The following is a 287,405-nucleotide window of genomic DNA, read 5'->3' as shown; positions in this document are numbered from 1 at the left end:
GAAACTCAGCGAACACTGTGCATTTCCCGCACCATATTCAGTCGCATGGTGTCCATCTGATATGGGTGTCAATGTTAAATTAACAACACCCCGAAACAGAATGCAAAATGCAGTGCGCTTACCACAATCACACCCACGCAATGCGAATCAGGTGCGGGGAAAAAAGGGTCCTCCACCTTTTTGGTGCGGATGCGTTGCGATTTGAGCCATCCAAAATGTATGCACAGACATTGCATGTGATTTGCACATGAATGTGGTGCGGTTCCTGTACAAATCACATGCGATGTGCCGCACTGCATTATTGTGAACCAGGGCTGAGGGGTTGATTTACCAAACCTAGAGAGTGCAAATCAGAAAAAAACAATCAGCTTCCAGGTTTTATTGCCAAAGTGTAATTGAACAAGCTGGAGTTAGAAGCTGATTGGCTACCAGCTGCACCACATTTTGATCTCTTGGGCCTCATGTACACTGCTGTTCCTAAACGTGAGTTTAGGATGTTTTGGCGTTTTTTTGCCAAAGTCCCTAAATTCAACTCAGTAAAAGCCTATGTGTCCATGTACACATAGGCATTTACCAGAGTTTAGGAGCAGCAGAGTTTTGCTGCAGTTAAACGTTCCTCTCCTGAACGCAGAAGAATCGCATTCTGGAGAGGAACGTTTTAGCCCAAAAATGCTGAACGTGGTTAAAACGCATGTAATCGCTAGCCGCGGTTAGCGCTTGGGCATTTATTCATGTCAATGGAAAATATTTTGGTCAATCAAATGAATAAACGTCCAAACGCTAAACGCCTTTACACACGGTTTTTTGTTGCATTTAGCGTTTTTCTGCTGCCAGGAGAGCTAAACGGCTAGGTCATGTTCATGTGCACATGAGGCCTTAGCAGTCTTAGTAATTCAAACCTGAGAGTTCAGCTCTGTGCACCCGCTCTTGCCCACATGTCAAATCCTGACACGGGACTGCATCCATGCAGCCGCTGCGTCTGCATCCACTTTTTAACCACTTGCCCTCCAGACGATTTAGATCCCTTCCTGACCAGGCTATTTTTTGCCTTATGTCGCTGCGTTACTGACAATTGCGCAATCATGCAATGCTGCACCCAATTGAAATTTACATCCTTTTTCCCCCACAAATAGAGCTTTCTTTCGGTGGTATTTGATCGCCTGTGCAGTTTTTATTTTTTGTGATATAAACAAAAAAAGACCAATAATTTTGAGAAAAAGACAATATTTTTGACTTTTTGCTATTAAACAATAAAAATCCCAATACGTGTAAATTAATTGATTTATGTGAAAGCTATAGCGTTTACAAATTGCGGTATATTTACTGACTTTTTTTTATTTTACTAGTAATGGCGGCGATCAGTGACTGCGGTGGGCATTCTGACACTGGGGGGAAACTGACTTGGTGTCACTGACATCCCCAGTGACACCAATACTGTGATCAGTGCTAATAAAAAGCACCGACACTGTACTAATGACACTGGGCAGGAAGGGGTTAACATCTGGAGTGATCAAAGGGTTAACTCTGTGCTGTGTGTATCTTACTATGGGGCTGTGTCTGTGCTTTCCACTGTAAGCACACTGCTGTGCTGAGCCATACAAAGCAGTGTGCTGGACCTGACATGGGAGAGAACTGTGTGTGTGTGTGTGGTTTTGCGCACTCCTGCCGCTCTGTAGCAGTATTTCTGCTTTAGGGCAGCAGTAAAGCGGTTAATGGGCTGTCTGCACGGAGCTCTAAAGTGGATGCACATGCAGCAAAAAGGAGCTCAGCTCGGTGGATGGTGCTCAGCACCCATCTGAATAAGCCCTAATTCAATATGATCGCTATATATGTATGGCTAGCAAACAAACATTTTGATCTTCCAATTGTTTTTTGGTAAATCTATTGAAAATAGGTATAACAGGGGTCTCCAATCTTCTAAACAAAGGGCCAGTTTGCTGTCCTTCAGACTTTAGTGGGGCCGGACTGTAACCACTGGGAGTAGTAAATATCCAGCATCCACTGGAGTAGAAAAGGTTTCAGTCTTGGTGGTCACTGGTCAGGGGAAATAAATAAACTACATAGCACCTGTAGTCAGTAGGAGAAGTAGTGCCCCATCATTGGGTTGGTGTTAGTGGGAGGAATGGTGTCCCACTGTTGGTGTTAGTATGAGGAATGGTGTTCCACTGTTGGTGTCAGTATGAGGAATGGTGTTCCACTGTTGGTGTCAGTGGAAGAAATAGTGTCCTATAAATGGTGTCAGTGGGAGGCAAAATGCCCCATCATTGGTGTCAGTGGGAGGAATATTACCCCATCATTGGTGTAAGTGGGAGGAATATTACCCCATTACTGGTGTCATTTGGAGGAATTGTGCCCCATCACTGGTGTCAGTGGGAGGAATAGTGTCTCACTGTTGGTGTCAGTAGAAGGAGTGGTGTCCAATCCCTGGTGTCAGTGGGAGGAATAATGCCCCAATCATTGGTGTCAGTGGGAGGATTGGTGCCCCATCTTTGGTGTCAGTGGGAGGAATAGTGTCTCACTGTTAGTGTCAGTGAAAGGAATGCTGTCCCATCATTGGTGTTAGTGGTAACAGTGGGAGGAATAGTGCCCCAAGGGCCAGAAAAAGGCAGACAAAGGGCCGCATTTGACCCATGGATTGCAGTTTGGAGAGCACTGATATACTGTATAAGGTCAGGTATGTCTACCATTATGTAGCACTGATTAGAAGAAGCAGAGGCTGATTACAAAGTCAAGTTTATCTATGTTATGACTGCCGTCCTAGATTTATGTTGGGTATACTCTAGTGGAATTTTGTTGGTATTTTTTCATTTTAATGATTTTCCAGTCATTAGCGAGGTTAAATCCACATTTGATTTCAACTGCAGTTATGAGAGCACTTGAAGAAGCAGGATGGAACATTTTCTTGAACAGTTGAATTTCTAACAGTGTGTGTGGTTTTCATGTGGTGAAGTCCATTCATTCTAAAATCGAATGTTAAAAGCAAACATATTTTGTTAGTACTTTGAAACGACATTTCGTTTCACGTCAATTCATCAAAAGTACTGAGAAATATCGTACAAATATTTGTACTGACGTTCAATAAAAATCTACTAGAGTACAGCCAGCTGTACGGTGATCCCATTGTCAATCTACTTTGACCAGATGACCTCAAACTGCAGTTGTAAATTGCGTTCACTGTATTGACCTGTGTGCAGGGAATAATAGAAAGCATTAGTAAATCACACAGCATGAGATACAGGGTGTGTGTGGGTAGAACTATAATGCTTTATAGACACAGCAGTAATGAAGGGTCATCAGGCTGGATTCTGATGTGTATAGCCGTTTATATTGGTCCTCTTTCAGAAAGTGCATTACAGCATAAAAATGAAATGGTGATTTCCAGAGAACACTGGAGGGAATCAGCAAATACAAGGGGCAAAGGTTACTGCTAATTTCCTCCAGTGTTGCATAGAACTGTTATGTTGTATTGCTTCTTGTTCAGATGTATTTATTTCCTATGATCCTCTGCTCCATCTAGTGGCCATAATGCAGTATGTATATACTCTATGTTTGTTATGAATGAACCTACCTTTACTACTGCCCATAATATTTGAAAAACATTCAACCAGAAAAGAAAATAGCCTGAAAACATTGAAATTTTCCTCAGTCTTACAACAGCTGGATAGTTTGCACACAATGAATGTGCATGAAATATTACTAGACAAATAGCGATGTGAACTTTTTTTTTAAGAAATACACCTCTGTGGCTTTGCTGAACATTCAGTAATTTACATATTTAAAACAGCAAGCTAATACACTTTAAACACATTCTCACTAATGTTTTGCAGCTGCAGGCACTGTGGAGTTAACAGAGACCACCGCCGCTGGACTCTAGAGCAGTGGAGACGTGTTCTCTGGAGTGACAAATCAGTGTTCTCTGGTGTGACGAATCACTCTTCTCTGGCAATCCGATGGACATGTCTGGGTTTGGCAGTTGCCAGGAGAATGGTACTTGCCTGACTGCATTATGCCAAGTGTAACGTTTGGTGGAGGGGGGATTATGGTGTGGGGTTGTTCTTCAGAGGTTGGGCTTGGCCCCTTAGTTCCAGTGAAGGGAAATCTTAAGGCGTCAGCATACCAAGACATTTTAGACAATTTCATACCCCCAACTTTGTGGGAACAGTTTGGGGAAGGCCCCTTCCTGTTCCAACATGACTGCACACCAGTGCACAAAGCAAGATCCATAGAGACATGGATGAGCGAGTTTGTGGTGGAGGAACTTGACTGGCCTGCACAGAGTCCTGACCTCAACCTAATAGAACACCTTTGGGATGAATTTGAGAGAGACTTCGAGCCAGGACTTCTCATCCGACATCAATGCCTGATCTCACAAATGCGCTTCTGGAAGAATGGTCAAACATTCCCATAGACACACTCCTAAACCTTGTGGACAGCCTTCCCAGAAGAGTTGAAGCTGTTATAACTGCAAAGGGTGGGCCAACTCAATATTGAACCCTATGAACTAAGACTGGGATGCCATTAAAGTTCATGTGTGTGTAAAGTCAGGCGTCCCAATACTTTTGGCAATATAGTGTATGTCATACGGACCATGGACCTGTCCGGGGGGGGGGGGGGGGTGGCAACATCATCACCCCTTTAATCACTGCCATAGCTGGAGGGCACTGTGTCAGCCCTGACCACAATGGGGGGAACATCCCAGGCTGGGATCATCCGAGCTTCTCATCACTTCCCCCACATGACACCATCCACTGATCGCTGCTGTGTACTAATGACAGCCTGGGTCTGCTTGTCACACAGGGCTGGTGCCAGCACAAGACAGCTTAAGCAGCTGCCTTAGGGTGCCAGAATGAAAGGGGGGGGTGGAAAAGTCCAAATCCCCAGCCACATGCTAAGGATTTGGATTTTTAAACGGTGCTGCAGCAGTACCTATATGCTATCACATAGGGGGCTATTGGTCCCCTACGTGACAGCAATAAAAGTTATGTAAAAAAAAAAGAATAAAAATAGTAAAAATATTATTTCAAAGTTTTAAACATTTAAAGAGACAAATAAAAAAAAACATTTTAGAGCCCAGCTACATATCTGCACATGCAAAGATGCATGCCCTTTGGCTTACACATGGTATGTATCACTGCACACGCCGGAGTGAGAACAATAATTCTAGCATCAGAACCCCTGCATAAGACCAAACCGATGGCCTGAAGGGGCTTTTAAAGAGTTGCCTATGAAAAAATATTGAGTACTGAAGTTTTTCGACGTTTCATGTACGTACACATGCAATGCCCCTACAGGTCATCAGTTTACTGTTATGCAGGAGTACTGGTGCTAGAATTATTGAGTTAAGTTTGATTTTTTTTTTTTTCTTGGTGGGGGGGGGGGGGGGGGAGTAAGTAACTGGTTTAACTGGTTTTGCCTACTGACACTGGACCTGATTGGCTGTGTGTTTCTCATATCACTACTCCATTCTAGCACTGCAACCACAGGAAAGGCTCTTGGGCACTCAGCACCTCCAGGAGTTTAGAATGCCAGTTTCGCTCACTACACTGATTCCTGTTTACAACCCTCCTGTCCCTATAAGTCCCTGGTCACACCGGGTGCGAATTGGCATGCGATTTGCAAGCCATACTATTTGAAAATCGCATGGCAAGTTGCACTCTATTGTCCGCAATTACAGAGGTCGTATTGGTGCGGTTCTGACTTGGTCGGAGCTGCACCGATTTCTAAAGTAGTACATGCACTACATTTGGTGTGATTTGCATAGACATCCGTATCAGATGTCTTGAAAATCGCACCTCAAATCGGTATACCACCCGACTTTGAAATCTTGTGACTTCACTGTAAGTTGCATGATTTCAAAGTCGGGATTGGTGTGACCGGGGTGTAAGACCTAGCAGTGACTGGGGAGTGGAGTAGGAATACAGGACACAACTGGAAGTGTCAACTGTCAACAAGAGTTTCCAAGACTGCAGTACTGGAACAGAGGAGTAATAGGAGAAACGGGCCACCAGAAAGAGTACAGCCCGGTATACACGATCAGAATATCTTGCAAAAAATAATGCTTTTAAAGAGATCGTGCAATAACCTGATCGTTAGTACAGAGCAATCGTCCGAAAAAAATAGAAAGGACAAGTACGAAAATTTTTATCATACGATACTGGGTCGTACAATTTTTGTCTAACCAGTACAGTAGTTGCTTGAAAATACAATGCAAATACATTACATTCTTCAAAATTTTTATTCCGCTGTTAAAGAATTTTCATAACTTTAGTAACCTCTTCACTTTTGATATGATACTAGCATGCAGAAAAAAAACAGGCGGTCATTCGTCTGATATCTTACCTTGCAGGGAAGTAAAGCATTTAAAGCCGCATAACCTGGCAGGGACTTGTCAGGCCTCTTTCACACAGATTCCTCTGTTCCATCTCAGCAGAGAACCTATAGACTGACCCCCCCATTGCTGACTCTGATAAGAACTGAAATGGATACTATATACAGTACTGGGCAAAAGTTATAGGCTGTTGAGAAAACAATTCTGTAAATTAAGAATACTTTCAGAAATAGAAGTGTTAATATTAAGTATTAATTAAAATGGAAAGTCAATGAACAGAATAAAAATCTGATTCAAATCTATATTTGATGTAACCACTCTTTGCATGCAAAACCACATCACTTCTGTAATTCTTCTAGGTACACTTGCACACAGTTTTTAAAGGAACTTGTTAGGTAGGTTGTTCAAAACATCTTGGAGAACTAAGCACAGATCTTCTGTGGATGTAGGCTGCCTCAAATCTTTCTGTCTTTTCATGTAATCCAGACAAGATCGATTATGTGGCGATCAGGGCTCTGTGGGGGACAAACCATCTGTTCCAGGACTCCTTGTTCTTCTTTACACTGAAAATAGTTCTTAATGACATGGGCTGTATGTTTTGGATTGTTATCCTGCTGCAAAATAAATGTGGGGCCAATCACAAGCCTCCCTGATGGTATAGTATGATGGATAATTATCTGCCTGTATTTCTCAGCATTGAGGGCACCAATGATCCTGACCAAATTTCCAACTCCATTTGCAGAAATGCAGGTCCAAACTTGCAAGGGACCTCCACCGTGCTTCTCTATTGCCTGCAGACACTCAATATTGTACTGCTCTCCAGCCCTTCGTGAACAAACTACCTTTTGCTACAGCCAAATACATCAAATTTTGACTCAGTCTGGAGCACCTGCTGCCATTTTTCTGCACCCCAGTCCCAATGTTTTTGTTATAGTTGAGTTGCTTAGCCTTGTTTCAATGCCCTATGCATGAAAACATAGGATCTGGGATGCAGAAAAATGGCAGCAGGTGCTCTGGGCTGAGTCAAAATTTTAATTATTTGGCTGTAGCAAAAGGCAGTTTGTTCACGAAGAGCTGAAGTGCAGTACAATAATGAGCGTCCACAGGCAACAGTGAAGTAATGTTTGAAACAACATTTACATTTCCAAGTTCCTTCAAAAACTGTGTGCAAGTCTACCTAGAAGAATTGAAGAATTGATGCTGTTTTGAAGGCTAATGGTGGTCAGACCAAATATTGATTTGATTTGGATTTTTCTTCTGTTAATTTACTTTCCATTTTGTTGAATAATAAAAATAAACTATTAACACTTCTATTTCTGAAAACATTCTTCATTTACAACATTTTTTCATGACTGCCTATAACTTTTGCACAGTATTGTATGTAACATCCATATTTGTTTTGCTTTTACACCTTTTTGTGATGGTGCTAAAACAGACCCACTTGATCCCTATGAGCAGCCAGATGTTACCAGATGTGCGTCTGTTTATATCCATTTACATCCATTCCTTCTCTGCAGGTCTGCAAAATTGGACTCAGGCACAAACTTATTGAGTTTGGTCGAATTAATCTAAACAAACCTGGATGTAAATGGACACACAGCCGCTTACAATTGGTTGCCCATGGGGATACATTGAAGGCCATTTTTAATCTATCTATGCCCAGGTCACAAAACAGCTGATGGAATGCCTGAGTGAAAGAGCCTTAATCCTTACATTTTTACTTTCAATATTTGTATTGTAATTTATAAAGATAGAAATAACGACAGTACTATATTGCACAGGTATCAAAAGTACAAAAGTGAATAAAAAGAAAAAATATCAAATTAGCCATTACAATCTGATATAAGTGGTCAGGGGGCATAGCTCATCAATAACAATAGAACCCCAAGTAGAACCACCCCCTATGTATTTTTCAGACAGTACAATTACCTTTCCACATGGGACACCTAATTACTGAGCCCTGGTGCCATGAGGCCAAAAGGCCAACCATAAGGGCCAAGAAGGCCCAAGCAAAAGTAAAGAGAAAAGAAAAAGGAAAAGGTGGCTGGATTAACAACAGTTGAGGCACTTGCCCTCCAAACCCAAGAATAGCCATTAGGTTTCAAAAGATACATGCATATATATCGAGCCCAAGGCTGTCAAGTCCTTTCGAACTTCTTAACAGTAGCCTCTAAAACACTGACAATGTTTCATGCAGCATAAACCACTGATTTTTTTTCTTTGCTTGTGCAAGAAACACATAAGGTTGCTTCTATTATTTTTCTATGGTCATTTTGGCCCTTAATAAAATTGAAAAAAAAAATCAGCCTTTGAGAATTTTTAGGTATTATATCTACCAGAGCATTTATTCCTCAACTTTTACAGCAGAAAGTGCTTTCAGTTTTATTCCACCAGCTCAGTTTACCCTGATTCCTTTCCCAGCAACCCTAGCTACTTTTAAGTGTGTCCCCTTCCCCCCCAACACTTATGCCTACTAAACTGTGTAAGAAAAGTGTATATACTTGCCTATTTTCAGGCCACTCCAGTCACACAATTCAGACCCCGTGTGTCAGTCAATTCTGCTGCAGTGGAATGGAGGGAGCTCTGACAATCGATAGGCCACTGAAGGCTATGTGTGACACCAAGCTCATTGGTATTTCCAGCCATTGTTGGAGTGCTCTGTCCTCTCCCCTGCTGCCACACAGGGGAGATTGTGTGGCCAGACCAAAGTGGCCTAAAAATAGATAAATATATACATCTTTCCTACACAGGTCAGTAAGCATAAGTAGGTGTGTGTGTGTGTGTATAAAGGGGGGGGAGGAGTGGGGGGCAGTTTTAAGAGTAGGTAAAGCTATCCCATAATTAAACATTAAGCCTAGTAATCAATAAGCATGTGCACAGAAGGAGGAGAACAAAGTTCTGAAAGATGACGGAAAACTTCAGTGCTTCTTTTGTGAAATTTGTGGATGAATTGCTCAGGAGTTGGAAGATCTCTGTACTGGGAGGTGGGGGAAAACTCTGCACTGAGACTATTGATTAAAAGGTTCCGTACTGGGGGTGTGTGGGGAGAGCTGTGTACTGGTGGGGAGGGGTGGGTGGAAAAGCTTTGTACTGGAGGGGAGGTTAATGGAAGAGCATTGTACTGTGGAGTTGCCTATAGGACTCTGTACTGAGACGGGGGTCTAGATGGAAAGGCAATATTTGGTTCTACACTTGCCTGTGAGTTACCCATTTTTTTTTCTCTTCCACTGACACCACCAACACAGGGACATATTTTTCCTTCTAGTGACACAAAAAAATGCAGGGATATTTTTTCCTTCCAGTGACACTAACAGTGTAGGGATATTTTATCTTCCAGTGACACCAACAATGCATTTTTCTCTCACTGACACTGAAGCAATGCCATTTTTCCTTTTAGCAACACCACCAATGCTGGGGTATTTTTTTTTCTTACAGTGACACCATAGACACAGGGACATTTTTCTTTTTTAGTGACACCACAGACGTGGACATTTATCTCTCCAATAACACCACCAATGCTAGAATATTTTTTCTCTTTGGTGTCACCACCGCCTATTTTTCCTTTGCCACTGTTAGCCCCATATTTGTGCATCAATTTTAAAATGTTCAATTTGCTGCAGTGTACCACATACATTGGTACTATTTCAGAGCATGCCACAAACATCACATACATTTCAGTGCATGTCACTATTGTTCCTGTCCCCTTCTCCATCCAGGAAGGGAGAGGTCTAGTTTCCCATCTTCGCCCTGGTCACTGGATGACCTTATCCCTGGCTTCGGCAAGCTCCCTCTGTTCTGGCAGCCAGTCCAGTGCTGCCCTTTTTCAAAGGTGCTCTCAGTTGCAGTCATATGGTCCTGTCCTCCATATCCAATACAGGGTTAACAGCCCTGCACTGTATTTGATGTTGTTGATGGACCAAGTAGAGCTTTCGGAAGAAGAGAACAGTGCTGAACCTGATGCACCAAGGGATAGGGTAAGTAATAGACCTTCTCCCTGCACCCCTAGACTAAATGAGCATTTAACCCTTGCAGTACAAGGGGGGCCTGCTGTAAGAGGGGATTTTGTCTAATTTCCTCATCTACTCATGTAGACTTCACCTCTGCAACATCTCCAAGATACGGCCGTTCTTAACCTCCGAAACCACTAAGCAACTCATTTACTCCCTTATATCACGCCTCGACTACTGTAACTCCCTCCTCATTGGCCTACCTCACCACAGGCTATCCCCACTTCAGTCTATCATGAATGCTGCTGCCAGACTCATCCACCTTACTAACCATTCTGTATCCGCCACCCCTCTCTGCCAATCCCTCCACTGGCTTCCAATTGCCCAACGGATAAAATTCAAAACGCTAACACTGACATATAAAGCCGTTCATAACACTGCCGCAAATTACATCACCAATCTTGTTTCCAAATATCACCCAAACCGTACACTCCGCTCCTCGCAAGACCTCCTACTCTCTAACTCCCTTGTCTCCTCCTCCCATGCTTGTCTCCAGGACTTCTCCAGGGCCTCCCCCATCCTCTGGAATACCCTACCCCAATCCATCAGACTATCGCCTGCTCTGCTCACTTTTAGGAACACGCTGAAAACCTATCTCTTCAGGGAAGCCTATCCTGCCCTCAGCTAATACTGGAATCTTCTACTCTTCCAACCACTCCATCCCCCACAGTTATTACCTCTTGTACCACTATCCCCTTCCTCCTAGATTGTAAGCTCCGAGGAACAGGGCCCTCGAATCCCTCTTGTATTGAATTGTATTGTTACTGTACTGCCTCGTGTATTGTCTCCCACCATAATATAAAGCGCTGAGCAAACTGTCGGCACTATATAAATCCTGTATAATAATAATAATTTCAAGAATTCAGCTTTAATGTAGAAATATACCTAAACATACTAAAATGCCTAACTTATGTTTCACCACAGAGCACAAATGATGGTGCAGTCTCTTAATGAGATTAGACAAATGTTTATATTAGTGACAAATTTCATTTCGAGAAGGGCTTCAATGAGAATTCTTAGGACAGCTGTCACAATTTTTATAGAAAGCAATAAGAGTGCCCCTGTGTGGTGATTTATAATACGAACATGGCATAGAACTGAGCTGTTTCTATTCTCTCCACAAGGGGGACAACTGTTCAAAAAGAAAATGTCAATAGTGGTAAAAGAAACAACACTTTTCTCTTTACAGGCACTAAAGAACAAGAGCAATGACATTAACAAAAATAATAAACCTTTCGTGCAAAAACCTCAGGTGCATAAAAAGTAAACATGCAGTAATTTTCCTTTTCTCCTCCACTGCATGTTACTACATGCAGGTCTGAATTACATAAAAAAAGATCAAATCTGGCAACCTTTGCTTCTCCACTTCTCTAGAAGATATAACAAGTATATGAGCTGAAGCACTAAAAATATAAAAACATACTGGAGATGGTAGGATGCTGGTATTCACATAACTTTGTCCAACTCTTTAGGACTCACGTACACGGGACGTTTGGAAAACACTTCTGAACGATGGAAACTGACTGCTGGAAAACGTAGGTTAAAAAATGTCTGTTTAGCCGCATTTGCATACCGCGTTTATGTGCGTTTGCATTTAGAAGCATTTTTTAAAGATAACATCAGGAAAAATGCCCAGAATGCATTGAAAATCAGTAAAAAATTAACTATTTAAGACATTTTGAGAGAAACCGAGAGAGCAGAAGCAGAGAGAGCAGTATGTGTTGAGATGACCTGTCTTTTCTGGTTGTATTCACTATGGATCCCATCATGAGCATAATGCAGCAGGTTCTACCATTTTTTCCTTCACGCAAAACCTGGAACTGACTGCGCTGGTGTACTAAGTGCATTTGAATACATGGAAAACACTTTGCATGCATTTCTGATGCTGAAAAAAAGGTTCTGGACATCATTTGAATATGGAATAGCTGAAAAACGCTTCTAAACGCAAACGCTTATAAATGTGGTTAGTCGCGTTTACATGCGTTTACAAGTGCTTGACTTTTAAAACAGTGATAAAATCTACTCCTGAACGCAAGTTTGGTGCGTTAAAAAAAACGACTGTAAACTCAACTGCCTGTAAGTGACTGTAAATGACATAGTGTACATGGACACATAGGAAAACATTAGGGAGAGTTCAGGGGCTGCTGACAAAAATACAGAAAAGCTCCTGAACGTGAGCTGCAGTGTACATGAGCCCTTAGACAGAAGCCATGCCTAAAATGCCAAGAACTAACCCATCTGGTTGTTTGGTTTACAGGGAAGCTAACGTGCATATTGGATGTCTCACCAGGTACACAATAATTGACTACAATATATATGAAAAGATTCTCAATCCAGGATGTTTATGTGTATATATTTTCAGATTAATCTGCCTGCTCAACTGTAGCCAAAACTGCATTTTTTATTAGTCGGAAAGGGTTAGAACCTCTCTCTGGTTTTTATTGGGTAGTGTATTCCCACTGGGGAGATTTTGCTTTACTTGCTGTCTTAGTGACACACACAGGTGGTAACCAAGACAATAAAATGAGAGAAAAGAGAAAAACAATTGACAGAAGGCTTGTCCCTTTTCTACTTTGCTAAAAGGGTTTTTTTTTAATTGCTGTGTATGTTGGGGAGATGACCCCCCACTTTCCACAACAGTGGCAGGGGATAAGAAGTAAAGGAAAATCTCTCCTACTGAGAGACAGAACCTCAGACAGCACTGAAAACCTGACAGCACTTCTAAGTGTGTCATTAATTCTTACTGTTTGTGTAATTCAACTCCAGAAAACTTGAAAACTCTCTTTTGCAGTAGGCCTGCATCCCCAGCAAGGATTAACTGATCTTTTACTAGGGAACATAAAAAAGAAGGTCTACTTACCTGATCCTCCACTCTTCTGAGCTGCTACGCCAGTCCTTACTGCATTGTCTTCACCGTGCTCCAGCTGTCTAAAGGTTCTCAGACTTTAAAGTGGTAGTAAACACTTTTTGTTTTTTTTATTTTACCTACAAGTAAGCTTATAATAAAGCTTTCCTGTAGGTAAAATGAATATCTCCTAAACATGCACCTTTTAGGAGATAGTATCTCTTTTTTTAAGCCAGCGCATGTGCTCTGAAGGAACAGCATATCCGTGCCGTTCCTTCAAAACTGTGTGCCGTGGCCCGGGATTCCCACGTGCATGCGTGGGAGTGACGTCATCATGGTCCGGCCTGTCAGATGGCCAGAGCTCACAAACCTGGAAGGAAGATGGGTGAAGATGGAAGCCTCTATAGAGGTGACAGTGCGCTTCTGGAGGGCTTAATTTTACGATAAGTTTTACATAATGTGCTAGTATGTGATGCATACTAACACATTATGACATTACCTTGCAGGGGACTTTTTTGTTTCCTTTTACTGCAGTGTACTACCGCTTTAAGTCCATAGTCTTGCACTGGATATGAAGACCCAGAGGGACAGTCTGTCGCATGGGGGGGGTGCTGTAGGTGGGGGGAGTGGAGGATTGGGTACACTAGTATAAACAAGCAATTAATGCTTGCAGTGCAGATGCAGTCTCAATGCAAGGGAGAATTTCCCAAAGTTGAGCTTTAAATATAAACTTCAGTCATTATGTAAAACTTGGGTCCCTAATTGAAACCCCCTCCCCCCATAACTCATTTACTCTAGGGCAGGGTCTCCAAATTTTCCAAACAAAGGGACAGTTTACTGCCCCAAGGTTTTAGTTGGGCAGGCGAGTAGTTGGTGGGAGAAGAAAATGCCCAAACTTCATTGAGAGTAAACAATGTCCCATCATTGGTTTTAGTGGGAGGAATAATGCCCCATCATTGATTTTAGTGGGAAGAATAATGCCCCATCATTGATTTACGTGGGAGGAATAATGCCCCCTCATTGATTTTAGTGGGAGGAATAATGCCCCATCATTGATTTTAGTGGGAGGAATAATGCCCCATCATTGATTTATGTGGGAAGAATAATGCCCCATCATTGATTTTAGTGGGAGGAATAGTGCCCCATCATTGATTTTAGTGGGAGGAATAGTGCCCCGTTTTTGGTGTCAGTGGGTGCCGCATCATTTGTCTCAGTGAAAGGAATAGTCCCCAAGCGCTGGATAAAGACAGGCAAAGGCCACTGCTCTAGGGAGTAAAGATGAGCTTCCTATGACATTAATATTTTTTTGATATGACATTTATGCCCATGTGCGAATTTTAGTTATTTATGTTAATGATGCCACTAGCATCCTCACCCCTTTGTGAATGCTGTGACCTGGCCACAGATAATTGACCTGGCACTGACAACTTCCTTCTGGGTTCGGTTGAACATGGACTCATCCCTACTAGGGAGTAAGGAATAAAGTACAATATTTACCTTATTCTGTATTTGCAGAAACTTCCTCCCTGCTGTACAACCAATTTTTCTGATGTCATCACTTACAACATGTACAATGAATTGTATGTTGGGATGCCAAGGGCTTGCCCATGAAGGAGAGCAGAGGAGTATGCCATGTACCAGGAGAGACTGAATGAGCAGTTCACCCTTGCTAAGGGAGGAGGGGAGTGGAGTTCAGGTTTAGCTTGCTGTAGTACCATAGAGCTAATTTAAAAACCCCATATAGGTTTTTTTCAGTATGGCTTTCCTCCCATATTCCAAAAATCTATTGGTACATTAAGACTGGGGTTAGACATCTGCAGTACGGTAACGCATATCCATTCCGCTAAGGAAACAAAATAATTTGAGTGGGCTGCCTTATGCACTGAAAAAAAAAATCACACAGCTTTTCCACACAACACAGTCATACATGGCAGAAGAGGAGACTTGATCTTTCTCTGCTGCATTTTCACTTTCACTTGCAAGTCTCCTCCCCACCTCAAGCCTGTGATTGGACAGTGAAAGGAGAAGCAGCACACTGATTAGCTCATCTTTCTGTCACTGTGCTTTCTCTGTGTATCAGCATGCTTATTGCACCAAAACACACCTGCCCCTCCCTCAAAGCTCTGCTGTAGAGGGACTGCAAGAATCCCAGGCAAGATAACATTGAGGAAAATACAAATAAATGCTTACTCAAAGCCTAAAAATGTAACAGATAGGAGTTACGTCAGTATATAATACAGCAACAAAGCCTAAGGTATGGGCTCAATGGACCTATTGCATTATTGAATACTAAACATATCCCAAAATTTTTTGCAAACTGTGAATTGGTAGATCCCTTTCACACGATAGTTCCAAACAGGTTCACCTGTCAGTTTTTCAGGCGGACCTGATTGGGCAGTCCATTCATCTCTATGAACCGGCGGGTGTAAATGGACTTGTGTCCAGTTACACCCACCTACCTCAGATCCAGTCTGTTCTGCTAAAAACAAATGGAAAGGGTTTCATTCTCTGTCATGCCGGCGGATCAGATAGAAGGGAAGTCAGGTGTAAATGAACAGCTGGTCTGTTTACACACAGCCACCCATAGAGCAGAGCGGGCTTTATCCATGTCCACTCTTCATAACTAAGTCAAATCTTGGGTGAGAACCTTCTTCCCTCAGCCAGGGCATTGAAAATGGGTCATGGATGGGTGTTTCAGCATGACATGACGCAAAACACATGGCCAAGGCAACAAAGGAGTGGCTCAAGAAGAAGCAGTCCTGGAGTGGCCTAGCCAGTCTCCAAACTTAAATCTGATTGAAAATCTGTGGAGGGAGCTGAAAGTTCGAGTTGCCAAACATCAGCCACCAAAGCTTAATGACTTGGAGAGGATCTGCCAAGAGGAGTGGGCCAAAATCCCTCCTGAGATGTGTACAAACCTGGTGGCCAACTACAGGAAATGTCTGACCTCTGTGATTGCCAACAAGGGATTTGCCACCAAGTACTAAGTCATGTTTTGTGAAGGGGATCAAATACTTATTTCCCTCATGAACATGCAAATCAGTGCATCATTTGTTAGACATGTATTTAATTTGAGTTTTTTGTTGCTATTCTCTCAGTTTTACAATACATCTACTATTCGATTTTTAGACTGATCATTTCTTTGTGAGTGGGCAAACATTCAAAATCAGCAGGTGATCAGATACTTATTTCCTTCACTGTATGGGCTGGTCTTCCACACAACCAGAGCTCCATCTCTGGGATTAGTCAGATTTCCATGAATATGCAGATTGAAGTCTTCACCTTTCCACCCTTTGGCTTCTGGGAGCTCCAGAACCAGGTGGAGGTGATGGAGTTCCTACCTGCTGAGCCATTCAGCCTGACCTTACACTGAACCCATAGTAATTCAGGCTCATTCACTACTATGAGCCAAACATAAGTTTACCGCACACTAGCCCTACCTAGTGGGCGCTACAAAAGGTTAAAATGTCCTTTGCTTTACACCCAAGGTTGCAGTGATCAGTCAATATTTACTTATTCTGTGAGTTCAGATTTAAAGGTTTGTTTATATCATAATGTTCATCATGACCTGAAATATGTAATGAGTCATCACAGCGGTGTCACACTCTAGAAGCTTTTTGTACAGGATGTCAGGGATGGGTCCTGGACGGGAGATACATGTCCCGTTATTTCGGTTATGGTCCCTTTTAAGGGTGACAACTTGAATGCAGTTCGGAGTATTCAGGGGTTTTCACCCATGCATGTTGAAGGGCTCCAGTTGGAAAGACGTAACCTGTCTTGACGTTTGCCCAGGATAGGTAAGTCCTTTACGCGAACCGGAATTCAGAGGCTCAAAGAGATTTTGGATGGGAAAGAGTCTCCAATCCTGAGTACAGGGGCTTTTGTCCCAAAAGTGTTAACCCGCCTGCAGGGGAGATCTGAAACAGAGCAGTTTAGGCATCTTGACGTGGTGAAGACGACTTGCTGAAGTTCAAACCAAGCATCAGAATGGGGAAAAAAGGGGATTTAAGTGACCATGAACATGGCATGATTGTTGGAGCTAGATGGGCTGTCCTGAGTATTTCAAAAACTGCTGATTTACCGGGATTTTCACGCACAACCATCTCTAGGGTTTACAGAGAATGGTCTGAAAAATAGAAATATCCAATGAGCGGCAGCTGCATAGACAAAAATGCCTTGTTGATGTCAGAGACCAGAGGAGAATGGTCATTTGATTTCAGCTGCAACATTGAAATGGTAGGGTCAGAATTTGACATGGACAACATGAAAGCATGGATCCATCCTGCCTTGTATCAATAGTTCAGGCTGGCGGTGGTGGTGTAATGGTGTGGGGGATATTTTATTGGCAATAGCAAGGTGTACCTAACAAAGTGGCCAGTGAGTGTATCATAAAATCTAAAAAAAATGTTTAGCTAGTTGCAACATACCAAACTAATTCTTCCGGCATTGAAAGGGTTAACAACTAAAATTAAAAGTCTTAACCTGTCCATATGTTCCTGGATAATCAATAAATATCCATCAGAAACCCTTTTTGCATGGCAAGCGCTTAGCAGGTGTATATACTGTGCCTAAACAGCTTCACCTACTATGGGATAAGAAAACAAAAGACCTACTGTGGATCTCAGTGCCTCTGAATCCACTGCCAACAGAATGTCCATTGTTTCACAGGCAGACTGGGATTTTGGATACTGAGCTGCTTGTTCAGTTCTGAACAATTCAGGCTGCTTAAAGAATTGACGTCAACACAGTGTGTTTAATTTCATGGCTTCAAACTGAGTTATGAACAATTATGTCTGAACATCTCTGGTCAGTTAACAGTACATTTACTGTGTGTGAGCTACTTGTTGTAGTAAGAATTAAATAATACTAAGTATTAAAACATGTTAGAAAACAAGCATTTTTTTGTCCCATCTTTATATTTAAACTGGTATCCTATAAGCATCTTTATTTGAGCAGCACACATTTCCAGCTGCACTCATCTCTGGACAATAAAGGGCTTTAGTCCAACTATTCCATCCCACAGATAACCTTTTATCTTGATATTAGAGAGAAGCATCAGATCTAAACTGAGAGGGAGTGAGATAAGGACTGTGCAGCTGGAACATCTGAAAGAGAAAGAGAGAGACTATGTGAGTAACAAGTGTGACTGCACGGCTTCAGTGCAAAGTCCCTTTTATGCCATTTGATTCTTCAGTTGACATTCTGTTCTGCACCGCCACTGATGAAACCTATACCTGTATGGCTAGTTATATGTTGTTGTGTTGGATGCAGACATATTCCATGAAGACTATTCTGGTTGAGTATATTTTTATTATTATAAGTTCCATTTTGCATACAAAAGTACAAAAAACACAGAACAGAACACATAAAGAGTAATAATAACAATATGGCCATAACAGCACTGAAGTAACAGAATGTTGGTTACAGATGTAAATAGACATACTGTATATAATGATGAGTCAGACTATTTAAATTTAAAAAAAAAAAAAATAAATAATGATGAGTCAGACATTTATCATATAAAGCGAAAAAGAATGTCAAGTATACAACGTCTACAGAGACTCCGTCCTAAAAACTGTTGAACAAGCCAGGGAGAAAAGGAGAAGAGAGGAGTAGTGAAGAATGAAAGGAAGATAGAAAGAGTGAATCTAAGCAGAAGAAAACAAAAGGATATACAAAAGAGCATGAGGGTAAAGGGGTACAGGTGTACAAGGGTACAAGGGCATGCGTCCTACCAATCCAATTCCCTCTATATAGTATCAAAGGGGAAGACCTCAACTAAGGGAGTGATTAAAGTCTATTCCGTAATTTTTCAGAGGTAGAACTTAAACCAAGAATCTATCTCTGCTGCCTGCATTTCTTCTATCAACATTGTTTCATTTAAAATATCTACCCAGAGGGATAGGGAAGGGCTAACTGTGCTTTACCAAAATCTTGAGATGAGTTGACGGGCTGAAGAACGGAACAACCGTAAAAGATTTTTTTGTGTGATTTGGTGGAACCCGGTAGACTGGATAATAACACAATTTTGGGGGATGGAGTGAAGAAGTCATGATAGATTTCTGAGTATATTTGAAAAATTTTAGTCCAGAGCGCACTGATGAGATCACAATCCCACCATACATGTAAATGCATTTCTCGCTCTGCGACAGCACCAGCAGACATCCGAAGTGGAAGGGAAGATGCGACATATGGAGACCGGGTCCCGGTACCATCTAGAAAGTAGCTTATAATTTTTTTCCTGTATATAATTAGAGACAGAGGATTTGTGAGTGAAAATTAATGCCTTCTGCCATTCTCCAGGAGAGACCTCCACTCCCAGCTCCTCCGACCAGACTCTAGAGTATGTAGGTAGGGAGTTATGTGTATGTGCGGTCATTAGTTTGTATACCTTAGAAAGAAGGTGGTGGGGCATGTATGGTTCCTGAAAAGTGTAGGGATTTACAGTATGCCAACAGATGAATCTTTGTCAACCAGTTTAAAGAAAATGTTATGTGAGCTGTGGTACTCACTAAAGAGCCCGTAGAAGGATGTACAAAAGAATGTGTCATCGGCCAAGAGGATCTGTCATAGCAGCCATAGACCAGGGTTTGTCTACTATTAGGAAGTGTGGGATTGTCAAAAATGTAAGTGAGTGGGCTTGGGTCAGAAGACAACGAATAACGTCCATGTTGGATATACCAGGTAAGGCTGATGTCAAAGGGGAAAGCGTAGAGAGAGCACGGTAAGAGCTAGAACAGCCCGAGAGCAACACTTGTAGGTCCACAGGAGAGAGGTCTTGTTTGACAATGACAGAAACCTTGGTAAATGGGCGGGGAAACCATTCTGGTAAACAAGCCAGTATTGCGGAAGCATGATAAATTTCGAAGTCTGGAAGACCGGCACAACCCTCAGATGTAGGATAGCATACAAGTTTATGTTTCATTCTGGAATGACTTTGGTGCTAAATAAATTGTATTGTGAGGGAGTGGAGGGTGCAAAAGAAAGCAGAGAGTAATAGAATTGGTATGGTTTGAAATAGATAGTGCAGCTTAGGCAAAATGTCCATCTTCAAAATATTCATGTGTCCAAACCACGGCACAGGGAGATCTCGCCATGTCTCCAGTGACCTAGTAAGGAGTGGATTAAAATTAAGAGCATAAATGTCTTGTAAATGGGCAGGGATCGCCGTACCCAAGTATGTGATTGTCTTGGATTGCCATTTAAAGTAGAAATTCTGTCTGTCAGAAGAGTGGAAGATAATAAAGAAAGATTCAAGGCATCAGTTTTGATAAGGTTTAGTTTAAAGTTGCTAAAACCGCCAAACCGCTGAATTTCTGTCAGTATGCAAGGGATACGAATATGTGGTTGAGTGACATATAATAGGAGGTCGTCTGCATATAATGAAAGTTTATAATGTGAGGAAAGAGTATGGATTCCATTGATAGAACTATTATTACATATAGCCTGAGCTAGGTGTTCAATAACTATCACAAATAGCAGTGGGGAGAGGGGACATCCCAGTCGTGTGCCATTGGAAACAGCGAACTGCTCAGCTTGTGTTCCATTAGCCCTCACAGTTGTGGTGGGCATGGAATAGAGGGACATAATACGAGTTAATATTCGTGGGTCTACACCAGTTTACACCAAACCTTGTCTGAGGAAGGACCAGTTGACCCTATCAAAGGCCTTTTCTGTGTCACAAGAGAGAAGGAAGGCTGGCATATGTGTTTTCCTAACCATGGAGATAGGGTGGATTGTTTTGATGGTGTTGTCCCTAGCTTCCTGCCCTGGGACAAAACCAACCTGGTCCTTATGAATTATGTCAGGGAAAAGAGGTGAAAGGCGGTTTGCTATGACTTTGGCAAAAAGTTTTAAGTCTATATTGAGCAGAGATATCTGTCTATAGTTACTGCAAATTGATGAATATTTCAGCACAGCAACCTGAGCCTGGAGAAGTTGTGATGAGAATGGGTGAGAGCCATCTATAGCTCAAATGCGGTAACTAGAAGCGGAGATAAAAGTGGAGCAAAGTCCTTATAAAAACAAGGAGTGAATCCATCCAGGTCTGGACTCTTTCTGATCTTAAGGCCCTGTATGACACTCCACTCAAGATCTCAAGGGCCTGGAAAGAGGCATCCAGGTCCTGGGCATCAGCTGGGGAGATAGTGGGTAATGCAGTCTCCTGGATATAAGAAAGAAGGTCTGAATGGCCATGCATTGAATGTACAGACTGTTGGGAAGGGGGGGGGGGTAAATTATAGAATATAAAACTTGCGAAATTCAGAGGCAATCTCAGAGTTTTTACAAAGTTTTTTGTTGGAGGGAGACAGAAGATGTGAAATTATGTGCCTAGGATGTCTAGGGTGAAGAACACAGGACAAGTGCCTACCACATTTATTTGCCTGGGTGTATTAAAAGTGTCGCATTTTATCTTGGGCCACCAAAGATTGAGATATGAAAAGGCTCCAGAGATCCCTACGAGCATTGGGTAAGTCTAAAAATATATCAGGATTTAAAGTGCTTTTTTCGGTAGATTCTAGATTGGAAATTAACATTAGCAAACTGCAGATGTCAGAGGATCTTTTTTGTTTAAGTCTAGAACCATGTTGAATAAAGATGCCTCTTAAGACACACTTAAGTGATTCCCATTTGGTCATGGGATGTGTTTGGTCTGAAATATGAACCAGACAAAGTCAGTAATCGCTTGAGAAATAGCTTGACTACAGACTAGATCTTTCAAAAAGTTATCATTTCATCTCCAAGAAAATTTTTGAGTGGCGTTGGGCAAACGGCCTAGGGTAAGGTGTACAGGAGCATGATTTGACCAAATCCAGAGGCCTATAGAGGAAGAGATATTAAAATCCAGAAGCGACTGAGAGACGAAAAGGTAATCTAGCCTACTGTATGAGGGAACTGCAGCTGAATAATATGAGTAGTCTTTCTCAGGTGTAGTGTGCGCCAGACATCCACCAAAGAAAGTTTGGAGAGCAGGGTGTAGATTTTGGTCAGGACAGAGGGAGATAAGGAAGACTTACCCGCAGAAGAATCTAACCTTGGGACCATAGGAACATTGAGATCTCCCCCCAAGATCAGGTTACTAGTAACAAAGGACTCCAATTGTGTTGCCACAGAGGAGAGGAAGTGTAACTGCTTCTGGTTAGGAGAGTAGAGGTTAGCAATTGTGAAAATAGATTGCATATATTGTAGTTTTAAATATATTAATATAAGGACCCTTGGGGTCCAGGAATGACTCCAACACTTCAGGGGTAAAAGAATAATGAAATGCAATGGATATACCTTTAGATTTTGCCATGGGATTGGAGCTATGAAACCAGGTGGTATAATATTTATTCTGTATAGGAGGTACTTTGTCGGGCTGAAAGTAAGTCTCCTGTAAAAATAAAATTTGGGAGTGTTGTTTATGAAAATGATAAAGAATCTGTCTCCTTTTTCAGGTGTATTAAAACCTCTACAATTAAGAGAGGAGACCCTCAGAGGCAATGAAGATGTCATAATAACAGTTTAAGGATATGAAAATAAAAAGGGAAGGGGGGCTCATGCCAGTACCCGAAAAGAAAAGAAAAGCAAAGAATGTGCAGAAAGTGTGGAAGGGGGTTGAGCAAAATAGAGAGGAAAGCAACAAGGAAGAAGAAAAAGGTAAAGATCGTCAGCTTTGAAGGAATTCGTGGCCCATGTGTGCCTCTCTAAAAAGACCAACAATTAAATTATTGCAATGATATGGAGGTGGACCCTTGAGTAAGAATGCATATAGCAACATGTATGCCAACAGGAATGTTAGTATCGATATCAGAGGATATTTCCTCCAAGAGGCCATAGAAACAACAATAATGTATAAGACCAAAAAGGCCAAGAAAAACATAGAGCTAAAGTAAAAACAGTCAGCAGAGCCAAAGCGGGCACTGTAAACCCTACGGTGGGAGTTGTGAACAATGCACAGAGTGGCTCGCCCAGAGCGGGTGTGATAACGTCATAATTTAACAGTTGTGTCCTAAAGTGGTCATCCCAAAATGATTGAGGGCATAGAGACAAGGCCCATATCCCCGGAGACATCTCACCAAGGATGACACCACCAACATGTAGCAGCCTAAGCTCTAACCAGCATCATACATCTATGGAAAATAGTATTATCAACCGACATTTGAACAAGTAATCAAACAGATAATAAAAAAAAGTACTCATATAGTAATATAAAGAAAAATCAGAGAATCGAGGGAAGGCTACAGCCTGCTAAGGTTTAGACACCAGAGGGGAAGAAACATGACCTATGGTCTAGGAATTCCACCAATCATCAACCAGAAGGGGACTTAGATATATTTGAACGAGGGCGTTTCTTCTTGGAGTGGGTCTGCCACCAGGTGATAAGGGCAGACCCGGGGTAGCAGCTTTAAGAGGCCAATCAAGAAGAGCCACTTGCATAATGTCAGCTTTAATTTTGAAAAAGTGAACCCAGCAGATGACATCTCTGGGGTACTCTGGGTTGGGGTTACGGGGGGCCCAGGGCCCTATGAACACAATCTAACTCAAGGGGAGCATCCTTGGGTTTTTGTAGCAGCTGATTGAAGATTGCTATGGAGGCAGGTGCTAAATCTTTGGGCTCTACAGTCTATGGGAGACCTCTAATGCGGATATTATTCCTGCTGCTCCTATTTTCTTGGTCGTCTACGTGGTAGAACAACTATTGTAATTGGGTGGTATGTTCTTGGAGTATAGGATCATGATTGTTCATTTTAGACACCGTGCTTTCGACTGTGTGTTCCAAATCTTCCATATGCCCTCCCATATCTCTGCGCAATTCAGCAATTTCCTGTTTATAGGAATGCTCAAGGCAATTGACATAGGCCTCAAAATCAGTGCGAGTAGGGAGGGCCCTTTTGTAGGCTTCCATATCCCATCCCTCTCTGGAGGTTTATGAAACAGGAGAGGGGCTTCTGGATCTGACCGATCCGTGGTCAGAGTCCTGTGGGCATCTGGTGCGGTGTCTGTTTCTCACCTGTGAGAGGACATTCTGGCCATCAGAGTGGACCGGCGCCATCTTAGATCCCGGGTAAAGAAGCCGCTTATTTCCCCTCCTTTTTGAGAGCTGCCAAACCGACGACCCTCAATGCAGCTTCTCCTTCCCGTTTAAGTCAGTGGGTTGCGATTAGGTGTGCTGGGAGCCTCTAAAACCCCAGTCTGAGCAGGAGCCGAGGAGTTCAGTGTCCTACCACGCCATGCGCTTGGCCATGTCCCCCCATGAAGACTATTCTAATGAATTATGTAATAGGCAAATATTGCTGCATAAGCTCAGGGACCAAAACAACTCCCCTTTTTCACCTAAATTGTACCCCAAATGAATGGGTTAATTTACAAGATGAGGTTTTACATATTCTTTAAGCTGGCCATTGATGCGTAGAATTTCTAATGAAAATGTTTAGGAAAAGAATGTTCTAAGAAAGTTACTTTATTTTTCTAATTATTACTGGGTCAAATTGGCATTTTGTTTTTGACCCCAGTGACAAAAAAATTTGAAGGAGCAGGATGGAAATTTTTTCTCAGACCAACAAATTTCCTAAAAGTGTATGTGGGTTTTATTCAGTAAAGTCCATTAATTCTAAAATCAAATGTTAAAAGCAAACACACTCTTTATAGTGACATTGGAAGGTTGAGAAGATTTTCATGCGAATTTTCCTAACATGTTTCCTAAAATTTTTCATTCAAAATTCAACCCAAACCCATCTATGGCCAGCTTTAGGCACAATATGGACAAGGATGTAAATTGGTATACTATTAAGGCTGTACCATCCCTATAAAACCGAGAACATCCTCTGCCTCGACTGCCAAACATTGCTCTATTGCTGTGACTAATCAAAAGTGGTTGGATATATTGCCACCAGTACTCCAAAATCCTCAAATACAAACAACATGGTTCTCAGCAGGATATTGCATTCCTCCTTGCCTCCTACGCACCCCTGTTGTTTTTCTGCACACCACTGCAGGGAAGAGCTAAATATGGAATAGCCTTTTTAAAATGTACAGTACCTCTTATAACCAAATTGAATCTTACTCCTTGCTGTGTGATTGGGTGATTTCAAAATAAACAATTTATCCTGCAGCAAATGATTGTTGTTCACCCTCCAGGAAGTCATGATTTCATTCAGCCTGGGTCAATGAGTTGAACAAAGTGAATGGATTTATTCATTCTGGACAAATCATTGGCCAGGGCTGAATGAAATCATTAGTTTGCAAACCTTTCTTCATGTTCAGACCAAAATATATATTGAATTATTGTAGTATAGGTTGGAGAAGTGTAAATTTGATTGTAATATTGGGGTCAATTCACTAAGAGTTAACTAACGACTGAAAAAAATGCGGTAAAATAGCGCATGCGGTAAATTTTTTGCAAATGTGCAATTCTTTAAGAATTTTGTGATAAATAACTCTTGTGGTAAAATATCTGTATTGTGGTAATTACCGTATATTCAAGCAGTAATTTATTGCTGGTTGTTAATATCCATACCAGACCCCTAGGGGTTGGAGGAAACCGCCTTGCTTCATCTGAAAAAATACTGCATGTGATTCCACTAGCAAAACCCTGGTGATAAATATTGCATCTTTTTTTACTTTCTGTTGTGTTTGTGAATTGGACCTAACAGCTTACCGCATGGGTTTTTTTTGTAGTATTTACCAACACATTTTTAATTTTGCCTTAAATACCGCAGAATCATCATTTTTTTGTGAATTGGACATGTTGTTACCGCATGCGATAATTTGTGCAAATGAGTCACGTGACAGTGTTATCGCATGCAGTAACTTTTAGTGAATTGCCCTCAATATGTTTTAATTGTATGACCATAATGCATTGTTGTATAAGTTGAATATAAGTTGTTTTATATATTCATTATTGATTTTCTTGTTCACTGTACATGTGGGTGGTCTCTCTGGGTGTGCAAAGGACTCCTTATATGCATGTCCATTTCTAGCACAGGGGACCTAAAGGATATTTCTGTTTGTCTAGTTGAGTGCTAGTGCCTACTCCGTCTCTGCCAATGATGAGGTGGAGATGATGGAATTTTATGTGACGACATCAGGGCCATCTTTAATATTGATTGGACTGTGGCAAATATTTTCTTGGGCTCTCCCCATGAAATTTCGCTCCCCACCTGCTCTGAGACATACAATAAACAGCAGCTAAACTCAACATCAGTTTACTGTAGCAGATCAGGCAGCAATTTCAATTGATTGTCGGAGGTTACAGTATATCATTACCACTCACTGACAGGTTGCTAGAGGTTACTGCACACATTACAGCTCACTGATTAGTTGCTAGAGGTTACAGCACATCATTACTACTCAGTGATTGGTTGCTAGAGGTTTCTGCACATCCTTACTACTCACTGATTGGTTGCTGCACATCATTACTGGTCACTGGTTGGTTGCTAGGGGTTACTGCACATTATTACCACTCACTGATTAGTTGTTAGAGGTTACAGCACTTAATTACGTCTCACTGATTGGTTGCTGAAGGTTACAAAACATCATCTCACTGCCTGCACACCATGAACTGAGAAGGTGAGGGGACCCACCAATAGACAGAAAACTCCTAGGACTCCTGGGATCAATGGCAGTGCTTGGTGGGAGGGTGTGATCAGTGGCAGTGGTGGGGGAGGGTTGATGGGATCAGTGACAGTGCTGTGGGGAGGGTTGATGGAATCAGTGGCAGTGGTGGGGAGGATGGGATAAGTGGCAGTGCTGGGGGGATGGGATGAGTGACAGTGCTGATGGAGGGATGGGATCAGTGGCAATGCTTGGGAGGATGGGATCAGTGGCAGTGCTGGATGGGGATGGGAAGTGACATTTCTACACTGACCACCAGTGTTAGGGGGGATTAAAACTGATGGCCAATGTAAGGGGGATTTACACTAACCACCAGTGAAAGGGCAGTTCTGCACTTACCACCAATGTAAAGGGAAATTTACACTGGCCACCAATGTAATGGGGCATTTGCAATGACCACCAATGTAATGAAAAATTAACACTGACAACCAATGCAATGGGGAATTTCTACACCAACAACCAATACATTTCTACACTGGCCACCAATGTAAGGGAGAATTTACATTGACCACCAGGAGAGGTGTTGGTGGCTGGAACCATAACAAACATATGAATACCACATTGCCACCACTATTTACATATGAATGCCACATTGCTGTTGCTATTTACATATGATTATCACTGGTATTTACATGTGAATGCTGACACCATCTGTACACCTGAGTCATCTCTACTTGACAATAGAACAGAGCTGGGCAGCATAAGTGACAGTACTTAACACTGAGATATTGGACACAGCCTGGAAGAAAGACTCCCAGGAACAAGGGAATGTAAACCAGTACAGCTGGCAAGTATGGAACAGCTGCTTTGGGCCTCACAACAATGGCTAGGCCCAGAGCAGCTGCCCCTTTTGCCCCTCCTTAAAGATGGCCCTGGATAGTGTGTGTGAGTGTGTGTGAGCGTGCGCGCGTGCGTGCGTGTGTGTGTAATGATTTTAACAATTTCCAAGTCCTCTTCCAGATGTAGTATGTGACCTGAGCCAAAAAAGATGCTCCCTGGACAGGTCTTTCACTTGCAAATTCCACAGCTGGCTCATTTACTGTATATGCAAAACCCCCCACAACGCAGAACTGTTGGGAGGTATGTTATTGTGTGTTGGGGTGCACTGCAATGAATGTGCATTTGAGTTGCATTGCCTTAATGCATTGGTGTCAGGGCAGGAGCCGAGGAACGGACAGGCAGGCCTAACAATGTAACGCACTGGCTGACGACAACCACCACCCACAGACCGAAGTCCCTCAGGGTGCGGAGTCTAAGTCCCAGGCTGCCCTTCACCAGGGCCCCTGATGGTGGGGATGGACTTGACGCAGCCAGGAACCAGGTCGCGGCCCCCGAGACACCTCAGCTGCGGTAATGGCCACCGCCAATGGCATGTAGCTGGTGGAAGAGACAAAAGAGTAGTCAGACAGGCCGGGGTCAACAACAACAGGACAAAACAGTACAGGACAGTAGACGAGAATCACAGGTCACGAGCCGGGTTCAGCAACAGAGGGTCAGATCAAAGGAGAATACAAAGAATAGTCAAGTCACAAGCCGAATCAGAATACCAGGAGAGTCACGAGAGTCAGAACAGAGTAATAGTAACACAAAGACCCAAGACACAAGTGCAAAGAGCATGTGCGGGCCACAGGCTTATATGTCATCAGCCACGCCCCTCTGGGTGGTGAACCTCAGAGACCTGAAGGCATAAAAAGGATTCCCACCATGCACAGCAGAATCCAAGATGGACGCCAGCACATGGAGTAACATAACCTCAGGGAAAAGATAGGACCTTGACAGTACCTCCTCCTCAAGGGCCCCTCCCCCTCCGCGGCTCAACAAAAGGTTTCTGAGGAAAGCGGGTATGAAAAGCGCGGAGGAGGGCAGGAGCATGGACATCCGCGGAAGGAACCCAGGAACGCTCCTCAGGACCATAACTACGCCAATGAACCAGGAACTGTAATCGACCGCGCACCAATTGAGAGTCCAGGATCCGGCTCACCTCATACTCCTCATGACCGTCAACCCGGACAGGACGGGGCCGAGGCAGAGAGGTAGTGAAGCGATTGCAGATCAGAGGTTTCAACAGGGAAACATGAAAGATATTGGAGATCCGCATCCCAGACGGAAGGGCAAGGGTATAGGCCACCGGATTCACTTTGCGGAGAATGCAAAAAGGACCAAGAAAACGGGGAGCTAGTTTGGGTGTGGGCACCCGAAGATTGAGGTTGCGAGTAGACAACCACACCCGATCGCCGACCTGGTATGAAGGAGCGGGCAACCGTCTGCGATCAGCCTGGAACTTCTGGCGCTGAGCTGAGTCCCTCAAGGCCCTCTGGATCTGCCCCCATGAAGAACGCAGGGCAGCAAGATGGTTCTCCACAGCTGGAATGTCCTGTGGTGAGAACCTCTCAGGTAATACCGCGGGTTGGAACCCATAGTTGGCCATGAAGGGCGACATCCCGGAGGAGGAGTTGACCGCTGAGTTCCTGGCAAACTCTGCCCAAGGCAGGAGATCGGCCCAATCGTCCTGATGGTCTGAAATATAACACCGAAGGAATTGTTCTAAGGCCTGATTGGAACGCTCCGCAGCCCCATTGGACTGCGGGTGGTAGGCTGAGGAAAAGGAGAGACTAATAGCCAACTGGGAGCAGAAGGCGCGCCAGAATCTGGACACGAACTGACTCCCGCGGTCCGAGACAATCACCTTAGGCAACCCATGCAAGCGAAAAATCTCCCTGGAAAAGACCGTGGCCAGTTCTTGCGCTGTTGATAATTTCCTGAGTGGAATGCAATGGCACATCTTGGAAAACCGATCGACGATCATGAGGATGACCGTATGACCCCGAGACACCGGGAGGTCTACAATAAAGTCCATACCGAGGTGTGACCAAGGACGCTCCCCATTGAGAATGGGTTGCAGAAGACCCAAAGGGAGATGCCGTGGAGACTTATTCTGGGCACAGATCGAACATGCCGCTACATAAGAGGCAATGTCGGCACGGAGGGTTGGCCACCAGAATAAGCGAGAGACGACCCAACACAGCTGGTTCTTCCCCGGATGCCCGGCAGTTTTGGCGTTATGGTAGATACGCAGCAGGCGGGTGCGCAATCCCTCGGGTACAAAACATCTACCCTCCGGCTTCCCGGGGGGAGCATCAGATTGAGCCGCCAAAATCTGCTCCCCAAGAGGAGAGGTCAGACTGGTGCGCCAGGATCTGATCTGGAGGAATAACTGAGATTGGCTCAGAGTCCTCCCTGGACAACTCAGAGTATTGCCGTGATAACGCATCAGCCCTGACATTCTTGGAACCAGGCAAATATGAAACCACATAGTTGCAGCGTGACAAGAACAGAGCCCATCTGGCCTGGCGGGGTGTCAATCTTTTGGCCTCCGAAAGATAAGTCAGGTTCTTATGATCGGTAAGAATGAGGACCGGAACCGAGGAGCCCTCGAGCAGGTGCCTCCATTCCTTGAGAGCCAGAATGATTGCCAACAACTCCCTGTCTCCAATCTGGTAGTTGCACTCTGCAGAGGAAAGCTTCCTGGAGTAGAACCCACAGGAAAGTAGGGGTCCATCGGGCGACCGACGTTGAGACAGGAGAGCGCCTACTCCCGTCTCGGATGCATCAACCTCAAGGACGAAGGGCAATCCAGGATTGGGATGAGACAGTATCGGAGCCGACGCGAAGGTGGATTTCAGAGCCTCGAACGCTACGATGGCCTCGGGTGGCCACTCGTGAGGATTACTGCCCTTCTTGGTTAGGTCTGAGAGAGGCTTTGCCAGCGTGGAGAAGTTCCGGATGAACTTCCGATAGTAGTTGGCAAAACCCAAAAAGCGCTGAATGGGCCGAAGACCATTGGGACGAGGCCACTGCAGAACCGCCGAAACCTTCTGAGGGTCCATGGAGAATCCCTCCGCAGAAATGATGTAGCCTAAAAAGGCAACATGGGATCGATGGAATTCGCACTTCTCAAGTTTACAAAAAAGTTCGTTCTCACGTAATCGTTGCAGCACCTGCTTGACATCCTGGATATGGGACTCCATGGAGGCAGAGTAAACCAGGATGTCATCCAAGTAAACTACCACGCACTGCTGCAAGAAGTCACGAAGGACATCATTTATGAATTCCTGAAAAACTGCGGGCGCGTTACACAACCCGAAGGGCATCACCAGGTATTCATAGTGACCGGTTTTGGTGTTAAACGCGATCTTCCACTCATCCCCCTGTTTGATCCGTACGAGGTTGTACGCCACCCTAAGGTCAAGTTTGGTAAAGACTGTTGCCCCCTTAAGGCGGTCGAACAACTCAGTAATCAAGGGAATCGGGTAGGCATTCTTAGTGGTGATTCGATTAAGACCCCTATAATCAATGCAAGGCCTCAATTCACCACCCTTCTTCTTTACAAAGAAAAAGCCCGCTCCTTCTGGGGAAGTAAACTTACGAATGTGCCCCCGGGAAAGCGTATCCGCAACGTACTCCTCCATGGCCTTATTTTCCGCAACCGAGAGAGGATACACCCTGCCAAGCGGAGGAGTGGCACCGGGTTGCAAGGATATGGCGCAGTCGTAAGGACGAGGAGCAGGTAAGGAACCAGCGCGTACTTTATCAAACACGTCCTGGTACTCCCCATAATCAGAGGGCAACGCAGAGTCTGAGGAGGCACACAACACCTTAACCGGCCCACGGATGCACCCGGCCCCACACTGTGGAGACCACGAGAGAATCTCGGCTGTTTGCCAATTGAAGGTTGGATTGTGCATCTGGAGCCAGGGATACCCCAAAACCACCGAACAGTGCGGAGAAGAAATCACCTGGAAACAGGCCAACTCCCTGTGAACAGCCCCAATAGCTACTTCCACTGGCACAGTCTCGTGGGTAACCTGCGGTGGTTGCAGGGGCCTGCCATCTATCGCCTCGAGAACCAATGGGGCAACTCGAGCCTGCAGGGGAATGGAGTGCTGGGCAGCAAACGAGCTGTCCATAAACAACCCGCCGGCCCCAGAATCTACCAACGCCTGGGCCGTCACCGAGCCCTCCGCCCAAGAGAGGACAACGGTGATCAGTGCCTTATCTCTGCGGAACGCCGGGGACGAGGAGACTCCACCCAAGATCTGTCCCCGACAGGATCTCAGGTGCGAGCGTTTTCCGGACGGACCGGACAGGACTGCCGAAAGTGCCCACCAAGACCACAGTACAGGCAGCGACTCTCCCGACGCCGAGCGGCCCGCTCTCCCTCGGAAAGGCGAGCAAACCCCAGCTGCATGGGCTCACCACCAGACAATCTATCCCCAGTAGGCGTGGGAGGAGAGGGAGGAACGGGTGGGACAGAAAACGCAGGTGCCAGTCGATTGGAAGGCCTCCGCAGGCGTTCCTTGAGTGAAGGCCTCTCCCTGAGTGAAGGCCTCTCCCTGAGCCTGGTGTCAATCAGGATCAGGAAAGAGATGAGCTCCTCCAACACCACAGGCAGTTCCTTAGCTGCAATCTCGTCCTTCAGTGTGTCAGAAAGACCATGGGAAAACGCAGCCACCAGAGCCTCATTGTTCCAACCGACCTCTGCCGCCAGGGTATGAAACTCTATGGCGTACTCGGCCACGGTCCGTGAACCCTGATGCATGGTCATGAGCAGCTTAGCCACCGAGGCGGAATGAGCCAGTACGTCAAATACCCTACGGAAGGCATCGACAAAACCGGAAAAATCTTGAATCTCCGGGTCGTTCCTCTCCCATAAGGGATTTGCCCAGGCCAAGGCCTTGTCTGAGAGAGTGAAATTAGGAACCCAACCTTTGACCTCTCAGACGGGAAGGCGTGGGGTATTAATTCAAAATAAATACCCACCTGGTTGAGGAACCCACGACACTGACTCGGCTCACCCCCAAAGTGCTGTGGAAGAGGGGGCAGAGCCAGTCATACCTCTGGGTGCCGCTAATGCAGCCGCCGAGGTGGTGGACGCAATAGGCGGAGAAGCAGCGGGAGAGACCACCGGAGTGACTACCGGCCTAATAGCACCAGGAGCAAGGTGTGCAGTGCGTGCAAGCAGAGTTTGCAACGCCTGAGCGAACTGATCCAACAGGTGATCCTGTTGATCGAGTCTGGCGACTAGCGTTGGGAGCGAAGGCGTGCCTGCACCGTCAGGGTTCATGGCACTTGTGTAATGTCAGGGCAGGAGCCGAGGAACGGACAGGCAGGCCTAACAATGTAACGCACTGGCTGACGACAACCACCACCCACAGACCGAAGTCCCTCAGGGCGCGGAGTCCAAGTCCCAGGCTGCCCTTCACCAGGGCCCCTGATGGTGGGGATGGACTTGACGCAGCCAGGAACCAGGTCGCGGCCCCCGAGACACCTCAGCTGCGGTAATGGCCGCCGCCAATGGCATGTAGCTGGTGGAAGAGACAAAAGAGTAGTCAGACAGGCCGGGGTCAACAACAACAGGACAAAACAGTACAGGACAGTAGACGAGAATCACAGGTCACGAGCCGGGTTCAGCAACAGAGGGTCAGATCAAAGGAGAATACAAAGAATAGTCAAGTCACAAGCCGAATCAGAATACCAGGAGAGTCACGAGAGTCAGAACAGAGTAATAGTGACACAAAGACCCAAGACACAAGTGCAAAGAGCATGTGCGGGCCACAGGCTTATATGTCATCAGCCACGCCCCTCTGGGGGGTGGACCTCAGAGACCTGAAGGCATAAAAAGGATTCCCACCATGCACAGCAGAATCCAAGATGGATGCCAGCACATGGAGTAACATAACCTCAGGGAAAAGGTAGGATCTTGACAATTGGGGCGTCATTCAGAATAAAGTAATATTCTGGCCAATCAAATGAAAATAAATGTCCAAGCGCTTGACCTACTTTAACATGCTTGCTTTAATCCTGCAAGGAGTAAGGCATTTAGAAGAGCTGGGCAAACAGTAGAGTAGCTACTGTTACAGTGATTTTAAAACTGAATAAATCAAAAACCAATAACGTATATAACAAATTATAAATAGAGAGACAACCCTTATTCTCTCCAGCCCAAGCTACATTTTAAATCTATGTGATTTAAAACGGGAAAAAAGACTGACCTTGAGCTTCTCTATAGATTTATCTCTCTTTCTGGACTTTGGTGAACATTGACATTTAGCTGAATGATAAAATCATAATCTTTTGAGCTTTTTTACTTTGAAGACCATTGTGTAACACTGTTTATCTCATGTCTCACAGCTCTCATGGACTTCTGATAATATGCAAATGAGTGCCTGATAGTTATTTTAAATATATATTTTTTGGCAGCTTCCATGTGTGAAAGCATTGATGAAGTGCACTGTGCGGTTAACCTAGAGTGGAACTAAAAGCAAAACTTTTTTTTTTTCAGATAAGGTAAGGGCTTGTTCCTGTACACATGTCCGTTGACATCCGCTGCTCCATGGAGAGCAATGATGAGTCCGATTGGGTCTGCCAGAAAAACGGACAGGCGGACCTGATCGGTCCGCCAATGAGAGAGGGGCCTTAACTGTATAATATTGAAAGCACAGATGACATGGAATACTCACTTTATTTTCATATAATAATTTGTAAGAGTGTTAAACTAAATGTGGGTGAACTGATGGACTTGTTGGGATGGCCAGTGGGTGGATTTGGTGGGACGGCCATTGGCCGAGATCTGGGGAATGTTTGTGGTCAGGCCCGGAGGGGCCCAGTCCTAAAGCTGTGTAAACATTTCTGATGGCTGCCCTGGAGGAGTGGCAATACTGTATAAATCTCATATCTGGGTAGACAGAAATACAAATCTTTTGGCATGTAAAACAGCTCCCTTGTATGTAATTCATCTTTGTTTTTAGCTGTTTGCCTGGAGTTCAGATTTAAGAAGTGACATCTTGTTAGATGATGTGGGTTATATCAATATACAGGCCATTGTCACTGCCTAGAGTGCTTTATTTATGTAGCACTACCCTCGTGAGGGCTGCTGTGTTTCCAGGTATCCCTTAGCCCTGCAGCCAGGCAACACGCATTTTCCACACTTTTATCCACAGTCAATGAACAGTCCATGAGCTTGGTTTTTGTTATTTTATTAGGAGAATATAACTTGGATAGGGTAGTGGGGATTATGGGATGCCCAACTTGACTGAAACAGTACACGGGGAGCCCTTGCTTCCTATTTACAGAAACAGATCCTGGACTTTTCTTTTCCTTGAAAGCCATCAGTCTTTGTGGTTCAGTGGCAACTGCCCCTTACAGGTGAGGAACTCGCAGCTCCCCTGAAATTAATTTAGCTGCTTGTAAACTTCATGCAGAGATGTCTCCATCTCCCCTGTAGAACTTCTCCCAGCACTACAGCCTTCAGACACTACCAGTCCTCCTGGCTGCTCTGAATATCTCCCAAGACAAGGATAAAGAATTAAGCACAGCGCTGTCATTTGAAAGTTTGCTACATGTAGCAGTCTTTCCCCTTTTGAATCCCTGGGTGTGCTGGTGTACTCACAAAGGATCCTCCTGAGCCAGCCCGAGGCCAGTTCCCCCCCCAGACCTAGGGACCCCTCCCAGGCCACTGACAGTCTACTTAGCACTCCACCTTCTACTCGATTCCTCCAGCCTGGCTATCCCATATTTATGGGCTTTTTCACCACTCTACCAGGGCCTCCAAACCTGGGAATGGTTAGGCTCCAACAAACATGCAGATTAAGTCACTACCTCTTCTGCCTACTGGCTTCTGGAAGGTTTCAATGGACCTCCAGAACCAGGTGGAAGCAATAGTGTCCCAATCTGTTAAGTTATCCAGCTTGACCTGCAGTAACCCAACCTAATTACAGACTCACACGGTTACCATGAGTCTGTCAGGGACATGTTGGCCATGGCATAGCTGAGGCTCGTAGCCGCACGTGAACGCACAGGCGCGTGCCTGCAGGTGCTCGTGCTGTTGTGCATGGCCATGGGCATATGCGCACACATATGCGCATGTGTGGACGTACACTCACGGGAATGTGCATTGGCTAATTCTGGCACCCACTGGCCTATAAAGGTGCAACAGTTGCACTGCTAAATTGCTGTCTGATCTGCAGCTCCCCTTCCTGTATTCCTGTGCCTGTTCCTGTGATTACCTGTGATTGACCCCAGCTTGTTTCTTGGACTCTGCCTTCTGACTCTGCCTGATCTGCTCCCACCATCACTGACCCTGGCTTGTGACCCGACCATTCTTCTGCCTGCCGTTCATGTCTGATCTGCTTATCTGTTACCGACCCAGCTTGTCTGACCCTGCATACAGTCTGCTACCAGCCTGCTCCACTGCCTGCCTGCTCTGCTACCAGTCTACTCTACTGCCAGCCAGTCCAGCCATCCCATCGGCCAGCGAAGTGCCAGCAATTCCCACACGGACTACAGGACTGACCAGGCACTCATACCCCGCCGTGCTCTTGTGGTTGCTGTCCCACTTTCAGTGGCCCTTGAGCCGGAGCCGTACGAGAGGTCTTCCTCTGCCGTCAGGCTCACGAGTAAGGTACGTGACAGAGTCATACACAATAGATTTGCCTACACTATTCTAGTAGCACACTAGTGGGTGCTACATTTAAAAGATCTGAATGTATTTTATAATACATTCTCTATTTTACCATAGTCTTCCTACATTCCTATTTAAATACTAGACAGAGCTATTCCTGCCATGAGATCTGATGAGAATTTTATCTCAGGGGAATCCTGATATGGATGAAATAGAATGATTGTGTACTTATCATGGAAAATGCTGAAATAATATAATTTATTTAACACTATTTTCACCTTCTGATCTATACAATTTAAAGCTCAACTGAACTTTCAGATTAAATCAGCTAAATACAGTCCAGGTGCAAAACAAAAGTCTTTCATTTCATTATCTTTACAAAGCAGTCATATCCTTTAATCTATGACACTGCACTGCAATCAGCATAATCCCTGATCTATACTGATTGGAGTTTCTATCTATGACTCCATGGCAATGTGTTAAAGCTCTGTAGGGAGACCACTTGTAGACAGGTGTAGTTTTTCCTGCGTCTGGTAGGTGGTGCTGTGGCACTGTAAAGTTGGAACAAAGGCCTAGAGAAAACTGATTCCCTGAACACTTTATAGGTGTCTTGGGGGAGCAGCTGTCTGATTGGATGCTGCCATCCCTGGTGACCTTCAGTAGCCATCTTGCATGGGGCAGCCCTTTTAACTGCTTCTCGCCTGGCCTATTGTAATATGACTGTCGAGCAGAAGTTTTTTTGTTCTGGGTAGACATCTTATCACATGCTCCCAAGAATGAGTCTTGTGCGTGCTCCATGGGCTGCACTGCAGTGTGAATATGTCACCCACTGACAGATCAGTGCACTGGGCTGCTGCCGATATCATGTGCTCGCTGTGACCAATCACAGTAGGTCACATGGCAATTGTACACAATGGATGGCTTCCATTCATAGCCATTGATTGTGTACTATTGTGTTGTTCTCTGTAATTGATCACAGTAGTCACATGGTACAAAAGGGCCAATGACAGCCCAACTGTAACATGTGATTAGCTGTGGCCAATCACAGTTAACCACAACAATACATACCTAATGAGTTATGAGTTATTGCTTGTTATAAGCAATAAAAAAATAATGATCACCTCCCCACATTGAACTTCCCTGGTTAATATAATAAAATGTCTCCAAACACACCATGCTCATACACAGGAAATAATGGAGCTTGGAGGTTCCCAACTATGACCTCTTGCTGCACAGAAAGCCCCTATATAGGTTACTCTGGAAGTGCTCTCTTGTGTTCCGGTCTCTCCCCGCTCACTTTTGTGGTTTCCTCCAAAATCTAGGCCCACAATCATCAGCCCTCTAATGTTGCACTTGTTTCGAGTATAGGACTTCACCAAATATTACAGTGGTTTAATCTCTCCCCACCTGCCACTTCTCCCTCTTTTAGGAAATCCTTCTTTTCCCCAGGCCTTCAATCCTCTAGCGCCTTCTATTGGTGGGTCTCATAAATTTAATTGTGTCCACTTGTTCCTCACTGGTTGATCTATTTACACCTGGCTGGAAATTAGGGATAAATACCAAGCTCTCCACACTGAACTTATCTGATTCCTACAACTCAAACACTGGTTGACCTCGGTGCTTGCTGATAAAAACCCGTCAATTCAATTGTCATTGTTTGAACATATCTGTCACTGGACGCACTTCTCTCCCAAACTTATATCCACTCTCTACTCTTCAAAACCCCAACAATCACATTTACATTTCCAGGTGGGAAAGGAACCTCAAAAGCACCAAGAACAGGGGTTGTTGGTCACAAATTTGGACTGCATTGACTTCTTGCTCCATCAATATTCTCACTATCTCACTATTCTCACTATCAGCCTTTAAAATGGTCATGAGGTGGTATCTGGTTCCACCCCGTCTGGCACATCTTCTCCAAACTGCCCCAGGCACTTGTTTCTGGGGATGCTTTACTCTGGGAGACGCCCTTCATATATGATGGACAGGTCACATGCTCTCCAGGTTCTGGACAAAAGTCCTTAAACTTTTACAATCGTTATTATCCTACCCCTTCCCAAGAGACCCATGGCATGTACTCCTACACCTGAAACTCCCGGGCCTCACCAAATATCAATTTAAACTGGCTACCTATGGCAAAACAAGCCATAGTGAATGCTTGGAAACAACAGTTCATACCTTTCACAGAAGTTAATCACCGCTTAGATTTCTTTATCTTCAATGAAAAGCTATCCAGCATTCTTTTGGATACGCATGGAAAATTTCTTAAAATATGGACCCCATGGATTCAACATGCCCACCTTTCTATATCAACAGTCAGCTACACATTGCTATAAACACTGAGACCCTGAAGCTCTTGACGTCCTCCCTTGTTTTTCTCTCCCCCCTTTTTGTTTTTTTTTGGCTCTTCCACAGGGATGATTTGTGGTTTGTTCATATGTACCTTATTGCTTGATTTTTTATTCAGTGAACTTTATACACTGATATCTCACTCACCACTGCCTGATCCTATGATATAGACATATGGACTTTCTCCAGCTACCTGTAATGTTTCATTGTTATAACATGTTCAATGTATCTTTGGACATACTGACTATTTTGTTGCTTGTTACATTTCTTCTATTTAATGCATGACTGCTTTTGACTTGTCAGTCATCGATTTCATGCCTCTACCTGTACACATGATAGCTGTCGCCATAGTATCTCTTACAAACAATTTTTCAATAAAAATCTATTGAAAGGAAAAAATAAAACATGTTATAAAAAAAAATATAATTTTTTTTTACATACTGTCATCAGTCAGTGTCTTGGATCACCACTGCACCAGTTATATTATGATGCTGCACTGCACTGGAACATGCCATGCCTCTTACTAAACACCTTGGACTGTCTACTTTCCAAAAAGAGGTCATTTGGGGGATATTTGCACTGTCCTGGCATTTTTGTGCCTCAAGACATCAGGATTGATGTTTGTTAACATTCTTACAGACTTAGAATATTTTGTAACAGAAACACTTTTTTCATGCATAATTTTTAGTTTTTTTGTTTATTTAGCAAGAAATAAAGAACCCAGTGGTGATCATATAAAAAGAAAGCTGTATTTGTGTGAACAAAATAATAAACATTTCATTCGGGTGCAGTGTTGCATGACCGAGTAATTGTCATTCAAAGTGTGACAGCACGGAAAGCTGAAAATTGACCTTAGCAGGATGGGGGTAAAAGTGTCAGAGCCCCTGCTTGTTAGGGTGAGTCTTGGCACCGGGAGAGGTTCCTATTCAAGGAGGACCAGTGCAGGGACACTGGTGGTTCTTAAACTACATTTCGTTTCCCAAAGCAGCCATAAAAGACTCCCTGTACAGTACAGAAGAGAAACTATTTGGGTATCAAGTCAGCGACCTCTCTTGCAAAAGCAGTCCTTGGTAAAGTAAGCCTTGTCTGGAACAGTGCCTGACTGCTAAGATTATTGAGACACTGCTGTATTACTGTGCTATTGCTGAGTAATCTGCTTACAATTCAGTGCCTTACTGAGAAACCGACCACTGCAAACTGTGCCATTAGTGACTGTTCTTTTGTACTATGAACATTTGTTGAGTGTCAATGGGACTTTAGAGTCTGCAAGTGTTATCCGCAATTAACCTTAACCATGTCACTAAATACAAGAATTTATATAACATTCTGCTCTGTGTGTGTGCACGCTCCCTTTCCATCGGGTACCTCGACCCCTGGCCCTGCTTACACACTGCTTTCACACAAATAGCAAGGGCCTTTATAACATGCTGGCAAGGAACAACCTTTCTTTATTTGGGGGGGTTGCTGCTTTCTAAAGAAAAAACTAAGAATTTGCAAACCCGGAATGTATTTAGGTCTGGAATAAAAGTTCAGGTGAGCTTTTATTGATTCAAATAAGGCTATAAATTACAGATGTAGCGCTACCCCAATAGGAGCTGCTGAGTAGATGGGTCCTCTGTTCTTTGGCTTACCGTTCCCAAGGGCCTTAGCCCCTCTGACACACCAGGTTGAACGCAAAAGCAGATAAACACAGTGAAGCGCTGCAAATAATTCCTATTACTCACCAACAGGGCTATACCAAAAGCAGAAACCAAACCAGTTAGCAAAGGTTATCTTAATGTATTCTTTTTCAATGGAGTTGATTATCAAGCAAATACAAGTAAATTGACAATTATTATAATACTGTTCAGCATCAAGGACAGCTAACAGTGAGGGCTAGATGTAAAGGGGCACAGACCTCTCAGACCACCATAAACAGTAGCAATGCCATCCAAAAATGAGATAGTGTGCAACAGTGAGGTTTTATCTGAAAATACCAGGGCTATACTGCTAGTGTGCACTAGTGATAGCGGTGCTAGGCCTAAACCAACTGGAAAGCACAGTTAAACTAGAATCAACATCAACAAAGATTGAGGAATATAGGAGGGGGTGGGACCTGTAAGACTAATGGTAGGGGCAGTCCTTTAAGTTAGTCTTCTCCAGGCTTACGTTGGGGCCCTTTAACTGAGTGTTGGTGCACTTATGATATTCCTTCAACCCTGTGAGCAGTGAGATGACAGCGGGTGCAGCTCAGTTCAGTGCACGGTGAAAAAGAAGCAGGCCAAGGGAAGGAATAATGATTCAGTATGATGCTATGGTTGTCTCAGAAGCTTATCTACTACTAACAGTACATTCTGGGCCAGCAGCCCTCTCACCAACTCTCTGATGTGGCAATAAAATCTTGCAATGGAAGGGTCCCCTTCAGTCTGGTTCTGGTGTAGCTGTACCTTGGACAACAGGCACATAGTGTCTGGTGAATGCTCTTGTTTCTCTGTGGCAGCCCCAAATTGCGGACTGGATGTACAGTCTTCTATCTACCCCCAGTAATCCTTGAGTGGCCTTGATCCCCCTCTGCTTGCTCCAACAGGTATGGACTCCCACGGTGCCAAGAAAGCGGGCTTTTTAAAGCGATACAATAAAAACTCCCCCAAGCTCTTGCTCACACAGGGTCCTGTGGGATCTGTATTCAGAGAGCTGATTTGGCCCATACAGGGTTGCACCCTCTAACTACAACTCCCAAAGCTCCAGGCATGCTGTTCTGAGGTCTATGAGTTCACCAGACCTGAATCTTCCCCTGCTGGCTGGAGGACAGTTGTGTAGTTCAACACTAAAGGGGAAGTAAACAGAGTGCAGCATCTCCTTCTCCTTCTTCTTATTATCGTAGTCCAGCATCCAGCTACACATATAATACAAATACAGAAATGTTTTCAATGCCAAGTATGTAAAGTTGTATGATGAAAACACACAGCAACAACCAAAAAATAGAATAGCAAAGAGAGCTGTGTTTACATGTGCACAGGGGCGGAATGACCATTTGGAAACTCGGGCACTGCACTGCCGAGGGCCCTGAGTCAGTAGGGGGCCCCATGAGATGGCCCTGGTACCTTTTTCATAGGCTTTTTTGAGTTTGGCCAAGGACACAGGGGCCCCATGATCCCCTATTGCCCGGGGGCCCCATGAGTTGTCAGTCCGCCCCTGCATGTGCATATGATCTACAAGGGAAAAAGAAAGTAAACCTTTGGAATAAAACTGGACATACACAGATATTGTATTTCTCTTGTTCAGTCCACACTAAACTGTGTGGATAGATGAATCTCTCCTGCTAACTGTTATATTTCGTATAGCCAGCAGCTGCTGCTCTCAGAATATCCAAATAGTGACTGCAGCTGACTGACTGCAATCGCTGTTCAACTGATTTTTTATGCCTTTTATATTGCCTAGACAGCAGGCAGGGCTAGCAGGGCCCCCCATGTTCCCAATTTCAGCAATTGAAAAATTTCACATATGTGGTATCCCCTTACTTGGGAGAAGTAGCAGAATGTGTTTTGGGGTGTAACTGCAAGTATGCCTATGCTGTCTGTGAGAAATAAGTTGTTAAAATGACAATTTTGTGGAAAAAAAAACTAATTTTATTAGATTTTTTTCTTTTGCAAATAATTTTGGGAAACAATTACAACTTAAAAAATTAATCATACCTCTTACTAAATCCTTTGGGATGTCTACTTTGCAAAAAGGTGTAATTTGAGGGCATATTTGTACTATCGTGGCATAGGACCTTATGATTAGGACCTCAGGAAATTAGTGCATCAGAATTAATACATTTCCATAGATACCATAGCTTGTAGACTCTATATCTTTCCCAAAAACTAAATAATATACACTGATTTTTATTAAAAAATTTTGTTTATATAGCAAAAAGTAAAATGCCTAGTGGTGATTAAATACCACCAAAAGAAAGCTATCATTTTCTAAAAAAAAGATAAAAAATTCACTTAGGTACAGTGTTGCATGCCTGAGTAATTGTCGTTTATAATGTGAGAGCACTGAAAGCTGAAAATTGGCCTGGGCAGGAAGGGGGTGAAAGTGTCCGGTGTTGAGGTGGTTAATTAGGGCCCATTCACACCAAAAACTGCATGTAAATGCACATTTATTCCTTGTACCTATGCATGTATTTAATGCGCGTTTTACCTGCAGTTGACACATGTTTTATATGCAATTGATGCATGCTTTTATATCTGCATATGATCTGTGAGTTCACTTCCTTCTTCTTTCTTTCCTTGAGCTTCTATGTGCACTGTAATGCGTTGCAGTGCATTTGCGCACATTTGCGGTGCAGAAAAATGCATCATGCTGTACTTTTCTGCACTGCACTGCAATGGTGTGAACTATACCCATGGGATAGCCCGGATTTTGGACTGTCTATGCAACTGGATTGTAGTCCAAAATTCAGCCAACAGCATCCCACTGAATGTGGAAGAGCCCTTATATGTAAATCTTAGATTCCTACCTCATCTTCTGAGCCTCTCTTTTGGTTCTTTAAGGTATATGGTAATTTACCAAGTACATTAGTATATTTTTAAAAAACTACCATTTGGAAAACATTTTCTGCACAATTAGGTGTTACTAGTAATAGATAAACACTTATTATGGGTGCTTTCAATAAAATGACTCAAACCTTTTTGATAGCACACTGGTTTTATAGCAATTGTTATCCATCACTAAGCTTCAGGTAATCTCTTTATGGCTCATTAAAGAAGCTGGGTGACATCTAGATAGGTGAAGCACCATGTGTCATAAATAACTGACGTTTTTTTCTATTCGAAAATGTTGTGTTAACTTTTTATATTTTTTTGCATTTTATTGTTGCGCATTATGAACAAAGGTTCGGGCTGAACAAAACATTTTGCCTGAGCCCATCCTAAAGGTTAAGTTCACATGTTAAACCTGTAGTTAGGGTGTAACATGTTTCTAATCACTTGCTTCCCACCCCCAGAGTTCCTCTCTTCTGCAGCCACTGGTACATTTAGGGCCAGTTAACACAGGAAGGTGCATGTTCCATATTTGACAGTCCATTCATTCAATGGGCTGCCAGATGCACAGAAACGCACAAAAACTACGGTAGGTGCAGTTTGGTGGCCACAAATAAGTTGCATTTGAAATAATATCTACCTGTGCTCAAATCCCAACAGCTTCTACATCTATATAATCCATCAAGTGCTAAACGGGTGTGACCACATGTTAACACTTAAAATTCTGGGTGAACCCTCTGCAAACTGCCACTGCTATATACCCAGACTGAGGGGGGCCTAACTTCCGGCTCAGTTCGCTGCGGTGAACTGAGCCGGAAGTGGGAGCAAGGAACTTATCAAAACCAGGTACCCGCTCCCCCCAAATGTGGCAGTGGAGGGGGGGAGGAGGCAGACAAGAGGAGCTTGCCCTTTTGGGTGGAGCTCCGCATTAAGCTATATACAGGGGCGGACTTACCATTCGAGCACTCAGGCACTGCCCAAGGGCCCGGGGTCAGTAGGGGGCCCCATGAAATGCCCCTGGTACCTTTTTTATAGGCTTTTTTGAGTGTGGGCAAGGACACAGGGGCCCCATGATCCCCTATTGCCCGGGGGCCCCATGAGTTGTCAGTCCGCCCCTGGCTATATACCTGTAGAAACTACTGGGATTTGAGCAAAGGTATACTGTATCTTATTTGTACTGCATCGCAGATCAGTGGCCAGACCTAAAACTTTAGCAAAGCATCAGCAGGTAGAACAAAGGGGCTGCACAGCATGGCAAAGTTTTGTCTTTTGTAATAATCCAGCAGTAGTGAAGTCCACTCTTTGCCCATACTACCAGTCACCCTGAGGTTTTCTCCCTGAAGAGCCCTCTGCCATTGCTAGCTAAACTCCAGCACCCAGAACAGATTGTGGTGGATGGCCTCCTGTAGCAGGATGATAATGTGATGGGCTGCATAATGGATATGCCCCTTCCAAGTAAATCCAGTGGAAAATGAACTCCAAAGTCTGCCCCTCTGATCACAGAAAAGGAAGAGTACTGTGTCAGCTGTATAATAACATTTAAAATATTTAAATACTTTAATGTGCGTAGTCTGGGGCCCACTTTATAATCTAAATAAAATCTGTGACATTTCAATATACTGTCATACAGGCAACATTTTAAAGTGACTCTGTCACTTCAATAAATGTGACAGTAAAAAAGCTACCTCTTCTGCTACCAGCACTGGTGAATGGTGCTGTGCTCATCTTTAGTCCTCATGCACACTGGACGTTTTTATAGCTGCTGTTTTTGGCTTTTATTTCTACCGCCAGTAAACTCCCAGCATGTTATCCTATGTGTCCATGCACACATAGACTGTAATCAATGTTTTTTGGCAGGGGCGTGGAAAACCCCCCCAAAACTAGTGGGTTTCTAGAGGGTTTTTTTACCTGTAATACGCTCTAACGCTGGAAAATGCAGTAAAATTGGGCAAAACGTGGTAAAATGCGACAAACCAGCATTTTGCCCATTTTTTTGAGCAAAAATGTGTTTTTTTCATTAAAAAAATGCTAAAAAACACTAAAAATCTCTAATGCGGAAAAATGCGAAAAACTCCACTAAACGCTAACAACTAACGGTACCAACGTTATTAAAATGCCCAGGGTGCATGGAGCATTAATCTTCACCTGAAATTACTTCTGAAATAGACACTTCCTGTCGATCTCCTGTGTTCCTTGCTGTACTCCGAGGTACCTTCTGTCAACTACTATGTCTTTACTCTGTATTGTAGTGGTGTGGACGTTTGCGGAAAGAACACAGTCAACATACAGGGTACATTTTGACCACATTTAAAGCTGAACTCCAGGTATGAATTTTATTGCATAGTTACACTGGTCCAGTTTGAATATGTAAGTATACATATGCTGAAAATTATTGTAGTAGTAACCACTACTACAGTGATCTTCACCAGCCTGTCTTTCCACCTTGTCCAATCAGAGAACGCCTTGCAATCATTGAGAAAAATGCAAGGTTTTTGGTGAACTGTGCCCATGCGGAGTGGGTGACCCCCAGTCATTACTATTCAACAGGGCAGCCACAGGTACCAAGTAGACATCAGCGATCACTGAAGTAGAGCAATTTACTACAGTCATTTCCAGCTTCCATAGGAATTCTACAAGTATGTCATATACTAAAGCCTACAACCTGTTGTTGCAGGAAAGAAAATCACATCATCTATGGCCTGCCCAACATTGGAGGCAGAAAAACAAGATTCAAATTGTGTTGCTGGTTTAAACCCTGGGGGTTTGGTTGTAGTCACAAGTGGGCTCAAAAGCAGGCTGCAGGCTAAAGCTGGCCATACGCATGCAGATTTCGCAAGAGAATATTCGAATGAAAAGTTGAATGAAAATTCTTTGAACATCCGGTGAATCGACGAATGTTGCTTGAAAATTGTCTTTTGCTTTTAACATGTGAATTTAAAATGAATGTCATTTCTGAAACATAACCACATATACTGGGCGAAAATTAGTTTGATTAAGAAAAGTTTTCCTTCCTGCCCCTTCAAATTTTACCGTCACTACAGCTGAAAACAAACATCGATTTGACCCTATTAACGATTAGAAAATCAAACGAAAATTGTTGAATTAAAATCTATACATGTATGGCCAGCTTTAGTATTTGTGGGGATTGAGTAAAACAGATACTACCAAATATGTCTTGAATCAAGATCACAGGAAATTGTATAGTCCTTCACTGCTGGCACAGCTCTTCCATGTCCATTTATGTGAGATCATCTCAGTTGTGTATACAAGTACATTATGGGCAATTATTTAGGTACCTCAGTATTGCTTGCTCATCAGGAACAAACCATCACATGATTTAATGAACATATACTATTCTATTAGCACTAAAGAATCTTTGCAAATGAACAACTACGACTGTCTATCAATAATTGATCAGCAACAGATCCCAGAAGGCCAGCAAAGATCAATTCACTTCCCTTAAGATCTATGTTTTTTTTTTAAGTCCAGTCTGTTGTTTTGCATTATATATAATAGTATACTGGAAACATTTACATATAATCACTCTTCCCTTAATGTTCTTTTTATTTGTTATAGTATTAATATGTTTCTGGTACTGGTGTTAAAAAAATTATACCTTTTAATAAAATTGATCACAGCTATATTCCTTTTTATGTTTTGATCACCATGAAAGACAACTGTTGGCAGGCTCTAAGAGACTTTCATTTTCAGGGACCCCATCTGTTCATTTTATAAATCATAGGCTCATGATTGATGGGTTTAGCAGGGTGAAGATAATGGAAGTAAAGTGCTGGTTGTAATGCTGTTGGTTGAGGTTCACACTTTCATTTCATCGCTTGGTTAGCTACAGCGCTAGAATTTTGTAAGGCTCATGCAGGATAGGCTTAATGTCTTGATAGCGTCAGCAAACATGACATTCATATTGAATACATTTTGTAATCCCATACCATACCAATATTAGAAATTGATAATGAGGGATAAAGGAAATGAGATACAGTGGCGAACAGTTTATGTGGCTAAATTGCACTGGATATTAGACGTAGAACATAGTAAAATATAGTCTAAGGTCTCATCCATACAATGAGAATATCAGACAAATAATCATTCTTTTTGTTTTTTCGAATGCAAGTCTCATATTAAAAATTAAATAGGTTATTAAAGTTACAAAAATTCTTGTAAGACAGAATACAATTTCAGAAGTGATGTAATGTATTGTATTGTATTGTAAAGTATTCTTTTACGACCAAGCATGTGCGGTCTTGGTCTCTTGATTTTTTTTCATGTACATACTATACTAAATACACAAAAATCGTTTATTTTGCTATCTTACAAGACAGGTTTTCATACTTGTCCCTTGAGATTTTTGCGCATGATCCTCTCTTGAAAACTGTATACTGACAAATAGATTATCGGACAATCGCTCCGAGTGCATTTTTTCTAAGCCAATTTTCTCATTGTGCATACTAGGCAAAAGCCTACCCACAGTCAGGGGCATATCTGCCGCGAGGCAAACAAGGCGTTTGCCTAGGGTAACAGTTTACAGGGGGACGGCACGCCCCCCAGGCAGAAGGGACACTGTGTGTGCCAGCAGCAGGGCCACCATGGGTGGGGGTACCGCCAAGCCAACACACAAGGGGGGTCACCTGGGCCAAGGGACCTGCTGCAGAGGAGAGCGGAGTGGTGGGTGGATCCCCGGTGTGCACTCAGAGTGCGTGAGGGCTGGGGCCCGCTATCAGTGTGCGCTGGGATGTGCAGGATGGCCAGAAGGTGCCAGCAGAGGAGGAAGAAGAGGACGAGGTCAGGGTGGAGGAGCCCCCCGCACGTTTGCAGCCACAACTGGAGATCATGGGGGAGATGGTACACAAGCGCCCCTCCTTGAGTGATCCTGACACCATATAGAGGAGCCGCTGCTGGACAGGTAAGAGCTTGGAGGACTGATGCTTCTCCACTCCTGTCTCACTGTCCCCCCGACACACTGCCCCCCCATCTGTACCACTTCCCTCCCCTGTCCCTTTGCCCCCCATCCATCACACTGCCCCCTGTCACGCTGCCCCCACCTGTCACCCTGCCCCACACCTGTTCCACTTCCCTCCTCCTGTCCCCCACATGTCCCACTACCCCCCATCTGCCCCACTGGCCCTCACTTGTCCCGCTGCCCCGATCCTGTCCCATTCCCCCGTCACGCTGCCCCCCACCTGTCCCTCTGAGCTACTCCTGTCCCACTGCCCCTCACCTGTCCCTCTGAGCTCATCCTGTCCCACTGCCCCTCACCTGTCCCATGCTCCCATCACGCTGCCCCCCACCTGTCCCTCTGCATTCCTCCTGTCCCACTGCCCCCTCACCTGTCCCTCTGCACTCCTCCTGTCCCGCTGCCCCCCACCTGTCCCTCTGACCCCGACCTGTCCCTCTACTTCCCCACCCATCACGCTGCCCCCATCATGCTGCCTTCCTCTTGTCCTGCTACCCCCCCACTTGTCCCGATGGCCTACTCCTGTCCTGATATCCCCCGTCATGCTGCCCCCCTCCTGTCCTGCGACCCCCCCCCCCCCCAATGTCACACTGTCCTCCATCATGCTTCTGTCCTGAAGAGGTGGATCTTAAACAGCAAGGGGAGGGACACACTTAGATGGGGAGTGCCCAATTTTAGTCTTGCCTAGGGCAGCACAAAACCAAAATACATTACTGCCCACAGTACATACTGCACACATATGCTGCCACCTTTTGTACCCACAAAATACACCTTAACTACAGTACCACAAGTGAGAATTCATTGACATTCATAAACCTAAAGGATTATTTGTACAAAATAAACCAGAATATGAACAGAGTACTAACACATTGTCTAAGCCTACTGTACCTTATTAAAATAGAAAGATAGTCAGAAACTACTTAGCAACCAGCAAATGTTGAAACAATAAATACTTTGTAATATACAGTATTACATATTCCCTTTATTATGTATAATACAATGTACAAAGTGCAGCAATCAGTAGCGTGTGTCATAGTGCCCCTTATATTGCTGGTCAACAGGAGGATAATGGCTGTCTGTGTTTTATGGGAGGAAAAAATGTCCAGCATTGATGGCTAGGAGGAATAAAATTGTCTGCCATCATTGATCAGAGGGAGGAAAAATATCCAGTAATGGTGGGTGGTTAGAGGGAGGAAACAAAAACCAGTGTCAGTGGTCAGTGAGAGGAAGAAAATGCCTCTCTGTAGAGAGAGAAGGGGGGAATGGTAGTCTGTGGGGGGAGAAAGGGGGGCACTGGTGCTCACTGGGGGGAGAAAGGGGCACTGGTGCTCAATGGGGGAAGAAAGGGGCACTGATGCTCAATGGAGGGAGAGGGGGCACTAGTGCTCTGTGGACAAATGGGGCACTGGCACTCTGTGGAGGTGGAGGGGAGCATTGGTGCTCTGTGGAGGGAGGGGGCACTGGCACTCTGTGGAGGTAGACGGGGCACTAGTGATCTGCGGAGGTAGAGGGGACACTGACGCTCTGTGGAGGGGGCACTGTTCACTGTGGAGGTTAGGGTGGGGGACTTTGGTTTCATTGGGAAAGGGGGGGAGGTCAGTGGTGCTCTCTAGATTACTTACCTGTCATCTACAGAGCACTGCATCTGAGAAGACTGATCTGAGGATTGAAGAGGGCTGCAGACTTTTTTAAGGTAGGATCAGACAGGAAAATTCTTGTCTGTAACAGAACTGAGTTTTTACAAATTTACATACTAGTAGAGCAGGGGATTTATGGCAAGAGCCTGCTTAGGATAGAAGGGTATAGGTGTAGCAATCACCTCTTTCATTGATCAGCAGTAATAGCACTTCTTACTGTAGCTCTACCTCCGCAGGGGCATTTGATTTTAACTGCTTTTTCCCCAAAGAGTACATCTACACAAACAACAGTTTATTCACTCCAGCTCCAATAGACAGTCTAGGGTTGCCTTTTTGAGATTTATTGCTGAAGGAACTTTAACAGGAGAAGGATTAGAGGATTAGAGGATGGGATACTGCAAAACGGTTAGAGGACATTCTTCTCCTTAAGCAACTGTGAGTGTAAATCTGAGGCCTCACAGGCAGGGACCATGAGGCAAGTCTCTCTGGCATCTGGTTACCCTGCAGCATTGCAGAGATATTGGTACCCAGTGCAATCTCAGGAACAGTGCACAGTACAGAAGGGCCTCTTCTCTAAGCACAAAACTTACAAAACTCCCTCCAGGTCCCAAAATCACTCAGCTCCAAAACATGGGCCATCATATACATCTGGTATGGTTGGGAGCCCCTAGCAAATAATCAAGAGAATTAAAAAAATAAACAAAACTATGGGCTCAGGACCAAACTATCACAGAACTGGGCCTCGATAAAAACATATTTCAAACATCTAGACCAATGCATCATAAAAGGCAACTTTACTATACATATAACACATACAGCAGACAATTTATAATCGATCAAGGGCCCCATACCACCCTGTCAATATTTCACTATTATTTAACATTTTCATCCATGAGCTTTTAAATTATGTACAGATTGATTCCAGATACTGTAATATTGGCTATGAGCAGAAGGTAAATATGCAAAAAGTCCCTTGATATGATCATTCAAGAAAATCAGAAATAATAATACATGTTCCTCTTGTATCAGTAGCTGGATGGAAACATTCCCTCAAAGAGAGTATCGTTTCTGATACACATCCAAGTGTGTATTCCAACTTCTGGGCTACAAAATATGAGACAAGAACATATGTGGCTGAGTAAATAGTCCTGTGCAAGTATAGCAGACAAAGATATTTTGGAAAGTCCAGGTCACTGCTGAGGACAGGTAATGGCCAGTATCTGAGACTCTATGAGAGCTATCTCAGTGCAAGCTACCTCTGGCACTTATATCCCAAAAGCACACAGTCACTAGAAATAAATTCAGGATCATTACTCACAAGTCCCCAGGACAGCTGCCATCTTCCAGTTTTCTCTGGACACAATCCAGTGAGTGAGATAGTCCTCCAGATCAGATCCCTTTGGTGAAGTCCTTCAGTCAGCTTCAGATCACTTCCAGGTCCCAGCTTTGCTATTACTGAGACTTCACAAAACGGCAATACGGTCTACAGGCTGCCTCAGGTGCAATAGCTTGAAGTTCTCCTTCCTGGGGAAAAGACCCTCTATCCAGGGCTTCAGACTATATCAGCTTCCCACCCACCATCTGGGCACACCTCACCAGGGATTAGTGGGGGCCAGATTAATATTCAGGCTGGTTATCTGAATTCTCCCTCCCTTAGCTTTAGAAACTTCTTTTAGAGGCAGGAGTAAGCCAAGTCCCAGCCCGGGAAACCCCGGATAAACCAGACCAAACAATCACTGCTCCCTTGATTGCAAAAGGAACCAAAAACTAAATTTACCCAGCATCCTACGCTATGAGGGTGTTACATCAATCTCGGATATATGGCAAATCCGAAGAAAGATTTGAGGTGAAAATTAGAATGTCGTCTGCAAATAGTGAAAGTCGTAGTTCTTGTTGGCCTATCGAGATTCCATGGAGATCGGAATGGAATAGTAAATATCAGGCTAGGGGTTCCAGAGCGAGATTAGAAAGAAGTGGGGGAAAGGGGACATCCCTGTTGGGTTCCCTTATGGAGTTTTATGGGATTAGAAATGTGACCTGCCACAAATATCTGGGCTGTCGGTGCTGAGTACATCGCCTGAATCACGTGGAACAAAGGGCCTGCAAATCCAAATCTCTGTAGGGTAAGAAACAACCAAGTAAAATTAACATTGTCAAAAGCCTTTTCGGCGTCTAGAGATATGATCACAGTGTCCTGGAGGGGATTGTGTTTAGCATGATTGAGGACTGTTAAAACCTTGCGTATGTTTGATGCGGCTGAACGACCTTGGACGAACCCTGCTTGGGAGGGGTGGATTAGTGAAGGTAGGATTAAAGCTAATCTATTTGCGATAATTTTAGAAAGCAGTTTGACATCTAGGTTCAAAAGAGAAATTTGGCGGTAAGAGCCTGGATTAGTAGGATCTTTGTCTTTTTTAGCTATAAGTTTGATGTATGCCTGAAAGCCAGATGGCAGGTATTCGCCTCCTTCTTGGATCGTTTGGAACACAGATTGCAGGGTAGGTGTGAGAGTGTTGGTCATAAGTTTGTAGAACTCTGCGGTGTATCCGTCAGTTCCAGAGGCTTTTCCATTTGCTAGAGATTGGATAGCCCGGCTGATATCTAATTGGGTTATCGGTGCATTCAGGGAATGAAGTGTGGTAGGGTCAATTTGTGGAAGATTGATTTTCTCTAAAAAGGCAGTGGCCTTTTCAGTATCGATGGGATCTGTATCGTAGAGATTTGCAAAAAACTTCTCCAGTATGGAAATTATTTCCTCTGAAGAAGTTTTTTGAATACCCTGGGAATCCTTTAACGCGGTAAAGTGGGTAGGAACAAAAGGTTTCTGACATAGACGTGCTAGGAGTTTGCCTGATTTGTTTCCGAATTTGTGGTATTGGAGATCTAGATAGGATTTGTGTATTGACTCCTGGGTCCCTGCCCAGGTGTCAAATTGGTGTTTGGCGTCTGTCCACACCTTTCTGTTTTGATGTGAGTTGAGATCTGCCAAATTCCTTTGAGCTTGTCTTAAATGTTGGCTGGCTGTAGTGTATTTATGGAGAAGATTTTTCTTGTATGCTGAAGTGAATGCAATAATTCTGCCACGTAGCACTGCCTTGCCCATGTCCCAGAACAGGTTCGGGTTAGATATGTGGACCACATTTGTGTCACAGAACTCTCTCCAGGTGTCGCGTAGCACCTGGAGTAAATCCAGATTGTTGGCAAGGTATGCGGGAAATCGCCATGATCAGGCCTGAGAGCTAGGTGTTAGGCGTTGAATGGTTAAAGAGATGGGAGCATGGTCTGAGACAGCTATGTCATGAATGGTTGTGTCTGAAATATGTTGCAGCAAGGTGGGATTAATAAAACAATAGTCAATCCTTGATAAAGATTTGTGGACTGGGGGAAAAAAAGTGAAGTCTTTGCCATCAGGATGCATCAAGTGCCAGACATCAATGAGTTGGAGTGCTTCAGCAAAGTTGCTGAGCACTGTGTGCACTTGAGTGGGGGTGAAGGGGAGTTGTCTGGTGTGGTCTGTTGGTCTTGATTTGTCTTCTTGCAAGTGCATACACGAGTTGAAGTTGCCCCCTATTAAGAATGGGAGATGCATATATTTTGATATTTTGTGCGAAATATCCTGGTAGATTTGTTTGGGGGGAGAGTTAGGTGCGTAAATATTTGTAAGAATCAAAGAGGAGGTACCCAACTTGAGATGAACTGAGACAAAGCGTCCATCCTCATCTGTTTCCGTGGAGAGGATGTCAGGGGAGAGTCGTTTGTGTATGAGTATTAAAACTCCTGCTTTGTGGTGGGGAGTAGGGGAGCCCAATACCCGGCCCTCCCATAGTTTTTGCATACGTATAAAGGCGTTTTGGGACAGATGTGTTTCCTGGAGTAATGCTATATCTGTTTTTAGATGCTGAAGATGGCGTAAAACCGCCATGCGTTTGTGGGGTGATCTCAGGCCTTTAACGTTCCAGGAGATAATACGTGTCATGGCGTTGGGAGTAATTGGGTGATGTGAGTGGAGGTTACATCAGTTGGGACTGTTGAAAAGTCTGATCTCTCTTCCATAGTGGTCTGTGGGAGTGATTGGACCATGCGAGATAGGGGTTCTCCGGGATGAAAGAAGGAAAAAAGGAAAGGAAGTGGGTAAGAGAAAGACAGGAGAATAAACCAAGGCAAAGCCCAACGTGGGCCATTTAAACAAACATATAAATCTGTAAACCATAATAGCAATTTGAACTTTGCTTTTTTCCGCATGTCACCACTATCTTTCACCAGCGTAACCAGATCTGAGCTGAGGTGAACCTGCAGCAGGGGAGAAAGCATCTTGAGGTATGGAATAGTGAAGAGAGGTCCCCTAATTGAGAGTTAGCCTTTTGGCATGGGGGAGAAAATATCATTTCCCTGTGATCGGCAATCTTATGGTGGTCAAAGCCTCCCTGAAGGGTAGCCACGACAGAGAGACGCACACTGGTCACATGTAATTCTTTGCTATAAGCAAATTGTGTAAAAAAAAAAATAAAAATACTGATCACTTCCCCAAAGTAGTACAATGTTACTATGGTAACATTGTACTACTTTGGACATAGTGAAATATGAAAAAAAAAATCTTAAAAAAAGAAAAAAAAATTAATAAAGAATTAAAAATAATAAAAAAATAAAATAAAAATTAAAAAAATATATATTTTTATTTTCATACTGTTACCAGTCAGTGTCCCTGATCACTGCCATGCCAGTTACATGATGATGCTGTACTGTACGGTGACAGTATGTAAAAAAAATTAGTGAAAATAATTTTTTGCATTTTTTCATTTTCCAAAACATTATGACAAAAAAAATACAACTTCAAAAAACTCGCCATGCCTCTTATGAAGTACGTCGGACCGTCTACTCTGCAAAAAGGGGTAATTTGGGGGATATCTGTACTGTTCTGACATTCTTGGACCTCAAGAAATTAGATTGGCCGTCAGTACTTCAGGATTGATCAATATTCAGATCTATACCATAGTTTGTGAACTCTATAACTTTCCTACAAGCTAAAAAATACATCCTAATTTGGGTTATTTTCACCAAAGACATGTAGCAGAATACATCTTGGCCTAAATTTATGAAGAACAATTATTTATTTGCAAACTTTTATAACAGAAACAAGGAAAAACTTGTTTTTTTTTCAAACTTTTCGGTCTTTTTTTGATAATTTAGCAAAAAATAAAAACCCCAGTGGTGTTTAAATACCACCAAAAGAAAGCTCTAGTTGTGTGAAGAAAATGATAAAATTGTAGTTAGGGTACAATGTTGTATTACCGCGCAATTGTCATTCAAAGTGTGAGAGCGCTGAAACCTGAAAAATGGCCTGGGCAGGAAGGGGGAAAATTGTACGTTATTCAAATGGTTAAGAAACAGGGACAGGCAAAACATCAGGGGGAGTAGAGAACAACTGTAGTCAAAATATAAGCTGAAATCGGCAGCCAGAGAAACAAGAAGGAAGGAGACCTGAAACTAACATGGACTGGAGACGTGGGCTAGAAAATGACCCTAGTATAGTGAGGATGAGTGTTAGGCTGGATGGGAACTGTAGCTGCTTCATCAATAAGCAGGTGGGATCCAGCATTACCTATACCTCCCAGTTCTGTGCAGAAACAAGGTAGGAGAGGCCATATGGTGGTAGAAGCACAAGTAGTTGATCAGCTTTGCTGCTGATCTGTGGCATCAAGGTTAGATAAGGAGGCCAATGTGGATCAGCCAGTTTTCCCGCCGAAGCAAGTTAGGCAGCCCATGGATAATTTAATTTTCTTTCCTTCAACCATAGAAGCACTATTGTGTTCTGCCTGTAGGGTGAGGGTGGGGATTTACGGGTGGGGGTTTATGGAGAGCCTTTCTGACTGGCAAAACGCAATGATTACTGCCAGTGGCTTTACTTGTAGAAAATCCGACAGTCTGGTTGTACCCAAGTTGATTGATGGATCGACTTTTGTATAATCAGTCTGCCCATACATGGATCGGATCTCAGCTGGTGCCCTGCAGAACGGCCCAAATTTCAATCTCTTCTTTGCCAAAAAGAAAAGCTCAGCTTACCTGGAAATGCAGGGTCACAGCACCACTTGGCGATAACAAAAAAATGATGGAGAACACTGTGGTCATTACCCAGGGCAAGGGTAGATAATTTCAGAACATAGAAACAGAATAAGAAGAGAGGATGTGTGGTCAAACAAGCTGGAGGTCTGCTAGCCACATAATCAAAGTTTAGTTTGGGGGTTCAAAAGCTTACCTACAATTAAGCAATGAATTTGAGGAGTAGAAAAAGAACACACCTACTTCTCGCAGTCTAAGGAGCATGGAGCATGCTGAGTCTCCAGCAGCTGAAACCAAAACAGGGGAAAGGGCATACTGATTGTGCTAGGAAAAATATACACATGATGGTGTATAATCAGGGTTTATGTTCACACCTGTTAAGTATAGAGAGAGGAAGTGTGCATAGCCTTCTATGGATTTTTTTATGGATTAGACCACTTTGAGTTGGACACTTGAAGATACTGAGGGATTCATGCAACAAATGCAACTTTTCTGTGTGTGCATTTGCTGTGCTAGTGGTTGGTCTCCCATCATTCTTAGTAAGCCCTCTGATCTAGGGCCAATCAGTGTAAACCTAGGACAAAATGTCAATGGATATAATTGCAGAGTACTTTTTTTTTTCCTGTATTTAACATAACGTTAGCACATTACGCTGGTTGTTTTTGTTCTGATAAAAAAGAAAGTAATATTCAATTTCACCTTGTGAGCACTGGTCCCCTCACTGCCCGCACAGTTCTCCTGCCCCTGGAGCCATTGAAAGAGGATTCAGTCACTGCCAGTGTCACCTCCACCAATAACAAATGTCCACATGTGGTCTGTGATGTGGACACCCAAAAAAGGAACCCAGGAAATAAACAGAAGAGAGAAGGATTATTATGTGAGTGTGGCTTTGAGTAAGTAAAATGGGCATTTGGATAGATTTTTTTTTCATACCAGCAGTTAGTGAGAGAGGGGTGGCAGTGGGAGTGCTAATATCCTGGAGTTGGGCTCTAACCATTACTTACCTTTGGCACTGCTGCCAAACATTTTGTGTTTTTGCCACTGTATTTGACAGTTCTTAGAGAGAACAGAATACATGGATTTTTTTAGTTACATTTGAAAATGTATTCTTCAAAAGAATGAAGGGAACACATCCCATCTGTTGAGTAGCCACTCCTCTTCCTTTTGTGTGCAATCTAGTGATCCTCCTGGTGATGCTGGAATACCAAGTCAATGCTCTTTTCTGCATCTCACATGCACTGAAGTCTGAAAGTGATTGGTGATGTTGCAAAGGCATATGAAGTTGTATAGTACTGAATTCAGGAAGTGCACTGCAACCGCCCTCCTACTGACATACCCCCTACTGAGTCAGATCTATAACTCTACAATTAGTAGAACATATGATGTTTGGAGAACTCTGAATTTGGCCCAACAGGGGGCATGTTGGTCATTTTAAAGTGGTTCTAAAGACTGAAGGTTTTTTTACCTTCATGTATTCTATGCATGAGGGAAAAAACCTTCAGTGTTCAGATTCACTGGCAGCCCCCTAATACTCAACTGAGCCCCATTTCGATCCAATGATGTGCACAAGAGCAGTGCCTCTCTCTCTCCATTGGTTCCTGTTGATGTCAATCACAGCCAGTGAAGAGGGAGCTGTGGCAGGACTGAGCCATGTTCTGTGTGTCCGATAGACATACAGAGGTGGCTCAGGAGTGAGCAGCTTGCTCTGGGAGCACTTGGCAAAGGGGAGGGGCCAGAAGAGCTGGCAGGCCACCTGAGAAGAGGAGGATAGCGTTGCTCTGTGCAAAACCACTGTACAGAGCAGATAAGTATGATGTGTTTATTATTTTAAAGAAAAAAAAACACGTTTAGAACCACTCTAACCACTTTAAGTTCGGACACTTTCACCTTCTTCCAGTCAAGGCCAATGTTCAGCTTTCAGCACTATCACACTTCGAGTGACAATTACTCTCATGCAACACTGTACCCATATGGAATTTTTATCCTTTTTTTGAGAGAGATAGAGCTTTCTTTTGATGGTATTTGATTACCACTGGGTTTTTAATTTTTTGCTATATAAATTAAGAATTTTTAAACAAATCATCTTTTGTTTAGTTCTTGTTATAAAATTTTGCAAATACATTTCTTCATAAATTTAGGCCATAATGTAGTCTGCTACATTTTTGGGGCAAAAATAAACCAAAACAGTGTATATAATTTAGTCTGTGTGAAAGCTGTAGAGTTTACAAACTGTGAGATATATATTTAACGCCTCAATGCATTTTGTGGAATACCCACTTCTTCAGGATGAACAGAGGAGCACTTTAAAAACTAAAACCAAACGCAAAACACTATTATTATACAAAAAATGCTAAATCCAACACAACATAACAATCTCATCAATCATTCTAGGAGTCCACACAACATAGGAGAAGGTGATGAGTCCTGAGTCCCATAATGCTTCCTGCTGGGCAGGTGTGAAGGTGCATATGACAGCAACTGAAAAAAGGAAGATTATATATGCAAATAATCTAGAACACCTGTACCTTATTCACCAATTATTGTAGACCATGCAAATGATGGGAAATACCCACCTGATTGAAAAGAGACACCACTGCACTAGGATGTCCTAATAAAAGGCTGAGGCAGGGAAATATGTCAAGGGTTTTTCGATATTTCCATGAAATGTGCTGCATTACAACCCAGGGTCATAGGTCCTATGGTAATGAATAACCAATTAGGATCCAAATATACACTCACCAGTGTTCCAGGTTGGGCCTGATCCGGCCTGTTCCCTTGGGCTCCATCCTTGAGTGGGGGGGTCACCTCCTGGACTTGAGGATTATGACTTTCTGCCGTTGTGGCCTACCACAGGTCCGGGTGTTGTTGTTCGGGTTCCCATTGGTGGAATGGGCAGATGGTTCCCTCGGGCTCCGGGGTGGGAGGTTGGCCCGGATAGGCCCGGGTTGGGTGTCGGCCCTACTGGGAGGTTGGTGGGGGACCACTTAAGCTGTGTTGTGGGTTGCCTGTAGTTGTCCTCCTGGAGGTTGGCCCCCAAGTTTAGCTGGGTCTCCAATGGGGAGGTCTCCGCGGATGTTCTCACTTTTGGAACTCATATTTTTATTACTTTGGTATCCCATTATGTTGTGTTTATTGCCTTTTTGCCCCCTGAGGGCTTATGTTTTTGATGTTTTCATTTGCAGCCATGTGTCAGGTGGTAAAGCCACCCCCAACTGGTATTCTTCAAGTATAGGTTGCATTTCACCATTGGCGTGATACAATTGTACAGTTCTACATACTCCTTGTGTTGTTTTCTTGTTTTCTTTTCTTCTCTGCTTTTTCTGTTTGTGTTTTATGCAGGGTTTCGGGACGCGATGGTCCGACCGCCATTGGGAGTGGAAATTGTTGGCTGACTTATGCTTTTTCTGCTGAGCACACTGTGCTGATACCGCCATGGTCTCACCCCTTTTGAAAGTACATTCACAGAATATTCAAGGCTTCAATTCGCCTCAGAAGTGGGCTAAAGTTTTTCATCACCTCAAATCACAACAAATTGACGTGATATGTTTACAGGAAACCAGGTTTTCTCAGTCCTCCGCCCCACAGTATCTTTCGCCTCATTATCCCACTTTTTACACAGCCTCAGCTCCTGAGAAATGCCAGAGTGTACTGATAACTTTCAAATGCAATCTCCCCTTTGTCTGTGCTCAGAATATAGCGGACCCCATGGGCAGGTATTTGCTCCTGCAGGGCACCCTATGGGACCAGGAGGTTACTTTTGTCTCTTACTATGCGCCCAATCTCTTTCAGCATACATTTTTTTTTCATCTTTGCACCATCGTTTCCCGACACTCCAAGGGTCTTCTTCTTTTGGGAGATTCAAATGTTACCTTGGATTCCACATTGGATAGGCGCTATGCCTGGGGGTCAGCCCCTTCTCACGACTTAGTGCTAGAGGAACGTATGTGCTCTATCTTGCAGACGGAGGGGCTGTCGGACATCTGGAGGGAACTTCACCCAACTGAGCATGATATTACATTCTATTCCAATCCTCATGACAGTTTTTGTAGAATTGACCATATATTCCTGCATGTCCAGCAGCATCCCTAGGTCAGGCAGATATCTATTCCCTCCTTGCCCTGGTCGGACCATAATCCCCTGGTACTACTCCTTGTCCTCTTTGGGACAGTACAGCCCCCCTCTCACTGACGCATTAATGATTCTCTATTGACCACTCAGGTTACCTGCCAACAAATAGAATCTTTCTTACGCACATACTTTACGGAAAATGCGGGATCTGTCTCTTCGGCAGTACCCCTGTGAGAGGCAGATAAGGCACAGTGAGGGGTCATGTTATACAGCTGGCGGTGGCTCAGAAGTGGGAGCGCCGACTTTTGGAGCTTCATTCTCTACTGGCCTCTGCGGATGCTTGTTGGAAGTCATTTCCATCCGCATAAACGCGCACGGGACGCTCTGGCTGCAGAGTTGGACCTACTTGCTACTTCGGAGGCGGAACGGGCCCTGCATTGGACCAAACACAAATTTTATTCCTGTGCTAATAAGCCGGGTCCGATGCTGGCCAGGAAACTCAATTCTGTGGGGAAACCCCATAAACTGATCCCACTGGTGGCTGTACTTCTAATCCCCAGCAGATTGTTTCCCATTTTGCAGACTTCCTTTCACGCCTTTACGCTAAACCAGATCTCTTCCCTGTGGCTCAGGCAGAGGCATTCTTCCAAGCTCTCCAATTTCCTGGATTATCTGAGGCAGCGCAGATGGCCCTCAACGCCGGTGTCCCTGTATTGGAAGTACTCCAAGTTATCAAATCTCTACGGTCCACTGCATCCCCAGGTCCCGACGGCTTCTCCAGTATCTAATATAAGAAATTTGCAACCCTTCTTGGCTGGTTATTGCAATGAGTTACGACAGGGCTCTTTGCCCTCTCCAGACATGCTTAGAGCTCATATCTCCAGGATTCCTAAAACGACCGATGACGTGCAGGAACTGCAAGCCTTCCAGCCCATTTCTCTTCTTAATGAAGACCTGAAGATATTGGGCAAGATCCTTAGTCTTTGTATCAATAAATTTTTGCGTAGTCTGGTCCACAGGGACCAAGTAGGTTTCGTCCCTGGGAGGCAGGCAGGTGATAATGTTCGTAAGGTGGTCCATCTTGTACACTTTCTACAACAGCGGAAAATCCCGAGATTCTTACTGTCCTTAGACATATATAAAGCCTTTGATTCTCTATCCTGGAATATTTGCGGTTTGTGCTGTCTCCTTGGGGTTTTGGGGATTCTATTCTTTCTTAGATTCAAGCCTTGTATTCTTCGGCTTCCGTTAAATACGCTGGGTATTTCTCAGATCCCTTTCCTATTTGGTGAGGGACAAGACAGGGCTGCCCCCTGTCCCCGGCGCTCTTTGTCCTGGCGCTTGAGCCACTGGCTTTAGCGCTCCAGGCCGTTTGTAATATATCTGGTGTTCCATACATAGGACAGGAGTTGACATTTTTGCGGACGATGCCCTCTTGACTCTCATTAATCCCCTGACAACGCTTCTAAATTTGCAACAAGTTCTTGTGCGCTTCTCCTTGATTTCGGATCTCTGTATTAATTTGGATAACACTGTCGCTCTCGATATTACTTTGGCCTCAAATTTGGTTTCGCACCTACAGTCCCACTTCCCGTACAAATGGGCTTCCTCTTCTCTTGAATACCTTTCGCTTGACAACTACTTATGGCTCATTGTTTGCTGCAAATTATTATCCATTGCTTCGCTCTGTGTCCTCTCTTATGCACTGCTGACAATTTCTGCACCTGTCTTGGATAGGACAGTTAATTTAGTGAAAATGACCATCTTACCGAAATTGTTATACTTTTTTTTGCACCCTCCCAGTGCGGGTTCCTCCTCATTTCCTTCAGTCCTTCAGGTGAAGATTACACATTTTATCTGCGCCAATAAGTGCCCCAGAGTCTCCAGAAATACACTTTTTGTTCATAGACTCCAGGGTGGTCTTGGGGTGACTAATGTAACTTATTATCAGGCGAGCCAGATTGCCCTGTTGTCTATGTTGCACGCTTCCTTGGATATTCCTTTCTGGGTCCTGCTGGAACTACCTAACTGTGCCCCTATTGCAACATCCATGCTTCTATGGCTTCTCCCTTCCCTACGCCCTATGGCACTGAGTCCGATTTTGCTCCATGGCTTACAATTGTGGGTACGTAACTGTCAGGGATCCGGGTGTGACCAGAAATGTATGGACTGACGCAGGGAAGTAGCAGTCTTCAGGAACACAGGCGTAGTCAGGGCTGGAGAGGTGGAATGGTCAGGCGGGCCGTAAGGCACTGTCAGGCACCGCCCGGCGGGATCTCTAGTGACCCACAGAACAGGATTCCCCAGGGCGCGGAGTCTAAGCCCCAGTCTGCCTTTTCACCAGAACCCCTGATGGTGGGGATGGACTTGGCGCAGGACTGAGACCAGGTCGCGGCCCCTGAGTGCACCCAACTGTGGTAGAGGGGTCCGCTGAGGGTATGTACCGGGGGAAAGCCTGATGTGAAGGAGCTGGCAGGTTTGGACAGTAGTGACTGGATCCGTGCGGGATGGATGGATCATCTGGGTAGCGTCAGGCGTAGTCAGGCAGGCCAGGTCAGCAATGTGAGGGCCGTGAGGTACCGGAGGAGCAGGCAGAGAATAGTCAGGGTCACAAGCCGGGTTCAGTAACTCACGGGCAGCGCGGTACAGAGGATCAGGCAGAAGGATGGTCAGGCAAGCCAGGGGTTCAACAGGAGACGGTCAGCAGAGGTCAGGATCAAAGCAGGGTCAGCAACTAGGCCGATAGGCAGGAACACAGGATACCAGGTACAGGGGCTCATGGGAAACATACACCAAGGCCCTGATCACAGGCCTGGTCATTCCTTAAATACACCTCCTGCAATCAGCCCCAGGTGTTGGCTGACTGCAGGAGTGAGCTTCTGGCTGCTGAGAGCACCCGCTGGTCAGCCCTGGTACTGCAGCCCACACGGCAGGTGAGTCCCACCACCAGTGCTGAGTCCATTCCTGACAGTTACTCCAGTGGCTTGATGTCACCTTTCCTACCTTTGCTCCCAATTATTAACAGTCCTCTCTTCCCACCGGGTTTAGATCAACCAAGGGCGTTTTCGTGGTGGGTGGGCAATGGTTTTTTGCAGGTGCAACACTTTTTTACTTCTCGGTCCTTCCACACTTGGAAATTCTCTTCTGGAGTCATGGGATGTTCCTACGGCGGCATTTTTTTGTTACCTTTAATTGCATTGGCTGACCTCACTGCGGGGCACTTCCGCTTTCCCGTACCAGAAATCTGCCTTTGAACTGCTTTGCCAACAGCGTCCGGGCGCCCCGGGCCTTATTTCCCTTCTTCATGCAGCTTTGAACAGACGCTCAACGCATACTTCTCTCTCATATGTTTGCTCAGTGGGAGCGTGACCTGGGGGAAGTCCTGGATCTGGAGGACTGGAATAGGACCTGGTCGCTTACAGCTAAATGTTCAGTTAAAACGACCATGCTGGAGGCAGCATACAAAGTATTGTTTCGTTGGTATTGGGTTCTGGCTCGTTTGGCCCAGGCGAACCCTGCCTGCAGTAATCGATGCTTTCGGGGTTGTGGCCATCGTGGTGATGTATTGAATATCTGGTGGTCATGCCCGAGACTGTTTCGTTTTTGGTCTCATGTGTTTGGCCTTCTTTTCACCTTGTTCCATCTCTCCATACGCCGGGATGCTCGGTGCGCTTTGCTTCATTGTCCCATACCGAGCTTCTTGGCTCACCAGCAGAAGTTGGCTTCCTATTTGTTTTTGTCGGCCACTAGAACAATTGCTCAGGCATGGAAGAGACCGTTTGTCCCTCTTCAGGTGGTGCGGGACCGTATGACCACTATGATGCTCAATGAACAGATGTTGAGTATCTGTAATGACTCCCAATGGAAATTCTTGAAAATATGGGAGTCATGGTTGCAATATGCCCTTCCCATGCTCCCCCCAGCTAGTCTGGGGTTGTAATGTTGCTTGGTATTGGCGTTCTTGGACCCCTGCTCTTGGTCTTGTCATCTTTTACCTTTTGTACTCCTCCTTCCTTTTATTTTTTGTTTGTTTTTGGTGTGGCAGTGGATAGCTGCCTTTGGTTTGAGTTACTGTCGGTGTTATACCAATGTTTTTGTCATTTACAGTGAGGAACAGAAGTATTTGAACACCCTGCAATTTTGAAAGTTCTCCCACTTAGAAATCATGGAGGGGTCTGAAATGCACATTGTAGGTGCATTCCCACTCTGAGAGACAGAATTAAAAAAAAATTGAACATAAGTATTTGAACACCTAAGAAATGGCAAGAATTTTGGCTCTCAAAGACCTGTTACTGTGCCTTTAAAAAGTCCACCTCGACTCCACTCATGAATCTAACTTAGTAGCACCTGTCTGAGCTCTTTAAAGACACCTGTCCACCCCACAGTTAATCAGATGCCAAGTACTACCTTGGGCAAGACCAAAGAGCTGTCAAAAGACACCAGAGACAAAATTGTGGACCTCCACAAGGCTGGAAAGGGCTATGGGGCAATTGCCAAGCAGCTTGGTGAAAATAGATCAACTGTTGGAGCAATTGTTAGAAAATGGAAGAGGCTAAAGACGTCTGTCAGTCTCCCTCGGACTTTGGCTTCATGCAAGATCTCACCTCGTGGGGTATCACTGATGATAAGAAAGGTGAGGAATCAGCCCAGAACTACAAGGGAGGAGTTGGTCAATGACATGAAGAGAGCTGGGACCACAGTTTCAAAGGTCACTGTCGGTAGATCACTACACCGTCATGGTTTCAAATCATGCATTGCACAGAAGGTTTCCCTGTTCAAGTCATCACATGTCCAGGCCCGTCTGAAGTTTGCTAATGACCATCTGGATGATCCAGAGGAGGCATGGGAGAAAGTCATGTGGTCAGATGAGACCAAAGTAGAACTTTTTGGTCTAAACTTTACTCGTCGTGTTTGGAGGAAAAGGAAGGATGAGTTGCATCCCAAGAACACCATCCCTACTGTGAAGCATGGGGTGGTAACATCATGCTTTGGGGGTGCTTTTCTGCGAAGGGGACAGGACGACTGCACTGTATTAAGGAGAGGATGAATGGGGCCATTTATTATGAGATTTTGAGCAACAACCTGCTTCCCTCAATCAGAGCATTGAAGATGGGTCGTGGCTGAGTCTTCCAACATGACAACAACCTGAAGCACACAGCTAGGATAACCAAGGAGTGGCTCCGTAAGAAGCATATCAAGGTTCTGGAGTGGCCTAGCCAGTCTCCAGACCTAAATCCAATAGAACATCTTTGGAGGGAGCTGAAACTCTGTGTTGCTCAGCGACAGCTCCGAAACCTGACAGATCTAGAGGAGATCTGTGTGGAGGAGTGGGCCAAAATCCCTGTTGCTGTGTGTGCAAACCTGGTCAAGAATTACAGGAAATGGTTGACCTCTGTAATATTAACACTGGTTTTCTCAGGTGTTCAAATACTTATGTTCAGCAGTGCAAGACAAATAAATTCTTTAAAAATTATACAATGTGATTTCCTGATTTTTTTTCAAATTCTGTCTCTCAGAGTGGGAATGCACCTACAATGTAAATTTCAGACCCCTCCATGATTTCTAAGTGGGAGAACTTGCAAAATTGCAAGGTGTTCAAATACTTCTGTTCCTCACTGTATGTGCTATTGATAGCCCCTGCGTGGGTGCACCTTTTGCTCTGTTGGTGTTAGATCACAGTTTTCTTAATTGTTTATGTGCAATTGATGGTTCCTGCGTGGGCGTGTTTTGTTGCTCCTGTCTTCTTAAACTGTTTATAAAGTAATAAAAACATTGAAATACAAATATACACTCACCGGCCACTTTATTAGGTACATCTGTTCAATTGCTTGGTAACACAAATTGCTTATCAGCCAATCACATGGCAGCAACTTAATGCATTTAGGAATCTAAACGTGGTGAAGATGAGTTGCTGAAGTTCAAACTGAGCATCAGAAAGGGGGAAGAAAGGGGATTTGTGACTTTGAATGTGGCATGGTTGTTGGTACCAGGCGGACTGGTCTGAGTATTTCAAAAACTGCTGATCTACTGCAATTTTCAAGCACAACCATCTCTAGGGTTTACAGAGAATGGTCAGAAAAAGAGAAAATATCCAGTGAGCGGCAGTTGTGTGGAGGAAAATGCCTTGTTGATGTCAGAGGTCAGAGGAGAATGGGCAGACTGGTTTGAAATGATAGAAAGGCAACAGTAAATAACCACTTGTTACAACCAAGGTATGCAGAATACCATCTCTGAACTCACAACATGTCGAACCGTGAAGCAGATGGGCTTTAGCAGCAGAAGACCACAACAGGTGACACTCCTGTCAGCAAAGAACAGGAAACAGAAGCTAGAGTCTCAATGTTAGCTGCGAAATTCAGATGGTAGGGTCAGAATTTGACGTAAACAACATGAAAGCATGGATTTATCCTGCCTTGTATCAAGGGTTCAGGCTGCTGGTGGTGGTGTAATGATGTGGGGGATATTTGGGCCCCTTAGTACCAATTGAGCATCATTTAAATGCCAAGGCTAACCTGAGTATTGTTGCTGATAATGCACCGTGTCACAAAGCTCAAATCATCTGAAACTGGTTTCTTGAACATAAAAATTAGTTCACTGTACTCCAATGGCCTCCACATTCACCAGATCTCAATCCAATAGAGCACCTTTGGGAAGTGGTGGAACGGGAGATTTGCATCATGGATGTGCAGATGACAAATCTGCAGCAATTGCCTGATGCTATCATGTCAACATGAACCATAATCTCTGAGGAATGTTTGCAACACCTTGTTGAATCTATGCCACGAAGAATTAAGGCAGGTTCTGATGGCAAAAGGGGGTCCAACCCGGTACTAACATGGTAGATAGAGAGAGAAAAGCTAAAGTCCAACATAGAGAGACAACACCACTTACCATAAATACTAAATTGAATGCCACCCAAACCCTAGCTCTCTGTGTAGAAGCAGTGGTCTCATTGCAGCGGTTTGACATACCCCCTACTGAGTCAGATCTATAGCTCTACAACTGACAAAGCTTATGATGTTTGTAGAACACTGACTTTGACCCAGTAGGGGGCATTTTAGACCTTTGAAAAGAGATCACTGCCTCCCCATAGAATGCAAGGTCTCACTCTGCAGCTGCTGGCAGAAAAAAAGGCTTTTCTACGTAAGCTGTGACTGATTTAGAAAGAAAACAAATTTTAAAACATTGGACACTCTTTGTTTTTATACACCTAGAATGTATTTAGCTAATCTAAAGTGAAGGCTCCTCTGGACTAAAGCTAAGTCAGTAAACAGCAGGCAAACTGTACTTATTGTTGGAATGTAAATTCTGTGTATACTAAAGATGTTTCCTGATGTGGGTAGATATTAGGTATACTGCAAGGTACTGAATAAGAAATGAAGAAAAAAAAGAGAAAGACATAGGGAAAAGAAAAGAGAAGAAAAGATGGGTTGTTTGTGTTTACTGTGCAGGTACAATGATCTATGAAATAATAATAGATACACCACCATGTACCATATAGCATTAGGTGAGTCTAGTGGAGCACTGGGAAAATAAGCAGTCTAAAAAAAAACCCGCTGTTCTAAGCACAGACTGAATAGGAAGGTAACAAACAGTGACCTTACATCAATGAAAGCATCACCTCTACCCACAAACAACCTTGGAAAAATACTGGACAGTTTATTTTCTTTGATAAAAACATGGTTGAAGGGAAAAGAGATTTCAGGCTAGAAATACAGTAGCCAATAATGCCCTGACCAACCTTTCTTCATGCATCCAGTTTAAAGTTCTTAAACTAAGAAACAGTGCACATCTGATAATCATTTGGCAATTCCTTTCTAATATGCTATTTGATAAATTGTATTAAAAGTCATATTATAGTGAATGTATACATTTTCATGAATGAGTCTGCGACAAGGTATTTAGAATTCCCATCTCTGTAATGAAGAATTAGATAGTGTGTGCAAAGAGAAGCTCCTATATTCTACCTGCAGGTAAGAAGCCCTGTTGTGATGGTTGTACAAATGAAATAAAGCACCTTAAATTATGTAAACAAGGTAAGTTCTCATCATATTTACATGCTGGCATTAGTTTAGTTCTGTGCATTCTATGCATGAAGATAAAAAAAACTTTCTCATGTAGACAGCAACCAGACACTGAGATCTGTACACTCAATCCATATAGAGGTGTAAAATATAATGTTCTCAGACAATAAGCAAAAATTAAATACAGTGACAGTGTATATTACACTATAATGACTGGTGTAGATGAGGTCCACATAAACCAAAAAAAAAAACCCTAGCACGGGGTGTATAGCATACTGGACCAATAATAAACAGTAAATAAAATATATGTAGTGAAATTCAATAAACATAAATATATTTAACACAAATAAAGTGCAACATAACAGTCCATAAAGTGAAAAGCAGAAATGAACTGTGACTCTTCTCCTTTACTTTGCTCGTGTGATATCCACCATCACCAGGCATGCACGCTCACCTCACCAATTGACCCACATCACGTAGGTCAAAACAGCAAAAACTCCTTGATGTCTCCTGGTCACTGGGGGCTCCACATAACCGAAATCAGCAGGTGTCATATATAAGTAAACAAAAAAGAGTGCAGTAAAGTTAATTTTAATGAAACATAGGAAGCAAAAAGAAATACACTCAGAAGGGCAAAGGGCTGCAAACGCCTTCAAACAGCATGGCAATTTTGTAAGCAAAGATGGTGGCGATCATAGCTGTAACCGGAAATTATGTCACCACCCTTCCTTCCGATGCGTTGCGTCACACATCACGTGACTTCATCAGGGTGAAGTCACATAATGTGTGATGCAACACGTTAGACGGAAGCTTGGAGATTTAATTTCCGGTTACGACTACTATATATATATATATATATATATATATATATATATATATACATATATATATATATGTTTAATGAATTTGACTACATATATTTTATCCACTGTTTATTATTGGTCCAGTGTGCTATACACCCCATGCTAGGGTTTTTCTTTCGGTTTATGTGGACCTCATCTACACTTCATTATAGTGTAATATACTATATTTTTTTCTCTTTTCATGTATTTCTCATAGTGGTGAAACAATGTATGGGTGATTGCTGCTTTCTTGATTTTTTGTTTTATTTGTAGTTTAATTTGTATAGCAGCGCATTAGAGATCTGTACACTGACACCAAGGGCTGGTTCACACCAATGCGTTTTTTAGTGCTTTTTTACAGAGACGCACTACAGTCCATTTAACGTGGTTTCCTATGGGACATGTTCACATCTATGCTTTTCTGAGCTGCTGCATTTTTGGAAAGGGTCATGGACTTTTTTAAACACAAAAAGAAGAATTTTTGTTTCAATAGAATTCATTGGAGAAGCTGCTGAAAAGCATGTAGTACGTTTTTGATGCAGTTTCGATGCATTTTGCATTTTTATTCTGCCCAGCAACAGAAAAAATTTCCTTTTAACAAAAAAAAGCTGGAAAAACACAAATTGTAAAACGTGGAAAAAATGCATGGAAAAAGCACTGCATAATGGACAAAAAAGCACAATGCATTGGTGTAAACCAGGCCAGAGAGCAGACTGACCCTGGGCTGTGCAGGGAGGATAAGACGCCACGGACCTGCATCCTGTGAGGAGAGGGAGAGTATTGTTTGGAGTGGAAGGAAAATTTAGAGCAGAAGTGGAAGCCATCAGCAGAAATTACCAGTAACATCACAGAGTTATTAACAGTCCACTGAGTGGGACACAAGCTTTCTATGACCCTGCATAACATTTAAGGTCATGGTGTCCAGGTGAGAATACATCTGGGGGTGGCTGCATGGAAAAAATGGATGGTTTTGGGAGCACTTATTGGTGAGAAGCAATACGTAAGGCTCTGGAGATACTTTTTAAGGACATTATTATTTGTACATATCTGTAGATATAGGATTGTAAGACTGGTGAATGATTTTGGAAGCGCAGAACTATATTGCCAAAAGTATTGGGACACCTGCTTTTACACGCATATGAACTTTAATGGCATCCCATCAGGATCAGGTGTATATACTGTATACACACGCGCGCCAATTGAATAGAGCTGTATCTGACTGCCATCTTGCTGAAGGCCGGTGGCCATTTTCTGGTGGTCAGATCCAATATACACTCTATTGCCAAACGTAGTAGGACACCTACCTTTACATGCACATGAACGTTAATGGCATCCCAGTCTTAGTCCTTAGGGTTCAGTACTGAGTTGGCCCACCCTTTGCAGTCATAACAGCTTCAACTCTTCTGGGAAGGCTGTCCACAAGGTTTAGGAGTGTGTCTATGGGAAAGTTTGACCATTCTTCCAGAAGCGCATTTGTGAGGTCAGGCACTGATGTCAGGCAAGAAGGCCTGGCTAGCAGTCTCCGCTGTAATTCATCCCAAAGGTGTTCTACTGGGTTGAGGGCAGGACTGTATGCCGGCCAGTCAAATTCCTCCACCCCAAACTCACTCATCCACATCTTTATGGACCTTGCTTTGTGCACTGGTGCGCAGTCATATTGGAACAAGAATCGGCCATCCCCAAACTGTTCCCACAAAGTTGGGAGCATTAAATTGTCCAAAATGTCTTTGTATACTGACGCCTTAAGAGTTCCCTTCACTGGAACTAAGGGGCCAAGTCCAAAACTGGAAAGACAACCTCACATATAATCCCCCCTCCACCAAACATTACAGTTGGCACAATGCCGTCAGGCAAGTACAGTTCTGGCAACTGCCAAACCCAGACAGGTCCATCGGATTGCATGACAGAAAAGAGTTATTCATCACTCCAGATAACATGTCTCTAGAGTCCAGTGGCAACATTCTTTACACCACTAAGAAGAGTAAATTAAAAAAATACCTGAGGAAGTCACGAGTAATACGTGACGTAACGCGTAGGTACGCAAATACGCAGCTTCCAGTGCGCGGTGACGCACTTCTGGCGTCGGTCGCCATCTTGGTCTACCCAGGAAGTTACACACACATGCAGTACACCCATACATCGATGAGGAGAGGGAACTGCTAAAGATGTGAGTGGCATTCTTTTACATTTAATAAAGGAGTATTGGTACAAAGAATTACTGCACTATAGAGGATCTTTTTTGGCTCTCTGTGTTGGTGAGCTATTGTCCTACAGAAACTGCCTGTCTAGGGCAATGGAAGCCCTATAGGAGATCCACGGCATGAGGATTGTTACCAGCCCATAGGATTAAGGATCCAGGGTGATCCTGAAAGCTGTTTGGCCCCTGGGGGTGATCGAGAGGAGGTGAGGAGGCACTTTAGCCGCAATAGACGAAGTGTGTTGACACGGTCACGGAATTGCATAGCACCATTGCACATTGCATGAACGCATTTATCACTTATCGTTTGCCTTATGGACTTTGAGATTATTTTGAGTGATTTTTGAAGTGTGGATATTTATTATTATTTTTTGCACTTAGCACTTTCTTGTCTATCCCCTTTCCTAAATGGTTTACATCATTTTTATGTGTGTTCACTGTGTTTGAGTCACTCTACCATTGGTGGCACTATATATATTCATATTTATTTATTTTGGCACTATATTGTATTATTAATATTAATTTTGCACTTTTAAGTGTATTTATTTACACCCAGTGGTTTAGCATTTATTTTTGAGTCAGCACTGCACTAATATTTGTAAATTATTCTTTACACCACTGCATCCAATGCTTTGCATTGCAGTTGGTGATGTAAGGCTTGGAAACCCATTCCATGAAGCTCTCTACACACGGTTGTTGTGCTAATCTGAAGGCCACACAAAGTTTGAAGGTCTTTAGTTATTGACTCTGCAGCAAGTTGGCAACTTCTGAGCACTGTGAGCTTCAGCATGCACTGACCTTGCTCTGTTTTTACGTGAGGTACCACTTTGTGGCTGAGTTGCTATTGTTCCCAGTTGCTTCCACTTTATTATAATACCACTAACAGTTGACCGTGGAACATTTAGTAGCAAGGAAATTTCACGGATGAACGTATTGCACAGGTGGCAACCTATCACGGTACCACGCTTGAATTCACTGATCTCCTGAGTGCGACCCATTCTTTCACAAATGTTTGTAGAAGCAGTCTGCATGCCTAGGTGCTTGATTTTATACACCTGTGGCCATGGAGGTGATTGGAACACCAGAATCCAATGATTTGGAGGGGTGTCCCAATACTTTTGGCAATATAGTGTATATTTGGTATATAAGGTCAACTACACACATATAAGAGCGTGGAAGGTGCAAGCTGCTTTCATTAAAATTTTTTTAGTTTTATAATAGATTATTATTGTGTTGTAGGAGCTCACAAGGAAATAATTTGGTGTTGGCTTACAAACAGTCCTGTTCTGTGACAGGCATGGGTCCTATATACTGTATATTTAAATAGTGTTACTGTATATTACTTTACCATATTTTTATGATCACCCAAACTTTATATATACGTAGCTGTTTATTTAGTGCATAATTTAAAAGCATTAAACATTTTGAGAAAACAAATAGTAATTTCTTCTTAAAGGTTCCTATACTTGAATTACAGGAGTCTACATGTCAAAAGTGCAAAAAAGCTGACATGCCATCAGTATTAGACTGGCAAAATGCTGCCCTCTAGTGCTCGAAGTTAAGTAAGCACTTTATTTAGTTCTTGTATTGTACAGTATATAATATTGATGGTATATTTTTTATAACTGCACATTTGTTCAACTTTATTAGTTACAAAAACAAATTAAATCTTTGAATATTCTGAATCTTGGTAAAAGTTATGATTTCCATAAATTTTTGCTCTCTTATTTCTTCATAGATGTACTCTGAGTGCTGAGTGACCCATTCTTGTGCTTTTTATATTTACAGTATAAGTGTGTATATAAACATTTGCAGTCATGCATATATAATATTATTTCTTGTTCACCAACAAGTTTCTCAGAGACTTCAGGGGATGTTTTTTTTAATAACAGAAAAGATAATTGTGTACCAATGAGTTAAACATGTATTTAAAATGTGTTTAGAAAACGTCATCTCTATGTCATAGCAGGTACCCCCATATGCATAATTTCATTTATACCATTAGGTCCCCCTAGATTTTTGAGGGCGCTCTAGTATGCAAATATCAAAAGGGGATGGGACCAGGCTTGTGACGAAGGAAAGTGGGTTGATGACTGCATACTATGGCACCCCTGGTATTTATTGCTCTGCGGTAAATGATAGGATACCAAATTGACTGATCTCATGTTCACTTTAAAAATGGATTAGCAAAAACTGTTTTATAAGATATGTTCTGTTAAAATAAAAACCCAGCATATACATTTTTATGTAATTATTGGCCACCCTGCCTAGCCCATGGATCAAAGTATACTGTGTGTATTGCTGAACAAGGAGGATGTCTAATTTTTTGGTCTTTATTTACACTATGTTGTTGTGTCTCTAAAAAAATACTTCAAGTAAACATTTTTGATTCATGATATGCTATGGAGTAGCTACAAGGTGGAAGAAAGCACTAATGCAGAAAGCAAAATTATGTATATGGTGTTGCCAATGCACTTCTGCTTGAAAAAAAAAACAAAATTAAAAACAACACTGTTTGACATATTATTTGATCTGTCTGCAGGGGTTGGTAGTTTCTCTCCTGTGTGATTGAGTCTACATTATTTTCTTGTGACATTACTTATCTTGTGTCCTGCATTAACCAGGGTGTTGGTGGAAGAAGCCACAAGACACAGAGGGGAACTAGAAATCTGAAACACTCAGGCCTGTTTTTTAGCGGGAATGCAGTTCCGGTACCTCCAACACTAAATGTATGTAATGGCATTAATAGTGGCTGCTGGGTGCTCAATTGCCGCTGGGGGGATCTATTGATGTGGAGGGTTCTTGTCAGGGCTCCAGGTATGACCAGAGGTGTGTGGACTGACACAGGGAAACGCAGGCTTCAGGTATAGTGTAAATAAGACAATTTATTAAGACTAAACAACACAAACGCAGTGCAAGGTAAACATAACACAGTGCAAACAACCCAAACTCCAACAGATAACCATATATACAAATCAACGTAGTCGGGCAGGCCGGGTCGGTAGCAAACGGGCAAACAGGGTACCAGGAGAGAGCGGAAGAGTGGTCAGGAATAGCTGAGGTCAGGACAGGCGGAGTTCACTCAGAGTCAGGATCAAAGCAGAATCAGGAATCAAGCAGGAAGCAGACAGGATGCAGGTACAGGGGCTCATGGGAAACATACACCAAGGCACTGACTGCAGGTCTGGCCATTCCTTAAATACACCTTCTGCAATCAGTCCCAGGTGTTGGCTGATTGCAGGAGTGAGCTTCTGGCTGCTGAGAGCACCCGCTGGTCAGCCCTGGTACTGCAGCCCACACGGCAGGTGAGTCCCACCACCAGTGCTGAGTCCATTCCTGACAGTACCCCCCCCCCTCAAGGAGCGGCCTCAGGACGCTCCAAACAGTCCTTAGTGGGCAAAATGTTCCACCGCCCGGGACAGGTAACTGGCTGGATATCTTACTGCTGGAGTCAACCGGCTGGCTGGGTTTCCTGCTGGCAGACTTCTCTTTATGTAGGGGAACCCAGGAAGGCCGGTTGCTGGACACAGGATCTCCAGGAGCAGGCTGCGAATCAGTTATTGGCCAGTTTAGCTGGACATCAGGGGCTGGCACATCAGGCTGCGCAGTGGACAGAGGCACATCGGGCTGGGCAGCAGGCAAGGCAGCAGGCATCGGGCCATCAGGCGGAGCAGCAGGCAAGGCAGCAGGCACCGGCCCATCAGGTGGAGCAGTGGGCACCGGGCCATCAGGCGGAGCAGCAGGCAAGGCAGCGGGCACCGGGCCATCAGGCAGAGCAGCAGGCACCGGGCCATCAGGCGGAGCAGCGGGCACTGGGCCATCAGGCGGAGCAGCAGGCAAGGCAGCGGGCACTGGGACATCAGGCGGAGCAGCGGACCCCGGGCCATCAGGCGGAGCAGCGGGCACCGAGTCATCTGGCAGGACAGCGGGCACCGAGTCATCTGGCAGAACCGCGGGCACTGGGTCACCAAGCACGACAGCGGGCACCAAGTCATCTGGCACGACAGCGGGCACGAGTCATCTGGCATGACAGCGGGCACCGAGTCATCTGGCAGAACCGCGGGCACTGGGTCATCTAGCACGACAGCGGGCACTGAGCCATCTAGCAGAACCGTGGGCACTGGGTCACCAAGCTCGACAGCGGGCTCCGAGTCATCTAGCAGAACTGCGGGCACTGGGTCACCAAGTTCGACAGCGGGCACCGAGTCATGTGGCACGACAGTGGGCACCGAGTCATCTGGCAGAACCGCAGGCACTGGGTCACCAAGCTCGACAGCGGGCACCGAGTCATCTGGCAGGACAGCGGGCACCGAGTCACCTGGCACGACAGCGGGCACCGAGTCACCAAGCTCGACAGTGGGCACCGAGTCACCAAGCTCGACAGTGGGCACCGAGTCACCAAGCTCGACAGCGGGCACTGAGTTATCTGGCATGACAGCGGGCACCGAGTCACCAAGCTCGACAGTGGGCACCGAGTCACCAAGCTCGACAGTGGGCACCGAGTCACCAAGCTCGACAGCGGGCGCCGAGTCACCAAGCTCGACAGCGGGCGCCTTGTCACCAAGCCGGACCACGGGCACCGAGGCACCAGGCCGGACCACGGGCACCGAGGCACCAGGCCGGACCACGGGCACCGAGGCACCAGGCCGGACCACGGGCACCGAGGCACCAGGCCGGACCATGGGCACCGAGGCATCATGCCGGACCGGTCATCAGGCTGGATCGGGTCATCAGGCTGGATCACGAACACCGGGTCATCAGGCTGGATCGGATCATCAGGCCGGATCGGGCCATCAGGCTGGATCACGAACACCGGGTCATCATGCTGGATTGGGTCATCAGGCTGGATCGGGTCATCAGGCTGGATCAGGTCATCAGGCCGGATCAGGTCATCAGGCCAGATCAGGTCATCAGGCATCAGGGCATCAGGCTGAACAATGGAAGGAGGGTCCTCAGACAGCAGGCTGACCGGTTTGGATACTGGTAGGATGGTACTGGTTGGAAAGAATTTTCGCTTCTTCTTGGGTTTAGTTACTGGAGCACTGTAAGTAAATGCAGGTCTGTAAACGGATGGAGCAGCTGAAGACAGGGAAGAGCCGGAGGATGGAACAAAGGAGGGAGCAGTTGCTACAGAGGGCTTCTTTACCGGGCAAAAGGCAGGATAGGTGCAGCGAGTGGGAGCAGGGGACTGACATGTGGTAGCTAGCAGGGTATACTGGGTTGTCATTGGGGGTGCTGTCGGGAGTGCAGGAAAAGAGCTTTGAGCAGAGGAATGATGAGAAGCAGGACTGGTTTGTTGCAAGCTGACTGAGGCTGGGTGTAACAAGTCTGACCAGGACTGTAGTATGGGTTGAACACAACTCCGCTTACACAAAGCCTGTCTGACCAAAGACTGCACTGCGTCTATACATTCCACTAGCACATGTGATGGACAAGCTGCATAATGCTTATGGAAGCAATCTGGATCATCCTCCAACAACCATACCAGCGATTCCACTTGATCTGCACTGAATGGGGGAAAAAAGTAATCCCTGCTTTCAAGGGTACTAGCTGAAGCCAACTCCACACAAGCCTGAATTAATGGTTTCATCTCAGAGAACTCTGTGCCCTGATCTACCAGGGAATGCACGACCCCTATGCATTCTAGCAGCTGATCCCTGGTATACTCCTGCAGAGTCTCATAGGCATATTGTTTGTCATCAAAGACTAGCAGACACAAGTATATAACCTCCTCAGGATGCATCCTTCACAACAAGCCAAGATGGCTTCCCTGTGCAGCCACTTCTAGTCAGAAATGGCCTTGGTGTAAGGTCAGGGCTCCAGGTATGACCAGAGGTGTGTGGACTGACACAGGGAAAAGCAGGCTTCAGGTATAGTGTAAATAAGACAATTTATTAAGACTAAACAACACAAACGCAGTGCAAGGTAAACATAACACAGTGCAAACAACCCAAACTCCAACAGATAACCATATATACAAATCAACGTAGTCGGGCAGGCCGGGTCGGTAGCAAACGGGCAAACAGGGTACCAGGAGAGAGCGGAAGAGTGGTCAGGAATAGCTGAGGTCAGGACAGGCGGAGTTCACTCAGAGTCAGGATCAAAGCAGAATCAGGAATCAGGCAGGAAGCAGACAGGATGCAGGTACAGGGGCTCATGGGAAACATACACCAAGGCACTGACTGCAGGTCTGGACATTCCTTAAATTCACCTTCTGCAATCAGTCCCAGGTGTTGGCTGATTGCAGGAGTGAGCTTCTGGCAGCTGAGAGCACCCGCTGGTCAGCCCTGGTACTGCAGCCCACACGGCAGGTGAGTCCCACCACCAGTGCTGAGTCCATTCCTGACAGTTCTATTGTTGCTGGTAGGTTAATTGCTGTTGGAGGGGATCTACTGTTGAGGGAGGGGTCTATTTTTGCTGGATGCCAGAGGGTCTACTGATGCTGGCCGCTGGGAGATCTTTTGTCACTGGCGGTGGTCTGTCTATTGTTGCTGGGGGGATATTTTGTTTCTGGGGTGGGTCTATTTTTACTGGGGGGGGGGGTCTATTGTTGCTAGGGGAGATTCTATTGTTGATGGCTACAGGAGATCTTTTTTGCTGCCTTTCTTGTTATTAACAAATTCCATAAAAATTGTTTAGCACTGCTTGTTCTGTATTCCCTAAAAGGGGAAGTAGTGAGAGATGAGTAGGGAGAAGGAGACAATGGATGTTGCTCGGAGATGGGTAGGGGGAAGAGTACTTGCACCTATAGTCAGAGAAAAAAAGCCCTGGACACACTTATAGTCAGCACCCGTTAAACTGGTAATTTTCAATCATCTTCTTCTACAGGCAAATAAAAAAAATGCAACTGAGTGACTTCAATGCTATGTGGGGCTCTAAGCAGAGTCAGAATCCCCCCCCTCCAACAAAAGAAAGATTGAGAATTAGTATACCAGCAAGTGCTTGTAAGCAGCTTTTCCATTTATCAGATCCTCCTTTGTATGAGTAGGAGCACCTGAGTGTCTGTGCACCTAGTAAAGCCTTGGGGAAGGAAGGACAATAAATACTTTGGTTTGGTTGAAATTAAGTACAGCAAAGCTTAGGGATTATGTCAAGAATATGTAAGTTAAAACATTACATGTAGGGGAGAAAAAAGTGTAATAGGAGACAAAAATGCTTTGGCATGGGTGGGAGGAAAAATTCCCCATTGTTGGTGGTGGGGGCTGGGTGGGGACAAATGCCCCAATAGTCAATGGGAGGACCTGTAAATACAAGAACAAAACTCCATGAATACAGGACATGTCCCTTTATAGAAGTGAATGGGTGGACAGCGTGGCATGGTAGACATCTTGGCATGGTAAGCATCAGCATTCTATTGAAATACCAAGATGGTCCTGCAGGATCCAGGAAAGGGGGTATGGGGGGGGGGGGCTGTCTTCAAGAGTGTCCTTGTGTAAGAAAAGAAAAGACCATCCTAAAGGGTGGGACAGATTGTTATGGGGGTACTTATATATGTGTGTGGGGGGGGGGGAAGGCACTGTCAGATCACTTGCCATACAGACATGCACAGGACATCCCAGTGGAGCACATACACAACCAAAACAAAATAATATCTGTAAGCACTTTTTTACAAGTGTTTTTGAGCTTGTCCAGTGATGTCATAGATCCTCTTTATACTTTTCTTCATCTGGTGGTAGGTTAATCCTAAAAGCTGTAGAGAGTGGTGCCAAGATTTTAGCATTGCCCTGTAGGTCAAGGGCAGGGGTCTAAGCAATGATGCCCTGGGCTCACACCAGGAGGGTTGAATAATGTTGGTTGTCATTCTGCCTGGAAGAGGAGCATGCTGAATTGGTGAATCTGGGAGGGAGACAGTGACATTGACTAGTAAGTATCACAACATACATTTTTATTTTTAAGTGGTGCTGGAGATAGGATTTTTTTTTTTGCAAAAAGCTGGAGTTGAGCGTCAAACAAAAGCTGCTGCTGCTATTTATTAACACATCCAAAAAGAAGTCAAGATAAAAATGCTATAGAGTAAAATGTGTTTATTTGTAAGGCCCTTGAGGCAAAATACTTATGACTTTGCAATTTTACAAGCTATCCTGGAAACACTGGGTATTTAAGGAACTGGATGTTAATTGTCTTGTTATTTTTTTTTATTTAGTGCTGTGTAGTATATTGGTAGTACTAGAAACAGATATTGTGGCCATGGAAAGTTTTTTGTGGCAAGGTTAACCAAAGCAGCCTGTTGCATGAAAACATGGTGGCTATGTGTTAGTGTAAATCAGTGGTTTTATGAGAGGATGTTGTTGCTTGTATAAAGAAGTGTTGGCTGAAAAATCATTATATTTCCAAAATTAGTTCATTTTAATTAGTTGCGATGGAAAGTTTGGTATGCCCCAGGGTGATCACATCATCTGCTGCACTAAATAGACTTTTGAATGGGACAATAGTGTTTTGGCAAGATAGGACCTGTAAGACAAAATGGTTCAGGCTGCAGATGCAAATGCTATGGCTATCTATAAAGAGAATTTCAGTTACTGTTCTTTTCAAGAAGTTGATTTTTGAATAGGCAGGTTCCTCACTGTAGACTTAACATTGAAAAAAACAAAAAGAAACCACTGCTCCTAGGCTTCAATTGAAAGTTTCCATGTACTGCTCTAACAGTAAAATTCATATCAAGTCTAAAGCAAAAACATTATAACACCCATGCACATCTGAAGACCATTTATTGTATAATAATATAAAATGTAAAGGCATATCAACCCCCATTAAAATCCCATGCAAAGTATTTCCCTGATACAAGGAGAGCTCTCCTTTATACATATTTTACAGTACTGTTATACTCTCTTGGCCTCAGAGACTCCGCTCTCTCCTGGCTCTCTTCCTATCTATCACAGCACTCCTTCAGTGTTACCTATACCGCTGCCACCTCCCCCTCACTCCCCCTCTCTGTTGGGGTCCCTCAAGGTTCTGTCCTCGGGCCCCTTCTCTTCTCCATCTACATCTATGCCGATGACATGCAAATCTTTCTCTCTACCCCTTGCCTCACCCCTTCAGTCTCCGTCCGAATCACTAGGCTACTGAACGACATATCAGATTGGATATCACTCCACTTCCTCAAATTAAACCTTTCCAAAACCGAGCTCCTAGTTTTCCCCCCAGCCTGCGCCCCCCCCCCCCGACTTCTCCATCACGACCAACAACCACCATCAGTTCCACCTCGCAAGCCAGAGTACTAGGTGTCATTCTAGACTCCAATCTGTCTTTCCAGCCCCAGGTCCAATCGCTGACAAATTCATGTAGACTCCACCTCCGCAACATCTCCAAAATACGTCCGTTCCTAACCCCAGAAACTACTAAGCAACTCATTCACTCCCTTATTATATCACGACTTGACTACTGTAACTCCCTCCTCACCGGCTTACCTCATCACAGGCTATCCCCGCTTCAGTCTATCCTGAATTCTGTGGCCAGACTCATCCACCTTACTAACCGCTCCGTACCCTCCTCACCTTTAGGTGCACCCAGAAAACCCATCTCTTCAGGGAAGCCTACCCCTCCCTCACCTAATTGACAATCTCCTCCACTCTTCTTACCACTCCATCCCCCACAGCTATTTCCTCCTGTACCATTATCCCCTCCCTCCTATATTGTAAGATCCAAGGAGCAGGGACCTCAAACCCCTCGTGTATTGCACTGTATTGTTACTGTACCGTCTCGTGTACTGTCTCCCATTGTAATGTACAGCGCTGAGCAAACTGTTGGCGCTATATAAATACTGTATAATAATAATAATAATAAAGTACTGTCAGTACATCTTCTCAGTGTTAGGAGTGTGAGTCAGTTTCACACTCCAACCTCTGTCCCCACCACTCAGCCATTTGACATAATTTATATTCTCATTGCATTCCGCTTTGCCAGCAGCAGGTGCATACTGGGCATCCTCATTGCTAGGCAGTAAGCTACTCAGCCTGCATAGCATTCTTTCTTACTTTGATTGCCTAGTGCCTAGTGGCTACACACCCCTGCCTTGGGATGCACTGACCTGATTGACTGCACTTCTGGGCTTGTGATGCTTAAACAAAGCATCACAAGCCCAGAGCTCTGGATTTGTGATAGCGTTCCTACTTCCTTGCTCCCTTTCTGAATCCCTGACAGTCCCTGACCTATTTGCTTGCCTTGGGTTCCTCATGGCTGACCCCTGCTTGGATTACTGATCACTCTTTTGTATTACTGCCTAGCTTGACCTTAGACTGTTTACTGATCTACCTTTTTTCTACCTCCGACCCTAATCTTTGCAACTGTATTCTGGATTATGTTTGCCCACTGACAGCCCTGACCTCAGAAGTGTTTACAGAATCAACCTTGCCTACAGTGTGCACTGATCTTGGACTGTTAAACAATTGCTCACCAGCGAGGTACCAGAGACATTGCCTGACCTGTCTTAAGAGAACAGGTACCCTTTCTTGTCTTATCTTCAACCAGTTCTGATGTAATTTGGTTGGAAAATAGCATTGTGTTCTAGGACCTGGGGACAACCACACACTAGTATGCCTGCTTTCCTTAAGGGAACAGGGGCTACTACAGGCAGAAGAAACACTCACTAGGTATAGTTCTTCACCTAGGCAGCTGTGTGTTACATTATCACAAGACCTCTTTACCACTAGAGTAAAGAGGGATTCTTTGCAGGCTGTGTAAATTGATCCTCCAAGTCTAGGAGTTATCCCTATGTGTGCAAGCTGTGGCCTCTCCACCTGTTCTGCCAGATCCTGAATCTATGGTTTACCCGCCTGACCACTTTTATGGGGACTGCCACTTGTTTTTCAATTTTTTGTATAGTTGTAAGCTACATTTTCAGCTTAGGTCACTCTGTACCAGAGTGGAGGTCCAATGGGTATGAATAATCATTTCCCTGTTGCAGGTGGACCTCCAGTCCTGAACTCTTAGTTTACCTTCAGATAGCCCTGTCCTGACTTTTTGTGGATTTGTTTTTCAAAGCTCTAGCTCTCCATTATGATGACCCTGACCTTACTCACACTGATGAATACTCCAACAGAGCCCTACGGCAAGGAAGGTATACAGTGGAATTGTGTTGCCCAGAGTTCCATTTCTGGGCATCTGACTCTGGGTGGGATGACCTAGCCTGAGGAGCAAGTTCAGGTTAGGGTTGACTGATGCTATTAAAAGCTCCCCGGTGCACTGCTTTGAATCCAAGGTTTTGGAAGATGCTAAGCAGCTAGCTATCAGGGTAGACATCTGTCTGTGGAAAACACATTCTAAGAAGCAACGTTCCAATATACCAGTGTCCTCACCGCATTCCTTACTCTGGTAGCACCAGGACCCACTCCTCAGAGTCCAGAAGAGCCAATGCAGACACTCCCTAGAAGAGACAGCTAGAAGGAGGATACAGGGACTCTGTCTATAATATGTTGGCCAAGGCCACTTCACTGCTAGGTGCCCCAACAAATTGGAAAAAACAAAGTCTAGACAACTGAATACCAATCCAAATTGTTTGTTGTAGTCCAGCTCACCTTGAACTCTCTGACCCACTATCTTTATTGGCCTTTGTAAACTTGGGTTCAGCTAGTAACTTTATTGATAAGGGTCTTCTGATGATGCTCCAGATTCCTTTTTTACATAATTACATAATTAGTAAAAAAACCTGCTGTGTGATGTTCTGTCAGTTCCCCCACTGCTCCAGGTGCTAGTTTTGTAAGGAGCACATTCCACACTCCTATCCTCCTGGTAAACAAGTTCAAGCCATACAGGCCACTCTCACGACTTGATGAAGGAGCATGCATGCTCCAAATGCTTGCCACGCTCACTGCTTCTGCCTCTGGTGCCGACTTCACTTCCGCCTCCTCAGAGGATTTGGACCTACCAAGCACTGCCGAGGGCTCTGCTTCGCATCCACCACTGCAGGCTTTGTGGGACCAGACTGGCTCACCATAGCAGTATTACTTAGATGAGTGCTTTTTCTTCTTAATGTTGTGAGTTGCCACTTTGTTGTTCAATAAATCCAGTACTTTTATGCTACATTTAGAAGGCACTGCTTCTCTCTTCACAAAGTGCAAGCTACTTTGTGCTTAGCTTTAATATATTGCATATATCTGGTTATTGCACTGTTTCTGTGCCACTGGGTGGGGTTAGAACTTTAGAGACAATTTCATGGACTTTAAACTCTATACTTCAACTATACCTTTAAACTCTATACCTCCAGGGTTGTATGATGTTCAGACACCATTGATGCAATGGAGAATTACAAACATTTTATTAAGAAACAGTGGGGGATCCTCAAGAAAAATCCAATACTGAAGGATCTCTTTCCTGAGAATCCAGATGTAATATACAGAAGAGTGCTGAACTCGAGAGACAAATTACCACCCAATGTGATAGATCCCCCCCAAAAAGTCCACTTATTCTCTCATTTGAAAGGTTTCTACCCATGTAACAACTGCATTTTGTGTAACGTGAAAGAAGTGAGGTTAAAAAAGGCTACCAAATTCTATTCCGCCAGTACAGGAAAGAAATATCTTACGGGGATTCAAAATATAGCTTGTCTACACATTTAAGAAAATGTCATGACATTGATAGACATGATAGAGGTTCCAACAAATTACGGCAGATGTCTAAATTGGAAACATGTTGGATATACAAATTGAAAACTGCTGCACCGTTGGGCCTCAATGTGGATATAGCTATTAATTGTTTCATTGATACCAGTTTATTAATTTTGGATCTACCCATGTTAATTTTTATTGGTTTTTTTTATGTTTATTTTATTGACATTTTGGTGTTATTTCATGGCTGTACTTATGTTTTGTTTTATACCAGTAATCTAAATGGAGCTGTTCTCAGTTTTTTTATATACTTTTTTCAGGAGGCATGCTGCAGCTTTATAGATTTGTTTATTGACTTTAATAGTATATATAGTTATTTTGATTATGAGTGTATTCTATGATGCAGACTAGTAAAAGAGATGTTTGGCTTCCCCCCTAATTATACTTACCTAGGTGGGTGCAGCATCGGTCCAATGTAGTTCTTGACCAGGTTTGCACACACTGCAACAGGGATTTTGGCCCACTCCTCCACACAGATCTCCTTTAGATCTGTCAGGTTTCGGGGCTGTCGCTGAGCAACACGGAGTTTCAGCTCCCTCCAAAGATGTTCTATTGGATTTAGGTCTGGAGACTGGCTAGGCCACTCCAGAACCTTGATATGCTTCTTATGGAGCCACTCCTTGGTTATCCTGGCTGTGTGCTTTGGGTCATTGTCATGTTGGAAGACCCAGCCACGACTCATCTTCAATGCTCTGACTGAGGGAAGGAGGTTGTTGCTCAAAATCTCACAATAAATGGCCCCATTCATCCTCTCAATACTAATACAGTACTAATACAGTGCAGTCGTCATGTCCCCTTCGCAGAAAAGCACCCCCAAACCATGATGTTACCACCCCCATGCTTCACAGTAGGGATGGTGTTCTTGAGATGCAACTCATCCTTCTTTTTCCTCCAAACACGATGAGTGAAGTTTAGACCAAAAAGTTCTACTTTGATCTCATCTGACGACATGACTTTCTCCCATGGCTCCTCTGGATCATCCATATGGTCATTGGCAAACTTCAGACGGGCCTGGACATGTGATGACTTGAGCAGGGGAACCTTCCGTGCAATGCATGATTTGAAACCATGACGGCATAGTGTTCTACCGACAGTGACCTTTGAAACTGTGGTCCCAGCTCTCTTCACATCATTGACCAGCTCTCCCCTTGTAGTTCTGGGCTGATTCCTCACCTTTCTTATCATCAGTGATACCCCACGAGGTGAGATCTTGCATGGAGCCCCAGTCCAAGGGAGACTGACAGTCTTCTTTAGCCTCTTCCATTTTCTAACAATTGCTCCAACAGTCGATCTATTTTCCCCAAGCTGCCTAGAAATTGCCCCGTAGCCCTTTCCAGCCTTGTGGAGGTCCACAATTTTGTCTCTGGTGTCTTTTGACAGCTCTGTGGTCTTGCCCATGGTAGTACTTGGCGTCTGACTGACTGTGAAGTGGACAGGTGTCTTTAAAGAGCTCAGACAGGTGCTACTAAGTTAGATTAATGAGTGGAGTAGAGGTGGACTTTTTAAAGGCACAGTAACAGGTCTTTGAGAGCCAGAATGCTTGCTGTTTCTTAGGTGTTCAAATACTTATGTTCAGCAGTGCAAGACAAATAAATTCTTTAAAAATCATACAATGTGATTTCCTGAATTTTTTTTTAACTTCTGTCTCTCAGAGTGGGAATGTACCTACAATGTGAATTTCAGACCCCTCCATGATTTCTAAGTGGGAGAACTTGCAAGAAACGCAGGGTGTTCAAATACTTCTGTTCCTCACTGTACATATAAATTGAAGTCATAATCATTACGAACGTTGGTGTTTCAGGTTAACAGGTCTTGCTGACTGCCCGCCACAAAGGAGTATACCTTCTTCCCCCTTATACAGTCGTCACGCTCGTGTAATCCGCACAGGCAGCAGGGAAGAGACTCACACCTGACATATTACAACAACCCTAAAGCTCATGTCACAAGGTCACACTTGACACTGATAACAACTCACCACCAGCAGAATCGCCCTTGTGACATTGCAAGACTGCATTGTCACTAATCAGTGACATGTCTGTGCCATGCAGATGGATTCTCTTTTAGCCCATCACACATTCTAACCGTTATAAAATCTCAAACATACTTGTTCTGGAAAAATACACTTATACAGTTGTGTTCAAAATAATAGCAGTGTGTTGAAAAAAGTGAATACAGCTCAAAATCCTTCTAATAGCCATTCTATTTCAAATCAAAACATGAAGAAAAATATATCAAATTTGTGTTGTTCCTCCAAAAAAATTGAAGAATAGTGAATATTAGACTGTTCAAAAAAATAGCAGTGTTTGTATTCTTCTTTGCGAACTCAAACATTCACTAAATAAACTGAAAAGTGTTTGAAGATTTTGCTTTCCTTTGAATCACTTAATATTTCGTTGTATAAGCACTGTTTCTGAGAACTGCTGTACATCTGTGTTGCATGGAGTCAACCAACGTCTGGCACCTGTGAACAGGTATTCCAGCCCAGGATGACTGGACTACATTCCACAGTTCTTCTCTATTTCTTGGGTTTGCCTCAGAAACTGCATTTTTGATGTCACCCCACAAATTTTCTGTTGGATTAAGATCCGGGGATTAGGCTGGCCACACAATAACGTCAATCTTGTTGGTCTGGAACCAAGATGTTGCACTTTTATTGGTGTGTTTGGGGTCGTTGTCTTTTTGGAACACCCATTTCAAGGGCATTTCCTCTTCAGCATAAGGTAGCATGACCTCTTCAAGTATTCTGATGTATTCAAACTGATCCATGATCCCTGGTATGCGATAAATAGGCCCAACACCGTAGTATGAGAAACATCCCCATATCATGATGCTTGCGCAATCATGCTTTACTGTCTTCACAGTGTACTGTGGCTTGAATTCAGTGTTTGGGGGTCGTCTGATAAACTGTCTCCAGCCACTAGACCCAAAAAGAACAATCTTACTTTCATCAGTCCACAAAATGTTGCGCCATTTCTCTTTAGGCCAGTCAATGTGCTCTTTGGCAAATTGTAACCTCTCCGGCACGTCTTGTTTTCAACAGTGGGACTTTGCGGGGGGCTTCTTACAGATAGCTTGGCTTCACATAGATGTCTTCTAATTGTAACAGTACTCACAGGTAACTTTAGACCTTCTTTGATCTTCCTGGAGCTGATTGTTGGCTGAGTCCTTGCCATTTTGGCTATTCTTCTATCCATTCGAATGGTAGTTTTTCGCTTTCTTCCACGTCTTTCAGGTTTTGGTTGCCATTTTAAAGCATTTGCGATCATTTTAGCTGAGCAGCCTATCATTTTCTGCACTTCTTTATATGTTTTCCCCTCTCCAATCAACTTTTTAATCAAGGTACGCTGTTCTTCTGAACAATGTCTGGAACGACCCATTTTCCTCAGAATTTCAGATAGAAATGCACTGTAACCAGCATGTACAACATTTGCTGCCTTCCTTCCTTAAATAAGGGCGATAATTGCCACCTGTTTTTCAAATAATGAATGACGTCACTAATAGAACTCCACACTGCTATTATTTTGAACATGCCCCTTTCAATTAGTGATTCAATTACACAGAATCAGCAGCATGCATGTCATGACTGTTGAGTCTATTGGATTTCTATAACTCTATTACACCTGCTAGTAAATTATTTGCCATGTAGAAATATAATTTCTACCAAAAACAGTGATTGATCAGGTTAGTGATGTCTGACTGCTATTATTTTAACACAACTGTATAACTATTTTTTTGTGGTCTGCCTATATGAAATCTAGGAGTCTTTTAGTTGAATCCAATGGTCAAAAATGAAACTGCTCAGAGACAATAGATTCTTTCTCCAGTTTTGACATTTTTAACCAAAAGATGACAAGCCTGCCCACCACGACAAGGTAGACTCTTTTAGGGCAGGACCTACACTGAACTACACTACGCTAACCTACTCAATGCTAGTCATTGTATTTTTAGTGTTAGATGCCTGTTTGTAAAAAGCCTCATCCTAGAACCTGCCTTCTTCCTTTCCAGACTTGTTTACTAAGATCCACATAAGAACAACCCTTTTCATTCACAAAACAGAGAACAGATTTAAAATGGTTGTTGCTCTTATCTTATGGCGGGTGATGCAGTGGTCAGCAATGATCACATGTAATGTCCCAACACATTTCCCCTTCTTTAATCAATGCAGAGCTCTCTTCCACATAGATGTCTTCAGTCTGAGAGTTCTAAAGCCTTTTAATTGCGGTGAAGTTTGTTTTACAAAGAACTGCCTTTGTCGCCCTCCTCATCCTTCCAATCCTCAGGTTTACTGACATAGAAAAATGCTCAAAATAGTGTGTTACAATAATTCATTGCATGTTAAATAAAAACTTAGGGCTTTTTTAGAATGGAGCCCATGGCAGCAACAGGGGGAATGACAACCCTCAGGGTACTGTGGTCACCCCTTGAAGGAGTTCACCCCACCCACATTCCACCTATCAAGCCATGCACAACACCCCAGTTATCCCACCAGACCGCACCCAACTGAGAGAAGGTGCAATCAATCCTGAACTTCGTGAACCCTTCAGGAAGGGCAAGGCTTCCTGAGAGCTATGCGCCACCAACATTCCTGTCCTGCCAGTTTCAGAGCTCCTTCATAACATAGCCTCATTCCTTTCATCTAGGCGCAGAGTGTTTACTTTTTGCCTAAAAAAACCTGTGCTTATATACTATTAAAAGCATTATTTCTATGTTGGTAACATTGAGGACTGATCAGAAGAGAAGAATGACCAAAACAGTCCTATGACAGCAGACCTAACAGCATGGGGACCCAAAGAGAAAGGCGCCACCCTACCTGGAGAGCTGATCAACAACTGTGGGTCAGCAGAGAAATCTCCAGAGTCGTGTCGTGGCCAGCAAGTTTCCTTCTTTAAACATTAGATCACAGAAATGTTGCCAGCATGAAACAGAAGGAATAAACGTGTAACATTAAAAATTACTGTCTATTTATTTTTCTATAAATATAGACATATAACTATTTTTTCTGGTCTGCCTATATGAAATCTAGGAGTCTTTTAGTTGAATCCAATGGTTAAAAATGAAACTGCCCAGAGACAATAGATTTTTTCTCCAGTTTTGACATTTTTAACCAAAAGATGACAAGCCTGCCCACCACGACAAGGTAGACTCATTTAGGGCAGGACCTACACTGAACTACACTACGCTAACCTACTCGATGCTAGTCATCGTATTTTAGTGTTAGATGCCTGTTTGTAAAAAGCCTCATCCTAGAACCTGCCTTCTTCCTTTCCAGACATGTTTACTGAGATCTACATAAGAATAATCCTTTTCTTTTACAAAACAGAGAACAGATTTAAAATGGTTGTTGCTCTTATCTTGTGGCGGGTGTTGCAGTGTTCAGCAATGATCACCTGTAATCAGGGGCTAACTGACTATACAAACACTCGGGCACTGCCCAGTGGCCAGTAGGGGGCCCCATAAGGGGCTCTTTTACTGCCCCTCTAATTGTTGCAGAGCACCAGTCATAGAGCGATCTCTGTACATGGTGCGCTCCCCAGCAGCTTCCTGTCAGTCCCCATAGATCAGTGACGTGAAGGTCACCTCACACACACACAGATCACCTAACCTGAGTACAGAACGGAGACAGTCGAGAGCAGGCATGGAAAGCCCTGCCCCCTCCTCTGCAGCCCGCCCACAAGGATCACTCACAGCTCAGGCTCTGCAGCCAGAGCTGCTGCATACAGAAGGTTTTTTACTTTCATACATAGAATGCGTAAAGGTAACAAACCTTGAGCCTTTACAACCACTTTAACCCCTCAATCATTGGGAATCTTTACTGTACTACGTAGCCAGCAGGTGCTACCTACAGGCCCCTGAAAACCACACCCTACTGACCCCTGGCCCTCGGGCAGTGCCCGAGTTTCCAAATGGTCAGTCCACCCCTGGTGGGGACACATGGGGCCCCATGATCTCCTATTGCCCAGGGGCCCCATGAGTTGTCAGTCTGCCCCTTAGTGTGACCTTGTGACATGAGCTTTAGGGTTGTTGTAATATATCAGGTGTGAGTCTCTTCACTGCTGCCTGTGCAGATTACACAAGTGTGATGACTGTATAAGGGGAAAGAAGGTATACTCCTTTATGGCGGGCAGTCAGCAGGACCTGTTAACCTGAAACACAAACGTTTGTGATGATTAAGAGTTCAATTTATATGTATATGTGTATTTTTCCAGAACAAGTATGTTTGAGATTTTATAAAGGGTAGAATGTGCGATGGGCTAAAAGAGTATCTATCTGCATGGCACAGACATGTCGCTGATCAGTGACAATGCAGTCTTGCAATGTCACAAGGGCAACTCTGCTGGTGGTGAGTTGTCGTCATCATCATGAAGTGTGACCTTGTGACATGAGCTTTAGAGTTGTTGTAATATGTCAGGTGTGAGTCTCTTCCCTGCCGCCTGTGCGGTTTAAACAAGCGTGATGACTGTATAAGGGGGAAGAAGGTATACTCCTTTATGGCGGGCAGTCAGCAGGACTTGTTCACCTGAAACACCAATGTTTGTGATGATTATGAGTTCAATTTATGTGTATAGGTGTATTTTCCAGAACAAGTATGTTTGAGATTTTATAAAGGGTAAAATGTGTCACAGGCTAAAAGAGAATCCATCTGCATGGCACAGACATGTCGCTGATTTGCAGTTTGGGCCTCAGCTGGTGTTGGGCCTGGAGAAGATTGCTAAAGTTATCTGCTGGCAGAAAGCTCCAGGGACATTGTTAGTAAAAGCTTGGTTTGAGACTTTCCCTTGTGCCTGCTGCTATAGGTTTTGTGCTAAGAAGTATGTTCTCCTATTTATTTATGATATTTTTAATATCCTGAAGACCCTAAAATCTCTTCATATTCAAAAGTGTGCAAATAAAATCCACAAAAAGACATCCCCTAGATTGCGTCTGTGTTGTCAGTAAGCATGGAACTGTGTGTGTCGCAGGCAGCCTCTGTACTAGTAAAGGAGACCTGGGCATATTCTCACTGGTCCTTCTATTGGTGAGCAGTACATATTGGTTGGGGCTGGGGGCAACAGGTATAATCCCACCACCAACACCTCCAAAACAGTAACTGTCAAATATAGTATATGGGAAACAACATATTGAGCATATGTGGGTACACAGTAACATCTGGGATATTGGTGTGCACAGACTTGTTCAGTGTCGGGAGCATATCTTTGGTGCTGGTTTCAGTAAATAGTTCAATATCAGTGTATGCTGATGATACAAAGCTACGTAGGGCAATACCTTCACAACAGGATATAGAATATTTACAAGAAGAATAATATAAGAATAGTTAAATATAATAAAATAATAGTTATAATATAAGAATAGTTAAAATAGAAGTGTAGTGCTCCCCCGTAGAAGCCACAGAATGATTATACCCTCTGAGTATGACCCAGGACCCTAACACAAAATATTACTGCATCGACCACTCTGATACACCCCTGGCAAGGAATTAAGGACACCAATTTTAGTGACGCTAAGATTCTATTCACAGCTTACACAATGATAACAGTCCAGCAAGAAATAGCAAAACTATAAATTCCTAATTCGATACAGAGACCTACTACGCTAATGGTAACAGAGGAGACAATGAACAGCTAGACCTGAATATTGATTCCAATCATTAAATCAGTTTAAACTGCAGGGACATTGAGAACCATGTGGAGAAAGCTGGATTGTAGAAACAAGACCCCTTTTTGACTACACAGTCGCCAAGTCCCCCTAATGCAGTGTTTCTCAACTCCAGTCTTCATGGACCCCCAACAGGTCATGTTTTCAGGATTTCCCTCAGATGAAACAGCTGTGGTAATTACTAAGGCAGTGAAACTGATCAAATCACCTGTGGAAAATAATGGAAATCCTGAAAACATGACCTGTTGGGGGTCCATGAGGACTGGAGTTGAGAAACACTGCCCTAATGTGATCCCCGATAAAGCCAAGTCTGCCTGCAGGTCTTTGCAATGCAATTGATAACAGTAACAGTCCATGTAAAGACATCAGAATTTAATAATGCCCTCAAATAGAACAAAAGAGGAGAAACACTATTGTGACAAAGGACAATTATAATTTGCCGGCTTTGTTGGGGCCCTTACGGTGCTGAATGTCTGGTGACGTTCACTGGCTCTCTCCAAGCCTAATCAGCAGACCCATAGACAACTAGTGGGTGATTATGCAGATTATTGGAAGCAGTTCCAGTATTATAGAAAGTTTAGTGTAAAAGAAAAAAAAGTGTGGGAGGTGGAAGGGAGATTATCCGTGTAATGATATAGGAGTTCAGTTGCTGAACTAGCAAAATCAACGCAGTTGTCTGCAAGTGGTCTGATTGATTGATTGGGTTCTTGAAGGGATAGTAAAAGCAAATTGTTGTAAGCTAAAATGTCAGTATCTGTTAAACAATGGAAAGGATGGGTTAGCAAGCCTCTCACCAGCTCTTACACCTCAGCAGTAGGTCATGTTGGTGGAGGGGCCCCTCATGTGCTGATGCACTGACCTTGGCTGAACTTGTCTGGGGTCTTCTGCACACTCAGGATGATTTCAGGACCTGATCGGTGTCCCTATGTCTGCTCTGGGACAGACTATGTGATCCTAGAATACTGCAGGTAGACTAGTGGCTCTGCTGTGTACTTCTCGAACACTGTAGATGAACCAGTAGCTCATCTGTGTGCTTTGTATATGTCTGCAAACAAATGAGCAATGCCTCACTGTATCACTGGGTAGGTGCAGGATTGGCTGTAAGAGAAAAGGTGCTGCAGACTCCACACTCCCCTCAGTCCCTGCCCCTGATCTGGCATCAAGTGCCTCTGGTTTTCCTGGGTGGCTTTGTAAACGTCTCCCCTTTTCCTCCTCTATGGTTGCAAAGTCCCCTGGGAACTGTAGTCACTTTCTGTCAGGGATCCTGTCGCCGTGCAGCGGTGCGACGGCGACGGATCCCCTTGAGTGGCAGCGGTGCGTGTGGCCGCACATGCTCAGTAGCGCAGAAAACTTGCGCATGTGCAGTAAGCGCACACGTCACATCTGGCAGGCTATTTAAACCTGCTTAGTAGTAAAATCACTGCCTTCTGGTCTACTACGTTCCTGCATACATTCTTGATCCTGATACCTGTATTCTGCATTACCCGACTAAGAGAGAACTCCGCCTGCACTGACCTCGGCTATCCCTGACCATTCTCTTGCCTGCTCCTTTGTACTTATCTGCCCGCTTGATACTGACCCGGCTTGCCTGACTCTGCTATATTATCCTGCCTGCACCTACAACTGACCTGCATCTTGTCAGCTACCATATCCACCTACCGCTGCACCCACGGCTCTGCATCTGGCCTGCATCCGGATCACCGCCATACCTGTCAGCCACCGCATCCACATACCGGTGCTCGGTCCCAAGACCCACATCCTGACTGCCGCCTCACCCGCTCGCTGCTGCACTTACTTTCCTGCACCCACACCTGGCTCGTGTCCGGATCTCCTGGGCCCCCAGCTACCTGCCGACTGCTTCAAGATCTACACGGCACTCCTGCCCCTCCTGGCTCTGCGCCCCTGTTCCCACTTCCAGGGGCTCCAAGCGGGAGTTTTAAGAGGGCGCCCTCTCTCCACTTCAGGCTCCCCAACCAGGTATGTGACACTTTCCCAGCAGTGAGCAGTTCCTCCAGGATCTGATAGAACTACATATCCCATCACTTCTCTCTTCAACACTCTCCTCCCCTTGGCATCTATTCTAAGCCAATCAGTAGGGGACAATGGAAGTCAGTGAAAGCTTAATGTGTGGACATGCCTGGATTTACTGTCCCACAGTAGTTGATGCAAGCAGTTAGTCTTTACTCAATGAACTTTATGCCAGCACCTGGCTACAGAAGGGTGGGAAGCTATATGGCAGATGAGGCTCAATATAGGAAAAAATAATGTAATGCACTTGGGAGCTATAAATACTCACACAGGTTACATGCTGGGGGGGGACCTCTGGTGGAGTTGAGGATGAAGCTGAAGCTACAAACATTAAACATTAAATTATAAACCAAAAGCAGACAAACAGTCCTGTTCTGTGACAGGCAATGATAGTATATATATTTAAATAATCGTACTGTTAAATATTTTAGCTTATTTTTATGATCACCCAAGCTTAATGTATATAGCTGCTTATGTAATGCATAATTTAAAAGAAGTGAACATTTTAAGAAAACAAAAAAAAAAAATTTCTTTCTAGGTTCCAATACTTGATTTATTATTTTAAACACCCAGTCCACATGCCAACAGTACAATAAAGCTGATAAAATGCTGCCCTCTGGTGGCTGATGTTAAGTAAGCATTCATATTTTGCTCTTGTACTGTATATAATATTGATGGTATGTAGATAAAATCTTTGAAGATTCCGATTTTGCATTTAAACTTTTGCAGTAATTTCCTGTTCACCAATACGTTTCTTAGAGACTTCAGGTTTCTTTATTTTTTTGTAACAGAAAAGACAGCCGTATATAAATGAGTTAAAATGTATTTAAAATCTGTTCAGACATAGCAAAATGGCAATTATGTGTTATAGCAGACACCTCCATATGTATCACTTTATTTATATAATTAGGTGCCCTCAGATCCCTGAATTCTTAGTATGCAAATATTAGGAAGGGGTGGGGCCAGGCTCCTGTCTAGAAAAGTGGGTTGATATTTAAATACTACTGCACTCCTGGGATTTATTGCTTGGTACCTAATAGGATACCAAATTGACTGATCTAAGGTTTACTTTAACCACTTGCTGACTGCACTGTAGCTGAATGACAGCTACAGAGCGGTTGTCCAGTTCTAGGAGGGTGTCATATGATGTTCTCCCGGAACTGTGCCCACTGCGGCGTGCGCCTGGCACTCTCTGTGATCGCATGTCATGGTAAAGGGCCAATCACAGCGGCCCTTTACATGTGATCAGCTGTGTCCAATCACAGCTGATCACGATGTAAACAGACTTGCCGGTTATCGGCAGTACTTTCCTCATGCTGTGACAGCCGATAACCAGCAAATGTAAAAGGCTAGAGGACAGGAGTAGCTACAGGAGCTAGAGGACTCCTAGGAAGGGCTGGCAGAAGACCAGAGGAAATATACAAAACATAAAAATGTAGCACTTAATCCCTGAGGAGCTGCCTGGTATAGAGGGTTCTCTATTCTTTGGCACAACTCTGTTAACTGCTTTGCCCCCCTGACACACCTGGTTAAGTAATAGGAGACACAAGTATCAGAATCTACTGACAACTATGTTAGAGTATCGGGAAATAAGCACCAGACTACTTAATTGTAAGTGTAGCAAGTATATTGTCACAGGACTAAAGTAAATAGCACAATAGACAAAAGCACAAATATTAATGAGTAGATAAAATAAACTGTTTGCTCGCAATAAGCTAACTGGCTTAATTACTAGTTTATAGCATAGTAATTAAGTCTAAATCACTGTATTACTAAAGTAAGATTATCCTTGTGTAGAGCATCTCCGTAGGAGCCGCTAGTTTGTTAAGTCCTCTGAAGCTGGTTTCTTTCTTGATTATTTGATTGCCGCCTCTACCACTCTGACACACCAACTTCAATAAGGTAAACAATGCCACAGTAAATTGACACTATGGGGTTGATTTACTAAAACTGAAGGGCAGAGTTCAAATTCTGGTACAGCTCTGCATAGAAACCAATTAGCTTCCAGGTTTTATTAACAACGCTTAATTGAACAAGCTGCTGTTAGAAGCTGATTGGCTACCATGCACAGCTGCACCAGATTTTGCACTCTCCAGTTTTAGTAAATCAACCCCTATGTATATCAGAAAATGGATTGATCACATAGAAGCAAGGTATAACAAACTGTGACCAAAATGTAATAACACACCATTCCTATACAGAGTAATTCTATACCAAAATTGCATTACAGAAAGCAATACTAGAGGTAACTGGTCCCAGGTTTCAACACATACCTTGACCAACTTGAACTATAACAGGATCACCAAGAGTGCAAAATGGCAGCTTGATGAAGGACAGTATAAACCCCCAAAGACTATTCTGACGCCAGAACCCAGAGTCTGCCTGCAGGATTTTACTATCAAACAGGTGAAGCAGTTTTCAAGAACTATGGGTGGCGAGATATATACAGATTGCTGTGAAACAGAATGGGACAGTCTTTGGAAAGTTATTTCTACCTACTTTGTTGGGGCCCTTATGGTGGTGCATAGCTGGTGATGTTCGGTGGCTTTCGCCTGCTTTCAGTTCAAAAGAACAGACTATTGGAAAGGTGTTTAGTGGAGTTTGTTTGCAGTAAAATGTAATTGTAGCAGGAAATGGAACAGGTTAAAAAAAAGTAGAGGTCATTCTATGCCAATGGGGCAGTCCTGACTGGATGGTTCATTAGTGTTCTATGGTAGATTAAACAGGCAGGGCACTGCCCAGGGAGCAGGAGGATGAGACTGTGTTGGGCTAAAGTTTCACTTCCTGCCATACAACAGGAGCAGTGGGTTGACAACCCTCTCACTAATCCTGTGCTTCAGCCGTTAGTATCGATGGTGGAGGGGTTGATTGCTTGATCTCTAACAAACCCACTATGGAATGCTGAAAATGCAGAAGGTGGCTGGCGAATCTGCACTGGTACACTGTGGCTGCCACTGCACTGGTGGGCAAGTGCCTGGATGGCTCAGCACTCTAGCCTGGGTGTCTATTCTCTTCCCCAGCTCTGGCACCAAGACCCCTGAGTCTCCCTGAGCAGCTCAATAAGAGTGTCTTTATTCCTCCCTAAGGCCGCATGGCCCCCGGGGAACTACAGTTTCCTCTCAGCTGCAGAGCAGTGCCACCTGTACATAGTGAAACTACTGTACACTTCCCACAATACTTTTTTAACAGTGTCTCCTTCACAGTTTGATGCTGTCTAATGGAGCATATGCAGTGTTAATAGGAACATAGTGAACCTAGTGAATGGATATGCTGGGACTTGTCCCACAAAAGTAATCTGCGATGCTCGTCTTTCTTTTTCTATTAAAGGGGCCCATGTGCTAGCACCGAGCTACACTAGTCATAAACAGCATCAGTATTGAACAACATCAATATGAAACAATGAAATGAAAAATCCTGCAGGAGCTCCTATGAAGTCAATGGATGTCTCAGTGTATTTCCCCCTATGTATAAACACTCACTAGCCACTTTATTAGGTACACCTGTTCAATTGCTTGGTAACACAAATGCTAATCAGCCAATCACATGGCAGCAACTCAATGCATTTAGGCATCTAGACGTGGTGAAGACAACTTGCTGAAGTTCAAACCGAGCATTAAAATGGGGTAGAAAAGGGATTTAAAGGATTTTGAATGTGGCATGGTTGTTGGTGCCAGACGGGCTGGTCTAAGTATTTCAAAAACTGCTGATCTACTAGTATTTTTACACACAACCATCTCTAAGGCTTACAGAGAATGGTCCAAAAAAGAGAAAATGTCCAGTGAGTGGCGGTTGTGTGGACGAAAAAGCCTTGTTGATGTCAGAGGTCAGAGAAAAATGGGCAGACGGGTTTGAGATGATAGAAAGGCAACAATAATTCAAATAACCACTCGTTACAACTAAGGTATGCAGAATACCATCTCTGCACACACAAGTCAAACATGGAAGCAGATAGGTTACAGCAGCAGAAGACCACACTGGGTGCCACTTCTTTAAGCTAAGAACAGGAAACAGAGGCTACAATTCACACAGGCTCGCTTGGTTCGATTTCGCTATAGATGGTTGTGAAAATCCCAGTAGATCAGCAGTTTTTGAAATACTCAGGCCAGCCCGCCTGGCTCCAACAACCATGCCATGTTTAAAGTCACTTAAATCCCCTTTCTTCCCCATTCAAATGCTCGGTTTGAACTTCAGCAAGTCCTCTTTACCATGTCTAGATTCGTAAATGCATTGAGATGCTGCCATGTGATTGGCCGATTAGCAATTTGTGTTACCAAGCAATTGAACAGGTGTACCTAATAAAGTGGCCAGTGAGTGTATATGGTATATATGGTGTATATGGTAAATATCTGGCCCCTGACCTGGAATTTTCAGCCAGCTAAATGGTGGGGCCCAGTCTTTAAGGCGGTGCCATTTTTACAATCCTTTTAAAACTCTGCATGCAGTGATTTTGGAGATATTAGCTAGATAGGCAGTCTCACCCTTTATTGATCTGCTTAGCAGTGGTAAAATCACCAGAGCAGCAGCTGATCACCAGTCTTGGTAACCCAGTAAACCTTGGTCTGGACACTCATCTTTCTACAGCCCCTCTAGCTTTGTCTTCAGGAATTTGGTCTTCAGCACTGCAGCTCTCTATAACTCAGTCCCCAGCACTCTGGTCCTCAGGCTGTTACTGGTGTATGGAAACACTGGCACATGGATATGTATCATTCGGGTCCCTGCATAGCAAGAGCACTCTCCATCCCAAAGCCTGGGGAAATCTCTCTCTCCTCCTGCTCCAGGGTTTTATGTACATTGTGGTCTGCAGCCTCACTCATCACCACAGCACAGTGCTCCCTGAAAGCTGAATTTCCCATGACCCTGTGTGTTTGCATCATCAAAACTTCTTAACCCTTGCGCAGTGGTCGATTAAACCATGTGAAGACCCCTAGGCCGTTGAAACCTTGGAGCCCCTCTTGTAGGTTTCTGGAGGTCTTTGCGCATGTGCTCTCATGGGATAACATCAAACTAAGTAGTGTGCAAGTTGGCTGCTAGATGGAGATAACCATCACTACTGTACATTACACGTACGTAGGTTGCAACAAAACCTTTTTTTACAAACTGACAGCTGAGAGAAGATGAGCTTATAAGAGTCAAACTACAATGTGAACTTGATGTCTATGGATTATGTACTTAAGTTATTATTGGGCACATTACATTAATACAACATTTTCTTTATAGAGTGTTTAAAGTACAATATTTTGTTTTTTTGGGTTGTTTCATTTTTTCTATCTTTTGTAAACAATTTAAGAAAGATTCATTGTAATTTTCTTTCAAGATTAAATCAATATTATTTTGATCTGTTGTCCCTTGGACCCTTAAACGGCATGGGTCCCATAGGCCAGTGCTTACTCTGTCTATTTAGTAATCTGGAAATGCCCTTGCAGATATTACTGATGCTGCAGATACCTCCGGGAGGGGGTGGGGAAGCAGGTGAAAATCACATACAGCCCATTCATAGCCAGCAGCACAGCACATTGGTAGGAAATCTCAGCTTCCAGTCCTCCAGCCAGCCAAGTACCCGGCTACACAAGAGTACACTTGGCTGTCACCCCAATCACTGGGCCCCAAGCATCTGTGAGCATCACTTTTAGACTTTTGGAATGCCTTTATAAAACAATACTGCAATAGGGAGAAGAAGTGATATCCATAATACCCTTTTATTCACAAACATCTCTTACAGCTTGTACTGGGAAGAGTTTTGTTAACCACTTCAATACCAGGCACTTTTACCCCCTTCCTGCCCAGGCCAATTTTCAGCTTTCAGTGTTGTCGCACTTTGTATGACAATTGCGTGGTCATGCAACACTGTAACCATTAACATTTTTTATCATTTTTTTCACACAAATAGAGCTTTCTTTTGGTGGCATTTAATCACCACTGAGGTTTTTATTTTTTGCTAAATAAACATAAAAACCCCAAAACTTTTGAAAAAAAAGCCATTTTTCTCTGTTTCTGTTATAAGATTTTGCCAATAAATAACATTTCTTCATAAATTTAGGTCAAAATGTATTCTGCTACATTTCTTTAGTGAAAATGCCCCAAATTAGTGTATATTATTTAGTCTGTAGGAAAGTTATAGAATTCACAAACCATGGTATATATATTTCTGACAATCAATCAATCCTGATGTACTGACGGCCCATCTCATTTCTTGAGGCCCGAAAATGCCAGAATAGTGCAAATACCCCAAATTACCTATTTTTTGGAAAATAGAAACTCCAAGGTATTTAGTAAGAGGCATGGTGAGTTTTTTGGAGGTTGTAATTTTTTGTTACAATTTTTTGGAAAATGTAGAAAAAAAACTAAATCAAAAATTTATTTTTTTACATATTGTCACCAGTCCAGTACAGCGTTATTATATAACTGGTGTGGCAGTGATCAGGGACACTGACTGGTGACAGTATGTACAAAAAATAATAATAATAATAATAATATTTTTTTTTAATTTTTCTATTTATTTTAATTTTTAAATTACATTATTTTTTTCTTTTCTTTTTACTATTTTTTTTCAACACACTGTGACCAAAGCAATACAATGTTACCATAGTAACATTGAACTACTCTGGGCAAGTGATCAGGATTTTTTTTTTCTTTTCTGCACATTATGATTGCTAATACCAATGTATTTCATTGATATTTGCAATCATTATTACTGAATTAAACTGATTCATTCAGTCTTTTGTTATGATTAGCTGTGATTGGGCAAAGCTCATCACATGATACAGATGGGCTGTGATTGGCCCTATCTGTGCCAAGTGACTGCTTTGACCAATCACAGCTAACAACACAATTGTATACAATGGGTGGCATGACAGGAAGCCATCCATTATATATATTTGACATGTGATCTGCTATGATTGGTCACAGCGGTCATGTGACACTGGCAACGGGCTGGTGTAGTGATATGTCATCACCTGTGTCCCGTGGATGCGTGAGCGGCTTCTTCTGACAGAACGTCATATGACGCCAAGTCACAAGGAGGAGTGTCCCACCCGGCCGTCAATCTGCTATAGGCTGGGCGGGAAGGTGTTAATTTAAAACATAAACATTTTTACAAGCAACAAAGAATAACACAAAATCTTAAAGCCCAATTCTGGGCTTGGAATCACCTCCATTTTCTTCTCCTTCCATCACCCCTCATTGGAGTACCTACATAACCATAAAATAAATCTGTATGCTGTGATATGGGGTGATTAAATTTTTTTAGTGAAGACCATGCCAGTCTGAACTGTGTTTTAATGGCACAGCAGCTACTTTTACTGAAACAAAGGCAAAGCAAAGTTCATAAGCAGATTTCCAATGCAGGGGTCTTCAACAAAAACAATGAAAAATGCTAGCCCATCTGGGTACACTTCAGCAGTTCCACTGCTGTTAGCATTCCTGAGCACAGGCTCCTCACAGCAACTTGCTGTCTGGGCCCACTCCTGGCCTCCTGCCTAGCCATTCCTCCCACTTTAATTGGCTAGGGGACACACACCCGTCTCTGGTTACCCTGCCTTTATTATCTGCACTTTTCTGGCTCTGGGCTTGTGATAGCTTTCCTGCTTCCCGGCTACCTCCTTGAATCTCTGCCAGTCCCTGGTAGATTTGTTTGTTGATCCTAACTGCTGCACTAATGCTGAAGCAAGTTGCATAGTTTGCAGAAGGGAAGATGTTTTGTTGCTGAGTACAAAGTTCAGACATTCCAACACTGAATCTCCAGGGGCAGAAATACATTTTGATCATCTTTTCAATGTCAGAAACTGAATTATAGGTGTTCAGGGAATGGCATGAGGAGAATTTAGAGAAGGGCTTTATCAGACACTCAACGTCTCCTGTAGGATTAGCTCTGTTCTTTGTTGAGAAAAGGACTCTGTGCATCGATTGCAGTGACTTGAACATAATCACTGTTAAAAGCTGTTATCCACTTCCCTTCATTGCTGAAATGTTGGAAAGACTTCTTTCTGCCAAAGTCTTTACAAAACTAGACTCACAAGTGGGGAAGCATATACAGGCAGTCCTCGAGTTACGAATGACTCGTACTTATGTACAGGGACAAACAGGAAGTGAGAGAACAACTGTCTCTAGGAAGAAAAATTCACTTCTGTAAGAGTTATCATGGGAAAAAGGTGTCTCCACTAAAGATTTATCACCAATCCTTGTTTCTACAACAACTCAAAATTTTCAAAATCCAATTGTCACAGGGACAGAAAGTGAGATGAAATCTGATGAACAGGGGCACAGACAGCAAAACAAACATTACAGAGGTGTAAAAACATAAAAAAATTATCTGTTCCGATTTACTGTACATACAAATTTGACTTAAGTACAAACCTACAGACCCTATCTTGTTCATAACCCGGGGACCACCTGTAACCTTGTCCTCATTCGTCAAGGAGACAAATGGAAAACTACCTTTAGAACCAGATATGGGCATTTAAAGTCATTGGTTATGCCTTTTGGACTTTTCAATGCTCCTGCAACTTTCAACACTTCATCAATTATGTTTTTCAAGATTTGTTGGACCAGTTTGTGATTGCGTATCTGGATGATATTCTCATCTTTTCTGATAATCTGGAGGATAATTGCAAGTTTGATTGTACAATATTTAAAAAAGAACCAACTTTATATAAAACTGAACAAACTCAGATCCAGTTCTTGGGATATATTATTTCTCTAGAAACAGTGAGTATGGATCCCAAGAACATCAAAGTAGTGGTGGATTGGCCTGCCCTTTGAAATGTTAAAGAAATTCAAAGATTTATTAGATTTGTCAATTTATACAGACAATTCACAGGAATCTTCTCTAAGGGAACAGCACCAATTGCGCAGCTGCCAGCACCAATATAGATGCATCCCGATCCTGAACTTACCTTTATGGCAGACATTCTCTAAGTGTGCCCACTAAGGTCTGATGCACAGTGGATGTTAACATTTGCCCAAATGGCTACATCCAGGAATGTGGATGAATTGTAAATGTCCTTGTGATAGTTAATTGTTTTTGCTGATATGTGCCCTTTTTCCTGATTTGCAATATATATATGTAACGTTATTGCTCTTAGAAGTAAAAGTAAGTTTTCATCTCCAGTGAACATCAGAGAAGAAATGGTCCATTGGGAACCAAATGTGACACATAAGTATAAAAAGCTTTTTAACTTTAAATGCACCTGAAGATGTCATTTTTCACATTAAAGTCTATCTGATCATATCATCCACAGGACTCTGTCCCCTTGCTATAATAAAAATGAGTTATCTGCTTCTCATAATAAAGGGAAACCTTAGTACAATATGCAGTTGTTTGTTCAGTATCTATAGCAATAATAAATATCAATGAGTTGCAAATGTTCACATTCATGTTTAGGGCATGTGATTAAAAAATATGATAAGAATAACATTTATTACACAGTTGTTCATTTTTGTTATCAAGGCCTAGATATGGTTACATTTGCTGCATTAAGTCATATAACTATATGGGTGTAATGGAAGTAAATGGGAAGATGAAGTATAAGAACTGTAAGCTCCAAAATATGTGTTTTCTGAAAATATTATTTTCAGATTGGTGGACACTACTAACATTGAAAGCATATTATGGTTTAAAATGATGCAAGAATTGGAGTTTGCCTGAAGAAATTTCCAGCTGTCTGTCTTGTCTTGCCATTGCTGCCTTGTTTGGTTTAAGTCAAATTAACTAACGTTGACTCGCAAATTATAATATACTACTATGTGGCTTCCAACCACTTACTTTAGTCTGAAGCTGCAAAATATAATCACTGTAGTGGAATGAAAACATTTAGACTTACACCTAGAATAGGGAGCTTAGAATAAACAGTTTATCACAGTTATTGGAGTCACCTTTGATATATTAGTACAATGCAGTCATATCACACCTTAAGCAACTCTTCTCCAGAGTGAATATCTGTAATCTATGTAATCGATTCTCATAGCTGAGGTCCTCCACCCCCCTTATTAAATTTTTTGCCCTTCTGTAAACTCCTTCTACATCAACAACTTCTTTCTTGAGGACTGGAGACCAAAACTGAGCTGCGTATTCAAAATGAGGCCAAACCAGTGTAAGATGTAGAATTATTAATTTAACTTTGAAATGTATGCCCTTTTCAATGCATGACAATGTTATGCTAGCTTTGTTAGCTATGGTTTGGCATTGCATGCTATTGCATTATGTGATCTACAAGCACCCCAGATCCTTTTCAATCACACACTAGGGGAGCCGTGCCAATATGTATTTAGCTTGTGTATTTTTGGAACTCAAGTGCATAACTTTTCATTTCTGTCGGAACTGTTCTGGGCTCACAGAAAAAAACAGGAAGGCCTGAACTTATCATCTCTACATGGGCATGCTGGAAGCCATTTTGTTCTGTATATTCTATTTTCATGATGTCTGAACACAAATCTTAAGAGCAAACATTGCAAAGTCGTTAAAGCTTATGTTCCCAGGGTATATATTTGAGGGGAGGTACGGTGGTACCAGACAGCTACAAGATAAAGACTAGACATGATACCAAGTTCAAAGATAAATGGAGTACATGTCCAGCTTGAACAAAGGACAAAAGAACTGTTCACAATGATTTTTTTCTCCATGAACATCTGGGAAAAAGTTCATATTAAACTTTACATTGCATATGGTGTTATTATTACTTGACAGGAATATTTTAACCAAAAATGTCAATTGTAATATTAGTATTGCATGAAGTGAATACTTGCTTACTTAAGTAATACAGGTTTTATATTGCTATATTCAATTTCAATGTACATATATATTTTTCTATCTATAATTGGTTGTAACAATTAATACATATTGGTATATTGTGGATATTATGTATTTAACATTCTAAATAATTAGTTTGAGTTCATTATATTACAACTTTGGTATGTTACAGAAGACGTGAAATAATAAGAAACCTCAATACTATATCTCAACAAATGTCTAAGCTATATAGTTAGATTTTTTTCTCTAGAATCACTTAAGGTAATATATTATTTGCAGTGACATGGGTACTAGTCTGTCTGAAACCAGCCCCATCAGAAGGGCAGTTATCTTTACAGTAATAATCATGATGTTCTTACTATCCAAGGTTAAAGGTCAACCTTTGACATGTTACAGAAGACATTTCAGAGAAACCCCAAATCATTCCTAATCCTATACTACCCCCTTCAGGTAATCAAAATCAATTAGTAGAGAAAATAACACCTAGTCTGATATAATTTCTAGGTGAGATAAGCTTTGCCCACCTACATTTTTTGGGGGGATAAAAGTAGGAGACGGACAGAGACGGGAGGACACATCACCAAAAAAGACAGGACATCACAAGACAAGACAGAAGACAGGGGACAACAGATGGACACAGACACACCCTGAAGTGAGCTGACTGAGAGCTGACATCACTGATACCATAGAGTCCATATTGATAACTATAACTTTCATTTTCTTCAGCTAACTTGTACTAGCCTTATACAGTCATGGCCGAAATTGTTGGCACCCTTGATATTTTTCCTGAAAATCAAGTATTTCACACAAAAAAGGTATTGCATTAACACATGTTTTGCTATACACATGTTTATTCCCTTTGTATGTATTGGAACAAATATAAAACAGAGGCAGAAAAGCAAATATGACATAATGTCACACAAAACCCCAAAAATGGGCTGGACAAAAGTATTGGCACCCTTAACTTAATATTTGGTTGCACACCCTTTGGAAAACATAACTGAAATCAGTCGCTTCCTATAACCATCAATAAGCTTCTGACACCTCTCACCCGGAATTTTGGACCACTCTTCCTTTGCAAACAGCTCCAGGTCTCTCTTATTGGAAGGACACCTTTTCCCAACAGCAATTTTAAGATCTCTCCACAGGTGTTCAATGGGATTTAGATCTGGGCTCATTGCTGGCCACTTCAGAACTCTCCAGCGCTTCTTTGCCATCCATTTCTGAGTGCTTTTTGACGTATGTTTGGGGTCATTGTCCTGCTGGAAGACCCAGGATCTTGGACGCAAACCCAGCTTTCTGACACTGGGCCCTACAGTGCGACCCAAAATCCTTTGGTAATCCTCAGATTTCATGATGCCTTGCACACAGTCAAGGCACCCAGTGCCAGAGGCAGCAAAACAACCCCAAAACATCATTGAACCTCCACCATATTTTACCGTAGGTACTGTGTTTTGTTCTTTGTAGGCCTCATTCCGTTTTCGGTAAACAGTAGAATGATGTGCTTTACCGAAAAGCTCTATCTTGGTCTCATCTGTCCACAAGACGTTTTCCCAGAAGGCTTTTGGCTTACTCAAGTACATTTTGGCAAACTGTAGTCTTGCTTTTTTATGTCTCTGTGTCAGCAGTGGGGTCCTCCTGGGTCTCCTGCCATAGCGTTTCATTTCATTTAAATGTCGACGGATAGTTCGCGCTGACACTGATGCTCCCTGAGCCTGCAGGACAGCTTGAATGTCTTTGGAACATGTTTGGGGCTGCTTATCCACCATCCGGACTATTCTGCGTTGCAATCTTTCATCAATTTTCCTCATCCGTCCACGACCAGGGAGATTAGCTACAGTGCCATGGGTTGCAAACTTCTTGATAATGTTGCGCACTGTGGACAAAGGCAAATCTAGTTCTCTGGAGATGGACTTGTAACCTTGAGATTGTTGATATTTTGCCACAATTTTGGTTCTCAGGTCCTCAGACAGTTCTCGTCTCCTCTTTCTGTTGTCCATGCTTAGTGTGGCACAGACAGACACACAATGCAAAGGTTAAGTGAACGTCTCTCCTTTTTATCTGCTTTCAGGTGTGATTTCTATATTGCCCACACCTGTTACTTGCCCCAGGTGAGTTTACAGGAGCATCACATGCTTGTAACATTCTTATTTATCCGCAGTTGTGAAAGGGTGCCAATACTTTTGTCCAGCCCATTTTTGGAGGTTTGTGTGACATTATGTCGAATTTGCTTTCTTTCCTCCCTTTTTTTGTTTTGTCCCAATACACACAAAGGGAATAAACATGTGTATAGCAAAACATGTGTTAATGCAATACGTTTCGTGAGAAATACATGATTTTCAGGAAAAATATCAAGGGTGCCAACAATTTCGGCCATGACTGTATCTCCAGCTAAACTGTTTAGTCTGATAATGGTTATGGTTAGCGCAGGAGTTGATGTGAAGTAATTTTAACTACAGTGTAAATTATCTTCATTTCAGTTCTCTGGAGGAAATTCTATTTTAGATATCCTTGAAGCTAATTTTATCTTCTAGTCAATAGTTTAGCCGGATATATACTGTATATGACAAAATAGACAACCTAGTGTAACAATTGATTTTGACCTCAGATAGATTCTAAGCTGATTGGATTGGCCTGTGTATGGTATTCTTAATCAATTCATACTAAGGTACTACTTGAGCTTTGAATATCTGGTTGTAGAGAGATCACGTGGTCGATTTGCATAGCCATTGGCACATGTTACTGAGCTACTGAGAGTTTCTTACGTTGCATTTCTAGACAGTTGGTTCTAATTCATAAATATTTGAAAGTAATTGTTGGTTTGAATTTCTAACAATTATTTTGGATTAGATCATTGTACTGTTATTCTAAATTGTTTATTATTTATCATCACCTATTGTATTTCATGATCATTTTGCACTGAATTTTATTAATAATAATATATTTTTGCACATTATTTTTTTTATTTCGTCTTCTAGCACAAATAAAGAACTCGGTTATCAGTTATTTATGAAGATTAGTAGGGAATCTCCCTAATTCTTGTTTTCATAAATTATATACTGATTATTTTCTCAGAGCTAAAGTTCTGACATTTCCCAATGGTATTATTATTATTATTATTATTATTATTCGGGATTTATACAGCACCAACAGTTTGACCAACAGGCCATTCAGAGAATAAGTCATTTATCATTACTCTCTGGACTCCTTCGTAATCAGTGTCCTATCTATGAACATACTATTTCATCAACTCCAACAGACCTTTTATTATAGATTAAGTAAGTACGAGGTAAAGTATCAAATGCCTTAGCAAAATCTAGATAAACTCTGTACATTGGACTTTCACCATCCATTTTCTCACATACTTCCTCATAGAACTGTAACAGGTTAGTGTCAGAAGATTGGTCTTTCATAAATCAATGCTGGTTTGTCACACACAAATTTCTATATAGAGTCCCTTGCCAGTCCCTCAAATACCTTTCATGCTACTGATGTCAGACTAACTGGTCTGTAGTTTTCTGATTTGAATCTCACCCCTTTTTGTACATTGGTACCACCTTTGCTCTATGCCAATCAGCTCTACTATTACAGTTAGGAAGGTGTCTTTAAAAATTAGAAATAATGGCTTTACTATAATTGAACTAGGTTCCCTAAAGACTTGCAGGTATTAGCCATCAGGACCTGGTGATTTGTTTACATTAGGTTTCTCCACTATTTTGTATGTGGTTTTCAGTCAATGACCAAGATTCCTTTGGTGACACAGCATTAATATCACTGTTAATATTTAAAAACCTGTCTTTTTATCTGTAAAAACGGAAGAGAAAATATTAATTTATCTGGCTATTTTCTGTCATTTGTGACCAGTTTCCCATGTTGATCTGGTAATTTGTTTTGCTAGAAAATTACTCAGAACCCCCAAATATTATATTTATACAGTATTTTTAAGCAGAGGCCCTAGAAAATAAAATAGTGGGTGTTGCAATTTTTTTTTATGTCACACAGTATTTGTGCAGCAATTTTCAAACACAGTAATTAATTTTGAAATAGTGGAAAAAGAAGCGACAACAGTACAAAAAATATATACTAAAGCTGCAATCCTAACCAAAAAAAGTAAGTAAAATAAATAATAAAGGAGTGCGCTAAATAATATCACACATCAAAACAAATGCATAAATAAACACAAAATGTCCATAATAATGGTGATGAAATCCAAGCCACCATCCAAAGTGATAATCAAGTCTGTAATCTGGTATAAATCAGAAAAAACACCGTGCACAAATCCACAACCAGATGAAATAAATAAACTCACCAGAACTAAATGCTGATAAAATTATAAATCAGCATAATAGCGGTTGCCCTGGGAGCGATGATCTTCAGGGATATCCGGAATATTAGGAGCAACAAACTGCAATCAGCACATATGGAGCAGCCGTATATCAAGTGGTCATCATACCTCCATACATATCGATAATGCTCGGGGAATCAAAAGAAATATCATGGTACAGTACGTTTAAAACCATAAATACTTTATTACCACATCAAGTATGCACTCACAAAAATGGTGCCTATGCCGACACCGGCAGTAAACAGCCTCTGAGATATCCACTATGAAATGCAAGGACGAGCCTCACACACTGCGGTTTCACAGCCGACAGTCCCGAGGAATGTCCTGACGTCACATCCACTAGGCTACGCCCTATGCGTTTCATCACTAGACACACTCCGCCCCTTGAAGACGTCTAGTGACGAAACGTGTAGGGCGTGGCCTAGTGGATGTGACGTCAGGACGTTCCTCGGGACTGTCGGCTGTGAGATCGCGGTGTGCGAGGCTCGTCCCTGCATTTCATAGTGGATATCTCAGAGGCTGTTTACTGCTGGTGTCGGCATAGACACCATTTTTGTGAGTGCATACTTGATGTGGTAATAAAGTATCTATGGTTTTAAATGTACTGCACCATGATATTTCTTTTGATTCCCCGAGCATTATCAATATGTATGGAGGTATGATTACCACTTGATATACGGCTGCTCCATATGTGCTAATTGCAGTTTGTTGCTCCCATATTCCGGATATCCCTGAAGATCATCGCTCCCAGAGCAACCGCTATTATGCTGATTTATAATTTTATCAGCATTTAGCTCTGGTGAGTTTATTTATTTAATCTGGTGGTGGATTTGTGCACGGTGTTTTTTCTGATTTCTCCAAGATTACAGACTTGATTATCACTTTGGATGGTGACTTGGATTTCATCACCATTATTATGGACATTTTGTGTTTATTTATGCATTTGTTTTGATGTGTGATATTATATAGCGCACTCCTTTATTATTTATTTTACAGTAATTAATTTAATGCAAAAAACACAATATGTAACATGATTTTTTGTAAAATATAAAATATGATGTTATGCTGAGTAAATAGATACCTAACCTGTCATGCTTTAAAATTGCACACACTCGTGGAAAGGTGCCAAACTACGGTACTTAAAAATCTCCATAGGCGATGCTTTAAAAAATTTTACAGGTTACCTGTTTACACTGTGTTCCAAATTATTATGCAAATTCTATTTAAGTGTCACAAAGATGAAATATTTTGTTTTTCAGTTTAACTCATGGATGGCATTGTGTCTCAGGGCTCTTTTGATCACTGAAAACAATCTCGAACACCTGTGATAATTAGATTGGCCCATGAGCCCAATTTAAGGAAAAACTACTAAAGGACGGTGTTCCACCTTATTAAGCAGAGCACCATTTTCAAGCAATATGGGGAAGAAAAAGGATCTCTCTGCTGCCAAAAAAAGTGAAATAATTCAATGCCTTGGACGAGGTATGAAAACATTAGATATTTCACGAAAACTTAAGCGTGATCATCGCACTATTAAGAGATTTGTGGCTGATTCAGAGCACAGATAGGTTCGTGCAGATAAAGGCACATTGAGGAAGATTTCTGCCAGACCCATGCATCGGATCAAGAGAGCAGCTGCTAAAATACCATTACATAGCAGCAAACAGATATTTGAAGCTGCTGGTGCCTCTGGAGTCCCACGGACATCAAGGTGTAGAGTCCTCCAGAGTCTTGCAACTGTACATAAATCTTCTATTCGGCCACCACTAACCAATGCTCACAAGCAGAAACGGCTGCATTGGGCAGAAAAATACATGAAGACTAATTTTCAAACGGTCCTGTTCACTTATGAGTGCCGTGCAACCCTGGATGGTCCGGATGGATAGAGTAGTGGATGGTTGGTGGACGGCCACCCTGTTCCAACAAGGCTGCGACATCAGCAAGGCAGTGGTGGAGTCATGTTTTGGGCCGGAATCATGGGAACAGAGCGGGTCGGCCCCTTTAGAGTCCCCGAAGGTGTAAAAATGACCTCTGCAAAGTATGTGGAGTTTATGACTGACCACTTTCTTCCCTGGTACAGAAGGAAGAACTATGCTTTCCGTAATAAAATCATCTTCATGCATGACAATGCACCATCTCATGCTGCAAAGAATACCTCTGCATCAATGGCTGTTATGAGGATAAAAGGAGAGAAAGTCATGGTGTGGCCTCCATCCTCCCCTGACCTCAATCCTATTTAGAACCTTTGGAGCATCCTCAAGCAAAAGATCTATGAGGGTGGGAGGCAGTTTACATCCAAACAGCAGCTCTGGGAGGCTATTCTGACATCTTGCAAACAAATTCAAGCAGAAACTGTCCAAAAACTCACAAGTTCAATGGATGCAAGACTTGTGAAGCTGCTATCAAATAAGGGGTCCTATGTTAAAATGTAACGTGACCTGTTAAAATGTTTAAAAAGTTAAAATGTTGTAAAACGTTTGATTGAAATAGCTTTTGATTTCAGTAAATATGCTGCAAACACAACAAATGACAATTTTCAGTTCTTTACAACCTATAAAGTGTTTTGAAACTTACTGTGCTTAATAATTTGGAACAGCGCATTGTAAGTATTTTATGTTTAAAAAAAATACTGTTATCAATAGGAGGTTTGTTGAATAAAATTTGAATTGTACTAATAGTTGATAACATGAGAATTATGCTGACTGTTATTTACATCAATTATTTAGGTAAATGAGAAAAATATAATTTGCATAATAATTTGGAACACGGTGTATAGTTACAAAGGATGTATAGACCTAGAAATTTTGCTCCCACTATAACGTTTGTGGCAATACCTCACATGTGTGGTGCAAACACGTATGCATTCACCACTGAGTGTGAGCATGGGGGGGGAAGAGGGTGCTTACAATTTTTTTATTTTATTTACTCTATTATTTTTCTTATTTTTACACTGTTCCTTTAATTTTTATATTGTTTCTGTAAGACCTCTCTCTTCTATGCTGGAAAGCATGAGATAAAAAAAAATTGATCTCAGGCTTTCCAGACAAAAACTCTTTACATCTGTCAGAACCAGAAGTGATGTCATGACGTCGCTTTTGGCCCCCCAGGACCATAGAGTTGGCCAGGGTCACAGAGCCGATAACAGCTGCTTAGCTGCTCGGATTACTTTTGCATGAAAGAGAATTGCTGGGGCTAAAAAATTATACTTGAATCATGGTTGTAGCCTCAACCCTGATCCTGGTATAACCACTTCACTAAGACATATATAATATTGCCGGTAAGCAAGCAGCTAATAACCCTTTGCCTGTTGAAAAATTTGAAAATAATTTTCATGATTTGTTGCACTTACTGTAACAATGTGTTTTTTGTATATTATTTTAGCTAACCTGATTGCTCCCTTGCATATATACGTATATGTTGCTTCCTTGTAAATCTGGAATGCCGAGGGTGTCTCCTCTAGTTTGTGGTATTTAAAGTCCTGTTTTTTTTAAAATGTATTTTTTTTTAACTCTAGAGTTTAGCCTCACAGTAATTTTGTTCTGTCTTGCGTGTGTATGGATCTTCTCTTGCTCTGTTAGCGGCTTCTAATCCAGGTATTAGGAAAATATTCCTTATATTTAATAGTTTACTATAGTTGCCCATAGCTTCTGGATGTGTGTGTGTGTATATATATATATACTGTATATAGACAGGGCTTTTTTCCAGCTGTAACACGGGGGGAATGCACTTCCGGTACCCCCGGCACTGAATTTATGTAATAGCAAAGGGGGCTTGGGTGTGCTGGAGGGTCTATTGGTATTGGCTGCTGCAGGATCTATTGTTGCAGGGGGTCTGTTGTTGCTGTGGGGGATTTGGTGTTGCTGGGGGGTCTACTGTTGATGGCTGTTGGATGAACTACTGTTGTTGGTGGGGATCTATTGGTGCTGGAGTAGATCTATTGTTGTATTTTTTGTGGGGGGTAAATTGTTCCTATGGGGATCTATTGTTGCTGGGGAAGTCTATATTCTTAATTTTTTCTGGTCTCTGATTGTGTGAGGATCTGGGACTTGACATCTGGAATCTGCTGACCACCAATCCAGTAGGACCAAATGAGTCTTCTGCCTGGAGTGGAGAACTGAGCTACATATCTTAATCTCTTGCCAAACACAGTAGATGCCATATAGACCACTCTTATCTATTCGCTCATTTACATTCACCAACAATAATCTTTAACCTCCCTAGCGGTTTTCCCGAGTCTGGCCCGGGGTTAAATGTAGCTGTCAAAAGTGGTAACTCCGAGCCAGACTCGGGGTTGCCGCAAAATACTAACCTGGTCCTGCGATCCGTGTCCTGCAGCCGCCTCGAGCCATCCCCTCCGACCGTCCCCTGTCTCCTTCCCGGCTATCTCACGCTGATCTGTGTGATCAGTGTGAGACAGCCATGCTGTGCCATCGAGGGGCGGGGCTTGCAGGAGGCGGGTGTTTTAAAAATAGACCTGTGTAAAAATAAAATGTTACTCTAGTGCATACATTGTAACATTACCTCAGATATATCCATAGTGCAGTTTTTCAGTTTCTATGACTAAAAATGGTTTTGCACTCATGGCTTCCAAAAAGCATCTCGCTAGCACCAAAGCTGTTTATGATGAGCTAGCAAACAGCGACAGTGAGGAGCTACTTGAATTGAGCGATAGTGACTCATGTGGAGATTTGTCTTCAGACACCTACAGTGAAGACAGCACCGAATCTGAGATTGACATGAATGATCTGCGAATGTGGTGCTGTCAGGAATGGACTGGCCAGCAATGGTGGGACTCACCTGCCTTTTGATCTGCAGTACCAGGGCTGGCCAGCGGGTGCTCCCAGCAATCAGAGACTCAACCTTTCAGCCAGCTAACACCTGGAACTGATGATACTGGTGTATTTAAGGGATGGCCAGACTTGCAGACTCTGCCTTGGTGTTGTGTTTGTCCTGGGCCCTGTATCTGTCCTGCATCCTGTTTCTGTCCCTTTGCTACCTGTTCTGATCCCTGGCTTGTGACCCTGACCATCCCTCTGCCTGACCCTCTGTACTACGCTGCTTGCTACCTGTTCTGATCCCTGGCTTGTGACCCTGACCATCCCTCTGCCTGACCCTCTGTACTACGCTGCTTGCTACCTGCTGAACCTGGCCTGTGACCCCGACCATTCTCCGCTTGCTCCCCCTGTACCTACCTGCCCAATTGATATTGACTCGGCCTGCCTGACGACGCTTGCTTGTATGTACTGTTATCTGTGGGTGGTTGGTTGGGTTTGTTTGCACTGTATTATGTTTAGTATTGCACTGCGTTTATGTTTGTATTGTTAGTGTTAATAAATTACATTGTTAATCACATATCTAAAGTCTGCGTTTCCCTGCTTCAGTCACACACCTCTGGTCATACCTGGGAGCCCTGACAGGTGCACTATTGATTGTGGTATGTCAGCGCTGCCAAGATTTCCGTTTACCAGCTCACCTGGCATGAAAGTCCACGTTGAAGGTGACAACCCCTTGGCGTACTTAGAATTGTTTCTGACCGATGAGGTTATTGAAATAATCATGATGGAGACAAACAGTGCAACAATTACCTGCCCCATACAGCAGGTTTTCACAAAGCAGAAAGTGGGAACCTGTGACCAAAGAGGACATTTGGCTGTTTCTCGGCCTTATTATTCTTCAAGGAGTGGTGGGGAAACCACTGTAGAAGTGGTATTGGACCACCAACAATATGCTTGCCACGCCGTTCTTTGGCACAGTCATGTCGGTGTACTGCTTTTCACTTATCATGAAATTTTTGCACTACGCAAACAATGATGATTTTGATGAATTGACTCATCCAGCTCCCAAGCTAAAAAAAATTTGGGAAGTCTCCCAAATAATTGTCAGGAATTTCAAGCAGAGCTTTGTGCCAGAGAGAGACATTAGTATAGACTAAAGTCTAATGGCCTACAAAGGAAGGCTCAGCTGGGTACAGTATATCGCATCCAAGAGAGCACGATTTGGTGTCAAATCCTACCTGCTGTGCGAATCCTTTACCGGCTACATATGGAACACAATTATTTACACTGGCAAAGAAACAAAATTTGATCCCAAGTACAGCAAATATGGAATGCAACATCATTCGTCCTGTCACTAATTGAGCCTCTGCTAAACCAATGCTATTGTGTAACAACGGACAATTTCTACACCTCTCCAGAACTTTACGAGGTTCTTCTTCAGCACAAAACGGATGCCTATGGAACCGTTAGGGCTAACCAGCGCAACCTGCCATCAATGTTTGGAAAAATCAAACTGAAGCCTGGAGAAATAGTTGCCTGGCAGAAAGACACACTGATGGCACTGAGATGGCGGGACAAGAAGGATGTGTGCCTAATGAGTACCATTCTATCAAGGTCCTACCTTTCCTCAGAGTTGGTGCTGCTCCATGTGCTGGCATCCATCTTAGGTTTCTGCAAAGCATGGTGGGAGCCTTTTATGCTTTCAGGCCTCTGCGGTCCCTCCCTCAGAGGGGTGTGGTTGATCACATTTAAGCCTGTTGTCTGCACTTGCTCTTTGCATACGTGTCCTGTATGATTGTGTTGCAGCAAGCTCTTGTTCTACTCTCGTTGCTCTCCTGGAAACCGACTCAGCTTTGACTAAGACTATTCTCTGCCTTATCCCTTTATCTGACCTCCCGTTCCTGAACCCGGCTCGTGACCTGTGTTTTCTTGCCTACCGTCTTGTACTGTCTGTCCTGCTGTTATCGACCCGGCCTGTCCGACTACGCTATCGTTTCCCATCTGGTTCCCACCAGCTATATGCCATTGGCTGCGGCCATTACCGCAGCTGGGGTTACTCAGGGGCCGCGACCTGGTCCCTGGCTGCGTCAAGTCCATCCCCACCATCAGGGGCCCTGGTGAAAGGCAGCCTGGGGCTTAGACTCCGCGCCCTGAGGGACTCCGGTCTGTGGGTGGTGGTTGTCGTCAGTCGGTGCGTGACCCTACCATTAGGCCTGCCCGTCCATTCCACCGCTCCTGCCCTGACACATTCACAATGCCTCCACAGTGATGGTACAAACAAAAGGTGGGAAAAACATTCAGAAGCCTCAGGAAGTTATTGACTACAATAGCACCATTAGAGGTGTCAACAGAGCTGACCAAGCTTTAACTTTCTATCCAGCAATGAGAAAACAGCAGAGGAAATATTACAAAAAGATTTTCCAGCATCTTCTGGAATAGTGCTTGTGGAATGCCTACATTCTTATTCTGTAAAAACAGTGACAAGCCTGTGCTTCATGCGGACTTTATCTGGAAAGTTGCGGAATCCATCTTCCTCAAACACCAAACGCCATCAATGTCTGTGGGTAGATCCAGATGATGTGCTGTGGGAGTTGTCAACCCAGAACGCCTGACTGGACGCCACTTTATGGACCACATCTCACCAACACAAAAAAAGGCAGCACCTACACGGATGTGCGTGGTATGTTGCTCTCGGCGAGATGAGAGTGGAAAAAAAATCTGCAAAGAAACAAGGTTCCACTATCCTGATTGCGATGTTGGACTTTGTGCAGTCCCATGTTTCAAAATATACCACACCCGTGATGTTTTCTAGAACAAAATGCAGTGTTTATATAATATTGTTTGGACAGAGTTCCATGTGTTTGATTACATTGTTTAGTTTATTATTATATTATTATTTTTATAATTATTTATTATATGATAATTTATGATTTAATGTATTAAACTTTATTGCACCCAGGATGTCTACTAGACTCTTGTTTAAACAGATTTCAGTGAGTTATTCCTAAGAATTACAGGCCTACAATAAAAAAACAACATATTTCCATTGAAAACAATGTACTGCTTTGAGCACAGAAATACTGACATAATCATACCGCTAGGGAGGTTAAGGGGTGACGCATCACCTAAAGAAGGGCCCCACTAAAAGCTGGCCAGTGGTAAGCAGTAGGTACCAGGTAACTTTCTGTCATCTTAAAGGGGTACCCCATACACTAAACACGCATACGTTCACCAACTGCTGGGGTTGTATGCACAGCATGCACGCGTAGGGCCCTTCTATCCACTGAAGTTAGTTGATATAGTTCTAGAGACTCTAGTTGCACCTGTTTTAGTACTTTTTTACTTTGCTATATTCTTTTGAGTGCCAGTTAGTGGGTCAATGACTGTTTATTATGTGAAGAATCACGTGAGCAGTGACGCAACACATCGGATGGATCAGGGTGACATCACTTCTGGTTGCAACCAAGACCAGAAGCCCTGGTGAGAGGGCATTTGCCTGGGCATCAATTGTTTACAATGCACATACACTCAGTTAAGAATGTTTATGTGGATTGAAAAAGATCTGGACCAACAACTGGTTAAATTGCACAAATAACTGGTTGATTTTGTTGACATTTACCATATTATTTATTTGCATTGAATTTACAGCACTGGAATTGTGGTATTAACCCCCAGTAGGGTTGGCAACACTAGTAGTAATTGCACAATATATGTTTTATGGAGCACTTTGTTTGCACTTGCACTTTATATGTATGAAATAACTTTATAAGATTTTATTTATTGTTTAGGCACTGGTATTACATTTAATATTAGAGTAGATGAGATTCATTGTTATTTTCTTGTTTTTTACTTTATTCTGTGTGACATAATTTTAAGTAAGCGCCACAGTTTTATTTAAATTTTTAAATATATATACGCTATATTGCCAAAAGTATTGAGACTCCTGCACTTGCACGCATATGAACTGTAATGGCCTCCCAGTCTTAGTCTATAGGGTTCAATATTGAGTTGGCCCACCCTTTGCAGCTATAACAGCTTCAACTCTTCTGGTAAGGCTGTCCACAAGGTTTAGGAGTGTGTCTATGGCAGGGGTGGGCAAACTTTTTGACTTGAGGGCCGCAATGGGTTCATATATTGGACCCGGGGGCCGGACCAAGAGTAGATGAATGATGTGTATGTGTCATCCATAGTAAGTATAGTAATATTCCCCCATAGTAAGCATAGTAATTAATCCCCCATATAGTAATTCATCCCCCATAGTAATTCATCCCCCATAGTAATTCATCCCCCATATAGTAATTCATCCCCCATAGTAATTCATCCCCCATAGTAATTCATCCCCCATAGTAATTCATCCCCCATATAGTAATTCATCCCCCATAGTAATTCATCCCCCATAGTAATTAATCCCCCATATAGTAATTCATCCCCCATAGTAATTCATCCCCCATAGTAATTAATCCCCCATATAGTAATTCATCCCCCATAGTAATTCACCCCCCATAGTAATTAATCCCCCATATAGTAATTTATCCCCCATAGTAATTGATCCCCCATATTAATTCATCCCCCATAGTAATTAATCCCCCATATAGTAATTCATCCCCCATAGTAATTCATCCCCCATAGTAATTCATCCCCCATATAGTAATTCATCCCCCATAGTAATTCATCCCCCATATAGTAATTCATCCCCCATAGTAATTCATTCACTTACCTTTGCTCCGCGCGTTCCTCTCGCCGTGTTCCCGCGCCGTTCCGGTCTTCAGGGCGGACTGTGAGAGGAGCCTAGCTCCCCTCACGTTCGTCACGCTGCCCCGCCTACACACATCCTGACAGCATCACGCTCCACGGGCCGGATTAAAAGGTCCGCCGGGCCGTATACAGCCCGCGGGCCGTAGTTTGCCCATTGCTGGTCTATGGGAATGTTTGACCATTCTTCCAGAAACGCATTTGTGAGGTCAGGCACTGATGTTGGAGGAGAAGGCCTAGCTCACAGTCTCCACTCTAATTTATCCCAAAGGTGTTCTATTGGGTTGAGGTCAGTACTCTGTGCAGGTCAGTCAAGTTCCTGCACTCCAAAGTCACTTATCCATGTCTGTTTGGACTTTGCTTTGTGCACTGGTGTCCAATCATGTTGGAACAGGTAGGGGCCGTAAGAGTTCCCTTCACTGGAAATAAGGGGCCAAGCCCAACCCCTGAGAAACAACCCTATGCCATAGTCCCTCCTTCACCGAACTTTACACTTGGCAGAATGCAGTCAGGCAATTTCCGTGCTCTAGAGTCCAGTGGTGGCGTGCTTTACACCACTGCATCCGACGCTTTGGATTGAACTTGGTGATGTAAGGCTTGGATGCAGCTGCTCTGCCATGGAAACCCATTCCATGAATCTTTCTATGCATTTGTTTTGCTAATCTGAAGGCCACATGGAGTTTTGAGGTCTTTAGCTATTGACTTTGCAGACAGTTGGTGACTTCTGCATGAGCTGACCCCAATTTGTCATTTTACGTGGCCTACCACTTTGTGGCTGAGTTGCTGTTGTTCCCAGTTGCTTCCACATTGTTATAATACCACTAGCAGTTGACCGTGAAATATTTAGTAGCAAGCAAATTTCACAGATGGACTTATTACACAGGTGGGTACCACGCTTGAATTCACTGAACTCCTGAGAGTGACTCATTCTTTCACAAATGTTTGTAGAAGCAGTCTGCATGCATAGGTGCTTGATTTTATACACCTGTGGCCATGGAGGTGATTGGAACACCTGAATTTAATGATTTGGAGGGTTATCCCAATACTTTTGGAATATAGTGTATATGTGGTGACACATGGTTTAAATGTGAGCAGCTGCTCGATCCTTATGTAGCACCCTGTAGTGGAGCTATAGAGTCAGGCAAATTCAATGGCTCACTTAGTAGTTGGAGTGAGCATGTCTGAGAGGAGTCAAGTCCAGGTTAGGCTGAATGACTCAGCAGGTTGGGCTTCTATCCTCTCCCCCTTGTTCTGGAGGTCAATGGGTGGAGGGATGGAGACCTTGATCTGCATATTCATGGGAGTCTGATCAATCCCAGGCTGGAGGTTCTGGTAGTTTGGAAGACTGCCCCTATATATAAGGTGCCATCTCAGCAGGGGTCGGGAGTCGGGTTGAAGATGGATTACTGAAGGTGTTGCTGTGAAGCCTGGGAGGGGACTCTGAAGAAGGGGGGGTTTCTTCCTGCTGGATGAAGGCTGGCGGAAAGGAAGTTGACAGAGGGAGCTCTACTGCCTTACAGTCCACTGGTGAAGGACAGCCTGCAAGCTGGGACAGAAACTGGCTCAGTGAGAGGCCTGAACGCAGTTTACCCAGAGCTACAGGATACAAGGACAGTGTGAGTACCTCCACACCCCTGGGGCCTACAGGAGAGAGGGCAATACTTAACCAGTTCTCCCTAGGACAGTGCTGCATGCCTGTTTTGGAATCTCTTGCTCCAGGGTACGCTTCAAAAGACAGCCAGGTGGATGGGCATTTCCTAGCTGGAGTCTGAAGAGAGTTCACTTACAGGTGACTGAGTGCTCCTCACAGAGACTGTGCTGGCTCTCATTAAGAGAGTAGAAAGTTCAGAATCTAAATTTTTGTACAGAATTAGGAAGTTTGTCCTCAGAGTTATTACTGCAAGTTAAATTGGGCATCCCATATACCCCTAAACCTATCCAAATTTTTTATCCCCTAAGTAAAACAACAAAAACATGCTAATGGACTGGTTACTGACTGAACGGAAGTCTGAAAATGCATGTTGTCTTGCTGTTCATGACATAGGGTGACCCAACACTCAACGGCTCCTTTGGGGCTGACCGCTACACTTACCTTTAATTTTACAAATTGAAGTGGTGGTGCATAAGATACTCCTTTTATAAATTATCAGTTGTAAAGCTCTTGGGTAGTTATTTGTTCATTGATGCATACCTTGTTTAATTGAAATTGTCTTAATACTTTTAATTAATTTACCTCCAAGTTTTTGTGGCCTATTTCCTGTGCGTTATTATAAAGTATTAGCTCACTAACTCTTAAGTCACATGTGGTAACAATTTTCAGGCTTAGATCAAGTGTGTTGGGGATCATGCAGTTGAGAGGACAGAGAACCCATCATCACCAGAGGCTCTGACAGGTAAAAGAGCTACATTTGGGAACTTGCCTGGGATCCCTCTGTTTCTGCATGCAATAAGCCAAGACAACAAGCCAGAGACAGCCAGCATGGACCTGCCATGGCAACTCACTGGTGCAGGGAGGCAATGGCCACTGGTAGTTAGGTATGGTGATCAAAATCCTCAGGTTCTAAGAGGTGCTTTACACTCCGGTCTGGTGTTGATCCAGTTAAAGACTTCAAAAAATGGCAAGTCACTAAAATATTGTGAGCTCATTAGAACAGTCAGAGAGGAAGAAGAATATCAGCAAATTGTTGTATGTATTTAGATTCTATACAGCTCATGAAAATAATTTTTTACTATTATGTGAATTTGTATGTTTACATTGTGTTTATGTACATTTATTCTCCTGAAGAAGCAGGTACAGATTCCTACAAAACATGTTGAGGAATTACAGCTATTCTGGAAATAGATATCATCTATGACGGAAGGAGTTATCGCTCCAGTACTTGAATGCATTGCTGATACTTTGTATACCTCTTAATGTTTTTTTTTGCCGCTAAAAGAAATTTACTGTATGTGGTTTTATTGTAGTTTGACTATGTCTAGTTTTAAATAAATACATTGAACATTTTGAAAAAAACATTTTTTGCTCAGTTTTTGTTCATAAAATTGCAAATAATCTTTCTTCAAAAATGTAGGCCAAAATGTATTCTGCTACATTTATTGTGTAAAAATAGCCCAAAACAGTGTCTGTGTGAAATTTATAAAGTCTACAAGCTATGGGATAGATCTGAAAATTGATCAGTTGAGACCCTAAAATCAATGTAACATCTCATTGACTGCAAATCTTAGCACTCAGTCTATTGGTTTTTTAGATTTAACCATTTTCAAACAGGGAGTTAAACTTTGTACAAGAACTTGTACAAGAATTTTAAAAAAGTGGATAGGAATGGTTACATTCCTACACACAGTTGTCATCATCAGGGATGTTTGAAGGCTATCCCTAAAAGTCAATTTGTAAGACAGAAGCAGAACTGTGACAATGAGGTTGATTTTGAGGATCAATCAAATGTTCTAATGCAGAGATTTGAGGAAAAGGGGTATAAGACGCATAGCTTTAATAAGATCAGGGAACAGGTGAGGAATATGAACAGAGAGGAATTATTGGTGAAGAGGGATAAGAAAGTGGATAAATTCGATTTAGTCTTCATCACAGGTTTTTCTAGGCAATATAAAGTCATAGAGGGAATTATTAGGAAGCACTGGCTTGATTTTATCACACGATGATATACTAGGTAAAATGCTACCCAAGGGACCTTGATTCATTTATAAAAGACCACCCACCCTAAGAACCAAACTTGTAAAAAATGTTCCGAACCCACCTTTAAAAAGGGTGACCTTTCTTGATCAGGTGGGGTTTTTTAAATGCGGTAGATGTTTGGCCTGTAGGAATATGAAAGAGGACCCTAATACAAAACAATTTACACAATTTCAGTTGCAGAGTAGTGGGGAAGTGGTTAATATTCGTAAATTTTTATCTTATGGAAGTACCCATGTAACTTACCTTTTAGAGTGCCCATGTCACTTACAGCATGTGGGAAGAACCACTAGAAAATTGTCTACTAGATTGGGAGAACACATTAGAAATATAAAAAAGGGGTTCAAACATCACAGTTTATCCCATCATTTTAGGAAGTTCCACAATAAGGATCCGTCTGTCTTGAGATTTTGTGGGATTGACAGGGTGGAACCCCATTGGCGTGAGGGTAATTTGACCAGATAAATCTCAAAAAATGAAATGAAATAGACATTGACCCCTAAAGGGGTCAGTGTTGAAATTGATTTAAATTGTTTTTTATCTGATTGGTAGTTTTTATTGTCCCCCATTTATAGGGATGGATGGATGGGTCCATTATCCTTTTAGGGGAATTATTAACAATGTGGGGTATATTTAATTTTGTTTATTGAGTTGTTTTTATATTTAAATGTAATATGTTTTTATTGTTATATTTACACATATTATGTTTTACATTTATATGCATTATGTTTTTATACTGATAAATATTATTATTTAATTTTTATTAATTATTATTAAGGATACATTCATCATCTCTGGTGACACTCGTGGTGTGTGAACAATATGTTTTCATAGGTTCTATGTCATAAAGATTTGTGTTGGTTTTACTTTGTGTATTATGCATTGTTAATTTTAACTTAATTTAATTGTATTGTTTATTATTGTTTATTATTTATTATTGTTTATTATTATTATTATTATTATTATTATTGTTTTTGATTATTATTATGACTATTTGGCATTGTGAGAAGGTTGGATATTTCCCTATTTATCCCCGATTTACCATAAGTAATCCTGAACGGTTAAATCTTAGGTGGAAGGTACGCCAGTGTAGTATATAAGTGATGAGGAACCAGAGGTCTAGGTCTTTGAGAACGCCCTGGAGGAGGGGCGAAATGCATCAGCAAGACATACTTCCGGTTTCCTATGTTGAGCGTGTGACATTATATCAGGTGCTACCAGTTTGGTTTACTTTCTGGAATCCATTTTACACTAGGAAGTCTGTTTTAGAGGATTTTGTCAATTGATGACTTATTTTAAGTTATAATTTGAGTAGATTGAGCACTATTTTATTCAATTAAAAGTCTTTGCAATATTGCACTATTGGTTCTTCTTTGTCTTCCTATGTAACACATCATTATGAGGGGATATCCCTTTTGAAGTTGGATGTAAGGAAGCTCTTGTATATGGAGGAGGCTATGGAATGGAAATTTTCCCTGGGATTTGGAGGATAATATTGCATCCATAAAGTGCAATTTATTCTTATCTCTGGTGAGTGAAGATTACATCAGTATTCACAGGAAGGTGTGGATCCGTGGAGTCTTTTCTCTGTATTACACTTATCCTAAAGTTTTTTCTGGAGCACTATTTGCATGTTTAAAGGAAACTTTGTTTTTGGTTTCATCACTTTTTGTATTTGGACACAAATTTTATATTTTTTTCATTTTGGTGGTTTTGGACATTTATTTTATAACCACAGAATTTATTATGATTTGTGTATAATTATTTTTGATTCATTTAATGTTTTGCACTGTTTTATTGTTTCACTGACGTACAGCTAAGTTAGCTCGTATCGACACTGCTTCTCGTTTGCCGTATATAGGTGCATGGGAAGCAGTTAAGAAATGCTCCCATTCTGGACTATGCCGATCCAACCAAGCCTTATGAACTGCATGTCAATGCTAGCTGAGATGGGCTAAATGGGATGCTATACCCAGAGCATGATAGACACCTATGACCTGTTGCCTATGTGAGCCAAAGCCTCAACTCTGTTGAAAAGAACTATCCCATCCAAAAGCTTGAGTTCGATGCCTTGCAGTGGGCTGTAGTGGACAAGTTGAAAGCCTACCTGTATGGTGCAGACTTTGTGGTAAAAATTGATGACAACCAGATCATATATATCCTCACCAAAGCCAAGCTGGATACTACAGGGCATAGATGGTTGGCAGCACTATCTGGCTTCACTTCAGCTTGAGGTATCGCCCAGGGGTCAGAAACAGAGTTGTTGACACCCTGTCAAGAATTCCTAATGACCCTGAATCTTCCTCAGAAGAGTGAACCCGACTGACATCAGAAGGGGTACAAGCTTTGTGCTAAGAAGCTAAGCATTAAGAAAAGGAAGCGACAGGAGCAAAAGCTTTTGGAGTCTGCTGCTGGTGTTGCCAAGCGCTACTGGAACCTCACTCAAATAAGGATTGAGGCCTAATCAAACTCTCAAAACAAGAGACCAGCTGGAAGACCCACTTTGCAGTCTGACTCTGAAAGCCCCGGGAAATGGATGCTCAGATTCACTACTGAGGAAAAGAAGCACACCTGATCCATAAATGGGATCAGTTACAGCTCCTTGCGGGAGTGGTCTCCTGAAGGGGCCCCTTAGATGATCACAAAGACAAATGACAACTGCCAGAGAAGCACAGAGAAACAGAGTTGATCATTCTCAATGATGATCACATTCATTTAGGGCCAGAAAGATCTTTCAAGCTAGTCAGTGACCATTTCTACAGACCTTGTATGTGGGCTGAAGTTGAGAACTATTGCCACACCTGCCCATGCTGCATTCAAAAAAAGAAATTTCCTTGAAAAGCTCCTCCAATGAGCTACCTACAACGCCAAGGGCCAATGGAGTTGGTGTGCATTGATTTATTGCACCTAGAACCCAACTCACATGGACAGGGAAATGTCTTGGTGGCAGACCATTTCACCCATTGTGCCCAGGCATTCCCAACAAAAAGAACAATGAGCGTCCACCGTAGCCAAGGTCTTAGTGGAGAAGTTCCTTGTGCACTATGGACTGCCCCAGAGAATCCATTCTGATTAAGGAAGAAGCTTTCAAAGCAGACTTGTTCATCAGCTGCTTGACATGCTAGGCATTCTGAAATGAAGAACAACCCCATACCACCCTCAAAGGGATGCACAACCAGAAAGGTTTAATTGAATTCTCCTTGAGATGTTGGGGACTCTTGCTGCTGAAAAAAAACAACATTGTACTACAGCAGGCACTTCTCTGCTGTAGTACATGCCTACAATAGCACAGAAAATTATGCATCTAGCTTTCTCCCTTACAGACTCATGTTCAGGAGGGAAGCTTGCCTGCCAGTGGATCTGACCTTTTGCACCTCTTTAGATGGCACGACCACAGCCAAAACTCAGAGACTACATAGAAATACTCCGCAAAAATATAAAGACTGTCTATGAGAAAGCTGAAGAAGCTTCTAATGCCAGAGGTCAGCCGAACAAGAAGACTTATGACCTGAAAGTATGGATTCATTATTTCCAGCTGGGAGATAAAGTACTGCTCAGAATATGGGGCCCTAAGATATCCAACTGGTAGAGCTCCCAGCAATACATTCTCTCTACAGCTGATGGGCCTCCCTGTTCCCATATCTGTCCAGATGGGAGGACAGGGTCTCTGAAGACTTGGCATTGAAACCCTCTACTGCCTCTGAGGGAATCTACCAGGATACCTGTGTGAACTGAGATGCCCTCACCCTGTACACCATCTTCCGGGCAAATTTCAGTCACTAGGTCAACAATTCTGCTCTCAGGTGAAGATGAAGGAAAAAGCAGTGAGGTGGAAGATGTTTACATGGACTGACTGTTGTCAACTACATGCACATATTCCAATTCACCCCCTCCTCCTGCAGAGTCTGACACAAGCACTCTCAGACCTGAAGCCCCAGAGTTTGTACTCAGAATCATCAACCAGAGGAGGAGGCATGATAGGCTTCCCTGAATAAATTAGTTTTCAGGGATCACCTAAAGGCATCCAGAGTAAGGGATAGCCAGAAAAGGTAGAGCATTCCAGATTGCCTTGTGTGTGTGGTTGCAAATATTTGGTCCCATTGAGTATTTTTCAGTAAGCATCTCAGCTTATTGAAGTTAACTATTTGAAAATTAGAGTTCTTGTCATATCAACATGCTTCAACATGCAACCTGTAACTTATGTCAAAAGCAATTACACCATCATCATCATTACTCAAGCTGTCTCTAATTTGCATATCTTTAATAAGCTGTTGTTTGAAATTATAAAATCCAAGGCAGGATTTTCCCATGTTGGGGCTCCCACCATCTGTTCCTTGAGATTGTCCCACTATATATTTAATGGCAGTGCAAAGAGTACAGTAGCAATATTATATATATATATTTAGCCTTTTAGTCTGTAGTAAGTTCCTGTCTAATAGACCAGCTCGGGAGCTAGAGTGGCTTCCTATGGTGATCACTCAGTGGAGGAGAGGAGCCAGGAGTGGCAGCGGGGGAAACCAGAAGAGAAAGATCAGTGCTGCTCTGTGTAAAACCATTGCACAGTGCATGTAAGCACTGTGTAAATAACTGTCTGTTTTTTTAATGAGAAGAAGGTTTACAATTGCTTTAACCATTCAGCTAGTGTATAGTCATGTGAATGTATTCTTCTCTAAACATTTTCAGAATTGGAGAAATGAGGTCAAGAAAATTAGGGAAATGTCTGAGACGCTTATGAGTTAGGAAGTGTATATGCAGAACAGGTATTTTATAAGGAGGAGTCCCCATGCTGTATGATATATTTGGCAGCAAATTATTTACACTAATCATGCAAACTAAAATGAAACAAAATAGAAGAAAGGGACTCACATCAATATAAAAAAAAGTTTTCTATTTTTCTAGTCCAAAACATACATTTCTCCTGAAGTAGGAGACATTAATGGCATATCCGAATGGTCTCAATATTTTAATTTAGCTGGATTAGATCTGCTCAAATTTCTAATTACACGAAAGAGAAAGAAATTAAATTTTCTGGATGTAGAGATTAATAAAATAAGAGAAAAACTGGTTCCATTTAGAGAAAAGGATGAATATAAATCAGAATCCAATAAACTTAAACTCTTTCTTGAACATATAGAAAAAGAGCAGAAACTTAAAAAACGAAAGAAATACATACGTGACCACAGGGATTATGCTGATAATAAAATCTTTAAATGGCAAACGAATATAGAGGAATTGGGAGGGGGTTCCTCTGTACCTATGGACACCACTTCATATACGCCCAAACCCAAAAAGAGACAATACAGATGGCAGGGCCCTAAACAACGTCAACAAGTAAATCATAATCAATATCAGCCACCTGCAACGGTACAATTTAATCAAAAAGCTAATGTACCTGTCTCCAATCGATTTGAACCACTGAGGTTCATATCAGATGACAATATTGGGTCAAGAGGCTATGAGTGGTATCCTAATCAAGGATATAGGAACAATCAATTCAAAAAACCTCCTTATAACAACAAGAATAAATCACCAAAGAATAACCAAGGGGGACCTTATGGACAGGATGATAGGAGAACACAAGGACCCAGAACACCAAGAAATAACAACAGGTGGCAGCAATATGCCTCACCACATAGAAATAACACATATCATCCCCCAATGACAAACAATATATCACATCAAAATGAGAACCGGAACAAGGCTCCGGTTCATTTTTTAGGCGAGGGGAGCTCACGCAAAAGAAGTGTTTGAGCAGAGGAAAAAGGGGAGGAAAGAGGGTTAACAAACCCAAAAAAGAGGAAATTCTGAAAGGCAAAGGCACCTTTAACCTGAGTGGAAAAGTCTTGACCCCACAGGAATTGGACCTCTTAGATAAGGGATTAAAATACGCACCTGACAACAGGTTAGATAAATTTCGCACATATATAGATCTACACAAATTTGTTAGATCAGTATCATTAAAGAAACATTTTTTCTTAAATCCCATAACCAGGAATACTTCAAATGTGACGACCTATTCCAATTTGCGTAATGCATCTTTGTTTAATCCTCCTCCTCAGTCACAAAACTATATAAATGCCTTTAAAGAAACAACATTGAAGGACCTGACAGCAATTAAAGTGAAAAACTATAAAAATCATCAGGAGTCTATTAAAGCTATAGACTCTCTTTTAGACCAGAAAGATTTAGTCATAAGACCTGCCGATAAGGGTGGTGGGGTGGTGATCTTGAGCACAGATAACTACATTAAAGAAGTCTATAATATTCTTGAAGATAAGGACACATATTGTCCCCTGTTAAAAAATCCTTTGGCGACATATAAAAAAGCCCTAAAAAACATTATTGCCAGGGGTTACCAGGATAATGTAATAAATAAGAAAGAAAGAGACTTTCTGTGTCCTTCAGCTCCAAGATTACCCATAATGTATATTCTCCCAAAGGTACATAAGAACCCAGAAAATCCCCCTGGTAGACCAATTATTAGCGGGATTGGTTCTTTGTGCTCAAGAGTCGGTGAATATATTGACTATTTTTTGCAGCCACTGGTACGTGAAACACCCTCGTATTTGAGGGATACCAAACAGGTCCTACAGGACATAGGAGACCTTTCTATAGATAATGACACATTTTTAGTTACTGCTGACGTCACGTCTCTCTATACCAGCATTGACCACTCAGAGGGTATGCAGGCTGTGAAATTTTATCTTGATGAATCTGTTTTAACAGCTTTACACCAAAATTTTATTTTAACGCTTCTGGACTTCGCCATGACCAGAAACTATTTCTGGTTCGACGGCATTTTTTACCTACAGACAAGGGGTGTTGCTATGGGAGCCAAGTTCTCTCCGAGTCTGGCCAACCTGTTCATGGCCAGATGGGAGGAGGATGTCATATACGCCAGAGATTGGCCGGAATTGTGTTTTTATAAATGATATATTGATGACATCCTCCTTGTGTGGAAAGGAGATGAACAAACCTTAATTAATTTCTTTGGGACGTTTAATAATAATACCCTGAACATCAAATTAACATTTGATTATAGCAAGACCAAAGTTAATTTCTTAGGTTTAACATTGATGAATTTGGATGGTATGATTGTAACTTCATCTTTCTTTAAATCAACGGATCGAAATGAATATATATCTGTTAACAGTTGCCACCATCCTTTATGGCTCTCGAATATATCAAAAGGACAATTTCTTAGAATAGGGCGAAATTGCACCTCTTTAGACACTTATCTATCCCAAGCCAATATCCTAAAAAGCAGATTCATGGAGAAAGGATATGAGGAAACACATCTTACTCAAATTATTCAAAATGTGGCCCATAAGAATAGAGAAGTGTTATTGGCTAATAATGTATCACACAAGCCACCAAAAGTTTGCCCTTTTATAACTACATTTTCCAGACAGTATAAAACAATATCTAAAATAATAAATCAGAACTGGAAAATTTTAAAGGCAGATCCAGTTTTAACAAAAATTCTGCCAGAAAAACCGGAAGTAATCTATAGAAAGGCACAGACCTTGAGAAATCTCATAGCCCCAAATGTTATTAATCCTCCACAATCGGTTTCCTTATTTGGGGATATGAGAGGTTTTTTTCCATGCAATAGGTGCGTTATATGCACCTATAATGGTAAAAGGAAATGTAAAATTGAGGATTTTACCTCTACCATCACAGGAAAAACCTTTAAGATTAAAAACTTTATCTCTTGTAACAGTAGACACGTTGTTTATCTCTTGCAGTGTCCTTGAAAAAAACAGTACATTGGACGTACGACCAGAAGACTCAGAGATAGACTCAAGGAACATGTTAATAACGTGAAAAAGGGTTACAAGGATCACTCGTTGTCTATGCACTATAGAACACATCACAATAGAGACCCATCTTCTCTGATGTTTATAGGAATAGATGCGGTAAAACCCCACTGGAGGGACACTAACAAGAAAAGAGCAGTGTCACAAATGGAAACTAAGTGGATTTTTCAGATGGACTCTATGGGGCTTAACATAGAGTTAGATTTGAACTGCTTTATAGATAACAGTTGATGAATTTTGATACATATAGATTCATTATAATTTTATGTTTCCATGCATACATACAAAACCTGTAAATGTGCCTTTCCTTATGTCTGAAAATATATTTGGGCAGACACTTGGTTTCTGATTATGGCGAAGTCTATTTTTAGATATATTTTATATATTGTTATGTATATTTCACATATTTTTATATATGTTTTTTATGTATGTCTATATATATTTCATGGACATTTTATATATTTTTTAGACATGGACTATTATATTTCATATATTATATTCATATTTATCATGTATTCTTATATGCATATTTTGATGCGTTTTTATACAATACTATGAGTTGCTGGATATCCATATTAGATATATATTTTAAAATATCATTACTCATTATAATTTTATACATTGTATACACCAAATGGGGTGTGGATTATCTATAGCTGTATATTTATATATGTATGTATCGAGTATGACACGTGCAGTAGGGCCGCACAGTTACATATATATTTATTGGACAGCTAATATCAATGGATTATACCAATTTATTGTTTAGGAATTGGATGGTGTCACACAATATGAGATTTGTGTGACATATATTTATTTTTAACGTTTCTTTGAATATCCATTGTATTGCATTTTAGAATGATGATCTTTTTTATGGTAATATATGAGAAAAGATCTTTTGATGGGATGTGATTTTCAACATATTATGCATATAGGATCACCTGAGGTATATGTTGCCATATATTTGGATATAATCTCAAATATTATGGTTTTTATCCGTGGACCTGGGTAATAAAGTCCGTTTCTCTTTAAAGGATAACTGAATCTCTTTAGCATAATTTTGGTGCATAAAAGAGTACACTTTATAATATTGTTTTATTAACACACCCCTTTTTGATAAACTCTATACACTTACTTTTTGATTTTCGGGATTGTATTTAGTGTGTACTATTTCTATGGCAACATTCCTTTCTCTGGTGATCCTGTATAGATGTTCCTCACGATCTGACGTATGCTCGCGCATGCGCGGTTAATTGGACTACGCCAAAATGGCGTTGTTTTCGAGGACATCTATCTTCGGGAAAATGGCGCGTGGTAACGATGCACGCGCCATTTCCCTTATTTAAAGGACAGTGCGGCGTCAGCAGCTGATAGCCAAAACCCTATGACTAAGAGCATTTGCTCGAAACGCGTCAGTGTCAGGCTGCAGCTGTTTGACGCTATACCGCCGGCACCACGAGGGGTCCCGGCGGCAACTTTAGATCGGGTCAGTACTTCATTCATTCCTTGCTTTGTACCAATAATTATCTGTTTATGAGTGGGAATAAACATCCTAAGACATATTGCACTACTGGCCTCCTCTGCTTTTTCTGAGCTCCTGTGGGAGTCAGTTACATCCACAGAGTGGTCATCACTTAATGAGAAGGCTGAGTGCAAAGCGTGGGATAGCGAAGGAGACCTGACCAGATCTGACTAGACCTTTGATGAGATATTTGAAGCCCCTATATTATACAAATGCGCATAAGGGTTGCGTATCTGGTGAGTGCGCAGTCTGTATCCTAATTGTTTCACCGTGTGCACAGTCTGTGTCGTTTGGAAATCAGTAGATCGGTTGAGATCTTGCTCACACCTTCACGTTGGACTTATTCTTGGATATAGCATTTTTCTTCACGTTGTACCAGCCACAAATCTAGTGGCATATATATGAGTGCAAAGTGTCACTTTATATCTTTGTATGATTTTATGTACGTGTATATATGCATTTATTCATTAGTGTTTTAGCGCTGCACCTTTTTGTATATTATTGTCTATTAGAAGGTCTTATATGGTGCCTTTGGTGTACAGCTACTGCTATCTAGAAGGTGCTTACTTATTTATACATTTTTATACATTTTATAGCCTTGCATCTGTTTCAGATTTTGTCAGTGCATATGCAGTTATACTGGTCAAAGTTTTTGCATAATCCAAGTATACTGTATCCAGAGCAGCTGTTTTTGCTTATCTCCTCATAGAATAAAAACAAATTTGTTTGACAACTTCATTCGACTTACATGAATCCATGCTGACTATTGCTTGAAATCTTGTTTTCTAGTAAAAACGCTTATATGTGATCTTTTATTAACCATTTGCTGCCCGCCCTATGGCTGAATGGCGGCCGGCAAATGTCATCAGCGTTCCGGGTGGACGCCATATGCCGTCCACCCACACATGCGCAGATTGCGCTCCTGCAGAGCTGCGCAGCGGCCCGATCTGTCACCGGCCGTGTACCTCGGACACGGCCGATGACAGATCTGAGTATTGGCCCCCGTTGCCGGTACCATGTGACCTGCTGTGACCAATCACAGCAGGTCACATGACAGTTGTATACAATGGATGGCTTCATTCATGCCATCCATTGTATACTAGTGTCTAGCTGTGAATGGTCACAGCTAATCACATGCACATGTCATGTGATTAGCTGTGGCTAAATCACAGCTAAGCACAAAAAAAACCCCAAAAACCCTGAATGAATCGATGTCATTCAGGTAAAAATCTTTAAAAAAAGAAAAAAACTTTTATAAAAAAAATATATATATTTTTTTTTTTTCATACTGTCACCAGTCAGTGTCCCTGATCACCGCCATGCCAGTTATATGATGATGCTGTACTGCACTGGTGACAATATGTAAAAAAAAAATAGTGAAACTAATTATTTTAATTTTTTAATTTTTCGAAAAATTATGACAAAAAAAATACAACTTCAAAAAACTCGCCATGCCCCTTATGAAGTACGTTGGACTGTCTACTTTGCAAAAAGGGGTCATTTGGGGGATATCTGTACTGTTCTGACATTCTTGGACCTCAAGAAATTAGATTGGCTGTCAGTACTTCAGGATTGATCAATATTCAGATCTATCCCATAGTTTGCGAACTCTATAACTTTCCTACAAACTAAAAAATACATTCTAATATGGGTTATTTTCACCAAAGACATGTAGCAGAATACATCTTGGCCTAAACTTATGAAGAACAATTATTTATTTGCAAACTTTTATAACAGAAACAAAGAAAAAGTGTGTTTTTTTCACAATTTTTGGTCTTTTTTGTTAATTTAGCAAAAAATTAAAACCCCAGCGGTGATTAAATACCACCAAAAGAAAGCTCTAGTTGTGTGAAGAAAATGATAAAATTTTAGTTTGGGTACAATGTGGTATGACCACGCAATTGTCATTCAAATTGTGAGAGCGCTGAAACCTGAAAACTGGCCTGGGCAGGAAGGTGTAAAATTGCCCGGTATTGAATTGGTTAAACTCTCAAGTATCTTCCCAATTATTTAGGTTAAACTAACCAGACTGCAGTTGCTTGGTGAAGACTTTGATTTCTTTTTAAATATAGGTCCTACACCAATCTAGTGGTAATATGCCAGTTTTTAAACCTGCTCTACAAATTAGAAACAATGGCTAGGAAATAACAAAATTCAACTCTTTGAGGATACGTGGGTGTAGACCATCTGCTCCAGGTGCCTTTATTTTGTATAAATACTTCTGGACCATATCTATTTTGAGCTATTGTGGTTCAGAATGCTCTGTGTCAATATTATCCCCATCATGGACCTAAACTCCCACATTTTCCTTTGTATACACAGAGCTGAAGGTTTTTATTACATTTTCCTTGTCTTTGTCCCCATTCACCAACTCAAAACTATCTTGTATATGCTCAGACCTGACCTTTTTTACTATTACTATGTTTGAAGATTTGTTAAGGGTTTGTCCTACTCTCTTTGACAACCTGAAGTTTGTCTTGAATTTTTGTGGTCTTTTTACAATTGTCTGTTATATTCTTTGGAACTTTTACATAGTGATAGTGTTCCTTTATTTTTATATTTTTAAAATGCTATTTTCTTAATATTTATAGCTTGTTTGGACTTGAGTCACATAGGTTTTGTTTTTAGCCATTTTAGCATATTGCCCATAGGAACATATTGTGCTGTGTGTTTACATAAAGTTGATTTGAAGCATTCCCATTTCTTTTGTGTTCTTTAACTACTTCAGTACCTGACACTTTCCCTTTCCTGCCCAGGCCACTTTTCAGCTTTCAGCGCTGTCACATCTTGAATTCCAATTACTCGGTCGTGCAACACTGTACCCAAATGAGATTTATAGCATTTTTTTGAGACAGAGAGAGCTTTATTTTGATTATATTTAACCACTTACCAACTGCGCTATAGCCAAATGACGGCTACAGTGCGGTTGTCCATTTCTGGGAGGGAGTCATATGACAGCCCCAGCGGTGCACACCCGATGATCTCCATGTTCGCTGTGTCCTACAGACACAGCTGATCACGTGATGTGGTAAAAGGCCAATCACAGTGGCCTTTTACCATGTGATCAGCTGTTTCCAATGACACAGCAGATCACCCGGTAAATGCAGTTGCTGTCACAGCGTGAGGAAAGTACTGCCGATAACCGGCAATTGTCAGAGAGCAGATCGGCACTGATCATCAGAGCACTGCTGATCAGTGCCCAGCAGTGCCACCCACAAGTGCCAAGCAGTGTCATCCGCCTGTGCCCATCAGTGCCACCCACCTGTGCCTATCAGTGCCACACATCTATGCCCAGCAGTGCCTTTATATATTTTTAATATGTAAAGTAAAATACATTTACTGTGATGGTCTAACTTTTTATAATGTTTTATGTTCATCATTATAATGTATATTGCCGTGAGCCAAATTTTTCTAAATAGTGACTGAGAATGTTGTATTAGTGATATACTGAATACCTATTATTGACAATAATAGCTTGCAGAGATCGAGCGGTATTGTGTTGTAATAATGCTGTTAGATTGGTTATAATCATGCTGCATTGCGGCGAGTGTAGAGTATATAGAGAGAGAGCATGGTGTCTGACATCCATTCCGCTCCATGAGGACGTCTAGTGACGAAACGCGTATGGCGGGGCTTGTTGGATGTGACGTCAAGATGTTTTCCCGAGGGTGTCGGCGGTACACAAGCCGCAGCAAGCTGGGTTCGTCAGTGTTTACCTGCAGGGCTGGGACACCTTGTTTGTGAGTGGATTACTTTGTTTTAATAAATACATGTTTTTAACGTACTGCACCATGAATTTCTTCTCTTAATTCCCTGAGTACTGCTATTACTATATGAAGAGGCGGTGACCAAACAAAGAGAGATTCCATTTTTGCTGAGTGCCCTCCTGCAGAGTATTGCTCCCAGACCATTTGAATATTGTTGATGAATTTTCTACAGAGCATCGCTCCCAGAGCAGATAGTGCTTATGCTGGTTTATAATTTGATCAGCATATAGCTCTGGTGAGTTTATTCATTTTATTTGGTGGTGGATTCAGTCACGGTGAAATTGTTGAACACGGAATTTTCATTTATTTATTTATGATTATCACAATTTCCTTTGGGCTTTATTGTTGCAAATAATTGGACACAGTTTTTCATTTTATATTTTTTATTTTTATGATTTTTGATGTGACGGACTTTTTGATTTATTTTACAGTTAGATATTATGAGTTTTTTTATACCTATGTTTATTTGATTTATACACCTTTTTTCTTGTTAGGTTTGCAGCTTCACATATAAGTTTGTTTATTTTGTGAGATATATTTTGGCGCTATTTTTATATAATTCCCTAAGTACATAATGAATGGCTATGAATGAAAGTCATCCATTTTATACAAATATCATGAGATTGTTGTGACTGGTCACAGCAGTACTAGGACTGGCCTGCTACAATGATCTGTTATCTGCAGTGTCCTCTTTACACAGCGGGTGACAGATCACACTACAGCATGGCTGCTAGGTTGCACATGAGGCACGGTAACTGTGAGGACATCATATGATGTCCTCCTGGAACCAAAAAGTTCCTGTTCGGCCATCATTTGTCAATATGCCAGAAGGGAAGTAGTTAATGTATTCCATCTCAGTCTAAATCTTGGAGAACAGCCCTCAGCCTTGGAAAATTTGATCTACTAAAATTAAGTGTTTTGTATTCTTCCAGTATGTGCTTGTTGTTTCCAGCTAAAATTAAATGAAATCTTGTTATGGTTACTGCTACTCAGATGTTCTTTTATATGAACATTAGTAATAAACTCTGTACCGCTGTGACCAGGCCCTGGTGTGCAGGGTGAAACATGTCAGAGGGTGTGGCTGGAGCGGCACTGGCGAGGCATGTTCATTCACTGGGTTGGTGAGCAGTATTCCTTCTTTTGATGCGTCTACACCCCTGAATGGTGCAAAGGGCCTGCTTCCTTCACTGCAAGCTGTGGGGAGATCTTTATCTTACCATAGAATGGTGCTGCAAGTTACACCTGGATCACAATAAACTCTGCAATGTTTGAGATTACCAGGTCTGGCTGAACAAGGCTATTAAAGTTATAGCTGTAACTGACACCTCATAAGATTATAAGCAATGCCTCCAATACGCTCATATAGTCATTAAGATTATTCATATCAGGTAGAGCAAAAAAAATATTGATTTAGTTCATCTGGTGGCAAAGTGCATGCCAAGTGTGGGCAGGAAATCACTGAAAGTTCCACTTTGTACTTTATTCAAATTCTTCTTCCTCGTTGGTGATAGTGATAGATAGAGGAAAAAATCCTTTACACATATACAATATTGTTGATAAAATAGGTAATTATTACAAACAAAAAACTATTTTACAAGCTCTTTCATTAACATGTAAATAATTAAGTTTCAGGTGTGTGGCTCAAATCAATTAATTAAGGTCATCTTTACTTGTTCTTACGAAAAAAAAAAAAAATTAAAAATCTACCATGCTCCCTAAGGGTATCTATATTTTTTCATTGCTTTATTGAAATAATCTGGTACTTACATATTCAATGTGTTTCTGATGTTGTAGGGCATAGTGTTGTGTGTGTGTGTATGTATATATATATATATATATATATATATATATATATATATATATATATAAATGGGTCATGGGTTCGATTCCCGACCATGGCGTCTCCTGCATGGGGTTTGCATGTTCTCCCTGTGCTTGTGTGGGTTTCCTCTTGGTACTCCGGTTTCCTCCCACACTCCAAAGACATGCTGGTAGGTTAATTGACTCATGTCTAAATTGTCCTAGCTTCATCTCTGGCCATACAGGATCTCCTGCATTGTAGGGGCTGGGGAAAGACCTTGCAACCTACCCTGTAAAAATAATTGCTAAGAGAATTCATGGGAAAAGGCCACTTACGAGTGACGGTCCATGCAATCGCCAAGGGTCGGATATGACTGAATAGATATATATATATATATAATTTTTTTAAAATTGTTTTTCATTTCTTTTTTTGTGGGGGGGGTTCTTCTTACAGAATATATTATTTTTACACAATTGCCTGGCTGATCTTTAAACACACTGAGACTCCTTTCACACATTACTGAAGAAATGAAAAATTAAATGAAATCATTTTGTTACAGTTTCTAAAACAATTGTGTGTTCATGAAGTTTTACATATGACCTACTGTATATTGGCTAGGAATATATAACTGGGATCCTTTCATATTTATTAGATGCATAATTGGTGAGGTACATATTGTTGTCTTGAGTGAAGTACTAGACATCTGCCTTCACAATGTAGGTCACCACATGAGATTACACATCCTCCAATATTCCACAAATCTGGATCTCAGAGCTCTCGTGTAGAACAGACACTTCAAACATTTCAGCAGACATACGCCAGGAGTACTCTATGCATAACTCTTTATTCCTGTCTACAAAGCATAACAACATAAACTTTAAAAAGAGCCCTGGTCAAATAGAATTTCTCTGCATACAGGGCATACTTTTCAAGGCATCTAATACTGAAACATCCTATTATGTTTAATGTATAGATATTCTGCTTATCTGCTAATAACAATGCAATATTCTCATTCCTACCCCACAGCTCTCTCTTTATTATTCTGCAGTTTTGAGGGCTTTGATCTTTATTTATCTGTAATTGCCTAATTGTGTTCATTCCTGAGTGGCTACTTCTTTAACCACTTGACCTCCAGAAGGTTTTACCCCCTTCCTGACCAGGGAATTTCAGCATTCATCACTGCGCTTCTTTAACTGCTAACTGCTAATAGAGCTTTCTCTTGGTGGTATTTGATTACCATTGGGTTTTTATTTTTTGCAATATAAATGAAAAAAAAAAATTTTTGAAAAAAAAAGATATTTTCTACTTTGTTATAAAATACATCCAATAAACTCAAATTTCGTTATAAATTTAGGCCAAAATGTATTCTGCTACATGACTTTGGTAAAAAAAATCCCAATAAGTGTATATTAATTGGTTTGTGTGAAAGTTATAGCATCTACAAACTATGGTATAGATACTGGAATTTATGCAGCTTTTACTATCTGACTACCTATCACAATTCTTGAGGTGCAAAAATGCCAGGGCAGTATACACAACCCCCAAATTACCCCTTTTCAGAAAGTAGGCACCCTAAGCTATTTGCCGAGAAGCACATTGAGTCCATGAAAGATTTAATTTTTTTCCAAACGTTTTGGAAAATTACAAAAAATATACGTATATATATTTTTTTTACACAGAGTTGTAAATTAAATGGTATATTGCTCCCACATACCATAGGTATATGTGAAATAACACCCAAAAAGTATTCTACCACTTCTCCCGAGTATGGGGATACCACATGTGTGAGACTTTTTGGAAGCCTAGCCACATACAGGAGCCCAAAATCCAATGACCTCTTTGAAAGCCTGAAGGTAAGTAATTTCCTCATTTCATTTCCACACTACCGATCACAGTTTCAGAGGCTCTGAAATACCAGGATAGCACAACCCCTCCCTCCCCAAATGACCTCTTTTTAGAAAGTAGACACCTCAAACTATTTGCTGATCACACCAAGATCAGTGTGATCAGATGCTTTCCCAATTTAAAAATGGCACTATTTATATTCTAGTTCCTTAGACTATAGAGCTGATTAGAGCTGTTCCGGTCTCCAATCAGCTCTATGGTCAGCTGGCAGAAACGCCAGTTGCATTCTCAGGTTCCCCAATGGGACGGAACAGCCCAAAAAAGCCATGGAATTCAGGGGGGGGGGGGGGGAAGGAGTGTCCCTTCTCACTGCTTGTAAAAGCAATCCAGTGGCTAATTAGCCACTAACATTACCTTTACATGAAAGTTGACCGCCGGCTAAAAAGAAAAAACAATACCAAGATGATGCCTGTATCTGCAGGCATCATCCAGGTATAACCACTCAAAGTTCAGTGATGCACCGGTACATTGCTTGTCCTTGTTGGGCACATATGTTGTTCTCTTTTTATGCAGTCTGTGAGCTGAATGAAAAGAGACATCGCTGCCAAACAAAGTGTGTGGTATGCTCACCATTAGAATATACTGCTCTTCATCCATCTACTTCTAATATTGGGAATACATGAAATGTTCTTTGTACAAAAAAGAACCGATTGCTCCATTCACATTGATCAATGTAGATGAATAAATCTCTGCCAAAAAAAAGTAAAAATATATGCCAAAACATAGGAGCAATCCACCCACTGACCACCCCAGGCCTCCATGCTTTGGCATATATGTTCTTTTTCTAACTGCGGATGAGAAATCTCACCCAGAAACACTGCACGCACTGATGTAAATTTTGATAGCACACCCTGTTGCTGTCAGAATAAACAGATTGGTGCTGCAGCTGAATGGTGTCCCTGAAAAGAAAACAATGGTTAACAATAAAACACAGTAACAAAAAAACATTAACTCAATAAAGCAACAACTTTTTTATTCACCTTTCTCACCCTTCTCCTCCTCCTAACCGCAGGGGACATCTCCCCGAATCCTGACCCTCCACCACCTCCCTCACTGGCACAACACCTTCCCGCCTCCACGTCCCGCCGCAACCTCCACAACTTAGTATCTGTCCCCCTGCTCCCTAAAATCTCCCCCCCGTTTTCATATGCACTCCTGAATGCCCGATTGGTGTGCAACAAACTTACCGCCATCCACGACCTCTTTGTTTCCCGCTCTCTCAACCTCCTTGCGATTACGGAAACCTGGATCCAGGCCACTGACTCTACCTTCCCCGCTGCACTCTCCTACGGAGGTCTCACCTGGACCCACTCACCCAGGCCTAACGGTCGTAAAGGTGGTGGGGTTGGTCTGCTCCTGTCACCGCAGAGCACCTTCCGAGTCCTCCCAAACCCCCCCTCCCTATCCTTCTCCTCCTTCGAGGCCCACTGCGTCCGACTATTCTCCCCAACCCCCCTGAAGATTACTGTGATATACCGGCCTCCTGGATCCATACCCTGCTTCCTGGATGACTTTTCCTCCTGGCTTACCTTCTTCCTCTCCTCTGAGCTACCCACCATCATCCTTGGGGATTTCAACATCCCTGTCAACCTCGACAACCCATCTCCTCCACTTAACCTCCTCCTTTGCAGTTGCACAGTGCATACAATCCACCACCCACTCCAACAGTAATATCCTTGATGTCAGGAATGGACTTGCCAGTAATGGTGGGACTCACCTGCCTTGTGGGCTGCAGTACCAGGGCTGGCCAGCGGGTGCTCTCAGCAATCAGAGACTCAACCCTGCAGCCAGCCAAACACCTGAAGCTGATTATGCAGGTGTATTTAAGGGATGGCCAGACCTGCAGTCTGTGCCTTGGTGTGTGTTTTTCCTGGTCCCCTGTATCTTGTTACCTGCATCCCTGTTCCTGTTCCTGTTCCTGTTCCTGTCCCTGTCTGACTGATTTGTTGCTGACCCTGCCTGATCCGGACCTCTACTGACTTCTCCTGTTTGATCCCTAGCTTGTGACCCCGACCATTCTCTGCCTGACCCCTGTACCTACCTGCCCGTTAGTTGCTGTACCCGGCTCATGACCTGACTACTCTCTGCCTGCTCCTCCTGTTCCTACCTGCCCGATTGTTATTGACCCGGCCTGCCTGACGACGCTTGCATTGTATGTATTGTTATCTGTGGGTGGTTTGGTTTGGTTCGTTTGTACTGTGTTATGTTTTAGTATTGCACTGCGTTTTTGTTTGTATTGTTAGTCTTTAATAAATTGTCTTATTGTTTATAACTTATCTGAAGCCTGCGTTTCCCTGCGTCAGTTCACATACCTCTGGTCATACCCTGGAGCCCTGACATTACACCAAGGCCAATCCTGACCAGAAGTGGCTGCACAGGGAAGCCATCTTGGCTTGTTGCGGGGAAGGATGGATCTTGATGAGGTTGTGTATTTGTCGCTGCTGGTTTTTGATGACAGAGAATATGCTTATCAGACTCTGAAGGAGTATACCCGGGATCAACTGCTAGAATGTATACGGATCGCTCATGTTCTAGTAGATCAGGGCACAGAGTTCTCTGAGGTGCAACCTTTGATTCAGGTTTGTGTAGAGTTGGCTTCATCTGGTACCCCTGAAAGCAGGAATGACTTTTTGCCACCATTTAGTGCAGACCAGGTAGAGTCCCTGGTATGGTTATTAGAGGATGATGTGGATTGCTTCTTGGAGCATTATGCTGCATGTTCACCACAGGTATTAAGGGATTGTATAAACGCAGTGCAATCTTTGGTCAGACAGGCTTTGTGTAAGCAGAGCTTTGTTCAACCCGTACTGCAGACATGGACATATTTGTTACACCCAGCCTCAGTCAGCCTTCTTCAAAGCTCTATTCCTGAATTCCCAACAGCACCTCCAGTTACAGCCCAGTATACCCTGATATCTACCGCATGTCAGTACCCTGTTCCCACTCGCTGCACCTATCCTGCCTTTAACACTGTAAAGAAGCCCTCTGTAGCAACTGCACCCTCCCCTGTTCCATCCTCCAGCTCTTCTCTGTCTCCAGCTGCTCCATCCGTTTACAAACCTGCGCTTACTTACAGTGCTCCGGTAACTAAAACCAGAAAAAAGCGAAAATTCTTCCCAACCAGTACCATCCTGCCAGTATCCAAACCGGTGAGCCTGCCGTCTGAGAACCTGCCTTCCGTGGTTCAGCCTGGTGCCTCGGCACCCGCACTTCAGCCCGATGTCTCTACCCAGCCTGATGTCTCTACCCAGCCTGATGTCTCTACCCAGCCTGATGAACTGATCCAGCCTGATGATCCTATCACGCCTGATGACTCAGTGCCCGCTGTCATGCCTGGTGACCCGATGCCCGCTGTCGAGTCAGACAATCCAATGCCTGATGACCCAGTGCCTGCTGCTCCGCCTGGTGGCCTGGCGCCTGCTGCTCCGCCTGGTGGCCCGGCGCCTGCTGCTCAGCCTGGTGATCCAGTGTCCACCGCTCCGCCTGGGGGCCCGGTGCCTGCTGCTCCGCCTAGTGATCCGGTGTCCAGCCCGATGTGCCTCTGCCCGGAGTCCAGCCCGATGTGCCTCTGCCCGGAGTCCAGCCCGATGTGCCTCTGCCCGGAGTCCTGCCCGATGTGCCTCTGCCCGGAGTCCTGCCCGATGTACCTCTGCCCGGAGTCCTGCCCGATGTGCCTCTGCCCGGAGTCCTGCCCGATGTGCCGCTGCCCGGAGTCCTGCCCGATCTGCCGCTGCCCGGAGTCCTGCCCGATGTGCTGCTGCCCGGAGTCCAGCCCGATGTGCCAGTCTTTGATATCCCGCCAGTTACCAGACCCGGGCGGTGGAACATTTTGCCCAGCTAGGACTGTTTGGAGCGTCCTGAGGCCGCTCCTTGAGGGGGGGGTACTGTCAGGAATGGACTTGCCAGTAATGGTGGGACTCACCTGCCTTGTGGGCTGCAGTACCAGGGCTGGCCAGCGGGTGCTCTCAGCAATCAGAGACTCAACCCTGCAGCCAGCCAAACACCTGAAGCTGATTTTGCAGGTGTATTTAAGGGATGGCCAGACCTGCAGTCTGTGCCTTGGTGTGTGTTTTTCCTGGGCCCCTGTAACTTGTTACCTGCATTCCTGTTCCTGTTCCTGTCCCTGTCTGACTGATTCGTTGCTGACCCTGCCTGATCCGGACCTCTGCTGACTTCTCCTGTTTGATCCCTGGCTTGTGACCCCGACCATTCTCTGCCTGACCCCCTGTACCTACCTGCCCGTTAGTTGCTGTACCCGGCTCGTGACCTGACTACTCTCTGCCTGCTCCTCCTGTTCCTACCTGCCCGATTGTTATTGACCCGGCCTGCCTGACGACGCTTGCATTGTATGTATTGTTATCTGTGGGTGGTTTGGTTTGGTTCGTTTGTACTGTGTTATGTTTTAGTATTGCACTGCGTTTATGTATTGTTAGTGTTAATAAATTATATTGTTTATAACATATCTGAAGCCTGCGTTTCCCTGCGTCAGTTCACATACCTCTGGTCATACCCTGGAGCCCTGACACTTGATCTTGTCTTCTCCAACCGCTGCGCTCCCCACAACCTCACTAACACCCCCTTTCCTCTCTCTGACCACAACCTGATTACCTTCTCTATTTCCTCGTCCTCCAACGCCTACCCCTCCAAATGTCACACTACTACCAGCCGTAACCTCTGCAACCTTAACCCTGCCCCCCTCCACTCTGCAGCTGTTCAACTCCATGACAGCATCCTCCCCCTGTCCTGCCCCGACTTGGCTATGACTGCCTACAACAACGCGCTGTAAACAGCCCTTGACTCACAAGCGCCTTTAATCACAAGCAACATCAGACCCCGACCGCTCCAGCCCTGGCAGACTGATCACACCAAAACCCTCAAACGACACAGTCGTGCCCTGAAGCGACTATGGCGCAAAACCAAATCCCAACAAGCCTTCATCCGCTACAAATCTGCCTTCCACACCTACACCTCCTCCCTCCACGCAGCCAAACAAGCCTACTTCCTGACCCTCATCAAGACCCTCTCCTCCAATCCTCGCCGACTCTTCTCCACCTTCAACTCTCTACTCTCTCCACCCCCACCTCCACCCAGCACCTCACTCACTGCCCTTGAGATTGCCAATCACTTAAAAAACAAGATTGACACAATTCGCAAGGACATCGCCACAACTCACACGCCCTCTCAACCCGTCCCCTCTCACGCAGCTACCCCCTCATCACCCTTCCCCCTGGACATAACCCACAGGGACTTTGTCGCTGCTCAAACTCCCTCCAACCCCGTTCCCCCTCACTCAGCTACCCCCTCATCACCCCTCTCCTACGGCCCCACCACTGCTCTGACCTCCACTTCCACCCCACCCTACATTCCTCATACTGAAGCTCCCCCAACACTCCGCACCTTTGACCTTACTACCATCGAGGAAGTCTCCAAGATCCTCTCTGATGCCCGCCTCACCACCTGCCCCCTCGACCCTATCCCTTCACAACTCCTACGACCTCCCTCCCCCTCCATCCTACGCTCCCTCACCCACATCTTCAATCTCTCCCTTTCCTCAGGCACTTTCCCCTCCCCTCTGAAACATGCACACATCACCCCCATACTTAAAAAGCCCTCCCTGGACCCCAATGACCCGAACAACCTCAGACCCATCTCCCTGCTCCCATTTACATCTAAACTCCTCGTGCGCCTCGTCTACACCCGCCTATGCTCTCACCTCAACGACAACCACCTCCACGATCCCCTACAGTCAGGCTTCCGTCCCCTACACTCCACCAAAACCACCTTACTCAAACTCTCCAACGACCTGCTAACCGCCAAAGCTAATGGCCACTATTCAGTGCTCCTACTCCTTGACCTCTCTGCTGCCTTCGACACAATCGACCACCCCCTCCTCAAAAAAAACTACACTCCCTCGGCCTCAGAGATTCTGCTCTCTCCTGGCTCTCATCCTACCTGTCACAACGCTCCTTCAGCATTACCTATAATGCTACCACCTCCCCCTCACTCCCCCTCTCTGTTGGGGTCCCTCAAGGCTCTGTCCTTGGGCCCCTTCTCTTCTCCATCTACACCTCCTCCCTTGGCCAACTCATACACTCTCACGGCTTCAACTACCACCTCTATGCCGACGACACACAAATCTATCTCTCAACCCCCCACCTCACCTCCTCAGTCTCTGCCCGAATCACCTACTGAGCGACATATCAGACTGGATGTCGCTCCACTTCCTTAAACTGAACCTCTCCAAAACCGAGTTTCTTGTCTTCCCCCCAGCCCGGACACCACCCCCCACTGACTTCTCCATCACATCCAACAACGCCACCAACTTTTAAACTTTCCAGACTGATTTTTGGGTCTTTCAAAATGTGATAGCCAGTTTCCTGACTACCTAACATCTTTTGAGACCCTGTGTAAATGTGTACCCTAGACAGTGTCGTGCTGTACCCTACACTAACACGCCACTAGTGTGTGGTAGCGATGGAAACAGTGCTTGAAGCAAAGACCAAGTTGGCCAGGACAGGAGGGACAAAAAAAGTGGGTGTCACGTCTAATTCCGTGTCTGATACAGAAACAACATCTTTTTTGTGGTGACTTTTGAGTTTGGGGTAACAGTAATGGCATCAGGAAAATGCCTCTCATGCAGCCGGCTAACTGCATCTGGGTTGGGGGTTTGGATCACAGCACCTTCTGGATACAAAAGGGCTGAGATGATCCCTTTCTGAAATTTTAGGAAGGATCCACTTTGTTCAGTTGCTTTGTAAAGCATAAAAGCGCTGTAAAGAGTCAATTGAAATAAATATACAGAGACTCTTTTATACCAGCATCTGGATTTATGGAAAACTAAGTACAGCTTCATCATCTAGTCCTTGAAGTCCTCCCCTCCCATGTTGGTAGGCAGAAATAAAACATCCCACTTGTCCTTACACTTCACTGGGAGCAATTCATTAATTCTGAAGCAGGCTTTCTCCCCCTTTCTAAGTTGGGTATTTACAAGCCATTTGGGGAAGCCCCGGCAATTAGGTTGCACAGTACAACATGGGCCAATTCCAAGATTGTACAAATGTCTAAATAGTGGCACGCTTGTATAAAAATTGTTCACATATAAGTGGTACCCGATAAGGAAAAAGGGGTGACCCCAAGTCCCAAACTATATTGCCACTGCTCCCCATGTAGTCTGGGCATCTGGGGGGGGGCTCCGTTTGACTCTTTTCATCGTAATTCCAAAAATTACATATATAGCTTGTCGCCCTCTCACAGCACTTATACATTTTGACTCCATATCTGGTATGCTTGCTGTGGAGAAACTGTTTGAATGCAAGGCGGCCAGAAAAACTAATAAGGGGCTCATCAATGCAGATGTTTTGATGGGGCCTATACACATCTGAAAATTTCTGGTTAAGGTGCTTTACGAGGGGCTGCATTTTGTGGAGCCTATCATTTTTAGGGTCAACCCGAGGACGACAGAGTGTATTGTTATTGAAATGCATAAATCTCAGTATATTCTCATATTTATGCCTGGCCATGGCAGCAGAGAACATGGGCATAGGATGAATTGGGTCTGTGGACCAATATGACGGCAACTCATTCTGTTTAGTAATGCCCATGTTGAGGGTTAGGCCCTAAAAAATGTTAAACTCCGAAACCGTAATAGGTTTCCATGCAAGCGGTTGAGCAAGGTTTGAATTTGGGTTGGTGGCAATAAATTGCCCTGCGCATAAATTGTTTTGGTCCACAATCAGTTAATACAGATCATCTGTGAAAAACAGCTCCAAAAATCAGGGGGAATAGTTAAATTTGCTGTTTCCACCTGAATTCTGGGTTGGACTGTGAATGGGGGAAGTACAGGTGCTGCAGAAGTTGTGGGCTGCCAATCAGGATTTGCAAGTACAGCCAGAAGGATACTATGGGCTCTATGAGTCTGTGTTTGAATTCTTGGTGGCTGCGAGACACTACTTGTGCTTGCCACTGCACCAGCTTGTACTGCATTTATGGGACTCTGCATGTCACCAGGTGATACTGCAGTGCTGGTATGTAAAAGACCAGGATGTACTAGGCCTCTGGCGCTGGCCAGTTCACCAAAAGGTAGTGTGGCACTAGTACTGGTACTTTGCTGCAAATGAGAATCATCATGAAATTGTAACACCTCAGCAACCTGAGCACATATGACCTTAGCAGGGACTTCTTCCCCATAGTCTGAGCTATCTGTCAGAGTGCCACTGCTCTCTACAGGCTCGTATTCTGAGCCTAATTCTGTCAGTGAGGCTTCCTCTTTGCTTTTACCTGACATACTTGGAATCCTGTAGACCTCTTCACTTTGTCATTTTGGCCACTAAATTTCTAGGTACCTAATGTGACTCACAGGAAAAACAGCACCTGGCTGTCAGGAGCTGCTTGAACTGCTACAAAAAATATACCTGCTAGTGCTAGCAGAGATCAGGACTGATCTTGCTAACCTTGCAGTTTTGTGTGTACTATGATCTACTGACACTGCACTTGCTGGGGGGGTTGGCCAAGTGGGCTAAATGCAGGTGCTGGTAGGTGTTGGGGTTGATCCTGCTAATAATGCATTTATGGGGACACTGTACTATTGTGAACGCTAGTATAGTTCTGATCTGATCAAAGATATTGATCCATTCAGACACTATAATAGCAATGGAGGCTTATAGTGTGTATGTAAGCGTATTCTTGGCAATCAAAGGGCTAAGTGTGATGGTAAAGTAGTGGCGGGCAATCTGATGCCATCTGGGAGGGAGGCTAACTGATGCTATCTGAAGTTGCCCCTGACACTAATACAGTGATCAGTAAAAAAATTCTGTACACTGTACTAATGACACTGGTGACAGGGCAATGAAATGGTCAACTGGGGGGCAATCAGGGAGTTAAATGTGACCTAACTTTTTAAGTGTCAGTGTGCTGCTTTTACTCATGTGGATCTGCTTTTTTCTCTCTCTGAACTGGAATGTGCTCCAGAGAGAGAAAGTCGCATTATTTCCTGTGCCTGTGTTCTGTAAACACAGACACAGGATGAGTTTTGATTCAGTAAAACTGATCAGCAGGTCCAGTCTAAACATCATTGGCCTGGATTTGGTGAGTGATAGGTGCTGTACTAAATCACAGCACCACTGGCCATGGCCCGAGAATACGTCGGGAGTGCTGATCATGTTTATATACATGATTTTGCGCAGGGAGTCCACCCTGTAACAGCAAAACTGCTATAGGGCAGACTTCAAGTGGTTAAAGATGACCACACATTATTAGAACAGTGGCTCAAAGTAGTTAAAGTGTGGTAATCCACTTTTAGTGGCCATGCACTTAGTTGCCTTATGTAGCACTATCCCCTTAAAGGTTGCTTAGTAATTGTTTTGTGTTCCCTGTCAATCTCTCTCTGCTGACACCGCTGTGCTCTTGTGACCAAAGTAAATCACAACTGCAAAATGGACTCACAAAAATTAGGATAAACCAAAATGAAGTTTATATTGGAATTAAAGGTAACTTAGTCAAAAAGAACAAAATGACATTGATATATGCAGCAAATATAATCACTCTTCGTAATTGTAAGCAAAAAGTAACAACATTCACCATGAAGCAACAATAACTGTTAGTAGGCCTGCATCCAAAAATAATCCACTGCCTCCAACCTGAGGGGACTGTCGAATCCCCAGTGAGCAAAAAACAATTATCAAGAAACCGGTAAGCTCACTGTGGGTCCTCAGAACTAGATGATAAAGATTAGATGTGAAGTAAAGATAATTCTCATTTAAAACTGAGCACTGTCCCTTTAAGAACACTACAATGTGTTCTACACACTCCTTGGGCCCAAGTTGGTATGAAGTTGAGTTGAGGTGTGGAATATAGTTCCTTGGGATGGTAACACAAAGATAGTGAAGGAACAAGGGAGACTGAACACTTTTCCTCTTGATGGTAGCGAATTAGGGCGGGGTCCCCTTTAAAGCAGCAAACATGGGACAAGCTTGAAGTAATGATCAGCAACAATTGGCACATAAATGTCTATTGGCAAAAGACAGCTCCATCTGTAAATTATAGGCACAGATAAGCAGTAATGGGAATCCTGCTTTGTTGAAAAAGTGAAACTTGTTTAAATTGGCACTGCTGTATCCTGGCCTGCAACTGTATGTCCTGCGGTCAGCTTGTATGATTAAACTGTAATGTAGATGTATCTCAATGATGGAGTCTGTGCGAACTAGGCTGCACACTGAGACAACTATGTGTATTGTTCACAGTTGTGTTGTAGATGGCTAAGGTGGCAAGCTGTCAGTATTCACTTGGTTAGTGGGTACATGGGTCTCTCTCACCCGAACAAGTAGTCTGGCAGATCATAGCGGTCTGTCTCTCTCTGCAAATGGGGTCAGTCCATGGACTCCCCAGTTCAGACTCGGCGTCCCGTCTGGTCTCCTGTCTGATTGGCCTGCTGGGCAGTGTGAATCCAACACAACAAACACTTTTCTCCTGTGCTAGGAAAAGAGTCAGTAGACCCAATAGCAGTGTTCTGGAATTTTCTGGAATATGCACTTCTTGCTGCCCTCAACAGACCGGGGTGGTCCAAATACACTGGATGCAAATGGAGAAACAGAAAAAGGGTGCACCGACCTAGTGCATTATTGTTTAAAATATTTATTGAAGAAATAAAGTAAGTATCATACTCACAATAGACATAAAAACACAGGCATGTCAAAGTGAACAAGATGTATGATCCAAACAACATCCATAAGATGGAACCCTGGATGACCAACTGGCTAACACGTTTCGAGGACACAACCTCTTCCTCAGAGCCACTGAGACTGAGCGGTCAGTAGGATCTTTCTACTCTTCCTTTCTCTCCAACTCTGGCTCCGTGGCCTAGTACAGCTCTTCAGCTGTCAGCACATCTCCTTCAGTCTCTCCCCGCATTCTCCTGGCCAGTCTCCCAGGCTTTGATATTTATATGCTCCCACCCACACCCTACCTCTCTTGGGAAATGTAGTCTCTGCTATACAGTATGCAAGTTTCAGAGGGCTGTTCTGTCAATGGGAGGGATACTGAATGGCAGACCACCACCATCTAATGTCCATTTTAATGTATTGCAAGTAATAGCATTTCAATGGGTTACACTTAGAACACCTAACAAGACACACATAGGGGTTGATTTACTAAAACTGGAAAGTGCAAAATCTGGTGTAGCTCTGCTTAGAAGCTAATCGGCTTTCAATTTTTTTTGTCAAAGCTTAATTGAACAAGCTGAGTATGCACTCCATTAGATTCATTGGAGGACAGGTGAGACAATATGAGTCTTTTAGATGTCCCTGATGACGCATTAAAGAAAACCTGCCATAAAAAATTGCATTGCGTAAGGGAATTTTTGTTCCCTATGTGATGAAAAAAAAGTTTAGTACAAAAAAAAAATACTTTTAAAAAGCGTAAATATATAAAAGTTACACCCAAGCACTTAAAATCCCCCCAAAAAGATTTGAACCCCCTCATCCCCAAATGCATGCATTTATGAACATAAATGCAAGTGTTGGGGGAGCCTATGTGCAAAAACGTCAATTGTGACACACGTCACATATCACTATGCAGGCTGGGGTGAGATCAATAATCTAGGGTCATTATGTATGGTTGACCCTAAACTGATGACCTGTAGGGGCTTTAAAAGTATTGCCTGTGGAAAATATAGGGAGCTGAAGTTTATTGCTATTTCATGGGTGCATGCAGATTTTAGGTTTGACATATTGGGTATCTATTTACTCAGCACAAACTCATCTTTTTTTATTTTGCTAAAAATTGGCTAATTTATTGTGTTTGTGTGCCCTAACACTCACTTTAGTGCATGTTTTAATGACATTTTGCATTTCCTAAACTGTTGCACTAATATTGTGACATAAAAAATTAGAACTACCAATATTTTATACTATAGGGTGTTTGCTTTCATAAAATTTATCATGTTTTAGGGTTTATGCAAGGCTCAGACCCAAAATGATTTTATATACGTGTGCAAAAAATGCAAAAACAACTTTGGGAAGAGTAAAGGTTAAATAAGCTGAAGCTGATACCTCCATCCACACATACACTATATTGGCAAAAGTATTGGGACAACCCTCCAAGTCATTGGACTCAAGTGTTCCAATCACCTTCATGGCCACATGTGTATACAATCAAGAACCTAGGCTTGCAAACTGCTTCTACAAACATTTGTGAAAGAATGGGTCACTCTCAGGAGCTCAGTGAATTCAAGCGTGGTACCATGATAGGTTGTCACCTGTGCAATAAGTCCATCTGTGAAATTTCCTTTCTACTGAATATTCCACAGTCAACTGTTAGTGGTATTATAAGAAAATGGAAGCAACTGGGAACAACAGCAACTCAGCCAATAACAGCCACAAAGTGGTAGGTCACCTAAATCACAGAGCAGGGTCAGCACATGCTAAAGCGCACAGGGCACAGAAGTCACCAACTATCCGCAGAGTCAACAGCTAAAGACCTCCAAACTTTGTGTGGCCTTCAGATTAGCACAACAACAGTGCATAGAGAGCTTCATGGAATGGGTTTCCATGGCTGAGCAGCTGCATCCAAGCCTTATATCACCAAGTGCACTGCATAGCATTGGGATGCAGTGGTGTAAAGCACACCACCACTGGACTCTAGAGCAGTGGAGACATGTTCTCTGCAGTGAATGCTTCTCTGTCTGGCAATCTGATGGACATGTCTTAGTTTGGTGGTTATGACAATGGTACTTGCCTGACTGCATTGTGCCAAATGTAAATTTTGGTGGAAGGGGGATTATGGTGTGGGGTTGTTTTTCAGGGGTTGGGCTTAGCCCCTTAGTTCCAGTGAAGGAAACTATTAAGGCATCAACATACCAATATTTTGGATAAAGACAAGAATGAGCGAGATTGGGGTGGAAGAATTTGAGTGGCCTGCACAGATCCTGACCTCAACCTGATAGAACACCTTTGGGATGAATTAGAGTGGAGACTGAAAGCCAGGCCTTCTCATCAGACATCAGTGCTTGACCTCACAAATGCGCTTCTGGAAGAATGGTCAAACATTTCCATAGACACACTCCTAAACCTTGTGGACAGCCTTCCCAGAAGAAATGAAGCTGTTAGAGCTGCAAAGGGTGAGCCAACTCAAAATTGAACCCTATGGACTAAGACTGGGATGTCATTAACGTCCATGTGCGTGTAAAGGCAGGTGTCCCAATACTTTTGGCAATATATATTGTATGTACAACTATCCCTTTAGGATTTGCTGAAGATTTAGGTCCCCCTATAGTCCTGTACAACCAAGCATCATACATTTCCTCATTCGGACTTGCACCAGGAGGCTTGCCTGAAGAGCCTCTCAGCCCTGACCCAAATTTAACCCACTTCTAGCTATCACACCAAGGCTGCTACTGAGCCCTCCTCTCTGACAATCAGAATTGTAGCTCCCCCTAGCTAACTAGGAGGGTGCTACACATAGCCAGTGGTTTACAGCAGTCAGTTCATAACTGCCTCTACTTTTCCCAGGTCTATTTTAGCATACAAAATAACTTATTCTTCACAACCTGGTTATTCTGGAAAATAAAAAAAACCCAGAATTTTGCTTGCATGTGATTGGATGATGGAAGACAGCAGAGCTTCCCCTCATTTACTAAGCTCTGAAGTAACTGCACTTGCAAAGTGCACACTATATTAGCCTTTACTAACGCAACCTCAATGTTTTATAGACCTAGGATTTATCTTTACATGTTTCATGAAATGATGGTGGGTGGGAATCTCGAAGAATGACTAGTCAATAAAAAATCACAATGCCATATTCTTGTGCGCCGATCTAACTTGATCCAACAAGAAGGAAGTGTGGGGTGGGGACCATCAGAGGATACCACTTCAAGAATGGACAATGCTTCAATTAATCATGTCCCTGATATCCAATTATTCCCAAAAGAGAAAAAGGATAAGAAGGAATCTGTACATCATATCTCATTGAATAGTTGCAGAAAGTTCTCTCTGCTCCCCTGGTGTGTGCAGGTAGCTTATAATCTGCTTATGGTTTACCAAACCCTAGTACATTAACACGTGAACACAATTTTTAAATAAAACCTTTCAGTTTTCTTTACACACCTTATTTTAGACAAGTTGATGTCATCAGTGAGTATTTGTGCTTCTCTATGCAATGGAGGCATATCTTGGCTGGTTGGAGGGGCTGCCATGGTGTTGTATAAAGTTTTCTGAAAACTTCACAGCCCCCTGCCTCAGTACTCCTTTCAAGAACCCTCAGCCCTGATGCAAGAAATGAACTGGCCCTTCGAGGTACTTATATAAATATATAAATACCTTGATGAGTGTACGTAAGTCTGGGTGAATGAGCATTCCTAGGCAGGCTGCATTTTTAGCTGTAATGCTAAGCCTCCATGATTAAAGGAAGTGAAATCCAGTGACTGAAAGGGGATGGCCAAGGACAGTCAGGCTGGGGAGGAAAGTGCTAGATGATGCTGAAGGGTCACCAGCCAGGAAAAAAAAGAAATGGGCACTGACCTGCTGCAATGCACACATATATTTTTGGGCCATCATAGAGGAAATAAAGCTCTTCTATTGCAGTGACATTTTTTTAGCCTGACATAGTCACCTTATCATATAAAATAACGTACATGTAGTTACATTTTACTGCAATCTAAATAAAACTAAAATTTTTGGTGGGATATTTGCTGATAATTAATGATAGGTGAATTTGCCCAGGTTTGATTCACTAATGGTTTGGCAAATCTTGTTTGAAATTTGGCAAACCCTAACTTAGAGGTGAATCCCATTGAAGTCTATGTGTGGTAAATTTTGTTAAGTTCTGGACATTTTTATGACTTATAGGCAAATTACCCTCCAAAAAAGGCATTGGAAGCAGGGCGATGCAACATTTTTTTTCCCAAGTACTGTACTTTGGGCAGAGTGTGTTTTTAGGTGGTTTTGAGTACATCACTGTAAATGCAAGAATTCTAAATAGCATGCTTGGAGAATGCCCTAAAGCTGTACAAGGTGTTACGGAACAATGCAATTTTTTATGGATAATGACTGGCAGCTCATATTTAGAACTGATTTTTTTTGCTATCATTTACAATTATCTTGCCTTACATACAGAATTATCACCCAAATCTTACTGATTTCAGTTTGAAAAATTGATTTTTTTCAGATAGCTTTAGGTAGCCATACATGTTTATTTTCATCCAATGGTAATAGATCCTCTTTGACTGCTTGATAAAATTGTTGTTTAGATTGCCGTGGCGTGGCTGTCACTGTTGCAAAACTGTTCTACTGCTGGCTGATTTCTATCAAGCTCTCATTAGGCATTAAGAGACCATACATGCTGCACCAATGTAAAATTGCCCAGCAGCAGGACATTTTTAAATGGCAAGACAAGGCAAACATTGACTCAGAGCACAGGCTGGGGCTTTACTACAAGAATTGCTGTAGCGGATACAGCTGTGTAAAACTAGCAGCAGGACAGTTTTACCAGGGAAAAGGCCTAACCAGTTTATACTTATTTTATGTATGGGAAAAGGGTGTGTGGTGAATGTGAGTAATAGAATGTAAGATGGTTTAGGTGTACTCTGTTCTTGCAATATTAGTTGTTTTTTGTTTTTGTTTTTTGCAAATTATGCAGTAATGCTCTGCGAATAAAAGAAAGATGGCCAGTAAAAAGTGAATGCTGTGGTTGGGCACCCCTAGTTTAAAGAAGACCTATAAACATAAAATAGAGATCGAAGAACCCCTCAAGATAAATGAAAATTCCAAAATACCTCACCCTAAAGCCCACTTTTTTAAGGGAAGCATGGGTGCAAAAAAGCAGTTTTTATGAAAATAAATGCCCTACCAACATAAAGTAAAAAAAAAATATAACCCAAATAAATGAAACCCCCAAAATACTGTTCCCCTGAAGCAAAATGGAATATTAAAGAGGTCTTGTAGCAAAAACAAAAGTTTGATAAGGACAGAACAGAAGCTAAAAGTGACCACAAATCAACCAAAAAATAAAATGAAAAACTACAAAAACAATATTAAAAACAAAAAAGGCAGCAAAGTGGTTGATTGTCTTAAGTGCTAGCAATCAGAATTAAAGTTCAGATTTCTAACCTAGCCATCATTCTAAGGCCATGCAGTGCATTGTTGTTTTAAAAGAAATTCTCAGTGTATAGGAAAATGTCACTAGTTAGCAGGATCCAAATTAAATGAAATAAAAGCACTTTAATGAAGAGTCTTTGCAAGTGCTGGGCTGGGCTATTAGGGGCCTCAAGATAATAAATATAAAAATAAACATAAATAAAAGTATCTACAGTTAAAATGTAAATATGTTGTCTATTTTTAATGACTTGCTAACCGTGTTATAGCTGAATGATGGCTTCAGTGCTGTTGTCAAGTTCTGGGAAGGCGCCTCTGTGATCACTGTGTCCTACGGATACAGGTGATCACGTGATGATGTAAAAGGCCAATCACAGTGGCCTTTTACCACATGATCAGCCATGTCCAATGACACAGCAGATCACAGAGTAAATTATCGGCAGCACTTTCCTTACTCTGTCACAGAGTGAGGAAAGTACTATCAATAACCGTCAAATGTGATGGTTCACAGATCAGCACCGATGATCAGTGCCCTGCAGTGCAGCCCAGCAGTGCCACCCACCAGTGGCCAGCAGTGCCACCCACCAGTACCCATCAGTGCCCAGCAGTGCCCCCCAGCAGTGCTGTACAAGCAGTTGCACCCATCAGTGTCCATCAGTGCCACCCATCAGTGCCCAGCAGTGCTGCCAGTCAGTCTAAAGCTTTAAAGTGCAATCCACGTGGATACAAACATTCATAATACATACAACACATACCAAGATGGCCAATGCTCCAAGCTCCGGCCACGGTGGCATGACGTCAGCATGTAAGGCTTTACCCAACGCGTTTTGTACGAGTGGGCGTACCCCTGAGGATGTGCATGCACACGAAATTCATTGGGTGGAGCCTTACGTGCTGACGTCACGCCGCCACGGCCAGAGGTCGGAGTGGCTACCATCTTGGTATGTGTTGTATACACATATGAATGTTTGTTTCCACACGGATTGTATTTTAAAGCTTTTAATAAATTACTACACTATATGCCATACCTTGGGCTCCTGTGGTGAGCATTTCCCTCTAGGAGGATCCTTTTATTGGTTTCCATAAGTCTATTCTTTGGAGAAGTCCGGTCCCTGTATATGGCTTTGTGAGATCTTCTATAGGATCAGCACAAATGCTACTATACCAGTAGGATTCTGGTGAGTGCATATCCATAAGAGGTGTTGGATCCCCACACTGAATTATGAGCACCTTTTGAATATCCCACTCAGTCTTGCTGTACCTTGTAGTACCACAGAATTCTTCACCAGACGATGAGCACTAATACTTATATCACTTTGGTATTGCTGTGATTTGTAGTACCACAGACATTTTGGGGTTTATTTACTAATGCTGGAGAGTCCAAAATCAGACTCCCTTCTGCATCGAAACCAATCAGCTTCTAACCTCAGCTTGTTCAATGAAGCTTTGGCAATGAAACCTGGAAGCTGATTGGTTTCTATGCAGAAGGGAGTCTGATTTTGGACTCTCCAGCTTTAGTAAATAAACCCCTTTATGTCTATCACATGGGTATTGCTAAGACTTGTAGTACCACAGACATTTTATTTGAATTTTACTTTTTAATATTTGGCCAGTTACATGTGCAATATATTAAGACAGTGTGACATGATTTAATAATATTGTTGGTGTTCTGTTGGCTCCAATCTAAGCATTGATAGTGTGATCTCTGTAATTTACAGTTGTGATGAGATAGCGATAACTTCAACCTCAGTTGTATACCACAGTCAGTGACTCAATCAGAATGACATCTTGTAGACCTTGTGAAGTTTATTCCATAAACTGAGAGAATCTTACAACAATGAAATTCCATAGGTCAAAAGAACATACTGTTTCTTGCTCCATGCCATGAGGCTTGCTGCAATGCATTTCTGGGAAAGGGGGAGGACTATCTATGCAACATTAGCTAAACCAAAGGAAAGGGAGGAGCAGAGACAAAATATAGAAAACATGTAAAGGCATGTGACAGTCAATATGACAGTCATGTGAAACATGACAGTTGGTTCACTGTATTCACCATAGCATTTAATATTTTGCACTGCACTTTTATTTATATGATATCAAAATAAAATGACAGGGATAGAAAAAATACGGTGCAAGTGAAACAATGTGACAAAACAACAAAAAGTACCAACATTGTAATAAAAGTATCAAAATTCTTCAAACAGTGAAAAAAATTCCAAGTGTTCATTATTCCTCCTTCATCATCACAAACCTTCTTAGCATACTGGGTACACATAAGCACCTCCACCAATGATAGAAATTTCACTAACCATCTCATTTGCCTCTATCTTTCAAGACAGGACAAAGTTATTTTTACAAACTAGGAGTTTCATTGTTTAGCAGAATGATTTCCAGCAATACAAGATCCGGAGTTGGAGGTTCCTTATATTGGCTTCTCTGCATAGCACATCCTCACTGTATAAACCAAAAGAAAAACCACACAGTGCTCCACACTGTGGATGGGCTTGCTGCCCTGCTTTAACACACATGCTTTGTCACAAACGTGCTTCCGGACTTTGCTTTGATTTCATCATTGAAGACTTTATCAAGGCTATATATTTATTCCTCTTACACAGCACAGCCAGGTAGATGGACTTACAGTTGGAAATATGGAGGTGTATTTCTGATACATTTAATTGGCTCCTGCCAGTCCCTTTTCTTGTTAGAGTGTTCCTATACAGGGGATTGCAAAGGCTTCTACCAAGTCAAATTCAGATACTTTAACTTGGACTGCAAAAAAACAGATTTTAATAAATGTAGAGCTCCATTAACTTGTGTCTTTCATATTGTTCTGGAATTCAGCTTTAACAGAATGACTTTTTGTTTGGCCCATGGAGATATACTGATAGTAACCCTTCAACCATGCACAGTTTTGTTTTTCTTTCATTTAAACCTAAACTGAATGGACAGGTAAAACCTCTGGCAATTACTCCTGTCTGTGACCACATTAAGAAGATTTTCTTCAATATCCAGTTTCTGGTGTAGGTGTAGACATTGTCAATGGCACAGACATGCGGAAAGTCTTATAAAAATGTTTTTTTCCAGAATGATTTAATATCAGCATATACTAATTAGCATGCTCCAATTATAAATGGTGTATATTTGTGTAACATTTTAAAATGTTTTAAGAAGATAAGAAAAATGAGTAGTAATAAAATAAACAAAGTACCTAGCCCCATTTACAATTCCATTAGATTACATGAAATTAGTATCAGCACAAGGTTTATATGTCTAGATTGCTTGCAGATAAATTCCATCCTCGATAAAAGGAATATGACCAGTCCCTCCCAGCTCTTATAATACTTTAACTAGTGAGTATCTTATACTATATTACATGCAAGTGTAAACTTCAAGTCACCTCCACCATGCTGCTTGAATGACAGGGAAGTAACATTACAAATGGGGCGTTTTTGGAGTTTTGCATTGTGTCTGATTTACTTATTTATTCTGAAAGTTAAAAGGTAAGTAAATACATTTTTTTTAAATTTCTTATTCCATTAAAAATATTACCTACAATTTCCTGGTATTGTAATGTTTTACCAATTTTTAGTAGGATTACCTGCCTAAAAGTGTCAAACAATAGTATATTCTCAAGCAACAAGCATTACTTATTACAGTACCTCCTTGGAACAGGAATACAGTATGTGGTTTATGCTGTTTGGCAACAAATAATTCAGTTTATATAAAAGAAACAGACACATTATATTATGAGTCAGTTTATAAATATTTTCAGGAATAGTAAGGCTGTTCACACATTTCCATTGTGGTGTTCATTTATGTTCATTTTACCCTGAATTTTGATATGCATTTCTATGTGTATTTATGTGTATTTTTATGTATTCTGTGCTACTTTGAAGGGGTATTGTCAGCCAATGAAAGTTTCAGTAAAGTATAAATTGCGTTAGGAAGCGATCGTTGTCATATGTTTTAAAATCATCAAATGCAAGTTACATGTATTTTACTGTACTGTACTACCATCAATAGGGCCTACAATGCTCATTGACACCCTAAAAATGGGACTACACTTTTTTGCCCAATAAACTGTTCGTCCAGGCTGCATACAAATGTGAACTAGCTCCATTAAAACAATAGTAATACTATATCTGCAATATTTGTAGAGAAGACAGGTGCAAGGATGCTGATTTGCTATTGAAGTTATGAATCCTCAGTGAAAAAAATGTGTGAATATTCACAGAAAGCATCTACATGTGGGGTATCGAAAGTGAACAGGAATTTGATTTTCATTTGATTGGATAATTTAAGTCTATATTCACATTTTTTGTGAATATTGAAAGATTACTTTAGCAAATCAGTCTAAACTCTTTTAGTAAATTAGCCTCAAAGTTTAATGAATTTTTGATAAAAATGTCCTCTCTTGATTTATCCAAGGACAAGAGAGTATGTACTGTGATTTGTTGTTCTATATATTTCAACTAATAAACAATAAAATAATTACTATTTTTGACCATCTGTAGTGCAAATTTTGTCTACTAAATAAATAGAAATCGAACATTATTTTTTTTGTTGGGTAACAAATACCTTTCAAAGTGTGCAATATTTTGAAAAGAACTATTTTAAAAGCTCTTTGAATGGAAAGAACAATTTTGCTTAAAATAAAATAAACTGCATTGACTTTACAGTATTCCATGTACTTGCAAAAAAAACCCAGCAATTTACTGTTCTTGGGCAATAAATGACGCCTCTGTTCATTTTTTTGCTCTGTCACAAAAGAACATTGCTTTATCTCAAAAGGAAAGCATTTTATTCCATTTCAGGACATACTCTGATAAACTAGTTTTCTTGCACTGTCCCAGTCATACTCATTTTTTCTATCAAAATATGTTGTGATAAACAGGATACAAAAATCAGTTTAGAGTTACAAGGAAAAAACATTTGAGAAAAGAGTGTTACCTAAAATAAGCCATGGTTCCTATTAACAAAGCTATCTTGATCAAGGGCTGCTTTTAAAGTGGGTAGCTCCAGTGCAAGTGATGCTAGTCTCATCTCTCATATATGTCAGTCTGAAATTGTGAGCTGACATTTTCAGACTTTTTTTTTCCTCCCAAAGGTTTAACACCTATTAATTTCAAAACATTTTTGTTAGCTCTGAAAATATTGTGAGTGAAGCAGGTGCTGTATGCATGAGTAGGGCACATGAGCAAAGTGCAGCCATCCCAGATGAAAAAGAACCAGGCCAAATAAGTTCACATTAAATTTAAATGGGGCAGAATTTCTAACTTTGGCCAAGTCATTACCCACGTAGTGGACAGAAGAATTTTTGAATATCGAAAAACAAAAAAACAAAAAATGATACTATCTACATGAGGTAATAATCAAACTTGATGATCATAGAAAATATTAGCATGCAAAACCAACTTGCATAATTAAAAGGATAATGAACTTTAATTACTCCAGTGCCTTGATTAAAAGTACCATTATATTACCCGTGTTTCCCCGAAAATAAGACACTGTCTTATATTTTTTTGGGCTCAAAAAAACACACTAGGTCTTATTTTCATTTTTATCAAATGTTCATATTTTCATTATTTTTTAAATGTCCAGGTGTGGACAGGGGGTGCGGAGGTGAGCTGCAGGGAGTTGTGGATGAGGGTTACTATGGAGAGGGCCGGTTGATGACAGTTGTGAGCTGCAGTCAGGTGTTGCAGGGGTGACTTGACAGGTGCGTTTCAGACAGGGTGCAGATATGAGCCACAGACAGGGTGAAGGGGTGAATTGCAGACGGGGAATGCAGAGGTGAGCTGTGGCCAGGGGGTGCAGAGCTGACCTGTGGCTGGGGGGTGCAAAGGTGGGTTGCAACTCAGCTCACCTCTGCACCTCCCCAGCCGCAGCTCACCTATGCACCCTGTCTAAAATAGTGGTAGTGAGCGCTTCTCTATAATAGCAGCTAGAACACTCAGGCAACCATATAAAAACCTTTTGTATAAAGTAAACAGTAGTAAAGTGCAGCGCTAAGTAGGTAAAATCAAATTAAGAATACAGTCAGATACACTATGTAGTTAAAATAATCCATAGTGCCAGTAAACGTATCTTTCTTGCGGTATTCCAAAAATGGAAGAATAAATTAGCAAATTATGCGCTTACCAGAAGCGCATGGATCATGCGCATTATGATAGCCAAAGCCAGGGGCATCAAGGTAATAAGGTATGCATCCGGGGATCCGCCTCCAAGTGGACAGCTCAGCAGTAACAGAATGGTGTGTGTTCCAGTGGCCTCCTTTAAGGAGCAGCAGGGTCAGCCACCTGATCGCCGGAATTCCCCTTCTCTGGATGGTGAGGTACTTCCCAGGGTCTGCATACTTAAAAGCTCCATGAAGGAGCCATAAAGGAAGTGCCCATAGCGTAATATTGCCAATAAAATATTCAATTTATTAAGTAAAAAAATGACAATAAAAAGGTACACTGGCCAGTAAATCCAAGCGGCCACCGAACCAGTAAAAGGCTCCGGTGGCTAAATGCTACAGTGTGTTGACTCCCTGTCTGCAACTCACCTGACACAATTTACCTCTGCTACACCTGACTGCTTTGATCTGCAGCTCACCTTTGCACATCCCCCCTCCCCCTCCACTGCCCTCATATGGTTAGCTAGCTTTGCAAAACGCAGCTGTCAGCAGCCAGCCCCTCTCTATAGTAACTCCCATTTCGGGTCCTATCCTCCCACACAGTACACCAAGTGCACTTACTCACCGCTCCGCCTTTTCCCCACTGCCCGTTGATCACCCCTGGGGCATCGGCTTCCATGCATTAGACTGCAGGAGGAGATGCCCCACACCTAAACACACTGCATATTGCACCCGCAGATATCTGTTCCTTCCCTGTCCCACAGTGAGTACAGAGGTAGGGAGGTTCTGTGGGAGCGGATGGTGCTGTCACTTCAGCCGCGCTTCTGTGTTTTTAAGAGACAGTCGATATGGGTGTGCACAGGGCCAGTGCTGGATGTGGCGGAATGGCGTTCCGCCATGTTCCAGCTGAAAAAAAGCCCTGATCACAACTAGGTCTTATTTTCAGGGTAGGTCTTATACTTTAGCAATTCCCAAAAATAGCACTAGGTCTTATTTTTGGGGTAGGTCTTTTTTTAGGGGAAACAGGGTATATAGTGATAATATGGGTATACTATTTTGCCATTAACAAGTGTTACACAATTCTTATTTAAAGTGCTATACATTTTGTGTACAGTAGATTTGCAAATTGTCTTAATTTTTCATTAAATTTCTGGTTATATTTGATTTTATTTAAAAGCTTAAAACCAAACTCCCAAACTGTGTATTTAATTCTGGATAAAGCAGAAAAGAGTTTGAGCCTTGGTTATGTTTTTATTGCTATATGTTAGGCCAGGAAGAGATAGACACACAAAAAAATTAAGCAAATAAACAACATTTTTAGTAGATGAGAAAATGATGCAGGGATATCAATTCTTTGTGAAAATAATCTTAAGTTTTATAAGGTGAAAGCACCATTTATAAGTTGTATATCAACAGATTTGTGAATGTTTCTAGGGTCTAGGTTTATGCCTGGCTGTAGTAACTGGATAAAACCAATGTACCAGGAACCATGTTCTAGAAAATTACTTGTGATCATGATTTGGATATGAGTTATCTCATTACCAAAGTAAAGCACTTAATATTAGTAGAGAGTTTCAATAAAAAAGCCTATGATAGATGATGACCTTGCAGTGTGGCTCAAAACACCATATGGAATGCTTGGGACCCTACTGGCGGTAACAAACACTTATCAATACTTTCCTTTTTAAGTATTTTGTGGCTTTAGTAGTGATCTTTTTAGCAAAACTTTACTTTTGTAATGCATGGTATGACAAGACTTGCAAATATCTCTGTCAGGTGTACACCAAGAAATAATAATAATAAAGGATATAAATGCACTCAAGTTTCCTTTCAAATGTTATTATAAATATAAATATACAGCACTCTTTACCAGAATAGTTCCCTTCCCTCCCCAAGACATATAAGTTAAAACAGACAATTGTTGAAACTCTCCCAGGAAGTTTATCAGTTAAACAAACAAAGTAGGAGGCATATCAAAGGAGATGTATTGATCCTTAAGGATCCTGGGCTTGTGTTTCTTTCTGCTTTTTTTTTTTCTCTCATCTCCAACTTCTAACATTCTGCTAAAACATTGTAATAGTACTGCTCGGACCTTGAAGAAGGGGACATACCCTGAAAGCTTGTCCTCAAAATTGTATGTTAGTGCAAATAAAAAAAGTATCATGGACAGTACTCAATTGTTTCTGTCGCAAGTGCTCTAATACGGCTACAATCACCTCAAGCATAAGGACCCTGAAAATGATTAAACTACCGTCCATAATTCTTAGGTCTGTCATAGATGGAGTGATTTTCTTTCCTTCAACCAGGAAAGAACAATTACTCAATTCCCCCACGGTGCTATTGTGTTCTCCTGGTGGGGGGAGCCATCCCAGCTGGGAGAACACACAGTGATTTTTGCTAATGGCTGTAGCCACTGGCAATAATTGCATGCAGAATCCAACAGGCTGGTTGTACCCAAGTTGATTGATCAATCAACTTAGATACAATCAGTCCACCCTTACATGGTTCAAACTGAACCGTCTATGGCTAAGTTTAGACAGATATGGCTTCCTAGATCAAAATTTTATGTAAATATTATGAAATATGGATTTGTACATAGGCTATTCATTCAATAAATTCAAAAAATACATTTGTTCACATGCAATAATAAATGTACCACTAACTGCTGCTTGCACTATTAGCTTTTATGTTTAACCACTTGGCCTCCTGAGGTCCCCCCCCCCCCGTCTGACCAGGCTTTTTTTTGCTATTCGGCGCTGCACTATTTCAACTTTTAATGCAATGCTGTACCCAAACAAAATTTTTGTCCTTTTTTTCACACACATAGAGCTTTCTTTTAGTGGTATTTGATCACCTGTGCGCTTTTTATTTTTTGTGCTATAAACAAAAAAAGACCGAACATTTTGAAAAAAAACCCCAATATTTTTTACTTTTGGCTATAAAAAATATATAGTAAACTCAAAGTTAGTCATAAATTTAGGCCAAAATGTATTCTGCTATATGTTTTTGGTAAAAAAAATCCCAATAAGTGTATATTGATTGCTTTGTGTGAAAGTTATAGCATCTACAAACTATGGTATAGATACTGCAATTTACGCCATTTTTTTGCTATACAGCGCTGTGCTAACTGACAATTGTGTGGTCATGCAATACTGTACATAAATTAAATTTACGTCCTTCTTTTCACACAAATAGAGCTTTCTTTTGGTGGTATTTGATCACCTCTGGGGTTTTTTTTTGTGCTATATTTAAAAAAAGACTGAACATTTGGGAAAATAATGATATTTTCTCATTTCTGTCATAACAAATATCCAAAAAAATCAAATTTCATCATACATCTAGGCCAAAATGTCTGGTAATAAAAATCCAATAACTGCATATTAATTGGTTTGTGTGAAAGTTATAGCATCTACAAACTATGGTATAGATAATGGAATTTACACAGCTTTTACTTTTACTGCAGTGCTAAAATACCAGGACAGTACAAACACCCCCAAATGATACCTTTTTGGAAAGTAGACACCCTAAGCTATCTGCTGAGAGACATGTTGAGTCCATGGAAGATTTATTTTTTCCCACAAGTTTTTGGAAAATGACAAAAACGTTTTTTTTTTCTTTTTACACAACGTTGCCACTTAAATGATATATTGCTCACACAAGCCATGGGTATATGTGGAATTACACTCCAAAATACATTCTGCTACTTTTACAGGAGCGTTAAATCCAGTGACTACTCTGAAAGCCTGAAGGTGCATATCTTCCTCATTTCACTTCTTCATTACCGAAAGCCCTGAAATGCCAGGATAGCACCCCCCCCATGACCCCTTTTTGGAAAGTAGACACCCCAAGAAATTTAAAAAGAGGCACAGTGAGTATTTTGCAGATCTAATTTTTTCTCACATGGTTTTTAAATATAAAAAACAAAGGAAAACATATGTTTTTGTTTTCTTTCTTCATTTTCCAAAAACTTGTGGCAACAAATGAGATCTGCAAAATACTCACCATGCATTTTATCAAATTCCTTGGGGTGTCTACTTTTCAAAAAGACTCTCACATGATGTATCCCCATACTCGGGAGAAGTAGCAGAATGCATTTTGGGGAGTTATTCCACATATACCCATGGCATGTGTGAGCAATAAATCATTTAAGTGTATTTTAAATATTTTTTTTTGTCATTTTCCAAAAAGTTGTGGTAAAAAAATAAATTTGTCTATTGACTCAACATGCCTCTCAGCAAATAGTTTAGGGTGTTTACTTTCCAAAATGGGGTCATTTTGGGGGGTGAGGGCATTTTATGCCTAGCATTAGAGGTTTATGCCACACATCACTCACTCTTCTAACCACCTGAAGACCAAGCCTTTTCTGACACTTTTTGTCAAGGATCCGGATATGACCAGATATGTGTGGACTGACACAGGGAATAGCAGACTACAGGAATGATGTAATAATATAATTTATGAAAAGCTTACAACAATATACAGAAACGCACTGTGCAACCAAAACCAAACCTTCAACTAATAACTAGATGCTCAAGAACACAGGCGTAGACAGAGCTGGAGAAGTAGAATGGTGTCAGGGCCTGGACTTGAACCTGGGACTTCTACTGTGTCAGGCAGTAACTCTACTCACTGAGCTACCTGGGATGCTGGACAACACTTTGCCTCATCTATTGGATAATCCTGCCTTGTGCCTTGTTTGCTCTTGAACCTTGAACTCCTTGCTCCTCCCATGAACTTCCTATATAAGCCATGTCCTTGGACTTCCTCCTTGCCAAATTATTGTGCCTTTCCAGCCAATATTCCTGCTACTGTTCCTGCTGCTGTCTACACCTCCGCTACTGACCTTTGGCTTGTTCCTGACCACGATTGATCTGCTACCATTTGTGACCGACCCTTGGCTTGTGACCGACTCTGCTTTCGTCTGATCCCTAACCTGTTGATCCGCTATTGGTTCCCAGTCTGCTCATTCCCTGGTGGGGTGATCCTGAGATCTGCGACCTGGTATTAACACGCAGCCCAATCCATCTCCACCATTAGGAGCTCTGGTGAATACCGGTTAATACTTAGACCCCGCACCTCAGGTGAGCCTGCGTCATTCCCAGGGGGATCCGCTGGTGTACCTATCCTGCTGGTTCCAGGTAAGCCTTTTACTGCTATAGCAACTGGTCTCTGAACCTGACCTTACACCGTGACAAATGGTCAGGCTGGCCGGGTCAGGATCAATTGGGTGGATAAGGTACAAAAGGAGCAGGCAGGAGAATGGTCAGGAATAGCTGGAGTCGGTGCAGGCGGAGTTCTATCAGAGTCAGAGTCAAGCAGGGGGATCAGGCAGGTAGACAACAGGATGCAGATACAGGAGCTCATGGGAAAACACCAAGGCACTGATTGCAGGCCTGGTACTGCTTAAATACACCTCCTGCAATCAGCCTCAGGTGATGGCTTGATTTCAGGAGTGAGATCCTGGCTGCTGAAACCACCCGCTGGCAAGCACCGGTATTGCAGCCCACACAGCAGGTGAGCCCCAGCACCACCAGCTGTGAGTCTTTTCCTGACACTTTTTGTTCACATTAAAAAAATCTGTATTTTTTTGCTAGGAAATTACTTTGAATCCCCAAACATTATATATATTTTAAAGCAGACACTGTAGTAAATAAAATGGTGGGTTCTCCAATTTTTCATGCCACATGGTACTAGCGCAGTGATTGTTTAAACACAAATTTTTTGGAAAAAAAATACACTTTTTTTACTTTTAATGCAGAAAAAGACAATATATTGGCCAATTGTTTGGTAAAGTATAAAGGAAGATGGTATGCCGAGTAAATAGATACCAAACATGACATGCTTTAAAACTGTACACACCCCATGTAATGGCGACAAAATGCATACATTTTTAATATCCATAGGCAACTCTTTAAAAGCCTTTGCAAGCTACCATTTTAGATTTACAGAGGAGGTCTAGTGCTTGAATTACTGCCCTTGATCTGAAGTTTGTGGCGATACCTCACATGCATGGTGCAACTGCTGTTTACATACTGTCGTGGGGTCAATGCTCTTACACGCAGGTGTGTGCACGGGTGGGGGGGGGGGGCGAGGGTGCTTTTTTTTTTAGTTATTTAGATTTTTTTTATTATTTTCACACTGTCCCTTTCACTTTTTTTTTTTTTTGCTCACCTTTAATGATATCACAGGGAATGCAATATCCCCTGTAACTTCAATGGGCATTGACATATATTCTTTTTTGAGAAATCTGGGGTCTATCAAATTCTAGATATCTCCTCTGCCCTTACATTATCTAATCTTGCCAAGATCGGTGTGATTAGATGCTTTCCCAATTTACAAATGGTGCTGTTTATATCCTGCAAAACTGAAGTGTCGAAATGTTCTGATTTCTTAGACTATAGAGATAATTGGCACAATTCCGGTCTCCAATCAGCTCTATGGTCAGCTGGCAGAAACACCGGCTGCATTCTCAGGTTCCCCTGATTGCACTGGACTGCCTGAGAAGGCCATGGAAGGCAGTGGGGGAGTGGGCATCTTCTCACACTCTCACAGGCATCATCCTGGTATAATCACTTAAAGTCCAATGGACTGAAAGAAAATAAAAGAACATAACAGATTCCTCTATTCACATTGGTCGATGTGGATGAAGAAATCTCTTCCAAAATTTTTTTTTAAATATATACCGAAGCATAGGGCCATCCACCCACTGGCCACTCCAGGCCCCCATTCTTCAGCATATTTTTTAACTGCAGATGAAAAATCTCATCCAACAGTGCTGAACGCACTGATGTATGTATATTCTGAGAGCAAGACCCTGTTGCTGTCAGAATAAACAGGTCGGTGCTGCAGCTGAATGGTATTCCTGCAAAGAAAACAGCAATGGTTAACAATAAAACAGTAACAATAAAACAGTAAAATTGTAACAGTAGAACAGTAACTCGACAACAACAAAAAAAACTACAACTATTTTTGGTTTTTAAATTTAATTTTTTTTGTACTTGTACTTTTATTTTTTTTTTATTATGTACTTTTTATGTTTTATTTTACTTTTTTTTTTAACTTGAATTTAAACAGACTGATTTTTGGGTCTCTCAAAATGCAATAGTCAGTTTCCTGACTACCTAATAACTTTCAGGACCCTGTGCAAATATGTGCCCTGAACTGTGCCATGCTGTACCCTATACTAATACTCCACTAGTGTGTAGTAGTGAAAGAAGCAGTCCTTGAGGCAGAGACCAGGTTGTCCAGGACAGAAAGGACAAAAAAGTGGTTGTCATGTCTAATTCCATGTCTGCTACAGAAACAACATCTTTTTTGGGGTGTCCTTTGGGTTGGGGGTACCAGGAATGGCATGGGGAAAATGCCTCTCATCCAGCCAGCTAACTGCCTCTGTGTTGGGGGTTTGGGCCACAGCACCTTCTGGATACAAAAGAGCTGTGATCATCTCTTCCTGGAATTTTAGGAAGGACCCATTTCGTCCAGTTGCTTTTAAAGCACAAAAGCATTATATAAAGCCAATTGAAATAAATAAACAGACACTTTTTTGTACCAGCGTCTGGCTTTTTGGGAAACTAAGTACAGCTTCATCATCTGGTCGTTAAAGTCCACCCTTCCCATGTTAACGTTATAGTCATGGACACAGAGGGGCTTCTCAACAACACCAGCTGCCATGGCAATTTGGATGGTTGTGTCTGCATGAATGGAAGACAGGATGAAAACATTCCATTTGTCCTTCCCTTCACTGCGAGCAATTCCTCATTTCTCAAGCAGGCTTTTTACCCCTTTCTAAGATGGGTATTTACAAGCAGTTGGGGGTAGTGATTAGGTTGCACGGTGCCACATTTGCCAATTCCAAGATTGTGCAAATGTCTAAATAGTGGCATGCTTGAATAAAAATTGTCCATGTATAAGTGGTACCCCATATGGAAAAAGGATGACACCAAGTCCCAAACTATCTTGCCACTGCTCCCCATGTAGTCTGGGCATCTGGGGGGCTCCATATGACTATATTTTCCCTTGTAAATCCAAAACTTATACGTATAGCCTGTTGCCCTCTTACAGGTCTTATACATCTTGACTCCATATCTGGCACGCTTGCTGGGGAGAAATTATTTGAATGCAAGGTGGCCAGAAAAATTTATGAGAGACTCATCAATGCAGATGTTTTGCTGGGCTGTATAGACATCTGCAAATTTTTGGTTAAGGTGCTTTACGGGGGGGCCAAATTTTGTGGAGCCAGTCAAATTCAGGGTCACCACGAGGACGACAGAGTGTATTGTTGTTGAAATGCAGAAAATGCATTATACTCTCATATCTATGCCTGCCCATGGCAGCAGAGAACACGGATACATGATGAATCGGGTCTGTGGACCAATACAACCGCAATTCGTTTTTTTTAGTAATTCCCATGTTGAGGGTTAGGCCCAAAAAACCTTTAAATTTAGAAACAAAAATGGGTTTCCATGCGATTGATCTGGCAAGGTTTAATTTTGGGTTGGCGGCGATAAACTGTTGTGCATATAAATTGCTTTGATCCACAATCAATGCATACAGATCTTCCATGAAAAACAGCCCCAAAAAAATCAAGGGAAGTAGTTAAATTTGCTGTTTCCACCTGAATTCTGGGTTTGGCAGTGAAGAGGGCTGCCAATCGGGATTTGCAAGCACATCCGGAAGGATACTATGGGCTCTATGGACCTGTGTGCGAATTCTTCATGGCTGCAGGACACTACTTGTGCTCGCCACCGCACCAGCTTGTACTGCACTTATGTGACTTACCACATCACCAAGTGATACTGCAGTGCTGGTATGTATAAGACCAGGATGTACTAAGCCGCTGATGCTCTCCAGTTCACCAAAAGGTAGAGCGGCACTAGTACTGGCACTCTGCTGCATATGAGAATCGTCATGCGATTGCAACATCTCAGCAACCTGGGAACAGGGTTGGTATGCCTGTCCTTAGCAGGGATCTTTTCTCCATCATCGGAAGCTATCTGTCAGGGTGCCGCTGCTGTCTACAGGTTCGTATTCTGAGGCAGATTGTGCAAGTGAGTCTTACCCTTTGCTCTCACCTGACAAGCTCAGAATCTTGTAGGCCTCTTCACTAGAGTACCCTTCGATTTACATTTTGGCCACTAAATTTATAGGTACCTAGTACGACTCATGGGAATAAGCACCTGACTGTCAGGGACTGCTTGAGCTGCTACAAAAAATATTTACCGGTAAGTGCTAACAGAGATCAGGCCTCATTCTGCGAACACTGCGGTTTTGTGTACAATGTATTAAGTGACAGTGACCTACGGACACTACACTTGCAGGGGGAGACTGTGTGTGGGGGATAAGCATAGGGGCTAAACGCAGGTGCCAGGGCTGATCTCGCTAACGCCGCATTTTTGGGGACACTATATTAATGTGAACGTTGGTATAGTGTTGATCTGATCAAAGATATTGATCCGTTCAGACACTATACTACTATTGTGTATGTGAGTGTTCCTGGCAATCAAGGGGTTAAATGTGATAACTAGTGTAATGACAGGCAATCTGACTCTATCTGGGAGGGGCACTAACTGATGCTAATGCTATCTGAAGTCGCTGGCACCACTAATACAGTGATCATCAAAAAATCTGTATACTATACTAATGATACTGGTTACGGGATAGTGCAGGGGTTAACTGGGGGGGGGGCAATCAAGGGGTTAAATGTGACTTGAAAGTGTTCGAACTGTGTGCAAGTGTGCTGTTTTACTCACTGTGTCTTCTTTTATCATTTCCTGTACCTGTGTAAGTGTAAACACAGGTACAGGAAGATCCCTGATAGGGCAGGGATCGATTGTCCGATTTAGGCCAAACATCATTGGTCTAAATCGGATGATTGATCCCTTGGGGATCAAATTACAGCACACCTCGAAGAGCGTGAATCACATATATATACTTGATTTTGCACACCTGTGCCACCCTGTAGCAGTATTTCTGCTATCGGGCAGTCAGGAAGCGGTTAATTAAACTGTGAAATATTTAGCATGTTCCTTAAATTGCTCTATTTATTTTGTGTACTACCAGTTAAGATACCCTCCCACATACTAAGATAAATTCAGAACCTGATATTTGCCTTTATCTGGAACAACTTTAAACCGTGATTCAATCGTCAAACTCTCTTTCAGCTAAAAGTCTTTCAGTCCTGAATATATCATTTTACTACTCATCAGCACAAATAGCTCAACATACAGCATATCATAACTATAAAGACCAACCTCTTTGGACCTCTATCGAAGCATCTATACTAAATCCTATTTCTATTGAGACTATCCTATGGATACCCACATGACTCCATAAAATGGTTTCTAACCCCATAATTATACACTTACTTTCAGTCTGTGACAATTTTAAATTCACTGGAAACCATATGTTCTCTTATTCCCCTTTATTTATTATTACATGCAATCCAATGTTCACTTCAGGGTATCTCTCACCGTCTAACTTCAGATGGTGGACCTCTAAGAATTTATACAGAATTTTTAATCTAATATAATCCACAAATGTTTTAGACCTCTCTGCAATGAAAACACTACACAACTTGCCATCTCGAGAAATCCCAAGATATCTCCAAATTAAGAATTTTGTAACACGTTATTAGCCCTTCTTCTTCACTTTGATCCGTGACCCCTTTTGAGAAAATATGTTTCCATGACCCTAATGTTACAGGCCTTATCACCATAATTTATACATCAATTCTTTGAAAATGGGCCTCCTACCCACAATTATATATGATGAAATGAGAGGAAAATCTACGCAAGAGGTTAGGTGACAAAAATTGGAACCATATTTGGCATACCACAGCACATTGCTCAATTAATAGAACAGCAATTGAATCAAATTATAAAGTATTGATGCGTTGGTATTTGATTCCCCAACGACTGAATAAAATTAACTCTTCCATCTCTAATAAATGCTTCTAAGGCTGCCAAACAACTGGCATACTCCTACACACCTGGTGGGACTGCTCCAAAATTAACAATTTCTGTAATAATGTTTACCGAATGATACATACACTATTGCGTAAAAGATTTTAAAAAAACCCAAAGGAGGCATTGCTAAATCTGAAACTGCCCAATTGCACTAATGACCAGTTCCATCTTCTAACATTCTTATTCACTGCAGTCAAACAAATATTGGCAAAAGGTTGCTGGTCCTACTTGCCTAGTTCTACCTTAGTTAAGAATAAGGTGATGTGGTATATTACCAAAGAAAAACTTGCTGCCATTCTTAAAGATAAAACTCATGAATCTGACAAAATCTGGTCTCCTTGGATTAAGTCATACCTCCCACGATACTTTGATAAATCCTTGTTACATTTATGATCTAATTACTTGCTTACATTGATGTCCATTCTCTTAGTTCTCGTTCCTGACTTCCTCTCTGGCCCTCCCCTACTTTTCACTTTTCCCTTTCACTTATCCTTGACCTTCACATTTTCAACATGTTAGTAGAATGATGGTTATACCTTAAAAATTATTCTGTACGTCTCTGTTTTATTGATAATATAATCTTTATTATCATTCATTATAATTCTATATGCTTCGTAATAATAACTATTTAAGATTTTGGGATTGTTTAATTTTCCATTACAAATGCACAGTTATTGTTTGAATTTTTCATTTTAAAATACAGTATATTACCTTATACTTCTGTGTACTGTGAATCTTCTCACTCATCATATGTAACCGCAACAGTTATTTTCTTTTTAGCCAATGGTATGAACAATAAAATCAGTCCTTCTGTGTTTACACCTGTAGTTCCATACAGGGTATCATATCATCACTTCTCCATATATTAAGACTGATCCATACATGTATCAATGAAAGCTTCACATGATCTCCCATACTAACTCTGTCATTATCCTTCTATGGTACAGTAGATCCTAAAAGTTCATTTGAATCAATAATATACTGTAGTAATGAATCACTCCCTAACAGGCAAAAGCATGTAGTTTGTACAAAGCAGCAAATCAGTCCCTTTGCTTTTATATATCGATGATACCACTATGCAGACTGTTTGTTATGTCATGGCTTTCTTCCACATCCACATATGTTATATATGGGAATTGTGTAGAGCCTCATATATATGCTCCTTCCTATACACTTGAAATCATACATGTTATACTACAGAAGTCACTATCTGACCATAGAGTGGCATATCATTGTCTCTTTACAAGGAGGTGAGCTGTAGGGAGATCATAAGGACACAGCACCAGTTTATGTCACATGCCCGCATCTCCATGTGCATTAGAGCTTCACATCGAGTGGGCAATACTATATTGACCTGTTTCATTCCAATCTGGAACGTCCTCAGGATGTGGATATTCCACCTCTGCAATCTCTTATATATCCCTTATATATCAGAGCCAATTAACCCTTAAGTTGCAAACAGGAATTTAACAAAGATCCTGCTTGCCTCCCCCCCACATCAACCTCCACGGGAATAAAATATATTCCCATATATACCATTTTACTTTGCTTGACTGATATAGCACTCTATGGATGGATAAGTGTCATGTTACAAGTGAATTTTCTCTAGAGTTTAGCGCACATATGTCAAACACAAGGCCCACAGGCCGAATTTAGCCCCCCAGGCCTTGTCATGTGGCCCTCTCACCCAGTTTTGCTGCTAGAACTTCCTTTCTGCCACCTCTGGATCATTCACCTTCTGTTCCCGCTCCCAGCTGTCACTTGTAAACACAGAAGCCTTCTTCTGGCTTCCAGATGTAACAGTTCCCTGCACACACTCATGATGGAGCACAGCGGGGACAGTTCTCCAGAATGTGTAATGTAAACGATCTCCCTGCAAGGCTGTGCCGCCTACACAGAGAGGTATAACAAAGCCAAATAAAAGAGAGAACTTCCTTTCCAAGGCGGTACTAGAGCAGCCTACATAGGAAGTTACTGGAGCCAGGCAAGGTGGGAGGGTCTGTGTTGCACACTGTGCAAAGAGCACCCCTAAATCCTGCACTCTGTACACAGTGCATCCCAGAACTCTTCACATAGCGCATCCCTAAACCCCGCACTCTGTACATAGTGCACCCCTGAACTCTGCGCTTTGTAGATAGCGTACTCCTGAAATCTGCACCCTGTGCATAGGGCTTCCCTGAGACTGTGCTCTGTACATAACACACTCCTGAAATCTGTACGAAGTACACCCCAGATACAAGTGGTCCTTTGAGGGCAACCATACTGCTAATTTTCTGCAATGAAACCGAGTTTTTCACCCCTGTTTAGTGAATGTGGTAAATTTTCACTTTGCAAAGATTACCCAATCACATGCAAGAAAAAAAAACATTTTAGCTTGCACATGAGTTGATGATGTAAGTCAGCAGGGCTTCACCTCATTCACTAAGCTTTGGGGAAAACTTCTCTTCGCTGCATAGTAAACAGACTATTTGCCTTTAGTGAACCAACCCCTTTGAATGTTGAAGAATGCGAGTGCGTGCTAACCAGTATGCTATATTAATATTAATGACTAAGTCTTTGTGCTAACTTCCATTTTCAGATTACTTTGTTTATTGTAACTTCAATGACAACACCCGGCCTTTATGTGATTGGACGCAAGTCCATGCAAGTGATCAAGGAGAATGGATCAGAACAAAGGGTAGCACACAAACACAAGGGACAGGTCCAAATGGAGATTATCTGGATGGATGTAAGATTAATTCTATATATGAATACAACAGTTTTCCTTTCAAATGTATTTTGGTAGGACAGATAAATTGATCTATTGCACCTGGCATCACATAAAGAGACAAAATTAGTACTGTACTGCATGTGGTACACACAGAATAAATAGTCATATTGTTTTATCTACCATGTTTCATTAGAAAAATATTAACATTTTTATATTTGTCCTCAGTTAAAGGCTTCTGTTTGAAGGAAATGTTTTCAGCAGTTCTACCATTAAATCAAGCAATAATTGTATTACATAAATAACAATAAACATATCTACAAATATATGTTGCGCTCCTAAATACTTCTCAATGAATACTAATTAAATTATTATCATTAAATTAATTCAAATTACGATACAAATAACTAATAAAAGTGTATAAATACCAAAAAATATGTATATAGATAATTTCAACTAATCAATCTCCTCCAAATAAATATCAAAATAATTCCACATGAAATACTCCTCTAAAAAAATATTTTACCAAGTGCTCATAAATCATCTATTAGTGACATGATGTACTTACTAATACCCTCAATTTCATTTATATTCATAATACCCTCATTTAATATAATAAATATAGTAAACCAACTAATAACACTCAACTAAAACGCATTTAAATGATCCCCCATAAATAAAGATAACCAAATGCTCATAAATAATTAGTAGTGATTAGTGTGTATCCAAATATCATCAAAATAATAGTCCCATTGAATAAACAATTGTTTATATATAGTGATTTGGTGCTTGTTGTTCTTCAATTTGTGACTTTTGTGAATCCTTCAAATAGTGAAGATGTGCGCTCACCTCCTTTGATGCCTGCAATTAGGCTATACACGCTTTCGGTTCACTTTCCCTGGAACCTGCTGGACATATACTTTTGCTGGTAAAATTGGGAGATCCTCCCTTTAGGAGTAATGGATGTATCCTCTGGTGGCTGATTATCCCCTCAGGGATTACACACTCCTTTTGTTATCTCAGACCTCCTAATTATCCTCTCCTTGTGTTACTCCGCATGCAGGAAGAAATAGAGGACATAGTGCTTTACCTTTTAAAACTTTTTATTCCCACCATCCAAGTATTAAACTCACATTAGACAGGTTTAAATAACGCAATATCCCATTGGAAATCCTCTGCTGGCCTCTGAGTCATACACCTGCCGTGTATCGTGTTGTGCGGCTCCTCTCCGAGTGATGACGTAGCCCCTCCCCATGATGGCCAGCAGAGGATTTCCAATGGGATATTACGTTATTTAAACCTGTCTAATGTTAGTTTAAAACTTGGATGGTGGGAATAAAAAGTTTTAAAAGGTAAAGCACTATGTCCTCTATTTCTTCCTGCATGCGGAGTAACACAAGGAGAGGATAATTAGGAGGTCTGGGATAACAAAAGGAGTGTGTAATCCCTGAGGGGATAATCAGCCACCAGAGGATACATCCATTACTCCTAAAGGGAGGATCTCCCAATTTTACCAGCAAAAGTATATGTCCAGCAGGTTCCAGGGAAAGTGAACCGAAAGCGTGTATAGCCTAATTGCAGGCATCAAAGGAGGTGAGCGCACATCTTCACTATTTGAAGGATTCACAAAAGTCACAAATTGAAGAACAACAAGCACCAAGTCACTATATATAAACAATTGTTTATTCAATGGGACTAATATTTTGATGATATTTGGATACACACTAATCACTACTAATTATTTATGAGCATTTGGTTATCTTTTTTTATGGGGGATCATTTAAATGCGTTTTAGTTGAGTGTTATTAGTTGGTTTACTATATTTATTATATTAAATGAGGGTATTATGAATATAAATGAAATTGAGGGTATTAGTAAGTACATCATGTCACTAATAGATGATTTATGAGCACTTGGTAAAATATTTTTTTAGAGGAGTATTTCATGTGGAATTATTTTGATATTTATTTGGAGGAGATTGAATAGTTGAAATTATCTATTTAAATATTTTTTGGTATTTATACACTTTTATTAGTTATTTGTATCATAATTTGAATTAATTTAATGGTAATAATTTAATTAGTATTCATTGAGAAGTATTTAGAAGCGCAACATATATTTGTAGATATTTCCAACACAGTTGTAGTTATGTGTTTCATGTTTGTGATCCTCTAGTAATTATCACACCTGTGGCTCGCAAGTCACTCTGATTCATCTATACCTGTTTACAATAAACATATATTACTACTGTGTAAATGAACATACTCTTTTTCAAATATTATTCACTTATAGGTTTAATTATACTTTTTTATTTGCTCTCCAGATGGTTATTATCTCTATCAAGAGGCAACTAAACTGATCCCTGGAGATAAAACTAGGCTTGTCAGCCCAATCCTGTCCATTGATGGTGATGTATGTATAGAATTCTGGTACCAGATGTATGGTTCAGAAAATGAGAACCAGCTAAAAGTTCTAGTAAAAGATGACACGGGCACATATGATGTTTGGCAAAGGACAGGACAGCAAGGTTCAGATTGGCTTTATGGCTCAGTTACATTTCCATCATCAAGAGAGAACTCCATTCAGGTAAACTATTTTGTTTCTTGAGCAATACATGCAAAATTTTATTTTAGCCCATAAAAAAGCACTCAGTCTTGTTAACTCCTCATGCTTGATCGATACTGACCTCACTTCACACAGACTCTTATGACTCTTGCAGCAACAATGATCGTACCCTACCAAATTTTGTTCAGTTAATTCCTTGTGGCATAGCTAAACTATGTATATTGGTGGCTCTGTCCTTCTTTTGATAATGCAGACACCATTACATTCTATCAGGTCCTAGCCAATGCTAGTACTTTATGTAGGCTATTATGGGCTAACAGTACTTCACAAAGAACCCTTTAGGGTATAATCTTATTCTTCGCCATTTAACCATAATTCCAGTGATGATGTTGATGTTTAGTTGCTACAACCCCATTATGTAACATCCCTTATTGTCAAAATAAGGACATTAGAATCAATAATTGTTTTAAGTCTCAGATTCCAGTTTATACATTTCAGGTGTTTGGAAGTTCTCCTTTATTAAACAGTCCTGAAAGGTATTACAAGGTTTATTTCTGATACTTTTGCCCCTCCCAATATATATAATAGTGTGCATTTAGGTATTTTCCAGAATGTGGAGTCAAATTAGTATCTCACAGTTTATTTTATCATTACCCAAGACTAGTGATAGTGATGTTGCACAAGGTCTCCTTTAAGTCCCTTTAAGTCCAAGGAGATACTGTCCCTGGCTTGACTTTAGTTTGACTTAGCCAAGGTTTTTTTTCTAAGAGAATAGATGCAGGAACTTCCCCCTCCCCCACATGTCTCCGCCCCCTACTCACCTAGCACTGTTCCTTGATTCCAACATCTACCCAACTCCCAGTACTGCACATACAGTATTTAAGTAAATATTTAAGATCCACCATTTTCCATAGACTTTTTTTTTGCTATGGAACACCTAATCAATGTTTAAATGATAAAGAATAAAAAAACAAGATTGTCAAGTACAAGAAATGTATTTATATTGTAGCACCCTCCTAGGTAGCTAGGGGAAGCTAGACTGCAATTGTTAGCTAGGGCTGAGTAGCAGCCGGGGAGTATTGGCTAGCAGGGGTCAAAATTTGGTCAGAGCTGAGAGGTTCTGCAGACCAGCCTCTGGAATTTCCCCCTGCTCTAGATCTTTGGAGAAGGGTCTAGAAGCAGTGGGTGGATCTGAGGAGTGGCTGATCTGAACTTTTGAGGGAGCCTGGCCAATCTCCAACAGGGGGTTGGCAAGGGGCCAGGACAACCCTTAAACTTGATTGAGCCTGCTCAGCAGCAGGAGAGTTTGGGTGGAAGAGAGAGAGAGAGAAGGATGTGAGGCTGGAGGCTGAAGCCTGTAAGGGAGCCCAGATGGATAGGGGTTCACCTGCAGGCAGAGCACCTTGGGAGGCTAAAAACATGGGACTTCAACAGTCACCTGAAAGAGGACCACCTGTGTGGCAGGGAAGGAGAGGCCCAGCAGAAGGCCTGGCAACAGCCATCACCATTGACCCACCTGAAACACAGGAGAAAGACCAAGTGAGTAAACCTGCACCCCCTGGGCCTGTAAGTGGAAAGGAGCACTCTTGTGGGAGAACTGGATTTGCTATCTTACCCGGGACTACTTGCACTGCAGTGGCAGGCACTGGATCCCAGGCCCAGGAATTCACTTAGTACAGCTGGATGAGATGAGGAGTCTTATGGGGTCTGGGGTGCTATTACGGGAGATGCTGGTTTGCACTCTAGAAGAGAAACTTTCTGGTAGAGACTTGTACACTGTAGCTAAGGAGTTTGTCCTTAGTTGACATTTCCCTTCGGCATCCTTTATACCCCTTACCCCATCCAAGTTCTAAACCCCCTAATAAAACTTTAACACAAAGCTCAAGGACTGGTTACTGTCTCCTGATGCAAGTCTGAGTGAAGGAAATGTGTGTTGCCTGGCTGTGCAGGACTATAGGGGGACCCAAATCCTTTGCAACATCTAAGGGAGTAGTGCTACAATATAAATATTTGAAATTTTTTGTTGATCAATTCTTCAAAACTCATTATTTCCTTATTTTTCTTTTGTAAACACATACTATCATTGACCTGCTTTTCATCTAATCAGATAAGTCAAATAATAATGCCCCAGTATCCTATTGGCAAGTGTACATAATATTCTTGTCATATGAATGTTTGTTATAGTGAAGAGAGCCATGATAGGACTGTAATCATTTACACATTTTTTAAAAAGAGGATTAAAAACTAACATGTCACATATGCGGAGCTATTTTTGCAGAAACAACAATTGCAAGCTTAAATAATTTAGCAAATGTCTTACAGATAAGCAAAACAGCAACTGGGCAAGTAGTTACTACATCAAATGAGATCCACCCTAAAAGCAGGTTTTTCTGTAGTCATGTAACTATACAAAGCTGGTACTGCAACTTAAACACTTAAAGCTAGATTCTGGTTAACAATCAGAGATCCCAAAAAGAGTCTTTTTTCTTCTAGCTATTTGGGCAAATGTATTTATTGGAGCTTTTAGGGGCTTTAATCACCAAAATACTATGCTGAATAATCCTTGAATATAATATCAAAGATATAAAATATTTTTGCTAGGAGTTTATTTTGATGTGTTATAAACATGATTTTTAACCGCCTGATCTCTGGAAAGTTTTATTCCCTCATGACCAGGGCATTTTTTTGCTATTCAGCACTGTGCTACTTTAACTGGAGTAATCTGTGATGTTTTTACTGTGGTCGATTTAATAAAATGAAGATTTTAGAGCAGTGGCAGTAGTGCAGATCAATTTCATTCATTTCTGGAACAGATAGGTTACTGTGGATCACGCACCTGCCTAGCTCTTGCCATGAGCATCAGATAGGTAGTAGCACCTTTTTCTCCTTTTTTTATTAATATACAAAAGATCTTCAGCTCACATTGGATAGTTTCAGGAGGTTCTTGATTCACAATGAAAAAATATTAATCAGTGTACTATTTTCCACAGAAAACAAAAATCCAAAATGTGTGAAAATTACCTGTAACGTTTTTGATCATGCCCATGTTTAGGGCCATTTGGTTTGCTATACACACATAGGAGAATTGTATTACTATTTACTGTACTTTACACTGTATTGCTACATTATATTTTTTATATTTAGATCCTAGATTCAAGTTAACCTACAGTTATCTATCTATCAAACCCTCAAACACTCCCATGGGCATCTTCTGGTGAGATGGGGTCCAGCTCTATGTGTAGGCCATGTGGAAAGAAGTTTGGGTACCCCACCTTACATGTAGTTCATAGTTGTCAATGATACAGTACCTATAGTCATTCTAAAAGAAGAACTTGAGGAAGAATACATAGAAAGGACTGTGGAAGGTACATGTAATGCGTTAATTTCACTTATCTCTGAATTACAACCCTGTAACAAAACCTGCAGTCAGAAGAGTGGTTCCACTAGTGGACCATTTCTGGTCTGTGAGGGTTACATTAGTTCTAGTAGATGGTGCAATAGAAGTACATGGGCAGAATATGCCAGCTAAAGTAATGGGAACAAAAGTTGTCAGCTAATGATACAACTTTAAAATTGATATTTTTACAGTGCTGTATTTCCCAAAGAATGCAATGAAATTAGCATGAAATTAACATGGAAATTACCATTAGTTTTTCCTCCCATGGCCCTGTCCATTCAAATGTCCTGAAGTTTAATATAAGTTATACATTTAAAGTAACAATTTTTGCATTCAAATGATTTTATGTTCAACTCTTCTACAAAAAAAATATATGCATCTGAATCTGGAATAAGAAATGCTAATATACAGAGCTAAGTGATGTGCATCCTTCGCATATAACATTTGATACTACTTTTGGCTGACAGGTAATTTTTGAAGGTACTCGTGGATTGACAGAATATGGAGATACAGCTATTGACAACATTGGGGTGAAGAATGGACCTTGTGGTATGAATTTGTAAACAAGTTTGCTTTTGTATTGATTTTGTAGTAATGTTACTTTATTCCAAATATTTCTGTCAGTATACAGGAAACTATGACAGCCATGGTAGCAAAAAATGTTTTCTTTTTTGCTTTCTATTTTAAATGACTTTGGTTTACCAATAAATGTGTTAGTTATCCAATACTCAATTTATCCACACAAGTTTGTTTTTTAACCAGTTGCCGACCTGCCACAGTGTTTTTACTGCGGCAGGGCGGCACCTCTGCGCACAGCACCGTCTTTTAACATTGCTCTGCAAAACAGGTAGGGGGCTCGCGGCAGCGGGTGTCCATCACCGGGTCCTGGCGGGTCATTACCTGCTGAGTCCCTGCGATTATCGGCAATCACTAACAGAGAGCACGGCTGCAGTGTTTACACTGCAAGTCTGCTATCTGTCAGTTCAGAGCACACTGAACCTGAGAGAAGACTTTATCTCTCTGGATCAGCATGTTCCTGTGAAGTACACACCCCCGCCCCCTAGCAAAACACTCCTCTCACACAGTTAACCCTTTCATTACATAAAAAATGTTAACCCCTTCCTCCCTAGTGCCATTAGTACAGTGTCAGTGGTTTTTTTTGCACTGATCACTGTACTGGTGTCACTGGGGATGTCAGTGACCCCAAGTCAGTTCCCCCCCAGTGTCAAAATGTCCGCCACAGTCCCGCCATAAGTCGCTGATCACTGTCAAAAATCGCTGATCACCGCCATAAGTCGCTGATCGCCGCCATTATTAGTGTAATAGAAAAAAAAAAACCCCAGTATCTTTCCCACCACTTGTAGACGCTATAACTATCACGTAAACCAATTAATTTACACGTATTGGGATTTTTTTTTAGCAAAGACATGTCGCAGAATACATTTTGACAGAAATTTATGACTAAATTTGATTTTTAAATTTTTTTACTGGACATGTTTTATAGCAAAAAGTCCAAAATATTGTTTTTTTTCTCAAACTTGTCAGCCTTTTTTTATAGCGAAAAAAATAAAAAACGCACAGGCTATCAAATACCACCGAAAGAAAGCTCAATTTGTGGGAAAAAAAAGATGTAAATTTAATTTGGGTGCAGTGTTGCATGATCTTGCAAGTTTCAGTTAAAGTAACACAGCGATGTAACACAAACCACTTCTGTAACCGCTTCCTGACCGCCCTATAGCAGAAATACTACTACAGGGCGGCATGGGTGCACAAAATCACACACACACACACATATATATATATTTATATATACAAGTGATTCGTGCTCCTGTGGTTTTCACGCCCCTCCCAGATAGCGTCAGATTGCCAGTCAGTACACCTGTCATCACATTTAACCCCTTGATTGCCAGGAGCACGCTTATGCACAATAAACCTCCAATGCTAGTATAGTGTCTGAACGGGTCAATATCTTTGATCAGATCAGCACTATACCAGCGCTTACCCCCCTTCTCACCCAGCCCCCAGCAAGAGCAGTGTCAGTAGGTCACTGTCACTTGATACATTGCACACAAAACCGCAGTGTTGGCAGAATCAGGCCTCATCTCTGTTAGCACTTTCCAGTAAATTTTGATGGCTCTTATATGCAGCGTGCCAGTACTAGTGCCAGTACTAGTGGCACTCTACCTTTTGGTGAACTGGCGAGTACCAGCGGTCTAGTACATCTTGGTCTTTCACATACCTCCTTGATTTTTGGAGCTGTTTTTCACGGAATATCTGTATGCATTGATTGTGGATCAAAGCAATTTATATGCACAACAATTTATCGCTGCCATCCCAAATTCAAACCTTGCCAGACCATTCGCATGGAAACTCATTATGGTTTTTGTATTTACATTTTTTTGGGGCCTAACCCTCAACATGGGCATTACTAAAAGAAATGAATTGCGGTTGTATTGGTCCGCAGACCCGATTCATCTAATGCCGTGTTCTCTGCTGCCATGGCCAGGCATAGATATGAGAGTATAATGTGTTTTATGCATTTCAACGGCAATACACTCTGTCATCCTCGGGGTGACCCTGAATTTGACTGGCTCCACAAAATTCAGCCCCTCGCAAATCACCTTAACCAAAAATTTGCAGATGTCTATACTCCCCAGCAAAACCTCTGCGTTGATGAGTCCCTCATTAATTTTTCTGGCCGCCTTGCATTCAAACAATTTCTCCCCTGCAAGCGTGCCAGATATGGGGTCAAGATGTAGAAGACCTGTGAGAGGGCAACAGGCTATACTTATAAGTTTTGGATTTACGAGGGAAAAGATAGTCACGTGGAGCTCCCTGGATGCCCAGACTACATGGGGAGCAAGACAGTTTGGGACTTGGTGTCATCCTTTTTCCATATGGGGTACCACTTATACGTGGACAATTTTTATTCAAGCGTGCCACTATTTAGACATTTGTTCAATCTTGGAACTGGCGCTTGTGACAAAGTGTGACCTAATGTGTGCCCACCATTAGAAGTGGGTGGATGCAGGGCGGTATAGTTTAATGGTGGACATACCACACACTTTTTCTGGCAGAGATTTCTTCTAATTTTTTCATTCAGTCCACAGGCTGCATACAGAAAAAAGAACATAGTATATATACCCAACAAGGACCAGCAACGTACTGCTACATCACTGGACTTTGAATGGTTATACCAGGATGATGCCTACAGCTGCAGGCATCATCCTGATATTGTTTTTTCAACCGGCGATCGGCTTTCATGTAAAAGCAATCCTAGTGTCTATTTAGCTGCAGGATTGCTTTTACAAGCAGCGGGAGATGATGCCCCCCCTCCCCGGCTGCCTTCCACGGCCTTCTCGGGCAGTCTTGTGCCATCGGGGGAACCTGAGAATGCAGCCAGTGTTTCTGCCAGCTGACCATAGAGCTGATTGGAAACCAGAGTGGTGCCAATCATCTCTATAGTCTAAGAATTCGGAAGCCACAACCATTTCATCACTTCAGTTTGGCACGATATAAACAGCGCCATTTGTAAATTGGGAAAGCATCTGATCACACTGATTTTGGTTTGATTAGATAATGTAAGGGCAGAGGAGATATCCAGAGTCTGATAGACCCCAGATTTCTCAAAAAAGAATATATGACAATGCCCATTGAAGTTATAGGGAATATTTGCATTCCCTGTTATAGCATTAAAAGTGATCAAAAAAAAAAAAATGAAAGGTACAATGTAAAAATAATTAATAAAAATCAAAATAATTTTTAAAAAATATTTATTTTTCACGCACACCTGTGTGCACAAGCCTTGACCCTGTGCTGGTATGTAAACAGCAGTTGCACCATGCATGTAAGGTATTGCCGTGAACGTCTGATCAAGAGCAGTAGTTCTAACACTAGACCTCCTCTGTAAATTTAATGTAAATGGTAGCTTTTAAAGGCTTTTAAAGTGTTGCCTATGGATATTAAAAATATTTGCAGTTTGTTGCCATTGCAGGGGGCATGCGCAGTTTTAAAGCATGTCATGTTTAGTATCTATTTACTTGGCATATCATTATCTTTTATATTTTACCAAATAATTGGCCAATATATTGTGTTTTTGTGCATTAAAAGTAAAAAAAGTGTTTTTTTTAAAATTTGCTTTTGAAAAATCGCTGCGCTAGTACTATGTGCTATACAAAATTGGAGTACCCACCATTTTATTCACTAGGGTGTCTGCTTTAAAAAAATATATAATGTTTAGGGGTTTAAATTAATTTCCTAGCAAAAAATACAGATTATTTTCATGTGAACAAAAAGTGTCAGAAAAGGCTTGATCTTCAGGTGGTTAGAAGAGTGAGTGATGTGTGGCATAAACTTCTAATGCTGGGCATAGAATGCCTCCACCCCCCAAAATGACCCCTTTTTGGAAAGTAGACACCCCAAACTATTTGCTGAGAGGCATTTGAATCAATAGAAGAATTTATTTTTTTACCACAAGTTTTTGGAAAATGACAAAAAAAAATTATTTTTTTTTACACAAAATTGTCACTTAAATGATTTACTGTTCACACATGCCATGGGTATATGTGGAATTACTCCCCAAAATACATTCTGCTACTTCTCCCGTGTATGGGGGTACCACATGTGAGAGACGTTTTGGCAGGCTAGCCAAGTACAGGACCCCAAAATCCAATAAGCACCTTTAGGCTTTTAAAGGGCTTGATTTCCTCATTACACTTCCAGACTACCTATCACAGTTTTGGAGGCCCTGAAATGCCAGGATAGCACCTAACCCCCCCAAATTACCGTGCTTTTTAATTGATAAAAAGCACGGTAAGTATTTTGCAGATCTCATTTGTTGCCACACATTTTTTGGAAAACGAAGAAAAAAAGCAAAAACATTTTTTCTATTCTTTTTTTATATTTCAAAACCTTTTGAGAAAAATGAGATCTGCAAAATACTCACCATGCCTCTTTTCAAATTCCTTGGGGTGTCTACTTTCCAGAAAGGGGTCATTTGGGGGGGTTTGGTGCGATTCTGGCATGTCAGGGACTTCAAAACTGTGATAGGTAGTGAGGAAGTGTAATGAGGAAGTTGCGCACCTTCATGCTTTCAAAGTGGTCATTGGATTTCAGGCTCCTGTATGAGGCTAGGCTCCCAAAAAGTCTCACACACGTGGTATCCCCATACTCAGTAGAAGTAGCAGAATGTATTTTGGGGTGTAATTCCACATATACCCATGGCTTGTGCGAGAAATAAATCATTTAAATGACAACTTTGTGTAAAAAAAAAATGTTTTTGTCATTTTCCAGAAACTTGTGGAAAAAAAGTAAATCTTCCATGGACTCAATATGCCTCTCAGCAGATAGCTTAGGGTGTCTACTTTCCGAACAGGGGTCATTTGAGGGTGTTTGTACTATCTTGGTATTTTAGCACCTCAAGAAATGTGATGGGCAGTCAGAAAGTAAAAGCTGTGTAAATTCCATTATCTATACCATAGTTTGTAAACGCTATAACTTTCACACAAAGCAATCAATATACATTATTGGGATTTTTTTAATCAAAAACATGTAGCAGAATACATTTTGGCCTAAATTTATGATGAAATTTTAGTTTTTTTGGATATTTTTTATGACCGAAATGGAAAATTTTTTTTTTTTCAAAAAATATTTTTTTTCTTCAAAATTTTTTCTGGTTATAGCGCCAAAAATAAAGAGTGCACAGGTGATCACATACCACCAAAAGAAAGCTCTATTTGTGTGAAAAAAGGACATAAATTTCATTTATGTACTATATTGCATGACCGCGCAACTGTCAGTTAAACTAGCGCAGCGCTGTATAGCAATAAAATGGCGTAAATTGCAGTATCTATATCATAGTTTGTAGACGCTATAACTTTCACACAAAGCAATCAATATACACTTATTGGGATTTTTTTTACCAAAAACATGTAGCAGAATACATTTTGGCCTAAATGTATAACTAACTTTGAGTTTACTATATATTTTTTATAGCTGAAAGTAAAAAATATTGTTTTTCTACAAAATTTTTGGTCTTTTTTGTTTATAGCGTGAAGAATAAAAAGCGCACAGGTGATCAAATACCACCGAAAGAAAGCTCTATTTCTGTGAAAAAAAGGACGTAAATTTAGTTTGGGTGCAGCATTGCATGACCACACGATTATCAGTATTCAAAAAGAGGCCTGGTCAGGAAGGGGGGTAATCCTCAGGAGGGCAAGTGGTTAAACATTTTACATCTATTCATACATTCATCCTCTATGCAGAGTTATTTTAATGTGAATGTGACCACACTGTGGAAATCCAAGTATTTATATAACCTTAACGGGCAGTAAATGAGCCATCAACCTTTTCACTGCCACAGCCATTTTTGCACACGTTTAAAAAATATTTTTAGGCCTGAAGATTGCATAAATCCCGTAAACATTATATATTTTCTGAAAGCAGACACCCTAGAAAATAAAATGGAGGTAGTTCCATTTTTTTTATATCACACAATATTACTATAAATAGTAAAATATAAAAGATGAGGTTGCACTGAGTAAAAAGATACCCAGCCTGTCAAAGCCTAAATTTGCATGTGCCCTTCAGTACTTCAAACTTCAGTACCCTATATTTTCCATAGGCGACGCTTTGAGGGCCGGGGTAGGTCATTGGTTTAGTGTTATGAAGAAGGTCTGGTGCTAGAAATATTACTTTCACTTCAGCGTGCATGGCAACATGTAATGTGTATCGCTGTCACAGTTTTTGTTTGTAGGGGTCCTCGGCACATGCCTTTTTGTTTGTATGTGCGTATATGTAAGGGTGGGGAGCCTCAAAAAAATTTTTTTGGGGGGTAGATTTTATGTGCTTGGATGTAACTTTAATTTTTTACAAATTAAAAAGAAATGTATTTATCTTTTATTTTTTATCACGTAGGGGATTTTTTTGGTGACAGGTTCTCTTTAATGAAACATCCGAGGTCTCCCCTGTGCTCCAATGAATCTAATGCAGTTCAGATCACTCTGCATTTACATACTTTCCTGGTCATGCCGGCTGGGGAAACTGACAGGAGACCCGGAAGTGACAAGAAGGGGAGGAGAGTGGACGCATGTGTACTTAGCTTTCTCCCCCCTACCTGGTGGCACCCACTATGCCAACCCTGAGCCTGAAGATGGGCAAGCGGAGTCAAGTATACATGGTGGGGTGGCGCACCTGAGGGGGTGCTCGTTACGGGGGGGGGTTTGATAGTAATCTATCCCTCCTCCCACGTGCTACACCACAGTTTTAAGACACAACCACCATTATTTTGCCCAGCTGGCCATATGTAATTATTATAGACATTGATGGAGTGACAACAATTTATATATGTACATTGACATCAGTCCCTGTCCATATGGAGCTTACAATTCATGGTCCCTATCTCACATTCATGCATACAGTTGCAAGAAAAAGTATGTGAACCCCTTGGGATTATGTGGAGTTTTGCATGAATTGGGCATAAAATGTGCTCTGAACGTCATCTAAGTCACAACAACAGAAGAACACAGTCTGCTGAACATAATACTACACAAACATTAGATGTTGCCATGGTTAAATTGCACATAACATGTAAACATTCACAGTGCAGGGAGGAAAAAGTATGTGAACCTTTGGACTTAAAAACTGGTTGACCCTCCTTTGGCAGCAATAACCTCAACCAAACATTTTCTGTAGTTGCAGATCAGACCTGCACAACGATCTGGAGTAATTTTGGACCACTCCTCTTCAGAAAACTGTTTCAGTGTAGCAATATTCTTGGGATGTCTGGTGTGAATCGCTCTCTTAAGGTCATGCCACAGCATTTCAATCGGGTTGAGGACAGGACTCTGACTGGGCCACTCCAGAAGGCGTATTCTGTGCTGTTGCAGCCATTGTTTTGTTGAATTACTTGTATGCTTTGGGTCATTGTCCTGTTGCATCACCCATCCTCTGCGGAGCTTCAGTTGGCGGACAGATGGTCGTACGTTTTCCTGCAAAATGTCTTGATAAACTCTGGAATTCATTTTCCCATCAATGACAACAATCCGTCCAGGCCCTGAGGCAGCAAAGCAGCCCCAAACCATGATGCTCCCTCCGCCATGTTTTACAGTGGGGATGAGGTTTTGATGTTGGTGTGCTGTGCCTTTTTTTCTCCACACATAGTGTTGTGTGTTCTTCCCAAACAACTCAATCTTGGTTTCATCTGTCCACAGTATATTTTGCCAGTAGTGCTGTGGAACATCCAGGTGCTCTTTTGCAAACTTCAAACGTGCTGCAATATTCTTTTTAGACAGCAATGGCTTCCTCCGCGGTGTCCTCCCATGTACTCCATTCTTGTTTAATGTTTTCCTTATTGTAGATGTGTCAACAAAAATGTTAGCATGTGCCAGAGATTTCTGTAGGTCTTTAGCCGACACTCTGGGATTCTTCTTTACCTCATGCAGCATTCTGCGCTGTGCTCTTGCAGTCATTTTTACAGGACCACCACACCTAGGGAGAGTAGCAACAGTGCTAAACTTTCTCCAATTGTAGACAGTCTGTCTTACCGTGGACACATGAACATCAAGGCTTTTGGAGATACTTCTGTAACCCTTTCCAGCTTCATGCAAGTCAACAATTCTTGATCGTAGGTCTTCTCAGAGCTCTTTTCTGCAAGGCATGGTTCACATCAGACAGTGCTTCTTGAAACCAGTAAACCCAAAACAGGTGTGTGTTTTTTAAGGGCAGGACAGGTGTCAGCAACACATCCAATATCATCACACTGATTGGAGTCAAGGTTGGCTCACTCCTGGCTCCAATTAGCTCTGGAAGAAGTCATTAAGCTAGGGCCTCACATACTTTTTCCTCCCTGCACTGTGAATGTTTACATGTTATGTGCAATTAAACCATGGCAACATCTAATGTTTATGTAGTATTATGTTCAGCAGACTGTGTTCTTCTATTGTTGTGACTTGGATGACGTCCAGAACACAGTTTATGCCCAATTCATGCAAAACTCCACATAATCCCAAGGGGTTCACATACTTTTTCTTGCAACTGTACACAAGGACCAGTTTAGACAGGAGCCTATTAACCTACCAGCATGTTTTTGTAGTGTGGGAGGAAACCCATACAAGCACAGAAAGAACATGCTGTAGGGCAGCAATGCTAACCACTAAGCCACTGGGCTTAGGAGGAGGAGTGATGAGGTGCAGGCACTGAGGAGGAAGGTTAGGGCACTAGCGGTGAAGAGGAGCGTTAAGGTGCTGGCAGTGCAGAGGAATGTTGGGGTGCTGGTAGTGGGGAGGAGGAGGGTTGGTGGTGCTGGCAGTAAAGAGAAAGTGAAATTGGTAGGTTTTTTCAACAGGGATTTTCCCCATTGCAAGGGGAATAATTGGAGATCTACTGCTACCACAGGAGAGGGAGTCCATGATGTCCCACTTTGAGGATATGATGTCCGACAACCTCTTTGCAACATTTTCCGAGGGTGCCAGAAACCCCCTCACTGGAGGCATAGCTTCAGGGTGAAAACCTATGACCATAGGCTGCATGCCTTCCACAACCCAGGAGGAAGGACAGGTAGCAGCAAAGAGAGGTGGAAAATTCAAAGACCAAGGAAAGGGCAGGCAGTACCCAAAAGTAAGTGTACATTTCTATGGTTATCGGCTAATAGAAACAAACAAAAAAGGTAAAAAGTGCCCAGCACTGTGTACGCAATGTCTCCAGAAACATCTATTCAGCAGGTGGACAGAGGGAGGGAAAAGTTATATAGGTTTAAAGCACACTCAAACCAGCAGCCCTAGAAAATGGAGGATATCTATATGCTGCAACAATAGAGAACAAGACAAAGGGGCAGGGATCTTTTGGAATGAAAGTGGTGAATTTAATAACATTGAAAGCAAGTTAACTCAGTCATCAAGAAGCAGCAGCACATCTTAGATCAGTGGAGTCCAAATCTGCAGTCTGCCTAATAACATTATTGTTTTGTTTTATTCGCATAGAATTAATACACATGCACTTTCACTGGGCGAATTGCAATGTGAATTTTTTATAAATACACAAGGTGGCATTCTTTACATTTGGAGGAAAAGAGATTTAATCTCCAAATACGGAGAAGGTTTCTTCACAGTAAGAGCTGTGAAATTGTAGAATAGACTCCCTAAAGAGAGTAGATTGTTTTAAAAAAATGGAAACACTACATGATTTGCAGGGGTGAAAGTGACAACATGTTTCACGTTGAAAGCAGAAGTGTTGGAACACTCTTTCGCTTCCGCTGTTTGATGAGACACCTAGCTAATAGGTGGGAAGCCTTACTTTTGTCATTCACTGCGTACGCTGCCAGTATTATGAAGTCATGCCAGAGCTTATTGAGCTTCAAAGAGGGCAAATTGTTAGTGCCACTTAGCTGGTGCCTCTGTGACTGAAGTTGCCAATTTATTTGCCATATTGCGAAGTACAGTATCAAAGCTTATTACGCCATATACAGTTTCCAGGAAAACATTGCCTGATAAGCATAACCGTGGTCGATATGGTCAACTGACAGAAAGAGACAAGGACATTGTGCAGGAATGTGACCCGGAATAAGAAAACTGCTGCAAAAGTAACTGCAGAGCTCAATCTAGTTGCTTGTTTACCACATGATTCACAGGATGGTACTTATATTCCATTGTTTATTCAGACCCATTGGAGCTAACATGTTCATTATATACTGTATATCCAGTATGTTTCCTGGTGACATCTTCTGGAACCTTTTAGAAAAACAAGAGGGGATGTATTCTATAGCAAACAGTTTGAGCTCATCTGTGAATTTATTACATTTTACGGCAAAAACGCAGGGCACACTATGGTGCAAGAACTGTGTTACAGAACAGCAAATGTTTGTTACAGTCATAGGCTGTCTGCTATATCTGGCCCACACATTGCGGGCTGGTTGAGGTTGCGGGAATCACACCTGTTCCCACACCCGCAATCACACGCAACCGCATTTCTCTTGCGAGACGTATGGGGGTGCCATTCATTTTGAATGGCACCCTCACGCATCTCATTCCACAGCACGATCATGGGTGCAGGAACCACAAGGAAACAGCATGGTCTTTTTGACTACGTTTCCCTGGGGATGCATTTTGGAAAAGGTGCATGCACCTTTTCCTTGTGTGAAACGTACGCACAGCAGCTCATTCGCAATAGTGGGCTGCACGGCCATCAGTGTGAACCAGGCCTTTTCTGGGAATGTACTGCTTGATTTCCAGCCGGTCAGTAAAGGGGATAAGGGTCTCACCCACACAGATTTGTTTCCCAGGGATTTGTCAGTTAATCTCTGTGAAAAAATTAATTAGTGGATGAATTGTGTAAAGCTTTTCATATCCAGGCTGATTTCGAGGGCACTGTATATTATCACTGAAATGGATAAAGCACATGATCATGTCATAGCGTGACCTTGACATAACAGCTGAATGAATGGGCATGTGATGAATGGAGTCGGTGGACCAATAAACATGCAAGCATTTTTTTTGTAAGCCCCATGTTGATTGTGAGGACCAAAGAAAATAAGAAATCCTCCAATGTGAGACGTCTCCATTCAATGTATTGCCGGGCAAAAAGATTGGTCTTGTCTGCAATTAACTGAAATAAGATGAGAGTTGGAATGAGTTGGAAGGCAGTCATAATGGGTTTGCAAGCATGTGTATGGGCCTTAATTCTTGGCGTCCGATATAATACCCCAGTACTAGTACAGGGCCTTTTATCCAGGGGGTCTAGCTCCACTGGTGTTTGCCAATTCACCAGTGGGGTGTACTGGGCTGTTGGTGGTTGCCTGGTCTTCAGAGCATCTTATCCTTTTTGGAGGGATTCGTTCGTGCTCCACTACTTTCGACAGGTGCCCATTCCGAATCAGAATTGGACAGGAAGAGTTCCCTGCTGCTTTCATCCGCCATACTGAGGATTTGAAATGCCTCCTCACTAGTTTAACATTTTTTGGACATGGTTGACTCCAGTGACACTGGGAAAGGTATGCTGCCGATGGCGCTGTGTGACGAATACACTGCTGATGGTGGTTGTGTGACAGGTACACTATTGATAGCTGCTGTGCAATGGGTGGATTAAGTTCTAACTACAACTATCCATTTGTCATTGGGAAAATCTCACACAGGAAGAATATTATTTCATCAGTCCTATAAGGACAAAAAGCGAGTTTTGCCTATAAATTTAGGCAAAACATAAGGTGAGCGCATACTAAGATCACACTGCACTTGGATTGAGGGAGTAGTATTTCACATTTGAAATTTAAATTGGAAGAGGACTTTTTATGTGCATTTATATATTGACTTTGGCTCACCATTAGTTTTCACAAATAATCACCAGCACAGCAATGTATTATTATTTTTATATGGTGTTATAGGCAATAGACAATCAATTCCTGCATAATATATAATTTATTTATTTATTTATCAATCAGTTTATCAATTGATTGAAATAACAGTATAAGTTACTATAGATAATTCAAATGGGAGCGTGGCACTATCAGTATATTTATTTTTAGTCACATAGCACTGTTTAATGAGTTGGTGTGAGTGTCAGCGAACCACAGGTGTGTTGTATTTTAGTCATCATTTTTATTCATACAATTAATTAGAAAATCACAGGTTTCTACCATAGAAGCTCACAAGTATACAGTTGCAAGAAAAAGTATGTGAACCCCTTGGGATTACGTGGAGTTTTGCATGAATTGGGCACAAAATGTGCTCTGATCGTCATCTAAGTCACAACAATAGAAGAACACAGTCTGCTGAACATAATACTACACAAAGATTAGATGTTGCCATGGTTTAATTGCACATAACATGTAAACATTCACAGTGCAGGGAGGAAAAAGTATGTGAACCTTTGGACTTAATAACTTGTTGACCCTCCTTTGGCAGCAATAACCTCAACCAAACGTTTCCTGTAGTTGCAGATCAGACCTGCACAACGATCTGGAGTCATTTTGGACCACTCCTCTTCACAAAACTGTTTCAGTGTGGCAATATTCTTGGGATGTCTGGTGTGAATCGCTCTCTTAAGGTCATGCCACAGCATTTCAATGGGGTTGAGGTCAGGACTCTGACCGCGCCACTCCAGAAGGCGTATTCTGTGCTGTTGCAGCCATTGTTTTGTTGAATTACTTGTACGCTTTGGGTCATTGTCTTGTTGCATCACCCATCCTCTGCGGAGCTTCAGTTGGCGGACAGATGGTCGTACGTTTTCCTGCAAAATGTCTTGATAAACTCTGGAATTCATTTTCCCATCAATGACAACAATCCGTCCAGGCCCTGAGGCAGCAAAGCAGCCCCAAACCATGATGCTCCCTTCGCCATGCTTCACAGTGGGGATGAGGTTTTGATGTTGGCGTGCTGTGCCTTTTTTTCTCCACACATAGTGTTGTGTGTTCTTCCCAAACAACTCAATCTTGGTTTCATCTGTCCACAGTATATTTTGCCAGTAGTGCTGTGGAACATCCAGGTGCTCTTTTGCAAACTTCAAACGTGCTGCAATCTTCTTTTTGGACAGCAATGGCTTCCTCCGTTGTGTCCTCCCATGTACTCCATTCTTGTTTAATGTTTTCCTTATTGTAGATGTGTCAACAAAAATGTTAGCATGTGCCAAAGATTTCTGTAGGTCTTTAGCTGACACTCTGGGATTCTTCTTTACCTCATGCAGCATTCTGCGCTGTGCTCTTGCAGTCATTTTTACAGGACGACCATGCCTAGGGAGAGTAGCAACAGTGCTAAACTTTCTCCATTTGTAGACAGTCTGTCTTATCGTGGACACATGAACATCAAGGCTTTTGGAGATACTTTTGTAACCCTTTCCAGCTTCATGCAAGTCAACAATTCTTGATCGTAGGTCTTCTGAGAGCTTTTTTGTTTGTGTAGTATTATGTTCAGCAGACTGCGTTCTTCTATTGTTGTGACTTAGATGACGTTCAGAGCACATTTTATGACCAATTCATGCAAAACTCCACCTAATCCCAAGGGGTTCACATACTTTTTCTTGCAACTGTATATATAAATTCTTTAGTGATCAGCACTGTTGTGAAGAATGTAAAAAAAAAAATAACAGGCACCAGAGCAGTGCAGTGTCACTATGGTAAAATTGTACTGCTGTGGATAGTAATTAAAAATACTGGCTGGCTATAATGATGCCACTGTATGCCAGTGTAGCCAGCCGGTGTCTCTGTTCAGCAGACCAATTGGAACAATGTCACCATAGCAACACTTCACTACTCTGGTGACTGTGATTTTTTTTTTTTGCTTACAAACTCACCAAAGCAGTACAATATCCCTATGGTGACATTTTACAGCTGTGGCTAGTGATCATGTGTAATGGCTGATATCACTGTATTTGAGTGCAGCCAGTCATTGTCTCTTATCACTGCCAAAGCAATATATTATCACCATATTAGTGCAGCCACTTACAGTTTCCTAAGTCACCAACACACCATTAGCAGTGTCAGCAGACCAGTGTAGGCAGAAACAGTGCTCCTGATCACAACCATACCAGACCAGTGCAGCCGGCAACAGTCTTCCTAATTGTTGCCACACCATTCTTAAGTTATGCCAGATCAGTGTATGCCAGAAACAGAGTCCCTAATTGCCACCACACCAATTCCAGTATCACCAGAGCAGTAACTGCCATCAGCAGTGTTCCTGATCACCATCACACTAGTCCCACTTTCACCAGACCAGTGTAAGCCAACAACAATGTTCCAAAAAGCTGTCACATCAGACCCCAGTGTCACCAAAGCAATGTAAGTCAGTAACAGAGTTCCTAATTGCCGCCACACCAATCCCAATGTCACTGGACCATTGTATGTCAGCAACTGAGCACCAGTTCTAGTGTGACCAGAGCAGTGTATGCCATCAGCAGCATTCCTGATCACCATCATACCAGTCCTAGTTTCACCAGACCAGTGCATGCCAGCAACTGTGTTCCTGATTGTTGGCACACCAATCCCCAGTATTGCCGAACCAGTGTAATCCAGCTACAATGTTCCTAATCACTGTCACACCAGACCAGCCAGTGCCAACATCAGTGGTGTTCCTGATTGTTGCCACACCAGCCTCAGTGTCAACAAACCAGTGTAAACCATCAACAGTGTTCCTGATCACTGCAAAACCAGTTCCCCTTTTCTCCAGACCAGTGTAATAGTAAAGATTTGCTCCGTCCACCATTTAGTGACATTTTAACATTTACTGTACAGATTTGTGCATGCAGACAGTGCACATAAGAATATTATATGCCAGCACTGCAATTCAAAACGCTCATTCATAGGTTGTTAAAGTGGATGCAAACCCAACCTCTGAAATATCTTTACAGTTTTTACAGCTGGTGATACTGTTATAAAGATCCTTGTTTAAGCACTTTGTTTAAAGGGGTTACAATGCTCGGCCCCTATCCAACGGTCTCCTGACTGCAAATCTCTTTGTTGTTACAAGCCTTCCCAAAGTAAGAAATAATCTTCTTGCTGATGCACACTGTTCAGGAATATAATGCTGTTTTTATACGAAAAAAAAACACCTTTTAAAAACAATTGCAGCCAGAGACCATTAGGAAATATGCTCATTAAATACATGTGGAGAGGCTGTAAAGTGGCTGCAGGACACACATCAGCAGCATTAATGTGATCAAATCTGTTACATCTGCAAGGATTTCATGCCTCATGCAAATTGATATTTGTTTCTCAATATTTCTAGATATTGAAAGAAGTCATTGTACTTTATTAAGCTAAATGGGAGGATCTGTCTCACAAACCTAGTAGAGCCAGTTCAAGCCTTTTGTGTGTATCTGTTCTCTCAAAACTCACATCAGGTGCTGGTCCTGAAAGAAGCTCATGCAGATACCACACTACAGAACCACAAAAAAAACCACATTCTGCAAAGTCTCTGTCCATGGGCACACCCCTCTGACACATTTCACTCTGATTGGGCTTAATAGTAGTGGTAGGGGTGCCCAGTAATGGGGGGGGGGGGTCACCTATTTATCACAATCAATTAGTTAACAGATTAAGACACAATAAAAAAACATCCATTGCAGTGGTGTCCATGACTCAGAGAGGGATGATATAAGTTAGTGCTAAGTCATTATCAATAAATGTAACCCTACAAGCTTGTCTCTGATGACTAATTCAATGTACCAGCATTAAGCAAAAAATCACCACATACAAAGATACATAATGGTATCTATAAACTATATGTTCAAGTGTCACTATAGCCTGGAGAACAATACTCCCTCTTTTTTGGCACAGTCACCCGTAGCTGTAGGTGAACATAGTACCAAACATTGATAGCAGTATACCAGTCTCAACATACAATGAAAGTGCAAAAAATGCATCAATAAGCAAGATCTAAATTTTGCCCAAATAATAATTTTATTTGTAAATTAAATAAATAAGTATCCAATAGCCTCCACTGCTAAATCTTGTTTAAAAATAAATATAAAAACATTCTAACTTTATTATTCCTAATGCTAAAATCTATATAATACATATTTACTATCTTAGGTACTCACTGTGAAAATGATGTTTTAAGTCAGAAAATTCATAATTTATGATTTCTAACCTATTAAAGTGATACTAAACCCAGGACCCTGCATTCACTATATCTGGTCTCCCACAGTACACACAACATGGAAATGCAATTATTTAGTAAATATAAACTTCTTAATACCTTTTCATATCAGCAGTTAGAGAAGTTTTGTGACTTCAGCAGAGCACTGGTTAAAGCTTTCAGGAGTTTTCTTTCTGCTCTAGGAGGATGTGAAACTCCTGACCCTCTCTCTGGACAGTGCTGATTGGCCCTGTGCTTATCACATGCACTCTCCCAAGAAAAAAAAACCTGTCAAGCAATACACACCAAACTGAGCATGTGCATTTGACTACAGATTCAGTCTGTATCAGGTGGTCATTTCTACAAGAGGGGAGGCAGAGATGACAGGATCAAATAGCCTTTTTACACAATGCATAGGAATGACCCCTTAGGTTCCACAGTGAGTATAACAAGCATGCTTTACTGCATATACAGACTGATTTTACTGTTGGGGGTTTAGTAACACTTTAAGCTAACAAGGATATGCTGTACCCAACAAGAAAAAAAGAGAGAGAAAAGAAAAAGGGAGGGTAGTTGAAGGATAGATGGGAAATTGGGGAGGGAGAGGAGTAATGGATACCACTGCACATTGTTTAAAGCCCAGCTATTTTTGATTGTTTCTTAATCTGTTAATGGCTTGTGATGTATAAATGCCCTCTGCTCCTGGTCTCTCCTACCTCTATGAGTAAACCAAACCAGAGTGAAATACATTAGAAGGCAGTGGCCATGGGAGGGGTCTGTGCAGAATCCCTTGCTTATGAATAAACATAACAGTTGGCATCATCAAAGTGCATGATGTGTTTTGTAGTAGGAGGATACTAACATTCCATCGATGTATTATAAGAAAGATTGCATTTTTATCACCCCTGTATGGCCAGCATGTAGATGGGTACAGCATGGTGGGGCAGCAATAAGAGACACAGTAATGTGCAATATAAAAGTTATATAGAAGAAATGCAGCAACAGTTCACAACAACCCAGTGGGCAGACTACCCAACCCGGTGCACTCATGGGTTCTAGCAACGTGACAAGAGCAGACTGAGAGGGGCAGAATGCTACCTGGCCACCTTGTGCCTAATCAAGAAGGTATCCAGAAGAGTTGTGACCCCACGCTTTCCCTCCTTGTCAGGAAGCCAGTTGTGTCCCTAGCAAATGGGATACCTTTCCCTATGCTACCCACTCATATAAAAGTACACCAAACCAGGGAGCCAGGGCCTTAAATGGGCTCTGTCTGACCCAAAATGGCCACCAGAGCCACATGGGACAACAGAATCAAACCAGATTGCTTCCCCAGTGACCCCAGGAAACAATAGAGGAACCCTGTTCTCCAAGTCTTCCTCTCCAACTGCAGAACTGCTATGGTTGAGCGTGACCTGCCTACAAGCATATTACCTCACTCCTATTAGCTCCAGGCCCCTCCTATTCCATCTGTATTGTAATTGTACTGTCCCCCTTTACATTGTAAAGTCCTGTGTAAACTGTTGGTTCTATATAAATCCTGTATAATTATAATATTAATTACTAGAAAAGCTAACTGCAGTACAATTAATGACACTGGTAGGGATGCTTGAAATTATTCTCCAAACTGTTTTAACTTTTTGGAAAAGCAGTGAACTAGTCATACTGTATGAGCAGGAATGAGATTTGTAGGAGATCTATACCATACCATGCAGGAATTTTCATTTAAAATTATGATCTGATTTCTTAAGATGTACAGTGATATTATTAACAAAGCTTTCTGTGAGAGACTTAACTGAATTAGTTATAATTGTAATGTGTCAGTATGAATGAAAATCAGTATACCTAGGAAGTCTCTTTCACTTTCTTATTTTAATGACATTTTCATTCTGTGATAAGTTACTATTTTGACATGAAAGCCAATTTTATATAATAGATTCATTTTTAATTTTATTTTTTCATTTAAAGGGATAAAAAAAGAGGTTCCTAGTGCAACAATTGCTATAAAGCTAGCGTCTCCAACCTTTACAAAACCAACTTCTCTTCGAGCTATATCAGGTATGGTTCTTCTTTCGTTTATTTTCCAATTATCACATGTGTTTTATTGTAAAAAATATACATGCTGTTTTGAAAACTAAAGTCAAATCTTATTAATTGAGCACATGTATTAAAGAATTAGTTTTTCATGACTGGGTACTGTCAAGTGTGGCTGGGATATTTGATCATCAGTGCAGTCTGCATACATATTGGTATAGAAGACGACATTCGGGTGACTACCCGATACATGATGCCACAGCTGATCTGGTACAGGGAAGCACATAAATGAGACTCTTGGAAAGCTTGGAATACAGGACTCACAGGAATGGCAGGAGACAGGAGAAACCTAGCAGCCGTGGGATGCAGATATTACAGGAACACTGAAGTAACAATATGTATGAGGAGCACTGAGGTACAAAGAGGTCCCAGGGAATGCGGGTACACAAGGAGTCTAGGACAACAATTATACCTATTGGAATCGACAGGGGTAGAGTTAGGGTTGCCACCTCATCCCTTTAAAATGGAACACATATTAATTATACAGATTCTGCGGCTGATTAAGGGGGTAATTAAAATCACTTAGTGTCTTATCTGCATTAAATTAGCATCAGAACCTGTGTAGTTAATATGTGTTCGGGTTTAAAGGGATGAGGTGGCAACCCTAGTTAGAGTGAAGGTGAGTGCCCTAGGAAGGGCCAAGAAGCAGAGTCTAAGGAAAGGCCTGTTTTTTTCCGGAGCTCCTAAAGGTGGTGATGGGTTGCGCTTTTGGCGATTGTGGTACCCACCTGAGGAGGCAGCTAGTGGGAACTAAGGACTGATAAGCAGTAGAAAATCCCTTGCAGTGCTGAGATGCAGGGATCACAGAACAGTAGGTAGCACAGCTCAGGTGTACATGGAAACATAGATGTGACAGGCAGGTTAAAATAGAAAGGGAAATGGCCTGGCTGGGTTGGGTGTGTAAATAATTGAATTGACAGCAGGTGGTTAACCAGTCCTGAACACAAGTTTTGTAGAATAAAAAGTGACAGCCAAATCTTACAAATTAAAGCCATGGAACTACATGTACTAGCATGCCTTCTGGCCTTTTGGGATAGAGGAGACAGATCTGTAACAAGTTTATTATACATTTATTAAACTCTGAAATATACTTCTACTAGTAATGAGAAAATGTATCCAGGTTTGATTCACAGGGGGTTGTTGAGTCCTGTCTGCAAGAAAAAAACCTGAACATAGCAATGAATCCCATTGAAGTCTATGGGGGGACAATGCTTGCTGTTAAAATATGGCCACTTAAGGGGAGGGGCTAAAAAGCTGATTATTGTCAAAAGGGGCACAGAAAACTGGGCACTGCCATGGGGGACACAAATCAAAAACACATTTTTAAAAATACTGTACAGTGAGTCCTTTTAATGTGTCTTCAAGGGTAATATTGAAAAATACATATTTTTAGACAGAATCAGAATCAGTGACACTTTGGTCTGGCATCACTTCTTTTGGATGTGTAATTGATTTTTTTAACTTTTGTATTTAACTTGGCTACAATACATCATCAGCATTCTAATCTGATTAACACCTTCCCGCCCGTCCTATAGCAGATTGACAGCCAGACAGGACACTCCTCCTTCCGAGTGGGCATCATATGACGTCCTGGTAAATAGAGCTTTCTTTTGGTGGTATTTTATTACCACTGAGTTTTTTTTTGTTAAATAAACAAAAAAAAAACCCAAACCTTGAAAAATAATTTGTTTTTCTTCTTTTCTTTTATAAAATTTTGCAAATAAATAATTGTTCTTCATAAATCTAGGTCAAAATGTATTCTGTTACATTTCCTTGGTGAAAATACCTCAAATTAGTGTATATTATTTAGTCTGTAGGACTCCAGGACAGTAGAAATACCCCCCAAATGACCCATTTTTGGAAAATAGACAGTTCAAGGTATTTAGTAAGAAGCATGGCAGGTTTTCTGAAGTTGTAATTTTTTTGTCACAATTTTTTGAAAATAAAGAAATTAAAATAATTCACAATATATTTATTTATTTATTTTACATATTGTCACCAGTCCAGCGCAGCATTATCATATAACTGGTGTGGCAGTGATCAGGGACACTGATTGGTGACAGTATGTAATAATAATATATATATTTTTTCTATAATTTTCTTCTTTTTTATTACATTTTTTGTCTTTTTTTTTACTATTTTGGTTTCAACACACTGTGACCAGAGCAATACAACTTTGCCATAGTAACATTGTACTACTCTGGGCAAGTGGTCACGATTTTTATACACTTTATACATTTTTTTACACTTTATGATTACTAATACCAATGTATTTAATTGATATTAGCAACCAATTTTACTGACTGAAACTGATTCATTCAGTCTTTTGTTGTGATTAGCTGTGATTGGGCAAAACTCATCACAGGATCTTGCAGCAGTGTTCAGTAGAACAGGTGTCTCCCTGTGAAGGTTTTCCCTCATCACCTGTTCCACTGAGAACTGAGGCAAAAGATACCAGAAAAACATCTAGGCCTGGAGTGGCCATAACTGTAACCAATCTTTTTATAACTCAAACTGTAATTTTATGTGTTTAAGTATTTCTAATGCTATTACAGTACAAACATATAATTATTTTTGTAAAAATTGTATGAAGAACCTCATGTTGATGTGAACTTGTGACTGTCACTGTATTAGTCCTACACTACCACACCACATCATCAATGTCCTTAGAAACATTACCAGAAGAAATATCCAGTGCTTTACATTTAGGCTTGGATACATTTTCAAATGTGTGGTCATACATTGTGGTATAAACATGTTTAAACATTTGCTTAGTTATTCTTCCTGGACCACTCTTTGTTGACTGCAGTCCTTCCAACATTGGAGTGGAAAGTTTGTTCCTAAGATCAGTTTTCATTAACTTCACAGATGAAATCAAATGTTCTACCGCAGCTGTCCCATAGGGAAGGGAAAGCATAATTTTTGCAAATTTAACCAGATGTGGTAATTTAGATATTTTTAGATTACCCTGACGGGCCCTGATACAGCTTTGTCCTACTATGTACCAATAAGAAACATATCACTCTGAGCAAAGCAGTAAAATCTATCACTTGGTATTAAATTAATTTAGTATGCAGTGTGTCAAAATCAGATGGGGGAATGATTTGTAAAAAATGCTGTAGAAAATGTAGTTCAATAATGTCCCCAGAATTAGCAGCAGACTGATTCTGTTTCCCATGGGCATCCATTGTTTAATGGCAGTTTCTGCTTTTGTGTAAACGTTGCTGTTTGGACCATGAACTGACGAACAGCTGAATCATCTACTGTAGACAGATGTTCCCTTCTTTGGTATCCAATAAAAATGCTGTCTGTTGGTTTGAAGTGTGCACCATTAGTGTTGTCAAATGCAATCAGTGCGTCATTTTAACGGGAAACCAACAAGTTTGGCCTGGTAAAGTAGCCCATAAGACTTTTAAGGAGTTGGCAGTACTTGAAGTACAAATAAGGTAACACAGGAGAATTTCTCTGAAAAATTTGATTGAATTGGGTGAAATTTGGCAGAACTGCGTGAAGAAATAGAAAGTAGCACTTAGTGATAGGATCCTGTTGCAAGAGACTTATCCTTTCCACAGTTACCAAGCAGTTTTTCATCATCACATGGCTGAAAATAATTTAACAGGGCTTCATATTGATTGAAAACACAGTTGACACACTCAAGCAATCAGCAGAGCCTGATATCATGAGGAAGGCCTCTCTTACACCTCTGGCTCTGGCCCCTGGTAGTGTAAACAGAAGGTGCAGGAGTGCAGAGTGGCGCAATTGCCTGCAAGTCTTGCTAACGGCATAGCAGGTTTCCACGCTGGGCAGGTGAAGTAATCAGGGGTCTTCAGTAAGGCAGGCAGACTGGCAGTGGACTGAAGTAGACTGGTACTGGCAACCACGGGCAGATGAGACAGTTGCTGGTAGAAGACTGTGGATCAGCAGGAACAGCAGGTTGGTAGGCAGGTACTGGTGACAGCAGGTAAAGTAGCAGAGTCAGGCAAGCCGGGCCATACACAGGCAGGACAGATCAGGTACAGGGACACAGGCAGAAGCGTAGTCAGGGTACAAGCTAGGTCTGGAACCGATCAGTGAAGAAGAAGTCAATGGAACAGAGTGGAGCAGAGGTCAGAGGACAAGCCGAGGTCAGTGCAGGCAAAGTTCAGAGGGTAGTCAGGACAAGCCAGGCCAGCAACTGGAATCAGGATACAGGATCACAAGAAGCTTTAGTAAGATCAACAAGGCAGTAGAACTGTTTCTGGGTTTTACCAGCATCTTCATCAAAATAAATGGCTGCCATGGCTAATTTTATGGTTGTTGATATATCTGTAGTTTCATCAATCAGTAATGAAAAGTGACAACAGGACAATTTTTTTGGCACAACCGCTCTTTATTGAACTTGCTAATGGTGTTTTTGATTATCATGGACCCTTTGATATGCCTACAACAGAGGGAACTTGCCAATTTGGAGTCTGAAAACTAGTCAGCCATGCCATTATTAAGATCATCTAACAATCGTAGTGGCAGATTTTTCTTGACAATTAAATTAACTATTTTCAACTATTTTAAATGTAGCACTACACCCTTGAGGTTTTCTTGAGTAATAAGTTTGGGTTCCCTGGCAATCTGGACACCCAATGGAAGCTCACCCACTGCTGACACCAATGTAATCTGATGACTCAGATAATTCATACTGTAAAATGGACTCACAGAGTAGGATAAACCAAGATAGAGTTTATATTGAATTGCAAGATAACTGGGTCAAGAATAACAAGATAACATTTGTTTGAGGCATAACTCTGGTCAAGGTTAGCAAATATGAACCAAGGTGTATTGACATGCACAATAAACATCAGTATTTAATGGTAGGCCTGCTTTCTGAGATAAACTACTGCCTCCAATCTGAGGAGTCTAATGGCCCCCAGTGAGCAGAAATGGATAGCAATATGTGGATAAGCTCACAAAGGGTCCTCAGTACTAGAAGGCAAGGGTTAGGTGTGAAAGAAAAAGATAATTCGGTATATAATGTACGATGTTCCCTTTAAGAGCTCTGTATTGTCTTTAGCACACTCGTTGGGGTCCAATAGAAGTGTGGCTGTGTCTAGGGGTAAATATGGGTTCCTTAGGGTAATCACTCCCGGTGGATTAACAGGCAAAATAAAGATTTTGCACTTCTCATCAATGATTGGTGTAGGATTAATTTACAGTACTTCAGTAATAGAAAGATCTTGTAACAACAGACAGTAACACAGTGGTATAAATGTTGGAGTTGAAGATAGTGTTCCTCTTAAGGCAAAGCACAAATGGATAACAGCAAATATCCTGCTGAATAAATCAGTCACTTGCTTGTTAAGTCAATGGGCACTTGTCACACTAACTCTGTAGCATTGTATCCTGAGATTAAGGTGGATGATCTCTGTGGTATAAGTGTTCCTCAGCAACACCGCTGGCTTGAGTAGGCCGCAACCTGGCACTTGTGAACTGCGTTCACTATTATGGAGGAATGTGTAATTGTGGCAGTTAAGCAATGTTCACTATGGCAGTGAGGTGCATTGGGTTTCTTTCACTCAATCACTTTAAGAAGATGGTTGCAACGGTTTGCCATACACACAGAACAAGAACAGTCCTCGGCTCCTGTGGTTCAGGCCCGAAGCTCCGCTCTCTCTCTCTCTTTCCTGTTGTCAGAGTGTTCAGCTTGCAGCACAGTAGGCTGGACCATCAGCGGACTTCTACACTCTCTCTCCCTCCAGCCTCCGCGGCCTAGGCCACCTCTCCAGCAGCAGCACACCTCCTCTCTTTCTATTTACTCCACACTGACTCCACTCCTGTGTGCAGGCTTTTGCTATTTATGTGTCCCCGCCCATGTGCTATGACTGCTGGGAAATGTAGTCCCAACATACTGCTTCTCAATCAAGTCCTGCTGTACAGAAATACAGTCCCCACAGTTCAATGCTATATGGGATTCCGATCTGCAAACCACCACCCAGTAGTGTCCCTTTACTATATTGCAGTAGTAACATTTCAATGGGTTACATAAATAATTATGTTTTTATTTTTGAGTCAACACTTCTGATTCTGTGCTTTGTTTAGGAAATGTAATCATTCCAGAGTTGGCTTGCCTGGCTGCAGCAATAGACGTGTGTATGTAACTTCCAGCATGACTACGGAATTATGAACACCACCATGTGCTATGCTGAACAATTTTGTGCACAACAGACACCTTGCGTTTTGTTTTGAATCATCATCTGCTGATAAGCAATTTTGAACTGCAGATCTATTAGCCATGAGCCCAAGGAGGAACAATGACTCAATTTCTTGCGTTTTTTGCCAGGAGGCTCAGGCTTTGCTTCTTCAATACATTTTATTTGTAAAGTGCAACTGCACTACACACACTGTGAACTAAAACACACACCCTGATCTGTTATGCTACCAACAGAAGCTGTTAAATGTGTCAAAATTTAAACTGAAATCAAAGAGCCCTTTAAAATCTTGTCATAATTCTCTGGGAAAACTACGGCTAAACCAACCCAGACTGAGCCCTCTTAAATTTCAGTAACTGTATAACCTAACCTACTACCACCTTGTGTGCTGCAGATGGCTCTATGAGAAAAGTCAGGAAAGCTATAGTTGTTAATGAAAACTAATCTTTTGGAACTTTTTGAAAAATGTAATCAAAACATATTAGCTTCAATTAGAGATGCATCACATGTGAAGATTGGATTGGAGTCTTGGAAAAGAAAGAAAGAAAAAAGAAAAACCATGTAATTTGTCTGTGTTGCCCACTTGCTTTATACAATAGGCTGCAAAGACAAAATATGTGTGTGCTGTATTAGAGCGAAAGATAACATTTACTGTTAGATGAACTGGTTGTCTAATCTGGTGGTGTATGTAGAGCCATACAGCTGGTTTCTCAATGCAGTGTAGACTTTTCTAGGGAAGAAACTAAACAATTTATCAAAATACTGTGACCTAAATGACAGTCCCCAGACTCCCAGTCCCTCTTCACCCAAGTTCCCACACACATAAACAAAGTAGACATTTACAAAACACTGTCTTCCAAAAATTACCTACTTAGCAGAGGACAGAGTTCCAATAAAAGGGATCCGGAAGGAGGTAGTGCCAGTGGCTGCTCAATAGCAGTGGTGTGATTGTCAGTCCTGGAGAACAGCACAAAGAGGGAGAAGGAAAGAAACAAACATGACACTATAGCAAATAATTTCTTGAGAAAGCACACTTCAACAAATTGTGCTTACTGTATGACATACAGTAGCTGTATGAAGCCAAAGGGTATGCTTCAGAACAGGAGTTGCAGCAAGCAGGAGGTACTTGTGCTTATAGTGAAGGCAGATAACAGACCTTATGTTTAATGCAGTTCCAGTGGTGGAACAGGCTGAGGCTGGTCAAAGCAGCGTGACTGGGAGTCCAGGGAGAGAGGGAGAACTCCAAATATGAGACTCACTGGAGCAGATCATTTCTTGAGAAAGCATACCGCTTCAAATTGTGTATTTGCCTAATGCTAAATGAAGCCAAAGGGAATGCTTCAGGAGGAGTTGCAGCAGGGGGTGCTTTTGCTTGTATTGAAGGCAGACAGCAGACCTTATGTTTGGTGCAGTTCACTTGATGGAAGAAAGGCTGAGGGCAGCAGGCAAAGCAAGGTGTTGGTGGCAGTGGTGAAACAGGCTGAGGCTGGTCATAGTGGCATGACTGGGTGTCCAAGGAGAGGAGAATCAACCTATGGCACAAAGAGGGAGAAGGAGAACACCAAACATGAGGCTCACTACAGCAGATCATTTCTTGACTAAGCACATTGCTGCAAGTTGTATATTTGCTTACCATGATATGAAGCCAAAGGGAATTCTTCAGGAGGATTTGCAGCAGGCAGCCAGGCAGGCGGTACTTCTGCTTGTAGGCTAGTAGTTGACCAGGTGCTTGGTACAGTTCACTTGATCTAAGGAGGGTAGCAGGCAAAGGCAGTGGTGGCAGTGGTGGAACAGGCTGAAACTGGTCAGAAGTGAAGTGACTGGGAGAGTAAGAGTCCAGGGAAAAGAGAACCAATCTACAGCACAAAGAGGAAGAAGAAGAAAATCAATCATGAGACTCAGTAGAGCAGATAATTTCTTAACAAAGCACACCACAGCAAATTATTTATTTGCTTATTGTATGATATGAAACCAAGGGAATGCTTCAGGAGGATTTGCAGCAGGCAGATGATACTTCTGCTTGTAGGAAGACAGCTGACCTTGTGTTTGCTGCAGTTACAGTTCAATTGATCCATTAGAAGGGCAGCAGCAGGTAGGCAAGATGTTGGCAACAGAGGGGGCATAGGCCGGTTAAAGCAGGCATGATTGGGAGTCCAGGGAGATCCATAGCTTTCATGCAAATTGCAATAAATATACCGACTGGTGGTGGGCACTGGGAACAGGTTTTCTGATCACTGGTGTGGCTGTGGTGGTGGCTGGGCCTGGGCATGGGCAGGCAGAACTCAGGAGGCCAGGGCAGAGGTCAAGCACCGAGAACAGAGCAGACTGATGGCTACTGAGCAAGTGACCGTGACTGACCGTGCAGAGTGGCTGGGTACCTTCTTCCACCAGAATTGCTGTGATGCAAATGGTGACTGGCAGTATATGGGATGTGGTTTTATGCACGCCGAGTGCTGTACATCATGATATCATACAAAATGCTCAGACCCAATTTGACACCACTACACTCATACGAGCCAAAACATGTGCAGTTCACAGTCAGCCCAAATTTTATTTTTTTACGGACAGGTTGTAAATAAGTATACCAAGGGAAACTGTCCATAAATTGCAGATGTTTGGCAACCCTGATGGTTAGTAACAAGTGAATGCTGTACTTAAAGTACTCCAAACTTCTTAAAGGTCCTATCAAAATCAAATAAAAGTCTAAAATAACCACAATAGAAATGAAAATCTTAAAATACCACCCCTTAAACAAACTTATATTTATTAAGCGAAGTCTTGCTGCACGAAAAATTGTTTAGAAGACTCCCCCTCAGCAACAAAAACATTAACAATATACCCCCAAAATAAATGAATACCCCAAAATAACACCTCCTTACATAAAAGCTTTGCAGAAAGTGAGGTGATTACTACAAGGATTACTACCTTGAAAGTGAGAGTAGCGGGAGAAATGTCTATGATGGTGGAGGGCATTTCTGAAGCACAGACAGAATCAGATTAGGTCTTATTTAAGGAGTAAGAGGCTGTTTCTGAAACAACAGAGAAAAGGCAGAAACCTTTAGTAGTGCTGACAACCAAACTTAGTCCTGAGCTATCAGTTTTCATACCCACCATCACTATTTTTGACTTTGTGTTCTACATTGTTTTTTACAGATTTAAATGTTTTAATTACATTTTTTGTTAAATTTGTTTTAATTATTCACCATAAGGCTGTCCCTGCTATAGTCAAGCAAATACAGGCAGGGATGGCAAGGCTGTAACTAAAATGCTTAAGGCCCCGTTGACACCTGAGTGCTGTGGAATTCAGGAATGCTCAGTTCAGGAGTGCGCTATGTACAGAGCACAGGATTCAGGAGTGCGCTTTGTACAGAGTGCAAAGTTCAGGAGTGTGTTATACACAGAGTGCAGAATTCAGAACAGCGCTATACACAGAGTGCAGAGTATAGAAAGTGCACTATGTACAGAGTGCAAGGTTGAGGAGTGTGCTATGCACAGGGTGCTGAGTTCAGGAGTGCTCTATGTACAGAGTACAGGATTCAGAAGTGCATTTCATACAGAGTCAAGGGTTCAGAAATGTGCTATGTACAGAGTGTAGAGTTCAGAAGTGCGCTATGCACAGTGCAAGGTTGAGAAGCGTGCTATGCACAGAATACAGAGTTCAGAAGTGCATTATGCACAGAGTGCATGATTCAGGAGTGCGCTTTGTACAGAATACAGAGTTCAGGAGTGCACTATATACAGAGTGCAGGGTTCTGAAGTGTGCTACGAGTGTAGAGTTCAGGAGTGCATTATACACAAAGTTCAGAATTCAGGAGTGCGTTATGCACAGAGTTCAGAATTCAGGAGTGTGCTTTGCAAAGAGTGCAGAATTCAGGAGTGTGCTTTGCGCAGAGTGCAGAATTCAGGAGTGCGTTATACAAAGAGTGCAGAGTTTAGGAATGCACTATGCATAGAGTGCTGAGTTCAGGAGCGCGCTATGCAGGGCTGTTGTTAGAAACCATGGGGCCCCATACAGCCAACCTGACAGGGCCCCCTCCCCCCCAAAAAAAACACAGTTTACTACACTTCAGTTATGAATTAACATGGTGAGTGATCAGCACCAACCACTCATTGTGTTCATTCAGGAAAGGAATGGGCTGGTAAATGTGACATATTTACTGGACCCTTCCCTCACTCTCCAGCCTGAAAGATCCTGTTGTGTGCCTGTAGCTTCATATAAGAATTGGTAAGCTGCAACTTAATACATTTTTGCTTTTGGATTTATTCCTGCTTTACAACAAACTTGTGCTTCACACATGCAGGACAAAATAACAAGTTCCCTTTGACGGCTAATCCACAAACAATACACATCTTCTTTACCCCTTTGGCTTGGAGCTTACACAGGGCTTCTTCTCCTTTCTCTCTGTGGCCAGATGGAGAAGCAAGGTGAAGGGAAATTAAGGGAAAGTATGTGCATTTGGGGAGATTTAGGATGAGGTTGAGTGTTGGCAATATGTTATATAGCATAGGGGTATGAATGCATATTTGGAATTTCAGGGAGTTTTTTGGCACCAAAACTATCATATCACCTTGCTCAGATGTCCCTGTAGCTAGCATATAATTTTTTTTTTTTTGCCTGTAGGAGGATCCTGCAGTGGATATGGTGACCCTCATTACCTTACATTTGATGACTATTTCCACACATTCATGGGGAATTGTACTTACACACTTACGAAGCTCTGTGAAGCCAGCAGCAGCTTGCCATATTTCAATGTGGAAGTTGGACATGAATACAGAGGAGGAAACACACGGGTATCATATGTTAAAGAAGTGACAGTATATGTTCACAGTTACAAAATAAGCCTGAAAAAACAAAAGCTTGTGACGGTAGGTTTTTAACAACTTTCTGTATCTTAATATTTGTTAAGCAAATGTGAGACATGAACAGTATTTAAAAAAAAAGCTGCAATGTGAGTAGCAATGCAATGAACAATTCTGTTCTGTGGTTTTAAATGACAATAATGGAACCTGTATAGTTTGTTAATACAGCAAACCATGCAGAAATATAAAATGCACAGTGTATCTTTCATTCAATTTAGTGCTGAAGATGTGTGAAGTGAAAACAACTTTCAATGCCAGTTTATATTAAATATTAAACTGACAACAGCTGTCAGAGGTGGCTGAATATTATCTATATATTTGTTCAATGTAATATCCAGATGAATACCAAATATTTGGTACCTGATACTTGCCGTATTCTGGTGATATATACTGTACCAAAAATTCACAAGAATTTGAAGGAACCTCCGGGTAGGCCAATAGTGAATGGCATTCAATCGGTTCTATCGAGACTTGGTCAATATGTGGACTTCTATTTACAGCCGGTAGTGAAAAGAACTAAAGCTTACTTATGGGACATGAAACATCTAATTCAAATATTAGAAAAAATTGAGGGTTATCCTGAAATAATTCTAGCAAGTGCAGATGTGACTTCATTGTACACCATCATTGACCATGATGGAGCGATGGAGGCTGTGAAGTGGGGTCTTGAAAAATATAGTGAAATCCAACGAGTACAAAGGAAATTTTTATTAGAGTGTCTAGAGTTTTGTCTCCTACATAACTATTTTTGGCACAATCATACTTTCTTCCAGCAGATTAGGGGGGTCGCGATGGGGGCAAGGTTTGCCCCCAGTGTTGCCAATTTGTATATGGCCCACTGGGAGGAGGAAGCCATTTATAAACAAACCCCACATGAGCTTATCTCATATTATCGATATATTGATGATGTAATTATCATATGGAAGGGAAGTAGCCAATCGTTGATTGATTTTTTGAATGGATTGAATAATAATGTAAAAAATATCAAATTCTCCTGGACATATGATAATGAAAAAATAAATTTCTTAGATCTCAACATCATCAACCAACAAGGGAAGATCTGTACAAATACCTATTTTAAGGAAGTGGATCGCAATGGATTCATACCATCAGACAGTTGTCATCACCGCCCATGGCTTTATAACATACCTAAGGGCCAGTTAGTGAGATTGAGAAGGAATTGTTCTGAAAAGGAAGAATATAAGAAACAAGCTAAGATTATAGGAGATAAGTTTATTAAAAAAGGCTACCCTGAAAAAGAAATAGAGAAGAGAATAATTGAAGTTCAAAATATGGAGAGGGAGTTGTTGATTGTGGACAAGAATAAAAAGGAAAATTTTGATAGTCAAATGGCAATTATTTTATTCTATAACGTCCATCACAAGAAAATTGAGAAAATATTTGCCAAACATTGGTCTATCCTTAAAACTGACCCTGATTTGAATAAAATTTTGGGAGATAATCCAAAATTTATATATAGGAAGGCACCTTCCCTTAGGACGAGACTAGTAAAAAATGTACTCGATCCGCCAGTTAAAAAGAAGAGTATCACATTTCTTGACCAAGTCGGTTTCTTTCCGTGTCAACACTGTTATGCATGCAGAGAAACAAAGGGTAAAAATGGCAAACGTAACACTTTTAAGGCTAATTATGATGGTACGGTATATAGGATCAAGGATTTCATCTCATGCCACACAGAGGGAGTAGTATATGGCCTCGAATGTGAATGTGGTTATCAATATATAGGAAGAACAAAAAGGCCTTTGTGGAAACGCATGAGGGAACATATGCAAAATATAAAAAAGGGGTTCCCTAAACATAGAGTTTCCCGGCACTTCCTTAAGCAGCATAATAAAGACCCTTCAGGACTTAAGTTTTGGGGTATACAGAAGTACGTATGTCATTGGAGGGGGAGTAATAAGATCAAATCCCTGAGTCAGGCAGAGTCTAGATGGATGTACATTATGCATACGCAGGCACCATATGGCCTTAACATTGAGTTTGATCTAATTTGTTTCATTAGTGATTTTTAAAGTTGAATTTTTTTAAACGATTGTTGGCTCATCTGGTAATACATTTTTAGAATATGTAATATATATAGATTTTATTAATATAAGCTTGGTTAAAGTGATATTTGATTAGTGATTATTTGTAAACCCAAGCTATGGCTATTTGTGCATGTCACACATATTTTACAACATACCATTTTAAAAATATTTTTAAATAGTGATTTAATGTATTCTATGATTAATTTTGTGTTGCCATGTAGATAATACCCTTTTAACTCAGTTGTTTTTTTTTTTTTATTATATAACTTTTTTTTTATTTTTATTTATTTTTATTTAATTTATTTATTATTTATTATTATTATTTTTTATTGATTTTTTATTGAAATTTCTTTCTTTTTTTTCTATATATATTTTTTTCTTTTTTTCTATTTCTTTTTATTTATTTCTGTTCTTATTTTTATTTTTATTTAATTATTTTCTTAACTTTTATTTATATTTTATATTTATTTTTATTTTTATATTTTATTTTTTATTTAAATGTATAATTCTTTTGGGTATATATATACTCCCAATATGTAAGTCCATTAAGATCCACTAAATAGAATTATTTTTAATATTAATATATATCAAAGTCTCAGGGGTCATATTAGTGTATTAATAAAGTTGTAAATGTGGTTTTAAATTTTTTTTTGAGTATTTTAATCCACTTTATATTTGAATGTATAAATTATCTAAGGAAGGGTATTGTAGGCATAATCTTTTACTCAGCACTAGAGTATAACTATGGGGTAGGATAATATAGTCCTATGTATGTGAGTGCAGGACTTCAACAAGATGTCCGCCGTAAGTCCGCCCTCACTATGGAATTCAATGAGGCTTTCCCTTATAAATACAATCGAGTCACCAGGGGGCGGTAACCCTGATAAAGTCACGATGCACGTGACGCAACGCGTCGGTTCGTTATTCCTGGTGACGCATGTCCGGACGCCGCGGCCATATTGGATTCCCCAGTGCATGCAGATTTACCCATAGGTTGTGGTAAAAACGCTTGTTAACCAAGAGGACCATGTGAGTGTATTATTTGTGGTGTATTACCCTTTCTTAATAAATATACTACACTATGGAAAGTTTTATGTCTTTCTATGAGTCTGAATAAGAGAGGAGGAGGAATAAGGAGTCTGCCAGAAGAGATACACCACTGAGGTGGAAACTGCTTTGGGGCCCAGTGTGGGTCAGAGAGGGGAGGTGAGCAGGCATTGCTGCCATTTGGAGGAGATTATTGGCACCTAGAAGTGGAGATCACGTGTGTTGTCTAAAAGCACAGAGTCACATGCATGGACAATTTTTTTCTTTTTCACTTATGATGTATATGAAATGTGTATGAATTAGGCACTATTATAGGTGGATAATTAATTTCTTATTCACTAATTTATTCACATTTAGTTATGTATTGATATTTGTTATATACACGGTATAATACGTTTTTTTACAGAGTATGTTCAATCACTAAAGTTTAATTATATTCGGTTGCACTATTTTTTTCTCCCACTAGAGGGAGGTATTAGTGTTTATTATATAGATTTGTCACATAGGAGTATCAGATTTATATTAATTCATTCATATAAATTTTTTTTAATGCACTTTATTTATTTATGAGATATAAGCGCTTCACTATTTTTTTCTTTTTAAATACACCGCTGAGTGGTCATATGTATAAAAACCACACAAAATGGCTGGTACCATTAAAAACAATTCACAAGAATGTAAGGCTTTTAACGGTTCAATGCCCATTCATTCAAAAGAAATATAAAATGATTCCCCACCTAAATTATATAATTATGTTTGTGCAATTAATGTTTTAGAGAAAATTGTAATGAGATAAAGTAATACATTTAGTTAAAATAACTCCTAAGTGTTTTTGAATTGAGCCTAATCTGTCCTGCAACATAGTCTTTCCACATCATGCTACAACAGCATACGTATTATAGCATCTGAGATAATATACTGTATCATGTCAATATAGTAATAAATGAAAAGTCATTAAAACATATCATGCTGTAGATCAAAATCACCTCAACCAACAAACAGGAAATTATAATACCCACTACAACAACACAATATATAATGCATACTGTGCAGCCCTTCTCATAATTATCCACCACCAGTTTCCATTAACCCCCAGGACACTGCTGGTCATTTTAAATGACCTTCTTACATTGGTGGTCATTGCAAATACTCCCATTTCATTGGTGGTCACTGTAAATGCCTTTACATTTGTGGAGAGTGTAAAAACAGCCCTTATTACTTTGGTGATCATTGTTAACTCCCCTGTTATATTGGTGATCAATGAAAATATCTCGGAAACATCATTGACCAGTGTAATTGACCCCCTTACCTTGGTGAAGATGCAAAGCTGAACATATGGGGAGGTGTAAGTTGCGGCAGAGATAGGAGCTCAGCAAGACAGAAAGTACCACACTGCTCACAGACCACAGTGTATATTTCTGTAGTTTAAGAAGGGTTAAATGAACAACATCTTATTATGATCGCTTGGTTAGCTATGGTAAAGTGCATACTCCAAAAGTTTTACTTTTTAATTTTTGTAGTAGGGTGAGGATACCTTTTCCAAAGACAGCTTGAAAAGATGAGATTTTCCCTCACTCGCTGTTGTGAGACATGAAGTTAAGGATAATGAAGTGATGGGAAAGTATGGCATTTTTTCTGGATTCCACTTTGAACAGCGAGATAAAATGCAGGATATACAGACTTCCTCATTAACATAGTCTGCAGCACAATGGAGTGCAAAGTGTAGCATTGAGGACAGCAATTGGTACTTCACTGACTGTATATGTGAATATCTGTTCCTGAGCAGTCATTTACCCAGTAATGAAAAGAAGGAGCTTGTACCTAAAACAAGCCAACAAAGACAGATCCCATATTTTTTATTCTTATAAGTTATTTAAAAAAATATTACATTTAAAATGTATTTAGAAGTTTTGTTGTTATACCCTAGGTGGATGAAATTGTCCAGAAGCTTCCACTGAGCTTATCTCCAGATGTGTTTATTGGACTGAGCGGTCAGTATGTTCAAGTGATAGCTGCCTTTGGCCTGCAAGTGAAATATGATGGACATCACAGAGTTGAAGTGATTCTTTCCAAAATATTTGAAGACAAAGTGTGTGGAATATGTGGCAACTACAATGGACAGTGGAATGATGATAACATCAATCCAGATGAAGAGAAAGAGACTGATTCATCAAGTTATGGCAACAGCTGGCAAGTCACCACTGGTACTAGGTATGGCCATGCTACAGGCAAATTGACCTTTCTTTAGAAGGGATTTTTTATCTACAAATATAAAAATGTAAATTAGATATAATAATAAGTCAATAGTGTCCTTTCACCGAGCAATGATGTAGTGCATTTCCAAATTATCATATAACATTCTTTACCTCATTTTAGACAGTTACCACTTGAGCTCCTGAAGGTTTTACCCCCTTCATGATCAGGCCATTTTTGCGATATAAATGAAAATTTGGAAAATTTTTGGCCAAAACACAGTATATTCTGCTACATGTCTTTGGTAAAAAAAAATCCCAATAAGTATATATTGATTGGTCTGTGTTATAAGTTATAGCGTCTACAAATGGTGGTATCTATCTATCTATCTATCTATCTATCTATCTATCTATCTCTAGTTGTGTTCAAAATAGTAGCAATGTGTTGAAAAAAGTGAATAAAGCTCAAAATCCTTCTAATAGCTTTTATTTCCATACACACAAATGCATTGGGAACACTACACATTCTATTCCAAATCAAAACATGAAGAAAAATATATCAAATTTGTGTTGTTCCTCTAAAAAAAATTGAAGAAAAGTGAATATTAAACTGTTCAAAAAAATAACAGTGTTTGTAGTTTTCTTTACAAACTCAAACATTCACTATATAAACTGAAAAATGTTTGAAGATTTTGCTTTCCTTTGAATCACTTAATTAATATTTAGTTGTATAAGCACTGTTTCTGAGAACTGCTGTACATCTGTGTTGCATGGAGTCAACCAACTTCTGGCACCTGTGAACAGGTATTCCAGCCCAGGATGATTGGACTACATTCCACAGTTCTTCTCTATTTCTTGGTTTTGCCTCAGAAACTGCATTTTTGATGTCACCCCACAAGTTTTCTATTGGATTAAGATCCGAGGATTGGGCTGTTGGTCTGGAACCAAGATGTTGCACGTTTACTGGTGTGTTTGGGGTCGTTGTCTTGTTGGAACACCCATTTCAAAGGCATTTCCTCTTCAGCATAAGGCAGCATGACATCTTCAAGTATTCTGATGTATTCAAACTGATCCATGATAACTGGTATGCGATAAATAGGCCCAACACCGTAGTATGAGAAACATCCCCATATCATGATGCTTGCGCAATCATGCTTCACTGTCTTCACAGTGTACTGTGGCTTGAATTCAGTGTTTGGGGGTCGTCTGACAAACTGTCTCCGGCCACTAGACCCAAAAAGAACATCTTACTTTCATCAGTCCACAAAATGTTGCGCCATTTCTCTTTAGGCCAGTCAATGTGCTCTTTGGTAAATTGTAACCTCTTTAGCACGTCTTTTTTTCAACAGTGGGACTTTGCGGGGGCTTCTTGCAGAAAGCTTGACTTCACATAGGGATCTTCTAATTGTAACAGTACTCACAGGTAACTTTAGACCTTCTTTGATCTTCTTGGAGCTGATTGTTGGCTGAGTCCTTGCCATTTTGGCTATTCTTCTATCCATTCGAATGGTAGTTTTTCTCTTTCTTCCACGTCTTTCAGGTTTTGGTTGCCATTTTAAAGCATTTGCGATCATTTTAGCTGAGCAGCCTATCATTTTCTGCACTTCTTTATATGTTTTCCACTCTCCAATCAACTTTTTAATCAAGGTACGCTGTTCTTCTGAACAATGTCTGGAAAGACACATTTTCCTCAGAATTGCAGAGAGAAATGCACTGTAACCAGCATGTACAACAGTTGCTGCCTTCCTTCCTTAAATAAGGGCAATAATTGCCACCTGTTTTTCAAAGAATGAATGACCTCACTAATAGAACGCCACACTGCTATTATTTTGAACATGCCCCTTTCAATTAGTGATTCAATTACACAGAATCAGCAGCATGCACGTCATGACTGTTGGGTCTGTTGGATTTCTATTACTCTACTACACCTGCTAGTAAATTATTTGCCATGTAGAAATATCATTTCTACCAAAAACAGTAATTGATCAGACAAGTGGGGGTTTATTTACTAAAGCTGGAGAGTCCAAAATCAGACTCCCTTCTGCATAGAAACCAATCAGCTTCCAGGTTTCATTGCCAAAGCTTCATTGAACAAGCTGAGGTTAGAAGCTGATTGGTTTCTATGCAGAAGGGAGTCTGATTTTGGACTCTCCAGCTTTAGTAAATAAACCCTGTGATGTCTGACTGGTATTATTTTGAACACAACTGTGTGTGTGTATATATATATATATATATATATATATATATATATATGCCTGACTGCATTGTGCCAAGTGTAAAGTTTCGTGGAGGGTTGATTATGGTGTGGGGTTGTTTTTCAGTGGTTGGGCTTGGCCCCATAGTTCCAGTGAAGGGAACTCTTAAGGCATCAGCATACCATATTGTGGACGATTTCATGCTCCCAACTTTGTGGGAACAGTTTGGGGATGGCCCCTACCTTTTCCAACATGACTGCACACCAGTGCACAAAGCAAGGTCCATAAAGACATTGATGAGCAAGTTTGTGGTGGAGGAATTTGACTAGCCTGCACAGAGTCCTGCCTTCAACCTGATAGAACACTCATCCGACATCAGTGCCTGTCCTCATAAAATGCACTTCTGGAAGAATGGTCAAACATTCCCATAGACCAGTGTTTCTCAACTCCAGTCCTCATGGACCCCCAACAGGTCATGTTTTCAGGATTTCCCTCAGATGAAACAGCTGTGGTAATTACTAAGGCAGCGAAACTGATCAAATCACCTGTGCAAAATAATGGAAATCCTAAAAACATGACCTGTTGGGGGTCCATGAGGACTGGAGTTGAGAAACACTGCCATAGACACACTCCTAAACCTTGTGGATAGCCTTCCCAGAAGAGTTGAAGCCATTATACATAAACAAAAACATCTGTGCTCGAATGACTCCCTCAATACTAAATAGCTGCTGTAATACACACAATTGTGTGTTAAACCAAATATCACTCACAATATACAGCACTTACATAATTATATAAAGTGCAAACAATTATTATACAAGTGAAACTTCTAATATATAAACATATGACTCCTTAAATGTATAAAGTGCTTCATATATGTCCTTCAGATCAATACATTTGTCCATAAAGTGCAACAGTTCCTTCACAAAAAAGTGCAGAGGTATATACCTTCTCCTCTGTGTAGATAAAGTGTTTCATGCAATTCCACCACTTCCAATCACTACTCTTTCTACTCCACTTCACCTCTGTGTGCCACCACCACCACTGAAAAGGCACCAGACATCCATGACCTTTTCACTTAGAGTTGGTCTACATGCGCTTGTTGGTATATGTAAGGTCCCCACTCCAGTATGTCACTCCACCATGCTCCTCACTTATAACTTTACCAAGAGTATCATATATTTCGGAGGGAAAAAGAGGCTCCATTAGTGTAATATACCCTTTATTAAAATCTTACATAACAAACATTAAAGCCATTGGTTATTCCGCTCACATTTAATAGGGCATTGCGTCCTTCACATGGGTTTAAACACTTAGTCTCATACCCAGCCCACCTTGCCTCTCATCTCTCGGGCTACCTCACAGTATAAGCGTGTCTCAACACTTAATGTTTCTTATGTGAGATTTTAATAAAGGGTATTTTACACTTTTAGAGTCTCTTGTATTTCAGTTTTATTCCACATGCTTTCATTATTGTACAGTACTGCATAATCTGTTTGAACTTTATCAATAAATGCTAGTGAAGGATAGTAATAATAGTACAAAATTTGACACAGAAGATAAAGAAGAATCTGCCCATATAGAAATTAGGTGATTTAAAACCCTCAGTTTTTAAGCACTTTCAGCTGCTGGTATAGTCACTAACAGAGTATGCAGCTTCTTCATCTTTAAATCCTTGCCGTTGTTCCAGTTTAAGCTAGTGCCATGACTGTTGATCCTGGTTTCCTGTTTTAGGTTCTTAAGAATAGGGAATTATGGAAAAGGCCCTATATTATACCACATCCCAATGCAAACATAGAATAAAGAGTAGAGAAATTGGATTTTTTAAGGTATGACCCCTAAGCAAGTGATTAGTTTACAGAGATAAGGAAAATCAATATCTTTTATTTGTGCATGAATATTAAAATTTCAGCTAAAAGACATCAAACATAAACACTAACTGTATTTTTGGTATGCGTAACCCAGAATTGATAAAATTTAACTGGTAACTTGATGAAAGATTATACTCAACATGTTCTGCACCTAAACTTCATTAGGGGTCAGGTGCTATAACAGAAAATGCAAAATATAACAGATTACATTATTAGTGTGACAGTGTAAATCAAAAGGTTCATTGCACATGTGTAGGAAAAGGGGGGCTCACAAAAATACTGTATAATGAGTCAATGAGTGAAAATAAAATAAAAACAGTAAACACACACTTGACCAAAAGTCTAGCTGCGATACAGGTGCCTCACATATAGCCCATGGCATCATTAAGAAGGAACCACCCAAATACAGGGCCCGACAATTAGGACAGGAATAGGACCATGGCATAATGATGCTTGAAATATAGTATATATTCTTTAGTATTGTTTATATAACTCAACCAGTCATTGGGGGATTGGGGGGGGGGGTGAATTTACAGAAACAATCACAGTCAAGGTGAAGTGTAAATGACAAACAGACAGCACCTACAGGTGAGGGGAACCACCCAAACACTGATCCCAGCAATCAGGACAGGAATAGGACCCTGGCATAATAATGCTGGAAACATAAAGAAAAATGTGTTCTTTAGTAGTGTTTATATAACTCAGAGAACTACGCGTATTTTAGTTCATGTACACCCAAAATTTAACATACTGTAGTTTGTAGGGGGGTGGGAGTAAACAGAGTTCAGAAGGTAAAGAGCTCCATAAGGTCCAAAACAGGAAAAAGTTACAGTAAATTCTAAAAAAAATAAAAATGAAAAACTTTGTATAATATAAATAAGGACCACAAGGGTCCATTTCCTTCCCCAATTGTATCCACCTCCTCTTACAATATAAAGAACAAAAGAAAAAAATTCCTCATCCAAGATGGCATCTGCTTTGCATGCCCAGTGTACCGGAGTGTGCTGGGGGAATGCAGACAAATGTGCCCCTACCCAACCCAAAGACACATCCAAAATCCCCCAGGAAGGGCACCCAGACCCCCTTCTCCATGTCCCATGCCCTGAACAGCAGGAAACAAAAACAAACACATCAAAAGCAAAAACAATGGCAAATGTAGGTCGATGAAAAAAACAAACCAACAACAGCCACAAAAACAAAAACAGTATGCTTCACATGAATGTTTTGCCTGAGCCTGCCCTGTACCTGTATCCAGTTTTGATCTTGCTTTGCCTGCCAGCCAGATGTATGCCTGGTGATTAATCCTGTGCCTACTTCTGCTCTGATCCTGCCTTGTACATGTAACTTGCTGAGCCTGCTAGTGATCTTGATCTTGCTTTTGCCCTGTATCCTGTGCCTTGCTGCCTTGTATCTGCTCCCCTTGTTCCTAATCCCAGTCCTGGTTCCTCCTTCCCATCTGTTTCCTGCATCTCCAGGTTACCCAGTAATGTACAGTAGATTGAATGACAGTGTTCTCTACAGATACAAAAAAGTGGTGCACAAAATGAATCAGCACAGTGTAGGTCTTTGATCCCTCTCTGGTGTTCATAACAAGTGGGTTAACTGGAGATTTGAAAAGATTTTTAAGATAGATGAAAGCAATTCAGGCTAGAAGTGTAGGTATGTGTTTCATTTGCATATACTGTAGTGCATGAAGGTTAAAGGGAGGGACCTAGCATAAAGCTATGATAAGTTTTGGGGCAGCCAGTAAGCTAGCTGCTGCCAAATCTGCTCCTGTAAAACTTCTAAGTGCCTTCTGTCAGCCAGCATAGCAAAAACACTTATTGACTAACACCAGGGACAGGTAAGCACAAACACTCAAATGAGATAAAACAGTAAATGGTTATGTTTGTGAATGTAACAGGTAGGGATGCTTTTTTGAGCTATAGGATCAGAAATTTTATAATACCACTGTATTTCTAAAAGTTACTAATATGCGAATTCCTGAAGATCTACCATCTTTTTGCTCGTCACTGAATATCCCATTGATCGACCTGCCTGATTGGCAGGGGTCTCTGAGAGGGCTTCCGACCCTGACCCCAGATTCAGCAGATGGTGCAATGGACTGGCAGGGCCACTCCCTTCGTAGAAGACGGACTGTCCCTTCGACTCCTCCAAGACCTCCCATTGGAGGCGCGGTGGCCGCTTCTAGCCCATCGGCCTCCCCCGCGCACAGAAAGCAACGGCACGAGCCTTAAACGGCTCCCCTTCCATCGGGCCACTTCTGTGTAATTTTTTTCAGCTGCCTGTGGTTCATTATATTTCTTCTGTTGTTCCCATGGCCTTCCCTAAGGAACTCCGAATGCCTCCTCTCTCACAACTTGTTTTGCGCTGGACTCCCTTCCCAGTTGACACGTCATTTGTTAGCTCTTTGGGGAATCTACGCCTCTGGACTCTGACCAGCACCCACTAAGGGAAAGACGCCCTGCGGGTGTCTCCACTGTACCCCTGCCTCATTGGTTCTAGAACCTGCTGCGAGTGATAATCGGTTGCTCCGGTGTGGATTTCTTGATCCTCGGCTCGCCCGCTACTGCTGAGATTTGGCTCCCCGGATCCCCCAGCTGAACTTCTGTCCCCTCCTCACCTGGAACCCGCCCAGTGAACTGTTCGCTCAAGTATCCGCCTTAGTGGTCAGCTTCCGGATTGTCCTCCCACCTTTTGCCGCATCCTCTTCGTACCCAAGGGTCCTCATCCTGCCTCAACGTCTGACGCTCTGTTATCTTTAAAGAAGCTCCCAGCTGAACTCAGCCTCTCCCTGGCGTTCTGTGATCGGCTATGCCCAGTTGATTTCTTCAGTGCTGGCGCAAGAGGGCTGAGTATTTTATGCACTGTATTTGGGTCTGTGGAGGTGGGCGGGTGGCGGGATGGGGGGTGGGTTTGTGGTTGGGTGTGGTGGGGGGAGTTTGTGGGGTGGTTCCTGGGGTTAATGCTTCTTCCCTGTGGTTGGATGACTGAGCATCCCCTTCCCTGCTTCCTATAGGGTTGTCCCGCCTGGCCTTGCCTTCTTCTCATTGGGTTATTCCTGTTTCCTGCTCTTGCTGTCAAGCGGCTTCTAGGGATAATAGCTTGGGCGGGGTCCCCTTGAGGTTCATTTCCCCTTTGCTCTAAGGATCTTAGTGGCCGTGCGGTTGTGGGGGAGGTGATGCTCGTCCCTTTTGTGATGATGGGGGCATTGATTATATTACTTATAAACATTTGCAGTATAGGGTCAGTGTTTTGTTTAGTATCGGCTTCACTGGTGTTGACCCTGGGATGTTTAGTCTGTATTTGCTAACCACTTGGGGTTCCATTGTGTTTCTCATTGTTAATGCCTGATTTTCGTTTGTTTTGCCTCTGCTAACCCGTTGATAACTTTGTTTTTTGTTAAGGAGATGCTTGCAATACTCGTCTTGGCCCTCCACTCTTCTACATTTGTCTTCCCTCGTTTCAGGCCTTGAGACCGTCTCCACATTCTCCAACCCTTCCCTTATATATGGGTTCTGGAGTTAACCAGACACTCGGGCTTGGACAGCGTGGAGACGGTTTTTTGACCTGATTTATGCCTCTCCGAATTTATTCCTGTGCCAGCCTGCGCTTTAGTGCCCCACACATGACTTACACTTTGCCACTTCATGGAGTTGGTATGCGACCCTTCCTACGCGCGTTTTTTCTAGAACCTCCTAAACCTTCTGTCACTACCAACCTCCTCCCGCCTCTTCACATATTTTCTCACCTGATTCCATATTTTGGCGTGACCACCGGCCGGCGGTGGCGTTTCTTCTCGTTTCGGCGTCCTCCTCGTTCCCCACACAGTGGGCTCTGTGAGCTCCTACTGATCGTCTATACGGCGCGTTTCACTATATAGTTTGTTTCCATTTCTTTCTTCTCTTTCTCTTTCCACCTCCTTCTTACTTTCTTTCCTAGTTATCTCCCCCCCCCCCTTTTTTTTTTTTTTTTTCTTCTCATAGGGAACAGCGGATCTCTTCCCCAAGCCGTTTATTTTTTCCACTTTTTCTTCTTATTCTCCCCCCCCCCCTTTTTTGGTTTTGTTTTGTTTTTTTTTGTTTTTTTTCCCTTCCCTTTCCCCTCATCCCTAGTGCATTTTACTGACGGGTTACCATGTCAGCCTCCACCTCAGTCTCAGGATCATTGTCCTTGAAATGCCTTTCACTCAATGCCAAGGGCCTGAACGTGCCCGGGAAGCGTTCCATGTTGCTCTCCTACGTGCGTAAACAAAAAGCGGATGTGGTCTTTCTCCAAGAGACGCACTTTCGCCAGGATTCTATACCCAAACTTTTCAATTTCCATTTCTCTACAGTTATCCATGCTGCTAACCCTCTAGCCAAATCAAAGGGTGTTGCCATCTTACTCGCTAGACATTGTCCTTTCTCGGTGTCGGACTCCCTTGTTGATCCAGAAGGCAGATACCTGTTTGTAAAGGGTTTTTGTGCTAAGCGACCTGTTACACTGGCCAATGTATATGCTCCTAACACCAAGCAGGTTTCTTTCATGCGCTCAATTACCACCGCCCTGGCTGGGTTCCAATCCGGAATGTTGATTTTAGGGGGCGACTTGAATGTCCCACTTAGCCCGCTGTTAGACTCCTCTTCAGGTAGCTCCTTTCTGCCGTTCAAGGCCCTTAAGCAAATACGCACACAACTACAACATCTACAATTGCATGACTCCTGGAGAACCCTTCACCCGTCGGTGAAAGACTACACATTTTACTCTGCTCCCCATAATAAATATTCCAGGATAGATTATTTCTTCCTGTCGCAATCGGATCTCCCACTCCTCCATGCTGCTTCGATAGAACCTATGGTTCTTTCAGACCATCACCCCATCACCATGATCTTGCGGTTCCCTGATGTGTTCATTCACTCGAAATTTTGGCGCCTGGATGCTTCCCTTCTTGCAGATCCCGCTATTTTACAGGAGATACGCTCCAATCTGACGGAATATTTTTCCCTAAATTCCTCTCCTGATATCTCCCCCCTTATGCTGTGGGAAGCCCACAAGTGTGTTATCCGTGGCTTCCTCATTGCAGCGGCGACAAAGCGCAAAAGAGATAGACAAGAACATTTGAAATTCCTCACGGGCAGGATACACTCCTTGGAGAGGGCGCATAAACGGTCTCTGGCCGCGTCGACCTTATCTGAACTAACGAGTCTACGCTCACAACTTCTTACTGAACTGGGTAGGGTGGTTAAGAAACGATTCATTCTTTCACAAAAGCTGTATTATGAATTTGCTAATAAAAGTGGGAAGTTTCTCGCCAGAGCTCTCCGTGAACAAAGATCCAGCATGACGGTGCACAGAATTAGGGGTTCTGATGGCACTATGGCCACATCTAACCCTGACATTGCCACCCACTTCGAACAATTTTACACTTCCTTATATAATCTCCCTCCGGAACATCCCCCTCTGCCCACTGACAATTCCAGGGCCTCCCTGATTTCCGAGTTTCTCCGCCGTCACGGCCCGGCGGCCCTCTCGGATGACTTGGCTGCATCGTTGGAAACAGACCTGACACTGAATGAGGTGCAGTGTGCTTTGCAACGGATGAAACCGGGTAAGAGTCCGGGCCCGGACGGCTTTTCGGCGGCCTATTACAAATCTTTACTTGACATCCTGGGTACCCCTTTCCTATCGGCATTCAACACTTTCTCTCAAGACCCTCCACCTAAAAATCGCCTTCTGGAAGCCCATATCACAGTTATTCCTAAAGGTGACAAAGATGCCACACAGGTTTCTAATTATAGACCCATCTCCCTGCTGAATGTGGACATTAAAATCTTTGCGAAAATCCTTGCCAATCGACTTCTTCCTCTGCTCCCCTCCTTGATCCATTTGGACCAAGTTGGATTTATCCCGGGTAGGGAGGCCAGGGATAATACCATTAAGGCCCTCAACCTCCAACATTGGCTCTGTAAATCTAACTTTCCCGGTTTCTTCCTTTCCCTGGATGCGGAGAAGGCCTTTGATAGGATCGCCTGGGACTATTTGCAGGAGTCTTTGGTGCAATTGGGTCTGGGTGAGAAGATGCTCAATTTTATAATGACCCTGTATTCAGGCCCTACTGCGCGTGTCCGGGTCAATGGCCATTTGTCAAACTCTTTTCCTTTGGGCAACGGTACGCGTCAGGGTTGCCCCCTTTCTCCACTCTTGTTCGTCCTTTCCTTGGAGCCCCTTCTACGGAAGTTGCGCTCTAACCCCGACATCAAAGGAATTGCGGTCTCGGATAAGGAATATAAGCTTGCGGCTTACGCGGACGATATTCTTCTTTTCCTTGCCGAACCGCATATTACTCTGCCAAATTTACTAAAGTACTTTGCATTTTTTCGTTATTTGTCGAACTTTAAGATTAACTTTTCCAAGTCTTTCGCTCTCAACATCACCTTGCCATCGGAAGTAGTTTCTGATTGTGAGTCGCGTTTCCCGTTTCATTGGGAAAGGGACTCACTTTCTTATTTAGGTGTGCAGCTTACCCGCAACCCTGATGATTTATATGCTAAGAACTTTTTACCCACTCTTCGTTCTCTCCAAGGGGATCTGAATAAATGGCACCGTCCTTGCTTTTCGTGGTTCGGAAGAGCTGCGATAATTAAAATGAACATCCTTCCTCGCCTTCTCTACCTCTTTCAAACTCTGCCCATCCACATACCGCTTGCCTTCTTCACATCCTGTAGGAGGCTCTGTTCTCTATTCCTATGGAACCATAAACGCCCGCGCATTGCTTATTCCCAACTGATTCTCCCTAAACTTAGTGGTGGTATTAGCCTTCCTGACCTTCACCGTTACTATTTGGTGTGCCAGCTCTGCCGTGTAGTGGATTGGCATGTCCACTCTGCTTCTAAAGACTGGGTGCAACTAGAACACGCCTTCTCGTCCGCACCCCTGATTTCGATCCCTTGGCTGCCGCTGAAGCATACGCCTCAGGTCCTTCTTAGTCACCCTTTGGTAGGCCCTACCCTGAAAGCCTTCCGCTATACCTGCAAATCAGCATCTATTTCTGCGTCTCCGAATTGTCTCACTTCCATCCGACTCAACCCTGACTTCCCCCCTGGAATGCACAAGAACTTTCTATCTGAACATTGGCCGCATGATCAAATTTTGGCCAAACACTTTCTCCACGAAGGCAAGATGAAATCACTCCACGAACTGCGTGACAGCTTGGGTACCCGCGATTTTCCTCTCTGGGTTTATTTGCAAATACGGCATTATCTGCTCTCGCATAAACCTTTCCGTGATTGGACCCGCCCTCTTACCCCTTTTGAGGATATTTGCTCGAAAGGAGAACCGCGTAAGCATTTGATTTCAGAAATTTACCCTCTCTTAATTGAGAATAGGGCCTATAACTCCCTGTGTTCCTGTCAGGCCTGGAATAGAGATTTGGATGATAATTTGGCGGATTCCGACTGGGCACGTGTATTCAAATATTCTCATAAATGCTCCCTTAATGTCTCGACGCAGGAAAACGTTTACAAATTGGTGTCGAGGTGGTATCGCACCCCTTCACGAATTTCTCATTTCAATCCTTCTTATCCCAATACCTGTTGGAGGTGTGGGGCTGCGGACGGATCATTTTTACACATCTGGTGGTCCTGTTCGAGCATTCAACCGTTTTGGAAAGAGGTCCATAGGATTGTAGTATCGGTGACGACCGTGCCTCTGGATCTGTCTCCGGCCCAGTTTCTCCTCCATCATTCCTCCCTCCCGGAGAGACAATATCATAGATCTTTCGCCCCCCCTCTGTTCGTGATTGGCTTGTCCGTGTGGGTAAAATGGCAGACATGGAGGAACTAATTGCGTCGGCCCTTGACACTCCCACTAAATTTTCCCACATTTGGGCCTGCTGGATCTACTTCACAACTACTCCTACGTACAGGTCTCTTATGGACCATCAGGTCTGACTTGGTCCGGCTTTCCTGCTGATGTTACTTCTTTACAGTAGTTTTTGTGATAGGCACTGAGACTCTTTTCGACAATGTATCCCTTCCCACGCGACTCTGGCGTTAGCTTAACTCCTATCCCCATGCATGAGTAACCCCAGATATTGCTGTCATTACTCACCCCATATGTTTCCCCCCCCCCCCACACTATTAATTTATTTTGCAAATTTTTTTTTTTTTTTTTTTTTTTTTTTCTTCACCTTCCACCCCCATCCCTCTCTTTCTGTTTCTATCACTTTTCTCTCTATTTTCCTTTCTCTCTTTTCTCCTTTGTCTTTTCTTCTCGCCTCTCGCTTTGCTATGCTACCTGGAACACTAGACATGCCATCCTATCACTCTCCCCACTTCCATCAACGGCTCCTACCGCAATATATGCCGATTTTGTAACTCTCCACCTTGCCATAAGTTTTTTGTCCAATTCCTACGTTCAGATGCCATGACCACTCTTCCTATCGCTACAGCCCTGCTTGGCGAAGCACGAGTGCAGGGGATATTATAAGATGCAATTACACCCCATACTATACTATATTGGCTCCGGTTTGTTGCAAGCATTACCTTATTGTAGTCGGGTTTTGTATTATTGCATTATCATTATCTGTATTCTCTTGTTTGAGTTACTGCTGTATCGCTGTAGGTTGTGCCTGCTGTTTCGCTTAGGCACCCTGTACATGTCTTTTGTACCATTATGTTCTTTCTTAATAAAGGCTTTCTTTTTGGAAAAAAAAAAAAAGTTACTAATAGCCTGCATTTTGTCATTATAGCTGTTTGCCAGCCATTAAAGTTGATCCTGTCTGCACAGAAGAAGAAACAAAAGTCATTCAAAGTGCAGACTCTTGTGGCAAGGTGCTTCCCTTTGATGGTGTGTTTCAGCATTGTCAGTACACTGTGAATCCTGTAGACTACTATTTTAACTGTTTCCATGACATGTGTGAGCTCCATCTAGACTCTGACATCCTGTGCAGTCATCTTCAGGCCTACACAGATGTCTGCCAAGCTGCAGGAGCTGTGGTGCTACCCTGGAGAAACTCGACCTTCTGCCGTAAGTATGCAAAGACTACAGTCTCAAAGGGAACTTAAAATGATTAATGTTTTGAACTTGTGTGGACACTCTGGGTCATCAGTGAATAGAACAGGAACTTGTGGGGCATATGGTATTCAACATAGACACTGCATGTAGGAATTGGTTTTACTTCACAGTCCCCACAGGTGGTGGCCCTCAGGCCTGCCCACTGTTGACAGCTGACAGGCAGACAGAAATCAATGAAAGTTGATTGATTAGCAAAATTGTAGTCTACAGCTATACCAAGGGCTCTTTGCATTTAGACAAAATCGTAGTAGCAACAGATATTGTTTGATGGTAAAAAACAAATAGAATACAGAGGACAAGCTGAGATTGAAACCATAAATAAAGCATGACTTGCAGAACATGAAAATAACACAAAGGATCAGGAAGAAGCATTATGATCAAATTACAATTTATACAATTTTTATTTGCTACTCAGTGATTTCAAAAGTGATTTCAAAAGCACATATGCAGTCCTAAACTGGATTCATGCCAACAGGTGACTGTATTCATGCCAACAGGTGACATAGACATGTATCCAAGAACAATGTGCCCAGTCTGAGGAGAAATTAATTTGCAATGTAGCTGGCTAAAGGGGCATGATATTGAAAGCAATTGGTTATTTTGCTTAACCTCATTTGGTTACCTAAATCCTCTTCTCCATATTAGGGAAAAATTATTGATCAGCCTGGGAACATTTAACTTTTTCTTAAAAGTTAATACTTTTCTTTAGGCCTGTAACCCTATCAAATACAGAAGCGATCTTGATTGACTTTGGAATCCCTAATTTGCTCAAATGCATAATCCAACTGACCAAGGTGGGATGAAGAGGAGAGGGTTTATGTGAACGCTAAGATAAAAAATCTTAACAAAGAATGCTATATACTCCACTCATTGCATGGCAGGTGATCTGTACACCAGAAATGTTTAGAGACTGACAGAGGAATTACACTTTTGTGTAGAAGGGAAATGAGACTTAGGGGATATTCCAAGTTTTGAGTTTACCTGCTCCTATGGATATACTTACCTTTCAATCTCCTTGTTCAATAGGTGAAGCTGTTAAATAGCTACAGTCAGGTCCATAAATATTGGGACATCGACACAATTCTAACATTTTTGGCTCTATACACCACCACAATGGATTTGAAATGAAACGAACAAGATGTGCTTTAACTGCAGACTGTCAGCTTTAATTTGAGGGTATTTACACCCAAATCAGGAGAACGGTGTAGGAATTACAACGGTTTGGATATGTGCCTCCCACTTGTTAAGGGACCAAAGGTAATGGGACAATTGGCTTCTCAGCTGTTCCTTGGCCAGGTGTGTGTTATTCCCTCATTATCCCAATTACAATGAGCAGATAAAAGGTCCAGAGTTCATTTCAAGTGTGCTATTTGCATTTGGAATCTGTTGCTGTCAACTCTCAAGATGAGATCCAAAGAGCTGTCACTATCAGTGAAGCAAGCCATCGTTAGGCTGAAAAAACAAAACAAATCCATCAGAGAGATAGCAAAAACATTAGGCGTGGCCAAAACAACCGTTTGGAACATTCTTAAAAAGAAGGAACGCACCGGTGAGCTCAGCAACACCAAAAGACCCGAAAGACCACGGAAAACAACTGTGGTGGAAGACCGAAGAATTCTTTCCCTGGTGAAGAAAACTCCCTTCACAACAGTTGGCCAGATCAAGAACACTCTCCAGGAGGTAGGTGTATGTGTGTCAAAGTCAACAATCAAGAGAAGACTTCACCAGAGTGAATACAGAGGGTTCACCACAAGATGGAAACCATTGGTGAGCCTCAAAAACAGGAAGGCCAGATTAGAGTTTGCCAAACGACATGTAAAAAAGCCTTCACAGTTCTGGAACAACATCCTATGGACAGATGAGACCGAGATCAACTTGTACCAGAGTGATGGGAAGAGAAGAATATGGAGAAGGAAAGGAACTTCTCATGATCCTAAGCATACCACCTCATCAGTGAAGCATGGTGGTGGTAGTGTCATGGCGTGGGCATGTATGGCTGCCAATGGAACTGGTTCTCTTGTATTTATTGATGATGTGACTGCTGACAAAAGCAGCAGGATGAATTCTGAAGTGTTTCGTCAATATTATCTGCTCATATTCAGCCAAATGCTTCACAACTCATTGGACGCCGCTTCACAGTGCAGATGGACAATGACCCAAAGCAGACTGCAAAAGCAACTAAAGAGTTTTTGAAGGGAAAGAAGTGGAATGTTATGCAATGGCCAAGTCAATCACCTGACCTGAATCCGATTGAGCATGCATTTCACTTGCTGAAGACAAAACTGAAGGGAAAATGCCTCAAGAACAAGCAGGAACTGAAGACAGTTGCAGTAGAGGCCTGGCAGAGCATCACCAGGGATGAAACCCAGCGTCTGGTGATGTCTATGCGTTCCAGACTTCAGGCTGTAATTGACTGCAAAGGATTTGCAACCAGGTATTAAAAAGTGAAAGTTTGATTTATGATTATTATTCTGTCCCATTACTTTTGGTCCCTCAACAAGTGGGAGGCACATATGCAAACTGTTGTCATTCCTACACCGTTCACCTGATTTGGATGTAAATACCCTCAAATTAAAGCTGACAGTCTGCAGTTAAAGCACATCTTGTTCGTTTCATTTCAAATCCATTGTGGTGGTGTATAGAGCCAAAAATGTTAGAATTGTGTCGATGTCCCAATACTTATGGACCTGACTGTACCTTCTAACAAATTCAGGCTTCTTTTAGCTGCAGGCCTATGGTTACTGTGAAAGCAATCTGTGTACGTCCACTTTTAATTGTGCTTTTGTAGCTCACCACTGTAGATGTGTTTGGGTTCTGGTATCCTGGAGTTGCTATAATATTGTAGTGGAGTTGGAAAATACCAAGGGAACATTTGTTAGTTCTGCCTCACATGCTATAATGGAGCAGTAAGACAGGTTTGTGACAGATTTACTATGAGATTACAGCATGATTCATACATTCTTCCATTTGCAGCTCTAAAGTTGCACTTCCACAGAATGAAACCTGGCCCTGACCACTTCGTAACTAAGCATCTTATAGATTAAAATCAGTGATAAATCCATTTCATAACTTTGAAAATCTGTTGCAGTTTGTCACCCAGGATTTCAGGTGAAGGGGTCACAAATACACAGTAAACTGTTGCAAAGATCTTACTAATCTAGATCCTGAATTGCATTGTGTAGCTGATAGATATTGGTGGCAGTTAGACATGTATGGTTCGTTTCATTCTGAATTCAAATTCAGACTAATTTTTCGCTATTTGGTCATTCAGATGTCTTTGAATTTCCAAAGTACATTAGTAATAAATCCAAAATACTGAAATTAAATTTGGATGAAATTTGAATCAAATTCAAAATTGAATTCGAATTGAATTCAAATGCCAAAAGAATAGAACATAAAATAACACCATATAATAGATTTGAATAGAAAATAATAGAATAGACAATAAAAGAATAGAGCATAATAGAATAGAATACAATATAAAAGAATAGAATAGAAAAAGAATAAAACAGAAAAAACAATAAAATAGAATCAAATAGAATATAACTGTCTTCCAAAATTCAGATTTTGAACTGAGTAAATTCGAATTTGAATAGAATAGATTAGAATAGAAAAGAAAATAAGAGAACATACAAGAATAGAATAGATTAGAATAGAAAAGAATAGAGTATACAGGAAAATAATAGAGTAGACAAGAATAGAATAGAATAAAAAGAATAGAAAAGAATAGAATATAAATGAATAGAACAGAAAAAACAATAGAATAAAACAGAAAATAACTGCCTTCTGAAATACAAATTTCTAATAGAATAAATTTGAATTCTAATTTAATAGAAAAGAATAGAACAGAAAAAATATAACAGAATAGAGATGAATAGAATAGAGATGAATAGAATAGAATAGAAAAAAACAATAGAATAGAATAAAAAGAGAATATAACTGTCTTCCGAAATTCAAATTTTGAATATAATGAATTAAAATAGAAAATAATAGAATAAAAAATAGAATAGAATAGAAAAAAATAGAATATAATACAATTGAAAGAATATAACTGTCTTCTGAAATTCGAATCTGAACTGAATAGAAAAAACAATAGTATTTAACCATCTTTCGAAATTTGAATTTTGAGTAGAATATGTTTGAATTAGAATAAATTAGAAAAGAATAGAATATATAAGAATAAAAAAATAAGAGAATAGAATAGAAAATAAGAGATTAGAAAAAACAGTAGAGTAGAATAAAATACAATATAACTGTCTTCGAAATTAGAATTTTGAATAGAATAAATTTGAATAATATAGAAAAAACAATAGAATATAACTGTCTATTGAAATTCAAATTTCGAATACATTTGATTCTGAATAGAATAGAAAAAACAATATAATATAACCGTTTTTTGAAATTCGAATTTTGAATACATTTGATTTTGAATAGAAGAGAAAAAACAAGATAATACAATCGTCTTTTGAAATTCAAATTTCGAATAGAATAAATTTGAATTTAATATTTAGAAAAGAATAGAACAGAGAAGAATAGAATTGAAAAGAAAAGAAAATAAGAGAATAGAATAGAAAATAAAAGAACATAAAAAACAGTAGAATAGAATAACAGAGAAAGAATATAACTGTCTTACGAAATTCGAATTTTGAATAAAATAAATTTGAATTTGAATAGATTAGAAAATAATAGAATAGAAAAGAACAGAATAGAAAATAAGAGATTAGAATAGAAAAAAAACAATAGAATAGAATAAAATAGAATATAACTATCTTCCAAAATTAGAATTTCAAATAGAATGAATTGGAATTAGAATGCCAATTCAAATTTGAACGAATTGAATTTGAATTGAATTTAATTCAAATTGATTAAAATTCGAATAGAATCGAAATTAGAAAATGAAACATATTTCAAAAATGAATTAAAGAATTTTAACTAAACAAAATTATGTAAATAATGAATCAAAACAAAATTAAACACTTTTTTTGTTCTGCACATACCTAGTGGCAATTTAAGATTACATTATTGGATTGCAAATTGTTACTGAAATTGATGACAAAATGTTCCTCTACTGCTGTTATTAATGTAACATATTTTTACATATGGTTTTTAGCTTTCATATCTGTCCCTGTAGTACTGATCACATATGTATTACTCTGCTGACAGTTTAGTATTGGTTTTACAAATAGTTTATGTTTTACAGCACTGAATTGCCCTTTAAATAGTCATTATGAGCAATGTGGAACAGCTTGCCCAGCTACATGTGTCAATCCAGGATCACCATCCAACTGCAATCTTCCCTGCACAGAAGGCTGTGTATGTGACTCGGGATATGTTCTCTATGACAAGAAGTGTGTACCAAGTAGTCAGTGTGGATGTTGGGAAGACAGTAAACATTACCCTGTAGGCTCGGAGTTCTGGACTGATGATACCTGTTCCACTAAATGCAGATGTCCCTCTGCTGGTGGTAGTTTAGTGTGCAATTCTGCTTCATGTGCACCTGGCAAATACTGTGGTGTAACAAATGGGGTTCTTGACTGCTTTGATCTCACATTTGGTAACTGTGTAACTTGGGGGGATCCTCATTACCACACCTTTGATAAAGAAGTTCATCACTTCATGGGAATATGCACATATACTCTCTCCAAGCTTTGTACCAATGCCACGTCTCTGCCATATTTTAATATTGAGGCAAAGAATGAACATCGTTATGGGAATCCAACTGTATCATATATTCAGAAAGTTATGGTGGATGTCTATGATCACAAAATAACCATTGTTAAAAATGAGCCTAGTCGAGTTTTGGTAAGTTTCTTTGAACATTTATGAAATCTCTTTCATGATGTTAAAATGGCATTTTCACGGTTAAATCTAACATGCAGGTGTGTCATTGGTTATCAGGTGGATGGTATCTGGACAAATCTTCCAGTTATTTTGGCCAATGAGTCTCTGACAGTGAAGCAAAGTGGTCGATATGTTATTCTGGAGACTGAATTCCATCTCATAGTCTCTTATGACACTGACCATACAGTGGATGTGAAGATCGCAACTACATATTTTAATCAAACCTGCGGAATGTGTGGCAACTTTAATGGCATCCAACATGATGACTTTATGATGCCCAATAAACAGCTGGCTCAGAACTCAAATCAGCTGGGAGACAGCTGGATGGTGGAATATGAGGATCCATTATGTAATACAATTGTTCCTACACCTCCACCACCATGTCCACCAGAGACAGAGGAACTCTATTCAAACAATCAGTTCTGTGGTTTGTTAACCAGCAAAGATGGTCCTTTCAAGGCTTGTCACCCAGTAATCAGCCCACAGCACTTCTTTGACAGTTGTATATTTGATCTATGTGCACTTGGTGCTGGCAGTTTATGTAAAGCATTGGAAGCTTATGCTGATACCTGTCAAAGAGCAGGAGTCACCCTTGCTTGGAGAAACTCCACATTCTGTCGTAAGTAATGTTATTGTTGTAAGTACTTTATTGGGTAAAGAATTCTTTGTTTCTTGTATAAACATACAGATGTAATCTCATATGTTAATCCTATAGGAGAGCAGCATGGATGTTTAATGCTAAGCATTTATAATGTATACTTTGGCAGTTCATGTACATCATCAACCATTTTATATTTTCATTTATTGAAGGTCAGTATTTACATAAAGTGTTTGTCCATCAACATTTTTTTCATGGTTTTGGATAGAGTATAGGGTTAGAAACATCTGTGAGATTTTTACTGCTATCATTAGAGAGTTTTAGCTTCACTGACAATAGTTTACAAGACAGAAAGTGGGTGAACTCTCCAAAATGAACAAAAAATACATTAAATTGATTTTTTTTAGTAAGGTGAGGGAAAGCTGGCAGGTCTCCAGATTTTTTTTTCTGATTTTGTCCCTGCTGCCAATGTTTCACACTAACTGGTGAAATTGTTGTCAGCAGGACAGAAAGTGATAGTACATTTCCTCACTTTATCCAAAACTATAAAAAAAATATTTTGGTTAGATATACACTATTGAAAACAGGTTCAATGGTAGTAGGCAAAGCAAAATAAAATATTGTTTGTAAAGAAAAATAATTTATAGGTTTATGTGTTATTTCAAATGCTTTTAGCAAATATGATATAGATGTGGTGCTTTTCATTCTGAATGCCATGCCAGTGCACCTTACCAAATTATTTGCCAATTTTTATTGCTTGCATTTACATCTGGCCTTCTATGGCTATAGTCATGCCCTTTGATTAGATATACTGTTTCCTTTACCATGTTTATTAACTGTTATCTGTGCTTGTTGTTTAGCCATCCCATGTCCTGCCAACAGTCACTACAATCCTTGTACCAGTGCTTGTCCAGCCACATGCTTGGACCAGAGTGCTCCGAGTGACTGCAATAAGCCTTGTACTGATGCTTGTGAATGTGATAATGGCTTTGTGCTCAGTGGACACGTTTGTGTTCCTGTCAGTGAATGTGGATGTTTTTACAATGGTAAATACTATCAGGTGAGTTTTGCCATGTTTAATTATCCTTTGAATAATGTTATTGGGTTTTTAGAAATAGTATATTGGAAAACAGTAAATTAGAAGAATACATTAAAACAGAAACAATAAGCATGGAAACCCTGCAAGTAGAAAATAGCATCCTCTTACCTCTAAAAGGTGCAGCTGCAGGCATCATCCTGGTATAACCACTGAAAGTCCAGTGATGGACCAGTACGTTGCGGGTCCTTGTTGGGTATATATGCTATGTTATTTTTATGCAGCCTGTGGGCTGAAAGAAAAAAAGAGAAGAAATCTTTGCAGGAAAAAGTGTGTGGTATGTCCACCATTAGAATATACAGCCCTGCATCCACCCACTTATAATGGTGGGCACGTATTAAATGTTCTTTTTTTGTCATTCAGCATAATCGATGTGGATGAAGAAATCTCTGCCAAAAATGTTTTCAAAAATATATGCCGAAGCATAAGGGCCATGCACCCACTGTCCACCCTAGACCCAATGCTTAGGCATATATGCTCTTTTTTTAACAGCGGATGAAAAATCTCATCCAACAGCGCTGCAAGCACTGACGTATATTCTGAGAGCAATACCATATTGCTGTAAGAATAAACAGATCGGTGCTGCAGTTCAATGGCATTTCTGCAAATAAAACAGCAACAGTTAACAATAAAACAGTAACTCAATAAACCAACTTTTTAATTGAAATATGTGCCAAAAAATATTATAAAATATATATGCCAAAGCATAAGGGTCATACACCCACTGGCCACCCCAGGCCCTCATTCTTGGGCATATATCTGCTTTTTTTTCTGCAGATGAAAAATCTCATCCAACAACGCTGCACACACATACGCATATTAAGAGAGCAAGGCCCCCCTGTTGCTGTCAGAATAAACAGATCCGTGCTGCAGCTGAATGGCATTCCTGCAAAGAAAACAGAAATGGTTAACAATAAAATAGTAACAGTAAAACCACAACAGTAAAATAGTAACTCAACAACAATAAAACTATTTTTGTTTTTTTTATTTTTTTTACTTTTTATTTATTCTTTTTTTTTTTACTTTTTTTAATTTCCAGATGCTAGGGTCTCTCAACATTTCAGTCAGTTTCCTGACTACCTAACATCTTTCAAGACCCTGTGTAAATGTGTACCCTAGACTGTGCCATGCTGTACCCTATACTAATAGTCCACTAGTGTATGGTAGCGATGGAAGCATTCTTTTAGGCAGAGACCAGATTAGCCAGGACAGAAGGGACAAAAAAAGCAGGTGTCATGCCTAATTCCGTGTCAGCTAAAGACACAACATCTTTTTTGGGGTTACTTTTGGGTTGGAGTACCAGGAATGGCATTGGGAAAATGCCTCTCATGCAGCCAGCTAACTGCATCTGGGTTGGGGGCTTGGGCCACAGCACCTTCTGGATACAAAAGGTCCGTGATGATCTCTTCCTGGAATTTTAGGAAGGATCCACTACGTCCAGTTGCTTTGTAAAGCACAAAAGCGTTTTATAGAGCCAATTTAAATAAATAAACAGACACTTTTTTGTATCAGAATCTGGCTTTTTCAGGAAACTAAGTATGGCTTCATCATCTAGTCATTGAAGTCCACCCCTCTCATGTTAAGGTTATAGTCATGGACACAGAGGGGCTTTTCAATAACACCAGCTGCTGTGTAAATTTGGATGGTCATGTCTGCGTGAATGGAAGACAGAACAAAAACATCCCATTTGTCCTTCCACTTCACTGTGAGCAATTCATAATTTTTTCAAGCAGGCTTTTTCCCCCTTTCTAAGATGGGTATTTACAAGCCATTGTGGGAAGCCCCGGCGATTAGGTCGCACGGTGCCACAAGCACCAATTCCAAGATTGTATAAATGTCTAAATAGTGGCACGCTGGAATAAAAATTGTCTGCGTATTAGTTGTACCCCATATGGAAAAACGATGGCACCAAGTCCCAAACTTTCTTGCCACTGCTCCCCATGTAGTTTGGGCATCCGGGGGGCTCCACGTGACTATCTTTTCCCTCGTAAATCTGAAAATTACATGTATAGCCTGTAGCCCTCTCACAGGTCTTATACATCTTGACCCCATATCTGGCACGCTTGCAGGGGAGAAATTGTTTGAATGCAAGGCGGCCAGAAAAACAAATGAGGGACTCATCAATACAGATGTTTTGCTGGGGAGTATAGACATCTGCAAATTTGTGGTTACGGTGATTTATGAGGGGCCAAATTTTGTGGAGCCGGTCAAACTCAGGGTCACCCCGAGGATGACAGTGTATTGTTGTTGAAATGCATAAATCGCATTATATTCTCATATCTGTGCCTGGCCATGGCAGCAGAGAACACGGGCATATGAAGAATCTGGTCTGTGGACCAATACAACCGCAATTATTTTTTTTAGTAATGGCCATGTTGATGGTTGGACCCATTAAAACTTTGAATTCGGATACCACAATAGGTTCCCATTCAAACGGTCAGGCAAGGTTTGGATTTGGGTTGGTGGCAATAAATTGCTGTGCATATAAATTGCTTTGGTCCACAATCAATCCATACAGATCTTCTGTGAAAAACAGCTCCAAAAATCAGGGGGAATATTTAAATTTGCTGTTTCCACCTGAATTCCAAGTTGGAGAGTGAATGGGGGAAGTACAGTAGCTGCAGAATTTGGGGGCTGCCAATCAGGATTTGCAAGCACATGCAGCAGGATACTATGGGCTCTACGAGCCTGTGTATGAGTTCTTGGTGGCTGTGGGACACTACTTGTGCTCGCCAACGCACCAGCTTGTACTGCATTTATGGGATTTGCCATGCCACCAAGTGATGCTGCAGTGCTGTTATGTAAAAGACCAGGATGTACTAGGCCGCTGGTGCTCGCCAGTTCACCAAAAGGTAGAGTGGTACTAGTACTGACACTCTGCTGCATATGAGAATTATCATGCACTTGTATCACATAAGCAACCTGGGAACAGGGTAGGGTACGCCTGACCTTAGCAGGGACCTCTACTCCATCATCTGAGCTATCTGTCAAGATGCCGCTGCTGTCTACAGGTTTGTATTTTGAAGCAGATTCTGTCAGTGAGGTGTCCCCTTCGCTCTCATCTGACATGGTCAGAATCCTGTAGGCCTCTTCACTAAAGTACCTTTCGTTGGACATTTTGGCCACTCAATTTATAGATACCTAGTGCGACTCACAGGAAAAAGAGCACCTGGCTGTCAGGTACTGCTTGAGCCGCTACAAAACAATTTTCCTGCAAGTGAAAACAGAGATCAGGCCTGATTCTGCGAACACTGCGGTTTTGTGTGCAATGTATAAAGTGACAATGATCTACTGATACTGCACTTGCTGGGGGAGAAGGGGGGGGGGTAAGTGTAGGGGCTAAACGCAGATACTGGCAGCTGGCAGGGCTGATCCTGCTAACGCTGCATTTTTGGGGACACTATACTTTTGTGAACACTGGTATAGTTTTGATCTGATCAAAGATATTGATCTGTTCAGACACTATACTAGCAATGGAGGTTTAGTGTGTATGTGAGCGTGTTTCTGGCAATCAAAGGGTGATGACTTGATGTAGTGGCAGGCAATCTGATGCTATCTGGGAGGGATGCTAACTGACGCTAACGCTATCTGAAGTCGCTGGTGACACTAATACAGTGATCAGTAAAATAATTTGTAAACTGTGCTAATGACACTGGTGACAGGGCAGTGAAAGGGTTAACTGGTGGCAATCAGGGGGTTAAATGTGACCTATCGGTGCTTTTACTGTAATTGTGTAGTGCTTTTATTCACCAAGGTGGATCTGCTTTCTTCTATCTCTGGAACGGAATGTGCCCAGGGAGAGAAGATTGCATAATTTCCTGTACCTGTGTAAATTTAAACAGAGGTACAGGAAGATCTGTGATAGGGCAGGGATTAACCAGCAGATTCACTGGCTTGAATCTGATGATCAGTCGGGCACCGAATCACTTCAGTGCTGGGTCAGTTGGCGCGCAATAACGGCGGGATCACGAATCACACACACACACATATATATATATACTGTATATATATGTGATTTTGCGCAGAGAGTCCGCCCTGTAGCAGCAATCCTGCTATAGGGTGAAGTTAAAGTGGTTAAGATATTATGTGTTTACTATCTTATCCCATTGTGTGCCTAATAGTTGTGCATTCCTATTGTTAAATGAGTCGCCTATTCTTTGTCTGTTGCCAAATCCTTCTGGAGGTGCCTAAATGATATCATTAGACTGATGTCAGCTTCACCTCATTTTCTAATCCGTGTGGGATGTTTATCATATTGTATAATATTTGCCGGCATTGCCTCTATTTCTGGAGTGTATAAAAACGGTATTTCTGTTCAATAAAGTATTTCCAGTTTTGACATCCAAGCCAGTCTTGTCTAGTCTTGGGTGCAATGTCTGGCTATAATACCTTGGTTCTGTGTCTCAGTGGCTAGGAAGAAGTTCTCTGACAGAGTCGTCCAATTGGGGTGACACGCGTTCTGTCATACTTTCTTAATGCCGAGGCCCAGTAGAAGAAAAAGATGGTAATTGCGATTTTTTTTTTATGTTGCACAATGTTTGCGTGACTGTTTATTAATTCTATATTTTCAGGAAAAAATACACTATCATGAATTTTAGTGCATACAAACACAATTTAACTCTTCTCTTTTTTTGTACAAAATGCTGCGGTGGTGTGCAGGCACATTGCGCTGAAAAAAAGTACTGCATAAACTACTTTTTTATCAGAACAGGGTGGTGAGAGGCAATCCAATTTTTTCAGTAAGGGCACCCTTGAAAATTCTGCACAATCTTGAAGTACCCCATTCTAAAGTGTAAAAGACTAAACTAATAGTTTTACATAATGCAGCAACATCCAGGCATGTAGGACACCAAACATTAAAGGTGATGCCCAAAGCAAACACACCTTTGCACACTGGTACTGACTAATGTTCCAATGTTTCTCTTCTCCCTCAGTTGCTCTCCCTCACTCAGCTAATGTGACCCAGTACTGATGGAGAGAGGCAGGGAGATGCAAACAAGGATGCTGTGCAGGGGCCCAATTTCCTCCATTGGTTGTTAGAATGCCAGCTGAAAAAGGTTGTAATCAGGGCTGCTTAGGCAGTACAGCCGGCCCTCTTGTACCGGGCCTGAGCCTCGTCCATTCTAAAGGGGGGCCCGGCACCTGCCGAGCAGGAGATCCAGCTGTACTTTCTTGTGACTCCTGTGGATCCACCTGCTTTCTACCTCCGGCTGCTCTGCAGGGGTATCAGTTCTACATACTTGCAAACTTTCTGGAGCATTGGGGACAGCTGCAAAGTCTCTGCTGGGTCCTGAAACTTGCCCTCCGATGTCATCTTGAGTGCCAGTCTAATCGGAGCAAAGAATCTCAGTTGCTGTATACAGCATCCACCTACGTACAGTAGCCAAGTGCATGACAGTGGTCCAGATGCTGTCCAATGATATTCTCCCCTGACTGGAGAGTGGGTCTAGAGCCCCTTGCACATCCTCATGTGCCTTGCTGCACTACTCTGCTATAACTCTTGTTTGTGAGTAGAACCATTGTAGTTTTTAATAAAGCCCTTTTCACTTGGTACACTGCACAATGGTCATTCACTGTATCCCCCCTTCCCATAGTATAGACTCACATGGAGTCCCTCTCCTGATTTGGATCTCTAGTGCTAGTAGATTTTACATATAGTTTATGGGCTACCCACTCTGTTAGTTTATTGCATGGTTCAGTGATTCCTTATGGTTTATTAACTGTGTCCTCAGCATTCTTAATTATCATCTGGAGATTTCATTTCTTCATACGTTTATCTAGCACCAGCTGAGATCCAAAACCCTTTCCTTTCTTGGAATGAGTGCTATATTTTGGGCATTATGTGACACTCTAATTTTCAGTTATCTTGAATGGCGTAATGCATCTGCTGGATGTGGTGAATGCAGGGCGGGGAGGGTTCTGGTGCTGGAGTAAAGCTGTAGAAAGTTCAGGATTCACAGGGAGGAGGAATGTGCCAGGAGTCAGCCTAAAACTGCAGGTAGACTATAGTTACCACTGCAGTGCTGGATCTAAGGGTCAGTGAATACACCTCTCCCTCCAGCTAACAGATATCTCTGCCCAGACATTTCTATGTATCTCTCCTAAGACCCCATTCACACTTTGCGTAGCAGGAACACGCGCTCCTGCTACTTTTTTTATGCACATGTGTGACAGACAGATCATAGTGGCTCTAGAACCTTTTCAGGCATGCAGCTTTACAGGTTTGCCACATCACAAAACTTGAGTCTGCTAACTACATTTGGGGTTCCATTAACAATTAATGGCACCGCAGTCACTATGTTCACAATGCAGCCACAGTGCATTTCTGAAATGTGCTGCAAAATGTGTGTTCCCTGTGCTTTTTCACACACATGAGAAAATGCAAAGTGTGAATGTAGCCTAAGGGCTCTTTCACATCAGCAGCTTAGCTGTGGATTTACCACTATGCCTGGCTGCACACCCAAACCCCTGGCTGCAATGGTTTACTTCACAGCTGAGGCATTTTCAATGCAACCTGAAAAGATAAGCCTTCAATGTATCCCATACAGTCAATGTGGAGGCTGAGTGTCTGTTCTCAGTTAAAAAATGTTTCAACTGTAGTGACATATTCTCTATGTTTAAAAAGGGATATCCAAAATGGATTTAATTTCCAGAACCCCTGATATCTTAGTGAACCCAAATTAATTGACAATAAAACTGGTGAATGATCTGATAACCCCCTAGATAGATATTTAACTTGAGGTGAAAAAGAAAGTACTAACTCATTTAAAAATGCAAAATCAATCTGTGATAATGATAAATGTGTATGCGAAAAACAAGAATATTAAGCCTCCGAGGGCTGGAAACACCTCCAAAGATCTATAAGCCTTGATCAAGAATATGATGGGCAAATAGGGTTTACTTCCTTGGGCCCATAGGTTGAAAATGCTTAAATAAATCTAACGTGGCATCCAAATTATTATTAAAATTTCCAACTATGAGTGGAACTAATGGATGACTTGTGGTAAATTGGAACAGGCACTTAAGCATGTCTACATTAAATGGGTGGGGTATATAAACATTTGCCAGTATATATAAAGTATATGTGAATCGCAATTGCATAATAAGAAAACATATCACTCAACACTTGCAAAACAGAAAGCTCAATCCCTGCTGAAACTAGTATACTCACTCCCCTGGAATCATTAGTGTACACGGAGTGATTTTGCATAGGGTACTTGCAAACAAATAACAGAAGGGTTATAATAGCTTAGCGTATTAAACATAGCTTTATGTTTAGTGGCATCATGCAGGCCTCTAACATTCCAAGATAATATAGTATTCCTATGAGAACTCAAAAAGAACAATATATAAAATATTCATTAAAGAGTGTGTAACTAATAATATTGGGTGCTTGTGTGGATCGCCAGGTTGACCTAAACATCAAGCCAGATAAATATTAGGGCCTCCTTATAATCTCTATACCTCTCCATCTACATTAGCAGTGAATTCTTATGCAAAAACAATTACTTTGGGGAAATTTTTTTTTTCGAAGACTATCAATACACTCTAAACATAAAAAAACACAATTTAAAACTGACAAAACACTCTACTCCACACATAACCCAACAGGTGAAAGGGAGACAATTCAAAGGCGACTAGCGCCAATGTGCTATATTTTGTAGCCATAAAGGCTAACCTAAACAGTTCCAATCAGTCCTCTGGCATATCCATGCTAATAATGTTTAGAAGCCTTCGATCAAAATTGGAAAAAAACATTAATTAAACCCTTCATCATCCGGAAATATGCCTAAGCCGCTGTTCAGTGCGATCTAACTAGTCTGTTGCTGCAGCTGGAGATTCAAAATAATGTGTGTTTCCATCAACCACAACACGCAATTTTGCTGGGTATAACATTGCATAGGACACATTCACTTCTCTCAGTTGGCGTTTTACCTCCACATACTTAGCCTGCCTACGTTGTACTTCCACTAAAAATTCAGGAAAAATTGATACTTTTGTAGCCTGCATTTCTAATCCAGGTTTTAGTAGCCATTTGCAGGGTAGTATCTTTGTCCTTAAAATGCAGAAGTTTAAGTATGACCCCTGGTTCACATATCTGCATTCCTGCGGTCTGCGTTTTGTGCAGACATGAGAGCCCATTCATTTGAATGGATTCCCATGCCCCGGGACACGCAGGGAAGTCCCTGCACGTCTTCTGAAAATGCAGCCAGCACGGGAACCTTGGTTCCCAGTACGGTTGCGATTTCCAGTGCGGGCTGCATGCCATTAGAATTAATGGCACTCGCCCGCTGGTCCGCATTCTTCTGAGAGAAGTTCTCTCAGTATTTTTCGGTAGAAGGCGCTCATAGAGTGCCATTTCATGCCCCACCACCAGGGGATCCTTCAAGACCATTTAGGCTAGGATCGCATACTGTATGTGCGGGTGGTGCCTCTGCGGATCCGCACAAAAATCCGTGCAGCTGCACCACCCGCACATACAGTATGCGATCCTAGCCTAAATGGTCTTGAAGGATCCCCTGGTGGTGGGGCATGAAATGGCACTCTATGAGCGCCTTCTACCGAAAAATACTGAGAGAACTTCTCTTTACCAAACATAGCCACAAGCCAGGCCTCCATAAACTCTGTAAGTTTATTTCCCAATGCCTTTTCCGTTATACATACTATACACAGGTTATTCTGCTGCAAACAGTTTTCTATATGGGCAGCTGACTGAAGTTTTAGTACTAATTATTCTGGTGTCTTGTTTAAAAGGGGCTAAGTCATCTTCCAGGGTACTTATTCTATCCTCAAGTGCTGTTGCCCTAACTCAATTTTTGTAAGTCCTGGCGGATATAGAGTATTCACTCTCTCATACCCCTTACTTCAGCCATTAATTTAGCCAATGATGCCCCGAATGTATGCACTGCTGTTAAATGTGCTTTAAAGTGGGCTCAGGATTATCCGCTTCAACAGCACCAAGCATGCTCGTTATCACCTGCTGCTCTGTACTAAATATGTTGGCTGAGGCAGAGGATCCCATAAGAGATAGATGATGAGATGAACTGAGTCCTCTATTACAGGCTTCTGGGGCACTGAAGGGGTCACTGGAGCTGATACGGGAGGCAAGGTTTTCTCCTTAGTAAGTGTGTGAGCATATTTGCTCAGTTTAGCAGCAGCTTTCCTTTGCTTATCTCTCCCCTGTCTCTGCTGGGACTGCATAGTGCCTTGCTGTGAGAGCCGGCTGCTGCTTCTCCCCCCCTCCTGGTTGCCATCAGTGCTCTCTGGGACAATGGTGGGGGAAGCCGTTTATCACACTACTCAAGGCTCTCTAATGCTGGCTTATATACAGAGGGCTCTGGTGGGCTTCCTACATCGGATAGCAAACAGGATCCCACACAGAGCTGCCGAGCACTTCCACTCACTAAGCTCTTCAGACAGGTACTTTTTAAACTGTTACTAAACCCACAATAGTAAAATCAGCCTCTATATGCAGTAACGCATGTTTGTTATACTCACTGTGGAACCTAAGGGGTTAATCCTCTGCATTGTGTAAAAAGGCTGTTTGATCCTGACTTCTCTGATCCTCCTCTTGCTCAAATGTTCATGCTGATAAGACCCATAGCCCTTCTGCACATGCTCAGTTTAGTGTGTATTGCTAGAGTGTTTTTTTTTTTTCTCTTGGGAGAGTGCATGTGATCAGCACAGGGCCAATCAGCAATGTCCAGACAGAGAGTCAGAGGTTTTACATCCTCCTAGAACAGAAAGAAAACTCCTCCTACAAGCTTTAACCTCCCTGGCGGTATTTCCGAGTGTAGCTCGGGGTTAATTATCAGTGCCAAAAGCGGTAACCCCCGAGCTACACTTAGGATTACCCTGCAGCATTACTCTGGGATCCCTGTTTCACTTACCTTGTCCTGCGCTCCCGCGATGTCCCCACTGCAGTGTCCCGGCCATCTCCTCCGGCCAATGCCGGCATCCATATTCTGGGTTCTGGTCCCTGCGAGCGTCGGGATGTACGGGACATACGGGGGACAGAACGGCGGGAAATTCAAAAATTTTAAAAAGTGACATTCATGAAATACACTAAAATCACATAGTAAAACATTAATGTATCAAACCATTTCACATACATTTTGTCCCTAGTGCTTTGTCCTGTGTCCTGCCTGCATTTTTACTGTTCTTTCTGCCTGGAAACTTAGAAAAGTCCATGGTGTCCAAAAAGCGTCCCTTTATGTCAAAAGCAGTTATAGGCCAGCTAGAGAACAGCGATAGTAAATCAGAACCACTTGCAGAATTGAGTGATAATGATTCATGGAGAAATTCGTCATCAGACACTGAAAACGATTTTGCGACTTTGCTCAGCGATGTGCAAACTTGGCGCTATATTTCTAATGTCAGTGTTTTTGGTTTGATTATATTATTGAATTACGTTTATTATTATTATATTATTATTTTTTATGATTATTTATTATATTGTAATTTATGATTTCGTGTTTCAAATTTTATCATACCCGGGATGTTTACTAGACTCTTGTTCGGACAGATTTCAGTGAGTTATTCCTAAAAACTACAGGCCTACAATAAAAAAAAATACATATTTCAATGCAAAAAAATTTACCGCTTTGAGCACAGAAATATTGACATAATCAGACTGCTAGGGAGGTTAACCAGTGCTCAGCTGAAGTCACAAGACTGCTCTACAGTAACTGCTGATGAGAAAGGGTATTTAGCACTTTACATTTACTAAAATAATTGCATTTCCATGTTCTGCGTACTGTGTGAGATCAGATATAGTGGATGCAGGGTCCTGGGTTTAGTGCTTGCCCAGCCATGTGCCAGAACCAGAGTGCTCCAAGTGACTGCAATAAGCCTTGTACTGATGCTTGTGAATGTGATAATGGCTTTGCGCTCAGTGGATACACTTGTGTTCCTGTCAATGAATGTGGATGTCCTAATGATGGCCAATACTGTCAGGTAAGTAAAGCCACGTTATTTTATTTACTAACGGTTACCATGTGATTTTATTTTTATATGTGGTCGCATTAGAAAATGAAAACATTATAATTGTGTTTGTGACATTCCTACTGATTTCTCATATGCTGACAGCCAATGTTTTTATTAACTACTTCCATACTGGGCACTTTCACCTCCTTCCTGCCCAGGCCAATTTTCAACTTTCAGATCTGTTGCACTTTGAATGACAATTGTGCTGTCATGCAACACTGTACTCGTATGAAATTTTTATCATATTTTTTTTCACAAATAGAGCTTTCTTTTGGTGGTATTTAATCGCCACTTGGTTTTAAATTTTGTGCACTATAAACGAAAAAAGAGCAAATATTTTGAAAAAAAAAAGGTTTTCTTAGTCTCTAGTATAAAATTTTGCAAACAGGTATTTTTTCTCCTTCACTGATGTGTGTTGATGAGGCTACACTGATAGGCAGCACTGATGAGCACTAATAGGTAGCACTGATGGATACTGATGAGACAGCACTTAGAGGCAGCATTGATGAAGTGGCACTGATGAGGCAACACTGATGGGCACTGATGAGACGTCACTGATAAACTGCACTGATGAGGCAACACTGCTGGACATTGATGAGGAGGCACTGATGCTGCTGCATTGATATGCAGCACTGATGGGCACTGATAGGCAGCACTGAAGGGCACTGACTGGCGGTACAGACTGACAGCACTGACCTTCGGCACTGCTGGGCACTGATGGGTGGAACTGCTGGGCAGCACTGATGGGTGGCACTGATGGGCAGCACTGATGGGCATCACTATTGAGCACTTTTGGGGTTGCACTGATAATCAGAGCAGTGATAATCAGTGCCCTGATTATCAGTGCAGATGTCTCCTGTGAGAGTTTCAGGTTATCGGCAGTACTTTGCTGTGACAGTGTGAGGAAAGTTCTGCCATTAACCGGCAACTGTATTTACTTTGTGATCAGCTGTGTCACTGGGCACAGCTGATCATGTGGTAAAAGACTGCTGTGATTGGCCTTTTACTATGTCACATGATTAGCTGTGTCTTTTGGACACAGAGATCACAGACAGGGCCAGGTGCGCACTGCTGGGGGTGTGGGGGGGGGGGCGCGTTCTGGAAGGATGTCATATGATGTCCTCCCAGAACTGGAGAACCATGCTACAGCCATCATTCGGCTATACCATGTTTGTAAAGTGATTAATGAGACATTATGGGTTTATTAGTTTGTGCTCCATTAGCTTTTTCCTTGGTCAAGCAGCAAAGGAAAGCGACAGCTAAAACTGGAAGTGACATAGTACACATTGCTTTTGGGTTCTTACTAGCAAATGGAATTTCACTGATTTATCTCCTTTCTATCTGGTGATACTCACCATGCAGTGATATATGCTGGAGGGGGTTCTTGCCATTCCTGTTACACATTTAGAAGACAAGCAAAGCACATTAATCCATTGCTGCACAATTTATTAATCTATTATGCATTTTCTTATTTTAATTTTACAGAAAAAAGAGATATTCTGGAAAGGAAACTGTGACAGTCGCTGTACATGTCAAGGAAACAATCATGTGAGCTGTACAACTCAGACTTGTAATCCTGAAGAAGTTTGCAAAGTACAAAATGGAATCAAGGCTTGTTTCCTTGCTGATACCTCCATCTGCCATATCTATGGTGATCCACACTATGTAACATTTGATGGCAAGTTATACCATTTCCAAGGAGCCTGTAATTATACAGCTGTGGAGACCTGTGGAAACACAAATGTGTACTTCTCAATCACTACAAAAAATGAGCATAGAGGAAGCTTAACCTGGACAGCTATAAACTCAGTTGGTGTCAGCTTCAATGACCTTTACATCATTCTGGGCAACAATAAAGTGACCGAGGTAATTTATAAAAATCAGAAAAATGCACTCACATTATTATTTTTGTTTCTGGTGATTATTTGCTGCATCTAGTTTTTTTTCTCTATCTTTAGATTAATGGACTCATTGTATCACTGCCTATGAACCCAGCACCTGGAATCCTAATACGTTTAAGTGGATCCTTTGTTGTTGTGCAGACTGACTTTGGTCTTGAGGTTAAGTTTAGTGGTGACCATGAACTCTTTGTTAAAGTAAATGAGAACTTCAAAGGAAAACTGTGTGGACTCTGTGGCACTTATAATGGTAACCAACAAGATGATTTCCTGACACCTGAAGGTTTACTTGCTCCCACATCCAATGACTTTGGAAACAGCTGGCGTGTTCCTGATGACAATTGGATGTAAGTACAAATAAAAAAGTTACCTTTTATTTATTAAGGAGAAGCATACATTCCGAGTGCACTGTTCAAATTGTCTTATTGTATCATCATGATTTTAATCCCTCGATACAAAAAACAAATCCTGCTGATATTCCTGATGGAATGTAATCATAAAAGAAGCATTGAATCATGCAATTATTTGCCTCTTTAGATGTGAGGATGACATTGTTGATCCTTCGCCATGTGATCCCGCTGAAGAGATGAAATATGAAGATGAATGTAATCTAATATTATCAAGCAATGGACCTTTCAAGGACTGTCACCCCCACATTCTTCCTCAGATATATTTTGAGAACTGTGTGTATGACTTGTGTGCAACTGGAGGAAATGAAGACCAGTTCTGCAATGCTTTAGAGGCCTATGCTGCCGCTTGTGAAAATATTGGTATCAGCATTGCCAACTGGAGAGAGAACACCATCTGCCGTAAGTGAAAACAACCTGTTTTTTAAATAATTTCAAATATATTCAATACCAAATAGTTTTTTTTTAAATAACAGGAATTACATCAACCACGACAACCATTAGTCCAATCGTACCGTGTAAATTATTTTCACATCTATTTTAAAAGATACCTGATACCTGACTGTACCAATAGGCTTTTATCGCTTAGGTAATATGCAGAACATGGCAACCCTGTAAATCAGGTCTTAAGTACCATACCGGATGTCAAGAATGAAAGAGATTGTATGTGTGACGTTTGTGGAAATAGGGTAATAAAATTATTTCTAGTGGCCATACACCAGTAATATTTTGTTTAATAAAAATTGTCTTCGAAGTGTTCGTGTTTCTAATGGTTAGCTGGGTCAAAGCAAAGTTTGTTTTTGACCATGATGGTACAATTTAAAGGAGAAGGAAAAAACAAAATGATAACTGCAAATGTGGTTTTCATTTTGGAAAAATAATACATATTGTAATGAACATTATCTAGGCACAAAATAAAACTGTTTAATAAGTCTAGGATTCCATTCAAGTAATTAATGAGTTGAAGTTTATTTAAAACTACTGATAACTGGGACACATAAAGACATGAGTTGTCCATGGTCCTAAAAAAAAATTCACCGAGCTGCAGATAGAATATATTCATAGCACATACAAATGTGTATATTGTATATAAGCTGTATATGTCCCATAAAGTAGCCCATAAAGCAGGGGTAGGAAACCTTTCAGACGTTGAGATCTACCTGGACAACATAGAGGAAATCAAAGATTCCTGTGGTAAGGGGGAGCATCTTTAAAAAAAAAAAAAAAACTACCAAGACCCCGATAAAAACACAGCATAGTGTCCTGTGCCCCCAACTCACAGTATTGTCCTCCTCTCTTCTTCACATCATCTCCCATAGTAGTGTTCTTTGTACCCCCCCACAGTAGTTTCCCTTCCTCCCAGTAGTGTCCTCTGTCCCCTCCCACACTGTAGTGTCTTTTGCCTCCCCATAGCAGTTACCTGTCTCCTTCACATCACCCCCCACTATACTGTCCTTTGCACCCCCCTCCACCCCACAGTAGGGTCCTCTGCCCCTCCCCTTATAGCAGTGTCCTGTGCGCCCTTCAACCATTCTCCAACTGTAGTGTTCTCTGTCCCCCCCCCCTGAATGTAGTGTCCTCTGTCACCTTTACACCCCTCCCCCATAGTGTTATCTACCCCTAATTCAGTGTCCTCTGTCCCTTTCACAAACCACCACTGTAGTGTCCTCTGTCCCCTTCACACAATGCACCCCACTGTAGTGTCCTCTGTCCCCCAATGTAGTGTCTACTGTCCCCTTACACCCCCACCCCCCCCCACTGTAGTGTCCTCTGTCCCCCCCAACGCAGTGTCCTCTGTCCTCTTTACATCCCCCCCACTGTAGTGTTTTCTGTCCCCTTTGGGCCCCCCGTAGTGTCCTCTGCCCCCCCTGTACAGTGTCCCCTGTCTGCTTCACATGTCCTCTGTCCTCTTCATACCAGTGTGTAGGTAGCACTCTCATACCTTACACTGGTGTTATTTGTATTATTTTTTTACCAAAAATATGTAGCAGAATACATTTTGGCCTAAATTTATGAAGAAAAATAATATTTTTTTATAGCAGAAAGTAAAAAATATTGTTTTGTTTTTTTTTAAATTTCAGTCTTCTTTCATTTATAGCACAAAAAATAAAAAATCTAGAGGTGATCAAATACCACCAAAAGAAAGCTCTGTTTGTGGGACGAAGATTATATACATTTAATTTATGTACAGCTTTGTATGAGTGCACAATTGTCAGTTAAAGTAACTCAGCGCAGTATAGCAAAAAATGGCCTGGTCATGAAGAGGAGTACATCTTCCGGAGCTCAAGTGGTTAATACTAGCTTCTTTGTCTAAAATGTGACCTGCGCTGACTTCTGAAAAAACATAAAGCATTCTTCTTTTATTTAATCTAGTTACACTTAATATAATTGGTATCCTCAAGGAAGTACCCATGATCTCATTCTGGTAGATAAGCTGATACCTCCTCTTAGAAGTAGAGCTGTCAGTTCTCAAAGGTGCTAGAGTAAGCTTAAATAGTTATTTATTTCTCACTCATGGGCGATTCCTGGTGTCATCCAATCAAAATGCTAACAAAACCCTCAAAAGGTACACTCAAAAAAAAAAAATAAGATCGTCAAGCGTCATTACAGTTAGTGTAATTGATTATATGTACTGTATAATGAAAAAGTACAGTTTATTTTATTTTCCTTGCATGTGATTAGGTATACTCTGCAAAGTGATTTTTTACCACATCCACTAAGCTAAAGGAAAATTCCCTTGAAAAGTAAATAGCCTACATGACTTTTGTAAATCAACCCCATAGTTTCCTTCTAACTGACCTGAATAGCACAAGTATTCAACTTAGTAGTTTAGCTTTAGTTTTGTTAGCAAAAAAATTACTCTTATAGCAGCAGAACATAATGTTCCTACTATACTTCTACCATAAAAAGAAGATTAAAATTACGATAGTAGGTCAAATGTATGTTAAAATGTGCTGATTTTTACTGTATTAAGCACCCTTTTAGGACAGCCTCTATGTCTATGGCAACAACAATTAAAATTAGTAGCAGGTACTGTAGATGGAAAGGTAAAAGGTGGGCTGTTGTATAACTTAAGCTTCTTTAAGTTCAATGTACAGTACATGCCTGTATTTTCAGCAATGTTGTTGTAATGAGACCAGAGTAATACAGGTGGTTTTTTTTCCTAATATATTTACCTAAGCTACACTGCAGTTGTGGTTGATTCTACAATGGCTTTAGCTTTACATTCCCCTTCTCTTTTTTTTTAGAAACATTCTCAACTACTTCTACGACAACTACCACAAGATCTATTACTCCAGGCCCACTGCCACCAGGTAAACCAATTCACTGGAAATCATTTTATAAAATACATGGTATGTTTTACAATCTGTTATGTTTTAAAGTATGTATCTTCATAAAGACATGAAGAGCATACATGTGTCTCACAAAACTGTTCTGATCTTAAAAAAAAAATGCAAATGAGTGCAGTTGTTTTGGTAGAAGAGGCAAACTGCACAATGTCTACAGTTACAGAGAGGACTTTATACACTCATCTACTGCTTGCTTAGAATATGTAAATATTTCAAAGTCCATAACCTTGTAATTAGGTCATTCTAAATTTAAGGTTCTAGCATATGCAGATCATTTGCCTTTAACCATTGCACAGTTAGAGAGACAGCCCCACACCCCAAGTTTTTAATCTAAAATATAGAAAAAATATATGTTCAAGTCAGACATTTTAGGGATAATTGTGTCTAAGGAAACAAAAAGTAATGTTAAAGATCAATTTCATTCTGACTGGAAGATGGATTGTCCAGTTTCAATGGTAGTGAGCCCTTGTAGATCATTGATTTGGGGTTCCCCAGAGTGGGGAGTCTAAGCCCCAGCCTGCTTCTTCACCAGGGCCCCTGATAGTGGGGATGGACTTGCAGCAAGCCAGGTTGTGCCCCCCAGGTACACCCAGCTGAGAATGCGGAGACAGCTCACATGAGTACTATAGCAGGAGACAACAGGAAATCCTGTAGACAAGCCAAGGTGATGACAAGTGGAAAACAAGCACAGTTGGTGGACGAAGCTGGGCTCGGTAGTCAGACCCAGGATACAGGAGTAGCAACAAACGGGAGCTCGGAGAACTAAGAAGTTGCTCAGGAAAAGTGGGCTAGACTGAGCATGTCTTATATAGACAAGCAAACTAGGAGGTGGACCAGGAAGCGATGGAATAGCAGGCAATGCCCATAGGTGAGCACAGACAAACCACACATGTGAAAGGAATCGGGGTAGGCAAAGCACTGCAGCAAGGAGGTAAGAATATAGAAAATTCAGGCTAACTTGTGACATGGACTATATTTTTTACTTGGGGCTCATTTACAAAAACCTTGTTTGAAATAAATTATGTTGAAGCTCTAATTTTACTTCCAACATTATGGGTGACTGGAGAAGAGCATCCAAAAAAGTGTCACTTGATGAATTTTATAGTTGTTTATCGAAGATAAAAGTAAGAAAATAGTGCCCATGTACAGTATATACTAGCCCTGAAAAAGGGAGGGCAATTCCTCAGAAACACATTGGCTCTACTTGTTTACTTTTATCTTCAGTAAACAATTATAAAATTAAACAAATGAGAGTTTTTTTTTGGACATTGGGCGTTCTCTCCAGTTACCCAAGTGGTCCCTGCAGTAACGCCTCCATGTCGCTATCAGAGCGGTAGCAGCCCTAGACCCTAATGGAGTCTACTACCCACTACTTACAATTGGGATATAACCAATTGCAAGAAATTTCCTCTATACCCTCCTCATAGTAACTTTCAGCTACGCAACCCTCAGCGGCAGCAGTCCAGCGCTGTCTTTCACCCAAAGTTGATTACAACATTGTGAGTTGCAATAATCAATATGATGCTTCTTTTAAAAGTGTTGTTTTTATTCTAAATGTATCTATTAATATGTCTGCTTTTTCCTATAAGAATTGAAAGAAGAAATTGTTTTTTTAATGGAAAAAAAAAGATTGTTTATGATATTTTAGCTAGAGTGTAAGGAATGCAGAAATTACAAATTTGAATAGATGTTATTGCAGTCTAGGCATCATAATAATTATTATCGAATGACATGCTTTGAAAACTAAAAACCATTGGGTGAATATTTGAAAGACTGTCTTGGATATAGAAACAATATATGTACAGTATGTAGCCATGGACATGAGGAACATGACGTGCTTGTGGATTGTAGTGGACCTCGATGTTTGTGTAAATCCCAAAATATATATTTTTCAATGCTGGTGTTTTTTTCAACTATATGTTTTTACTTGATGTATAAATAAACTTTATCATTTTATCTATACAGTGTTCTTTATTATATATCTATACTGTATGTTCCTAAAAAAACTCCATGGCTATATACTGTACATATATTGTTTATATGTTGAATTTAGGGCCTAGTTCATATAGCACACAGTATCTCGGTTGGTTGATTTATTTGTATTGATATAGAGACTCTGTTTTCATAGAACATTCCGTTAGAGTAAAAAAGTATGTTAGAGTAAAAAAGAATAACATGGTAAATGGTCTAATTATAAAACCTACATACAAAGTTTTGTGATGTTACCTAAAACTCAAATTATTTTAGATACATGGTCACTTTCTCCTTAACAGTTTGAGGTGTGTTTTTCTTTCTTTTTTTATGCACTTATTTGTTTGTAGAAAAAGTACGTTTCTTTTTTGGTATGGTATTTGTAGTTTTTTTATTTAGAGGGCCAGCCTTAATAACTCAATTTGGTTTTACTTCCTGCTGACCTATTTATCTCACTGAACTGGTCTGTCTGACTGATAAGAATAGATTCTTTACAGTCTTTAAAGATATCAAATATCCACTATGCATCTGTTAGGAAGAGAATATGTTATCTTTTTTGATAATGTTGAAAGTTTCATACTTATGATGATCACCTACCATCCCCACAGGATCCTGTGAGATTAGTGGCGATCCTCATTACTACACCTTTGACAATCAGGTGCATCATTTTATGGGCACTTGCACCTATACATTATCTAAACTCTGTGAAGTTGATGGACACCTGGCAGAATTCAATGTTGAAGCAGCCAATGAGCACAGAGGAGGCGATACCAGGGTGTCTTATATCAGTTATGTCAACACTGATATAAATGGATACAGGATTACACTGGAGAAGAACAGAAATGTCAAAGTGAGTGTAAAATTGGGGAAACAAAACGATTTGTATGTATTTTTTTATCCCATTGTAACTCTTTTATCTTTGATCTTGTTTATCTTCCAATCCTAAATGTGTTTTATTATATAATTTTAATCCAGGTAAACAAAATTGCAGTAACCTTACCAGTAGCTCTACATCCAAACATTAACATCTTCCTTAGTGGACATGATGTACTGGTGACAACAGCTTTTGGTGTAAGTGTGCGGTTTGATGGAAACCATAGAGTGGTGGTGAATATTCCTGGGGAATATGCCAACAAAGTATGTGGAATATGTGGAAATTTCAATGGAAACCAAACTGATGACTTCTTAAACCCAGATGGAGAATTAGAGCCAGACTCTAACAGTCTTGGTAACAGCTGGCAGGTGGACAATGACACAAGGTGATTACAAGTCAATTATCCTAAATTCATATTGGTAAATCCATTGCTATAGAATAAAGGTCTTAGATCTTCTTAAAAACTATCAGAGATGCCTATCACTTAACTTGTCCCATGGTGGAAAAATCCAATGCAATATCAACAGAGCAAGGACAGTTGAAAAGACCAGAAACCTTAAACTGAGTATGCACAGTAGAAAGTGATTGTTTAGTCTCCTTTATATTTACTGACAATGAGTCTACTTCACTCAAGCAAGTGATTAGAGTTACAGTGAATAGAAGGAAGGTAAATCTCAGCAGTTTTGGGGAAGGGGGTTGAAGGTAAGTGAACCTTTAGCTATGCCAAATATGAACAAAGTTCTGCTTTATGTTATGAGCTAAACCTATTTAAAGCAGAACTTCAATCTCTCAATCAACACTGACCGTTTTTAATCCTTATGCTGGTAGCATTAGTAAATAAATAGGAAAGTATATCATATTAAATTGGTATAAATTTTTTTTTTTTTTTTTAAGTTATATTAACTTTTGGTTTCAGGGCCTATGAAATGATGTCATACATCCCAGGAGCTTCCTAAATGGATTCTAGGAAGCAAATTCTACAAGATATATCTTCCCTTACTCAAGATGGCCACTGCCAGAAATGCTAGGGAGTGTTTTTCATTGTGATCTCTAAGTAAAATAAAGCATGGAGACAGTGTTAGGATAGATGAGTTTGCACTGAATATTAAAAATTAATTAAATAGCATTTTTGGTTTGTGGTGTTAAGATGCAGTGTAGTTCTGCTTTAAGGAAGGATTACTGTTTTTATGTTCCGTGTTAATTAGCTGGTTCAGTATTCAAATGTTTTATATTCAGTCAGTTATTTCATTCTCTAACACATTTGAAATTAAACCTTCTCTCAGTTTTTCAACTGCCACTCCAGTTCACGACTTTAGTTGTTCTGTTTCAAATGATTAACTGACATCTAAATCAGACTTCATATCACATCCCTGATTTTTCCAGTTCTGCTTTCCTACTAACTGAACCTAAATATTTCTCATAGTTGTAGATCTGAATCTGAACATGAACCAAGCTGTACTGTTGATGAAAAGAATACCATTTCCAGCATCAGTTTCTGCGGAATGATAACTGATAAGGAGGGTCCATTCAGTGACTGCCATGGTGTTGTAAACCCAGTGATCTATTTCGACAACTGTGTCTATGACTTGTGTGAACTAAACCTAGATCCAAGGGCCTTGTGTGATAGTCTTCAGTCCTATGCACAGTCCTGCCAGTCTCATGGAATAACACTAGGTCCCTGGAGGAATGCCTCTTTCTGCCGTAAGTACAGAATAAAAGATTGCAGTTTGTGTTTTATTGTGGGACGGGGGAGGGAATTTACCACTCTGTTGGTACTGATGATTGCTGGAACAAAAAGTATGGGGAAATCCTAATATTTAGGGATGTCACAAGGAGACGTTTTCCAATAGAGACAAGTATCCTGGTGACAAATGACTGTGAAGTGAAGAATTCCCCTAATGTTGGTGAGATTTTCTGTCACTCCCTGTTCCATTTCCAAGACAGGAAGTTTAAGAAGTACTCTCTAGTGGGAAAAAGACATAAAAAATAACGCAATGGGGCTATATTTCCCTTACGCTATTCTTAATGTAAAAAAAAGTGTGGGCTATAAATACACCATAAGGAAAAGGGCAGTATGTAAATTACAGTAACCTACAGCAAATAAACAGAACTCATGATTTGCCTTTAGAGATAATGATGATCATAACCCATGCTTATTCCTTTTTTTATTCAAATATTTTTTATTGAAATTTTTTTCAACAAATATAGTAACATGTAAAGAACAGAGAGACAGTATTGGTTCTTTATTGTACAGATGATTAGGGTAGAGGTTAACAATTCCACCATTCACCAATATAATATTGTATAAATTTATATAAAAGGTCGAATGATACTGGAACCAGTTTCAGTCAATTGTAAGACAACTAAGAACCATGGGGGATAAGGGGAGGAAAAGGGTATGGGAGAGGGGAGGGTAGATGAAATTACATCAACAGGAACAAGTGTCTGAGCTAGAAGGGTAAAGAACAACAACATATCAGTCAGGATAATATTGTATACTCCGGAGAGGGTAAGTCATCAAAATTTACCTTTACATGATAAGTTGGCAATTGCAAATCTCTTTTCCATGTCGCATTGGTAATTTGTATAATTAATGACCATTGTTTTGAGGAGGGTGTAAGTGATTTCCCTAGTCTGGTGATATTATGTTTGGCGGCTAATAGAATATGAGAAACAATACAGTGGGATTTAGAAGGAATGTTGTTCAAGCCAATTTGGAATAATGCTAGGGCAGGGTCTGGGTGCACTGTGGAGCCTATTACTTCAGAAATTAGTTTAAAAATACTATTCCAAAATGATTGTAGGGAATTCCTTTTTTGATAGATGCCATATTTGTTCATTTATTGGCCCTTGGTTAACACCAGATAACTTATGTAAGGTTTTTTAGTAAGAACAGTAAAGCCTTTTTATAACAAGTCACACTTCACATCACTCAGTATGTTTCACTGACAAATAGACAGTGCCTCATGTAACTAGGCCATATTTAGATACCCATAAACCAAACTATATTGAAAATCAGAGCGATTTTTACATGAGTTTAGATTTCTACAGATGAAGCAACTTTCTGTATTTTGTCCAATATTCCGGTTTAAAATCCGCCACCATCTCAAGCTGGAACAAGTAAAATAACAGTCATTTGTGCTGTTTTTTTCTCATTATCCAGAGCTTATTTATCTTTTTGATATGAGGTCACCAACGTCTTCCTGTCCTGTCTCCATAGCATTTTTATAGCTTTCCTTTAGAAATGTGCTTTTTTTCAGACTTCTAATTTTATCTGCAGAATCCCTTCCAAGACATGTATTAGTACTGGGTGAATCTATTACGAGACTTCCTGAGTTCCCTGGCACAATGCTGAGCATGTCTTCTGACTAAGGGGTATTTAAGCTTCAGCCTTTGAAGTAGCTGTGCTGTGTCTTATTGCCTGCTAGTATTTTGCAAAGGGTTTTAATCTTAACCTGTGAGATTGTCTGACTGTTGCAGACTTGGATTGACCTGCCCAGTCACTTGAGTGCCACCTGCTTTTGGCCCCTACCTGGACCTACCTGGATCTACTTGATCTCTAGTTTTTCACCTGCCAATACCCTTGCCTTGACCTGACTACTTTCTTGCTTGCTGCCTTTGTTGACCCCTACCTGTATTTGTCACAAACCCCAGTAACTGTGCCATGAAGCAACACTCGCTCTTTCCTGCTGCCTGGGTAAGTGACTTGTAGCCAGTTAGTGACCACTAGCATTGCAGCCAATTTTCTGTAAGGCATAGTCCTGCTTGTACCCTTTGTCTCTTGTATATTTTTGCCTATAATCCCTGATTAAAATGGTCCTGTTGCTGGCTATTTTTATACTGTGGTATTTTATAATTTTTTATCCTTATTATTTTAAAAAAGTTCCAGTCTGTGCTCTTTGTCTCTTGTAAATTTAGGCCTAGCTTTGCTTTTTAAATATATCCTGCTGCTGGCCAATTTTACATTGCTGATTAATCTGTGTTCTTTGTCAATTATTGAAGTAAAACACCTGCCTGCAGTCATGCATCAATGACAGCCTCAGCAGACTACTGCCGAATTTGTATCCACCAGAAAAAGGGGGTCTATTACCTTTTGATTAAAGAGAATGCCTTGCTGAAATTCAGCTGCTGCATGTAAGCCAAGCTAATTGTACAGAAAATAATCAATTCCAAAGCCATACAAATCATACTGTTCTGTAACAGATATAACATATATCTATTTGAAAGTATAGTCAGATAGCAAATTGGTTACAGCTGGGCTTGCATTTACATATTAAAAGTGTAAAAATTACTCAAGACTGACAATAGAATTGACAGACTCTTTTTTTCTCCTCTCAATACTTACCTAGGTGGATGCAGCATCAGTCTGATGCTGCATCTGTCCCCCACTAGCTCTAAGGGTGGGCACTCACCGATCACATGATTGCTGAGTTTTCACAGCCACTCTGAGCAGAGAGTGGGACTGTCAGTTACCGTTGTCTGCTCAGTCCCCCAGCATTTACTGGGGCACTGGGCTGTGGAGGGGGAGGGAGCAGCCGGCTTAGGCTCTCAGCACTTCGCTGAGAGGTTCCAGGTGCCGCTCCAGACTCTGGGGTGGATCCCAACTTTGAAGTCGGGATCTTTCCCCAGCCGAACCAGCTGAGTGACGTCAGCTGACAGCAGACTTCAGTGCTCTGTCAGCTGAAATTGGGTCACTGGAGTGCAGAACTAACTGCACTCCTGTGCTCCACAGGAGAAGCACAGCCAAAAAAGCTTTGGCTGTACTTCTTTAAGTAGCCCATAGATGAGTCTTTTTTTATTCTTTCAACCAGCGAGGTGAAAAAAAGAAAAAAATACTGGATTACCCATCCACACACTTAGTGTGAATGGGGGAATCACTCCTGCTGAGGCATTGTATTCAGACAGAGGGAAGAGTTCGCCATTATGAGAATACACAGATCAGCACAGCTGGCTATACCAGAGATGATAACTGTGTGGATATTTTCTAATAGGCTGGCTGTACAGAATTAGTAGATTGACTTCTGTACAATCAGCCTGGCCATACATGGATTGAAATTTGTCCTGTCCCTGCTGAACTGGCTGAATTGTGATCCATGTATGGCCAGCTTGAGGTATTTCAAAGTAAATCCTGTGTATTGTTTAACAACAAGCTCAGCAGATCAACAACATCAAAAGTGTCTGGTCAACCAATCAGCTTTCTCTACATCCTAGTAAATAGGTAGAAAAAAAGGTATTTTGAGGGAAGATTTAACTGCCAAGAAAGAGGATGCTGGAAGGAATGGCCCCAAGGCATTATATGGATGCATGCCCTTGCCTGAAAGACACACAGGTGTATATGTGGATCAGACATATTGTATATGGTGGATGTGGGGAAAGCCTAAATCTTTGATAAAATATGAACAAAAGAACGTAGTATTCTGGAGGGGACTCTTGGGGCTTCTGATAATTATATAATTTTGTTTATACCCTGTTGGATGTGTCATCTGTTGCTGGGATCTAGTAAATGCTACATTCTTTGGAAAAGACCCGACGTTGCCTTGAACTTGCTTAAAAAAGAGGAGTTCTACAGCTTTACTCCTTTTCTTCACAATAATGATTTACTATGATTATTATTATACAACAAGACACTTTCCAGGCTGTATGGTATTTTTGTTTTTATAATTTTGAATTGATGCATATTCCCCATAGCAGTGCCCAGATTCCCATGCCTATTTTACAGTATTAGTTTTCTATTAGCCCTAAAAATTGCCAGAATTTAACCATTTTAATATGGGGCACTTTCACCCCCTTCCTGTCCAAGCCAATTTTCAGTTTTCAGCGCTGTCGCACTTTGAATGACAATTGCGAGGTCATGCAAAACTGTTCCCATATGAAATTTTTATAATTTGTTTGAGACAGACAGAGCTTTCTTTTGATGGTATTTAATAACCACTATGCTTTTTTTGTTTTGCTACACAAAGGAAATAAATACCAAACATTTTGAAAAAAATATGTTTTCTTAGTTTCTGTTATAAAATTTAGCAAATAAGTAATTTTTCACTGATGTGTGCTGTTGAGGTTGCACTGATGAGCACTGATGAGGCTACACTGATGGAAGCTGGTGAGCCTGCACTGATGGGTGCTGGTGAGGCTGCACTGATGGGCACTGGTGAGGCTACACTGATGGGTGCTGCTGAGGCTGCACTGATGGATGCTGATGACTCTGAACTGATGAGGTGGCACTGTTGGACACTGATGAGGCTGCACTGATGGGTGCTGGGGAGGTGGCACTGATGGCCACAGGTAAAGCTGCACTGATGGGCACAGGTGAGGCTGCACTGATGTGCACTGATGAGGCTGCACTGATGAGGTGGCATTGATGGACACTGATAAGCTACATTGATGAGCACTGATGGGCACCGATGAGGATGCACTGACAAGACTACATTGATGGGCACTGATAGTCAGCACTGATGAGCACTGATAGGCAGCACTGATGGACTTGCACTGATTGGCACTGATAGGGCTAGTGCCCTGATTATCAATGTAAATGTGTACTGTCAGGATTGATAGTTATCGGCTCTCCTTTCCTCACACAGTGACAGCTGATAAGGAAAGGAAATGCTGATAACCAGCATTTGTTTACATGTGATCAGCTGTGATGGACAGATTGGCCTGGGCAGATTGGCTCAATCTGTCCAATCACAGCATTTGTTTACATGTAATCAGCTGAGATTGGACAGACTGGTCCAGACAAATTGGCCAATAATATTTTTAAACATAATTTTATTACTATGTGCCTGATGATTTTCATAATAAATAAGTAAAACAGGTCAAGACAGTATGAGCTTTATTTTTAGTGTTCCCCTAAGTACTAAGTAGTGAATATAAAAGTTTTTATGATGGTAATAACTTTCATGTTTTATGTACTTTTTCTTAATTACAATGTAACATAAGTTCCAAACCAATTTGACATGTTCTAATTAGTTTCTTGTTCATCATTATATTTTTATACAGCTCTGAAGTGTCCACAAAACAGCCATTTTGAGGTCTGTGGAACAGCCTGTCCATCTACTTGTGTCAATCCAGGTTCATCAATAAACTGTCATCTCCCCTGTACAGAATCCTGTGTCTGTGATCCTGGCTATGTCCTGTATGATAAGAGATGTGTCCAAAGCCACCAATGTGGATGCTGGGATAATGACAAGCATTATCCTGTTGGCTCAGAGTTCTGGACTGATGATACCTGCTCCACTAAATGCAGATGTCCCTCTGAAGGAGGCAGTTTAGTTTGCAACTCTGCTTCATGTCCACCTGGAAAATACTGCGGTATAACAAATGGAGTTCCTGGCTGCTTTGATCTCACATTTGGTAACTGTGTAACTTGGGGGGATCCTCACTATGACACCTTTGATAAGGAAGTTCATCATTTTATGGGAATATGCACATATACTCTTTCCAAGCTTTGTACCAATTCCACATCTCTGCCATATTTTAACATTGAAGCAAAAAATGAACATCGTCATGGGATTACAACAGTATCATATATACAGAAAGTTATGGTGGATGTTTATGACCATAAAATAGGCATTTTTAAAGCTAAGCCTAGTCAAGTTCTGGTAAGTTTCTTGGAACATTCTAACATTTTATTCATAATTTTAACATTGCATTTAGCTGCTTTAATATGTTATGCATATTTATCATTTACAGGTGGACCACATCTGGAGAAATCTTCCAGTCATCTTGGCCAATGGATCCCTAACAGTGAAGCAAAGTGGCCGATATGTTATTGTGGAAACGGATTTCCATCTCACAGTGTCTTATGACACTGACCACACAGTAGACGTGAAGGTCCCAACTAATTATTTCAACCAAACCTGTGGAATGTGCGGCAACTTTAATGGCATCAGGCAGGATGACTATTTGATGCGCAATGGACAGCTAGCTCAGAACTCAAATCAGCTGGGGGACAGTTGGAAGGTAAAAGATGATGATCCATTATGTAACACAATTGTTCCTACACCTCCAACACCATGTCCACCAGAGACAGAGGAACTCTATTCAGACAATCAGTTCTGTGGTTTGTTAACCAGTAAAGATGGTCCTTTCAAAGCTTGTCACTCAGTAATCAATCCAGATCACTTCTTTGACAGCTGCGTTTTCGATCTGTGTGCACTTGGTGCTGGCAGTTTATGTAAAGCATTGGAAGCTTACGCTGATACCTGTCTAAGAGCAGGAGTCACCCTTGCTTGGAGAAACTCCACATTTTGTCGTAAGTAATTGTTTTGTTTTATAAATACTTTAACATGTAAATAATCTTGTACATCTTGAGTATAAAGAAAAAGATTTAATCTCTTATTTTAATTTTATGGGAGAATAGCACACACATTAAATAGGTACAAATTAAACAGACAGCAATAATATTGTTCATGCAGATCTTCAACCATTTTACATTTTAACTTAATTAAAGCAATGCTAAAGCAAATGCTTTTTATCTTTTACGTTTTATATTTCTCTGTCTTCCCCTTTCACTGTGTAAAGGGGAAGAGAGGGGAGAAGAGATCCAGTGCTGTGCACAGCTGCATCTTTTCTAACCGCTATTCCTCTTTACACAGGGCCTCGAATATTGGCTCCTGCTTCTGTCAATTAAATGCAGTGAGGAGGACATAGGGGGAGGGGAGGGGCTAAGTCCCGCAGTGCTTGACACATAGCTCTGGAATGAGCAGCCACCATGTGCCTCCATAGCAAATGGCTTGCTATGGGGAGACACGACAAAGAGGAGGAGCCAAGATCATCAGCAGAGGATCAGAGCAGAGGAGGATTGGGGCCTGTCTGTGCAATACTATTGCACATAGCAGGTGAGTATAACATGTTTGTTATTTTAATTAAAAAAAAAAACCTTTAGTAACAATTTAAGGTGACCCTGCAAGGGGATCAACAAAATTAGACAGGCACTAACCTGTAAAAAAATAACTCTATACATACTTGTCCATCAGATTATTTGATAAAACATCACCCTGTAGAAGAGCTTCCAGGTTGGTAGAATAGAGGTGTTCCCAATGGCCACTGAGGTTCCTTCTGCTGACCACATTAGTAGCAGCAAGAGACAGTATTGACTTAGAGGCTATTATGAAGAACTGCAGCAGCCAGCGGCTCAAGACATACTTTTTAACATACCTATGTGGTATCACATGGACACTTTGAGGTCCCCTACACAACAACCTTTTAGAAAATGGAGTGATGTACAGGTTATGAAAAAAAGCTTTTTTATTCACAGTTTTGTGCAAGTGCTTTTAATAATTTTGTTGCCTCTATCACAGGACCACTTGAATGTTAGCGCTATGAAAAATTATGGTACATTATTATTTATGAGCAAAGGAAGCTAATATATAGTTTGCAAAGCAACATGAACTATTGATATTTGTTTTATTTCAAAAGTTTTTTTTGCAATCCTATTATAAAGTGTGTCAATATTACTGTAAGGCCATTACTATGTGTGATGAAATTCCATAGGAAGACCAGTAAAGCAAATGTTTATGCTCTACAACACCCCTCCTTTTAAAGAGTCTCATCCCACTAATCTTCATTGAGTATTATACATACAGTATTTACAGAAAACACAATTTAAATACCATTTTCATGTTTTTTTCTTTGTGATCATGGAACCACAAAGCCCCAACTCCTTAGGTGTAATGTGAAGGGCTGACAATAGGGCTAAATAATATGGAGCAGTGAGGTCACTGGAGACTGTGCTTTGCATTGGAATATAGCTTAACTACCTGCCGACCGCAGATAGCCGAATGACGGCTTCACTGCGGCCGGCCAGTTCTGGGTGGACGTCAAATGACGTCCCCCCAGAACGCGCTCTCCTGCGGACACAGCTGATCACGTGATGTGGTAAAAGGCCAATCACAGCAGCCTTTTACCACCTGATCAGCGGTGTCCAATGACACGCTGATCAGAGGGAAATGCAAGTGCCAGTTCTCGGCTGCACTTTCCTCACGCTGAGAACCGGCAGTTGTCAGAGCGGGGATCGGCACCGATCATCAGGGCACTGATGATCAGTGCCCTGATGATCGGTGCCCAGCAGTGCCACCCGCATGTTCCACCCACCTGTGCCCAGCAGTGCGCCCACTAGCTCCGTCCACCTGTGCCCAGCAGATCACCCACCTGTGCCCAGCAGTGCACCCACCTGTGCCCAGCAGTGCACCCACCTGTGCCACTCTGCAGTGCCACCTACCTGTGCCCAGAAGTGCCACCTACATGTGCCCAGCAGTGCCACCCACCTGTGCCCACCCATCTGTGCCCACCAGTGCCACCCACCTGTGCCTCCCACCTGTGCCCACCCACCAGTGCTGCCCACCAGTGCCACCCACCAGTGCATCCCAGCAGTGCTGCCAGTCAGTGCCACCAGTCAGTGCCCAGGGGTTGTGCCAGTCAGTGCCGCCAGTCAGTGCCCAGCAGTGATGCCAGTCAGTGCTGTCTATCAGTACCCATCAACAGTGCCGCCTATCAGTGCTGCATATTAGTGCCGCCTATCCGTGACACCTCATTAGTGCTGTCTATCAGTGCCGCCTATCCGTGCCACCTCATTAGTACTGCCTATCAGTGCCCTTTAGTGCTGCCTATCAGTGCCCATCAGTGCCGCCTATCAGTGCCCATCAGTGCTGCCTCATCAACGCACATCAGTGAAGGAGAAAAAATGCCTGTTTGAAAAATTTTATAATAGAAACAAAGAAACTTTTTTTTTTCAAATTTTTTTGCATTTTTTTATTTATAGCGCAAAAAGTAAAGCGCCCAGTGGCGATTAAATACCACCAAAAGAAAGCTCTATTTGTGAGGAAAAAATGATCAAAATTTCACATGGGTACAATGTTGCATGACTGCGCAATTGTCAATCAAAGTGCGGCAGCGCTGAAAGCTGAAAATTGGCCTGGTAAGGAAGGGGGTATAAGTGCCTGGTAGGCAAGTGGTTAAACTTCTACTTTAAGGTCCCAGTAGTGATTCCCTAGTGGTGCAATCAACAGTATGATCATTTACACATAAAGGGAAAAGCATACAGCAGATCTATCCACAGACTAAAATGTTTACAAATGGAGAGAGGAGGGGTATATATTCAATAGACAATTTGGTCTTTTTCTGTGATTCTATGTATGTGTTCAGAATAATACAATGTAATTGCTAATAGTTTTCCTAAACAATCAGCACATTATTCTTATCCAAATGTGACAACTCTTATCAGTACTTGTAAAAATCATCAGATTTCACTAGGTCCTTTTAGTCTTAGAAACAGTCCCATGACATGCCATTGGTTGTAATTATGATCTTTGATCAACAAAGCCTTTTCTTTTGCCTTGTTTTTTTAACTATTATATGATATAGATAACTGTTATCTGTCCTTGTTATTTAGCCATCCCATGTCCTGCCAACAGTCACTACAATCCTTGTACCAGTGCTTGTCCGGCCACATGCCTGGACCAGAGTGCTCCGAGTGACTGCAATAAGCCTTGTACTGATGCTTGTGCATGTGATAATGGCTTTGCGCTCAGTGGACACGCTTGTGTTCCTGTCAGTGAATGTGGGTGTTTTTATGATGGAAAATACTATCAGGTAAGTAATGTAATTTTATTTTATCAATGGTTATCAATTGTTAGTTTTTTTATATGTGGTCCAATTAGAATATGAAAACATATACCTGTATTTGTGACATTCCTACTGATTTCTTATTAGCTGACAGCCAGTGTATTTATTATTAAAACTGCATACACAAGGAATTATGGACACTATCATTGCTAACTGTCTGACTTACTGTAGTTGTAGTGCTTTCTAATTCGGTGCCCTAGAACAGGTATGCAATGAGTGAAGTCAGAACTGCTGATCTGCATGCTTGTTCTAGGTTCTTAAGAGCATAAAAAAACAGTAAATCCCAAGTATAACCAGGCATTCAGCATACCCAGAAGTAGAGGTCAGCAATAGAAGCCTGTATGTTCGTCTCCATAAAGATTTCCTTAAAGCAGTAGTAAGTCCAAAAAATAAATAAAAACAACGTGGTCTCACCGCCGGCACATGTCATAATTATGCACCACATACTAGCACATTATGACAGACTTATCTAAATAATGGATCCCTCGGAAGGTACATTGTCACTGTTGAAAGGGATTCCATCTTCACACGGTCTTCCTTCCAGGTTCACGGGCTTCGGCTGTTTTAATGGCCGAGCCGCAATGACGTCACGGCTTTGGCTCAGCTCTCTGAATGGCCAGCATTGGACCTTCAACGTCTCCTAAACAATGTACGCTTAGTAGATATTCACAGTACCTACAGGTAAACCTTAACTTACCTGTAGGTAGAAGAGAAAAAGTAGAGTTTACTTCATTTTAAAGAAAGAAAAACACAGTTTGTAAAGGGCAGAAATTCATGACAACCATTGTGAAGTTATCTTTAATTGTTTTGAACCAGAATACGCTTATGTAACTATATAGACACATTTGACAAATTCTGGGTCTACTTCTGTATATAGAAGTTTCTTCAGAATGATATTTCAAAGTTTTAGCAGGTTGTCTGTCATAATTCAATACATTTGTTCTTAGAGCACATCACTGTTTTATGCATTGCCATGCACAAAGCTTCGACAATCAGGCAGATTTTACCAGTTGCCTTTGATAGTGTTCATGTTTTAGTTTAGTCCAAATACTATAAACTGCTTTCTTTTTAAAAACAAAGTAACATGTTATTGTTAGCCTTCTGTAAAATTAGCATGACTGTTTCTGCTCTGGCAATTTTTGCACCAGTACTTTTGGCACACAAATTGATCTCAATTTAACCACGAACTCTAAAGCTGACCATAGACAAGTTGAAAAATAAACATTCTGTCAATCAAAAAATTAAAATGGCGCATACAATTGTGCCATCATTTTGTTTTGCTTTTCTAAAAAAAAAAAATGCAGCTTGTTGGATCAGGCACTTTTGATTGCAGCATGAAACACGTGTAATGATGTGGAAAAACAAACAATCTCATGCACAACAAGACTTTTTTGTTTGATTTGCGACTTGCTATGGCCTGCTTAACTGTAAACCTAACATGTTAACTTAACTCTTGACTTTAAACTTACCCATAAGTTTACTCTTTCCTCTCAGCCTTACCCCTAATTTTTACATTGCATTATGTATAGCTGAAAGAGTTTTAGGATTGTAAATCTGAAAGTAATCAATGATTGTGCTAATGACATTGAATCCCAAAAGACAATCAAAAAATGGAAAAATAGCAAATGATCACACCTGAAAAAAGAAAGTATCAAATCCAAAAGGAATATTATCAAGTAAGCTACATTTTTGTAAAGTACTGTAACTGTCAACCCTAATCCTGAAATGAGCCATTGATCTTAAAGTGGTTGTAAAGGCCAAAGGGCATTTTAAGCATGAAGCTAAAAAACCTTCTGTGTGCAGCAGTGCCCACAGCCCTCTCAACCCTAATCCTGAAATGAGCCATTGAGCTTAAAGTGGTTGTAAAGGCCAAAGGGCATTTTAAGCATGAAGCTAAAAAACCTTCTGTGTGCAGCAGTGCCCACAGCCCTCTCAACCCTAATCCTGAAATGAGCCATTGAGCTTAAAGTGGTTGTAAAGGCCAAAGGGCATTTTAAGCATGAAGGTAAAAAACCTTCTGTGTGCAGCAGTGCCCACAGCCCCCTGAGCCTCACCGTGATCCAGCAATTTAAATGATAGCCTCAGCTGTCCTGGGTCTCTGGCTCCTCATTGGCTGAGATAGCAAATGGGAGCCATTGGCTGCTGTCAATCATAGCCAGTCAGCTAATGAGGAGGAAGAGGAGGCAGGGCAAAGCCACAGCTCCTTGTGTGAATGGACACATGGAGCAGCTGGTGCCCCCATAGCAAGCTGCTTGCTGTGGGGGGCACCCGACAGACAGGAGGAGCCAGGAGAGCCTGCGATAGACCCGAGAAGAGGAGGATCCAAGCTGCTCTGTGCAAAACCACTGCACACAGCAGGCAAGTCTGGACATGTTTGTTATTTAAAAAAAAAAATAAAAAAAAAAAAGAACCTTTAGAATCGCTTTAAAGGCAAACCCTTGGCAGCTAAATGAATACTACCCATAATAATCCCCTTAATCTGTGTTCTTTCTTCCCATTAACTTGACCCAGTTTTAAAGACTGGTTATCTTACTGGTCTCCAACTGTTCTTGTTGCTGCCCCTCTCATTGACATCATCACATACCACACAGGACCAATGGTCACATCCCACAGGATCAATGGCCACCAGTCCTGCATCGAATGTGATGGAATAGGAATGCTCACCTACATTCCAACACTAGAGAGTACAGAACCAGACTACAAACTGTAGCAGGACCATGGCTAAAGGTAAGAGTTATACTGTGCTAATCATCCGCTACAAAAAATGGGCAATGGATCAATTTGGGAGTAGATATTTTTAGTGGTTGTTTTAAATGCTGTAGGCTTTAAAGGCAAGCTGTATTTTTCCCATACTGGGAAAAGGAATAGGTTCTTGTTACTGTAATGACACTAATGACCATTTACTAACCTTCCACTTATTTTTCTGCTGCCCTGACCTGTCACCAGCACTCAGAGAAATAGCAGGGCTTCCAGGTATGGTAGAACAGCTGTCACTAAACGTACCTCTCCACAATAGTGTAGAGTGTGAGCTTTAGTGCTGTCACATGCAAGTGGGGATAGTGTTAACAGTTCTGTGCACGTTTAAAACTTGCTTAGCATGTGGGGACACTTATGTAGGAATTTCAGGGGGCCTGTCTGCAGACTGAAGAAGACAAGGAAATCTGTTGAACAGAAAAGTGAGCCTGTTAATTTACATGGTATGAACAAAATACAGGTTCATATTTCCATAAACTTCAAGCTTACCCTTTAACTTAACTCCTAAGCTGCCCCAGCCCTAAAGTGGTTATAAAGTCATAAGGTTTTTAACCTTAATGCATTCTATATGCTGTGCTCGTCTGCAGGCATTCTGTCCTCTCTTTTACAGGTTTGACTGAGAGTAGAGGGGGCCCTTTGGCTCTTGCCACTGTAAGTCAAATCCAGTGAGGAGAAAACAGGGGGCAGGGACAAGGTGCACTGTATGCATCAATGGATGCACACAACAAGCCTTGGAAGTGAGCCCGCATTTGAGCCAGCATAAGCAGAGACTTCCCACTGTGGCACATGCAGAGGAAGAGGAGTCTAGAGTACATGTGGGGGACTCCAGAAGAAGAGGTCCTTCAGTCGGATTACAAGCATCTCATATAAAGTTCCTAATACACTGATATAGGACAGGAGAACCATATTTGATGTACTGTTGATTCCATTATTATCAGCTGTGTGAATGGATTATGTAATTGTATACTTTAATTTTACAGAAAAATTAGATATTCTGGAAAGGGGAATGTGACAGTCACTGTACATGTCAAGGAAACAATCTCGTGAGCTGTAAAGCTCAGACCTGTAATCCTGAAGAAGTGTGCAAAGTCCAAAATGGAATCAAGGCTTGTTTCCTTGCTGATACCTCCACCTGCCATATCTATGGTGATCCACACTACATAACATTTGATGGCAAGTCATACCATTTCCAAGGAGCCTGTAATTATACAGCTGTGGAGACCTGTGGAAACACAAGTGTGTACTTCTCAATCACTACAAGAAATGAGCATAGAGGAAGCTTAATCTGGACAGCTATAAACTCAGTTGCAGTCAACTTCAATGACCTTAATATCATTCTGGGCAAATATAAAGTGGTTGAGGTAGGGTCTATAATAAAACAAATGCATGATGTTCCCCTCCGCAATCAATTTAATATATTTTCTTTTGATTTTTCCCACAGTTCATTTATTGTACTTTTTCTCTATCTTTAGATTAATGGACTTGTTGTATCACTGCCTGTGAACCCAGCACCTGGCATCGAAATACACTTACGTAGTTCCTTTGTTGTTGTGCAGACTGGCTTTGGTCTTGAAGTTAAGTTTAGTGGTGACCAGGAACTCTTTGTTAAAGTAAATGAGAACTTGAAAGGAAAACTTTGTGGACTCTGTGGCACATATAATGGTAACCAGCAAGATGACTTTCTGACACCCGAAAGTGTACTTGCACCCACATCCAATGACTTTGGAAACAGCTGGCGTGTTCCTGATGACAATTGGGTGTAAGTATAATAAAAAAAAAATGTTAAAATGATGATCATCTTAGATCTAGACTGAAGATCTAGATGCAGAAGGCATTACTGATTACCAAATGCATCTATTTAAGGGGCCTTAGGGTTGACCAGATGCTCTAAGCTAATTTTTAATTGATACAAAAGTAAGAGGGCACTGTGAATTTTACTTTCATTAAACAAATGTATGTTGTAACACATTGAAGAAGATATTACTGCAAAGAACTACCAAGTTATTTATTCCAATGTTTTAATCCAGTGTCAACAAGATGGTTGTATAGTATATATGAGCCCTTACTTTATAAAACAATCCATTTAGCTTAAAACAGAATGTATCCAGTTGCAGACTCTGGGCATGTTAGACACGGCCAAAAAAATACCATCATTGTACACAGGGTGTGCATAACACGTCCAGGACTTTCTGTCCTGCTGCCAGAACCTCCCTTGTCCTAGTACTGGGCAATTCAGCTCTGTTTAACTGCTTCCCGTCTGCCCTATAGCAGAAATATTGCTACAGGGCGGCATGGGTGCGCAAAATCATGTAAATATACATGATTTCACATGTCCAGGTAGGGGGTGTGCGCGCCCTACCTGCGTTTCCATTCGTGGCTGTGGCTGTCAATCACTGGGTCCCAGCCGGTGATTACTTGGCGGCACCCGGTGGTTTCCGTGTATCTCCAACGGGGAGGAGAACTGTTTTGTTTACTAACAGTTCACCTCACTGCCAGCTCGGGCACACTGCTTTGCATGGCTGTGCACAGCACAACCATCCAAAACAGTGTTATTACAGTGAGGCACACTGACACTGCCCCCTAGTAAAACACTCCCAGCACACAGTTAACCCTTTAATTGCCCCTCATGTTAACTTCTTTCTGCCTAGTGCCGTTAGTACAGTGCAAGTGCTTTTTTATAGCACTGATCACTGTATTGGTGTCACTGGGGATGTGACATCAAGTCAGTTCCCCCCAGTGTCAGTCACTCCGTCCCTCCAGCGGAGCTCCGGCGGTTCGCAGCAGCCTGAGGCCTACCGCGGCACCCGAAGCCGCGGTGTTTCCTGCCAGCCGTGGCTGGAATCGCGGTGGGAATTGCGGCCGCGGCGGGACGCCTCCGCTGCTCCGGGAAGCTACCACCACCACCAACGGTCCTGCTAACCCAGGAGGGATCCACCTCCACCCCGACGCTCCAGGACACCAGGTACTTCACCAGGGGCGCCCACTACCCACCAGGGAGCCCAACCACCATCACACCGCCAGCCTCCAGGGACTCACTCACTCAGGGATCCCACCATCCACCTGAAACCCCAAACCACCAGGGACCCTAAGCCACTATCCCTCCAGGGATCGCTACTACCCCACCAGGGATAGCACGGCCACCATCCCACTGGGGATCCCCTGCCCACCACCCCACCTGGGATTACCAGCCAGCCACCACACCAGGGAACGCTCGCCCAGCACCATGATTTCCGGCACGCTATTCCCTCTGGCGACGCCCCGGCAACTAATGGCCCACCACGACCCTTGAAGCCGCGGTCTCTCCTACCGGCCGCAACAGATCACGGTTGAGCACAAACCACGCAGGGCCGACGATCGCTACCGCAACGCCCCGCTCGACTCTGATGACGATCCTTCAACACCTTCAGCGCCTCACGACGCCGAGCCCTCAGCACCCGACGCCTGGCCTCAACAACCCCAGTCACCGAGCCGCCAGCATCACCAGTCGCCGTGCCTACCATCACCCCCAGCCATCGCACCCTACGACCCCTCCACTAGCCGAACCACCGTACCCACTGAAGACATGCCACAGCACCCATGGTCGCCAGCTTACTGCACCCACAGACTGCTGCCAACCAGCTGCCGCCCTCCACCCTCACTCTACCCCTACAGAAGGACTCAAATGACTCTCCCATGGTAACACAGATTCCCCACACACCTTGCCCTGACCTGTATCCCTTCACCTCCCCTGACCCAACTGTCACAGCACCCACCCCAACATGCCTCCTGCACTCCTCCTCCTCATTTTCCTCTCCACCATCCCAAAAATCGCCTCCCTCTACCCGCCTACCCCCCCAAAACAGCTCTACATTGCCCCTTCACTACTCCCCTCTCCCCACTACGGCACTCACCACCTCCTCCTGCTACTCCACTCCCCCGTCGACCCACGTGCCACCACTATCAGACCCACACGCTCCTACACTTCCCATTCCCATGCCACCTTCCTCACCCTTCTCCTTCTCCTATCTGCTGGGGACATCTCCCCGAACCCTGGCCCCTCGCCACCTCACCCCTCCTCTAGGGACCCCCCTGCTCCCGCCAGCTGCCGTAACCCCCTCAACCTCATATCTGTGCCCCTTCTCCCCGCATCCATCCCCCCTCTCTCGGTTGCACTCCTGAACGCCCGCTCGGTCTGCAACAAACTTACTGCCATCCATGACCTCTTTATCTCCCGCTCCCTTAACCTCCTAGCCATCACCGAAACCTGGGTACAGGCCACTGACTCCACCTCCCCTGCGGCACTCTCCTATGGAGGTCTCGTCTGGTCCCATTCACCAAGACTGAGCGGTCACAAAGGTGGTGGGGTCGGCCTGCTCCTATCACCGCTGAGCACCTTCCAGGTCCTCCCTAATCCTCCCTCCCTAACTTTCTCCTCCTTCGAGGCTCACTGCATCCGGCTCTTCTCACCCACCCCCCTAAGGATCGCAGTGATCTACAGGCCTCCCGGATCCATACCCCGCTTCCTGGATGACTTCGCTGCCTGGCTTCCCTTCTTCCTCTCCTCTGAGCTACCAACCATCATCCTCGGGGACTTCAATATCCCCATCAATGACAACAGCCCGGCTACTTCCCAATTCCTCCACCTAACCTCCTCCTTCGCGCTCACACAGCACACTCAATCCTCCACCCACATCATTGGGAACACCCTGGACCTCGTCTTCTCCCACCTCTGTACCCTCAACCAGTTCTCTAACACCCCCTTCCCTCTCTCCGACCACCACCTCCTCACGTTCTCCATCTCCCCTTCCCCTAACTCCCCCCCCCCAGAGCGCCAAACCATCACCAGCCGCAACCTTCGCAACCTGAACCCGGCCCCCCTCCACTCAGCTGCCGACCGCCTACACGACAGCATCCTTCCACTGTCTTGTCCTGACCTAGCCACTAACACGTACAACGACTCACTATCAGCTACCCCAGACTCTCTGGCACCCCTAACCACACGCTACATCAAACCCAGACCACTCCAACCATGGCAGAACGACCACACTAAATGCCTCAAACGTCGCAGTCGTGCGCTGGAGAGACTATGGCGCAAAACCAGGTCCCCCCGTTCATTCTCCCTCTACAAATCTGCCTTCCTCACTTACACCTCCTCCCTCCACGCCGCCAAGCAGGCTTACTTCGTAAACCTGATTAACACCCTCTCCTCCTGCCCTCGCCGACTCTTCTCCACCTTCAACTCCCTGCTCTCTCCCCCCCCTCCTCCACTCAGTACCTCACTCACCGCCCACGAGATTGCCACTCATTTCCACAATAAAATTGATGCTATCCGTCAGGACATAGTCAACTCGCAATCTACCTCCCCACCTAGCCTCCCCCCCCCCTATCTCCCCCTCATCTCTTCCCTCCTCTGACCTCGCAACCGCACTGCCCCCCTCCACACCCAAGACCCCGCTTACCGTAACCCCACCAGCTCTGCACTCCTTCAGCCCCGCTACCACTGAGGAAGTCACCAGGGTCTTCTCTGAAGCCCGCCTCACTACCTGCCCCCTAGACCCTATCCCCTCTCGACTCCTCCAGTCACCCCCCTCTTCCCTCATCTGCTCCCTCACCCACATCTTCAATCTCTCCCTCTCTACCGGCGTATTCCCCTCCCCCCTAAAGCATGCGCACATCACCCCCATACTCAAAAAGCCCTCCCTGGACCCCTCTGACCCAAACAACCTCAGACCCATCTCCCTGCTGCCACTCACTTCCAAACTCCTGGAGCGCTTAATCTACAACCGCCTAAGCGCCCACCTAACTGACAACAACCTCCTTGATCCACTACAGTCCGGCTTCCGTCCCCTACACTCCACCGAAACCGCCCTCCTCAAAATCACCAACGACCTACTTACCGCCAAAGCCAAAGGCGACTACTCTGTCCTCCTCCTCCTGGACCTCTCCGCGGCCTTCGACACAGTTGACCACCCCCTCCTCCTTAATAAACTATTCTCCCTTGGCATCAGAGACACCGCTCTCTCCTGGTTCTCCTCTTACCTATCCCGACGCTCCTTCAGCGTTTCCTACAATGGTGCCACCTCCCCTTCCCTCCCCCTCTCTGTTGGGGTCCCCCAGGGCTCTGTCCTTGGACCCCTTCTCTTCTCCATCTACACCTCCTCCCTTGGCAAACTCATACACTCCCACGGCTTCAACTACCATCTCTATGCTGATGACACTCAAATTTACCTCTCCACCCCTCACCTCACCTCCACTTTCTCCGCCCGCATCACTCACCTCCTAAACGACATCTCTGACTGGATGTCGCTCCATTTCCTCAAACTCAACCTCTCCAAAACCGAGCTTCTCGTCTTCCCTCCTGCCCGCGCCCCCCCCCCATCCTATCCATCACTACTAACATCACCACCATCAATCCCGCCCCGCAAGCCAAAGTCCTTGGGGTCATTCTGGACTCTAACCTCTCCTTCCAACCTCATGTCAAATCACTGACAAACACATGCAGGCTCCACCTCCGCAATATCGCCAAAATACGCACCTTCCTTACCCCAGACACCGCTAAACTACTTGTGCACTCCCTGATTATCTCACGCCTTGACTACTGCAACTCCCTCCTCACCGGCCTACCCCAGTGCAAACTCTCCCCGCTTCAGACCATCCTGAACTCAGCTGCCAGACTCATCCACCTCACCAGCCGCTCCACCTCTGCCACCCCCCTCTGCCTCTCCCTCCACTGGCTCCCTATCGCCCAACGCATCAAATTCCATCTACTCACTCTGACCTACAAAGCCATTCACAACACTGCCCCTAACTACCTCACCGACCTGATTCCCAAGTACCACCCTACCCGTACCCTTCGCTCTTCACAGGACCTCCTTCTATCTTGCTCCCTGGTCTCCTCCTCACACGCACGTCTGCAAGACTTCTCCAGGTCCTCCCCCATCCTCTGGAACTCACTACCCCAATCCATCAGACTGTCACCTTCCCTCCTCACCTTCAGGCGCTCCCTGAAAACCCACCTCTTCAGGGAAGCCTACCCCACCCTCACCTAACTGCTGCTCTCCTTCATTCCTCCTACCACTCCATCCCCCACAGCCACTTCCTCCTGTACCACTACCCCCTCCCTCCCAGATTGTAAGCTCGAAAGAGTAGGGCCCTCTTACCCCTCGTGTGCTGTTCGTAACTGCTGTAATGTTTCATGTATTGTCCCCCCCTCTATTGTACAGCGCTGAGCAAACCCTTTGGCGCTATATAAACTCAATGTAATGTAATGTAATGTCCGCCGCAGTCCCGCTCTAAGTTGCTGATCGCTGCCATTACTAGTAAAAATGAGAACAAAAAAAAAATCCCAGTATATATACCGCCATTTGTAAATGCTATAACTTTCATGTAAACCAATTAATGTACAGGTATTGGGATTTGTTTTAGCAAAGACATGTAGCAGAATACATTTTGGCCTAAATTTATGATGAAATTTGATTTTTTTAATTTTTTATTATACATGTTTAATAGCAAAAAGTAAAAAATATAGTTTTTTATCTCAAAATTGTCAGTCTTTGTTTTTATAGCGCAAAAAAAAAAAAACCGCACAGGCAATCAAATACCACCAAAATGAAGCTCAATTTGTGGGGTAAAAAGGACGTAAATTTAATTTGGGCGCAGCGTTGCATGACCGTGCAATTGTCAGTTATATTAACGCAAAAAATGGCCTTGTCAGGAAGGGGGGGGGGGGGTAAATTCTCTGGAGGGCAAGTGGTTAATCAAAGTGGTATTGGAGTACAGAGAAAGTTCTGAGAGCTGCAACTGTCAAAGAAAAGCAGTCTGGCAATGTTTATCAACAACACTGCTCAGAAGAAACAATGGTTCCTTTTGTATGGGTTTATTCATCTACAGATGAAGGGATGAACTTCCATCTGTAGATGAAGTCAGTTAAAAACTATCTTAAAAACTACCTGACAAGTATAGAAAAGTTGTTTTTTTTAATATGTTCCTCTGTTTAACCCCTTATTAATCTTTAGTTTACTCTAATCAGCCCAAATTAACTCCTTATTCTCCTTCTCCATTCAATTATTTTCCTGCTGATTTCTTTTTTGTTAGTTTCTATTTTATTAACTAAAAATATTTAAACTTTTTTTTTGTTTGTTTTGTTCATTAATATTTCATTTTTTTCATTTGTAAATAACTTTGCAATGCTTTGTACTAGAATCATAATTTTAGTGCCATTTTAAACAGGATAAATTGCAGAATAAAATGTGCAATTTGCATGGGCAGTACCACTATTTATATTTACGCTAACACTGCTCAAATAAAGAAAAGGTGGGGTTTGTTACATTTTGTTATGCTTAATTGTTAAAGGTTTGAAAAAAAAAAATCATTGTTGCAAGACAATATTTCCCACAAAAAATATATGTCCTTAAAATAACAATATGTGTATTATGTTTTTATCTTAAGTAATGACAATGTTATCGTGGAATAAACAGGCCTATAGCAGAAATGTAAAAATTGCTCTGGTCTATAGAGGGTGGACCAGGTGTGAGAGCCGAAGTGGATATTATAAATACTTCATTTTTTCTTTTTTATAAGTGATCACATAATGTTTGTTCTCAGCTGCATAAGGGGCTTGGAGAGGTGGGGGTGGAGAAACAGCAGTACACGGATATTCACAGTGAGTGATTTTGTAGGGAGTGTGTCAGCACACATCCTAGCCATTGGAGGGCAAGCAAGGTGTTCTATCAGCACAGCCAGAAAACTGTCCATGCTGGGATGGATGTGTTCTCCTTAGTGTGGTCAGTTTGAAATAGGAAAGCAGGGGACTGACAGTAACACCAGATATTTTTTGACAGAAAGGAAGAAATACAAAGAGAACAGGATACTCTTTAACACAAGTACATGGTACAACAGACTCATCTCAGGAATAAGAAATGATAGGGTAGCCTATTCTTTAACAAGGTAAAATGGTGTATAATAGCAACCAATCTAGTTTCCCTTTATACAGCATTTTATATTATGGAAAATATAAAATATATGAGGACCAAACTCTGCTAATTTAGGTGTACGTTTATTAAGCAGAGATAATTTATCTCATTTCAGTTCTCAGGGAAAAATCTTCTCTTCTGTCCCTCTGTTTATGAAGTGGAAAACATTTGTTCTCAGAAGGAGAAGAGAGATGTTTTTTCTCTGAGAACAGCTGAGATCTGTGTAGAAGGGGGAGAGGCTGCACGTGATCTCCGGAGATAATTTTGTGATTACAGATCACCTGAGTTTAAACAGTGAAACCAAAGTTAAAAAGACATTACATGAAAATTATAAGCACTGACCACTGGTACTTTTGGCACATTCTTTAACCCCTGGTTAACAAATATGTGGCCGTGCGGGCCGTGTTTTGCACAGGCATGAGAGCCCATTCATTTGTATAGACTCCCGTGCGTGTCACACGCAGAGAAGTCCCTGCACTTCTTTTGAAAACGTCGGTTCCCAGTACGGTTGCATTTTCCAGTGCAGGCGGCGTGCCATTAGAATTAATGGCATCCGCTTGTGGGTCCGCATTTCTCTGTGCAGGTGGTGCAGCTGCACGGATTTTCGTGCGGATCCGCAGGAGCACTACCCGCACAGATGTGAACTTAGGGTCAATGTGTATTTTAGCTCCTTTTTGTTGCGCATTTTAGCATTATGTATGTGCATTTTTAACAAGCTATATTTTTTTTTTACATGCATTTTACTGTGGGTTTTTTAATGTGCATTTTGGCGCTTTTCTAAACACACATTTAGTTGCTTTAAGGCACATTTTAGCACAGGTTATTTTAACATGCATTTTGGTGTGGTTTATAACGTACATTTTGGCACTTTTCTTAGCATGTATTTTGGCACTTTTTAAAGTGCATTCTGATTTAGTTTTTATGCATATTTTGGCAAACTGCAGATTTGCTAGCTACTTGTGGGTGCCATTAACAAATAATGGTATCACAAACATGACATGCATTTTGCATGTGTTTCCAGAACACAGACAAAAACACAAGTAAACAATGAACCAAAATTCATGTTAACCACTTCCCGTCCAGCCCATGTACATAAACGGCTGGACAGGAGCAGTGCAAGAGCGAGTTGCCACTCATAAACGGTGCCCACATTTTCAGCCTGGGAGTGCGCAGCACCACGATCCGGTACCCGCTGTGTCCTCTGCGGAACACCAATTTCTGTAAGGGACCTCTGTGTGAGGTCCCAATTCATGTGATCACTGATTGGCCAATCAGTGATCACATGAATAGTAGTAAACCAGATGTCACTTCCTGACATCATTGCTTACTACTAGTGAAATCTGTGAATGATTACACAGATCACATGGAACAAGGCTATTCACAACAGCCTTGTACCATGGGACAAGCTGTGACCAATCACAGCTCTCACAGTATTTCTCAATGGCTGCAAGAATGCAGCCAGAGAGAAGGAGAAATTATTGCTTTTACAGCTTTTATGGGTGTAAAAAAAAAAAAAAAGTCTTGATCAACCCCCACAAGTAGTACAGTGTCACTATGGTGACACTGTACTGCTAGGGTAACAGTATGTTAACCCCCCCCCCAAAAAAAAACCCAATAATATAAAAAAATACAATAAAAATCTAAAAATGTTTTTGAAAAATTATCATTTTTGGTTAGAAACTAATTTGGGTTATATTTTTACTAAAAAGATAACAATACATTTTGGCCAAGATTTATGAAGAAAGATTATTTATTTGCAACATTTTATAAGAAAAACACTTTTTTTCAAAATTTCTGGACTTTTCATTTATATAGCAAAAAAAAATAAAAATTCCAGTGGTAAATAAATATCACAAAATAAAGTTTTATCTGTCTCAAAAAAATGCTAAAAAATTCATATGGGTACAGTGTTGCATGACTGTGTAATTGTCATTCAAAGTGTGACAGCGCAAAAAGCTGAAAATTGGCCTGCACAGGAAGGGGATGAAAATGTCTAGACTTGAAGTGGTTAAAAAATCACCAAAATGCATATACAAATTTTAACTCACATTTGTAATAAAATTTGTGTTGAAAAAAGCAGCAAAATATTTGTTAAAAACTGCACCAAAAGGTGCATTAAAAAGGCTCATAAAAGCCAAACTTAACCTTCTTTGGGCATGGAGTGTTGTGTGTTGTTTCAATGCACATTTTGGTGCGTTGATGGCGTATTTGTCAAATGACAAAATGTGTGGCTAAATGCATGTCTGCTAACAAAATTTGGGGTGCCATTAACAATTATTGGCAACTAAAAGCGCACTGCATCTTTTAACACAATTTTAGCACAATTTGGAATTGCAGCAAGAATCGTGCAATTCTTCCAACAATTCTGCATTGCTCAGATGTGAATGCGTTCTAAACAACAATATGCTATAACTATACTATGTGTGTGTATATATATATATAAATATATACTGTACACTATATATAAAACACAAATATACATAAACCATATATACTGTAGTTATAAACATACATAACCATATATAGTTATACTTTATATCAATGTTTAACCCCTCTGGTACTGATATTAGGAAGAAAGAAACCTTCCTCACATCACAGCAGCTTCTCACCAAGATTTTCCAGCTCTGGGCTGTAGAATCTGGGACGGATATATTTTAAAGAGATGGCCAGTGAGATATTCAGATCTCACCTTCATAAGCTGGCCCTATTTGTAAAAGTTAATGACAGAAGGGTGTGTCCTGTGATGAGAACTGTAGAAAATGTTCTCTGCTCTTCACCTCAGCTTCTCTCTTTCATAAACGGACACCATTATCTTTGTAGGAATATAATGATAAGAGAAACATTAACTCAATAATTATTCAGTTATATGCCTCTTTAGATGTGAAGAAGATTTTGTTGATCCTACACCATGTGATCCTGCTCAAGAAATTAATTATGAAGACAAATGTAAACTGATATTATCAGGCAATGGACTTTTCAAGGATTGTCACCCCCACATTCTTCCTCAGATATATTTTGAGAACTGTGTGTATGACTTGTGTATGACTGGTGGAAATCAAGATCAGTTCTGCAATGCTTTAGAAGCCTATTCTGCCGCTTGTGAAAATGTCGGTATCCATGTGGGTGACTTGAGGGAGATTTGCCGTAAGTGAAAATGATCTCTTTTGTAAATGATTTAAAAGAGAAATATTCAAAATATAACTTGAGACTGATTTATTGATTGTTAAATTACCTGAAATTACAACTGCTACAGCCATCCTTCCATCTGTGCCATGTAAATTATCTGCAAATCTACTTTAAAAGATATCTGAATAAACCAATCATTGTTCAGTTTAGGAAATATACAGATAATCACTACCATGTCACTTCTCAATTAGTATTATGCCTGCTACGTGCTGGAGAGTAGAGAAAGAGTATATATATATATATATATATATATATATATGTATATATATGACTTCTGTAGGAACAGATTTAATAATTTTGTTCTTAGTTTTATATATATATATATATATATATATATATATATATCTTTTCCAGGATGGTCATGGGGTTTTATGGAGTACTGGAAACTAACTGATCAATATAACCTATCGTTATTAAATAGATAAAATGGTGACAATTTATCTATTATGATGTACAGTGTGTTAAAATGTGTTCTGTTTCAAAGGCATTTAACTTCAACTGCCTAAACACCAAGCCCTTTTAAAAAAATAAGCCAAAATTAACCGTAACTGCCTCTATTCCCTCTTAGAGTATAGTATAGTGCAGGCCTTGAAATTTCCACTCACCTGCTCGCATTGGCGAGTGGAAATTATGGTGGGGGGCGAGTGTGTCCCCAGGGCTGTCTTGCTGAGCAGGCTCGGAACTCAGGGCTGGATCTGTCACTCACACTGGGAGTCGTCAGACTGCTCAATAGTTGAGCAAAGTGAAAGCAAAGGAAGGAATGTGCTGTGCTCTCTGCTTCCCCCTAGGGTGCAGTACCCAGCACTGTGAGTGAGGGTAATGAAGTACTGCAATTTTTATAGGGCTTGTGTGTGTATTTGTATGTGTATTTGTGTGTGTGTGTGTTCGTGTGTATTTGTATGTGTGTGTGTATTTCTATTTGTGTGTGTGTATGTACATGTATCTGTGTGTGTGTCTGTGTCTGCATGTACATGTGTCTGTGTGTATGTACATGTGTGTATCTGTACATGTGTCTGCATGTATGCACATGTATGTGTGTGTACATGTGTCTGTGTGCGTGCATGTACATGTGTGTATCTGTATGTGTGTGTGTATGTACATGTATCCGTGTGTGTGTATGTACGTACATGTGTCTGTATGTACATGTGTCTGTGTATGTATGTACATGTGTCTGTGCGTGTGTATTTCTGTGTATGTACATGTATGTGTGTCTATACATGTCTGTGTGTGTGTATACATATGACTGTGTGTGCCTGTGTGTACTTTTCTGTGTGTGTATGTACATATCTGTGTGTGTGTGTGTACAGGTGTCTCTGTTTGTGTGTGTGTATGTACATATCTGTGTGTGTCTACAGGTGTCTCTGTTTGTGTGTGTGTGTATGTACATGTGTCTGTATGTAAACCTACATGTATGGGTGGTTTGGTCAGGTTCAGGATTATGTGGTTATTATGGGTGGTAGAGTATGGGGCATTTGAGGTAATGCTGAGTTGGATAGTAGGTAGGATATGCTTGGTAGAGTTATGGTTTTGTGAGTGAAAGATTATGGGGGGTTATGGTTGTATGCAGTGCATGGTCTAAGTATGATGGAGTGTTTAGGGGGACATTGGAGGCCCTGATGTAATGTGGGGGGACTCTGGGGACCATGATGTAATGTGGGTAACATTTAACAGTGTCATTTCATGAAATAATTTACGAGGACGTGTTTAGGGGCGGAATTAGGGGTGTAGCAGGGTAGGGGTTATTATTATTATTATACAGGATTTATATAGCGCCAACAGTTTGTTCAGCGCTTTACAATATAACGGGAGACAGTACAGCAACAATACAGTTCAGTACAAGAGAGATAGGAGGGCCCTGCTCCTCGGAGCTTACAATCTAAGAGGGAGGGGCTAGTGGTACAAAAGGTAGTAACTGTGGGGGATGGACTGGTAGGAAGAATAGAAGATTCCATTATTAGCTGATGGCAGAATAGGCTTCCCTGAAGAGATAGGTTTTTAGAGATCACCCAAAAGTGAGCAGAGCAGGCGATAGTCTGACAAATTGGGGTAGAGAATTCCAGAGGATGGGGGAAGCTCTGGAGAAGTCCTGGAGACGACCATGGGAGGAGGAGACAAGGGAGCTAGAGAGCAAGAGGTCGTGCAAAGAGCAGAGAGTACGGTTTGGGTGATATTTGGAGACAAGATCGGTGATGTAATTTGGGGCAGAGTTATAAATGGCTTTATATGTTATTGTTAATGTTTTGAATTTTATCCGTTGGGCAATGAGAAGCCAGTGGAGGGATTAGCAGAGAGGGGTGGCTGACACAGAACGGTTAGTGAGGTGGATGAGTCTGGCAGCAGCATTCATGATAGACTGAAGAGGGGATAGCCTGTGATTAGGTAGGCCAATGAGGAGGGAGTTACAATAGTCAAGGCGAGATATAACAAGGGAGTGAATATGCTGCTTAGTGGCTTCCGAGGTTAGGAATGGGCGTATCTTGGAGATGTTTCAGAAGTGAAGTCTACAAGATTTAGACAGCGATTGGATTTGGGACTGAAAGGACAGATGGGAGTCTAGGATTACACCTAGTACCCTGGCATGAGGGGAGGGACTGATGCTTTTGTTATTGATTTTGATGGAGAAGTCGGGGGAGGGGGCACGGGCTGGAGGGAATACTAAGAGCTCAGTTTTGGAAAGATTGAGTTTGAGGAAGTGGAGTGACATCCATGCCGATATGTTGCTTAGTAGGTTAGTAATGCGAGAGGAGACTGAAGGGGTGAGGTGAGGGGTAGAAAGATAGATTTGTGTGTCATCAGCATAGAGATGGTACTTAAAGCCATGGGAGTTTATCAAGTGACCAAGGGAGGTGTTATGGACCGACTGGCAGTAGCCTCTAGCAACCCACAGGCCTGAATCCCTCAGGGCACGGAGTCTAAGCCTCAGTCTGCTGTTTCACCAGGGCCCCTGATGGTGGGGATGGTCTTGAAGCAGCCTGAGACCAGGTCGCGACCGCAAAGTTCAACCAGCTGTGGTAGAGGTGGATTTGCCAGTGGTAGGTAACAAGTGAGAGCCAGATGTGAAGAGGTAGTGTGTAACGTAGTCAGACAGGCCAGGTCGGTAACAGCGGAGGGCAGACGGTACAGATCGGCAGGCAAAAGGATAAACGGCTCACAGGCCAGGTTCAGCAACAGGAGGTCAGGTAAATAGGAGAAAGCAGAAGAATGGTCAGACAAGCCAGGGATCAGGGCAGGAGAGAGTCACGATAATCTGGGTCAGGCAGGTTCAGCAACAAAGGCAATCTCAGGTACTAGGAACAGGAACACAGGAATAAGACCATACAGCAATGTGAGCATTGCAAGAGCTGGTTTAAATAGCCCGCCCGGTGCCGAAAGGCGCGCCTGGGTCCTAGTGCCTGTTAGCGCCGTCATTGGTGACAGGCGCTCCTAAGTCCTAGTGCCCGCCTGCCTGTATGTCTTGTCGGGATCCTACGCATTTGCAGATTCGTGCGTCATGCGATCTTCTCGTTCCCTGACAGGAGGAGGTGTAGATGGAGAAGAATAGGGGTCCAAGGACGGAACCTTGAGGGACTCCTAGAGAAAGAGTAAGTGGAGAGATGGAGGCAGAGTTATAGGTAACACTGAAAGAGCGCTGCGAAAGGTAGGAGGAGAACCAGGAGAGAGCAGAGTCTCGGAGGCCAAGAGAGTGGAGTTTTTTGAGGAGGAGGGGATAGTCAACCGTATCAAAAGCCGCAGAGAGGTCAAGTAGTAAGAGTATAGAGTAGTGGCCATTGGTTTTAGCAGTTAGTAGATCATTAGTGAGTTTTAGTAGGGCAGTTTCAGTGGAGTGTAGTGAGCGAAAGCCAGACTGTAAAGGGTCAAGAAGGTTGTTGTCAGTGAGGTAGGAGCTCAGGCAATTGTAGACTAAGCGTTCTAGGAGTTTAGAGGTAAATGGCAGCAGGGAGATGGGTCTTAAGTTGTTCATGTTGGTGGGATCCAGGGAGGGCTTTTTAAGTATGGGAATGATGTGTGCATGCTTTAGAGGGGAGGGGAAGGCACTGTTAGAGAGTTAGAGATTGAAGATGTGAGTGAGGGAGCATAGGATGGAAGAAGAGGGTGACCGTAGTAGTTGTGAGGGGACAGGATCCAGGGGGCAGGTGGTGAGACGGGCTTCTGAGAAAACCATAGTGACCTCTTCGGTAGTAGCGAGGTCAAAAGAGGAAAGTGTTGAGGGAGGTTTAGTATAAGGTATACTAAGTGGGATGGATGTCTGTGCAGTGGCGATGCCCCTACGAATTGCATCAATCTTGTTTTTGAAATGATTTGCAATCTCGTGAGCAGTGATTGAGGTACTGGATGGAGGTGGAGGTGGAGAAAGTAGAGAGTTAAAAGTAGAGAAGAGACGACGAGGACTGGATGACAAGCTATTGACGAGAGTGACAAAGTAGGCTTGTTTGGCAGCATGGAGGGAGGAATTGTATTTTAAGAAAGCAGATTTATATAGGGTGAATGCTTGCTGGGATTTGGTTTTATGCCACAATCATTCCAGCGCACGACTATGTAGTTTAAGATAGAGTTGGGTGGGGCAACTGGTGGCGAGTAACTCTTAAGGCCTGGCTAGTAGCTCAGGACTTGAAATTTTAAGCCCTGGTATAGTGTGTGTGTGTGTGTATGTGTGTATATATATATATATATATATATATATATATATACTGTCAGGTCCATAAATATTTGGACATCGACACAATTCTAACATTTTTGGCTCTATACATCACCACACTGGATTTGAAATAAAACAAACAAGATGTGCTTTAACTGCGGACTGTCAGCTTTAATTTGAGGGTATTTACATCCAAATCAGGTGAACGGTGTAGGAATTACAACAGTTTGCATATGTGCCTCTCACTTGTTAAGGGACCAAAAGTAATGGGACATTTGGCTTCTCAGCTGTTCCATGGCCAGGTGTGTGTTATTCCCTCATTATCCCAATTACAATGAGCAGATAAAAGGTGCAGAGTTCATTTCAAGTGTGCTATTTGCATTTGGAATCTGTTGCTGTCAACTCTCAAGATGAGATCCAAAGAGCTGTCACTATCAGTGAAGCAAGCCATCATTAGGCTGAAAAAACAAAACAAACCCATCAGAGAAATAGCAAAAACATTAGGCGTGGCCAAAACAACTGTTTTGGAACATTCTTAAAAAGAAGGAACGCACCGGTGAGCTCAGCAACACCAAAAGACCCGGAAGACCACGGAAAACAACTGTGGTGGATGACCGAAGAATTCTTTCCCTGGTGAAGAAAACACCCTTCACAACAGTTGGCCAGATCAAGAACACTCTCCAGTAGGTAGGTGTATGTGTGTGAAAGTCAACAATCAAGAGAAGACTTCACCAGAGTGAATACAGAGGGTTCACCACAAGATGTAAACCATTGGTGAGCCTCAAAAACAGGAAGGCCAGATTAGAGTTTGCCAAACAACATCCAAAAAAGCCTTCACAGTTCTGGAACAACATCCTATGGACAGATGAGACCAAGATCAACTTGCACCAGGGTGATTGGAAGAGAAGAGTTTGGAGAAGGAAAGGAACTGCTCATGATCCTAAGCATACCACCTCATCAGTGAAGCATGGTGGTGGTAGTGTCATGGTGTGGGCATGTATGGCTGCCAAT

The 287,405-nt window shown here is 41.8% G+C and overlaps 2 protein-coding genes across 2 annotated transcripts; both read left to right on the top strand.

Moving 5' to 3' along the window:
* The first annotated feature begins 112,839 nt into the window (after window positions 1-112,839).
* Window positions 112,840-249,460, top strand: LOC149445026 (IgGFc-binding protein-like). The gene is made up of 18 exons (XM_089654295.1): window positions 112,840-113,015; window positions 113,728-113,965; window positions 124,860-125,024; window positions 126,377-127,086; window positions 162,104-162,147; window positions 174,035-174,184; window positions 176,487-176,749; window positions 180,593-180,674; window positions 198,650-198,739; window positions 209,576-209,820; window positions 214,837-215,120; window positions 227,899-228,176; window positions 233,425-234,026; window positions 234,123-234,684; window positions 235,524-235,723; window positions 248,231-248,611; window positions 248,704-248,990; window positions 249,181-249,460. The coding sequence occupies exons 1-18, from the start codon at window positions 112,840-112,842 to the stop codon at window positions 249,458-249,460; spliced, it is 5,037 nt and encodes a 1,678-aa protein (XP_089510421.1).
* A 5,566-nt stretch (window positions 249,461-255,026) lies between these two features.
* Window positions 255,027-281,724, top strand: LOC149445025 (IgGFc-binding protein-like). The gene is given in 9 exon segments (XM_089654294.1): window positions 255,027-255,221; window positions 255,347-255,630; window positions 256,669-256,946; window positions 262,242-262,843; window positions 262,935-263,496; window positions 266,635-266,834; window positions 270,602-270,982; window positions 271,094-271,380; window positions 281,451-281,724. Coding segments are annotated over 9 exon segments (3,048 nt in total). The 5' UTR covers window positions 255,027-255,041.
* The last annotated feature ends 5,681 nt before the right edge of the window (window positions 281,725-287,405 follow it).

The sequence above is a fragment of the Staurois parvus genome, unplaced genomic scaffold, assembly GCF_062004578.1.
Source record: "Staurois parvus isolate SC_StPar_1 unplaced genomic scaffold, SC_StPar_1.0 ptg000750l, whole genome shotgun sequence".
Taxonomy (NCBI): domain Eukaryota; kingdom Metazoa; phylum Chordata; class Amphibia; order Anura; family Ranidae; genus Staurois; species Staurois parvus.
This window is presented reverse-complemented; position numbering and strand designations above follow the sequence as displayed.

What these genes read in the sequence shown, in the direction of transcription:
- LOC149445026 (XM_089654295.1), top strand. Translation starts at nt 112,840, where the DNA reads ATGGCTTCCAAAAAGCATCTCGCTAGCACCAAAGCTGTTTATGATGAG. An exon ending in ATTTCCAGCTGGGAGATAAA is followed by an intron (nt 125,025 to 126,376) that starts GTACTGCTCAGA and finishes CTATTTTTCTAG; the next exon opens with TCCAAAACATACATTTCTCC. An exon ending in CAAGAGAGAACTCCATTCAG is followed by an intron (nt 176,750 to 180,592) that starts GTAAACTATTTT and finishes TTTGGCTGACAG; the next exon opens with GTAATTTTTGAAGGTACTCG.